Raw genomic sequence first — 288,358 nt, 5'->3', positions numbered from 1 at the left:
CAAGGCCCTAAATCAACAGGATCAAAACTCAGAAGAGACTGAGGCAGCAAGTACAGGGCTGGCATGGGTCTGTCCTTTGTGTATGTATTGACTTCCAGTTCAGGTTCATGGAATCATGGGATTCCTGAGTGTTCCAACTAGTGGGGCTCTGATTCTTGGGCCTTCTCTTGGGCTCTTTTCCTTCTGTTCTCTTTGTCCAATTCCAATGCTTTAGGGTTTTTTTTATTGCTCTCGTGTGCACGTGTGTGTGTGTGTGTGTGTGTGTGTGTGTGTGTGTGAGAGAGAGAGAGAGAGAGAGAGAGAGAGAGAGAGAGAGAGAGAGAGAGAGAGAGAAAGTGTACACACTAGCTAGTAATTATCTTTAAAGCAAATTTGAAAAAGCCGTGAAGAGACTGCTGCAGCCTGCCACCTATCCACGTTATCAGAACCTTCCCCAGTCTCCCCCTCTTTCCTGCATTCCCACTTCTGAGATGCAGATCACTGAGTAAGTTGCCTTTTCAGGGACTTTTCCACGGGGGTATCCCCATGACAAACTGGCAAATAAAAATATTCATCTTCTGTAGGGAAGGAGCAAAAAAGAGAAATAAGAGTGAGTAAGAGCCACCCCAAGACACTCTAGGCAGCCTTCACAGTGCTCAGATACCCGCTCTGAATCTTCCTATCTGGGAGATGCTTAAGTTGGGACCCAAACACCTCACTACCTTATTCCATCAAAACAGCTTGTTTATTTCCTTCTGCATGAGTGAACTGCCCAGGGTATCAAGTTAGTGCCAAAGGCATATGTGAGCAATAAGAATCTGCGGTTGGGGAATTTAACAATAACAGAAATACTATCAACAGACAAGCACTTTAATGTGGTGTGTGTATGTGTGTACATGTGCAATGTGTGTATATGTGTGGTATTGTGTATGTATGTGGTGTGTGTGTGATGTGTGTGTGGTGTATGTGACATGGTATGTGTGTGGTGTGTTTTGTAGTATATGCAATATATGATGTGTGTGGTATGTAGTATGTGTGTTTGGTGTGTATGGTGTATACGTGTGTGTTTTGTGTGATGTTTGTGTTCTATGTGTATGTGTATGTGGCATATGTGTGTAGGTGGTATATGTGTGTCTTGTGTGGTATATGTGTCTGTATGGTGCATGGTGTGTGATGTGTGTTGTATATGTGTATGGTGTGTGTATGGTATATAGTGTATGTGTGTACTATGTATAGTGTGTGTGATGTGTGTGGTATGTGTATGTGGTACATATGTGTCGTGTGTGGTGTGTATTATATATGTGTATGGTGTGTGGTGTGATGTGATGTGTGTTGCATATGTGTATGGTGTGTGTGGTGTATAATGTATGTATGTGATGTGTATGCATCTGTGTGTAGTGTGTATAGTGTATGTGTGGTATGTATATGTGGTATGTGTGTTGTATGTGATTGAGTGTGGTGAGTGATGTGTATGAAATGTGTAAGGTGTGCACATGTGTTATATGTATGTTGTGTGTGGTGTGTGTGGTATATGATATGCATTGTATATGTATGGGTATGTGTATGAGTGCGGTGTATAGTGTAAGTGTGTGGTATGTATGTATACGTGTGTGTAGTGTGTGTATGTGGTATGTGTGTGTGTGGTGTATGTATGTGATATGGGTGTGTATGGTGTGTGTGTGGTTGAATATGGTGTGTGTTGTGTGTGGTTGAATATGGTGTGTGTTGTGTGTGGTTGAGTGTGTTGTGTATGGTTGAGTGTGTCGTGTGTGGTGTATGTGGTGTGGGTGAGTGAGGTGTGTGTGGTATGTGTGGTTGAGTGTGGTGTGTGTGTGGTTGAATATGGTGTGTGTTGTGTGTGGTTGAGTGTGTTGTGTATGGTTGAGTGTGTTGTGTATGGTGTATGTGGTGTGGGTGAGTGAGGTGTGTGTGGTGTATGTGGTGTTGGTGAGTGAGGTGTGTGTGGTATGTGTGGTTGAGTGTGGTGTGTGTGGTGTATGTGGTGTGGTTGAGTGTGGTGTGTGTGTTATAGGTGCTCATTTGTTACAGTGTAAAGAAAGGTACTGAAAGAGGAAAGGCATTATATATAACTTACCAAGGAGCTGCAGCCAGTCCTGCTGAGGGCCTCTGAGCCTGTCTGCTGAGACAGCAGAGCTGCAGAAGAACCACTGTAGCTGCTGTGTCGAAGAGAAGTCTTCCCTGTAAGTGGAGGAAGAAAGCAGTCCCTCTGGAAGAGTCGTGTCTACTCTGTGTGCAGGCTAGAGTCACCTGGAGAAAGCCAGAGGCCACGCGAGCCCACCGTCTCCAGGTCGTCTTGAGTTCTTTCAAGAGTTCAGGGGATTCTAACATGAACTCAGGCTTCAGAATGCTGCTTGATGGAGTAGAATTAAGGAAAGTAGACTGGAATGTTAAAAAGCCACTACCAGTCAGTAAGTGTCCAGTGATGTCTTTGTGGACAATTGCCCATGTAACGAACGTGCACATGTGAACCAGGAATACTCGGTTTTATCTTCACGCAGTGGTATTCCTCCTTAAGGGTCCTGCTTTCAGAGGACTGTGACACAATAGCAGATGCCTTTGGGTAACTGCACATAGGTGACGTGTGTCTGTGAGTGTTTTCTTGCTCCTGTATATTTTTGTTTTGTTAAAAAACAGAGTTAGAATGTGTCAATTTTATAATCAGAAGATATAAAAAGAAATAGAGCCGGGCAGTGGTGGCACACGCCTTTAATCCCAGCACTTGGGAGGCAGAGGCAGGCGGATCTCTGTGAGTTTGAGACCAGCCTGGTCTACAAGAGCTAGTTCCAGGACAGGCTCCAAAACCACAGAGAAACCCTGTCTCGAAAAACCAAAAAAAAAAAAAGAAAGAAATAGAATCTGCATATTGAATCACATTATCTCTATTTTATAGAAATATATCTTTATAATAGTTGATAATCTAATAACTATTTAAATAATAATTATTTTAATATAATAAAACATCAAAACTAAAGATTTAACCTCTTACTATATATATAATATATTTAATAATTATATATGTATATATATATATATATATATATATAATATTTTTAAGTGTATGAATGTTTTGCCTGCATGTGTCATGTGCAGTATGTGAGAACCTGGTATCCTTGGAGATCAGAAAAAGGAATTGGATCTTCTGGAAATGAAATTACAGAAGGCATGTGAACTTCCATTTGGATGTTGGGAATGCAACCAAGGTCCATTCTCTGCCAGAGGAGCAAGTGTCCTGCACTATTGATTTAGAATTTTGTTTTCCTTCTTAAGCATGTCAATGCGGGGAGCAAGTATGTTCATTAACTTTCTCTAGCAAATAAGACAACATACAATATACAGACATATACAATATACAGACAAATACAATATACAGACATATACAATATACCAATATATACAGTATACAGATATATAAAATATACAAACATATACAATATACAGACATATACAATATACCAATATATATAGTATACAGATATATACAATATACAGACATATACAATATACAGATATATACAATACACAGACGTTGGTGGACTGAATAATGGACCCAAGATCAAGAAGCAACAGGATGACAGAAGTCATCAGATCTGAGCTGCCCCACCCCTCTGCCTAGTGCTACCTGTAGCTCATATTCTCATTTGAGCTTTGAAACCTACAGGGCAGGTTCAGAGGTCAATTTTATTCCTGCCACAATCACATCAACTTGAGGTCATGGCCAAACAGGCTCCAAGCTCTGTTTGTTGCCATGTCTACAGCAACTATCTCCTCATAAGAATCATAAAACGAATCTCAAATCTTCAATAGTTAATAAATCTTGCTGGGTGGTGGCACATGCCTTTAATCCCAGCAGAGACAGGCAGACCTATGTGAGTTCAAGGCTAGCCTGGTCTACAGAGCCAGTTCTAGCACAGACGGGGCTATACACAGCGAAACCCTGCCTCAAATAAACAAAATATAAATAAATAGATGTTAAACCTCTAGCGTATTGAGAATTCGGTGCAGAGAGTTAAGAGTTATTTTCCATTAAGTGGTAACAGTCTCGGGAGATGGTGGCTATCAGCCCTCATTCATCCTCACTTCACTTTAATGGCCATTAGTGACAACAGAGATAATTTTTATAGGTGCTAATTGACCCTGCAGGAAGCCTTTGAGGCTTGCCTAATAGCTTGGGATGCCTTTGAAGTTCTGTTTTAGCTAGAGTGTTCAAGCAACGATCTGGGGAACATGTGCATTAGAGCTGGAAATGCAGGTTCTCAGCCTGCACTCTACGAGAAATTGTAAAACCAACCTTGGTTTAGCAACAGCGACCAAAATGGAGCCGGACCACACTTGACCGTGAACATTGTCTAAATTCGGCGACAGTGTTCTGAGGGATTACATAAGGAGACTTTGAAAATGTTACCGTTCTGCTCCCATCACGTGAGAATCAAATAAGACAGCACTCTGCCTATCTATGGTGTAGTTCCTACATGCCATTTGATCCCCAACAAATACCATAAAAAGTGTGAACCAATGAAAAGTAAAATGGCTTACGGGAGACATGATGCTGGTTCTCTGTGGCACATGGTTTGTTTAGCAAGACCTGAGGTCCTTCAATCCCCACTCAGCACCTGGAATGAAAACAAAGTAATAAATGATGCGCATTTAATCCTCCAGTAAACAAATCAATTGCTCGGTCAGGGGGCTTCGGGCTTCAGTGCAACATAGCTACTTTATATATTTGCTCTATTACTGAGTCAGAGAAGTCGGATGAAAAGACAAGTCGTGTTGAGGCCTAGAGGACCAGTCATGATCTTGCAAGAAAAAGGTAGAGAGTTCAACAGGAGAAAGGCACACTAGTCACAAGAGCTGACATTCTGATTAAGTCTGGACTGGTTAACAGCCAGTCAAACACCACACACTATAGGACCAAAAGAAAAGTACAAGCAAGACTTCAGAACTCAATGTGAGAGTCACTCGGAGCTCTCTTCCAGTCCATTTTCTCCATCCCAAGCACTCCCTGCACCCCGTGGAATTTCAAAGGCATGACCTCGAAAGACAGCCAATGAGGCCTATCTGAGGAAGGCTGGGATGCTAAACAAGTTTGCAAATAAGATAAACCATACCCAAGAATTCTGTCAAAGACTCTGGCCGAAGAGGTAGCTTGGTGTCAAAGAGGAGAAACGGAGTTGTGAACATGGGGCCCCAATTTCAAGATTAGATTGGCGAAGGGTATCACCTGAGATGCTACCCTGGAGCCTAACTAGTTCCAAATCACCTTCAGGCCCTCGAGCTCTGAGCGAGGCTGCGTCTGTACACACAATTAGGGGTGTCTAACGCAGTAACTGGGGAGAGGAGGGACAGACAGGGAGTGTGACACATTCAGGCAACGCATCCTCCACCAAATGTCCTTATCAGTTACACAAAGGGACAGTTGTTAATTAGGTGGAAACGTGTGATGTTTCTAAACCTTGCTAGTGTCCAGATTTGAGCTTCCACTTTATGTTTGCACGATTAAAATGAAAAGGACAGCTTGAGGGAAAGAGAGGGGAGAACCGGCAGCTGCTGTATCTTTCCAGCTATGGGCAATGACCGCTTGTCCACAGAGGACAGAGCAAGCTCATAGGGGCTTAAAACCAACTTTCAGAAATACAGCGTGAGTGAAGAAATATTTTTAAATATCAAGGCTATTCGGGATTTTTGACAGCTTTCTAAATCTCATAAGATTCTATTCTTTGTCCATACGCAATGATCTCACCCTTTAGTGGAGGAAGGGGTATTTGCAATAAAAGAAGATTCTGGCTGGTTAAAGAGGATGGGGAAGAAAGTGGCAGATTAAGAGAGTGAACACACTGAGGTTTCTGATTCAAGTGCTGTAGAGGTCAGGATTTAAATCCTGTCTTGTCAGTGGTAATCACAGTGAGAGCACGGAGTCCACTGGGTGGAAGCTGGCACTTGATATGGTATAGAATTGACTTTGCCAAGAAGGAGGAAAATCGTGGCTTTCATCACAATCGAGGCTGGAGTCAGAAGCATGGTATAGATGACCCCTTGCTAACACCTCCACTTGCCTATTTTATGGGTAAGATTCCCCTCTTTGATCTCGCTGGATATTGGAAAGCTTTCAAAAGACAAGTAATCTTAGCACATTCGGTGTCTTTGGGGACCAGCGGATGAAAGGCTCATATAAATTTCTGTTAGTCTTGCCTCTGTGTAGTCCTTTTTGCTGGATTTCCCTGACACGCCTTCTCCTTTGTAATCCTGTGGGGTGTGTGTGTGTGTGTATGTGTGTGTGTGTGTGTGTGTGTGTGTGTGGTGTCTAAGTGGCTTTGACCCTAGGGCTGTCTTTGATTTATAGGCAACTCTCTGAGTTGTGCTGGGGTGGCTTCAGAGCCTGTTTTTTCTGGCATCCCAATAAAGCTTTGCTTCCCATGGCAACTCCAGCCTACGAAGCAAAGCCTGAGGGAAAACACAGTTCTTGTTGCCAGAATGAAGCAATAGCACTTTTGGGGGTGCTATTCTGTTGGCTGGTGTGGTTTTTTTTTTCTAAAGCAACCCTACTCATAGGAGGAAGGGGGATCTTCAGTACCTGGATATCACCCCAAGAAGCAGAAATCTCAGGGTTTCTCAAACTGAAAGTCATGAGACTTTAGATTGGAAGCTTTTCAGTTTGCCATCTACACAAGGACTGGATTTGGGAGCGGGACCAAGGAATAGGACTAACACGTGCATGTTTTCTTGCTAACATCCTTCCTTACCAGTATTCCAGTGATCAACTTGAAGCATAAGACCAGTTTCCTATCCTCACTGACACCCTCCACACTTGCTTCTGGACAGACCCTGTGTGTCTCAGTCTGAGATGCACATCAGAATCACTTGGTAACTGTAGGAATGACCGGTGCCCACATCCTACCAGCCAAGGCTATGGTGTGAGGCCAGGTTTGAACACCAAGGGTTGCTAATGATCCCCAAGGTGTTTTAATATGCAGGGCTATCAAGCATTATTGATCTGCTTCGGTCCTTTGATGCCCTGAGAGAGGAACTCTTCCTAAAAGTAGCAAGCACATATTTTCTTTCAAACATGTCTTGAAGGTGATTCAAGCTTGTTTAATTGTGCCTGTGATTGCCTAAATCGTCTTTGTGATTACCACAGAGTAAGTCATATAAACTACTGTAGATGATTCCCAATGCAGAGGGTCACCTTTCATTGATTTGGGCACAGTATACTGACCATCCAGTTCACAATAAGCAATGTAACTGTATCTGAGGGAAGAGGCAGGACACACCTCTGCTTTCTGACATCTCACCACTTCTTATTTCCTTGATGCTGGAAAGATGATTTGTTCCTATGGTGGAGAATATCCTGGGCATTTTTGTGTTGTTATCTTCTCAGCATGGGGAGGAAAATTCTCTTTCACATGTGTGGTCCTGCCTCCATTTCCTGAAGGTCCAGGCAAGTGCCCCTCTCTCTCTCTCTCTCTCTCTCTCTCTCTCTCTCTCTCTCTCTCTCTCTCTCTCTCTGTGTGTGTGTGTGTGTGTGTGTGTGTGTGTGTGTGTGTGCGCGCGCGCGCGCACGCGCATGTAGGTGTGAAAAAGTGGGAGACATTGTGACACTGCCCCTGTGCTCAGAGAGCTTATCTCTGGGTGGCGGTTGTGTGATAAGTTCAGAAACAACACGTTTGATTTCGTCATTGTTTCTGTGTGAACTTCGCTGAGAAATCACATGTTTCATTTTGGGTAATGACCTCGACCTTGCTGACATATCCTAATTTTTCTATCAAGAGATTTCTTTCAAAACTCTAAGTCGTAACTCAATACCAAAATGAAATTTCTTTCATTGTTTTATTTTTTTTAAAAAAGTCACATTTAGACACTTACTATTGATGTAAACAAATGAATTTAGTTGACATTAGTTGGTTGAAGTGAAGAGTTCCGATGATGGTTTAGAGATGCTCACACTTAAGGCCTGGGTTCTTGTTACCGCCATTTATGATGCTTCTCTTCTTTAAAAGACCTCACCTGCAAAGCCCAATACCCATTGGAACTTCATTTCATATATTTATTGTCTCTAGGTCCTGCTCTTTCCCTGTTTATAGATCTCTGTATTAATATTTAGACATTTATTCCAGATCCCTGTTTTATTGAATGGTAGAACTAGAGGGACTCTTTGGGAGAAAATGTAATATAAAGTCTCTATTCTTTCCCTACCTTACTATCTGCTCCCATTTCACAGATGAACTCTTTAGGCCTAGGGAAATGAAATGACTTCTTATATTCATACAGTTCAGTGAAATATGAAGGTTAGCTGATAAAGAATGAAAATTCTAAGTCCGGGGTTTTTATTCATTTGTTCTACCAATTAAAGTCATAAAATGAAATTATTTGAATGTTGAGGCGTGAAAGTTCCAGCAAGCATTTAGGGATTGGCTTTTATTTCTAATATGTGGATATAAATCCTGTATTCATAAGAATACTTTTTAAACTCTTGACCATCAAATTAATAAAGGTAGTCATTTGTGAATCACCCGCCATTGACAGCAGAACAAAGAACTTTTGAGCTCGAATGCAATTCAATAGCAATACTTCAACATTCTCCCAACAGGAGAGCACAGGCCCCCAATAGTCAAGTGAATCACTCACACGGTAAGCAGGGTTCAATGCTGTGAGCAATGAATTACATTTTAACATATTTCAGAATTCCATCATAAACACGCTTAACACTGTAAATATTAAATATGACACAGGAGACAAATAGAACTCTTTTAAAGTCATCAAAAAAGAATGACTTGAACTCCTGGTGACTTCGGGTTCATGCCTCCCTTTTCAGTTTGCCAACTGGCTCTCAACTGCTCCACCGAAAGTAGAAGGCCACCCCATCTCTGTCTCTTTCTGAAAGATATTTCTTCACAGGAAGGCAGCTGGGGGTGGGCGGGGTGGGGGGTCAGTAGGACCCCTGTTAGTGTAGGGGGAGGAAAAACTCCATATTGCAGCAGTACTCTAGCCCTGGGTATTAATTTGTCACAGGATGAGAAATGTTCAAAAGCTACTGTCACCACGGCATTGAATGACCACCGAGGGAAAGCTGCTACTTCCTAGCCAAATTCTGGGTGGGCAGATGGCATCATCTGCTCTCTTAAGAGCTGAACCAGGTAGGCATGTCAGTCACCTGGTCAAGGGGCCATCTCTCTAAAAAGATAGAAAGAATCTCTCTAAAGAGATAGAAAGAATAATTAGCCCTTTAATGAGTTAATGTGCTCTTCCTTCCTAGAATTCCCAACCGCTAGTACAGACCCTAGTAGCTGTCATGAGGTTCCATTCGGCCTGCCTGCCCCCTCTGAGCCTTAGAGGGGAATAATATTTCCTTTTTGTTTCTCTTCTGTTTCTCTTAGATGCTGGCCAGAGCCCACATTCCCCTTCTCTGGCACTCTGACCTTCTTTGTTCTTTCTCTGAAATACCTCTTCTCCCCATGTGACTGCCTGCTGCCATGTGACTGGCTGTACTGGTGTAATTCCAGTGTCATGTCTGTCTGTCTTTCTGTCTTTCTGTCTTTCTTTCTTTCTTTCTTTCTTTCTTTCTTTCTTTCTTTCTTTCTTTCTTTCTTCCTTTCTTCCTTTCTTCCTTCCTTCCTTCCTTCCTTCCTTCCTTTCTTTCTTTCTTTCTTTCTTTCTTTCTTGTTTTCACCTATGAGTCTGTAATAAATTTCTCTCTAAAACTCATACTCTACAGTCTGTGAATTTCATTCATTGAGTGGGCAAAACAATAACTTAAAAGCCATCGGCTCTGGGTGGGTTTGGTGGTCCAGAGTTTTGTGGGATCTGAGAGAAACTCTAGACTTAATGACAGCTCAATATTCCTGCATCACTATGCAACTATAGAGCATACCTCATCTCTGCTTCTTTAGAGAAGGGTGCTGAAAATGAAAAGGAAGCCACTCCCAAAGCAAAGAAGGAAGTTCTCTGCTCCCCCATCCAAAGCCAAGTTAAGGCCATTGAAACACAAGAAGGAGGTAATTAAAAGGTATTCCCAGCCCCCCAACGAAGATCCACATATCACCCATCCACCTCTGAGACCCTGTCACTCCAGAATCTGCCCCAGGTTCCACCACAAGAGCATCCCTGAGAGAAACAAGCTTGGATATTTTATCATCAACAACTTCCCACTGTCTGCCAAGTCAGCCAAGAAGGCAGAAGACAAGACATTTGTGTTTAGTGTGGATGTCAAGGTTAACAAAATCAGGTCAGACAGGGTGTGAAGAAACTCTCTGAAAAAGGATGTGGCCAAAGTCATTGTTTTCAAACCTGATGGGGAGAAAAGGCTGTATTTCAGCTGGCTTCTGATTATGACACTTTGGGTGTTAACAACAAATCTGGGATCATCTAAACTGAGTCCGGCTGCCCATTTCTAAACATACATGTTTTCACAATAAAAACAAAACCAACTAAATTGAAATTGAAATAGTGAAAATGTGACATAGCCGAGATTTAAAAACTGTTTATATCATATACATAATCAATTTACGGGGAATCGGATTTTCCTGAAGAGTGACTTCTAGCCCAAGAGACTTCTGGGTAAACAGTCTTTCTGGAAGAAAGGAGCCACATGCCCTGTTCTTGCTTACTAATGTCCCAGAGACTTTCTTTCCCCAAACTCTAGTAATCGAGAACAATAAGGAAAGAGTTTCCTGTCTTCATCCCAGGGGTGGCTTGGACTCAGTGTTCTGGAGAAAGGAAAGTAGACGTCTCCTAGTCTGTGTAACTGTCCCCGTGTTTAACATGGCTCCAGGGAAGCAAGTGCAGATGTGAACCACCCCACCCAGAGAGGAGCAGCCAAGCTCCCTCAATGCTCGCACTTTGTGAGGAAAGCGTCTGAAGAAAATCCCTGGGGTGATCCACCAATCTGGGGTCTGAATAGTCTCACCAAGCACCTTTTACCCACAGATGTGCTCTGGCAACACAAAGAAGATCCTGGGTGGCAGTCCCTGTCATTAAAGACAACCAGCCCATTGATCTGAGGATATATATATATATATATATATATATATATATATATATATATAATGAATAAATATCTATGCATATATTTATATATGCATACTGAGCTCTGAAATTTTGAAATGTGTTTCAAGCACTTGTGAGACGGAAAGGTTTTCAACTGGAGAAGACAAAATCTTCTTCCTATTGTACCCGAGAGGCCTGCAGGTAGGTGTTTGCCTTGCATCAGGATGACAAGCGTGCATACCTTTCTGAGGCGAGGTCTGGGTGTAATGGGGTGTGTCTCAGAGGAAGTCAGTGTTCAGAGATTTATTTTTTGTGTGTGAGCTATTCACTTTAATTATACCCATGCTGTTCACTTGCTTTTTTATTATTGCTCTTATCCACTTTAATATCCCCTTCCCTTGGCTAAACATAGAGAAAAGATTCATTTATTACTTGAAGAGCCTCAAATTTACAATGCCCTGTTAGCTTGCAAGGAGGCTGGAGATTCTGCCGTGAAAGCGCCATGACGATTCTCATGGAACACGGGCCCTAATCCTGCCTCCAGTTCCAGGCCAAGGCACCAGAGCAACGTTCAGGCTTTAAAGGCATGTCACTCATCTGAGTGGGGGGATAGGACAGGGCAGAAGAAGGGGCTGGGGGCAGGCACAAGATCAGAGGAACGAGACAAGCAGGACATATGTCTCTGTTCAGTTTTAAATTGTTAAGCAGGGCGACAGAACACGCGTTGACATCCCGAGAACAGCAGCTGTCAAAACTGTCAGTCAGCATGAGATTGATTCCTTTCAATTACTGGTAAACCAAGAAGTTAAAGAGATGGGGAAGATCCACTAGGTCATCAAGCTCCAAGTTGTCCTGCGTGGGCAAATTTCTTTGTTAAATATCAAGATGTGAGGGCAAAATAAAGGTGTATTACTATTATTTGGGTCTGTGACGAAAGAAGTAAAGGAACAGTATTCATCCATTCACTGCCCCCAGCCCCCCATTTCCCTTATTTATCAACAGTCTTCCATCCTACCACACGCTCACTCTGGGCTGGACTCCCAATGTCCTTAGGATACAAAGATGCAGCAAGTACTAAATGCCATGGATACAGTCACTGGAAAGTGGTGTGCCAGAGCCTGATGTGAAGCAACTTAAAGACATGATTGACTCTCACAGGGCCAAAAGAAGAAGCTATTCTCCAAAGTTAAAGCTGCGGCATCTTGGAGGGAAAGCGAGGAGAAGCTTCCGGTTTTTTTCTCAGACAGCCGTGGCCTCCCCATCACTTTCAAACCACAAGTGCAGAACGCCCAGCAGCTTGCTCTCACAGTCTCAGAGTCAGAACAGCCCAGAAGAAGTAGTTTAACTTTGTCAGAGCCACACAAGAAACCCGAGGAAATGCACATTTCCAACTTCTGCACTCTCAGGAAATGTAGAGAGATTTGTATGATTTGCCATTGTCTTTAGTTAATGAACTGATTCTGACATATTGTCAGAAATTGCTATCACATAGTCTCTGAATGACGTCCCCAGACCAGTGATTCATCATTGCTGGGAACTGTATCAGAAAAAAAGACATATTTCCACCCTTGTTTTAGATTCAGTAAATCAGAATCAACTTCAGCAAGCCTTGGTAAGTAGATTGCATGGTAGAGTTTGGAAGCCACTTTATGAAGCAACTAACCAGTTAGTTGGCAGGTCCATGTCTTAGCTGAAAATAGGTTTTAGAATGGCCTGCTTGAACAGGTGTGGACAGCGTCAGGAGGACCAGCATGGAATAAAAACCCAACATGAGCAATACTTGAAATGGTTACCACTGAAGACCCCGTGAGACATCAACAAGGAATGATGGAAGGTCCTCTGGAATCATTGGGGTACGAAAGAGGAGTCAGACAGCAGGAGTTGGCACTGCCTTTCTCTCACGAGCATAGGAAGTGCAAGGGATTGAACAGATGAGATCAGACGTGTGCAGGGTGACACGGCCGTAATAGACTAGGAGATGAACAAATACACAGTGTGTTCTCTCCTCCCCCTCTCTACTTCTTAAATCCAGCCATAAGAGACAGCGCAAGACAATGTAGGTGGTGAAATCAGCTAGATCGACTTCCAGGGCACAGAGCAGGCCAGCAAAGTTTGAAGAACTTGCTGGAGAGAGAGAAAGACAACAAAGTGTAAAAGTAGATAAACAGTTTCCTACACCCCCCTCTCCTTCAACCGACCACCAGACTTTCCATTTAACATTTTCTTCCCCCTCTATTATGTCTAGTTCTTGAATCTGATCAATCTGCTAGGAAATTGTTTCTGGAAGAGTCTGCCCAGCAAGCTCCCAAAGTCATCTGCACCCAGTACTGCACAGGTGTGTGTTTGTGCAGTTGTGTGTGCATGGATGTGTGTATATGTGCATGTGTGTTTCCAAACGTGAGCTTCAGAAAGAAGAAAGAATATTTTGTGTATTGTATCTGAAGATGGGAGACATCCTAATACAGCATCTCCTTTCTCAATTCCCATACCTTTTTCACCCTTTCCCACAACTGCTTTGGCAGGAAAATAGGGAAGATTGCTAACTACTTTCTCCCCAAAGCCCGGTATAGCTTTAAACATATCTGAAATACAGAGTTCATCATTAGTCTCAGAAGCTTAGTGGTAGCTACCCGCTAGCTCTCTCTGGCCATAGGCTATCAGGTTTTGCCTTCCATCAACTCCCCTTTCCACCCGATGCTCCTGGAGTGGGTATTTGTTTCCTCAGCCTGGCAATTTGCTTTTCTACCAAGTTGATGCTTTTGCTGATACTGGCCCAAGAGGCAGATCTGGAGACGTAGTACTAAATGGTTGAAACTGAGTAACAAGCAAAGATGCCTAACAAAACAGGGGCTACCACAGGGTTTATTCAGAGGGGCTCCTCCACAGTCCCTTCTCCCATCCCCCACATCCTAGGCTTCCTTACAACCCATCCTCCCAGGCAAAGCCCCCTCATCTCACAACTGCTTTGCTATTCTGTATGGCAACTTCGTTCTGCTTATGGATGCTAGTTTGGCCGACTACCAGCCTGTCCTACCTAACCCTAAAATGAACATATACTCCCCCCCGCAAAAAAAAAAAACCCTGTGGGTTTGCTAAACAATGGCTTTAACACTTTCTCTGTCTTCTAACCAGACCCGAGCCTACAGTGATCACTCAGAAAGCAACATCGAAAACCAACACAGTTTCCTCTTTCAACTCCCTAGGAGAATAGTGAGTTCCTTCCTGCCAACGGCAGATGTCTGGAAACTGACGGGAAACTTTGAGAAGTTCATTTACTCTCTGTGTTTCTATTCTCTCCATCTGCAAAACGGGGTCAGCTGTATTGTGCCTCATGTGCGAATCTGTGTGCGGTGAGGTTTAGCGGGGAACTGACTGCAGAACATGTTGCAGATGGATGTGTTATGGAGGGGCGCTTAATATCAAAGCGAGATGTCATTTTCTTTCAGTCTGCATCTGTAGTTTGTAAAACAAATGCTTCTAAATTCACAGTATTTTTCTCACATGTACTATTTTTTTCCAGGGTGATATTTTCCCAAAGACTCATGCTGACTTCAGCTTCTGGAACTTTGTGGGTGGATCTGCTAAATTAAAGACTTGTATTTGAGCTTTCTGCATAACCCTGGTGGTTAACACTGGTGGGCCGAATGCATCCAAGTGACTGCAAGCAGCAGAGACAGTTTCTAGAGTAGGCGAGCATGGGTTGAGCTCTTGGTTCAGGGGCCACAAATTCAACAAAACTGCAAAGCGTTTCTCTACCAAAATGAATAAATATAAGCATCACAGGCATTTTCAAAGTGATCCTTAACGAAGTAAAATATAGAACTAACTAACCAGAGATGGATGGATTTGAGTAGATAGAAGGGGATAAAGTAACAGGTGAAAACTGTGTGTGTGTGTGTGTGTGTGTGTGTGTGTGTGTGTGTGTGAGAGAGAGAGAGAGAGAGAGAGAGAGAGAGAGAGAGAGAGAGAGAGAGAGAGAGGCTGAGATTACAGAATCTTTCTGAAAGGATTATGATTTCCCAAGGACATAATTTTAGATGGCAATCATTTAGCCTTTGGTTCTAGTTCTGGTACCTGGTATGTCACATGTAGTATATTTCTAGTGTTTATTAATAAAGACATAAGATAATGAAAAAGGATAGCCGATTTAATGTACCAGCCATGCATAAGGTATTTCAGATACCAGTTATTCCACATTATTTAACAAACCTCCAATTTTTACATAAAAGACTTGATAAGTTTTGTATTTTAAATACTCTTTGACATATGCTTAAACTACTTTTAAACTAATAAAAATGATGGCCACTAATACAAAAACTACATGTATATATAATATGGATCTACAGTGTTTCTATACAGTTATAGTTTAAAAACCTCCAGGGACTGGAGAGATGGCTCTGCAGTTAAGAGCAGTGACTACTCTCTTGCAGAACACCCAGCTTGAATTCTCAGCACCCACATGACAGTCCACAACTGTCCGTAGCTCCAGCTCCAAGGGCTCCAATGTCCTTTTCATGTCTCCGCAGGCACTGCACGCATATGGTAAGCATACATACAAGCAGGCAAAACAACCATACATGTAATTTTTTTTAAAGAAAACTCATCCCTAGTAACATCTGGAAATCCTGTTTGGAAAACAAAGAAAGGGAAAAATGCTTTACCTGGGGGTGTTAATTAAGTTGGTCAGTTCAGTCAAATATTTGGCCTCTCCCTTCAGCCCAAGCCTGAGCTATTTTGTTTCCAGATCCTTTGCATGCTTCCTATAATTCAAAATTAGAAGCACATACAGCTACATTGGAAGGAGCAAGATATCTCTGTGAAGGGTTTGGAACGTGTTATTGATACCTGTTAACCAATGTAGGCTCTAAGCGAATGCCTTGGTTATCTGAAGAGCCCAGGATTTCATTTTGTTTTAATTATCATGGGAATCCATGTCTTTGGTGCTAGCCCTGGTCTCAAAGAGCCTAACCTTAGAACTCATTCCAAGAGACCGGAAGGTGCCGCAAATGCTCCGTGCTAAAGTTCATGCTGTGTCTGTTATACGTTCTTGCTGGGGTTTAGATGTTGATACTCCTAGGCCTATGTAGCAAGAGATTACTCTGGGGTGACAGCGCTGGGAGGCACCAGAGCTTTTAACAGGTGGACTTCACAAGAAGCCCTTCAAAAACTGCCCTTGAAATGGATGAAGTGCTTCTCATGGGGTCCTTGATTAGCTCTCAAGAGGCCTGATGGAAGAGAACAAGAGTGGGTACTCTTTGACTTTTTTGTTTCCTGTCTTGTGACATCCCTTCTTCCTGCAGGCCCTCCTGACAATGAGAAGTCATCTGCCTTGAAGTCTCCTTTAGAGTCAAGCCAGGGCCGGGGCCATGACCTTGATCCTCAGGAATAGTGACCTGAGTAACTGTCATTTCTTTATAAAGTTACCCATCTTCAGAAAAAATAAAAATAAAACAAACACAAAGAGCAAACCGGACAAACAGACACATTCTAATGCATCTGCGTTACAGATTTAGAAATCATTTCTAAGTTGATGCATAGATTGGCAAATAATATTTTAGAAGAGCAGCGAACATTTTGTTTAAGTTGTAAAATCATTGTTACAAAGCAGGTCTTCAGAGAATACCAACAATTGGAAAGTCTTAAAATAGGGCGGGGAAGGCAGGCCTAGAGGCATAGTCCTGTAATCCCAGCTCTTTGGGAGGCTGAGGCAGCGGCAGGAGCCAGTCCAAGCAACTTAGCAGGACTCAGAAAGCCAAACGGTAAAGATGTGGTGGTGCTAGGGAGATGGATCTGCATAGCACCGGCTGCTCTTCTCAGGGCTGTTTGAGTCCCAGCACCTACATGGTGGCTCCTACCATCCAGTCACTCCCTTCCTAATAGATCCAACACCCTCTTCCCGCCTCTGCGGACACTGCACACATGCAATGCAAAGACATACATGCAGCCAAAGCACTCCTACACTAGATACTAAAACAATGTCACTAACTTAATTCTTTAAGTAAAATGGAATTGGGATGGGCAGTTCTCTAGTTGCTGGGCAACCTTATGCCTCTCCGTTGTGTCTTCAGTCCACCCATGCCCCCCATGTCTAAAAGTCAGTTTTTCCATTTGCTGCCAATGCCTTCCCTACAGTTGTGAATGGCCAAGCATAGGATGGGAATAGAAGTCATTAAAGAGACCAGAATGGAGTCCATGGCTGGAAAGTCTTGTTTGCACATAATACTAAAGTTTCTTTTAAATGATAGGGTTGGGAATGTGGCTGAGTTGCAGAATAATTTCTTAAAATGTACCCCCAAACAAAGAACCAATCAAACAAATGGGGATAGTTGATGTAGAAGTGTCTTCTATCTATCTGTTGCTTTTATTGGTTAATTAATAAAGAAAACTGCTTGGCCTGATAGTTCAGAAGATAGGTAGGTGGGGAAGACAGAACAGAATGCTGGGAGGAAGAAGGCAGTGAAGCAGACGCCATAGCTCTCCTCTTCAAGACGAATGCAGGTTCCTGGTAAGCCACCACTTTGTGGTGGTACACAGATTATTAGAAATGGGTTAATCAAGATGTGAGGATTAGCCAGCAAGAGACTGGAGATAATGGGCCAGGCGGTGTTTTATTTATTTATTTATTTATTTATTTATTTATTTATTTATTTAAGATTTCTGCCTCCTCCCCGCCACCGCCTTCTGTTTCCCTCCCCCACCCCCAATCAAGTCCCTCTCCCTCGTCAGTCCGAAGAGCACAGGCAGTGTTTAAATGAATATAGTTTCCATATAATTATTTTGGGTGTAAAGCTAGCCGGGTGGCAGGACGCAGTCCACCACACCTTCTACAGCTAATGTTCTACGGGGCTATGTTCTATGTTGTACCTCTCTCCTCAGACAGATTAGAGAACAAGATTAATCCTATTAATCCTCCGGTATCACCTCCATTCTGTCATGAAGTGGGCAGCCTAGAAATTTCTACCATGCATATTAGGAAAAGTACATTGGGGGCTTGATGGGTTCTACAGTACGAGGCCAAGTCCTTCAGAGCAGACCCACACTGGCCTCCGAGGCTTCTCTAGCCAGAAAAATAGAAAGGCTGATGGCAGTAGCTGAATGTTTTGTAAGCAAGCAAAGTTTGATAGCCCAGTGCCTTGCTAACTACTGTTTTCTTCTTTTTCCGGTCTACCCATCCTCTCCTTTGTTTTTTCTTGTGTGTATGTAGAAATGCATACTTAACTTATATTGTGTTTCTTGGAATAAAAGAATAAGATAGATACAGATCTCAGGAATCCCTCTTTTGGTTTACCAGTTTAGGGAATAGTTCAACAACTTCCCATCAAAATCAATAACAAAATCATAAATAATGTTTTTGCTGTAGTGTTTTACATGCACACACACACACACACACACACACACACACAAGAGGACATGCTGTCAAAGGCTCACAAATACATGAACAAACTTTTCTTCTGTCCTGGTGGGTTTTACTGTCTGTTTGACACAGTTGGGAATGGGTAGTCTCAACTGGGGATTTCCCAGATCAGATTGAGATGTGGTCATGCCTGTGGGGGATTCCCCTGATTGCTGAATGATGTGGTAAAACCCTGTCCATTGTGACCTTGTCACCCCTGGGAAGGTGGACTTGGGTTGTATAAGAAGACAGTATGAGCAAGAGCCAGGGAGTTATTCTTTAAGCAGTATTTCTCAGTGGCTTTTGCTTCACTTCCTGCCTTGCTTGTGTTCCTTCCCTTAATTCAACAATGGATTGTGACCTGAAAGTTTAAGCTGAAATAAACCTTTTTCTCCCTAAGTGTCTGGTTGTCAGAGGGTTTTATCACAGTAAGATAAACTACTATACCTTCAATTTTCTTAATTTCAAAGCTACTGGTACTAGCATGTGGCACACACAGTTGTTAATGATCAATTAACTAAGCTTTTATTAAATATGATGCTTCCTTAGAGTCTCATGGTTTAATCTCTTAAGAACAACATCTTTATTTCCAGTAAGAACATAGTATGCTATATATATATATATATATATATATATATATATATATATATATTCACAGATCCTTTAATTTATGCTCCTTGGGGGTGTGGTGGCATAGATACCTGTGGAGGTCATAGGTCAGACTTGGGTATAGTTATCCAAATGTGGTCCATCTTGTTTTATGATGCAGGTTCTCTCTTTGGCTGGGATTGCTGAGTAGGCAAGACTGATTGGCCAGGAAGGCAAAGCTGTTGCCTGCCTATGCCTTTTAAGGGCTGAGATTGCAAGCATAAGCCACCATACCTAGCTTTTTCATATAGATTCTAAGGATTTAACTCACAAGCTCGTGCTTGCTTGGCAAACATTAATGGCTGGGCTATCTCTGCAGTCTCATTCTTTAATATACTTTATTATAATATAAAATTTGCTGGGAATATTCTATGGTAGAGTGTTTTAATAGGGGCGGCAGCGGGGCTGCGTCCCCAACACCCCAGCTGCCTGCCTGGCTAGCTCAGTCGGTAGAGCATGAGACTCTTAATCTCAGGGTCGTGGGTTCGAGCCCCACATTGGGCGCCAATTGAAGGCGTAAGTCATAAACAATGCCACGCCAGTTTGGAATTATGATTAATAGGGTGGTATTTATTTAAAGGGGAAAAAACTTACAGATCACCGTCAGCCCTCTGCGCAACCAGGAAGGAAGTCTAGTCGCCGGCGGAGCAGGAAGGGAAGAGAGAGAGGAGAGGGAAGTGGCCGCTTTTTTAAAGGGAGAGAGACCATGCCCCAATGGGCTGGTATCTCAGCGGCGATAGGCTGGAGGAGTGGGAGGACCTCCCGTAACACCGACATTTCCTAAGTTCAATTCCTAGCACAGAAGAAATAAAAGAATGTCTGTAACCCCATTCCTAGCAAGAAGAAATAAAGGAATATGTCTATAAACCCATTTCTCTTAGATGAAAACTTGCAGTTAAGACAGATTCTCATGGTTCCTGACTTGTTCCAAGTCTCTCGGCAAATTATTTTAGAGCTGGTTTTTGGCAGCAAGGTATCTTTCCACACCTTGAAAAAGAAGCTTTAGCTTGGGAACTAAACTTTAATGTCTTTGACCTTTCTACTCCTCATAGCTGGTCACTGAGTAGTTTAGACATATGGTGTGGTTGTGTTTCCATGAACACCATCCGATGAGACAAGCCTTAATGACTAGCCCCAAATGGTAGATCACAGTGACACTGACCTGTGATTAGTGTAAAATGCCATTTCTAGGGAAAAGCCTTTAAAAAAAGATGAATCACCCATTCTTTGCTTTCTTCTCGCCACAGGGACTGCGGTGCTCCAAGGGTCAGAGTCCTCTCACACACTGAGCCAGACAGTTGAGAAGGAAGCCACTAAGTAGCCCATATGGACTGCACTATGGATATTTTAAGGCACTGAAGTTCGGAATCGTTTATGCCACAGCACAATTTAGCTTACTCTGAGTAGGCAATCCACTCTATGATGACAACTGAGTTATCCATTCATAACGTATCCAAATGTGTTGTGCTCCGAAGAGTTTATGTCCAGTCATGATCAGAGCTGATAGATAAAATCGAGTAAAAAAGATCCTGTGCCTTTTAGGCTCATCAGGCAAGGCAGGACATACACCAAAAACCATGAGGCATGACAATATGAAGCAGAATCCTCAAAATGCTGACCAGATACAGAGTCAAGGACTTTCAAACAAGCAATAATTACTGCCTTTTGGAAAGTGACATAAACTTCTAAGACCATGTGACCATGACATGTGCTTAAAGAGGGTTAGAATTTGCACGCTAGTAGAAACAGTAGGGATGGTGAGTCCGTAGGGTTGGTTCAGCGTGGGCAGTGCCCAATGCTGTTGGCTATACTTCAGAAAGGTGAACTTGGAGATCTAGACTTATAATAGTTGCGCAGGAACCTAACCTTGGTGCTAGAATCTCAGGACAGCAGAAAACATCACCCACAGGACTTGGCCTTTGAAATAATGGAGCTCAACTTCTTAGTGACAGAGGTATCCATGCCCATGGGCTGATCTCCCTCTTGTGGGACACTAATAATTTACTCAGTGGGACGTAGAAGCAAGAAAATGTATTTCAGACCAAGTAGGTATATATTCTATTTTTTAAGAAGCTTCTCCCATGCTCAGTCGGTTTTCTATTAATTAGTTCAGGGTTCTATACATTATTCCTTTTATTTGTTAGTATAAATTCTCTGGCATTTCCCCCTTTCAATACCAAAACTAGACACTTCCAAAGTATTTTAGCAAGGAAAGGGAAATGAAAAGCAGAGGAAAGCAAAAGCCTGCAGAATGGGAGAGCCTCAGCCAGAGGTCAGCCAGAAGGTTGCTATCTATAAATCATGCACAAGAGACCAAATCCACCAGATCAACAAACAGCATCATTTAATGAAGAGGCAGCTCTCGAAAGAAAGAAATGCAAATTTCCAATAAAGTCTTTAAAAAGCATTTTGCATCCTCAGCTATCGGGGATATGAAAACTAAAACTGCTTTGACGTTCCATATCACCCCAAGTTGGAATAGCCATCATCAAGAAAGGGGACAAATTAAATGGTGTTTTTGAAAAAATTCTAGTATTAAATATAAGACGCTGTAGGTAGCAATAAGTTTAAAATAAGAAAATAATGAAGAAATATTTGGGTTACACTTGGACCTTAGCTAACGTGTATGTATGGAGTATGATACGATTACTTACATATGAGGTAAGTAATATTTCAGCTTCTTCTACTTTCCCATCTTTAAGTCGAGTAGCTGAACTGTTTCTAGTTCCTGATCAATATAGCCTATTTTTGGAAACTAGTTATGCTGTAGTCCTATAAGCCTTTTCGTGTTGACTCCTCCCATATGGTTGTAGTGTTACCTCCTTGCCTGCCAACCTCTTTCCCCCCTGATTCTCTCTAGTCAGAACAGATCACTCTTCCCCATTAAGTCAAGCTCTTAGCTCTCTCACCTGAGTGAGGATATCTCTCTCCGTCTAGAGACTAACCACTTTCATTTGCCCTACTTTCTTTTCCCTTTCTTCCTTCCTCCTTTCTTTTTCCGTTTAAAAATAATCATGTGTGTGTGTGAGTGTGTGTGTGTGTGTGCGTGTGTGCATGGGCTAGTGCTAGATGAGGGCATGAACACATGCTTTGGATATTAGTAGACATCATAGGACCTGCAGAGTTAGTTATCGCCTTCCTTCCTTTTTTCTGGGGACCACACTCCAGTTTTTGGGCTTGTGTGCCAATCATTTGTACCCACTAAGCCACCTGGCTAGTCCCCTTCCTTCCTTTTAATGTAGATGTCCTGGTATTCTATTAACACAAGCCATTTTTCTTTTTTGTTTCATAGTGTATAGACTTTATTTCATGTTGCATATAGTCATTTTTCCATTCCGTGTCCTAGCCAGCCTGCAGGGAAACTCTCATTGCTTATACACCATCTTCTATTTTTGTCCCATTTCTTACCCTTTCCTAAGCTGGAAATTTCCAGAGTATACTAGATATTTTCCTGAATGAACTTTCCTCACATCTCTCTATTTTAGTGCTGAGACAAGGAGGTATCAGTGTGCAGGCAGCTGTGGTCGTATTTGACCCCACCAGGTACCCATCCCTCACAGTCTCTTTTCTTCCTTGTGCTAACCAGGGGACCCACATCCCATTCCAGTTGTGTAAACTGAAGTTGAATCCCATGACTGCCAGGATATTTGTGGTTAAACCACTCGACCACCTCGGGATTGTGTTAACTCTTCGGGGTTTGAGGGAGTGTGTGTGGGTTGGCACTTGATTCAACTTAACAGTGCGTTTTCTTTTTCAGTTGTAACAGGATCCCCTGCTGTTTGTTCATTTTGGTAAAATAAAGCCACCAGCTATGAGGCTTGGTCTTGTTTGCTTTCCACCAAGGTTTAATATAAAACTGCCGTGATCCCAGTGGCACAGTTGAGGAGGCCGACTTCCTGACTGACTGTGGTGTGAAGTCATGCTCTCAACGGGTGTGGAGACTTCTTGCTAGAGATAACTGTGGATCTGAGTCTAAAGCCGCGTAAGCAGCTGTCCGGACACACTTACAGTCAGTGTGCATTCTGATTTAATAGAACCTTAGCTTAATAAGTATAATCAGTTTTGTTATAAAACAAAACTTGCTCACTGCCTTTGGCGTTGTCTGAAATTGAGGAATATCCCAAAGTATGTGTTACTGTCCTTGATCTACGGTGGATGGTCTCTGGTACATGACACACATGTGTCAATCCACAGGTCCTTACACTGAAGCAAGAATCCTTAGATTCACATGAGAAGACAGTCAGTGAGACACAGTACACGCATGACATTTCAAAGAGGTGTGTAGGTCATCATGTTCATCCACTTTGCAATTTAAGACAAAAAAAAAATCACTGAAGACAGGGAAACCTACCCCTCTCATAGTTTCATAACTATCCAATGACAAGGGAGTGACATATGTTTCAAAAGCATCAAGGCTAGAAGAGGGAAAGAGAGTCCGAAGAACTGCTTTTGATTAAGGGACGTGAGAAAGTCAATGAAGGCAATGTAAACTGTTGTCTACCATTTTAAAATCAAAGACACTTTGGGAAGTGAACAATATACACACTTGAAATATCAGATTGTGGTAATGGATGAACACTTCTTTCTTCATTTTGATAGTTGTGTTATGGTTTGTGTTAAATGACTCTTTGCTAGGGTTTGTGTGTGTGTGCATGTGGGTGGGCATGACTCTGTGTGTGTGTGTGTGTGTATGCATACATATCAATATGTGAAGATATGTTACATATAAGAACAATTATATAATGATGAGAGAGCGAGAGAGCAATGTATGATAGAATACCATAAGTATTACATCAATATTTCCTGGTAATTTATCCAGGAATGGTATGAACTTACAGAAATATCTCCAGTAATTGTTCAAGAAAAGTATTCCTCATACCTTTCTTGAAATATGTTAAAGCTCAGAATTATATTTTTAGACAATGACCAAAGAAGAAAAAGACAATGCTGTTTTCAAAAGGAACTTAACAGAAAGTTCTCCCTGATCATTGAAATTGTGGGAAAATCTCCCTTAGATTTATTGGGATTCTACACACAACCGTCCCTTCCAAGCAGGTAGAATATGAGAATATGTCCCCACTATAGTCCCCTTGGATTGAGACCTTTCCCTCTTTGTCCCTTTGGCTTCTGTCATCCATGATGGAGAAACATCACATAGAAACACACATCTATGCAGTGCTTTGGGTAGTGATGTCTCTCATCTGTGTTTGCTCTATTTGTCAGTTCCTTCACAGAGTCAGGCTCGGGGCTCCTGTAGAATGTCCTTCAGGTTGAGATTGTTCCTGGGTCCCACGTGGCATCCCTTAGCATTTGCCTCCCCCCGTCATGTTGCCCGTGAAGGCAGGGGTGATGTGATGCCTCTGCTATGGTGTAAATCTTATTTAGTAACCTCAGCTTGGCAAACCAGTGGGAGGCATTTTCGAACTGCACAGGCAGCTTGTTTCCTACAATCTAGTTTTGTAAAAAGAATAGGATTGATTATTCAGAATTCCTCAGATTCCTTAAGGCACTTGAGATTAATAGTAGCATTATTTCCCGGTGATGTCAACCCTCTATGTAAAATTCTGAGCAACTGGGGGATAACAGCAAAGCAGAAGACCGAGAAGCCGATGAATATCCTATATAATTAAGTTAGGTGACGAAAAACTCCACTGGGGCCAATATACACCACTCTTAGTATGATATCTCCCTGTAGGAGAACTCACAGGGAGTCTACATGCCTAAAAGAAGAAAATTACCAACATCAGCAACAGGCATTCACTGTAAAACACCTTAGGTCAGCTTTGCAAACAGCTGTGACTAGAGAATCTGCCCAGACTCATGTCATATGGGTAGGATGCAGCTTCTCATAAGATCAAAATGGGTTCATGCAGGGATGTGCCTATAAACGCATGACACAGAAACCCTTGTTTCTTTCCCAAAGGACCCTTATGCGGAGAAGCACTGACAACTAAAACTGAACAAAGATGTATGTAGACAAAGAGTGATGCAGAGACAGGGAAATTGGAGCAGGTAATCAGAACCAAGATGACATGAAGTCAGCCACTTTTATTTTTTTAGCATCGCAAGGACGCAGTAGGATATCTGATGAGTATCCAACTATTTCAGCAGTAATCCTTTGTGCGGAAAGGTAGGGCAGCATGCTGACAATTCTCAATAAAATATGAGCTAAGAATTTTCTATGCAGCAAGAGTTGCTTTCATTAGAAAAGGCAAGCACAAAGTTCATGGTATGTGGGCACTTAGGGAACATTTTACAGTTGAGTCATGGGATTACAGAACACATTTCAGAAAGTTACAATTGTTAGAGAGACATCATCATCAGGTTTAGGTTGAATATAAAACAGTAAGAAATCTCATCCAGTGATGGTTTTGATGGATGTTTGGTTTATGAAGGTACTATTCCCACCAACATCTGAATTTATTAATGAATTTGTAGATGGATGCACCATTAGGAAGTAAGGCCTGACTAGAAGATGTAGGAAGTTAGGGGGTTGGAATTTTAAGAGTCTTGGCTGAAATACCCTTCTCCACCCCTTTCTGGACTCCATAACATGAGCTACTTTGAACCTTATTTTTCAACCATGGTATACAGAACCAGCATCCGTGGACCAAAATCTCTGCAAACATGAGCAAAATAAATCTTTCCTCATTTTAAATTATGCCCCTCAGGTATTTTGTTATAGTGATGGTAAGTGCCTAACAGAAGAATTCAGAATAAGGTCAAAAATGAGAGCACCATAAGTCATGGCCATATGTTCAGGAGATGGGTACTACACAACCATTAAAAATGGGAAAAGAATGAGAAAACCCAAAAAAAACCTTGCTTCTCAGTCCTCGCTAATTCAGCTGGGGACAGCAGGTTCAATCTTGCTAGGTGTGTCATAAGTCATAGGAAGTAAGCAACTGAGGGGTACAGACAGGTCAGTGCTTCAGACACATCAGTGCCATAAAGGACTATGATCCTCCTTTTGTAGAAGGAAAGAATAGATAGATACAACACAGGAGATGGTGAGTAAGAGTCTGGATCCTAAAAAAGAGTATTGAAAGCACTAGTGTGATATTCCAAAGTAAGTGAGTTTAAATCGATGGAAATTTGTGTATTTTTCCCTGTACCATCTCTTCAAGAAACAAACAGTGTAGAGAAAATGATAATGAACTTTGCTGGGTTGTGGTGCTAAAAGCAAGTTTGCCACTAAAAGGCTAAGACATCAATAAAAATAGATGACTTCAGGGTTATAGTATAAAATATTGAGGATAGTCATAAAATAATTTATCAAAATGAAAACAGAGCAGCATGACAGAATTGTATTTTAGCATCACATCAATCTGCTTACCACCTTCCACGTACCTCACATACCTGTGTTACATTGAGACTATACACTTCTGTCATCAAATGTCTGGATTACATGCAAACCCGTGAAGCAGCTCTTTCCAACCCATCTGGTTCATAGTTACGGGGAATTTTATGACAAGAACATCTGTTCCTTGGGATCTAAACCTTAATCCATTGTGAGCTCCCTTCATATTGGCAACAGTAACCTCCACCCTTTATTTACTTGGGATGAATTCAAACAGGTGTCTCAGGAGCAAAAGTCCCCTCATCAGGTTACAGAGTGCCTTGGCAAGACAGAGTGTCCATTAATGAGATCCTCCTTCCACTGATGGGGAGAAGATGCCAAGAGAGCTCTTTCAATAGGGGCCTTGGAAGAGCTCCGTCCTGTGCTCTTTTGCTTCAGGTCTTAATCATTGTTTATGAGATGTGATTTAGCACTTCCGTAAGCTAGACATTCTCTGAGAAGAGAGAACAAACAAATTCACAGTTGACTCTCCATCCATTTCTGAGTGTGACAAGGACGCCTGTAAGGCCCATGTATTAAGCAGGTGGAAACACCCAATGAAGAGTGGGACATGCGATGACTCTTAAGAAAACATGGCTCCTATGTCAGGATGGAAGAACAACAATGTTCTCCTTTGAGAGAGCTAGAGGGGTGTTCTTTAAAATGTCATGATCCCTTGCATGCCCCTCCCCAAGTAGCACATAAACAACATGAAAGAGGATCAGTAACTTTGTGTTCACCATTTGAATCCATTCATTGTGTTTAGTAATATTACATGAAAAACAATTCCTGTAATGTTTATATTTATTTTTTTAATTTTTAAATATAATTAAAAAAATTATATTTAAAAATATGTAGGACAAAAATATAGCTCTTGAATTCATACATATGGAGACACTTTAGAAGACCTTCAAAGAGCTGTCCTGTTCACCCCTCACAAATGTCTCCACCCCTCGTTCTATCCCTCTTTATCGTTGTTCTCTCATGGCTTCTCTGTTGCTGTAATAAAGACCATGAGCAAAAGCAACTTGGGAAGGAAGTGTTTATTTCATCTTGCACATTAATGTCACAGTTCAACATGGATGAAGGACAAAGTAGGAACTCAAGCAGGAATCTAGAGGCAGGAACTAAAGTCGACTCCACGGAGAAACACTTTGCACTAGCTTGCTATCCAGAGCTTGCTCATCTTCCTTCACACGCAATGCAGGAACCCCAGTTCAGGGGTGGCACCACCCACAGGGGCTTAGTTCCCCCACGTCAATCATTGATCCAGAAAATGCCCCACAGACTTATCCAAAGACCAGCCATATGAAGGCACGTCCCGATGAAGTTCCCTTCTGCAACATGAACTTGTTGGTGTTAAATTGACAAAAGTCAACCAACACAGTGGCTACTCAACTTTCTCCTCTAGTTGATAAAAAAGAATTATAGAATTTAACCCTAATGGTGTTGAAGTTTCCACTGCACCTGTTATTTCACCTATTGTTTTTGTTTTACTCTTTCACAAAGAGTGAAGATATGAAGTTTTACACATGGGTGGCACTGAGCCAAGAATAAATGACCAGATGATCTTCTGGGGTAATATTCAATAAATTAAGGACAAACTTTAAAAATTATTTTCCTTTTCATTTTTCTATAAAACAAATAAAGTACAAATATTTAGTCATACACATATTGTCATTTCATCTTGGGTTAAAAGAAGGGATACTCAGTTTTTTATTTATGGTATCAACTATGGCCATTGTTGCCCGATTATAGGATAATTGTGTGCTCGTGTATGTGGGCATGTGTTCATGTGTGTGTGTGTGTGTGCATGTGTGTGTGAAACCTTCTACAGTGGTAGATTCCCAGATGACTCTTTCAAAATGTCGTTAGTAGTTGTCATCTTTCCCCATATACATTTCCTCCTCTAGCCTGCTCTTCCATTCCCATCCCAGTTTAACCCTTCCTATTCCATTATTCCCCTTAACCCTTTACACCACTACCTTCTATCTGTCCCCTCTTGAAATTTCTCCTTGGCCCGTTGCTAATTTTCTGACTTCAGTGGCTATTACTAATGAAAGACATGTCTGAAGACTCAAAGCTAAGACCCACAATTGAAAGAAAGCATCCAGTGCTTGTTTTTCTTGGTCTCAGTTACCTCACTCAGAATGGCTGCTTCCTTCTCCATCCATTTATCCATGAATTTCATAATTTAGTTTTTATTAATAGGGGAATAGTATTCCATTGTATAAATGTACCACATTTTCTTGTCCACTCACCACTAGGTAGACTTCTATGCTCTTTGCCCTTCCTGGCTATTGCAAACATAACAGCAATGAACACAACTGAACAGGCATCTCCAGCATAAGATATAGAGTCCTCTGAGTGCACGCTCATAAAGAGAGACATAGCTAAATTGCATGGTAGAAATATTTCTAGCTTTCTAGGAAGAGCCACATCAATTCGCACTTCCATCAGTAGAAAATAAGTGCTCTCCTGTCCCCACATCCATTCCAGTATTTGTTTTCATTTGGTTTTATGATCTTGGCCATTCTGACTGGCCAAGATAAAATGACTGGAAAGATAAAATCTCAGCATATATTTAATTTGTATTTCCATTTCTCATTTGAGTTTCATCTCCTTTGTATTTCATCTTTTAAGAATTCACTCTTTTATTGAAGCATGTAAGAGATACAGACACATCATAGATTTAGAAGCCACTTTTCCTTCTGTGGCTTTATGGGAAAGCAAAAATCTTGTTTGTTTTTATGTTCCCTTGACAAGCATAAGAATTTTTTTTTTATTTAATCTGAGAGCTATATCTTTTCTTATATTTACCTGGCCCTAGATCTTTTCACAGAGAGATTATCTATAGCTTTCAGGAACATATGGACACACTTCTCTGTTTTTGTTGTCTTAAGAGATTACTAGATATTTCAGTACTTTATTGGAGACTTAAACTCACTATCAGTAGACAGCTTGATCAGGTAAAAAAATTTCAAACAGAGTTTCCTGGTTGAATAAGATGTACAGCTGTATCAATAAGAACTTATGAAATATTCTAAAGCTTGGTATGGCAAGATTATCTTGTTTTTTACTTGTACTGAATTTGAGAAGGGACAGAAAATGCTAGAATGTGAGAGTTGAAATATAGTCAACTTCTGGTGTTCCTGTGACCAGCACTCATTCCTAACAGCCTCGAAAGTGCTTCTGGGTATGATTTCCCTGAAGAGATGTACTGACATTTCCTTTTTCCTCCTAGTTTAATTATGATGATTTGTCTTCATTGCCAAGCATTCTTGTTAGTCCTGGAGCGATGGTTTGGTGTTTAAGAGTGGATACAGTTCTGGCAGAGGACCTGTGACCATCAGCATCTATATTGGGCAACTCCCAGTTGCCATGGGTGACTGGACTCACGTGCAGATACCCTCAAATGGGCATACACATAATAGACACATATGCATGCCCACATGAAAATAATTTTTGTAAAGAAAGTATTTTTGTAGTTTTTACATATCTTCTCATATTAATTCTTTTTCTCAGTCACCTGCTCTCAGGAACTTTCTCTTTATTCCTTCCCTTTTTTCCTTTTTTCCTCTTTCTCATCACCTCTGTTTTTCTTTTCCAGGTTTTTTTAAATTTTTTTATTTTTTAACAAAAAGATTAGAAATACATTTTGATTTTTTTCTTGTTTATCCCATCTTCCTTCCTATCCTTTCTATCTTTCCTCCTCTAGGAAATGGCTGTGTGAATGTTGTATACTGGTTCTTATACATATTCTCCCTGTTTGCTACCTGTAGATGTACATAAAAGAGGGTGGTGCTGTTTTGTATATTGAGAGCTTCTGTAACTGCTGTGTGTTCCCTATAATATCTTCCAGATATTACTCCTCAGGAGGAAGGTATTTATAACTCCGAGGATGAAGCTGAGAAGGTAAAAGATATGTTTAAACCAAACATCTAAATAATGCAAAAACTAAATTCAAAGCTAAGCTTTTATGCCTTTGAAATCTATTCTATTTTGATGTTGTTCATCATACCATGCCATTTAGTAGGAGAGTCAACTTTAACCCAATAGCCAGTGCTTGTTACAGAATAATACAATATAGCTTGGAGGAAACTCATTGCTTGGTCAGGCAGTTAAGTCCCAAGTAGATCCCTTACTTTGATATGTGACAAATTGACACTCTTTATTGATTATTTTCTTTCATTTGTAGAATTTTATCTTCAGCAAATGATGTGGGAGTCCCCTCTGTCTGCTGTGATTACCATTAATGGATAAAGAAACTGCCTTGGCCTGTTGATAGGGCAGAGCGTAGGTAGGTAGGGAAAAACTAAAGGAATGCTGGGAGGAAGAAGGCAAGTCAGGGAGACACCACGGACCCGCTGCCGGAGATAGATGTGCTGAAATTTTGCTGGTAGGCCACGGCCTCATGGTGATACACAGATTAATGGAGATGGGTTAAATTAATATGTGAGAGTTAGCCAATAAGAAGTTAGAGCTAATGGGCCAAGCAGTGATTTTAAATAATATGGTTTCTGTGTGATTATTTCAGATGTTCTCCAACAAAGAATATGGAAACACCACCAAATTAATAGCAACTTCTAATTTTTCAAATGCAGTATGACTTTGCAGAAAGCAGCCATAGCCACCCTCTGCATGTGGGGATAAGTTGTAAAACTGTTAACAAGAGTTATTAGTCTTATTTTCTAGACCCCCAAAATAAGTTAATAACATGGGTGAAGAACTAAGCCTCCAAAATCCAACTTGCTGGGTTAGCAGAGGTCTTCATAGCCCGTTGTTTTTGTAACTGATTTTGCTCTCAATAAAAATAATTTCAGTATTCATTTACCTTAGTATTCCACTTTGAAATGACGTGATTGTACATTTTTATGTTTTAGGTTAAGTATACTTTCCAAAGCATTTTAACCTCTTTTACAAATCTCTAAGTAAAATTTAACCTGCAAAAAAATAGCTAACTCTATTCAACAACGAAAGTAATTTCCACACTACTTTCAGCTCTTGAAAAAAATAAAAGGGTGAGGGAAATAATAAAAAAAATAAAAGCAATATGCTAAGTTTTCCAAAATTGCTGTTGATCTGGGCACTTTGTGGATGTCAGTTCTCAGACATCCCATAGTCAACTGGAGACCTTGAGAGGACATCAGCAGTCTTTCTACTAGACACTTCATTTTGTACCCACTTGAATGTTTTGTTCATTTTCTCTGTAGATAAGACTATGCTGAAACAGAACAGCTAAAAAGGAAATGAATGTGAGGTGATTGTTAGATTCATCCATACTGTTGGATGGTTACTTTTGAAACCAGATGGGTTGGTTGAACATTAAAATGTAACCTCTTGGTCTTTTCAGATTTGTGACCCCCAGCCAAGGCTGTTCTGAAATGCCTCAGACTTTCCATGGAAAATCAAAGTTAGATGAGAGCTGTTGTTCTCTCCTGGTTGGTAAAGAGGTCAACAGGAACTTACAGCCTAGGACACAAAACTCTCACCCTCTAGAGAGTCCTGGAAAAATGATGACACCATGCCATTTTCATTTATTAAGCCATTTTCTTCCATAGCTACATACTGAAAGAGTTATGTCAGCTCGCTATTTTCCCCCAAGTTCCTACTCCCTGTATGAACTTTTTTCTTGAGTCAAGGAAGATGGAAAGAGTGTGGGAAGATAGCTACTAAATGCCAAATTGTCCTACCCTAGTAAAGGTTAATAACATGATCCAAGGAGATGAAAACCACTTCAAAGCAACTTAATAGTACAAAGCCAAAATATGTTTTAGTAAAATAAAAGTGCTTAGTTCTCCATTTGCTAATATTTTCAATTAAACAATAAGAGGAAAGCAAAGAATCAAAAACATAAAACCCACCATAAGAAGAAAAACCGATCAAAACTACTGAGTAGGGATGGTTCAGGCTATATAATCATCATACAAAAATATTTCCACATTTATTATGGTTGCTTTCAATGTATTGTGGAAACTACAGGCAATCTAGATCTCTTCAAAAGAGGCACGGGTGACAGAAAGAAACTTCTAGAAATAGAAGCTACAATGCCTGAAATGGAAACTATAGTAGGTGAGATTCATAGCAGATTCATATTTGAATTTAAAGAAGTACGTGAGTTTGAATAACTCTTTGTTTAAAAAAAACACACAAGAGGGAAAATAGCAGCATAAGACAAAAGAAGAAGTGCTTTTCTGAACCCAAATTCCAAAGAACTCAAAGAGCAATTAGTTATACATGCATACATACATACATATATACACACATACATCTATATCTATAATATGAAGAAAATTAGACAAATATAAAATTAAGTTACCTAAACTTAGTTACAAATAGGAGAATACTAATAAAAATAGCCAGACTAAAAAGACTTTATGTAGATACGTAGTGATGAGTGATACAAAATAGAGTCACAGTGTCTAAAGCCATATTTTATAGACGATACCAAACTCTGAGGAAACATCTTTTTAAACTATTGCTTGATTGCACAAGTCCCTTAATTCTTTACAAACCAAAGTTCTGTAGAATATTTTTATGGTTTCTTCTTATTAATATAAAAAAAAACACCAAGCAAGATTCACACTGAGGTTAAATGTAGCCGTCAGTCACAGCCATGGGTTGATACTCTGTGCTGCATAAAAACTATGGCAAGCTGTTGCTGTAATCTCCGGTACATGTGAAAGTGCATCCATGTGTGCTGGAGCAGCAGCAGCCAATCCCTGGTGCAGCATTGCCAGAGTCTCCACTCCAGGCGTCTGTCTTGTTCCCTTATATAACATGATTGCAAATATCCTTCCCTTCAACGGGATTTGCCAACCGAAGCAAAATGGACAAAGTTAAAGTGGTAAAGAAAAAGTAGGAAAACACTGGAATGGAATTAATTGTTCAAAGCGCTTGTAGTTTTAGTTTTTGAAGAGTTTTCACACATCTATAGATAATAGAGATCATAACATCAAAACACAAGCAAGAGCACACACAAAACACAGAGGAGCCATTTCCAAAGGAAGTCCAAATGGCCAGGGAAATAGATTGTAATGATCTAACAGAAGCCCAAGCAATTCAGATTAAACTCAGCATCAAATTCACTCTTAAACATAAGATTTTAAAGTGACCATCCTAGACAAGCTATTAGGAAGTAAAGGGCCTCTCAAATCCTCCTGTGAAGAGGTACACATTGTCTAGGGTGGGAACAACGTGATACACATTGTCTGGATTGATCTCCAGAGGAACCCCACTTATATCTTGACCCCCACAGCTCCACTTTAAGCAATTCAACTAAAGATAGTACTTAAGGGTGTGTGGAAAGACAACGCTAAGTAGGTGCTTGCCATAACTTTCTTTATAGTAATGAGGCATTCAAATAAATTGTATACCTAACAGGATTGAAATGGGTAGGGTAATTACATATATGCAGAATACTAAGCCAGTACAAAATGATTAACTATTCTAAACCATCGCAAAATGACTTTAATCATGTAATTGTGGTGCGAAAAAATGGTAGAATAGGAACTATACTATCTCACCTGGCAGATATATGCATGTGGGTATTTATATATGTTTATGTAGATGTACATGGATAATGGATAAAATTTTGGAGGATAGAATGCTAACAGAGCTTTTTCCCAGGTATTTTAAATGGTTTTGCTCATTTGGATCGCATTGTTCTGCATGGAGTACTCATTAACTTGTACGATAGAATTTGAAAGCACAGCAGAGAAGTATTTTAGGGCTTTATAAGTTTCATAGCCAGGTAAATCAAGGACTTGTGAGTACCTGGGCTTTCTGGAATGGCACTTGCTTTGTTTAGAGATAATTCGGAAGCAGTTCAGCAAGATGAGAGTTAAGGTGTAGACTCTCCTGGCGGGAGGTGAATTTTTTGGGTTTGCATTTTTCCTGCCAATTCCACTCTAGCAGCCTGCAGGTGGCTGCTCTCTTCTGCCTTGCTGGGAAACTGTGGAGAAATGGACTCATTTGACTCGTTTGGTTCGGTTACCCACTGGTGTCTCTGATGTGACTGGGCACCTGTACACAGGTTTTAGTTTAGCATATAAACATGGGTTTTTTTCCAGACTAAATGTTGTGGAAGTCAGGGGAGAGACCACGGGCTTCCATTTTACCTTGCAGTTTAGTAGGCTTGGGCATCCTGGCCTCTATGACCTGTATGCTTTTTTTGGCATCTCTGTGTGAAGTAGTCCGAAGTGTTTGACTTCAAAGGTGGAATTTTGTATTTGACAATGTCTCACATGTCATACTTCTGCCTCTGAGGGATTTCTTAAGGAAGCATCCAGCCTTCTGCCATTGAAGCCACTGCCACCACAGAGACTGCTTCTGGGATCCAGAGGCTGAATTTTACTGCTTGACACATGGAGAGGCTTCTTTCATATTTACACATTTTCACATTTAGGAATAAAGCTGGTTGAACTGTGCTCTCGACTATCTTTTCTTTCTTTCTTCAGGTGAGCCTACTGCAAAAGCATCATTTGAAGTGACTCACCTAAATCTCAGTTTGATGACCTATAATGACCAAAGACTGGGTTGAGAACACAAAAAAGGAATTAGACTGCTGATTAGAGTCACAAATGATGTGGTGTGGATGAAGATGGTCAATTGTCAAGTCTGGGAGCAAGGATGACTCCAGGTTAGAGCAGTTGGACCGTGATATTCAACTTCCCAGATTGTACACATGCCCTATTTAGTATAAAATAATAAGCACCATAGAGATTCTACAGAGCTTGTTGGCAGAGACTGCTCATTCGTTCCCAGCTTCCCAGACCCAAAATAATCACACAGAAACTATATTAATTGCAATACTGTTTGGCCAATAGCTTAAGTGTATTTTGAACTAACTCTTACATCTTAAATTAACCAATTTATTATTTTATATTTTATCACAAGGCTCATAGTTTACCAGCAAGGTTCTAGTGAGTCTGTTTCCTCTGGTGGCTACATGGCGTCCCACTCACTCCACTGGCTTTCTCCCAGCATTCAGTTTAATTTTCCTGCCCAGTTTTATTCTGCCCTATCACAGGTCAAAGCAGCTTCTTTATTCATTAACTAATAAAAACAACACATATACAGAAGGACTTCTCACATCAAGAGCCAGACCTCATTTACCTGTGAGCAAATAATGATGCCCAATGTAAAAGACAAGGGAAGAGGCAGAATTCACAAACTGAAAGGCTTGCAAATGCATATTTCACAAAGGAGAACCAACACTGGAAAAGGGAACAGATTCCAATTGTGTTTGATGCTAGAAGTCATAAGACACTCCGAGAAGTCAAGGTGAATAATGTTGTTTCTTGGTGTCTGTGACCTGGGAGACTCTAACAATAGAGATCATGGCCCAGCAAAGCCTTTCTTCTGGCACCACCTGATAGTCACCAAACATATCAGAAGACAGCCAATATGTGGGTAGATACCTTAGCAGTTGTTGGGTCCCAGCTTCCATTCTGAAATAAATAAGCAGATCAACTACAGTGGGTTAATATTTCTTGTGTCCGACTCCATTCCCTTATTTTTAAATGTAAAATAAAAACATGGATGACTTGGTTATTTGATGGAAGATAAATATATTGCGACATTTTGTCTCATTCTTGACAATTACCTTTCTCTTTTTACTCTGGTAGGTCAGAAGCCAAGCAAAAGCTGGCCACTGTGTTTTAGAAGCTGATCTAACCCAGGCACCCCCAGACAGCAGGTATCCCATTGACTGGGACTGTGTGCCAAATGCTCAAATGAAAAGAAATAAGCAGTGGTTTCAATGTTAAAGGTCATTCTTGACTTTATAGCCCTTCAAACTCCATGCCACACATCCACAAGCCACGTGTTGATGGAAAATTCAAGCAAGTTTTCTGAATGGCTTTTTAAAAGCATGTTTTAAGAGAGCTCCATTGCTTCTTTTTATTTATTTTTTTGTTTTGTTTTTTTTTCTTTTATATGCATGCACATATCCTCTTCCATACCATCTGCCAGTAAGCTCTCCGCCGTGAGCCTGGCGTAGCAGATCCTATCAACATGCTCTCTGCTCTCCAAATCTGCTTGATCCATGAGTGGTTCCAACAGGCAGTTAGAGTACAGTGGAAGAGGCGTGAGGTTCTTATGTCTCTGGGTCTTAGCTCCTGACACTACCCTTCCTCAAGGTTCACCTGCTCTTCCTCAATGCAATTGCTCCGAAGACTCAGCCTTTCCAGGTTCACCCATCTCTTGTGCCTTGGGATGGGACACTGGTGTGGATGTTGTTTCTCTAACCTAATTTATACACACCACACACCCACACACACCCATATATATTATATATTTACATATTATTAATATCATATATATTATACATAATATAAATACATCATTGTATATTTATATTCTCTTTTATATGTGCATAAACTATGGACAAACAGAAATGAATTCTACTGATTTCAACAAGAATTCTGGATCACTTTGAACTATCACTTAAACAGTGGCATTAAATAAACTAAAACAAAAATAAAACCTGGATTTGTGGAGTTAAGAGAGTCATGATTCTGCCCAATAATATACCACAATGCTGTCCCCCTTAAGGCTTTGGTGTTTCTATACCTGAAATATAAAGTCGAAACTTTTGACTAGATCCCTTCTACAGTCATCATGTGAAGAACACAAATAACAAAAGTTACCAAGAACTGCTGCAGAAATTTGAGGTTTTGCCATTTCTACAGTTTGCATACCTGGGCTCGTCATTGTCACTTCATCAACTGGGACTTGGGCATCTGTGCAGGTGAGAAAGCTGCTGATGTCTGAATTTACTTTGTGATTCCTGGTGGGCGGTGGTTTTGATCACTGCTCATTTATTTGGAAATGGCATTCGCATTAAATTTAGAAATGCCTGATTGTTGGCCTATGTTGTCCAAATTTGCATGGTTTCAAAAAGGAAACCCAGCTTTCTGTTCTTTTAGACAACATCCATCGTCGACCATCAATCAATCAAGTGACTGTCTTGGAACACTTGCTGTCACTCACACTGATGGCAGCTTCTCAGTTACCATTGTTTTGACGCTTGGTTAGCAAAGAAAAGCACTCTGTGAAAAGGCAATGACAGGAAATGCTTGTCCGCAGCAGCACAGATTTGGAGGCAGCAGCGGCACTGTCGGCTTCCTTCAAAGCAAGGCTGTTAGTTTGTCATGTTGAGATCCTGAGTTAACTTTCCTCGCAGAAGCCTATATCAGAAAACTTGTATTTTAATCTTTGGAGGAGAAAGTATCAATTGAGCTCCTGGGTAACCTGTTGAGACATACTCTATACCAAAAAATCCATTTTCATTCCTTCTGATCAATCCCAGGGCTATGCTGTTTGTTATGTTCTTTTCTGTCAAAATATCTATATTGCTTGCAAAAAAAAAAAGTTAGATGAAGTCATCAGGATTGCTAATGGGTCTGCAATGCATGGCACCTTGCACACACATCCTGTCTCTTCTTCCCATTTCCTTTCACCCCAACTGTCGCTGTATGCTGTAGTGACATTTGGCAAATGTTGGCATTCTGACGCAGTCATGTTCTCTAGTGTATGAAAGGCCATTCTGCTATTCTGTAGATGTTCGTCTGTACCATAGAGAGTAGCCCATACACAGAGTGTGGCCTTGCTCTCTTCCCTGAATCCAAGGACAGGTAGAGGACACAAAGATGCCTGAGTGTAATGCAAGGCACAAAGAAAATAATATGGATTCCTCAGTCCTCTCTCAAGGCACACATCTCCTCATTCAATAAAAAGAATAAAAAGCACAGGGGAGTTGAATTCGAACTCCAATTTGGTCATACCTATACACGGGACACCATGGCACTTGTCAGTATGAAGTCCTGGGTGTAGTTCCTCACAGCGCCGTCAGCATCTAATTCCTTCTTCCCTGTGTAGGGCCCATTAATCTCTTGCTGACTGCACCGGGATCCATCTTCACACAGATGGTAGGTCAGCCTTCCTGAGATTAGGACAGAACCATGACAAATGTTTGCTTGAGTGACCTGTGCAGAAGATGGTCAATGAATGTAGTGAAGACACTGAAGAAATGGTGCAGGCATAATTATAGAATCCTGTCCTCTTGTGTATGGCATGACTGTCATCATCTTAGAATCAGATGAGACCCTCATAAAAAAAAAGAAAAACACCTCCCCAGCCCACACTTGCCTTGGAATTTGCTGTCTGTACTGTGACATTGACCCCTCTTACTACAGCAGAAGGGTGTCTCTACCCCAATTTCTTATTACACAAGCCTTAATTTGTCAAGTTCTTCAAGAATCCTAAGAAAGGAATATTTAAAATGCTGGTTTCAATGCAGTTTAATAAATTAAAATGTTTTTAAAGGAACTGTTTTGCACTTTAGTTCACAAGTCACATTTTAGCACTGTTGTCTGCTTGTTTGAGGATGTTGAAAATAAGCTCAAATTTATTTATATGCTTTATTGTTAGATGTAGAGATGTGTGATCATATAATGTGGCGCTCATAAACAAAAATACACTGCGAGAAAGTAAAATAAAGTTGAAGAAACTGAATGAATACATAGTTGAGAAAATATGTAGTATTTTCAAATGTTGAAGTTCTTTCTCATTTACTTTGAAGAGATCAGTTTAATATGTCATATAACTATTGCTTTTACATTCTATTAGATGCATTTAAATGATCTTATACTTAACTGTTTTATTTTAATATCAGCTGTGTTAGTCAAACTCATTAACTAATAGGTTGAATCTATGTCGATTGCCTTGGCGGGCAACTTAGTCTAGGGTTAGTAGCCTGCCTGGCAGTTCAGTTATTCCAGGGTCACGGAGAGGCACTACCTGGAAGATATGGGCTAGGAGACAGGAAGAAGGCCATGCAAAGTTTGTCAAAGCCTCCGTTTATTACAGATGGGGTATAGCTTTATATAGAGTAAAGAGTTGGGGGATGGGCACAGGGTTCTGGGCTCTTGCCGCGTGGTTCACGTTGGTCACGTGGTTCTCGTTGATCACGTAGCCAGGTTACCTTCGGTCAGGTCACTGTAGGCCAAGAAGTCGCAACTAGGAGATGACACACCTAGTTCTCGAGATAGTTTGGAATGTGGGATGGGTTCCGCTAACAGATAGCTCTCATTAACAGCCAATTTGGGTGTGGGGTAGGCTCTGTCAATAGAACCATTCTTAACACAATTAGGGGTGTGGGGTTCTCTGCAGACTCCCCAGGGTGATGGTTCCTGTAATGATTTTAGGAGGAAATTGGCTCCTGACAAATCTATCTATACATTATCAAAATATCCTTTATTAGAGTGGTTTACAGCCAATGGTCCAACTACTCCAGCAATGGCTGTCAATCAGCCAAAAGTCTAAGAATCTAATAGTTGTTTGGTTCACAAGGTTAGACATCACAGCTGGTCTACAGTATCCACTGGAATCCTGAAGAAGTATGTTCTAATACTAGGAAGGAATGAACTTGCCAGAGAGAGCAAGGGTAAGCAGGCAAAGAGCAAGAGCTTCCTTCTTCCAAGTCCTTTATATTGGATGCCACCAGAAGGTGTGGCCCAGCTTTGAGGTTGATCTTCTTAATCAAGACAGATCCTTCACAGGTATATTGACCAGCCTGGGTTTTGGTTAAAACCATGGGTAGACAAGTTGACAACCAAGAATCAGACATCACAGTCAATATTTGCACTATTACATTTGCAGACATTCCAAGTTATTATGACTTTATTATCATTGTTGTTTTTTATATTGACATAGGATCTTTCTTCATAGCCCTGGCTGTCTTGGAACTTACTACATAGACTAGCAGGTCTCAAGCTCAACTCACAGAGATCCACCTGCCTCTGCCTCTCAAGTACTGGGACTAAAATTGTGTGCCACCACACCGAGCCTAAGTTACTATGAATTTTTTCTAAATATTAATTTAAAAAATTATACTAAAATGCTGTGCCTGATGGTATTTTAATCCCAGCAATTGTGAGGTAGAGGCAGGCAGATCTCTGCATTTGAAGCCAAACTAGTCTATGGAATGAGTTGCAGGAACAGCCAGGGCTATACAGAGAAACCCATTCTTGAAAAACCAATATATATATATATTAAGATGTATGCTTATAAATTGTCTGCTGACCAGTGCTTTGGACCAGTGGATTTCAACAGTTTGTTCCCTGGAGTGAGATCAACATAATCTAGGAATGTACACAATGTTCAGCTCAACCTAGACTTTCTAATTCAGAGAGTAATGGGCGCCATGTGTGCGGACTGGTTATGCTTGGAGGCTCATGCCACGTAAGAGTCTCAAGTTTAGTCTAAAGAGAAAATGGTATCAGCAGTCAGTTATGACTATTGTGGGGCTGCAAGGACCAAATGCTTGCACATCTGGTCCCATGGTTGACTGTCTAAGCTTTCTGAAGTCTTCCTACTTTTCCTAGCTTCCCCATTTAAGTCACACTATGTACAACCAGTGATCCAAGTGTTTGATTGGGGAGTTAAAATTTGACTTCTGGGTACATGCTAGTGTGAAATCAGCAGAGATGACCAATGTGAGGCTGAGACAGTGGATGACAATTGGAGTAGAAAGAAGGGTGACTTCTGAGGGATTAAATGACACATTCCACCCCACCCCCATTTCTGAGCTGTTCCTAGGTATTTGCCCTCCGTGATAATCTTTACTTGCTGTCTTGATTTTCGTTTAGATCTAGCTCAAGTCTCAACTCCCAGGGTAAGATCCCCTTCTTCCTAGAGAACTCTGCAAAATCCTCACCCACTGTCTAGTGTAGCTCTTAATCAAATGCATCCCGTCTTGGTGTCTGTAGGTTACACTCCTTATTAGGAGTTTCCCAAGGAACGAATATATGATTCAGTTCATTGTTGGAAATTAAACGGCATAGGCCTTCTTATAAAAGAGATGGCAGCATATTTGATATTGCCCCTTAAGCCTGCTATGAAGAAGTAACTAAGGAACATTCTGAATATGATTAGCATTTCTCTGATGATCACCATTGTCATCACAGTATTGTAACTCTCATACACTGTAATTCTGCAAAACAGCCCGGCACTAATGGAAGAAGGAAATAAGGGTGGGTCAGTTTTTATTGGCAGTATCCTTTGAAAGCATACTTTCTGGCAATTGGGAGAATAAGACAATAATAGACAAGTTGACAACCAAGAATAGACATCACATTCAATTCAAGTGGCCCTCTTGGCCAAGCTCAAGGCTGTGCATGGGCTCAACAGCAGGCGTGTGCCTCCAGTCAAGGGAAGGAAGGGGCAAATCTGTGATGCTGGCTCAAATTAAGCCTCTTGATTTTCGTAGGGGATGAATAACCTTTAGAAAATTTTTCCCAAAGTAAAATTTGCTTTTCCCATGATGTATAAAAACATATAAATTGCATTTACAAATGGAATGCCATGTGATATGTTTGTCACACGGCGCTGAATTCTGGCTGCTGTCCTCCTGAAGCCACTGTCAACTTGGTACACTGTAAATTGTCTCTGTCCAGACTGTTCTAACAAGATGCTACAGATTGAGAGGCTAATGCAAAACAAAAGCTTATTCCTCACAAGTTTTTGGAAATAGGAAGCCTATTGTGAGGTTACTGACAGATTTGGAGTCTGGTGAGGACCGAACTCTGGCTACAAAGATGGCGTCTTCTCCTGGTATACCCACTTGGTGCAAAATCACCAGAACACTCCCTTGATGCCATTTCATAAGGTCCCTTATTCACCTCCTGTGATATCTGCTCTGATGACCTGGTGAGTTCTAGGAAGGCCTCTTTTTTCTAGTGCTGTTGTTCGATGAGTCAAAGTTTTAACATTTGTGCATAAAGAAGACAGAAAGTTTCAGTACACGGCTAGGCTTGAAAGCACTAACACACAGAGAAGTCTAAGGAAGCAGCTGGGTCCTTCTGCTGGTGGTTGGTTGGTTGGATGGTTGCTAACGTGCTTGCTTTGCAAGCATGAAGAACTGAGTTTAATTCCCAGAATCCACACATAAAGCTGGAGTGGTAGTGTACACCTGTAATCCCAGTGTTGAAACAGATGGCTCACCAGAGCTTGCTGGTTAGCCAGTCTAGCCTAATTGGTCACCACTATGCCTATGCGAGACCCTGTATCATAATACAAAGTGGGCAGCTCCTGAAGAATGACATCTAACATTATTCTGTGATCGCCACACACATTTGCACCCAAGGCATACAAACACACCTCTACATACACACCAAGCAAACAACCTATATTAAATAGATAAGTCAAGACGATAAGACATCATGGAGTAAGGTATTAAGCAGTTACTTATGAAACAGAAATTTAACAAGGCCATGATTGCTGACATAGTGACTTTAAACAAAAGTTCGAAAGCAAAGCAAAGATTAACTCTAGTACAGTGGCAGTGAAATTTTTACTCAACTTGCTAATGCGTTGTGTCAGGTAATCAGGATTCTAATGGATGATATTATTACTAAAGGTCAGAAGTCAAGACCTGTCTTTTGTCCAGGACTGAGTGGAATTTGGGTAACACGGGACAAAGTGGTTGCTGGTAGTGCATCTGGAACCCTCAGATTGCTATTAAACTTCTCTCTATGCTTTTAATGCTTGTGACAAGACCGGCAGAATCATGAAATGAAGAAAGCTACAGCATGCAAGATTTCACCGGAGAGGGCTGTGCCTCGGACCTCTGGGAATAGTCTTTCTGTGTTTCCAAACTCCGAGGGCCTTTCTGGAAAACAGGAGCCCAGGCTCCTCAGTCACCCACCCCGCTCCTCACAGCAAATGGGGCTCTTTCCTGTACCAACTACGTTTCTCTCCAGCAGATTGACTCAGATGTGGTATTTTAATTGGTACTAAATAGAATTACTACTTAATTAAAGCAAAGGCTAATTAATTTTCTGAGTCATTGTTTGTGCAAAAGATGCTGAATTCCAGTCAACACCAATTTAACTGAATAATATCCAATACTCAATTTGGTGCCTGTAGGAGGTCTCGTTTATTTTTTCATCTAAAGGGGTAGTTTTACTAGGAATAACCTACCATAGGATGTTTAGATTCATTAAACGTCACCCCTGAGAGAAACTTTGGAGAGTTCATTCAAGCTTGTTCATTTTGCAAGTGGGAAATTGAAATCTAGACAACCGAACAGTTACCCAGTTTCACACCTCCATTTCTGTGCTCATTCTTCTATTCTTAGAAACATGAGTACTCTGTGGGTCCTACAGCTAGACTAACAGAAGCAACAGAGAACCGATAGAACAGGCTATTGCTAGCATCACAGATCTGGGTGAGGACAAAAACCCCAGTTTTCACCCCAGTGGCCTCTATACCATAGCACAGTGCACACATGAAATCCCAGGGAGTGTGCAAGCCTTTTGAGCTGAAAAGTCATGCTTCTCAAAAATGATTTCATTGATGTCCAACACTGGAAAGATTTATTTCTTTTGTTGGAGGAAGGTTGACTGTTGAATAAGGCTGACCTTCAGCCCTTCTGATGACCACACTCTGCTCTAAGCTAACTTAACCCTTCCAGAGACCATTTCTTGGATGAAGACTTCCTAGGACATGTGACCACCCTCTACTCACTGGGTACTATCTTCTCATTTATGTCTGGTCTACAGCTCCCCACAGAATTCTGATTTCCCAACATGCTTCCTACATATACCTTTCTGTAGACAGTTTGGAAGAATTCCAAGGAAAACAGCACACTATTTTCTCTAAGGTCTATTTACGTACTCAGTCCTCCACTATGGATGACCGCCGGGATCTGCAAAGGTTCTAGGATTTGACAGATTCACAAAGATTGGAGATCTAGAACTTAACTGCTTCTTCTCCAGCAATGAAGAGCTGTAGATTCTCTGGAGTTAAAGCAGATGTGGCAACACATCCTTGTTCGCACATGGCTATAGAGTACAGAGACGAGCATTCAACGCAACCTTCTTTTTTTACTAAAGGGCAATAGTCTGGTCACTCCTGATGATACTTTTACATTCTTTTCTATGTTACTGAAGATACTGGACAGGCAGAAAGAACCATGCTTGATGATTCTCTTTTACATGTTCCTTTTCAGAAATGTTTTATTGCTATGTGTTCTCAGAATTTGTTTTGCTTGGCCTTGGGCTTGTTCTATTAGGATAGAGTGGTTGCAACTACATCCACAAATTTGTCTGAATACTAATTTAGATTACCTCTGGTTTTTTCTTTCCAAACAAAGGCAGCGGAGAAGCTAATGATGAACTGTTGTTGAAAGCCTCTAGATATATCTCTATTAATCCACGGAGGAAGGAAGGCCAGGGTGTTCCTGTTGAGGCTAGTATGGGGCCAGTATTCTGTTCTCTTGTCACGAACTCAGCCAAGGTGAAGAAACCAGCCCTCTCTTGAAATGGCTGTCTCAGTGCAATGCATCCTGAACAGAGAATTATAGGTTGCGCATACACCCTGCCATGCCCTGGGGAATGCAAGGCTAGTGCCAAAATTTCCCTTCAGTACATGTGTGACTCCAAAATGAAATACATCCAAAATGGGTTTGGGGCAATTGGGCGTGTGGAAAAGGAAGGTGGGTGAAGTGTGCTGATAATGGCTGCCTCAAACGTTTTACAGGCTTTCCTATACCAGGCCTCCCATTTGGTGATTTGCTGCGACTTACTTCAATGATCGCCTTAAATGTATAAGTCTTAGCCAAAAGCCCAGGGGACTCTGTAAGTAACTGCTCTGCCAGGAGAAACAGATTTTTTTAAAAATGAACTCGGGGACAGCCCCAGGAGGAAGTATGACTCCTCAAAAGACCCAAGGGTGATTGATTGCAAAACCTAGGGGTGGGAGGCAGAGAGTGAGCCCGGGTCTGTCTTTAGACAAGCAGGGACAAGGCTTAGAAGGAACAGTCCTAGGGAGGCGCTTAGCCTCCAACAGACACGGGTTTTGAGAGGGAGGGAGGAACAAACTCTGCCATGGAATGAGGCTGTGAAGCTGATGTTCCCAATCAACTGTACAGGAATGAGTCCCTGTGATCAGGCCAGGCCGGGTCACACTGCTTTCTGTAGGGACAGGGAGGCACTAAATTTTTCTTTGATGTCTCTGAAGCGGAGTGAACTGTTTTACCTTCCCTTTCTCAATCCCCAAAGGAAGCATTGAGATTTTCTCATGGGAAGATCAGCAGAGTCTGGTTAAGCGGGGACACTAAGTAGGAAGAGTTCAGGTTTTCCAGGAGGAAGAAGAACCTACTTGAAATCTCAGGCCCTTTCAGTGAAAGGACCAAGTCAGTCTGAGTCACTGGACCTTAAGCCTTGGTGTTCTCAGTTGTAAATAAAGGACAATGACCCCATGTGCACAGTGCTGCTCAGATATGCAAAGACGCTGTAAGGCAGTGTAATCCTCAAGCTGCAGGTCAAGACTTTTTTGGAGTTCACCTAACCAATATCCTGCATATCAGATATTTATATTATGATTCACAGCAGTAGCAAGATTACAGTTATGAAGTAGCAATGGAATAATTTTACAGTTGGGGGTCAGCACAACATGAGGAACTGTATTAAAGGATCTCAGCATTAAGGAGACTGAGAGCCACTGCTCTAAGGGCGACCTAATCAGGAAAACTCTTGCAGTTCCTCCACTATCTGATTTCTGTTTTATCATTTCAGTTTTTACTGATATTGAATGTGACTAGTGGCAAAGGAAAGGCAGCAACAGCAGTGCCCCTCCCCTCCTCACGCAAATGCTTAAATTTCCTTTCCTTTAGGTCAAAACAAATATTGATGGTTTCAATGACCAATGGGAGCCCTCTTGGGCATTGTGTGCTTTGAATGAATTATCCCATTTGGTCTCCCACAGACCCCTGTTGAATGACACAGCCAATCACATTCTACAAGCGAAGAAACTCAGATCCAGGGCCTAATTCCAAGGCAGACACCATTAATAGGTGAGAAGAGCTGTTCTTCTTAAAAGCAAACACTTCTCAATGTGTTGAGGGGAGCTGTTCAGAGATTTTAGGGATGTAATGCCCAGGAGGTTGCAAAGACTGAAATGCAAAGGCTGATGTTGGAAGCTTTTAGGGAGGAAATTTGAGCTTGAGTTTGGACTACGTGGAGGATTTAGGTCAATGTAAGAATGTGGGAAGGCATTCCAGACTTTATTAACAGAATTGGGAAATTTCACCAAGATGTAGAGCATGTTCATGGAACCATGTTGTATAATGTGGTAAATGTCTCTGCATAGGGGCAGGTGTGGTGTAATGTTATGGTGTATATGTCCAATTTTTTTCTTGTTAGTGTGTATTTTCATGCATGTGCATGCATGCACATGTATGCATGGAGTTGTGTGAAGGCATCTGAGCAAATGTATGTGTAAGCCAATGATCTATGGCAGTGTCTTTCCATAAAGCAATCCTAGACAGAATCTCTCACTGAGTCTGTAGGTCATCAACCAACCTACACTAGCTGCTCAATGAGCTCCAGGAGCCTGATTGCTTCCACCACGTTCCTTCCCAGCATCAGGGTTTGTTATCTAAGAGACTTTTCAAGGGGAAATACAACACATACGATTTGTTCACCCAGAAAGGGAACCCACAGCAGATCAATGTTCTACCAAAGTCCAGCTTAATAAACTGAGGAGTTTTATTGAGTTTACTAGCAGGAGTATGGGTGAGAGATTATTTCCATGGGGAGAGACAACTCAAATTAGCTGCATCCCTGAAAAGCCCAGTCCAACAGCCCAAGTGGTGACTTATGCAGCCCTCGAGCTCTCTTAATAACTTATAGGCAGCTCTACGGGTCTGAGACCCTCCTTCCGGAAGCTAGGCTCTTCAGCGTCTTCCCCCAGTGCTTGTTTTCTGCTTCTATATCCTGGAGAATGGCTCCTTGTGAGTCTGGGAACGTTCACATGTAGGACATGTGCAATGTGTTTACTTTCTCAGTTCGCCAAGCCTCCCTCCTCTCAGAGGGAAACACTACAATTTGGAGGAAGCTGTTACACAGCAGCAATGTGGCAAATCATTCACTAGGATGTGAAATTTCTGGGCATCTGATCTCACGTCTTCACGTTTGCACAGAAAGTACTTCAGCAGCTGAGCCCAGACCTTAGGCTTAATCGCTTACTAATAAAGTAACCTTTCTGCTTATCTTCAAAGCCTGGTGGTTTTTTCCCCCCTGACTTTATGAGATATAAAATGATAGATGACACATATATTACACCCCAAGCTCCCACACACCACTGGCAATGCTCTACGTAGCTCATGTTACACAGATAACACGTACGAAATGGGAAGAAGCCTGTTAGTGGCTGCCTTGGAGTGTCTTGAGGGAAGATCTCATCTGCTCTTCCTTTTTTTTCCTTCCAGCTCCCTTCTTGCTGATCTTCGTCCTTCTCCCAAGTGGCCCTTTTGTCTTCATGACACATAAATTTCATTACCTTTTCTGAATCCCATTCCTTCCCTTCCTTTAAATATCTTCCTCCTTTCTCATAGTCCCCTTTCTAGTGACATTAGATTTATAGATTTACATCTATATTCCACGTAAGAAAGGAAACATGATACATAGTTCTATTTATTGCTTTTCATTTTTAAGATTTATTTGTTTGTTATGAATGCCGTGTTCTGCCTGCACATATACCTTCATGACAAGAGATGGCACCAGATCTCATCACAGATGGTTGTGAGCCACCATGCAGTTGCTTGGGATTGAACTCAGGACCTCTGGAAGAGCAGTGAGCACTCTTAACCTCTGAGCCATCTCTCCATGTCCACTTATCTATTTTCATTTGTATGTATGTCTTAGCATACGTGTGGAAAATTGCAGAAGTTGGTTCTCTCCATCTAACACGCAGGTCAGGGTTAGGTTGTTAAGCTTGGATAGGTGCTTTTACCTTCTGAACAACAGTTCTAGTCTTTGAAGTGTGTGCATGGTGTGTGCGTGGTGTGTGTGTGTGTGTGTGTGTGTGTGTGTTTGTGCACGCTTGTATATACATCATTTCCTGTCCTCATCCTTCTCCCCCCACTGACACATTATTTTTTGCCTTCTATATTTGTTTCTGCTGTCTGTCTATGACCTTGTGTGCCGGAGCCTAGGTGAGGAATCCCTCACCTATGGACTGAAGGCAACTTCATGGTGGATATTCCATGAAGAAAAAAAAAATGACACCTCCTATCCAGTGAGCTTTAATTGCCAATAGTTCCTCTGAGAGAGGAGGGGCCTCCTGGGCCAACCTTCACCTGGGATAAAATTCTGATGGGCCCAATGTTGTGAGAGCCTTGTGTGGACAACCATAACTGTAGTGTGTTCCTGAGAGCCACAGTTCGGCCATGTCCAGAAGACAGCTTTCTGCTTCATAACTACCTCACCTTGGCCCTTATGGTTTTTCCCACTCCCGCTTCTGCAATGGTCCTAGAGCCTTGGAGGGGATAGCAGACCTGTTCCAATGGGGCCTGATCACCTGTATATTAAGTTATTAAATTAATGTTGTGGAAGTGAGGTTTCATGTTTGAAAACCTCTTATCTAAGGATAGGCCCCTGAATTTTTTAAAAGGAAAAAAAAAGGCCAAAGAAAAAAATAACTTGCTTCCAGTTCTGAAATTGTTTTATAGAAAACTCACGTAGCACTGGGGCTTCTAGTGTGTGGTCTTTATCCCTCCTCCATATTGGGCTTGAAACCAAGAGCAAATCTGAGGCTTCTATGTCGTTCTGAGTTTTCTTTTCTTCCTTTCCCTCCCTTCCCTCCCCCCACCCTTTCCCCTCTCTTTTTTTCCTTCTGTCTTTCCTCTCCTCTGTCTTAGGGGCCAAGGAGTTACTCTGTCCAGCAGCTTCCTGAGCTGCCTTGCGGAGCCAGGCAGTGCGCTCAGCCTCCTGTCTCCTGAGATACTCAATGGGCCTAGATCATTCCCACTTCATAAAGTGACCCTGGTTCTCCACCTTGCACCAGCTCAAATTTCCCATTGCTATGTAAGTCATTCATTTGTCTTTCTCACTGGTTCTTTCTAATCCAAGTTCAGCATTCTCAAAGCCTTCGGCCCTCATTCTAAAATCATTCCCACCTACCCACCCACCATGTTCTCCCTAAAAATCTCCTAGGCTGTTCACGCTCCTGAAAGCTATGGTAGTAGCCTCTTCGGTGACTTTAACTTGATGTGAGCATCATGGTCCTCTGTCTGCAAGAATCCTTCCAGGACTGGGGAACTGGAGCGTTTATTTGTACTTTTGTTTGTTGGTTTGTTTTGTCTTTCAGAACAGGGTTTCTCTGTGTAACCCTGTCTGTCATGTACTGGAACTTGCTTTGTAGACTAGGTTGGCCTAGAAATCACAGAGCTCTGCAGGCATAATTATAGAATTATAATTATAATTATATTCAGTACCTCCTGAGTACTGGAATAAAAGGTGTGTATCACCGCATTTGTTGTTGTTATTATTATCCTTAATAATTTAGCCATATTTTGAAAACCAAACCCTGACATTCCTAATCTGTGTTTCGTTGCTCACCCTCTCACTTTATCTTCTGTGTTTCTGGCTCTCTTGTGAGGAAGTGTGTTTCTACTCATTGGCAAAGGTCAGACAGAAATTGGATATCACTTAACACGAGTATGAAGGCAGTTGGGCCGCGTTCTTGGCTAACATATCCTCTAATGGTCTGATCAATTTGAGATTACAGAATAACAGTAGATAAAATGTAGACGAGTTCAGTTGTTCCTTCCCACATTGGAATCGCGCAGTGTGGGGCTTTTCCCAACTGGAAAAGGGTCCCGTGAGCTCAGAGTAGTACATCCTCTGTGTATCTCTGTGATTGTCCTCAGCGATCCCGCCAGTTTTTCTCCCGGGGCTCGCTCGAGTCATCAGCGAGCGTGTAGCAAAAGTTTTATCTCAGATAATTAGCAACAGAAGGAGCCAGAGGAGAAGTCAAAACAGGGTCCCTGAAATCGAGTCTGCCGGCTTCAAAAGAGCTGACCCCAGCTGCATTCTGTTCGTGCTGTTATTGAGAAATCAGGCTCAGCGGACCACTGGAGCTGCCAGAACTGGAAGGTTTTACTGCTTTGCTGCCGCCTAATTTTCACTCCACCTGCACTAGCGACACTAATAAGAATAATACGACCACCTGGAAATCATGTGCGGCGCCAACAATTATCACTTCCCTAAACTCATTTTCTGCATCGTGTTCCTCCTCTGAGAAAAGAAATTGAGAGAGTTTTAAGAAGGACCCGGTGGCAGCTGTCTTCAAATGTTTCAAGGGCTCTCAAGGACTGGGAGAATTAATCTGTAGCACTCTGAGTTAGAGGGGGCAATTGTATGAAGAAAAATCACAGCGGTGTAGACTTACTCATGAAACAGTGAGAATTCAGTCATTGGCTCTCTTGTGAAAAAGTGTGTTTCTACTCATTGGTAAAGGTCAGACAGAAATCGGATATCACTTACCAGGAGTATGAAGGCAGTTGGGCCAGGTTCTTGGCTAACATATCCTCTTACGGTCTGATCAATTTGAGATTACAGAATAACAGAAATGAATAAATAAATAAATAAAACATCTTTCCATATTCTCGGCACCAATGAACACGAAATTAAGCCCCTCAAGATCACAGTAGCAAAATCTGAAGTTTGGAAAGAGCCCTTAGTAAATTCTCTCAAAAGAGTCACAGGCGAAATGCCGAGGGTTGCTCTCTCGGTAGTAGGGTAAGGTTCCAGTATGACCAAATTCTGTGTGCTGAATTCTTCCTCCCACCCCCAAATGCCTGGGGCAGGCGGTTCCCAGTGGCAGGAAGCTGGGCCGACAATGTATCATGCCTTGATGCCGAAGATTCGTTTTGTTCTTTTCTGTTGCTTAATGCTGTGTTTGCCCCTCTGAGCACAAACCCAACGTGAGGCAATAGACAGCAACAGTCATCCCAGAAACGGCAGCACACAGGTCGGCCGAGTGACTTTTTGGGATGTATGCCTATGTATGCCTATGAATGCCGAGGACAGACACACAGTGAATCATGCCTTGAGACCCAAAACTTCTGTCAAGATTCGGGGAATTACAGATGTCTTGTTCATTAATCAGTTTTGCAATTCTCCACGTTTTTCTCCCCAAAGGGATTATTAGCCATACCACTAAAAATAGTATCTGATCAAGTTAATTTGTCTTCTTTTCTGAATCAAGCCATAATGTAGATCACCATCATTCATATCTTCTATTTTCCTAAGTCAGAGAAAGGGGGGGGGATGAGAGTTCAATTTAGGCACCTTAGGTCTGGAGCAGTCGTAGAGGTCATCCAGCTTAGGATACAGAATACTTGAGAGTTTGTGGTGATCTAATAATTTGTTCCTTATGATGCAAATCATGCAGAATTCTTTCCAGTGCCCCTGCTAAAAAGTGTGACTTCTAGCCTCAGTACAACTTGAAGCTCCAGTTCAACAATGTGTACTAACAAGTATGTAAGTGTGTGCTTCAGAGTGAACTTGCTCAACCAGGCAAGCCACAAATATGAATAGCAAGCCACATAAATGCCTCTATATTTTTTTCATTTTAAATAAAAAATTTCTAATTTAAAATTTTATTTTAAATTAGAGATGTAGCTAAAGTACCACCAAAAACTCCAGTGAGGGAGTATAGCCATGAGATGTTGAGCCATGAGATGAGAAAATCGTCAAGAGGAGAGAAGAAAGTCACCTCCTCCGCAGGTGTTCTGAAACTGGTTCCATTGGCTGTTCATGCCAACAGTAGTTATGTGCCCTGATGTTTGCTTAATTGGAACCTTGTTACTGATCAGAATGACACATTGGTAGCATGCATTTTATGTTTATGAGCTATTGTCAGTTCAGCCAACTGGATTATAAAGGCGCTTTGTTCCAAAGACTATGTCAATTGAGATATCACTGCAAAATTGCCATGGCTTGTAAAAACACTGATGAAATTGGAAGGTACGGTGTTGAGCTATTGGTTTATCACCCACCCAGCCCTTCATTTTTTTTTTAAATTTGTCTTGAGGGATGTGCAATCCTAATGTAGGTGGCCAAAACCTATTGACTTTTTATGTATTTATGTGTGCCTCAGTGAAACAAACACAGGGTTTTTTTGTGGGAGAAAAGTTGCTGCATCTACTGATAAGAAAGTCTTACAAAGGCACAATAAATCTGACCAGATCACTTTGCTAGGTATATATGCACATTAGATAGATATGTATGTATGTATATATACATATATAAAGACATTCACGTATATATGTATATATTATTTTATTTAAATATATACTCAATTGTGTATATGAATAGGATTTATGCAATGCCCCCAAATGTCATTAAATATTGATGTTGTTAAAAGTAAATGCATTGGCTGGAGAAATGACTCAGCTGCTAAGAACATGAGCTGTTCTTGCAGAGGTCCTGGGGCCACTTCTCAGCACCCATTTGTCAGCTCACAGTCATCTGTCCCCCCAGTTCCTCTGGCCTCTGTAGTCACTAGGCATGCACGTGGTTCACACACATATTTACGGGTCGAACACCTATAAGATTAATAAAAAAAAAAGAAACCAATTAGATGCATAGTGAAGAAAAACATACATGACAAATTATTTTTTGTTGTTGTGGCTGATATTTCTAAAGATATAGAAAATGAAATAGGAACAGCATAGCCATAACAGAGATATGGGTGACTTCAAAAGAATGTTAGAATGTTTCGATACACACTTGTCACAGAAACGTTACCGTGAAAGATTATTATCCATGAAAATAATTTCAAAAAGTGAGAGAATCTAGGGGAGAGATTATTCACCTGTGGAATCAGAATGGAAGTAGTTTAGGGTTTTACAGGGGAGAGATTATTCATCTGTGGAATCTAGAATGAGAGTAGATGGGGTAGGAACGACATGTTTTACAGCGGAGAGATTGTTCATCTGTGGAATCCAGAAATGAGAGTAGTCTAGGGTAGGAATGCCATGTTTTACAGCCTGTACCTTTCATCCTTCAAGCTCTATTAGTATAGTCCAACAATAGATACTTTTATGCCATAGTTTCAACCTGGGGTCTTGTCTCCTCAGATATCCCAAAGCTTAGTCTCCAGTGTGGCATTACTGAAAGCAGGACTTGTAAGAAGCAACACCTAAAGGGGGGTACCCTTGAAGGAGATAGTGGGCCATTAATCTCTTTCCCTATCTCCTTCATGACTTGATTGGCCAGATGTGAGCAGCTGACTTTACCAGATCGTCACAGCCGTGATATGCTATCTTTGCTGCAGGCACCAAAGCACTAGCACTTTGCTATAGCAATGGAAAACTGACTTCTTCCTTCCCATGCAGAGAAAGTAAAGAAAAGTCAGCCTCTATATCGCCTAATAGTGGGGAAGACAGAGCCCCAAATGGACATCTCTAGTTACCAAACAAAGTTTCCAGTATTGGAACTTGAGTTGTGGGCCAAAAGGACTGCCATGGAAACCCACAAACAACTCAAAGTATTTATTTCTCAGGCTATTGATTGTTCTCCACAAATGACAGTAAGGCCTTATTTCGGAAGAAAACACATAACTCATTAAACATGGAGAAGTCAAGCTGATGTCTGCCTAGAGCCTTCAAGCCTACTGACTAGTGTTCATGATACTGGCAGGCACTCTGCATGCTACCAGAGGAGAAAGGTAAACAGCAATCCAGACACAAACCCTACAATGGTGGCCTTCCTTCTAAATGCACCAGGACAATAGTGGCACAGAGTTTATAGCAGTAACCAATCACTATTTGATTTTAACTGAGGCCTGTTCCATGAGATGGAACCCATCCCTGGCATTGTTTGGGCTTCCAAGACCCTGTGTATTGGTAGGCCAGGTACCTAGGGTAAATCCAAATCTGTGTCATGGACCCTAACATCTGACTTATTTTATAAGTTTGATGATGAACTGGTTTCTGGAAACTTAAAAGCCAAGCCAAATGTTGCACACCTATTTTCTAGATCTTCTTAAAATTTAGGATAGTTCCTACAAAGCAAAGTGCCAAAGCGGCTTTATGAACCCAAGAAGTAGGCCTGACTACCACTAGATAATATTTCTGGCCACCTGAGGACAAAATCAGAAAACCTATACACAGTCCCACGGCCACCCCTCAGCCCAGAGTCTTTGGCTTAATTAATCTTTCAAGAGTTTCTCTTATTTATGCCACCTTTGAAAGACGAACAAAGTACTTATCTTTACAAATGCACAGATATAAATGTAAGTTAGTCAAAATAGGAAGAGAAAGGAAAAATGCATATAAATACGAAAATTAAGTTGCCAAAGAAGAAAAACACATAAATGTGTGGAAGAAATAGGAAAGCAAGCTGTTGTCAGAAATAATCAGCAAAGCAGAAAGAGTAATTCCTTACTATCAATAACTATCTTAAATGTAAATGGATTAAATTTTATCATCAAAGGTACAGATTGGCTAAATTAAAAGAAAAAGAAAATAAATTCAAAACTCACATAAACATAAATAAACTAACTTTAACTTTACAGGTGGGTTGGAAACAAATCTGCCACACAAAGAGTAACCAAAATTGAGTAAGTATGGCTATCTTCTATCGTACATCATAGAATTCAAGCAAAACCTGCCATAAAAAAAAATAAAGTCATCATAAAGGCAGCAATTTATCAAAATTTAAAAATACGTGTGTAACTAACATTGTGAAACTTAAATATGTAAAGCAATCTTAATATAAACACAGATAGGGCTAAAAACAGCAAAAATATCATCAGTAACAAAAAAGGAATTCAATAGCTTTCATTTTTTAAATATTTATTTTTTATCTTACTTATGTAAGGATTTTGCAGGCAAATATGTGTACCGTGTGCATGTCTGGCAGTATGGAGGCTAGAGAGGAGTGCTGGCAATTCTGTATCTGGAGTTCAGGAGCTACTGATGATTTGTTAGAGCTGGGAGCTGAAACCAGGTTCTTTTCAAAGCCGCAAGTTCCCTTAACCACTGACCCATTTCTAGAAGGCCTCAATAGCTTACTTCAGCAATTAATGAGTTATTCAGAGGGGATAACCAATGACAAGAGATTGGAACAATACATACCATAAATTTATACACTACTATCTGCAATATAACAAGTATATATGTGTATGTGTATACATACATATATGTGTGTGTATGGGCATATATTTTAATGGGCATTCCAGCCAACAGCAGCATTCTTTCCTACTACATGGTATCTCTCAGAAATGCCATATGTACTCTATAAAATGAGTTTTTAACAATCTTATGTTTGAAATAACATCACTAACTCTTCTACAACACCATTATGAAACAATACATAAGAAAACAGGACATTATAGAGTTCACAAGTAGGTGAAAAACTAAACAACTTGTTCTTGAACTTTCAGTTGATAAAAGAAGAAAAATAAAATGAGATTTAAAATGTCAAAATGAAAAGAAGATATAAATGAGATATAAAACAAAATATGGGAATGTCTGAGCTCCAATAAAACCTTGTCTAAATAGTGAGATAATAATGAACTATATCTCCTTGGAGGAAAAATGCTAAAGAGTGAACCCAATTTTAAAACCTAAGGAACAAGAAAACGATGGGCAGGCTAATTACCAAACTAGCACAAGTCAACCATTTTCTGATTTCAAGTAAATGTTTAAGTCAGCAAATCTAATTCATGTGAATACAGAAATATATGAAAACCTAATAGTAAATGAAACACACAGTCCATTAAAAGGTTCATGCACCACAAAAATTAGTATTTATTATGGAGAGGCAAGGATTGTTCAGTACATGAAATTAATACGTGTAACACAGTAGTAACATAGCAATGAATAAAACTCTAAGTCCAGCTAGGGTCTGTCTCTTCCATTTTGTGGCAATTTAGATTGCCATTAGATTGCCTTCAGACATATATTTATGTTAGAATTAGGTATTATTAGGTTTCCATATGATCCTTTAAATGGTCCTTAGTTTTAGATGTTTCTTTCTGTTTTCCTTACTTTGTCCTCTTCCTTCCCACTAGATTTTCCAATTTGGTGGAATGATGTTCCCATTACATTTCCCATCCTGTTCATCCATATCTATCTATTCTATTTCCCTTTCATATGGAATTCCATCTCTCCCCACTAGTTCCATACTTTATACCTAACTTCTGTTCTTATACAGATTGCAGTTGTTTATCAAAGACTTATCAGCTAATATCCACATGTAAGCAATTACACACCATATATTTCTTTCTGGGTCTGAGTCACCTCACTAAGGAATTTTTTTCTCTAACTCCATAAATTTACCCAAACTTTCACGAATTTCCTTTTTATTAATGACTGAATAATATTCCACTGTATAAACTACCACATTTTCTTTATCCATCCATTGATGGACAGCTAGGTTGCTTATAATTTCTGGCTATTGTAATTAGAGCAGTGATTAACATGGTTGAGCAAGTCATTCTGTAGTAAGATGAACCATTTTCCTTTGGGTATATGCCCAGGAATGGTATAGCTGGATCTTGATGTACATCTGTTCTCAACTTCTGAGGAACTGCAACACTGATTTCCATAGTGACTGTTCAAGTTTGCACTCCCACCAAAAGAGGAGTGTTCCCCTTGCTCCACATTCTAACCAGGATGAGCTGTCACTGGCATTATAGATCTTAGCCATTCTGACTCTGTAAGATGAAATTTTAAAATAGTTTTGACTTGCATTTCCCTGATGGCTAAGTAGGTAGAACATTTCCTTAAGTGCTTCTTAGCCACTTGGGTTTCCTCTTTTGAGAATATTCTGTTTAGATTTGTATTCCAATTTTAACTGGGCTGTTTTCTTCAAGTAAATTTTTTTCAGTTATTTATATATTTTTTGATACTAGCCCTTTATTGGATGTATAGCTGATAAAGTTTTTTCTCATTCTTTAGGCTGTCATTTTGTTCAATTGATGATGTCCTTTGCCATAGAGAAGCTTTTCGGTTTTGTGAAGTCCCATTTATTAATAGTTCGTAGTGATTATACTACCTGAGTTATGTTCAGAATGTCTTTTTCTGTGCCAAAGGGTTCAAGACTATTTTCAACTTTCTCTTCTACCAGATTAGTTATTCCTAGCCTTAAATTGGAATTGAATTGTATGCAGGATGGTAAATGTGGATCGAATTGTGTTCTGCGGCATTCAGCCATCCATTTTTATTAGCACCATTTGTTAAAGATGATGTCTTCTTTCTTTCCAGTGTGTATTTCTGGATTCTTAATCAAGAACCAGTTACTAATACATGTATGGATTTATTTCTAGGCCTTCAATTTTGTTCCACTGTTGGATGTGTCTTTTTGTACCAATGCCTTGCTGTTTTTATTACTATAGCTGTTTTTATTATTTTGGGAGACAGTGATACTTCATTCAGTTATTTTATCCTTCAAGATTGCTTTTGCTAATTTGGATTTCACTGTTTATTTGCTTCAAAATGAACTTTAAATTACCCTTTTAATATCGGTAAAGAATTGTATTGAAATTCTGATGAGTATTGCATTGCATTGGATGACCAGTTTTACTATTTTAATCCTACTGATCCAAGAGCAAGAGAAATTTTTCCATTTTCTGATATCTCTTTTAATTTTTTTCTTCAGTGCCTTAAATTTTTTATTATATAAATCTTTCACTGTTTTATTATAGTTAGCCCCTCAATTTTTTGAAGCCATTCTGAAAGGTATTGTTTCCCTGATTTCTTTCTCAGTTCATTTGTCATTTGTCTATAGAAAAGCTACTAATTTGTGTGTATTAATTATGTATCCTGCTACTTCGTTGAAAGTGATTATCAGTTTTAGGAGTTTCCTGGTGGAATTTTAAAGGTTGCTTAAGTACATAATCAAGCCATATACAAATTATGATACTCTGACTTCTTCTGTTCCAATTTTTAATCATACTCTTATATGGAGGGCCTTGGACCTTCCTCAAAGCAATGTGCCTTACCCTCTCTGTGGAGTGGATGAGGGGTGGGGTGGAAGGAAACGTGGAGGGAATGGGAGGAGGAGAGGGAGTGGGAACTGGAACTGGCATATAAAATAAAAAAGATAGTTTGTTTTCATTTAAAAAAAAATAAAATTTAAAAAAAAGAAAAAATAATACAAAAAAGAAAGTATCTTCAACAAATGGTGCTGGCATAACTGGATATTGGCATATAGAAGAATGCAAATCATTCAATACTTATCACCCTGTACAAAACTCAAATCCAAGTGGATTAAAGACCTTATCATAAATTCAGATATACTTAACCTGATAGACGAAAAAGTGGGAAATAATCTCAAACACATTGGTGCAGGAGACAACTTCATGAACAGAATTCCAATAGCACAGGCACTGAGACTGACAATTAATAAATGGGACCTCATGAAATTGAAGTTTCTGAAAGGCAAAGGCCACTATCAATAGGACAAAATGTCATCCTACAGACTGGGAAAAGATCTTCATCAACCCAATATCCAATAGAGAGCTGATTTCCAAAATATGTAAATAAATCAAGAAACTAGGCTTCAAAATACCAAATAATCCAATTAAAAAATGGGGTACAGATCTAAACACAGAATTCTCAGTAGAAGAATCTCAAATGGCCAAGAAACATTAAAGGAGATGTTCAACACCATTAGTCATCAGGGAAATGCAAATCAAAATGACGATGAGATTCCATCTTACACTTGTCAGAATGGTTACAATCAAAAACACCAGTGACAGCTTATGCTGGAGAGCAAAGGGAACACTCCTCCACTGCTGGTGTGAGTACAAATTTGTACAGTCACTTTAGAAGCCAGTGTGGTGGTTTTTCAAAAACCTGGGAATCAACCATCACAAGACCTAGCTCTACTGTTCTTGGGCATATACCCAAAGAATACCCAATAATTCCACAAGGACACTTGCTCAACTAATAGCCAGAACTTGGAAACATCCTAGATGTCCCTCAACTGATGAATGGATAAAGAAAAAAATGTGCTATATTCATTCAATGGAATATTACTCAACTGTTAAAAACAAGGACACCAGAAAATTTGAAGGGAAATGGATGAAATATATATATATATATATATATATATATATATATATATATATATCCTGAGTGAAGTAACTTAGGCTGAGAAAGACAAACATGGTATGTACTCACTCATAAGTGGATATTAGCTGTAAAATAAAGGATGACTATGCCACAATCCACAGACCCAGAAAGATTAGGTAATAAGGGGATTTCATGGGGTGACACACAGATCTCCCTGGAAAGGTGAAATAGAAGAGATTTTGTGGGTGAACTGAGGGAGGGTGGGGATGGGAACTTGAACAATCAGTTTGGGGGGCACGAATGGGTGGGGATTGCTAAAGGGTAGTGCTGGGGGTGTCAATTCAGGGTTGGGTGGAAGTCTGGCGCAAGGGAATCTCCCAGGATTCTATGGGAAGGACTCCTGTTTAGAATCCTAGCAATATTGGGTCAGTAGCCTGAACTGGTTGTCTCCTGTGATCAGATAGGTGCCTGGGCCAATTGTCAGCAGAGAGGCCCCATCCAACAACTGATGCAGGCAGATGCAGAGACCCACAGCCAAACATTAGACAGAGTTCAAAAATGCTGTGGAGGAGAAGAAAAGAGTGTGGCAGCGAGAGGGGTCAAGGTCTCCACAGGAAGGCTCACACAATCAACTAACCTGGGTTCATATGGGCTCACAGAGACTGAGCAGACAAGCAGGGAGCCAACACGGGAGTGACTAAGTACTCTGCATATTTTACAGTTGTGTAGCTTAGTCCTTTTGTGCCACTCCTAACAGAGGGAACACTGGCTCTCTCTGACTCTTTTACTGGCTTTTGGGACCCTACTCCCCATACTGGGTTACCTTGCCTAGTCTTAATACATGAGGAGGTGCTTAGTCCCGACATACCATGTTTTATTGATACTCATGAGAGACCTGTCCTTTCCTGGATAGAGAAGGAAGAGAAGGGTATTGCCAGGAGAGGGGTAGGAGCAGAGGCGGGGGTAAGGACTGGGAGGAGAGAGTGAGGGGTAGGTGGTGGCTGAGATGTAAAACAAACAAATGAATAAAAATAAATAAATAAAACCAGAAAATAATAACATTGAAGGTAAATGAAACTCTATACAGATTATTACTAAATCGAATTCTGCAGGAACTGTTGATTCATATCTGCTTCATATTTAACCTTGTTTGATTAACTTCAATTTTCCATGTTAACATAGTTTGGATCATGAGAACCTTCTTGTTGAAGACAGTTTAACTATTAATAGTATGTGTTATGAAGGTAGGAAATTGAGGCCAGCCTTGGCTGAATATCAAGCCTGGGCTTCAGAAATAAAGCAAATATTTGAAGGCATTTCAAATAAAATAATACACGCCTGACGTGAGAGTTCTAAGTCTTAAAACAATAAAAGCACAATATTGAGTTCCACATTCACTGTGGTTTTTTTTTTTTGTGAAAGAAAGTTCCAGTTTACACACGGGAGATACTAAAGATGACCACGTAGAAAGCAGCCTTGCACCAGGTAGAGAAGTGAACAGGGGGTTGTTTAACTGCTGAGATGGCTAAGGACTAAAGATAAAAGTATGGCTCAGAAATGGAGGTCTTACAAACAACTCCAGCATCTGGACAAATATTGCTTGGAATTAGAGTTAAAAGTCAATGCCAGGAGTGAGTGAGCCGCAACCAGAGTGATGCTCTGGGAAGCCAGCCAGGCAATTTCTCTCTTAGAAACTATTGGGGGTTCAGATTGAAAAAATTACCAAGAAACAAACCACCAGCAGATGCTATAATGCTAATCCAAATTTTAGTTACTAAATTTTTAAGGAAAGTTTCCTAGTTTAGGGACAAAGTTTTAAATCTAATATCAATTTCTCCAGCAATCGTTGAGTAACTGAGTCTCTCTCCCCCCCCCCCCCGTGTGTGTGTGTGTGTGTGTGTGCACGCGCGTGTGCGCGCGCCTGAGTGATCATGTAGAAGGACATCTGGTGTTCTACTCTATCACTCTACTCTGCCCTATCCCCTTGAGAAATGTAGAAAGATTTTTCTCACTGAACCTAAAACTTGCCAGTTTTCAGCCAGACCAACTGGTCAACCAGCCTTCTGAGTTGATGCTACGGGTTCAAACTCAGTTCCTTATGAGTATATAGCAAGTGCTCTTAGCCACTAAAGCACCTCCACAACTCCGGTTCAAGCACATTTATATTATTCCCTGGGTCTTTTCTGTTGTCATTATACCATTTTTTTCCTACTACAAAAAGGATACTCAGCTCTTCAAAAACCATTCTTGAGCGGGTTGGAGAACTGTGGTCTATTTGTGTTAAGCTGAAAGATCCTGTTTGAAAATCAATCCTATCATAAAATCCTGTTTTATGGGGGAGAAAAATTAAAAAGGTTGCCTGAGGTCTGACAGCAAGTACAAGTCAAATCAGGAAGTCAAAGCAGGCAGTTCACTGCCAAATCCACTTAGCCCTGCAATGCATGCCCCTCTATACTGCCCTACGTGGCCTGGTAAATGTTAGAGCTACAATTAGTAAAGCTCCCTTATACATTTTAATAGTCTCTTGAATCAATTAGTTATTAAGGACTTCCTAAAGGTAGACTCAATAAGAAGCCAAAAAATCTGTAGAATCTGTTAATTTCATATTAATATTTATCAACTTTGATACTTTTGAGACCAATACAAATAAAATTTTGAGATCAGCACACACAAAAATGTGAACGTACGTTACGAATCAAACATAACATCTGATGCAGCTGTCTTTGCTATACAGGGAATCTAATTGAATCTCCAATCAGTATGACATATGCTGGAATTTAGGGTGTCTTGTTTCTGTCACCTTATGAATGGATATTTTTCACTAGATATTTTTAATAAGAAGCTTATGCTTCATTTTCTGCCTAGAAAGTCAGTTTATTTCTGTTATTACAGTTGATGTCACAAGACTTCCTGTGGTCCAAATTGAGTATTTTCGTTTAGAGACTTGGCTCTTCTTGAAGTGGCCCCAGATATAGTTTTGGGAGCCGAGAGGGGATTTCAGATGTCGTGTGGAATCAGTGACTATGGGGAAGTGAGACTCAGTGTCTGCAGATGTGATTTGCTATCCAGGCACCAATGTTGATGTCCTGGAAGAGACACCTTTGTGCCCCCATTGCAGTTATGTTTCACTCATGAAATCGATGTGTTTAACCAGCATGCTGAGAATCTGAGCTAAAACTGAGTTCCAAAGAAAACTGCTATGGGCTTTCCACTCTAGGAAAACAGAGTTGGTAAAGATTCCCCCATGGTTGAAAGAGAAAAGATGAGCAGTCCCAGATCTTTTTTGTCCCAGAGAAGGACTGGTTCTATAGGCAAATGAGCATGCGCTCCAGTTTTTGTCTCCTGGATTTCTATAAAGTAGATGACCATAAACAAGGCATGGAAATTAGACTGTTCCCCTTGTTTGGCACAACCACAGACAAACACATTTTCCTTTGCCAATTTGTGTTACCTAATTTCTTTTTAGACACAGGGATTACGAGCCTAAGCCTACAGGGACACCTTCAAGTCTACCAACTGTTTCACCTAGAAGCAAACTAGAAAACCCTCAGAATCTCCTCTCGCCCCTGAAAACACAGGCGTTGGAGATGCTTAAAGTGATGGTCCAGCAAATACGAGAATGAGCTTTAAGACGGTAGGAACAGTGCCCGTGGGAGGAACCTGTGAACAGGATGTTGCGTTTGACCACTGCACAGGAGAGGCTGGCTAACATGTACATAATACAGGAAGAAGCACATGTCAAATGGATGAAAAGAGTTCCAACACCCAGGTCTCAGGCAGTGATCACTATATCCCAAGCATTTCCTGGGTCTGTTTAGATGTACCGTTGAAGGGAGCATCCCCAGGCCAAAAGAGGCGGGAGGTGATCAGAGCAAGCCTGCCATGAAATCCCTCAGATCTTTTTTATGGGTGGGAGTTGTGAAATGCTTTTTGCATCTCTAATTAGGGAATGGAGCGGAGCAGATGGCTATGGCGCAGTTATAATTAAAGAATAATGCACAGCAAAATCACCTTGTGCAGCCAGTGATGCATACGAGCCAGAAATACTCGCTCTCTTTGAAAGCGCTTTTAAGCCACGGGAAGAGCTATTGCATCAGGACACCGATTTCACATACTCTCTTTTGTACCTAAGTTCCCTCTGCGAAATCAGGATTGTCCTATACTCAGTTAAATAGCTCAGAGTCTCCTTAATACGGAGCACTGCTGTTAAAATATAGGCACATGCTTTACTTTAACAACACAACGCTGTTATGCTGCAGTAGATACCCACCTGGGTTACTAATTCATTTGCAACTCGTCAGCTGTGCTGGCAAACAAAGGCAAAGGCTGAAGGTCAAATGCAAAGAATCCAGGGTTTGCTTGTTAGGCTGCAAACCAGTTGTATGGTGCCACAGACACACTTGTTGGCTTCTGCAACGGCAATGGCCCACTTTTAGTTCTTGCTAATTAAGAAATAATAAAGCAATGGGACCAGCATCATGCTCTGAGAGGATGGCCATGTCTTGTGACAGGCCCTGAAGGGCCTGTGTTTCTCAGCGTTTCAAGGGGAGAAGTGGAATGATTTGATAGATCTGGGTCTTTCTTTTCCTCCTCACTCTTGTTCTTGGCCTCCTCCTTTTCTTTCTCCTTCTCTTCTCTGTCCTCCTTCAACTCCTACCTCTTTTTTTCCCCTTCTGCTTTGAGGTTTGTATTCAATTGGTTTCCATAATTGTGATTATTAAGGCACTCATGGGGAGCACAGGGTTTCTTCTTTCGAGCAGCCGCTCTACTTTGCTTGTCAAGGAAGGTAAGAAACAATGGTTCGTGTGAGTTGTTAGTTCTCCTTTCCTTCTGCAAAAGCCCCTGGACTCCACACACATGCAAGTTTCTTGGAGTTTTGCTGTTGTTGATGCTGTCAAGGGTATAAAGAATCGCAAGTTCTAGAGTCACAGATCTTATTTTTCTGACATCACATTGCATATTCCTTTCCCCACTTAATACATGAGACTCACTTTGTCCTTAAAAAAAATTATTCATGCCAGCATTCCAAATCCCAGTACACTTCTGGAAAAGAAGTGATTTCTTTCATACTGTCTGTCAGAAAAAAAAATTAATACAAATAAAAGTTGTTTTGCTCACAAAGATCAGCCCCCAACGTTAACACTTCAACCTAGCATCCATTGATAATGCATCTTAGAAGGCTGATGGTGGGATAAGTAGGATTGATGGACCTCTGGAAAGAAACAAGCCCTTTTTCCTCCAAGAAGGAACTATGAGTGAAGCCAGACACCTTTACTATTTTGGAGAAGTGCTGGGTAGAATCAGCTAGTCCGAGGACTGAAACTGAGATCTCTGACTCGCTGGGCCGTCCCTGGATGAGTCAGTTTCCCTCTGAGTTTCTACTTCATCTGTGGAATAGTGAATCCTAGATGTTGAGGTGGGTAGCATTAGAACAATAGGCATAATGCTTGGAATGGAGGCTTTTACTAAATCCAGTCTTCTCTTCGGTTCTATCGCTCTCACTGTTGTCTGCTCATTCTGATTCCCTGATGGCTTCTTCTTTACCATCTACACCTAGAGTCCTACATGTTCAACACATCTGAAGGTCTTTTCCGCCCAAATTAGAAAATACAGTGAGGTATGGCTTGGTCCCCCATCTTACCTACTGGATAAGAGAGAAACTCATGCCTCTTCCGATTTCATTTAGATCCTTCGTTGAAGATGAGTCCTAGGTATGAGGTAAACAAGGTCTTGCCATTCCCATCTCAGGCAGCCAGTGTTGAGGGCCAGGACCTGGCTTTAAAAATCTAACAATAAGTTGGAACTGTTTGAGTGGATGGAGAGAGGGGTGGTGAGCTGAAATTTGGGAAATAAGCCATCTAAGTCAATGCCACGTAATTATGTTACCTCATCAGGAAAAAGGAACGAGAAAATGCCCTATCACTTTCACAGTCTTTAAACCTGCCAAGTGTCCAGCTCAGGTATCTCAGGGGATATGTGGCAATTCCCTGGAAATAAGTAAGCCCTGGCTTTGCACAGCACAGTTACCATGGACCCAAAGAGAGGTACATCCTGAGCCACCCAAGAAAGAAACGGAAAGTCCCTTCTCCACCGCACATCTCCTGGATATCCCATTTCCCTTCGGCTCTGTCATGAGATGACCAGATGCAGAGGGGGAGTTCTTTTCCCAGAGACTGTCACTAGTGATCTTAAGCTCCTGCAATAGAGTCTACTTTGAACTGTGAGTCTAGACCTAAGCCCTCTCTGTTGCTTTTGTCAAAGTAACACAAAAACCAGAAGAATAACTCATATACTATTTTTAAAAAAAGAATGATTAGGTTGAAATCACTGATGACAGTGTCCTCATGTACCTTTGCTATGTGACAGACATGTGCCACCAATTTGGGAGAGTCTTCTTGGATAGCTAAACATTTGCGATCTTGAAGTACAAGAGAGTTTGAGATGCTGATTCAGGTTACAGCCAGTGAAAGAACTGGGGACCGATGTGTGACACCCTGCCTTTCCGGAAGCAGGAAGCAGTACATTACTGTAAGACTTGGGGGCATCTGCATAGAGCCTGCAGTACAGTTCATGTTCATCTGAAAATGTGCGCCAGGAGTGCAAGTCATGTGGTTCAGGCTAGTGCTCTGCTCTCAGAAGACTGAGGCACGAGGATTATATGCTCATGTATAGTGAGACCCCGGGCTGCAAATCTGACAGTAAAAGCAAATAAGTCACTGACTAGCAAAAGTTCAAAACAAATTACACAAATCATATAAAACATGAAGTCAACAGCTCCTCAAATCTACTACAGCAGGTGGATAAAGAACATTTAGGGATGTCCAGGGTACCTTGGAAACATATTTATAAATCAAAACTGCTTCAAAGATTTTTGAAAGCTTGTTTTTGAGATGTTAACTGAATACAAAAAGAAATGTATTTATGAGACAGTATCTATTGTAATCTTATCTTTTCTACAAATAATAAGTCTTCCAATTGTGAAAATTAAAAGTGCAGTTTACTACAGTGAAATGGCTAAGAAGGCTTTTCAGGAAGTGGACATGAAGCAATTAAAGATGATAATCTGTTGATAGAGTATAAGGTGCTTCCTAACACAAAGCTCAAAAGTAGAATGACGTATCTTATGAACATAACACACACAAGTGTATATTCACATACAATAATTCATATGCCTTTGGACAAAATTGAGAAGGAAATGCCATTGAATAGCCAATAGCTACTTCAGGAACATAATATTTTCCCCCTAGGATTATATGGTTCCTAGGGCGAGCATAGAATAATTTTGATAGAACAGATAGTCTCACAAAACTCATGAAATATTTGGTGGTGCAACTTGATGGGAGGCTAGCAAACTCAACTTAGGACTTCATCTGACTTCAGAGAAAAGAAATTTATCTGGAGCAGTTGGTGTTGAGATAGGAACAAGATCTCAACTGGTTCAATCCATACAATCTTAGGTTAGGCTGATATCTGCACTCGTGTGACTCATTCAATGAAACCACTTATGGAGGCAATCACATTTTACTGAGTAGAACAGTTTTCAATGTTCTGCTTCTGTTTGGATTCCTGTAAGCGTGTCTTTAGGGGTGAATTGTGTGGGCTTTTAGGAGAGTCCCTAGGAAATCTCAAGGCTGGACTTGGTAGAATGACATCAGACTGAGCGAAGAGGTTTAAGAGGCCTAGAGCCCCGGATGGAGTTTTCAGTTCATTGTCTTCATCCTCTGTAGCTAGCTGCCACTAGAATAACAGAAAGGAGTTTTCTATGCAGGGTCCCGATTATATCATAAACGGGGTTTTCCGATCCCAGGTTATCTGTTTTCATCAGAAAAAGAATCGAGGCAGGCCACGATCGGGTTAGATTATAATGAATCCAAAACTCACCAAGCATGTTGACATAAACAAATTCGTATATATTTATAGCTTGGGCTATTTGATGAATTTGATTTAGTTCATTTTGTTCCTCATTTCCAAACAAATTTAACACAGCAGTAACTTCAATATATTAACAGTTATTGTCATATATTATTGTCCCTGAAGTTGTTCTCGGCTGTTTTTCAGACTTTAACTTGTGGTCAAACCAAAATTGTTCTAATTTATTAGCCAAACCCCAAACCTTAATCAACCTTTCAGAATTGTCCCTCAGCATATTATAACATCTTTCCCAGAAACCCAGTCACAACAACTCTAAGAAAATCCAAAGGGGCAGCTCCCACTGGAGGAAACCTTATTTATGACTTTTTTCTGAGCACCTCTTTTTTTCCTAACCCTTATGCTTAAGCATACGTCAAAATATCTTTAAAGAACCTCCAACTTAAACCAAAATGTGTGTTTTAAAGATATCACAAAATTTCGGCCTCTTGGTCTGTAGACTAATCTTCCTGCTAAGTCTTGACATATCAGAATACACTTATTCTTGCATTTCTTTGTATTTGCTGGTAGACAAGTACTGTATGGCTGAACTTCACCCTTAGCCCAGGAAATATACATTTGACGCATATGTATAAGAAACTATAATTCAATGAATAAGCATCAGGGTTTCATATAGCACTTCTTTTTTTTTTTGCTCTCTTTTATGATCCAGTTGAGATACTGTGGGGCAGTTTATATCAGTGAGTTACTATATTTTTCTAATTTCATAACTACTGAGATAAAACCTCTGACCAAAGACACTATAAATGAGAAGTCACATTGTTTTACACTTCCACTATTGCTTTAGAACTCCCTTTAGATGTCTTTCTGTATGTAAATGGCAAATAAGGCTCATGCAGCATGGAGAAGATTGTGACTCAAGTATAATAGTTAAATGCAGTTTCTTTTCTCTTCTGGAAAATAATAATATTTAATAATCTTGACAGGTTAATAAGACATAAGAAATTAGGTTATAAAATCACCAATAGGGTGAGTGCGCGTTGCGTAGCTATTTTTTCCAAACTAAAAAAAAAACAAAAAAATCCCTTCCTACTCACAGCGAGGAGAAAAAGAGACACCTCAGAATGTAAGTGAAACTTGCAATAGTTATGAAGCAGCCAAGACTTAGACTATTCAGAGGGCCTCTCCCCATGGTCATAGAAACAATAACACTTGCTGATGGGAAGAGGCTCTGATTGGCCAACCTGACTATAAGCTGCCTACATGTTGTATAGGGAGACTACCACCCGCTCCCCCAACAGCTTCCATGAGCTGTCCTCCAAGCTGAGCAACTTGTCCTGTATCTCAGCAGCCACTGAGATGATCCAGCTCCTTGAAGTGACCCCAGTAAACTCACTGATTCACTAAGCTAGACTTGGACACCATCATTTCTTTGGTCTATCATAAGTGCCCTACCAGAGATAAGAATAATTGTGTTTGTGTCTTCCCAAGAAAAGTCACTAAATCATGTGCCATCCCCCCACCCCAATTGGTGGCTTTTAAGGTAGTAAAGTGATAGACTGTGATGGTCACGAATGTTCTCAAAGAGGCTGTTTCTTTAGATTATATTGCCCCATGCTAATAACACATAGGCAATTCTACCGGTCAAAGTTGAGGACTTATTCTGTTTTTTCCCTTGCTTTCATGCAGTGTAAGAAGCCCCATGCATAGGTTACATGTGAACACACAGATTGACTCTCCATGGGTTTCTTTGATCTCTCTTTTTACTTCAGCGTCAGATTAGGCACAAAGATCAGTCACTAGAACTTGGCTTTCAAAAGATGTGATGTGGTTACAGATACTCAGAGAGTTGGCACTGGCATAGTCTAGTGACATTCACCCAGTGCTGTGCTTGCTGGGTTAGAAGACTTCTAGGCCACATGTTTTGGAGAAGGAGAAGGTCACACAGTGTCAGACCCTGGAATACCAGCTGTGAGAAAAAGGATGTGTCATCCACCTCCTCAAGCACGGCCTCCACAGGGACAGACAATGGAACCCATTCACAAGGCAGGTGAGGTCCTGTGTGACTTGGATTGTTACCTAAATGCCATCAGGGGAGCTTCCTAACTGATCCTCCTACCCTGTTCCCAACTTAGAGGTAAGCCAGCATCTTTATGACTTTATGAACAACAACAACAAAAAATGTATTAATTGGATCATGTCACATATCTGCTTAAAACATTTCAAAAATTTTCCATTAGTCTTTAATTAAGATCCTGGCACATGCCATCTCCTTAAGAAATGTCTCTTCTGATGCCATCTCCTTTCAGTCACCTTGGCCCACGTGAACACTCTGCTTTCAACCCATTGACCTCGCCCCGCCCTGCCTGACTCCCTTCTCCCATCCTGCTCTTTCTCCTACTCTTCAGATGAACACCTCATTCTCATTCTCTAGATCCTCTCTCCAGAAAGGCTTTCCCCCAGGGCCGGAGAGGTTGCTCAGTGGTTACGAGTACTGGTTGCTCCACTAAAGGCCCTACATTCAGTTCCTAACACCTACATGGCAGCTCAAAATCATCTGTACCTATAGTTCTGGGATAGCTGATAACCTTTTCTGACCTCTTTGGGTACTTGCCCTACATATGGTACACAGGCAAAGCATTAATACACATAAAATAAAAATAAAAAAGAAAGAAAAATTAAGTTCTAAAAAGGCTATTCAATGCTAGCTATTTAATCTGAATTTCTCACATCCTTCCCTCGCCTCCCTCTAATCTCACATGATCTCTGTCTTTTTCAAGGTGCTGAGAATGTCATGCTGGCATAATTGTGTGTATTTGCTTTGCCAGTGTTTCTTCCTGGGTCCTGATAAGAAGGAACATGTGACAGTAACATCTTCACAATGGGTTTCTGTGTTCCAATATTCTGTTTCTGTACTGTCTCCAATCCTTCCCTTCCTTTCTGCCTTGGCCAATGTGTCCAAGTCACTGGTTGGTGTCAAAACGCTGTTTATTTTGTTACTTTGGGGGATTTTTCTTTCTCACAAAGTAGGTGAGTGGGTTCACTATTCACTGCTTCCAGACTATTTTTGGAAGTTGTATCTTTCAAATTCATCCAAAAATGCTCTGAAAAGCTGCTGCCAGACTTTGTACACCTTCACACACATCCTAAGGCAGTATATGCCTAGCCAAGGCTGACCTTCAAAGAGACAATGAACAGCTCAGGTTGGCTGCAATGGTCTGTGCCCGCAGTTGACCCGTGTTGTAGGACCTGTCCTGGAAATCAGAGATGGGCCTTCCTGTTGTCCTAGTAAATTTAAAGGCAATGTGACAAGCAGCATTAGGCAAGACCCCTGCAGTCCTGAGATGATGGCTCAAGATGCAACAAGGTCAGTTTATAGCTGCTTAGAATAGGCTAAAGATACTTATTTTTGACTATTTATAAAGATATTTATAAAAATGTTTTTCGGGTATATATGGTTTGAGTTTATTCTTGCATGTCAGTGTGTATATTATGATCATGCCAATGGGTTTTCCTTTAGCTCCAAGCTGCATCTTTTGCCCCAATGCACCCTGACTGAATTGTCAGCCAGCATTTGATCCAGAACTCTATAAATAGCCATGGGATAGGCTGCCTCCAGAGCTCCTATGCTAAGCTCTTTTTCCTTAACTGTAATTAGTAATTCAGGAAACAATAATCTTTCTTTTCTTTCTCCTTCAGAAGGTATCATTTGTAAAGTCCTAATACATGGACTCCTAAAAGGTTCATTCAAGTTTCAGGTTCTGAATCTTCCTGGGGCTTAGCCTCTGTTCCAGAAGTTCTTAGCCTGTGTGTTGCAACCCCTTTGTGGGTCGAGTGACCCTTTCACATGGATTGCCTATCTACCGATATTTACATTACAATTCCTAACAGTAACAATATTACAGTTACAAAGTAATAATGAAAATAATTTCATATTGGGGGTCATCGCAACATGAGGTGCCGTATTAAAGGGTCACAGTACTGAGAAAGTTGAGAACCACTGATCCATTCTTTGACAAATGTACACTTATAGCTAGCTGTCTTATCAAGAATTCCTGCATCAAAGCCCTGTATTATTTCTCCTGCCCAGTAACAAGCTATGTACTTGCGCTAACTTCAGAATATGACGTGTGATGCGCTATGGGTGGAAGGAGCAACCCAGATATTTTCAGTATACAATATAACAAGGAACAAAAGAGGTCTTACAACCCTGAGGTAAAACTCTAAGTTTTGTTACACATCCCACATGAATATGAATTATTTCTGATCCTCCTCTATCATCAAATTAAACAAGTAGCTACATGGACCTGAAATCTTGTCAGCCTTCTCTAGCAAAGGGAAACCAGGCAAGCAAGCAAGCAAAACAAATAAAAAAAACCCATGTAAATTGTACACAGGTTATTATTAAATTATTGAATTGACATTATAAAACCAAAAATTTGGTCTCTGAGACTCATCTGAATTTTGGGGGTAGGCATACTGAGACATCTAACAGAGTTACAATAATGGTGTTCCCTGTGTACCTAATCCACCTTTTTCAGCCAGCATCATGGAAGAACTAATATCTACCATCTTTAGAATATAATATTTCTTTTCAGTTTCAACTCTGGATGAGGGAGGATAGGGCAAATAAAGAGGATTTTGAATGGGCTTTTCAGTCTGAAAGCCCTTACTTGGCAGCCAAGATCTTAGTGTAGGTATCATACTGCTAATTTTACCATTCCAAAGAATACTTGGGAACTGGAACAATGACCATAGAATGGGTCTCCAGATACAGTGAACAAGTTAGACTTTAACCAACATTCTGTTAGTTGTGTACCCATGTGATCCTTAGCTCAAACAGAAGTCCATCCTCATATCAGACCCTCGGTATTCAATGTTGTCACTCAAGTAAATGCTATAAACAATTTGTACTGGACATTTTGTGTGGTCTAGAACAAGTGAAAATGCAAAGCTCCTTCTTTAGGGACTTTGTTTTAAGTATTTTAAGTCATTGACTCTGGGGACATAAATACATAAAAAGTCCTTTTAAAAGAGCAGAGCCTAAAGCATTTCTCTGAGCATCCTTACTGATAGATTTATGTAGAGAAGTCTAGATCAGTCATCATGGCATACATGTGCAGAATATAAAGGCATGCCCAACCAGAAACCTGCAGCCTTCAAGCTAGAAGTTTACTTAAAACATTGGGGGGAGAAAATATTGTTTTTTTAATTAATTTATTTATTAAAGATTTCTGTCTCTTCCCCGCCACCGCCTCCCATTTCCCTCCCCCTCCCCCAACCAAGTGTTCCTCCCTCATCAGCCCAAAGAGCAATCAGGGTTCCCTGCCCTGTGGGAAGTCCAAGGAACCCCCACCTCCTCCAGGTCTAGTAAGGTGAGCATCCAAACTGTCTAGGCTCCCACAAAGCCAGTATGTGCAGTAGGATCAGAAACCCATTGCCATTGTTCTTGAGTTCTCAGTAGTCTTCATTATCCGCTATGTTCAGCGAGTCCGGTTTTATCCCAGGCTTTTTTAACTTGAGTTTACTGTTCTCAAGTGTGAACTTGGTGGATGAGAACATTGTGTTTCAATGCCAGGTTAAAAATTCCAGTTATGTATTTCATTTTAAGTGATGGATGATGAAGCTGAAAATGGGCTCAGGTCAATAACTGAATTAAGAAATTATGTGTTGGTATTTAGTCAACATCTCTCAGCCTCACACAGTGCACTCTCTTTGGTCTGGATTCACATGTTAAGATGTACTCTTTATTGACAGCCACGATCTTATAATGTCTTAGCTAGACATCTCTACAACTCCTTGCAGGTCAAGCCCATTGGCCGCACCTCTAAGCTTTTTTGTCACTATTATAATTACAGCTTTCTTGTCTCTGACAGGTAAAGACCACCATTTGATTCTTTCCTCTTGAGAGTAGAAGGCTACCATCCCCATGAATCGATGGGAGGAAGCCCAGCTCTGATCATGTCTCCTAACATTAGGCCTGAGCTACTGAGAAGAGGTAGTGTTGAGAGGTTTAGGGTTAGTGCAACCTTACTTTCCACTTGCCTGATAGCTTTGTTGTCCCACCCATCTGCATCCTCCCTCCCACTTCCGCTGGATCTCTTGACTTCACAGTTCCAATTTAGTGTGGTCAGTTCCCTTAGTTCCCTTTTTTCTCTTCTAGGGAGACTCATGCAACACATCTTTACTCAGCATTGGTTATCATTGCCTTTAGACTTTCTAGAGCAAACTAGTAGTAGTAGTAGGCTTGCCCGGGCCGTGAAAGTCCTTAGCAGGGCGTTGAAGCCCATGAGAAAATGTACCTAAGTTACCAAACTCTTGTATGCCTTCCTTGTCAGTCCTTTCAGAGAAGCCCCCGCAATATGCAACCTTAAGGATTTCCTTATCCACAGCTGGTACATGCTACTAAGTTCTTGCCACTCTTCTGATTACTCTGCTCCCTTTTATTATGACTAGGATATCTCTTTTCTTGTTCTGTTGGAATTTAACCTTAGGTAGGAGGCTGGGACCCTAAAGAGAAAATAAAGGCACTCATGCAGTGGGCTGTAGAGATATTTTTCCAGAATGCTTCAGCAAGAGGAAGTCATAGCTTCACAACGGAAAGGTGGTCCATCTCAGTCTCTGAGAGCTTAGGAGAGTCTGAACAATTATTAATGGAGTTTATTCAAGGTCCCCTCTTTTACTTCAAGGTAACAGGTGTCTCCAGCCAATCTGCCCTGAGCTCGAATGTTTCTTAAGCTCTGGGACTTTAACCACGAGGTTCTCAGCCTGCAGCTTTGTTTTGTTTGTTTGTGTGAAGAAGCTCTTGACTCTTCATAAGTGATAAAGAGACCATTTGTATCTTATACTCACCCTTTAATTGCATGTTAGGAACCCTCGGTTTCCCAATCTCTCTCTCTGGGGTGTCACTATTGCTTAGTAATAACCACACAACTCTACTGCTTTATCTGCATCTAGTAAAAACCTGAACTTGGCACTCATGAGAATCTTCCTCTTCAATAGAGGTCTTCCCAGGATAATGTCAGTAACACATATAACAGTTAAGTTCACCTGTTCTTTCACCAGAACTGTAAATATTCTAATATCCTACATATCTCAAGAAACGTCTTTTTCTTTCCTTTTCTCTCTTTCTTTCTTTCTTTCTTTCTTTCTTTCTTTCTTTCTTTCTTTCTTTCTTTCTTTCTTTCTTTCTTTCTTTCTTATTTTTGGTTTTTGAGACAGGGTATCTCTGTAGCTTTGTTGGAGCCTGTCCTGGAACTAGCTCTTGTAGACCAGGCTGGCCTCGAACTCACAGAGATCTGCCAGCCCCTGCATCCCAAGTGCTGGGATTAAAGGTGTGTGCCATGGCCGCTCGGCTTCTTCCTTTATTTTTTGAGACAGGGTCTTACTATGTAGTTCTGGGTGGCCTGGAACACATTATGTAGAACCCCAAGCACCTAGTGCAATTGGGGGGGGATCATGTTCAGATACGAGCTCATGGCCTTCTATAACCCCGAGGGCTTCAACTGCAAAGATTAAACAGAGTTTAGAAACTTTATTGTTTGGCTTGAAGACCAGAAAATCAAATGCTGCAGGATCAAAGGCAGGGGTAACTTGGGAAACATCCAGAGCAGTGAGTAACCCGAGTTATTCTAGAAGTATCTCAAAGACGTTAACTGTCCTTCCAAGATTCACAATCAACAAGAAGCAATCGACTGACTTACTATTTTAGCTGTTAGAGTTGAATATGGAGACAATGCTGAAAAATAAAAGGAACTAATACCTCGTAACGGAAAAGAAATACCCAAAATGCAGATAAAAGTGCAGAGCCATTGGTCAACCTGGATGTAAATAACACAGATTTTAAGGCTTGTGTAATGGCTTTGGCTAACTTCCAATTCAGTGTCATGATGATTACTTGGTGATACTTCAGGCCATTCACCTTTTGGTTCAGGAGGGTCTAACACAGCATATAGTTGCTAAAGCAAATAGAATGGGAAAGAGCTTACCTGTGGCTTTTTTAAGACAAACTTTCTTGCTTTTGACCCAGGGAATGTGGTTATTAACAAAGCTGCTCAAATTCTGTGGTTCCTGCATATAGAAGTGCTCAGAGAACTATAGACAAAAAAATTAACGAAGCCATAGAAGTCGGAGTTGTCACAGTTATTGCTGACCCAAAGAGAAACTGGGGAAAGTTGGAAGATGAGCACCCCTGGATTTCAGCTACTCACCTGCTTAGTATGGATGGAATGAGTCATGGGCATGTGTTTGGAAGGCAATTGTCTCATTTCTAAGGAAAAATCCCAGGAAAATGACCATGCTCTAGAGATTTATCACCACTAATTTTTTTTTTACTTTAATAAAGTTTGGGAAATAAGGAAGGAAGGAAGGAAGGAAGGAAGGAAGGAAGGAAGGAAGGAAGGAAGAGGGTATTGCTATAAACAAGACTCAGCCAGGGGTCATTGCATGGGATATCCCTGTAAGGATGCCCTGAGAATTATTTCCAGCCCACAGAAGCGTTTTATCAGTCAGTCCACCTCCGCATGTTTAAACAGTGTGCAAAACCCAATTTCAAAACAAGCAGAGTTAACATTCTTGACTCTCAGCCCAAATGTGGGTGCTCACTATGAGCTCATGCCTTCATTTGGAGGCTGGTATTTGTGGGGCTTAGGGTATTGTAGGCTCCCTGGACCAGAAAAAGAAGCCAAGGGACACATGCTAGAACCATTTATTTAGACTCCAAGATGTAAAATGTATGTGGAAGCATTCTGAATCTTGCCAGGGCTATGGAAGCATGGTGGTGATGCTAGGACATCAGCTGTACCTGAGTTCAGATCCATGCTCCATCACTACCTGGAGCACACACTCCCCAGCTTTTGTTTCCCACTTCAGGTGGAGAAAATATCACCAGGGTTTTTCGCATTTGCATAAGTGGGCCATGGGCACAAACTGTTTAGTAAAAGACATTGTGTTTTCTTTTGCCAAAGCCCGTGTACCGTGATGCATACCACGGGCATTTAATTAGTGCGGTTTTCCTGAGTCGATGGTGGTCTCAAATCTGGCTCTACTATAGGCCAGGGTTATTGGTTGTTATTGGAAGATATAATCTGATATTGATTCCTACACCGATTCTTGGTTTTCTATATAAAGGAAAGTTGATGGCCCTGCTTGCCTTGGCTTCACTGAAAAGTTAGAAGGCTGAGATGAGGTGATACCCTGGAAAATCCAGAGAAAGTGTTGTTATTTTAAAATTATTCTGCTTGCTGGAATTTTTTTTCTCTTTCACGTAATGATCTCTAAATTCTCTTAAACATTAAGTATAATTGATTTTCAAAACTAGGAACTCATAACTGCTTCTTATCCTTCTTTTGATTGTTGTGCTCTATAGGTATTTTTTTCAGCATTCAAAGTACCAAAGAGACACAACATTGCCACAGCCTTTGGAATATGCAGACCTTGGCTCATACCTACCTTCCTTCTGGGCAGAAATAATGACCTTTAGGGTTTCCCCAGGAACAATACTGAAGCAACAAGGTAGAAATGAATGTCTATCTGGAGAGAAGAACTTCCACAGTGGTCTCTTGGTCTCACATAGACCGTTTAAAATGCTGCATTCTCTCCCTGCCAATATCCGAGCTACGTGGATGCTAGTGAACATCTTGTTGCCTCATCAGCACCAGTCAGGTACCATTTTCCCCAGACCAAAATCTAGGCAAGCAAATTGACCAATCAGTAGCTCACGGGTGTGTGTGTCATATCCATTCCTTCTTATTTACTTATTTTTTATTGGTTTGGTTATTTTTATTTTATGTGTGTTGGTGTTTTCCTGCAGCTATGTCTGTATGGGGGTATTGGATCCCCTAGAGCTGGAGTTACAGATAGTTGCCATATGGGTGCTTGGAGTCCTCTGGAAAAGCAGGCAAGTGCTCTTCATCACTGAGCCATCTCTCCAGCCCTTTACACGTAATTTTTTTTTCCTTTTTCCTTTCACAAACATTAATTAAGATGAAATTTTATGAGGGAGATGTAATGCAAATGCAGTGGCAAAAAAAAGGAGCAATATAAAATTTTAATAGTTTACCTGTATTTAAATGGATCATGGCAGACTCTGGGTTATTATGGTATTATAGTGCATTCCTTTGTGTACAAAGTTTAAGAAACAAAAAGGGAAAGACAGTCATTCTCAAGAGCTCTGGGAGCCACTTAGATATAGGGATTGGTTCTTATTGATCTGGCTGCACCTAGCAGGTTCCAGCACACCGCCACCTACATAAAGGAGACCATTAGGAATTATTTGTGGGGATTGTATGAATCAGTTGTTGAATAAATGAATGCTCTATCTTGGAGAAACACACCAGAACCATGCTAAAATTCGGGTTATATCATGACATCAACCATGGTCACTGAGCCACAGTGGGAAAAGCAGCAAACACACGTGTTAGACTCAGAGACTAAAAGTTTAAGCTCCTTTTGCAGAAGGAATGATCACTTTAAGCATTATATCAACAGATTTGTGTGTGTGTGTGTATTTGTGTATGTGCATGTATGCGTGTGTGCACGTGTAGCGACCAGAGACTAGAAGCTCTGTTGAGTCACCCCAGAAGTCGCTCCCCACTGGATCGTGTGCCCAACCTTGATGAAATATAGCAAACGCATAACAAACTTATGTCTTAGACTCTCTCCTCAGGGACCGTCCACTCTCCTCTTTTTTCTCTAACTGGAACACTGGCCTTGAAGCTCACCAAATAGACTGAGCTGGCTGACCATGAATTTCAACTATCATCCCACTGTCTCCAGCTTCCTAGAGCTGGGATTATGAATGTCCACATCAATGCTCAGCTTTTTTGTGGCTTCTGAGGGTCAAATTCAGGCCTACATAATTGTCAAGCGAACACTTTACTGCCTGACTGAGACATGCACCTAGCCCTCGGTCAGATTTTATATACCTAGAACATGTTTTGCATAGCAGAATACTAATCTGTGACTTTAAAAATCCTTCTTAGAAGATCACAAATCAATGGCCCTTTAAAACCCGTGTAGACATTCATGTTGCATATTTCTGAAGAAATACTCTCTGATTCTCTTTTGTTTCTCTTACCTTTGATGCTGAATGTTGATTCCATCATTTACCCATACATATTTTTAATTTTTAAAATTCACTATGCAAAATTATACATACTCTCTGCTACCTTGATTATTTTTACATGTACAGTTGAGTAGAGCTAAATATAGTCACACCGTCATGTAGCTGATGAGCAGAAGTTTTTCATCTTGCAAAACTGAAACTCAATACCTGTTAAACAATCACTTCCAACTCCTCCTCCCCCTCCTCCCCCCCATACTCTGGTAACACCACAAATGTATTTTGTAATTTATAGGCAACTTATAAGCATGATTTTTGTAGCCAAATGGCTTTATATACTTAGATACTTGGATGGATCGAACATTTGTATAGCTTTTAAGAAGTTCCTCGCCATAGTCTTGGGTCCCTGGATTTGGAAAGAATCTTCCCTAGGCTTTTCTTCTATTGTGCCCATTCGAAACTTGACAGACATTCTTACTGTGTGTGGCTCTTCACAGATGTGAGTGCTTATGTCCTCCAAAATTAAGATAATTTCTATTTCATATGTTCTTCTCAAAATAACCGTATCGTGTATAGTATATGTATAATTGTATATCATATAATATATACAGACATATGCTATACAATATATGTACTGGATAATATACATAGGCTGGATAATAGAAAACAACTTATGTTTTAAGTATATATTGAAGTGACTGTTTTTCCTGTACCATTTTGCGTTCCTGTTCAGAAACCACACAAGTATTTTCTTGCCAGTTCCTAAAGTGATCCTGTGGTGGCCTGTGACCCGAGCCTTTAGTGACTCCGCACAATAGAAGCCAACCTACCAAGTATATGACATTGTGAATGAACCTCGGAAAAATTTCCTGAGGTCTTGAAGTTTCTGTGAAAGCTTCAAAATGATCTGTTTCTTTGGGGTTTAAACAGGGGAAATCCACTGGTGGTATTTGAAAAGCCACACAAGTCCTGATTTGGTGTATTGAGCCTCAATTTTCATGCTGTTTCTGCCCAAAGTGAATAACTGAATCTACTCAGGAGAAAATGCCCCTGCCCCCAAACTAAACTAAGCAACTGGCCGGTCATCTTTCCGAATAGCCGTTCTGTGAGGCAGCTGAAGGGGCTGTTCGCGGTGAGAAAAGACTAAATGGGGCAACGCACAAAGCGGAGCTTTTCTGCTACTCTCCAGGATGATTGGCACGACAGGCGACCGTAAACGGACCCAGAAAGGAAAAATTGTACGGATGTGCACTTCATGGTTTCTATGCTTGAACCGTGGTTATGTAAGCGGGTTCTTCGTTTAGGAAACACACACCGAAACATGCAGAGGAGAAGCACATCTTGTCTTGCATCTCACAGATGCTTCCGGAAAAACAAATCTGGGCAGTACCAAATAAGGACTTCCTGTGTTTCCTTATTTATCTCCCGCTCACGTGGACTTTGAGTGCAGGAGGGGGTGGGAGTGAGGAGCATCCCCCACACAGCTGTTCGGGTACGTCTGGAAGAGAAGCCCACCCACATTGCTTTTGGACACTGGGTGTGACTTCGAGGGTATCAGGTTTGTCTGTTAGGGAACCTGCCAACCTCTTCCCTGCTTAATTGGCGTCTGTGTTTCCTTGCATGCCTTCTGAATCAAAACTTCCCTTTCGTCGGGACAACCCCCTGAAGCCTTTTCTCCCTTCTGAATAGACTCTTGTCAGTAGTTTAGCTATAAATATTTCCATTTGATGGATTCCAGGACCTGCAAGAAGCTCAAGGTCAAATCCAAAGCCCAGAGCTAGGTCTGCAAAGCACACTTTTCCACTGAATTAACACTTCCTCGCTATCACAGCTCGGGAATCCTGGCCCCGCCTTTACTCTGCCTCACTGTCAGACTGGAGCAACCTTAAGAAATGTGGAGCGCAAGGTGGGAGGGTTTGTAAGACCCTCTTCCCAAAGTGAGTCTAGCTTTCCCCCTCAATGGATAAAGATTGGTTGAACTGAAGTTAGGTGTTGAAAAATATCATTCTCAATCGTCCCTTCATGTGGTGATATTTGGTAAAGTTGCCACCATGTAGTCTAGAAGGTTCCTTATTTGTTCCTGTAGCCTCACGTGGTATATGCCATAATGAGCTTGGCAGGACGGTGCCTAAGACTGAGTCACTCTGAATTCAGCTTCTCTAATTAACAGTGGCCACAGTCACAAACTAGGGGAATCTGCTCATGGTAGCATCTGTTTTCCACCACCCTGCACTTACTGTTCCCTTGTCGCGTGGCAGAACTCTTTCCCCTGTCTTGACGAGACTCGCAATCAAGGCACAAAGGAATGGTAGCAAGCAGATCCTGTCAGAGCTGTGGAGGCCGCGGCATGAGGCTGCCTGTTCACGTGAGGGTGAACTGGGAACTAGAGATGTGACAGGCAATGGAACTAGCTTATAAATCTTTAAGCCCAGGCCCACAGAATCATTTCCTTCTACTAGTCCCCACTTCCCAAAGATCCCAAAGCCTCTCAAAATGAAGGTGAAATCCATGAGCCTCTGGGGGACGTTTCATACTCAAACCATAGCCGTTGAGTGTGAGGATTTACAGCATGAGTGATGAAGTCCTTTCCTTTTACCTGAAGAGACACGGAAACCATTTGTTCTTTGAAGGTTGTACAGATGAGGTGTGAGAACATCTCTGGTGGAAAGCAAAGCCTGACCCGAAGCAGAATAATGACAAAAGTGTGCAGCCTGGACCAGATAGGCCCGGCAGTTGTGAGGTAAACGCCACACAGGCTTGGGAGATTGGGTGCTGAACACCTGAATCAAGCCAGATACATTTGCAGCTGCTGGAAGCTGCGAAGAAAGACATATGTCTCTGGGTCACATTACGTCCAGAGCGCCACATCCTGAACACCGCCGTTTCCCTGTGCTCTTTATTCCCAAGCATCTCTCAAGCACGTAGGTAGCAAAGGCCATTGCCTTCTCCTAGATATCTGTGTGAGCTATTCCATTCCACTTTCCGACTAAAAGACTTCAAGCTCTCAGAAAATTTTCTAATTTCCATCTCAGAGAAATAATTTACACATTTGGGGAATAACTTGAGTGTCTGGGGGGGGTGGCGCAATACAGAAATGAAGCAGGTATAATAATTGCAGGATGATTGTCATGTATTTTTCTCACGTCATGGATGCTCATATGTTGTAGATATGTTGCTGAATCCTGGGGAGTTTGCTTTTCTCTAAATCGGGTTAACTCTGTTTATTACCATTACGCAATAGGAACCAATATCCCTTTTGATTTTTTATTTTTACTGCTTTTCTATAAAATTTATTGGCACTTAGTAATTTGTCTTCTTTACCCAAACAAATTTAGTGATTTTTTTTGTAACAACTGTTAATGAAATGGCATGTACTTTAAGTTATTTTAGACACAAACCTTTCAAATTTAGCTGTAAACTGTAAGCAAAAAAATCCTAAAAGATGCCTGAAAATTGAGCATGTGGAAGTCTATGACTTGGAAAGTTAATGTAAACTATTTTAACAAACTCTTTTTTCTTTCAGGCAAGCACTCAATTATTAATAGCCAACCAGCAGCAAGTACAGATCTCACCACTTCAGACTCTGATTCTATGGGCAACCACCCTGGCCAGAGTTAGAAGCATCATCTCAAACCACACCCTAGAATTAAAGAGCCAGATTCTATGGCTCTACATGAAAAAAAAATTCAAATCACTTCCCAGGTTTATTAACACTTTGGAAACTCTACCATTGAAATCATAGTCTTACTCTTCCTTGCTTTTCAGAATTGAGCACTGAACCCGGGGCCTTTTCACCCTAGACACGTGCTTTGCCACTGAACTATATCCCCCATTCTTGCATTTTGGGGACAGGTTAGGCTGTTTTTGAACAGGAGATCAGCCCACCTCTGCCTCCAAAGACTCAGGTCCTATGTGATGGAGCTCCCCCACGGTCACAGGACACAGCCTCTTCTCACGTTGAGAACGTTGCAATTAGGTCGTCTGGATTTGCTGAGAGGAAGAAACCCGAAGGCTTCAATGCCAATGAGCAAGTCTATAATTAATTAGTGAAGTGATCTTTGCTTCTAGTTTCCCCTGTTTTTAGAGCAAGCTGTCTGACTTGGCTGGGGCTTGGGCCAGCATGTGCGTGAGTTTCACAATTCACAGATGTTAGACACTCTCAGTCTCAGGAAAGGAAGAGAATGTCAAGTTTTAAATAGCTTCTCCCTGGCTGGAGCAACAAATCAAACATCTTTACGAACACATTTTGAACCAGAACTCCTTACAGGAAAATGTCAGCTTTCCCAGTGGCTTGTCTCACAACTTTGACATTTTCTGATGTCACTCCTTTGCAGGTGGCTACGGTTACAGCATGAATGGAGATGTGTGCTTGCCATGTCAGTGACACTCGGGCACACCGTTTTTATTTTCCTGTTGGACTCTATTCCTATTTAGCTTCTGAATCATATTTCATTCAATCTCTAAATCCACAGGGCCAGGATAGGCTTACAGCCTACATTCAGAAAGGAAACAAATTAATCTTCACGGTGACTTTGTCTGATAATATATTAATTCTTGAATTATGAACAATATTATTTTATAGCAAAGTAGGTCAAGAGGGATTAAAAGCGGCAAATATGAGACCTAAGAGAGTGAAACAGACCGATAGAGTTTGAAAAATGTTTTGTTATTTTCCAATGAGAGTTAATTTGAAATAATTCTAAGTAAATATCCAAAGGAAAAAAATTAATACAAAAACCTTATAAAATAAAGTATCCATTTCTATTTTACAACCACATTTTAAAATGCTGTTACTTATATCTACAGATATAATACATGGATAAAATAAAAGAGTCCAGTCTCTTTTATTTGGGGCAGAAAAAAAATTCTAGGGACGTAGGCATGATAACTCTCTCTGTAGTTGAAACGAAGAGTGAGTTCTAGGTTAAATATAATCAAGGAATTTCCCTGTCTTTGCTATTTGAGATTGTGACCACAACAGGCGGTTGGCTGAAAGGGAGACTCAAGGGAGGAGGGGGGTGGGGAGAAGACAGAAAAAAAAAAGACTCTCCTAAGCTTCTCTGCAAAACACTCTAGCCCCAGGAGCAGGGACAGAAGCTCTCAAATCAAACCAGGATCCAGATACGAGGCGGTGTTACACAGATGAAGAGAGGCGGACATTTATTAGCTCAATGACACAAGCCTTAGCTCCTGAGATTAACCTCTGATGCCGTTCATGCCAACACCCAATCACGAGCAGGATCAAAAGTTCGGAGATGCCTACAAATTGGCAACAAGTGCGGCCACTCTACGTCAGGGGCTCTCAAACTGTGACAGAGAGGAAGAACAGTTTTAGAGAGGATGCCCAGCTGGTAAGAATTGACTGTTTATGATGCTCTAGGGACTTGAAGACTCTCATTGGCTGAAAGGAAAAAATGCCCCGCCTCTTTGTCAATCTGAGCAAAGAGGGGGAAGTGTCTCAACTTCTATGTCTGATGGCATTTGACCCTATTGCTTTCAGCCTCCCTGGCTACATACCTAGATATTCTCAGGTGTATATGTATATTTTATAGAATTGCTCTCCATCTGTTGGTACCAAAGAGAGGTGAAGGAAATGAATTTTGAAACTTCACGGTGTTCCACCCTACAGTACTGCCCCGACCCTTACTTCCAGCGGTGAGTTGAAATATGACGTGACTTCTGTCAAAACTGAACTGGTGTGGAAACTGAACTGGTGTGCCTGTGTTTTCCGAGTGTTTCAGTTGGGTACAAAAGAACCACTCCTTGTTTCGTGAGCACAAGGATACTACTTTGTACTTTGTGTGGACTTAAAGTGACAGTCTGTTCGCATCTTTTCTAGAGTTATCTTTTGCTTTATTTCTTGAGTGACAAAGTTTGAAGACATCCATTTAAAAAAACTGTCACACCCCTGGATTCAATAAGGAGAGAGAGAGAGAGAGAGAGAGAGAGAGAGAGAGAGAATGAAGGGTGGGTAGAAGATCAGTGAGGAACTGGGAAATGTAGGAGGTTGGAGGACGGGGATAAGTATGATTCTCAGAGTGTTTATCAAAACATTAGGTAAAAATGTTCGTGTCATTTTAGTTGTTAAAAATATTAAAATGTATTAGTTGGCGTGCTTGGTGTCCACCCACCCCAGGAAAAGAAATTTCATTGGGCAGGGATGTGATGATCTATTGGGCAATCTTCAAGTCAAAACAGACACAAGAAATTGTGATTTAAATCTTAAAAAATAGATGGCCATTGTTATATGAAACAGATTGTGGCTTGTCATTTTAGCTCTAAAGAATATTTTCTTTTTGATTTGTTTCAAAACAAACATCATCTTTCTGACAACTATGACTTCTCAAACCTGTGATGAAACTGAATTTTATCTGTGTTTGTGGAAAAATATTTACCTAGCACTGAGAGGGAATACCAGTGAGAGTTGACAATAGTATGCCCGTGTCGAGGGAAGAGACTGTTTCAGATTAGAGTTGGCTATTTTTAAACGGGCAAATGAAATCTGAAGAGAGCTTCCCGTGCAAAGCTATGGGAGACATTCACACCACACAAAGCAGTGTGATGCTGTTAATTTAACGGCATGAGATTTGAGGTTGGAATTTGGTACTTTGTACGCCTAATGAGAGAGATCCCGACTGTTGAAAACGGCGGGGTTAGAAAGGGGTTAAACTGCCGCTCGCCACCTGTGCCTGCTGGAGGCTCACACTAGAATCTGAGTCGGTAGCTCTGGGCAGGGCTCGGTTACCATAGAGCTTTGCCTTGGATTAGGAAAGACATTCTGTTTTCATCGGTGTAATTCGTTCTGGCATAGGGCTGACTCTTTTCCTGTGAGGTTTTTGGTGGGAAAACAGAAAAGGAAAGATGAAGGGAATGGGGATACAGCAAGAAAAGAGACTACAGATTCAAAGGAGAGGGAGAGGAAGGAGACAGAGGCAGAAGCAGAGAGAGACTGGTATTGATTTCCCAGGTTGAAACCGGAAATGGGAATGGTCCTCTGAATCCTCCCTTACCGTCAGTATTAGCAAAACAGTATTAGCAAAAACAAATGGACCCAGATTCTATCTTCTTGGATGACCTACACATTAAATTTAGCTGGATCTGGGCATAAAAGTGATAAAGCAGTAGACCCAAGATGATTGTGTTATCGAAGACCTTTTTTCCAGTCTGAAAAACCACCCAGACCAATCACCAACTTTTAGACCCAAGCTTCTAAGAACACAGCCGTGACTCAGCAGAAGTTTTTGTAATGTTCTGTCCCAGGCGTTTCCTGAGGACTGTGCTGGATTACCATCAACTTCGCTAATTTCCTAGTTTGTGGATTAGCTAGCCCCTTCCTTCCTACACACCTCTTCCTGTGGGCATTTCCAGTGTAAAGAAATACAAGCAGAGAAATTGCTTTTCATGTAGCCCCAGCGACCTATTAGCTCCCAGAGAGATGGAACCTCAGGTCTCAGCATACTGAAAAGTGCAAAGCAGTCAATGTCTTCTTCAATCGCTCTCAGTTGTAGAGCCGCCTCCCCAGCTGGGGAAGCAGGCACAAGAAAATGTGCAGAGCTGTAGAACGGCGGTTCAGTGTGGTCTGGGAAGATTTAGAAAGCTTATTTTGTGTTTTAGGCTAAAACGTCTATTCATTCATAGTGAAATACGTCAAATAATACAGAGAGAAGGAAATATGACCACTGTGCCTCATAAGTAAGGCACATGACCACGAAAGTTCAGGAGAATGTGGGTGTGGTGTGCTCATGCTTGTAATTCCAGCACTCAAGAGGCTGAGGCAGGAGGATGGAAATTCTAGGCTAGCTAGAGATATCCTGTGTGAAAAGAAAAGAAAAAAAGCTATGATGTTTATTATTGACATTTGACGAACTCTACAGTACTTAACGTATTTGATAGTCGATGTCTCCTTAAATATTTTAACCTTTTTACATAGGTCAGTTTCCCATTGGCTACTATCATCCCTCCTTGGTGAATTAAGGAGGGAGTAAAATATTTCTGGGGAAAGTGGAATTATGGTAGGGGAAAACGTAATAAAAATATATTATATGAAACCTTTTTCAATAAAAAAAAGATAAAAAATGTATGGCAACATAAGAATCCAGTACTGTTCCCCTGGCTGTCCAATGAGTGAATAGCGTGAGTTGATTTTTCTAAGCAGACAACCTTGGTAGTTCTCAGTTTACAAAATCTATTTTAAGAAAGACCAAATTTAATCAGTTCATAATCATAGTCATCTACATACTTAAACTTGTCTTTCCCGACTTCGTCTTTGAGGAAGCATAAAGACGCATTTTGCTATTGTTGTTGTGTTAGTGAAGGACGGGGTAGATGGATATTTTTAACTTCAAGCTTCTGTCATTCATGAATTCCTTTTTTATATAGAACAGAATGAATAGCATGCTGTTATCGCTAATTGACGGATACTGGTGCCAGTTCAAAAAGGACAGCTTAAATACAAAGTACTATGATCTGTTAGAGATTGCGCTGGGTGTTTTTTTTTTTTGCCCTTTCCACTTGATTATATTGACATATAATCGATTTGGTTCTGTTTTGAATCAATACTAACTTCCGTCTTTGCAAAAACTTTTCTGAAAACAAGAAAGGCATTCATATCTGCGGAGCTTATTGTATTTGTATTTGTTGACATTGGCAGTTGCACAGAACAAGAGAAGAGGGCTAAAAGTCATTAAGTCTGTCATTTGATTTCTGACCCGCTTAACAAAGATATCAGAGCATGAGTAAATTTTGCAAATCAGCAAATAAATCAGTGGGTTAGTTGCCTAATAAGCAAAGCATATGTACACTAAGTTTATTGGTTGTTTTTAGCCAGGTAAATAGTAGAAAAGAACGTAAAAGTCAATATCTCAGAATCAAAGTGGCTGTGTATCACTTGCGGCATAAATTATGTCCTTTAAGTGATTGTCTTTTTAGCGTTACCATTTAGCTTATTAAGTACACTTTTAATCCATTCTGTGAGGCATTCAATTCTTTCAGAACACCTTTTAAAAGCATAAGCCTGTGGAAAAATAAAAATAAATCAAGATTATATTTTGAAATCATGGGATAAAGTTCAAAAATAAAAAAAGTAAACACCCTTACAATGTGATCCCTTTATAAAATATTTTGTGTTTTTTTGCGGTGAACCTCTATTCAAGGACAGTTGGTTCATGAGTGTTTCTCATGTGAAGTAGTACTTTATGTGTGTGTGAATTTTGTGTTATTTGTTTAAAGGTCAACTTTATTAACGGTGCTTTCTAAATATATCTGAAGAGGAAGGGTGGTGACGGTCCACTTACAGTGGAAGGCCATTCCTCCGTGGAGTAAAGCTCACATAAAGGCAGAAGCATGGCTAGTGTGGGCGTCGTCACTTGCCCTCTCTCCGCACTGGCATCCTTCTTACTTCGAGACAAGGCACGCTGGCTCCCAAAGATGGCAGTGACATCTCCTCTGCCCTCTACTTTCTTGTTGACATCAAGCAATGGGAAGAGGAGGAAGAGAGTCAGCATGGGCGCCATGACCTCAGAATAGACTTTCTCTGGCTGACTTCTTCTTGGGCATGTAGACCTTGTGAGAAGGGATTCCCCCAGGCTCACATGTTGCAGCAATTGCTCTCTGCTCTTTTTTTTTTTTAAAAAAAAAATGTTTACTGTAATAAAGACTTCTAGCTACTGCAGATTCCAGGGGATCACAACAGAGGCATTTCTTCTAATTACAGACAGAGTAAAACACAAAACAAAAAAAAAAAAAAAACAAAGATTAAAAAAAATCTTTATGTGTTTTTAGGAGGACTGCCTAAATAAATAATACATACTTAATATAATTTCTAGTGTTGCATAGAGACTAGATGCATCATTTAATGAGGGAATCAGAGTTGAGTTTCTCTAACAACTAGGCTTGTCTAGCTGACAAGAAGGGCGAACATTGCAGCTGGCTTATGTTGTCTAAATTCAGTTCATAAAGGCCTAAGATAGGAACAAGTAGATACATTTCAATTAAAGAAATATTGACTTTTATATATGGGCAGGGTCTAGTATATACATCAGGTGCGGTCATGAAGAACTACTTCAAGTTCTTACCACAATGCAATTATAATGGTCTTTATTGCTTTGGAGATTCTAGCCCATTTGAATGTTCTAGGGATGGGGAAATTTGTCAGCAGGGTGTGTATACTGTGTGCCAAAGATCTGGACTACAGTACCACCTTCAAAATCATCTCATGATGGTCTTGAAATCTTTAGATTGTCAAAATTAGGGCTCCTGGGAGTTAAGATGGAGACCTTCAAGGTCTTAACATTATCGCGTCTCTGAATTTTTTACACTTTAGAATTAAGTAATATGGACCCTAGACAGACTGAGTTGCTGGTACACATCAAAATACTAGCAAAAAGAAGATGAAAATTTGAAGCTCTTGTCCGAATTCCAAACTCCGGTTCAACATCATACGTACTAATGACAAGAACATTTTATTAGATTCACATATAAAATCCTAGTTTAAGGATCACTCAGTATATTATCCGATCCATTTGGAAGGTGGAAGATGAGGGGGCAGCATGATGCCCCCCAGGGGAAGCTACATCCCAATCTCTGGATGGCTACTAATTAAAGATCCTAGTTAGCCAACTTTGAAAGAGATTAATGTGGTTTATCTATATATGTACAGTGCTATCACAAGAGTCTTTAATGATAGAAGAGTCAAAAATGATTGAATATGAAAAAGACAGCATAACATAGCTGATTGGAGGCTTTGAAGGGGAAAGAGTCATGAGGCAAGATAGATGAGCAGCGTCCAGAGGCCTGGAAAATAAGGAAATGAATTCTTCTCCAGAGGGAAGGAGCCCTGACAACCCCTTGCTTGGTTTCAGCCATTGTGTAAGGCCTCTGACCTGCCAAACTGTAACGTAATAAAGGAGGGTGATTTCCACCACTAAGTAGGTGGTACTTATTACAGCAGCAATAAAAAATGAATCTGCCGAGCACAGGATTTGTATCCCCAAACCGTACAGAAACAAACTATGTCTTGCTTTAGTTATTGGACTAAAAAATATTCTCTGTGTGACAGTGCTTATGGTAGAGTCAGGAAAGGAGACGATGAACGAGATGCACTGGTGTTTTTCAGGTTACCTCAGGCAGAATGACCTGTGTGTCAGCTAGTTAGAATAACACCCCAATCACTTGTGTTTCAGGGTGCTGGAAAGGCTGCCAAGGGGCAGGACTGGAAGCAGCCATTTGAGAGAGGGAGCAAATTGGAGTAGTGATTTTTGTTAATCGTGTTGGTTAACATGTGTCGGATTGTTTTATGTGAAGCCGAACTCGACTTCTTGACAATATCCCTAAGACTCTGGAGCCCAAGTGTACATGGTTACTTCTGATTCTTCCTAGTACAGAGACAAATGCCCCATCCATGCTTGGGGGCTGCGATTGGCAGGTTTGGCTGGAGTCCTGAAATTGTGTAATAAACAGAAATGATCTGATTTGCGGAACCACCAGGTCACACTTGAAGAAGCAGCTCTCTGTGCTCTGAGGCTCCTCACTCATCTGAGATTTGAGATAGAGAAATGGAGCATAAATAAAGGGAATGCCAGATCAACATTTTTATCAAGTACTTCCAATGCCTCCCTTGTTTGGACACCACGACCTAAGAACAAGAAACTTAGACCCAGTTCCCCGAAAAGAAGCCAAAATAAATGTCCCTCAGGATGTGTCTTCCTAGAGAAAGACTTCATGGTGTCACTTACTTAAAAGGCAAATGGACTGTAAGATTAACGTGACAATTTCTATGTGTGTTTCAGGCCAAGAAAGCTAGGTTTCGGATGAGCTGTTTTGAAGCTCAAATGTGTCTTTGACAGGGTTCCCAGCTCCTTTAAAGGGCTCCCAAGGACTAGTCCTCCAGCAACAAGTGATGGATGGATAAAGAGCTGTAATTATGATCAAAGGCCACCAACCCCTGCCTGTGTAATTACGCATTTCCCAGCTTCTGAAAGTCACTTTGTTCCACAGAATAGAAGATGAGAAACGGACACGAGTGATGTGTGCTTATTGGTTATTCAAGGTTTTGGGAAATGGCACTTATTAAAATTTTCTTTGCCTTAAAGCCATAAGAATTGGGAGAATAATTGAGATGGCGAAAATTAATTATGACTCTATTCTAATGTTTATTGGCATTTTTTACCTTCTCCATTCTCACTTCTCTCTCCTCAGATTATAAATCTGACTCTCTGAAAATGAGATTGAAACCAGTCAGGCTGGGAAACAAGAATCTAATGACTCACATTCTCCAGACACTTCCAAAGTTCTATTACATTTTGTCATTTTTTGTTTCAAATGAGCAAAATTAATTTTCCCAGTTCAGCAGCAAACTGCCATTCTCAAATTCCATTAGCTTACGTTGTCTCTCATAATTGAAGGCAAACTTAGTAACATAGAAATAATAAGGCAGAGGAAATTTTTTGAGCCTCGAAACGCAAAATGGAAAGAGGTGTGAGATTTTACCAGTTACATCCTTACCTAGAGTTTTTTTAATGTAAGTTTTTTGTTAGATGTTTGATAGCATCAGCTAAACAATTAATAGACACTACAAACGTATCATGGAATAACAGTGGGATAGAGACATTAGCATCCAGCTTGTTGATTGCTTTTATTTTGACTACCAATCACTACCTGGAGCTTCATCAGTGTGGTCACGGCCAAGTTTTGGATTGTGTTTTAGTTGTTATTGTTTGGTTTTTGGTTTTGTTTGTTTTTTGGTTTAGGGTAATTTTTGTTTGTTTGTTTGTTTGTCTTTTTCTCTTTTGGTTATTTGAGACAGGGTTTCTCTGTGTAACAACTCTGGCTGTCCTGGAATCCACTTTGCAGACCAAGCTAGCCTGGAGCTCACAGATATCTACCTACCTCTGCCTCTCGAGTACTTCTTAAAATAACAAATATAATATCTTATATTTTAAAATAATTGGAAATTTGGCTTCTCTTTCTTCCCTTCTTATCCAAGTTCACAGATACGTCTATTTTCATGGCTAAGTTTTAATAGTGTCGCTTGTTTCTTAAGTACAAGTTAGAGTATAGAAAGAAGTTTTCAGAGAGAGGCCGTGCTTACTCAACTTTTTGTTTTTCTATGACATTGTGCCCATCTCTCAATATGTTTCTCTTTACTACTTGTTTTTCTTTGGACAATGAAGGAAAATGCTCTATTTGATAGGATTTTTTTTTCAAATTAATTTTTTAGTTTTTCAAGACAGGGTTTCTCTGTGTAACAGTCCTAGTCTTCCTGGAACTAGCTCTTGTAGACCGGGCTGGCCTGAACTCACAGAGATCCTCCTGTCTCTGCCTCTTGAGTGCTGGGATTAAAGGTGTGTACCACCACTGCCTGGCTCAAATTTAAATTTGAGCAAGTTTAGCGACACAAGTCTGCTAGTAAAGACAAAGAATTCTCATTCAGCATCTCGACTGCTACATCTAATTGGATGAATCTTTGAGACTGAGAGTGTTTTTCTCTAGTGTCCTATAGAGGCTGTCGTGAGTTCTGATGTGATTTCTCCAATCCCTAGGCATATGAATAGATGGTGATGAAATATGCAATGACCCTGAGTCACATAGCCAGTTAAAACTTCCCATGCTTCTCTATCTGTGATGCACTGCTGGTCCCACTATGTGAAAGATGAGGTCTCACTAAGGTCTTAGCATATACTCATATACATCTTACCTTCAATTATTCAACAGAGTGGAATAAAACCTTTTCTATTAACTTTTCTCATTGCCCTAGTTTTCCTGTATGTCTTTCACTTAAGATAATGTTTTGTTTTGTTTTAAAGCATGGTGATACAAAAAAAAAACACTTTAAATAGCTTAAAATGCCAGAATAATTTTTCAGTAGATCAAGCTCTACTTTACAAAAGCAAAGTTGCACTCATTTCTTAAATTAAAGAAAGAAATTGTAAGAACATATCAAAACTGAAAACATAAATGAAACCGAGAAAATGATATCCTCTTCGGATTGTGTAAAGGCTTTGTTTCTAGTATCTGGGTTGTTAACACCATTTCAAAGGAGTTTTGTAATAATGCATATTTAAATAGACTGATAAACGTGTGGCTGGAGGAAAAGGGACAATAGTCAAAGGGAAACAAAGACGCCACAAACCTCAATTCCATTACAAAGTACAGAGATAATCAATAATGTTCTACAAGTACTTATTAAGTGCTAGATTCATGAAAAATGGTGCAGACTTTAAGTGTTCTGAATCTCATTATTTATTGATTCGAAGCTTTGGGAGCCCTTCCCAGTTCTTGGGTCACTCTTTGTCTCTAACTTGAGGCTCTGCATCTGGATTCCTCTAACCAATGCAATTTGATGCTTTTATTGTTAGGGTTTTATAACATTATAACTTGTTTAAATCTTATTGCATATCTAGATTTTACATAACTGTTTAGCCTGCCCAGGGCAGACCAGTTGGATATGTATGTAGTCTACTGATCTTTACCACCTTTTGTTTTATATGGTCAACAACCTTGCTCATAGTTCTCAGTAGGAATGTCTTGTATACATAAACTTAAGACAAATTCCTTAAAACATAACAACTGTTCTAATTCTTGAGAGGACATGAACATTTAAAAATGCTTTGTATGGTGTCTGGGATTAAACCCAGGACCTTGTACATGCTAGGTATGCACTCGAGCACTAAGACGTAGTCCCAGTCCTAGAGGACACAGATTTTGAGGGATCATTTTCACTATTAATATAACACCACAGAGTCAAAATTGAGGGAAATTATTTCTGTCTAGAGAATAAAAGTGTTCTGAATAACAGAGACCTCCCACACAGGGCTTCAGCTTTGAAAGCCAGGAATTACTCAGCTTGGAAACTTGGGGTTGATTATTCTGGAGCCGCCCCCCTTTAATTGATTTCTAATGCAATAATTTTGTTCCCTGTCAATTCACAGATCCTGTTTGCTAACTTCAGCTTTTGAAATTCGCTGAGTTCTACACACTGTAAACCCTACCAGATTAATTGCCCTTCCCCCCTTTTCTTATCAATGCTCTGTTTTCCCCAGAGTAATAATTTAATTGAGCCTAACAACCTGGATGGATTTATTCAAGAAAAACTTTCTGTTTTCTGGAACCACAGGGATCATTGGCTTACAGAAGCTCAAGACAAAATGAGAACCTTTAGCAAGGACTGTTCTATCATGGGGTCTCTTTCCCTTTTCTCTGGGACTTCTTCCAACTCATCGAAAAGTACATTTTTTTTATGACCTTCCTGCAATATTTTTGCACAAGCCTGCTGCTTCTTCAGCTTCAAGATATCTCATTCCTACTCCATTCCTATTACCAACAGGTCCCCCTAGAACCAGCAAACTGAAAAAAAACACTTCCATATTTAAACAAACAGGCAAGGCTGGGACTCCTCCCAGAGCAATGGATGAGGAGAATCTTGAGGGAAAGTTAGGCAAGTTTTCAATCAAGCTAAATGGTAGGGAAAGTGTGCCTCACAGGAAGAGAACTCGTCGCCCTGATACTTGAGATCCTTAGAGCTTTTGCTGAAGATTAAGATGCAGCTAGGCTGACACGAGCCTTTAGAGGCAAAACTGGATTCCTAACAGTTTCACATACACAGTGGGGTTATTATGAAGGGGAGGTCAGACCCCTGAACCGTGTGGCTGTCGAAGATGTGCCCAGATAAGAAGACCCTTTCACTCATATAGGTCTAGCACCACTTGGTGGAGCTCATATAATTGTTACTGGACTGATTTTCTTAGTAGTTATACCAGCTTCCATTCCCACCAGCAGTGTGTATGGGTTTCCTTCTGGTAGCATCCATGCCAGCATTTGCTGGTTTTTCAGTGATCACTAGTCTAACTGAGGTCACACAAGAATGACACTTTCCTTTAAATGTGCTTGTCGTTCATGGACAGTGAGATTGAACATTTTATCATGGAGTTCTTGGCCACTTGTGCTTCATCTTTCATGATGTGTCTGTTTCATCTGTGTACTTATGGATGGGCTGCTTGAGTTCTTGTTGCTTAGTTATTTCAGCCCTTTGTGTGTGTTAGATATTACTCTTCTTCTACATATAGAGAGATGGAAAGGTTTTCTCCAGTCTCATAGACTGTTGTCACCTGATTAACAGTTTGCTGTGAAGAACTTCTTAATGTCATGAATCCCCCTGGAGAATTGCTGCCATTATTTCTAAGCAACTAGAGCTCTATTCAGAATGTGCTGTCTTATGTCTATATAATGAAGATTTCTCCTTTTTTTTTCTTATAACAGTTTTTGAGTTTTAGGTTCCATATTGAGGTTTTTGGTCCATTTGGAGTGGAGTCCCATACAGGGTAGAAGATGAGAACCTATTTTTTTTCTTGTACTCCTAGAAATCTACTTTTTACAACACGTTTATTAAAGGGCCTATCTTCTCTCTAACGTGTATTTTCAGCATCCATGGTAGCTAATATAGATTGTCAACTTGACGGGATCTAGAGCCACTTAGGAGACAAACTTCTGGGAATGTCTATGAGGGATTTTTCAGAGGGTTCAATGAGGTGGGAAGACCCATCCTAAGTGTGGGTGACACAGTTCCATGGGCTGGGTTCCCGGATGGGATAAAAAGGAGATAGTTGAAAACCGGAATTCCTCTCTCCCTTTCTCTATCTTCTCTTGACTTGGACACAATGTACTGAGCCATGTCACACTTATGCTACCATGCTTCCTTCCCACCCTGAACTGTACCTTCATACTATGAGTCCAAATAGTCTTTTCTTTGTTTAATTTGCTGTGGTTGGATATTTTTTCACAGCTACTGGAAAGGTTATAGTGTTTTTGTCAAAAATACAGCAACTGCAGTTCTGTGAATGGTTACCTGAATTCTTTGTTCCATCCCATTGATTTGGTGTCTTGATTTGTGCCATTTTGTGCTGTTTTATTTATATGGCTTGATAGTAAAATATGTAATCGGGTAAGGTTCTACCTCAAGCATTCTTTTTGATCAGTTTTGTTTTGGGTGTCTGTGGCCTTCTAAGCTTTACATGAATTTTAAGGTTGTTTTTTCTCAATTTGGGTATTTTATGGGGAAACAGATATTTTATGGGGAAAGCATTTTATCTACAGATTATAGATTTTTCAATGCAGCCATTTATAAAATGTTAATTATTTCAATCAATGAACTTGAGAAGCCCTTTGTCTTTTATAGTTTTGTTTAATATCTTCAGTGTTTTGAAGTTTTCTTTAGTATTTTTCTGAGGTTATGGAAATTTTATTTAAATTTATTTAATATTCTGACCACAATTTCCCCTCCCCTCCTCCCAGTCCGTCCACTCTACTCCCCCTGTTCCCTCCACTCCTTCTCCATTTCTATTTAGAAAAGGCAGGCCTCCCATGGATATCAACAAAGCATGATACATCAAGTTGCAGTAAGACTGAGGACCTCCCCTTGTATTAAGGCTTGGTGAGGTGACCCAGTATGAGGAGTAGGATCCCAAAAAGAAGAAAAAGAGTCAGCGACTCTCTGCTCCCACTGCCGTGAGTCCCACAAGAAAACCAAGCTACTCAACTATCCCATATTATGCAGAGGACCTAGGTCAGGCTCCCTTGTTGTTGATTCAGTCTCTGTGATCCGCTATGAGACCAGGTTAGTTGATTCTGTGTTTTTTTCTTGTGATATTCTTGGCCCCTCTGGTTCCTACAATCGTTTCTCCCTCTATTCAGCAGGATTCCCCAAGCTCAGCTTAATATCTGGCTGAGGGTTTCTATCTCTATTTCCATTAGTTCCTGGATAAAGCCTTTCTGATGACCATTGGGCTAGGCACTAATCTATTAGTATAGCAGAATATTATTATGCACTATTACATAGACATTTTTTTCCCTCCAGCTGTATTTGGTTCTATTCTAGGTCTCTGGGTCATCCAGCCTGTAGGTCCTAGTACCCCAGGCAGTTTCAGGGGTGGGCTTACTCTCATGACATGGGTCTTGGGTTAGACCAGTCATTGGTTGACCACTCAATCTCTAAGCCACACTTACCCCTGAACATCCCATTGGCAGGTTGAAGGTTATATTTCTGGGTTACTGTCCCAATAGTGGAAGTCTTGCCTGGTCACAGAAAGTGGCCACTTCAGGCTATATATCCACTATTGCTAGGAGTCTTCACTGAGGTAATCCTTGTAGATTCCTGGGACATCCATTGTAGCAGGTTTCTACCTGACCCTGAAATGCGCCCCCTTCCTGTCATCTCTTTTAGTACTCCACCCCCCCCCCCAACCTGATTGTGTTCCCATTCTTCCCACACTTAGTCCACTCACAAAACTGGATGGAACTTGAAAAAAAATCCTTCTGAGTGAGGTAACCCAGACACAGTCAAACAAACATAAGTCCTCACTCATAAGTAGGCATTAGCTGTAAAATAAAGGACAACCTTGCTATAGTCCCCAGACCCAGGGAGACTAGGTAGCAAAGGGCTTCAAGGGGAGACACTTGAATCTCTCTGGGAAGGGGAAATAAAGTTTTCATTGTAGAGTTCTTTAATGTTCTTGGTTATGTTCTCCCAAAGACAGTTTTCTTTGGGTAAGAAATTAGGAATGAGATTGTAGTTCTGATTTCTTTCTCCACCAAGTTGTTATTGACGTAAAGACTTGCATATGCTTTTAGTATCATGTCACTTTGCTGAAAGTGTTTACCAGATGTACAAGTTTTCTAGTTTTGGTGAGAACCTCTGAGGTAGAGAATTGCATCAGTCTCAAATTTGGATTCTCTGGCTCCCTTCTTTCCCTTTTATTTCCCACTCAGGAATCCTGCTTTGGCCAAGACACCAAGCACTATTCTGGTAAAGAGAACAGGGATGCTGACTTATTCTAGGTTTCAGTGGAAATCTTCTGAGCTTTCCTTCAATTGTTATCATTTTTTTTTACAGCTGTGTTGTATGAAGTCTTTGGGTTAAGACACATTGTCCCTATGGCTGCTTTCTTGGCGCTCTTTCTGTGAAGGTATATTGATTTTGTCATAACATTCTCCACACCTGTTAAGGTGTTAAATGATGCTGTCTTTTAGTCCACTTACATGAAAGATTACATTTATAGAGTTGCAAAAGTTTAATTTTTCATTGTGTGAATCGTCTTTTGGATGTGTTCTTGAGCTCAGTTCAAATCTATTTTATTAAGAATTTTTTATTTATATTCATACAAGAAATTGACCTATAATTTTCATCTTTGTGTGGCTTTATCTGTTTTTAGCACCAAGTCTTCATAAAAGAGTTCTTTCAGTGACATTCCGTTGTCTTTATTTTATGGAATAATTTGAGAAGAATTTCTTTGCATATTAGGGAGCATTCTGCAGTAACGCATCTGCGCCCGGGCATTTTTAGTTGGCAGATTATTTTTATCACTACTTCAATCATGTTCCTTGTTTTAGATCTGTTTAAGTTGTTTATCTCATGTTGCTTTAATTTTGATATGCATTTAAAATGCAAACATTTCTTTCAGGCTTTTCCAGGTGAGTGGAATCAAAGATTTTAGGGTATACCCTAACAATTTTCTAAAGTCCACTGATATGTTTTATAATGTTTCCCCTTCCATTACTAATTTGGTTGAGAAGTCTCTTCCTCTAAGTTTGGCTAAGGGTTTGCCAGTCTAATTAAAAAACAAAACAAAACCAAAAACAGTTCTTTGGTTTTTTTTTTTCTTAAGCTTTGTGGATTTGTTTGTTTTGGTATTTGTTTTTTGTTTCTATTTCATTAATGTTGCAGTGGTTTTAATTATTTGTTTCTGTCTACTGACTTGGGATTTGGTTTGTTCTTATTTGTCCAAGACCCTAGGGTACATAGATATTATTTAAGATTGCTCAGATATTTTTTTAATAAAAGCATTTATGTCTATAAGCACCTTTCTCAGATCTATTTTTATTGTATTTTATATATTGCTTTTTTATTTTCTTTATATTCTAGGGATCTGTTCTCATTGACTTCTTGAATTCTTTGACCTTTGCATCATCTTGTAGTGTGTTATTTCATTCCTATGACTTCCTGTATATTCTGTAATTCCTCCTCTGTTGATTTATAGTTTTATTCCACTGTGGTCAGGTAGAACACAGGAAATTATTTCAGTTTTCCTGCATTTAAGATTTATTTTGTGCATGGTTATATGATTTATTTTACAAAAAGTTCTATGACTTGTGGAGAAAAATGTGTTTTGATGAACTGTCATCTGCTAGGTCTATTTAATCTATGATATAATTTAACTCAATATGTCCCTATTTTTCTTCTGTATTTTTAACTTAGTTTAATCTGTCATTATTGTCAGTGGTGGCAGTGGTTAAGAAGGCCTGTCAATTACTAAAAATCAGGCATTGTGGTCAGCAATATTGTTATGGCAGATTAATCCATGCCTTTATATAGAGTGGTGCTTATTTTAGGAAGCTGGTACACCCATGTTCAGTGTTTATATGTTTAGAAATGTAATATCTTCTTGATGTATTGATCACTAAATTTTCATCTCCACTAACGTTGGCATGAAGTGAAGTTTACCAGATGCTAGAAGGCATCTGTTTTGTTTCCTGGATCCATGCCCTTGGAGTACTTTTTGTATCCTTTCATTCTAAGCTTGCATCTGTCTTTGATGGTGTGATGTGTTTCTTAGAGAGAGCGCATGGCTGTGCTCTGTGCTTTAATCTGAACTGCTCATCTGTGTCTCTTGATTGCTATGTGGAGATCATTAATATTTAGGATTATTGCGGTAAATACATATTTATTTCTATTATTTTCCTGATTGTATAGTGTTTGGTATTTCCTTATTCCTTCTTGGCGAACTTTCTAACGTGGTCTCCTTGGTGTGCTGATCTCAGACTGAAGGATTCTTTCTCTGGGGCTTATGTCTAGAGCTGTCATAGTAATACCACAAGTTTCTTTAACTGATTGTTAGCATGGAAATGTTTACTTCTCCTTTCATTATGAAAGACAGATTTTCTGTATTTAGTCAGGTGGGTTGGTAGTTACTAACTTTCAGAATATGAAATATAACATTCCAAGGCTTGATGGGTTTATTTTTATTTTTTTAAGGCATGTATGAATCTGACCCAATGCTCTACAGCAGACTATATTGCCATGAGGCCGGCTTCAATCTGCTCTTCCTCCTTTATGACCACCAAGACCAGCGTCAGTATCCGATGGGAAGATTGATGGGTTTTAAAGTTTCTGTTGGACTTTCAAATTGACTTGATGTTTTTCTTTCATGGCACTCAATATGCTTCCTTTCTTCTGTATATTTTGTATTTTTAATTGTATTATGATACGAGGAAAATGTTTTCTCGTTTTATCTGTTTCATATGCAAAATGCGTCCTTTATTTAGATGGGCACCTCTTTCTGGTTTTTGGAGAATTTCTGCCCTTAGCTTAAAATGCTCCTTTTTCTATTTCCATTGGTCACAGGTTTTGCCTTTTCATAGCATAGTATAGATCATGTATGTTCTCTTCTTGCTTACGTATTAACTTTTCATTCTATAACTGCCACGACTCATCTACCTTGCCTGTCTTGTCCTCTCTTTGATCCAGTCTGTGTGGGTGGCTCCCCAGGAGCCCATTGTTTGACTCATTAAACTTTCAAATTTTTAATTTGTCTTTTTTTTAGTCATTGTTTCTTTCTCATTATTGAATTCTACTTTAAAATCCTGAATTTACATCATTTTTCAAGCTGTCTTTCTTTAGGCAGAGCTGCTGCACTGCCTGCCTGTATTTCCCCCCTTATTCATTGTTCCATTCTCTACTTTTGCTGTATAGATCCAAGACAATTCATTAGGCTTGCTCTGACTTTCCCTTTCCATTCATACAAACACTAACTTTAATTACAGTTCACACAATGGTATTGTTATTCCTTTACTACCTAAAATAATGGCACTTAAAGGGTGATTCTTAAAAATTATTACTATATTTTCATAGTGACTTTACCCTTTGATAGCAATTGTTTTTGTCGATACTGTTCTAGGGGAGTAATGGAGACCAAACTTGGTGGATTTAACTATGAGATAGATGCCCAGTCAAGGAGAAACAATCCCCATCTCAGTCCTATTAGAGCCTTGCCCATCTTAAGCAGTGTAAAGACTTCCACCGTAATAAGTATGATGAAGCCAGGTGATGGTGATGCATGCCTTGGATCCCAGCACTCTGGAGGCAGAGGCAGGTGGATTTCTATGAGTTCGAGGCCATCCTTGTTTACAAAGTGAGTTCCAGGACAGTCATGACTACATGGAGAAACCCTGTTTCAAAAAAACCAAAAAAAGAAAGAGAGAGAAGGATTTAAAAACTCAACCAATGATCATGTTCATGTACAAATAAAGATTCACACGTCTTAAAGTAAAAACATAAGAAACATGAAAAACAAGGCAACATGATTCTTTTAAAAACCTGCAGTAATATAATGGATTTCAAAAGGAATAAGATGATACAGTCACTTGACAACACTAAAATGTTGGTCAAGAAAATTCAAACAAATAGTTAAATATTATTCAGTTCTAACCTGTGTCTGTTCCAGTCTTCTGGTACCTTTCTGGCTGGGTTTTAGCAAAGCATCCTGCCATACTTGCTGTGTGTTTCCCATGACTGGGGTTCACAGAGGGTCTGGGACAACAACCGCTACCTGTGCACTCTGCCGGGACTCTTTAAAACACGCCTGGCCATGATGCTTTTGCAGTCCTGAGCGTCTTTTCTGGCATTCCTCCTCTCTTCTTCTGTTGTTCCCCCACAATGCACAACCTTTCTCTTTCCTCTGTTTCTTTTTCTTTCTTCTTCTTTTTTTTTTTTTTTTTTGCCTTGATAATGTCTATTTCTAGGAGTGAATCAGTGACTTTCTGAGGTACTTTGCAGTGACTCGGTTCATCCCACGAGGGGAAGCTCCTCTGATTCTGGTCATTTTTATAGCACAGACTCTGGACTTTTCATATTCTGCCTTGTATTGGGTCTCACTTCACTTTGCTCTTGAAAGGAGAGCCCTTGCGGCTGTCACCCAACTTTTTATCATGTTGATTAATTTCCCTTGCTGTTGCAGGCCATCTTCTGTAATCTCCATGACTTTGGTTTTTAAGAAACACTACATGTCACTGGCAAGCAGCTCAACTTGAGAAGCATTGCTCTAACATCCCAGACATGAGTGCTGTCCCAGACAGCAGTAGCAGAATGTGCTACTGGGACTGTGCTGGGAATCAAGCCTTCAAGTACATCGGAATGAAAACTCCTGACATTGGGGTCTGTGCCCTGATTTTAAACACACTCATCAAGATATTCTGGTGCATACGGAAGTTTGGGAAGTTACATACATTTAGTAGGTAATCAACACCTGTTGAATTAGAATGACTTTTTATATTTCTTCTGCTATTCCCTCAAACACATTCACCCTTTCTTCTCATGACATGTTGGTTCACAACGAGTTAAAATAGCAAATGTTAAAATCAGGAAAATGGGGCCCTGAAAGATTGGGATATGTTTGTTCATAAGAACAGTAGTGCATCTTTTAACATGGAAGTAGGAAAGGTGGATGAATTTTATTTACTGGTTTATTTCTTTCTTGAGATTGGAGAAGGTTGCTGACTAATCTTGACATTTATTTATTTATTGTGTTGGTATGGTAAGGTTGCCTATCAAATCAGTAACTGAAATGCACTATAAATGTTGGAAACCAGGGGCAACTTAAGCTTGAAATGGGCTTCCCCTGTCACAAGGGAGTGTCGTGGTTGCCATTGGCCAAATGACGCCTTTCAGTTTCAACCAGTAATAACCTTGAAACGAAGTTGTCAGGATTGAGAATAATGTGGTGTTTGGCAACACCATCTCATAGGATCCCTTTGTTGAATATAGACAGCCTGTAAACAACGGCCTTTGTCTAGCACTTTCTCACCTTAAAGAACTCAAATAGCTCTGACAAATAGATTCCAATTTCTCTGCCAGCCTGCAGGTGGGTAGATTCTCAGACACAATGGGAATGACTGTCACCCAGACACCAACACCAATGCTACAGACTTTTAGTTTAAGCTCTTAAGCTGACAATGCCCATTCTGTCATCCTGGCCTTCTCCTTGATGAGACGAGGCTTAAAACGTTGACTTCTTTGGAAGGGCAGAAATTTCTAAAATTATGAAGATCTATGTGAAGGCACTATTTTACATTTCTGATTTTGATGATGAGCAGTTTGCCAAAGTTATTAATAGAAACCATACTTTAGTAACTTTGCCCAGAGAGAGACAAGATTGACAGGTCTTCCTTGGGTTCAGAGACTGCACAGAAAAAAATGATTAATTATATTTTCTTGGAAAACTCTATATGACTTGTTCTTAAAGACAGGGAGATGTCTCTCAGGAATTCTAACACCTTTCTTGTCATTTAGTCCATCTCTCATGCTGCCTGGGCATTGCATGTCAGGAAGCCTTTCCAAGAAGCCTTCTTGGGGCTATTGGGAACATTTTTGTGGGGGACAAAATTTGATTCCAAATATTACTGGTTGAATATGGCACAGTAGGAAGACAGAAGACAGCTGTTTAATTTATCTTGTGTATTGATCTCTCTAAGGCTGAAGAGGACCATAGTCATAGAGACTCTAGGATCTAAATCTACACCCTTATAATGGTTGCTCTACCTTGACTGATTAGCAACACCACTTTCAATAACCCAACTAGCTTTTTCTTCCTTTTGATGGGTTTAAATATTTGAGAGATTTGCCTCTAGATGTGGACGGTAGTCATTCTGTCTCTTTGGTCACTTAGTCAGATCCACTGAGTGCCACTTATAAAGGACTGTCAGTCTTATTTCTGGTTCTGAGTTACCACAATTATATGTCACCACGATAGACTATCTTCTAAAATCATCATTAAAGATAGTTTCTTCTTTAAATTCATGTCACTTGCCTGTGACTTTGATTTTTCCAATGTGGTATCTAGCTTTTCAGTTCTCTGTTGACCCTACTTTCAACTTTCGGGATGTATAGCAGCCAAACTTTTTTTTTTTGCTTTTTTTTGGTTTGTTTTTGTTTTTCTAGACAGGGTTTCTTTGTAGCTTTGGTGCCCATCCCAGAACTAGCTCTTGTAGACCAGGCTGGCCTCAAACGCCCAAAGATCCGCCTGCCTCTGCCTCCCGAGTGCTGGGATTAAAGGCGTGCACCACCACCGCCCGGCTCAGCAGCCAAACTTTTGTGAGCTGTAATAATGAAACAAATTTTTTTTGCATGCTTCGTTCTCTTAAAATTTTTGTCCAAACATGTTTACACTCATGTTCATTGTTCTAAAACCTTTATGGTTTTTAAAGGACTAAATATCCATAACTTCTTATTCTTTGTCATTTCCATACCTAAACAATATGTTAGGGAGTAGCACCTCAAGGCTTTTCTTGGTAGTTCTTTGTGCTTGGGAGAGAAATTCCTGAATTTCAATGATTCTCCTAGTAGGGTACAAGGGATTGAAGGATCAAATGAGTAGGTCCTCTTCTGTAGGGTTATGCTATCTATAGTGAATGTTATACATCCAATCTCCTATTGATTTGGGGGATAATTTTTTTCTTATTAGCTAAAAGTGGGAAGCTGTGTCCTACTTGCCAGCAACAAATTTTAAGTTTAAAACTCACTTAAAATTATCTCCCAAAATACATGAAATTAATACTTAGCTAAGAAAAAGTATTACTATCATACTTCTCTAAAGTCATCATCCCAAAGACACAAAATTACAGTTGATGTTGTAAGATGAAAAATCCAGGTTATTAAACTGAAATGGATGTGAAAGAAAATAGCATATGTTCCTCTATGCATTAGAGTTCAATAAAATCACTCTAATTTTAGCTTAAACAAATATTTTGTTCACTGGCTTTGCTATTAGAGTGCTAATAATTTCATCTTCCTATGTCATAAATACAGTAGAAGATAAAAGTTATAAAATCTTTTAGTGCAGGAACTCATTCTAGAAACTACTTTTCAGTAGAATATTTGTAGGAGAGACATGCCATTGATTACCTTGAGGGTCTCAGGTATTTTGTTGTTGTTATTGTTTTGAGAAAAGGTTTCTGTGTAGCTTTTGTGCCTGTCCCAGAACTAGCTCTTGTAGACGAGGCTGGCCTCGGACTCAGAGAGATCCACCTGCCTCTGCCTCCCAAGTGCTGGGATTAAAGGCATGTGCCACCACTATCCAGCTGGTCTTGGGTATTCTAATATGACAAAAGCCATTTCTCATAAATTTGTAAGTGTCAATAAAACAAACCAAACGAATGATCAGTAGTCCAAACTGAAAGATCTACAGTCTTCCATATGTGTATTATTGACTTAGAAATACAGCTATTTCCTGTAAACCAAGATACCCTTCTCCTGGGTTTCAACATAACATCTCTAGGCTCCATCCCTCCTAATCCAGATCATCCTAATTTCCAATGTCACATGCTCTCAGTGAACTCCATCTTCATCTTTGTTAGCTGGAAGGTATTTTAATCTAAGAGTGATGGGGAAGAAGGCAGACTTCAGTTCTGCATTTTATTTGGATACCTGGATAGGAGGATCATGCACCCATTCTTGCGGTTCTTGCAGCTAGTGCACAGTATCTGGTTTTGTAGAGATTTTAACCCTTGCCCAGCAGCAGGAGACAATGCCAGACTTAAGAGTTTCATGGACCCACAGAATTCACGAGAGTGAAAGTAATGTTGTTGGTAACTTTTTAGCTCCTTTTAACCTACTGGAACACAGTATAAAATGGATACTGGCAGTAAAAACCTTTGAAAAGAATTTAGGGAGACCAGCAGCTTAGCCCCAGGTTGTTTTTCTCTGTCTTATTAAAACAAACAAGTGAAAAAAAAATCAGCAGCTTTCCTTACACCCATCAACTACTGGCTTCTATATTTGAAGCATTCATTCTTTGGAAACAAAGGTAGTGCCCCGGACTAATGTTCCCAAATGTCAGCATCGCTGACTGAGAACATTGTTTCAGCTCTTTTCCGTAGCAGTCTCAGTTAAAAGTGGAGAATACAGTGGAAGCTTTGCACGGCTGTTGTGAACCACAGAGTCGATGGAACCTACATCATACAGTGCTGAATGACATCCCAAAGGAACTTATTTAGATAAATTCACTCCTAAAGCGTCTTAAAGAACGCAATCGGAGCTCATAGTGTTGATGTTACCCCATGAAGGCCATGGAGTGTGGGTGCTCTAGAACCCACAAACTGTCTGTGCCAGGCCCAGATGCTTTATTTCATTCTTTCATTCACTCATAACTTATTTAAACAATAAGATTCCTATCATTTTCAAGCACAGTATTAGTTTCTTTGGGTATAGAAACAAACATTAGCTATCACCTCTCAAATGTCTGCTTAGTTTGTTTGCAGTTCGAAATATTTCAATGATCTAAAACGCAAGGATTACATTGATGAGATGTTAGATTACAAGCCTAACACTCTGCATCGCTTTGAACTTCAAACTTACTTGGACAGAACTAATTTCTAAGACCATAGTCTTTTACCTCCTCTCTCTACTCCAGTGTAACATCAGCCCTTAAAAGTCATAGGGTTGGGGAAAGATGGTCTTATGAACAATAACCTTCCTTTCTTCTCCTTCTCCTTCTTTTTTTTCTTCCTCTTTCTCTCTCCCTCTCTTCCCTTTCCTTTCTTTCTCTTCCTTCTCTCTCTTCCTTCCCCTTTCCAAAACAAATTTTGAAGCTGAAAATCACTGACCCATAATGCAAACTTTTGGTCCTATATCTCATGGAAAAGATGGCTTATCAATATAATTTTTCTTCTCTCATATTCAAGTTTTAATAAAATATAATAGGAAGAATATTTATTCTTTATTTTTGTGTTTGATAAAACATTATAGTGATCCCAGGTTATTATTTAGTTTTTTAATTTAAATATTAACTATAATAATGTTTCCTTCCTTTTATAATAAATGCAAATAGTCATGTTTATTTTGTATAATGTCTGTAGGATATTATCATCCCATACTTATACTTAGGAGGCTGCTTTTTTACTCCTGAGTTCCAAGCTTTGTATGTCTTTTGTAAACTCCCATGTGGGCCGAAGTCTCTGTAGCTGAAGGCTGAGATGAATGTCATATTTGTAGCAATTGTAATTTTTTTGCAACTGAAGGGCTTTTCTGAGGACCAAAGTCAATATGCTGAAGATAATGGTGAAGGAAGCTGAGATGAACCCAGGCTCTTGGTCATGCTATTGAGTTAATTAATTCTAGACTCACACTTCAGGCATTTTTGTCATGTGAAACATATACTTTAAAGCCACATTTAATTGGGGTGTATATTCCTTGTAGCTGAAGGTAACCTGACTAATACACCAATTACTCTTTTTATAGATAAAAGTCAGATAATTTCCACAGCCAGGACAGTTAGCGAAGTTCACCTAAGGTCTTATTAGCCCTTCTATTTTCAAAGCTTGTCTTTTTATTTTTAATCTTAAGTACAACTTTGAATTAATTATAGCTTCCAGTATATGAAAGTGTCATTTGAACCTAGGTCCTTTATGTGAAATGCAAGCAGAAAGGAACTGTTAAAAGAGGATGAACAGTCTGAATGTATGTTCATGTAATTATGAGCACTGATGACCGTGATGAATGCTTAATAGAGAGCATGAAGTCAATAGCGTTCTCTGCAGCAGAGGAAGTTACATCACAAGCCAGCCTTGCAAATGTGTGTGGAGTCCATTCATTTTGGAGGTTGCTAATAGCGTATTTATCACATGTAGCATCAGTAAGCATGCATCCAATTAGGAGCGGATGAGTCACATTTAATTAAACATTATCACTATCATTCCTTGGAAATGCTAGAAGTTAGAGAAACAACACAAAATACCTTAACATGTTATTAAACATGTGATCCCTTAATAGAGAAACACCGTTCTGTTGAATAGAAGGAGCCACTGGTGGCAACTACATAGCCCTAAATTCAGGCTATGATAGAGTTCACAACTACTACTACAAAGGCAGTGACTGTGGGCACTGTTCTTGGGGAAGAGAGAACTGGAAGAGAGAACTTCACAGCAAATAGGAAGCTGTGTATTCTAGCAAAACCCACATTCGAAGTGTTCAAAGCCATCTTCTATCCTGAATTCAAATACTATTCTAACAAAAAGAGACGTGGAAACAGAGGTGTGAGATGTTGTTCTCTGATCGAGTAAACCAAATACAATACTATAGCAAATAGCATGATATTGGCTGATGTACTAGCTCCTTTGCCTCATGAGATGTTAGCTGCCAGGTGAAAAACAGCTAAAGAAACCCTTTGAAGCTTCTTGGGAGAACAGAATGATAAATATCCCTAAGTTAATGATGCCTAGAAGCCTATCTTTCCAAGGACATGAACATAATGTTATATTTGGATCATTGTCTATAAAAAGTGTTTCATATGTCAGTTTCTGAACAAAGTCATGTACATTTGCAAAAAGGCAGATTCAATACTTTTCAAGGACAATAGAGGGAATATATGTTTGTGACCATACACAAGTCATCTAATATTGAACAAACTTATTTTAGAAACTGCTTTTACACCTTCGAGAAGCTTCTGATTCTTAAAATTAAGGCACCCTATTGGCAAATCTCAAGCCTACCCCAACAATCTGGCTAAGTTTCTTAAATTATGAGAAAGGAAGACGGGAATCAATCAGAGATCAAAAATTCCGCTAATGTTACCTCAAAGATGAGAACTCAGTTCCTAAAGGAGTTGAAATGTTGGAAAAAGCAATGTTGTTGGACGAGGGGGCCACTTGTTCTTCCCAGCCGCCTGGCTAGCTTATATCCAAAATAACCACACAGAAACTGTATTAATTAAATCACTGCTTGGCCCATTAGCTCTAGCTTCTTATTGGATAACTCTTATATTAATTTAACCCATTTCTATTAATCTGTATATCCCCATTTGGTATTGGCTTACAGGCAAAGATTGAACCTGTCTGGCTCTGCCGGCTCCATGGCGGCTCCTCCATCTCCATCCTTCTTTCTCCCAGCAATCACGTCCATCTTTTCTGCCTGCCTACGCTCTGCCCTATCTACAGGCCAAGGCAGTTTCTTTATTCATTAATGGTAATCACAGCACACAGAGGGACTCCCACATCACAATGAAAAGAAATCTCTTGAGGTGAATAAGGCCCCTAGGTTTTGTGTGTAGTGCAAAACCAATTCAAGTCAAATGTCTTCATTTCAAGTCAAGAGTTGGACTTCCTAAACTCAAGAAAAAACTACTGGAGGCAAATAGTAAGAACATAAATTCCAGACTTGAGAAAAGAGAGACAAGATTCCACAGCTCTGGGAGACTGTGGTACTCCATTGACGTCAGAGTAGAAAACCTTTACTGTTTCTAAGCATTCAGATGAGACCTGCAAAAGAACTGGACCTTGTGATTGAACAGAGGTCAGCAGGTTTTTTTTTTCTCCAAAGGGCCAGAAAGTAAATATTTTAAATCCTTCTTTCCATACATCCCTTTTGCATCTTCTTGCTCTGCTTTTGTGGTGCTATATCTTTTGTAGACAATTCATAAATGAATGGGCATGAGTATGTTCTAATAAAGCTTTAATTACCAAATCCCCAGGTGTCTGTCTTGCTTTGACCCACAGGCCATAGTTTGCTGACTCTGGTTCTTGAGTGAGGCCCATACTCCACCTACTCATTAAAGCTGAAAGCTCAGCTTTGATAATCTCCACGGGAGGAATTCATGCTCACCAAGTTAGAGGTACCTGAGAACACTTTACCTCCTGCAATAATGCTAATGTGTCCCACCAAAGAAAAACTAAACAAAGAAAAGGTAATTCCACTGTTGTCTTTGGCAAAATCTACATTTTTCAAAACCAATATCAAAATCCAGTGTATTTAAATCACATCAATAAATTTTTTTTAAAAAAAATTACTGAATAAGAGAAAAAAATGAGGTTAAGTAAAACAAAAGTTGACAAAAGCCTAAAGCTGTACTTGGGAAACACAATGTTAGAGGAATTATTTATTAACAATCTCATTGTACAAAAGAACAATGGTATGTTATGTGACAGATGAGACATCGAAAAGGTTCAATGAAAATCATAAAACTATATATATAACAAAAATGTAATAGCTAAATATTATATATCCAAGGTTGTTACCAGATATAAAAACCCAGTTGAATATGATATAAAAAGGATTCATCTTGAATGTAGATTAATCTAGTTAAGAATTATACTGGTTTAGTAAAATCATGGGGTTGTAGGTTCTCCTCCAAGATTCATGAGTCCCCTGGTCATGGGTAGCTGATTGGGTACTGTTACCAGACATGACTTGAGCAGGCCTCAGGTTCAATTAGAGAGCTGTTGGCTACTACCAAGGTATGTGTACCACTACTACACCCTTAGGTTTATTATGCCACACTGCTTATTGATATGAGACATAGCTACTATAGCCTAGTAGAACTGTTGATTGAGGACCTCCCTTAGGAGTGTGCATGCTTCCTTCTGATACCGTGAAAACTAGTTCTCAGGGAGTTGGCATTCTTAGACAACATTGACCAACTACTCAATAGTCAGTCCTGAAATCATAAGTGCAAGCAACATTATAGAGACTGAGTAAACTGTATTTAGGAATATATATACATTCATGCATATATACACATATATATGCATTAGCAACAAGTAATGAAAAAATGCCATGAATTTGAAAGGCAGCAAGAAGGGATATACAGGAAGGTTTGGAGGGAGGAAAGGAGAGGAAAAATAATATAAGTATATTATAATATCAAAAACTTAAAGAAGTAGTAAAAAGGTTCATCTATTTTTATTTATTTATGTGAATGTTTGTCTACACATATCTGTATGAATCACACACATTCACTATATCCCTGGAGGACAGAATGGTTGCCTAGAGCCCCTAGAACTGGAGTTATGGATGGTTATAAGCAGCCATGTTGATGCTGGGAATGGTGCCTGTTTCCTCTGCTGGATCAGTAAGAGCTCTTAACAGCTGAGCCTTCAATCCAACCCCTCAATAGGATCTTTTTTGTGTTAATTTCATATTCTACATAAGAAACATCATACTGTTGTGTTTCAGTTTCTACTTTTTAATAAGAAGTTATTTGTCTTTTATATTCCATAGATAAAATTTTCACTGTATTTTGTAGCTTTCAAGGTTTTTCCTTATCTTGGGTATTTAGGAATGTATTTGTACTGTGTTTGGGTACAATTTTGTTTCATTGGTTTTATGTGATTGCTATTTTCTGGAGTTACTAGGGATTTACTGAGAATTGTTTACCATGATATTGAAGGTACCACTAATGTATTGATTAAATCCCTGACTCTCCTTTCATATTTTTGAATTTCAGCTGAACAGTCCTAAAATTCCTTGATATTGTCTTATATATGCTTGAGGAGCTGTATCTTAAACAGTTTTTCTTAATTATGAAAAATGTCTATTTACTTGCTTGAGGTCCATCTAATTTTATTTTATATCTAGTTATCAATGATGGTCATGTTGTCAACTTTTGACGTTTTGGTTTTTATAATTTGTGTTTATGTGTGTGTGTGTGTATCCTTGCATGTGCTCACCAAAAGTTCAGACTCTCACAAACCAGAAGAGAGCATTAGATCTCCTAAAGATAGGGTTACAGGTTATTGTGAGCCACTGTACATGGGTTCTATGAACCAAATTCTGGTCCTGGAAAAGCAGCAAGTGCTCTTAAGCCATGAATCATCTCTCCAGCCTTGAGTTTTAAAAGCTAATATAAGCAAAATATATGTTATCATAAATATTCATTGAGTACTCACCACAATTAATTATATTCTGGGCCATAAAAGCCTCAATACATTTCAAAATATTGAAATTGTGAAAATTATGTTCTTTGACAAAATGATATATAGCAGCAATGTGATTTTTTTAAAGCTCCCCAAATATCTGGAATTTAACAACAATTTTATAAATATCTCATGGGTTAGGAAATAAATCAGAAAGGAAAGTATGCTGAACCAAAGATGATGAAAAAGGATAAAATTTGTAGGATGTAGTTTATACAGGACTTAGGAGAATATCATTTTAAATATCTGTGCAAAAAGAAAAGATTAATATAAATTATGTAAATTCTAATATTAAAATACTACTGAGAGTAAATTAAAGATACGGTAAGAAAAAAAGTAAAATTAGGTTACAAGGAGAAATCAATGCTAGGGAAATTAAACAAAACCACTATTTGAGTTTTTCAGTTGGATTAAGATAATTGGTTAAACCTCTAGCAAAAGTGATTAGTAGAGAAAAATCTCAAAAGTGAGTGTTGGAATATGAATGATCCTAATGTGAATGATGGGCGATACTGACAAGGAACATATGGACAAATGACAGTTCTGGGATAGTATGGAAGCCTTTTCATCGGGAAAGTAAACAGTCTACATGAAATGGACCTACTCTTGAAAAATATAGCTTACCAAAAGTAACATGGAGAAGTGAAAAAGATTGAAAGATCTAAATTTGTTAAATGCACTGATTTGTTAACAAAGCTTTTCAACACAGGTCCAGAGAGATTAGCATCTCAATCAAGATGTTAATCAAGAATTTGAATGTCAAGTTTATGTGAATTATTTCAAAATTAACAAGAAAGAATACTCACCAACTCATTTTTATAAGCCAGTCTGGCCCTCATTCCAAAAGTGCTGTGTAGGCCTTCTGGCTTTCTGTTGCTGTGATTACACACTATGACCAAAAGCAACTTGGAGAGGAAAAGGTTTATTTCAATTTGTAAGTTGCAGTCCATTGTCTAGGGAAGCCAAGCAAAAGCTCAAGCAGCAAGTTTTGGGCAGAGACCATAGCGGAGTGCTGTTCACTGGCTTGCTCTTCATGGCATGCTCAGCCTGCTTTCTAATACCAACAAGGACCACCTGCCCAGGAGTGGTGTCACCCACAGAGGCTGGACTCTCCCACATCCATCATTAATCAAAAAAAAAAAAAAGCCACAGACATAACCACAGGCCAATATGATGGATGACAGTTCCCTGACTGTCATGGTGACACACTCTTGGAACCCATCTACTGCAGAGGCAGAAACAGGAGAGTCACAAGTTCAAGACCTACCTAGGGAATATCATGTTTTAAAAAACAAAATGAAATAATAATAATATTAAAAAAAACAATAAAAAGAACCTAGTATACCAAGTCTAAAACTAGACTTGGTTTTATTCAGTCTACTAATCCTGGGACGAGAATAACAAAGTCTGAAAGACTTCTAACTATTTTCATAAATTCATAAACTAGACAGCTTCCTGGCAGTAGAAATTTATTTCGCATACTTCTGGAGTCTAGAAGACTCAATGCCTACTGAGCATCTTCTTCTTGATTCATGGTGGAGGGAGGCAGTTTTGTTCTGTACTGATACATGAAAAGAGTCACCTTCTTCACAAGAGGTCTTTCTTTAGGATGTCAAAGCTGTCACGAGCCAGTCATTTCGGAGGTCTTGTTTCCTAGTGACACCCAAACACAATTTTAATATTACATTTAAAAAATATAACCTGATATCATTGTTATACAACGCAGATGCAGATTGGCAATGTTTTCTTTTTTCTTTTCTTTTTTTTCTATCAGCTCACTTAAAGGCCAGAAACATTCCCCAGATTCTTGGCAGAAAGTTGTGCATGCCTTTAATCCCAGCACTTGGGAGGCAGAGGCAGGCGGATCTCTGTGAGTTCGAGGCCAGCCTGGTCTACAAGAGCTAATTCCAGGACAGGCTCCAAAGCTACAGAAAAACCCTGTCTAGAAAAACCAAATAAATAAACAACCAAACAAACATTCCCTAGATTCTCAACCAGATTTTTCTGTAGATCTCTGCCTGTATCTACACCAGCTTCTGGAGCAGTGTTTATTTATTTGTAGGGGGAGTGGCAGTCTTAGGGTTTCTATTGCTGTCATAAAATATCCAAATCAAGTTGTGGAGGAAAAGGTTTATTTTAGATTACATGTTCCAGTCCCAATCCATCATGGGGGACATCAGGGTAGGAAGTTGAAGCAGGAACTGAAGAAGACATCATGGGGGAAATACTGCTTCCCGACTTACTCCTCATAGCTAGCTCAAAGGTAGCACCACCCACCATAAGCCAAGACCTCCCATATCCATCAATTAATAAGATACCTTCACTCTAGGTCAATCCCTCTTCCCAGACATGTGGAGGTTTATATCAAGTGCACAAAAAGCAAGCAAAGACAAAGAAAGAAACAAAAACCTGAACCAGAACTGTAGGAGGGGAGATTCTGAAAACTGTATGGTCAGAGGGCAACTCCAGGCAATGGTTTCACCTTGCACCTTGTTTTGTGGCATAGTCTCTCTGTCGTATGTCACTGCATATTCCAGGCTAACTGCTTCCTCGGGCTCTGTGTATTGCATATTCTCTCACCTCCTCCCACCTCCCCACAAAACCATTGGGACTGGAGATGGGATGCATGCGTGCTCCTATGCCTGGCTTTTATGTTCTGAGGATACAAACTCAGATCCTCATTCTTGCCTAGGAATCTCCCCCAGCATCTCTCCAGTCCCTCCTGGGGTAATGTCCCAATGTCAGTTAAGACTAGAGGAATTTACTAGGCTCACTCCTCAAAAGTCTAAAGAAATAAAAGAAGCGTGAATCAGAAAGGAATAAATAAAATCACTGATTTTTTTTAGATAGTTCACAGTTGGAGACCAGTATTATGCTAATAATTCCAAAGATACTTTAAAAATAAAGAAAATAGGAACTTGATATATTTGATGAGTAGGGCTGCAGAAATGCTGAACAAAATTCTGGCAAAGCGAATATAAGAGCACAGCACAAAGAACAATGTATATGAACAAAGGAAGAGAAAGAATTTGACAGTAGACCGTGTCTTCTGGTGATACAAATGTTAGAGGGGGAGAATTCTTTGACCTAATAAGGGCTCACACATTGCAGATGCACAGATCCTAACAGGTTAGCTGCACATTCAAAACTTTTTCTTTACAGGTGGAACAGGAAAGGGATGCTAACTTTTCTAGTTCTGTTCAAATTTTCTTCTGCATCCTTCAAACGTCACTGTATCTCTTTGCTTGCTTTGATCATCACATATACCAATGAACAGCTCATATTTAATGTGCTTGGGTTTATTTGAGCTTCATCTGGATATTTGTTTTCTTCTTCACATGTAAGAGCTGTCCAATCTTTCTTACTTTCTCTTTCTTTGAAGTGAGTTGGTGTTTTGCCTGCAGTGTATGTCTGTGTGAGAATGTTGGATCCCCCGAAACTGGAATAACAAACATTTGTGAGCTGCCGTGCTGGGAAACGAACCCAGTTCTTCTAAAAAAGAAGTCAATACTCTTAACTGTGGGGCCATCTCTCCAGTTCTGAACCATCTTATCTTTAAAAAAAACATAAAGTTTTTGTTTCTATCTTAGTATTTTAGGATTTGTGCTCTTGCCGTGTCTGAGATTTTATTATGTAGAAAAAAGATTTCCCTCCATAACAAATTTGTTGCCATTTTTATCATCAGAGGATATTGTATATTGTCAAATATCTCTCCTGTTTGTCATGCGAAATGTTCTTTTTACTGTTCTCTTATATTTACTTTGCTAGGACTTTACTGAGAATCTTGAATTCTTTGTAAACAGTACATATTTATATGAGCCCCCTTTTCCTCTCTCATTTCTTCTCTCTCTCTTTTCCTCCCTCTCCCTCTCTCCTCCTCCCTCTCCATTCCTTCTTCCTCCCTTCCTTTCTTAATCAAGCACGTGTATTTTGTTTTATTTCTTATTTGGTATCAGGTTTTACAGTTATGATCCCTGGAATCTTGGATCCGGTGGCTGCACTGTTGAGTAAGCCCTTCCTCCCCCCTTTGATGGGATAGCTTTAACAAAGGAATCATGCTACCATTCAGTCCAGCCAGAGAGTGTAAGTAGGTGAACACAGATCAGTGTTGGGCTTGTTATTGGAATCTTCAGTAGACGCTCTTGATGCTTGCCTGAGGTACTGAGTTCACAAGGATTTTCCTGATGTCTGACTTTTCAGTGGCAGACCTAGAAGCTTACGTCCCAGGGCCAGGCTTCTATCTTTGTTCTCTAATGAATGGCTTGGAGCTTTGGTCCAGTGGAGTGGGCTGGTGATAACATCTGTGAAGGTAGACCTGGGGCCTATGTGCTCAGACTCTAATGAGGCCTGAGTCCAGGGCTTTCAGCCTGGGTATAACTTGTACAGCCAACACAATCTTGTGTTAGTATTGGAGATGCTCTTTCAAGAGCCTGTGTTCTAAAATCTGGGAGCTGTGTAGTGCTAGGGTATACTAGAGCGGGCCCGGTACTTTGGTCCATAACAATGCTGAGTTTATAACCTTACTCCCATTCCTTCAAATGGATGGTGTAACTTTTCACTCTGCCCTGGCCTTGCTTTGGGAATGGGAGACACTGGCGTTGTGAAACTGCCCTCTGAACCTCTCAAACGCATTTTTCTAACTTGTCAATTGCATTCAGTAGCTGTGCTCTCTCGTCATCTGGAATGTTTTAGTTCCCGAAGAGAGTTTTCCGCATGAAGAGTTGTTCAGGTTGTGAGGGAAATGAGACCCAGACTCTACAGCTTTGGCATTTTGCTGCCATTATATCCATTTGCAAATTTTAAAGTTTGTAATTAGGTAGGTAAAAATGCTAAATATTTAGACATTAATAGAATTCCCAGATATTAGCAAAATTACATGAAATAGTTTTTGAGAGATAACTTATTTAGAACAACAACAAGAATATGAATTAGCAACAATTAAAACTACCAGCTCTCTATGGAAAAATCCAAACTCTCCACACAGAATGGTGTGGGGGCTTCAGTAAATTCAGGGGGAAATCCTTTTCTGATAGTATAAAGTTGTCAACTCTCAGAATGGTGCTGGTGGCATGGAAGTCCAGCTATAGCTTCAGTAGATTTTATTTTGTTTCTAGAATTTGGTGGTTAAAAGAGATCAAGAGAAACAAATGTCCTAGAAAAAAAATTAAAAATCAAAAGTTAGATTTTTACTATCAGATCCTGAGACATAGAACATCTTCATGATAATAAAATTATGCAATAGTATGAGTACAGCAATAGACCCCCACCCACCCATCCAAAAAAAAGTACAATATCATAAGAATCCCAGGGATGGGTTTTAATGTTTGCAACTCAGAGTGTTATGGAGAGATATTTAGTGCTCAGTGCAGGTGAGAAGAAAAGCAGCAAATGAAGCAAAGAGCCTAGTAGCTATACATGTACATTCAATAAGTTTGAAATCTTCACTAAGTATAAAGACAAAGGGGAAAGCCACAGACAGGAGACCTACTGATCCAGTTTGCAAAATTCAATCTGCCTAGAAATTGAAATAATACCATCATATAGAAATTAAGTATACTGGGAAAATATTCAATCCACGACAGAGGGTCAATATATTGTACATATATTATTAGCACATGACAATGCAAAACACAAGATCTCAGGTCCCAGGAAAATTCACAGAGACCCTTAATAAGTAATTCCACAAAGAAAGAATACCCGTGCCAAAAGCATATACAAAACACTCATTTTTTTCCAGCCATTGAAGAGAGCAAAACTCAAAGCAACCTGTCATCGTCTGATAGATAAATTGGTACCTTTATTTTCTTTTTTAACTGTTAATTTCAATTGCTGTGTAGAGTTATAGAGTTTTACATTGTTGCATCATCCTAAAGGAAAACTTCACCCACCAGGGGAGGTGAGCTTTCTTGGCATATGCCCAGCCTTTAGTTGCTCCTCCCCCAACACATTGATTGTTCAGAAGTTTTATTTCCTGGAATCTGCCTCAAAGATGGAACAGGGTAGAGACTATTTGTGGTGCGATTCACGGAAGCATTATCTATAAAGCCAAAGACGACCCAAGAAAGTCAATGACGAACTATCCTCTGCGGCTTTTAGCTAATCTATTCCCCCTTCTGCTCTGCAATCTCCTATTCAAAGGCAGACAGACATCACTGCTTCCCCGGTGCCCAAGACTCTGAATCTGCATCGTTCCCTTGACTGAGAGTTTTAATGGGAGTAAGTGTGAACCCCTGCAAACCTGGTGACTGGATGACTCCTGGCGGACTGTAAATGATACCGCGAAGCCCTAACATCATCAGGAAACATGTTAGGCCCTTCCCATGTGCTATCTTACATTTGATGCTCTGTAGTCTATAGCCCAGATGACAAAATAGAAGTAGCACCTAAATTGCCTATGTAGCTAGTCAATGGTAAATGTGAGGTATAAACCCAGATTTGTGTTAGTACGTGAATAAAACTTTTAACGATCACAAGGGTAGTACCTAAAAGAACAAGAGTTTCTAATATACATTAGACAGCTATGAGCTAGGGCCTGCAGTAAGTGCTTTCTATGTATCTCCTCATTTAAACTTAGCAACAGCTTCATGAGAGAGACACTATTACCATCCCCATACACAGATGAAGAAACTGGAGCCCCTATACAAGACACCCAAGGCCTTTGTCCTGAAAGCGTTAGAGCTCAAATAAAGCCAGATCCAATACTCTTTGCTGCCCTGCGGAAGCCCTACTGCAGATGTGGTTATTTTGTAACATGTTATAGTACACACTTCATCTATTCATTCCCTCTTGGAAACACATATTTAGCAACCCACTTGCTGAAGAAGGAGATGCCAGGGTGGCACACACAGTAGGCAGCAGGAACACATGCTATTTCTGAAAAACGAGAGCTTTATTTCTTTCTTAGTTTCCGGTGAGTCAGTTCCAGCCCCTATCATATTCAGCATATTGAATGTCCCACTATAGTGCTGAACAATTCGAGTTTCCAAACAAAGCCAAGACGATGACTTCATCTTCTGTTCCTTTGTCGGGAACTCGGTCTCCTCTTTACACTTGAACATGAAGTCATCGTGGTAGCCTGCCAGTCATGAGCCCCTGCTCAGTGCTTCTGAATTCATAGAATCTCTGTCTTGCATGACCTGGAGTAAGAACAACTCGGCACCTGTTCTCAACCTGCTAAAGTGTGTGGTGTTCTCATCAGAAGGATATCCACAGAATGCAGATGTGTCACCTAGGATGAAAAATGGGCTGCACCAAGTTTAAGTTCAAAGTTTGGAGATTTGATTACAACCGAGCCATTTGCAGCTTCAGCGACTGCATGGAGATGGTTGGGGAAATTATCACTGTGATGGTCGTGTGGCCGGGACTAGCAAACAGAACCTATGTGATATAGATTCTGTATAAAGCTCATGGCACTGGATTTCCCAGAAGAAACTTTTGCTGCATCCTTTCTTCTTTCCTGCAGCAAGTCGATACTCACTTGAGAATTCTGGTAAACTAGGCAGTGGGCTATGTGCAAAAAGAGTGAGCTCAGCCCAGTATACTCACTGTGTTAAAAAAAAATTGACGATCCTATCAGGAGGAGACACGATTGATTTCAATACATGTTATAAATGTTGTAGTGACCAGAGGGTGGAGTTCATAGAATGACTAAGTCTACATTGCAAAGCTTTAAAAGCTTAAAAGGGGGATATTAGAGATGGAGCCATTCACGCAGATAGGGTGGTGTGAGTAGAGCAGAATTCTGAGAACTGTGGGCCCATTCATGTTTTGGAAAGTGAGAGTGACAAGTGAGAACAGAGTAGAATGAACTGACATTTTATGGATGACATGAAGAAGTGTAGCTATTTGGGGGATAGAAGTATATAGCTGTATAAAGATAAAAATTATTAATGGTGCTAATTCTGAAAAGAAGGAAGGACAGATAAAAGGGTACCTTTTGTCTCGCATGTGATTTGTGACTTTTACACGTTTATAGTGAGAGAATATACATATGCACATATATATAGTGTGTATGTGATAGAAATAAACATCTAAATTACCATAGACTAATATCGAGATAATAAAATGACAACAAAATGTGACAAAGCCAGGGAAACTGGAAAACAGGAAGAGTCAAGTGGGCTCTGGTGAAAAATCAGACATTTCGCCCAAACATATGAGGTTAGCTTTTAAATGTGGTCAATAAAGAATGACAGAATAAGTAGGTTGATTGATTAGCCCAGGGATTAGGGACTTTTTTTTTTTAAATTTATTTATTTATTAAGGATTTCTGCCTCCTCCCCGCAACCGCCTCCCATTTCCCTCCCCTCCCCCGATCAAGTCGCCCTCCCTCATCTGCTCGAAGAGCAATCAGGGTTCCCTGACCTGTGGGAAGCCCAAGGACGGCCCACCTCTATCCAGGTCTCCTAAGGTGAGCATCCAAACTGCCTAGGCTCCCCCAAAGCCAGTACGTGCAGTAGGATCAAAAACCCACTAGAGAAGCTAAGTAAGGAGGTGAACCCAAAGACAAACACATAGGCATCCTCATGAATATTAACCTTCATCAGGCGATGAAAGGAGACAGAGACACAGGAGCACGGGACAGAAATCTCAAGGTCCAAATCAGGAGCAGAAGGAGACGGAGCACGAGCAAGGAACTCAGGACCGCGAGGGGCGCACCCACACACTGAGACAATGGGGATGTTCTATCGGGAACTCACCAAGGCCAGCTGGCCTGGGTCTGAAAAAGCATGGGATAAATCCGGACTAGCTGAACATAGAGGACAATGAGGAATACTGAGAACTCAGGGACTTTCTTAAAGGGGAGTAGCTTGTAAGGAAATGGGTTGAGAAAAGGGTTAATGAGAACTGTCCATGCTCAGAAGAGTTAGCGTTGTAAAGTCAATGGGCTGGGGATATGGAGCTTAGACTCCTTGTGCGTTTAGCTTCTTGGTTTTGACTCACTCTGCTTTGAAAAGTTCTAGCAATGTCGTTCTTGGTCACCAGGCTCCTCTCCTCTAGGCCCAGCTTCTGTCCCCTAAGGCCTGACTTCACGGTTTCCTAGCTCTTGGGCATTCCCGTAGCATGAACTGCGACCTTCCCAAAGTGCCTCACTTCCTTTGAACTGCAGTAGGCATGGGCATTTCATCTACTTCTACAACTGTCTCCCAGTTCATCCTCCACAAACATGTGCTCAAGGAAGAAAAGAAGAAGTCTGGGAAGGAGAACAAAGAAGAAGAAATTGCTTTCTCAGGTGACTTTTCTACAGAATGGAAAGTCTGGTGCCATTGTTTAAAGTAGGATCTTCTCATTCACCTCATCCTTAAAGGGCAGAAGGAAGAATCAAGCAGCGAATATGTCAGTGTTTCCCCCACCTTCCTAACGCTGCAGCTCCTTAATACAGTTTCTCCTGTTGTAGTGACCACCTCCTTCTTGCTGCTTCAGAACTGCAACGTTGCTGCTGTTAGGAATCCTATTGTAAATATCTGCTATGCAGATGGCCTAAGGCAATCCTAGTGAAAGGGTCATTAGACCCCCTATGGGGTCATGACCCATAGTTTGAGAACTCACAAAACAGCAAGCCTAGCAGTAGAAAGACTACCTGGGAGAGGAAGAAGAAGGAAGAGGGCAGAGCAGCATAACCTTGCCCTGGCACTGCCCTCAGCTATACTGGCTCCTTGCACATTCATCCTGAGTTTTGGATCCTACAAAATGAAGAGAGAGAAGTTTTTTCAATTGTTTGAATTTTTGAGAAAGGGCAAGGAAAGAAAATGCTTGACTAGGACTCATGAATGTAGGAAAGGAAAGGAAGGCAGGAGGAGTGTGCTCTGAGTTCCATACCAGGCTCCATCTCCATGGTCCATACGTATATATTTGTCTTTGTTATTTCTATTGCTTAGAAGACACACCATAACCATGGCAAATATTTCATTGAGGGGCTCCGTTACAGTTTCAGGTTCAATCCATCATTATCATGGCGGGAGGCCCAGTGGAGCACAGGCAGATGTGGTAGTGGGGCAGCTGAGAGTCCTTCATCTTGCAGGCAATAAGAAGTCAACTGATTGTCACTCTGAATGAAGCTTGAGAAAAAGACCTCAAAACCCACCCCCACAGTGACACACTTCTTCCAACAAGGCCACACCTCCTTATAGTACCACTCCCCTTGGGGGCCATTTTCTTTCAAATCACCACAATATTAAACATATAGTATTGTATAGAACACAATACACATATTACATATATATTATATAATAAAATAGAAAATAAATATTATATAATATATATGTGTCTGGCAAAGTGGATATCATTGCCATCCATGAGCCCTGACTTACCTCCACTACATGGTCTACATGTTTCAGTATGACTCTACCTATGGCAAGTTCAATGTCACAGTCAAGGCCGAGGATGGAAAGCTTGTCATCAGTGGGAAGACCGTCACCATCATCCAGGAGTGAGATCCCTCCAACTTCAAATGAAGGGATGCTATTGCTGAGTATTTCTTGGAATCTATTGGTATCCTCACCACCATGAAGAAGACCAGGGCACCTGAAGGGTGGAAGCAAAAGTGTCGTCATCTCTGCCCCTTCTGCTGATGCCCCATGTTTGTGATGGGTGTGGACTACAGCAAGTATAACAACTCACTCAAGATTGTCATCCATGCTGCCTGTAGCAGCGACTGCTTAAACCCCCCTCTGCCCCTTCCACCCCTCACCATCTACCCTCTGGGCCAAGGTCATCCATGACAGCTTCGTGGAAGAACTCATGACCACAGTCCATGCCATCACTGCCACTCAGAAGACTGTGGACTGCCCCTCTCGGAAGCTGTGATATGATGGGCATGGGGCTACCCAGAACATCATCCTCATAGCCACTGGTGCTGCTGAGGCTGTGATCAAGGTCAGCCCAGAGCTGAAAGGGAAGCTCACGGGCATAGCCTTCCACGCTGCTACCCCCAATGTGTCGGTCATGGATCTGATATGTCACAACCGGGAGAAAGCTGCCATGTAGGGTGACATCAAGAAGGTGCTGAAGCAGGCATTCAAGGATCCACTAAAGAACATCATGAGCTACCATCTTAAGCTACACTGAAGACAAGGTTGTCTCCTGTGACTTTAAACAGTGGCTCCCGCTCTTTCACCTTTAATGCTGGGGCTGGCATTGCTCTCAGTGACCACTTCGTAAAGCTCACTTCCTGGCATGACAATGATTATGGTTAGAGAAACAGGGTGGTGAACCTCATGGCCTACACGACCTCCGGGGAGTAAGAAGCCCTGGGCCACCCTCCCCAGTAAGAACACAAAAGCAAGAAAGAGGCCTTTCCGATTCAGCCTCTGACAATGGGCATCTCCCCTCACAGTTTTCATCCCCAGACCCCCAGAAGAAAGCAAGGTGCTTAGGGAGTGCTGCTCTCTTAAACACCATCAATAAAGTACACTGAACCACCCCCTGCCCGAAAAGAAAAGAAAAGAAAGATCAGAAGAATAGTATTTCAGGAGGTACTTTAGATTTAAGAAAGTTTCACTAAAAGCAAAGCCTTCCAAGTCTAAAACATCTCCCAGCCGAGCCTGTTCAACTCCCCTCACTCACACATGCATGTTGGTGATGAGTAACTTGAGACCAAGAAGAGGGGATATAATTCAAGCCAATCTCCCACTGTCAGGTCACAGACTTCAGAACTGCCCTGGGCGAATGAGAGTAGAGGGTGTGATCATCCCTAAGATCTGGCAGATTTATTCCTGTGCTTTGGTGCCTGGGGAAGGCTCCTCAGGCACAAACAGATGCTTCTTGCTTTAAAGAAGGCAGTTTAGAGGCACTCCTGACCCTGACTGTTTGGGTGACACCGCCCCTGTGCCTGGGAACAGCTGTTCTGTGTCCTCTGGCTCTGAAAGGACTTCCTGCCTCATTCTTTCAAAATTTAAGAGACCTTATCTGCTGTGCTCTGCTGCCGAGGAGAGATGTAGCTGCTGATAGGGTTCAACCCTTCAAAAGTTTATGGCCACTGGCCTTGGAAAGGAAACTGATGGAAAACTGATATCCGGGGAGCTGTAGGTATCTGTCCTCACCTGTCACGCCCTAGGACTTAGCCAGGAGCTCTGTGTTCTTCTGTGTAGGTGTGTGGAGAGAGATCCTCAGAGACTTCCGTTTCAGAGGCCTTTAGTTCTGGCTGCTTATTAGAGAGGAAACTATTGCCTTGCACCTCTGACTCTCCCTTGATTTAAGGTCTCAAAACAGTGGAGCTATGCAGTGGCCCCTCACTTTAAACCACAGAAACTCAAGCGTCAAAGAGGGTAATCGACTCCTGAAATAACAGCGCCAGATATCTAACTTTATCAAAGCCACGCAGGGAGGTAATGCCAACCTGGTCTGCACTGAAAATTTCTTTATCTGAAGAATTTGTGGTTCTCCCAATAATTCCTACAGTGTGTGTAAAACACATGCATGTCATAAGATCCCCAAATCGTATGCCTGCATGTGCATCCCGAGAGCTGAGTTAAATTATATCTTCATCCTAGGTCTCAGATTGCTCATTTCTAACACAGGAGAGGGGGAGCAGGCAAGAGTCGTTCGCGGTATTCTACAGTTTGAATTTTCTTAAAATAAAATATTCCTCTAATGAAATTTTCATTAGCTGCATCAGGCAGAAAGGTGGCCACACATTTCCAAATGAGCTTTCAGTGGTGATTTCCTTTCATGCTGCTTGGTCACCATCTGTAAAAAGAAAGTATGCCTCCCATTGAGAAGGCCGAACAGCTCCTCTGTCGTCCCTGGTGTTTAGAACAGCAGCCACTTTCTGCCCTGCTATTGCTGTCCTCTGGAACTTTATTGCTGTTTGTTGTATAAACAAACCAATTTCTCAGTTAGGTATCAATCAGAACTGTGGACCATTGTACTGAGAACTGAACCGTTGGGCTAGATCATCATGTCACCTGCCAGAGATATTCATATTCAAAACGTCACCGAGTGTGGGCTGTTCAGGGCCACATTGGTTAAAGAATGGACTAAAAGGTGGAATCCCAGCTCTTACTTCTCCACCACAGCTCCCTCTCTCTGTGTGCTGTTTGGATTGGTGTTGAAGGCAGCTGTGATCTCAGGTTGGCAGCACTAATTCCAATGCTCATTCTCTCATGGGCCTACAACTCCTGTGAGCTGGTCCTATTGAGACACCTTAACAAGCTCCCCTGGGGTCCTCCCTGCAAAAGCACCATCTTGTAGAAGATTCTCCTTAGGGACATCAATAAATAAAAAGTGATTTTAAAACATGGGTTTTGCTCTTTGATTATGTGCTTGTGTGTTTTCCTTCGCACGTTTGCATCCCCTTCTTTTCCCCCTTTGTCCTTTCGTTCCCCTTCTTTGCCATTTATTTATTATTTATTTATTTCCTCCTTCTCACCTTTCCTTTCCTCCTTTTCCTCACCTTCCTTTCATTTTCAATAAAGATTTCACTTTGGAAAGGAGTGTGGTATAACTCACCCCTCCATAGTTACCTCTAACTAGACAGTAAGAGTAAAATCTAAACTGGAGAGTCAGGCACAGCAGAAAATCAGCTCCGTGGAGGCAGGGACAGCAAAACAATTTGGAGACCATGTATATAATAAGACCCCATCTCAGAATAGAATGCATTTTAAGAGGGGCTGGGCTAGGACTTGACTTTGGAGCAACAGCCCTTTGTTTTAACTGAATTTAAATTGAAATACCTCTCAGTCTTCAATAACCCATCCCTTCCTATTTTCATGCCCTTATTTCTCTCACTTTGTTTCATCTTAATCAGAAGGAGTAGCCCTTCCTTCCTTTAAGACAGAGGTTATAGGTTAATCCTCCAACAAAGATATGACAGAGTAGTTACTGACGTCTTTTTATTTGCTAGTATGTATGTGGTGTGTGTGTGTGTGTGTGTGTGTGTGTGTGTGTATGGGTGGTATATATATGCTTGCTCACATATATGCATGTGAACATAGGAATGTCAAAGTACATGTTGGCATGTCAGAGGACAACCTTCAGGGTCTTCTTGCTGCTAACCGTGGTTAGCTGATCCATGAGCTTCTAAAAATTTTCCCGTCTCCACAATTCCCTTCTCATAGGAGGGTGCTGGGACTAGAGATGTCTGTGCCACTGTGCCAAGCTTTTGTGGGAGCTCTGGCAATCTAAACTCAGGTCATCCAACTTGCCCAGCAAGCGCTTTTGTACACTGAGCCATCTCACCAGCTCTATTGTCGTTACATTTTAAAAGCTTGATATGTCTGACTTTCCAAGCCAGCTGCACTCTTTAATGAGCTGTGAGACCATATACTGATTACTCCTTCATTTTCTGTATCTATAAAGAGGCTAATAATAAACCGTGCTTTTTGAGGACTAAGCATGCTAATGTATGTGATGTTCTTAAAAGAGTATCAGAAATGTCATAAATTATATAAATATTGTTGTTTATAGCTCTGTATTTCTTTGTAATTATTTTTTACAATGTGATAAAGGTGTGCTGATTTTATTGAAATTATCACTTCAAGTCGTTTTCAGAAATATCTGAATAATTGATATTCCCTTGTTTACTTGGAGAACCATCTCACTGCGGAATGTAAAGTAGTGCCTATTATTATGCGTGTCTCACATAAATTATATCGGAATAAAAAGGAATGACTGATACACCCTGTGATGGGTTAATTTTGATTGCCAAACTGACTGGAGTGAGAAATAGCTAGATTAGGCAAGCTCCCCTCTAGGTATGTCTGTGAGGGCATTTTTACCAAGGATTGATTAAGAGAGTCATGTTTGGTGGGCAGTAGCATCTCACAGGAGAGGTGCCCAGACACAGTAAAGGAACAAGCTCATCAGCATGAACATGCTTACTCCACTTCCAGGACATAGTAATGTGAGCTTTGCTGCTTTGGGATGCTGTGTCCACTTTTGGGGGCTGGCACCTCTGTGAGCCAAAACCAATCTTTCCTTCCTTTGGTTGGTTCTGTCAGGTGTTTTGTTAGAGCAAGGAAAAGGCTGGAGAAGACAAACACAGAATTCAGACTTAAGTACACATAAGCTCACTGCATACTGCGTAGTTGACTGCAGACACACAATGATGCAGTGGACAACACAGCCCCTGCATACAGCAAACTCACTCTTTTGTGAATGAAAGGTCGGTTTTCCTGTCAGTCTTCACAAAACATAGTAAGGATCTTCCCTGGCCAAAGCGTGCACAGTTACTTCCTTATTTTAAGACTATAGCAACCCTGTGACGCTGCTCTTAGTTTTGAGATATGCTTCACATCACAAAATTGCTCAGTCACCTTCTACATGTAAGTATGACATCTAGTAAAACATTTTGTTAACTTTTGTACCCAAGTTGAATTAAAAATCCAAATAAAAAGTTCATACATGGAGCTTGGCATGTAACTGAGTGATAGAGCTTGTCCTTAGTATGTATGGGACTCTGGGTTCAATGACAAGCAGAAAAAAGGTAGACACACCCTTACTATTTTGCATTGGACTTGGGGAGGCACCAAGAGGCAGATTCAAATGGCTATAAAACACTGGGCTTTAATGCAAGCATCCTCAGATCATTACCAGTGGTCCAATGACTTTTCAAAGTGAAGATATTAAAAAGTTGAGAATGAGTAAACATTTGAAAAGTCAAACTCTCTTGAACTCTGCAAACACAAACTTGTTAACATTGAATACACACACACACACACACACACACACACATATATATATATATATATACATGCCAACATTTGTAAAACTGTAAACATGGGCACTGATATCTCTATACTCATACCAGCTTTGATTTTCATTGAGTTATTTCTGTATTTCTGAATTTGAATTCTTTCTTTGACTTAATAAGTATAAAGTCAGCCTTTTATTTAGATGTTAACACAACATAGCTAATCAAACACGAGTTCTTAGTGATTTACACCAATGTTTACCAACTCAGACATTAGCTAATAAAGCTTAGCTTCGTTAGCTCAGCTTCGGCTTGGTCTTGTTTGAGAAACAAGGGTGGTGTGTGCTGGTGCAGAACTGCCTGTCTGATGGCAGGGCTGTGTAGACAATTGTCTCGCCTTTTCAGTGGTCTTCACTCCTTAATCTGTGTGGGACATTTGAAGTGTCTGCAGTGAGTCTGATAATTGGCGGATCAACACGTTGTGCGACAACCAGAGAGGAAATGCCTTCCCAGAGGCTCCTAAATATGATTATTGGGATTTTCCTAATTGAAGTTGTTAAATCGCACCAGGGAGGCAGCCTGTGGTGAGCAAGAAGAGCTGCACAAAGGATTCCTGATATGGCCCTGTGTGAAGTAACTCAAGTATTACGAAACATGGCGCCATGCTTTGGAGATGCAGTTGGCCTGGCCTTCATTCAATGTCTTTCTGTGAGGAGGTCCAAGACACTGCCTCACTGGATTTTCACGTTGACACTGCCTCCCAAGGACAAACTGTTGTCCCAGAATGGCACCTAATAGATAGAAATGCTCACTGCAAAGCCAACAGAGCACAGAGCAGATCTCTAAGTAAACTGCAGTAACTCCAACATCAGATAAGTAGGTAGAGAGATGCTATACAAGAATATGCCACTGACATTCAGGACCAAAGACTCCCGGGTCTGGGTAGCTTTGGCACAATAAGATGCCAATGTCCTTTGTTTAGATGGAATCTTCCATCTTTATCTTGGAACTGATGTCCTCTGCCAGAAAGAGGTGACACACAGAACTAGAAACAAGTAGCTAGATGTAGGGGCCCTCACTTGTTCTTTTTGTTTGTTTGTTTGTTTGTTTGTTTGTTTGTTTTCGAGACAGGGTTGCTTTGTAGCTTTGGAGCCTATCTTGGAACTAGCTCTTGTAGACCAGCATGGCCTTGAACTAACAGAGATCCACCTGCCTCTGCCTCCCAAGTGCTGGGATTAAAGGCATATACCACCACCACCCGACAGGGCCCTCACTTTTTAAAGTTGAGATTGTGAGCTCCTTGACCTCCTCTGAATTTTCCAAAGATTAACTTGGGGATGGTTAAGATAAGGGAAAAATATAGCATCACATGTTGGGAATGTAGGAAGCCTTAGCCAAATCTTGAAAATGAATATACCACAGAATTGATATCAATAAAGAAGAATAATCAGATTATGAAGAACTGCCAAAACCATAACATTCGTGAAAAACAAAATATTTTCAAAATAGAGATTAGAATTATATTTATTAGCAAGACAAACTTGGGGACCATTTTCTATTCACATCTCTGATGATGGAGGTCAGAGAACAAAGCTTTTACAATTAATTAATTAAATCTACCTTTAATTCTCTCATGTTACCAGAGTATTGCTCTACCAGGTTTAATAAACTCCCTAAAACTCAGTTTCCCAAATAGGAAAGAGAAGACTATTATATCCCCCTTATAATCGATGTCAATATTAAATGATCAAGAATTTATGAAGCATTCTGAGAGAGCCTAGGGTAAGTTTTAGTCAATGCTGTTGATAACTTTTCTTACTGCCCATTTATTATTTTTGCCATTCTTATTATATCACATTTCAAGAGAACCCTTGGCTTCAGACTTTTCTGTCCAGTTGGTGCTATTTAACAGTTACAAATACCAAAATGGTTTATATAAGAAATTTCTGTTTAGCTGAACCATGGTGGTGTATGCCCTAATTCCAGCATTTGTGAGGTAGAGACAGGTGAGTGGATCTCTGTGAGTTTGAGGCCAGCCTGATATATAAAGCAAGTTCCAGGACAGCCAGGGCTACACAGAGAATCTCAGTCTTAGAAAAAGAAAAAAAGAAGAAGAAAGAATGAAAGAAAGAATGAAAGAATGAAAGAAAGAAAGAAAGAAAGAAAGAAAGAAAGAAAGAAAGAAAGAAAGAAAGAAAGAGAAAGACAATTTGATTGTGTCGGGCTATGAAGAGTACTGAAATTCCTCTGTTGCGATTCTGGAGGGTCCCCGTGAATGGAAGGAAATTAAAATAGTAATGTAAGCGAAGCATATACAACATGAGTAAGATACAAAGGCAAGCCTGACTGTATATTCAAAACCTTCTTTCAAGGGCCTAGAGGTGAGGATGGATGAAAGGGTTTCGGGAACATGGGGGTCAGAAGTCCTTTTAAAGTTGAGTAGCCACTAGAGACAGAGGTAGAACTAATACACAAGGCCATGAAGAAGGTCAGGACCCGCAGCTGCCCTTGCGGAACTCAGCCCTCCATTTCCAGGCTGAAGTCGTTTTAGATGGGTGAATCCTTGTTTCGTGCTCTGCTTTGTCCAAGCAGGGGTGGCACATGTTGTTTCTAGGAGCGCTTCTTTTTTTTCCCCCTAGTTTTTTTCCATTACTTCTTTGGGTAGATGAAGAGCTCCCATGCACAGTTTAACCTTAGCAAGTTGAATTTGTAGCTTTTCCACACTCTGGAGTTTCCAACAGCCAGTGCATGATCTCCTTTAGAGCACTGGATTAGCTCTGGAGGTGTTTTTGATATTGGACCTGCTAAATGGACCTCTTAGGGTTCTTGGTTCTGGAATGAGCTGCATCAGGGTGTAAGTCACCAAGCTCTTAGGTGACTTTTGCTGCTCTGGAAGTTTCTGGGGTGGGAGGGTTTACAAGTTTTCATCTAATGTGATACATCAGACATAAAAATCAGGGGATATTTATTGATATTTATTGAGTGAGTCTCAACTTTGCGAAGGTTAATTTGAAACCAACTTCTTTCTAAGCCTAATTGATTCAGATTTGAAGTCCTCAGGGCCTCTCTGGAAGTTTAGGGCTTTAAGTTTTTTTGGTTTTGTTTTTTTCTTGCTGTGGAAGATTATCTCCCTATTGTTTCTTGACTTGTTGGGGGATGGAGCTGATTGGTAAATCACCTCCTTCCCAAGGCCTGAAATTCTTCTCTCCTTTGCAAACTAAGTCAGACTCACTCAACCTATTCTCTACCTGAGTCTCAAGGTTACCAGCCAAGGTTGTGGTGAGCAGGGCAGGTGGCACAGGAAGGAAGGGTGTGTCTTTTGGTGGGGTGAGCTGCCAAGCGGCAGTTGACATGACTGTTCTATCAATTTTTATTTTATTGTATTTTATTGACCTCTACATTTTTCTCTGCTCCCCTCCCTTCCTTTCCCCTCCCCTTCTGCCTTCTCCCATGGTCCCCATGCTACCAATTTACTCAGGAGATCTTGTCTTTTTCTACTTTCCATGGGGTTAGATCTCCATGTATGTCTCTCATAGGGTCCTTGTTGTCTAGGTTCTCTGAAATTGTGAATTGTAGGCTGGTTTTCTTTGCTTAATGTTTAAAAACCATATATGAGTGAGTACATATGACAATTGTCTTTCTTGGTCTGGATTACTTCACTCAATATCATGTTTTCTAGCTCCATCTGTTTGCTTGCAAATTTCAAGATGTCCTTATTTTTCTCTGCTATGTAGTACTCCATTATGTAAATATACCACATTTTCTTTACTCATTCTTCTGTCAAGGGGCATTTAGGTTGTTTCCAGGTTCTGGCTATGACAAACAATGCTGCTATAGACATAGTTGAGCACATGTCCTTGTGACACGATTGAGCATCCTTTGGCTATATACCCAATAGTGGTATTACCGGGTCTTGGGGAAGTTTGTTTCCTAATTTTCTGAGAAATCGCTACACTGACATCCAAAGGGGCTGTACCAGCTTGCATTCCCACCAGCAATGTAGAAGTGTTCCCTTTTCCCCACAACATTACCAGTATAAGTTGTCATCAGTATTTTTGATCTTGGCCATTCTTACAGTTGGAAGATGGAATCTCAGAGTTGTTTTGATTTGCATTTCTCTGATCACTAAGGATGTTGAGCATTTCCTTAAGTGTCTTTCAGCCATTTTAAATTCCTCTGTTGAGAGTTATCTGTTTAGATCTGTACTCCATTTTTTATCGGATTATTTGTTCTTTTGATGACCAATTTCTTGAGTTCTTTGTATATTTTGGAGATCAGACCTCTGGAGGTATCACAATCCCTGGGCTACAAACTCTGCTACAGAGCAACCGTACTGAAAACAGCCTGGTATTGGCATAAAAACAGACAGGAGGACCAATGGAACTGAATCAAAGACCTGGGTATTAGTTCACACACTTTCAAACATCTGATTTTTGACAAAGAAGCAAAAAATATCAAATGGAAAAAAAGAAAACATACTTAACAAATGGTGTTGACATAACTGGATATGAACATGCGGAAGAATGAAAACAGATCCATATCTATCACCATGCACAAAACTCAAGTCCAAATGGATCAAAGACCTCAACATAAAGCCAGCCACACTGAACCTCAGAAGAGAAAGTGGGAAGTACACTTAAACACATTGGCACAGGGAACCACTTCCTATATATAACCCCAGTAGCACAGAAACTGAGAGAAACAATAATAAATAGGACCTCCTGAAACTGAAAAGCTTCTGTAAAGCAAAGGACATGGTCAGTAAGACAAAACGATAGCCTACAGAATGGGAAAATATCTGCTCTACAGTTTTTAACAAGGAAATGAATCAAGAAGGAGGAGAAAAGACTTGGACCTGAATCTTATCTTCATCATTTGAAAGCTAATTTTAGGGAATAATAATACTTTCCAATGCTCTCTTCAAATTAAGTGACTGAAACAAATTCTCCATTGGAGTATTTCTAACAGTATTAGAAATGAAGTATATTAAAGAAGAGCAAGAAATTAGAGTATAGGCCATCAACAGTCAGTGAGTGCTAGACATGGTACTTCATATATGTTCTCATAACCCTTCCTTTCTATCTATGGGTGGTAGCATCATCTAGACATAATACTTCATACATGTTCTCACATCCCTTCCTTTCTTTTTTTTTTTTTTTTTTGGTTTTTTGAGACAGGGTTTCTCTGTGGCTTTGGAGCCTGTCCTGGAACTAACTCTGTAGACCAGGCTGGTCTCGAACTCACAGAGATCCACCTGCCTCTGCCTCCTGAGTGCTGGGATTAAAGGCGTGCGCCACCGTCGCCCGGCCCCTTCCTTTCTATCTATGGGTGGTAGCATCATCTGGACATAATACTTCATACATGTTCTCACATCCGTTCCTTTCTATCTACGGGTAGCATCATCACTTCACTTTGTGGAGGGGAACACTGAGTTTGGTGACCTTACTCCCAGGTAGCGGTTGAGTACCACAGCAGAACTTGGACACCAGCTGACTCTAGCATCCATACCCTGCACCCAGAAACCTGGGTCATTGGTGCTATTTTTGGGGGTCTCAGGCCGTATGAAAGACGATGCAAGTAACTGCTAGTGATATCAAAGCATGAATATGACAGGCATGAAAGAGGACCAAGGACGCAGAGGTCTTTAAGATGTTCAATAAAAATGACTCTCAACGTTCAGGTGCTTTATGCTAACTGGGAGAATGGCTGAACGGTACACCAACAGTACACTCCAAATGTGTATCCATCATTGCCAGGGCTCCTCGGAGGAATTTAGAGCCTTGCCATTGTATCTTCCCTGTAAAGAGAAGAAACCAGAAGCTCAGGAAGTTGCCATGACTGACTTATCCAGAGTCACATGACATGTTCTTAGACCAGCTGAAGCCAAAACACAAGTCGCTTCCACACTGGCCAACTGCTTATGCAACCTCACTTTGGCTTCTCAAAGAGGCTCACTGTGGTTAATTGGTGATCTTCAAGATCCCTAATAAACCTCACTCACTAAACAGTTCCTGACTTCAACTTAAATACAAAATAAAGAGCCTCCCTGGTGTCTGTCCCAGAGAACAGTGCATTCACATATGGACCGCCAACCTCTAGGAAGCTCATGGCACTCACTAGCCAGATTTAACATTCGCTTCGGTCTAGTCCTCTGTGAAGGATGGGTGGTAGAAACTCAATGTTAAGCAAGACAGTGTGTATCAGAGACATCATATACATATAGCCAGTACTTGATGGAAGACATTTATCTGGATGAATGTAATCTAAGGTGGAAAAGTGTGTGTGTGTGTGTGTGTGTGTGTGTGTGTGTGTGTGTGTGTGTGTGTGCTTATAAGAGGCTGCCTGTGTGTGTTCTCTTCAGAGTTAAAGAGGTGTGCTGAGGTCATACGGATTCATGCCATTTTCCATCCAAGAATGTTCTTTTTCCTTGCTCTCCACATAATATTGAATTACCTTTCAACTTTCAATTCCCTCTGCTTCCCTTGTGAAGCCACCCATAGCTTACAAAGTAGTTTCCGCAGCTTTCCAGACAGCCCAGCACTCAGATAACATCTACTTACTGTTCAGAGCTCAGTTTAAATGTCACCATCTCTGGGAAACACACTTTGATATGAGGCTTAGGCCCCTAATACACGCTGTCATTGTCCCTTCTAGTCTTTCCTCCACGCACTTGTCACAGTTCCCTGATGATAATTGCAGTGCTTGACTGAAGTGAAATCAGTCTCCCTCAAGTTGAAGGGAAGACAGGACTCTTTGTCCACGCTTGCCTCGCTTAGGGTCTAGAGGAGCCCTGCTCATGAAGCAGATCTCTCACGAGCAGCTATCACTGTGTGCTGTGTACAATTCTCCCCCTGCTGAAACGTCTGGTGAATTTAGTTTTTTTACAGTTTAGCCAACTGTTGGCAGAGTGGAAGTGTTAAAAGAGAGTTCAGATAAGTGAAAAGTGTAAAATCTCTCACCCGTGGAGTTTGTAAAGTCTAATAAATCCAGTCAGCCAGCTAGAAAGATTCCTATTTTCTTATCACTTCTTTCTCCTAGAGAGACAGGATAAAAATTTACAGAAAGGCAGTGCTCCATATTTATAAAATGCTGTGACTTTGAAATAATGTCTGCTCAGTTGTATGACTTTCCTCAAGTGTTGTCCAGAGATGCCTAATATTTCTCTACACACTGGTATCCTCCACTCAATGTCTGGTGCAGATATTTCAATACCCTAGCATTCTGGAAAGCTGTGAGAGATAGACCCAAGAGGTTGGAATTTCATGAGAACAAGTTGCTCACTCAGTGCCTTTTTCTAGACGGATCCTTCAGGAAACTTGAGTGTCTGCTTCCCCATGTATAAAATGGGTATAACAATAAAACCCATCCAGAGAATAAAAATGTTAAATAAAATAACAAGCCATATTTAGATATATAGTATGTGTTAAATTGGAGCAGAAATCAACAACAAAGAGGATTTTGTTGTCTTAGTTTCTCAATAAAAGAACAGTTTTTCATGAAGAGATTTGGGACTGGGGTATCACTCAGGGCAAAGACCATATCCACAGAAAGTAGGTTTAGTTCTAATATCCATAAATGGCCAGATAAACAAATGAGATAAAATGATACTATGGGTTTTTCAGAATTTGGAAGAAGAAAAGCAGAAACTATGCTATCAAACAGATTTTTAAGCCCCTACAGGTATTCGGGCATTGTTTGTGTGCACTAATTAAAACTCTGCTAAATGTCAGACTTTCTATACTTTTTAAATTGTATATCATGAAACCCTAACTTTTAATATAGATATGAAGACTACAAGAATGGTATAATCGCCTCTGGTTAGATTCATATTTGTGGAAACAGCCATCCAGGCACAGCTGAGAATGGGAAGAGTGTAAAGTAAGCAACGACTTCCTTTTATCACCGACACTGGAGCCTTGGACATGGCCAGGGCTTCAATCTTCTTGAGGGGGAAGGGCAATGGTTATCTAGGCTGTGACAGCACTCCTTCTCTGTGCTTGAGAGCTTTTGCTTCCAGGGAAATTTTACTAGGAAGCAGACAACTTAAACGAGCATAACCCAACTGTTGTTCACGGTGGGGTTGGATAAAGAAACACAGGTGAATTAGACAAGATGCCCTCTGAAGTCGACCCCGAGAACCCAGAAATTTGACTTTTGGCAAAAACATTTGAATTATGTAGCAAAGCTTATGAGAAATACTGATGTTCCAAACCAAACTGTACACATGCCAATTCAATAATCCTGGGGTGGAGTCTTTCCGCTGCTAAGAGTTGCAGCTTTCCAGGATGTTCTAATGGAAGAATTAAATAGTTATGCCCGGAAGAGTTAAATAATGTTGTCATTTCTCAAATATGTCCCTTCTTCCAGCTGTGTTAGAGAAACTTAAAGATTGATCATTTTAAGTTATAATTGGGAGAAATGATTAGAAATATTTAAACATACATGTAGACTTAAAAGAAATTCCTATGACACCAATTATTGGATTTAATAGAAATTGCAGCCTAGGTGTTTCTTCTTTTAAAAAACAAATCAGTATGGTGGGTGATACCTAACACATGTCTTTCTGATACATGGAATTGTCCCTTAGCTCATAGCTGCCCCTCTCACCAACCATGGGCATGACTATCATTGCCATGTTAAATTAGAAACTGAAGTAGGTGGAACAAGATATAGAGTTCTTAAAACTCTGTTTAGTATATGATACAATTTTATTTTTGAAATTTTAAAAGAAGTGTTCTGATTTGACAATGCTCAGGAGATGCCTTCTCTGGTGGGTATGCTAGAGATCCAAGGTATGGAGACTTTTAACCAAGTGATAGAAGAGATGACCATGTCAGACCTGAAACGGGATCACCTGTCCTCAGAAACAGGTCATGCAAGGAAGAACATAGCTGTCCACTGTGGATTGGTGATGCAAGCAATCCTTTAGCAGAACCCGCTATACTTCAGAACAATGGAACAGCACAAATAAATGCTAAGACTGAGCAACATTTGGTCCAGACAGATGCTGTAAAGACACCGTCTTCTCCCACCTTGCCCACCCTACATCTTAGCTATTGAGAAAGTCTCCATGGCAAATTGGAATATTTCATGTGTGTTCTTCCCTCTAAATCCCTCCAACTTTATTCTACACATAATATGCATACAGCAAGACCATAATTAAAAGCATGAATTTGGCAATACACAAAAGGCTTAGGAACATGAGGGGACAAAGCATGCTATTGTGACCTCCATCCTTAGTTGTATCTTTCTGTTTTGTTTTGTTGTTGTTACTTGTTTATTTGTTTTGTTCTGAAGATGATTTCTATCTTTTGGCTACAGATTCTGTCTTCCCAGGTCAGTACCTACAAATCAGCCTACTTGGATCTTAGCTCTTACATAGCTTGCTAGATATAAAGGCAAACTTGCTATACATATGAATACTTTGCATTGGTATAAATCTTGGTTTATTGCTACAAATTTAAGATCAATTTTGTTATATATGTATATTTCTCTTCTTGATTAAGGTATTGTGTTTGTGTAGCTCTTTTAAAAATGTAATGTATAATTTAAAAACATAGGTTAATAGTTAATCATCTATAATAGTCAAATGTATAGTCTTATCAGTTAGGTTTTCTAGATATATAGAGATATATTTCAGTTAGATAGGTATTATTCAAATCTTTCAAAGACTACAGAATATGTATTTAAAATGTTTTAAGAACATAGATTTTTCATGACAATGAGACACATCTGCTCCTGGCAGCACCAATCTACTTCAAGAAGACGATGGGCACCGAAAAGGCTCCTTATGAAATTTGTTAGCCATTTGGGCAAGAAACTGTTCTTGCCTAGACTGCTTGATGTTATGTTGTATGAAATGGACATGCAGGACCCACAGAGAAATGACTACTGGACTTGCCTAAAGGTGAGATGATCCTTCGAGGTTCCTGCTTCATGACTCTCCCAAACATTCTGCAGGACACAGAAGAAAGTGACTGACAAACTGCCAATATAGATGGAACTGTCTTTGAAATTTCCTTCTTCATGGGAAGGTATGCCAGATACTATGGGCCTGTAGGCTGAAGATAGATGCCCGCAACATTACAGAAGACCTTTGGGTGACTGTCCAGGTAGCAAGATGTTTCTGTCAATTCCAGAGTTTTAGAAGTTGCTTACAATGCACTTCCTGTTTACTTAGGTAATATATCCTTCTGGGGTCTTTGATGGAGTTGAAGAATAGATAGTTATAGTTTCCTTAATTATAATAAAAGATAAAGTAGACATAAATGTTGTAACTGTAATTCTTGCTTGGTACCTGTTTTGTTATATGTAATTTAACTATATTAAATCTAAAACCTTTCTTTTTATTTAAGCAGAGAAGGGGAGGTGATGTATGCTGTGAATATGTTTTATTGCCATTGGTTAATAAAGAATATGTTTTCAGGCCAATGGCTTAACAGAGTAAATCCAAGCTAAAAGAGATATATAGAGTCAGAGAGAAGCCATGTAGCCCCACCAGAGACAGATACTGGAAGTAAACTTGCTGGTAAGCCACAGCCATGTGACAATACACAGATTAATAGAAGTGTGTTAAATTAAGATGTAAGAGCTACCCAATAAGAAGCTAGAGCTAATAGGCCAAGCAGTGATTTACTTAATACAGTTTTACAACACAAACTGTAAATCCACAAGGCCACATGACATCATCAGCCTTGAAAGATAAGGGCCAGACAGATGACTTGGAATAATAGTCTTTAACTGGGGAGTAGTTCTGACTCCAAACCCCTAATCCACAAATGGAAACCACAAATCACCCCACCTCCAGAAGGAAGGATCTTCATTATATGGCTTTGTTTCCTCTCGGTGCACAAAGCCTACCCTTCAGGATGTCTGAGACTTGTTTTGTGTTTTGTTTCTGTTTTGTTACAGTTCTCTGAAATGTCTCTCTTGCTAGCTCTCTCACAGGACTTTAGCAGTACATATGCAGATTAAACATTTTGCTTTGCTGATAATTATTATCAACACTGATTGCATTTTAGAATCATGTCATCCTAGTTAATAGATATATCACATTAGCTAAAAAAATAGGTTTTAAAAATAATAAAACATATCATTCAGGGGTATTAAACATTGTTATTTTCTTATTCCCTTTTATAGTCTAGCTAGATGCCGGCACACATTGGATATCTGTAATGAGAACATAGAAAATGACACTGTTTCAATGCGTCACATACACACTTTCTGAACTTATCACTGTGATCATTTTAATCCTACATTTAATATTGTATTTATAGATTTATCTGAATATATTAAGCCAGTGTTCTATAATCAATATTTGAATTGCAGTTTAGGAGAGTAAAATCTATTTTGTTATTGTTAATACACCTATAATTGTCTAAATACATATGTTTATTTCATTGTTTTAAAGACTTACCTTTGTAGATAAGATAATCTCAGAAAGGTGTGCTATGTCAAAGGATGAGAATGCATTTGTAGCTATAGAATAATGGCATCTTTGCTCTTTTACTTATCTCATTGCTTTTCATTAAGCAAAGATCAGATCATTATGCTAGAAAATGATTGCTTTTAAAAGTATCATAAATATTAATATTAATACCTTAAGTACTAAAATCACTACCATACTAAAGTTAAAATCAGGAAGGAAAATTTAGAACCTGTATTTAAGACTTTTAAAATGGACTCGGTAAGCTCATGCTCAGATGAAAATGAATCTTAACTATTCTTTAATTCAGGTTTCGAATATTCTTAGCGTTAGCTAAAAAAGAAAAAAAAATAAAGAGGTTGTCTGCTTAGCTTATTGAACTTTCCAGGCACATGGAAACAAAACACACAAATGGCAACATCTACAAACAAACCCCAGAGTTCCATAAGGTACAATATACCTATGCCATGGGCTCTCGTTTTGTCGTCCTGGCTGTGTTGTGTTTTAGCCTGCGTCAGAGGCTTCCATTGCTGTTTTCCTTTCTTTCTCTTTGTTTTCTGGGCTGCCAAGTTGCTTTCCTGATCTGGATCAACAGATTGGAAAGGAGACTTAAAGCAGCCGTGACAATATCTAGTGCTTGGGGAGTGTTTACCAACACTGACTTCAAATGACTGTGTGCTATCTTTTAACTTCACATTCGGAGCAAACATTTCTTCCTGCCAGTTGTAGTTGTCATGAGGACTGTATCCACTTACAGAAAACAACCTGTTGTTTTGAACAAGAAAAGCACAATCTATCTTTTGAGTTCTTTCTGTTGTCAGCTAAAGCTTGGTTTCTGTTGTTGTTGGTCTTCCATCCGTATGCTTTGTTCTAAAACATAAACTCCAACGTCACACACTAGCACTCAGTTTGGTCAGTGAATTTCACCTCTGGCCCAAAGAACTCTAACTGGGGAGGAAAAATCCACACAGCATGGCATGCCAGCATTTCGAGTAAAGCTTATAAGAAACCCAGGAAATACGTTGGGTTATCACAGTAGACATGTCGTAGAAGGAGGCATGTGTAAGTGTGGCTTCTATAATTTTGACTAGAAGGATTTATTTTATGTGTGTGGCGGGGACGCACACGCCATGGCATATGTGTGGAGTTCGGGGGAAATCTTGGGGGGCTTGGTTAATTGCTTCTCTTCTTCCACCATGTGGTATTTGGGGATTGAACTCAGGTCAACAGAGTTAGTGTCAGGTGCCTTCGCCTCCTAAGCCATTTTACCAGTTCTGAAAGTGTGTGTGAATAGAGTAAGCACAGTCTTAAACATCATGGGTAAGCAATCTTAAAGTATCAATGTATTATTATATAGTTCCTACAGAAATCAATCTGCCCACACCCTCGGAATAGTTACCATAATGTAACCATTTAGTTATGCAGATTTCATTTTTTCCACCTAAAATCCATTAGCTTGCTGCATAATATATTTTATGAATTATTATATTAGCATGTATACGTATGTCAACAGAAACACATTTCTTATATATTTAAGGTAGTAGTTAACCTTGTCCTAATTAAAAACAAGAAAAACTTACATTATTTTTGAGACAGATTCTTGCTATACAGCTCAGGTTGGCCTTTACTTACCACCTTTTCCCTGAGCCTCCTGAGAGCAGATATTACATGTGTGTAGCTCCTTTTTGTTAATTCGTCTATCTTTTAGAGTATATACAGACTTGTATGCCTGGGGAGGCCAGAAGTGTCAGAGCCCCTAGAGCTGGAGTTACAGACAGCTGTGAGCCACTGGACATGGGGGCAGCAAACAAACTTGGGTCCTCTGGAAGACAGGCAAGTATCCTTACACAGCTGAGCAACCTCTCCAGTCCCATTGGTTTATTATTTCACCTGAGAAAAGGTTGCAAAGAAAACGTTTGTGTACTTTCTTTGAGGAATTGAGATGCTTTTAAATCCCGGCTTTCTCTAGTGAATGTCTCTATAGGACATGGCTCTCTCCTCTGAGTTGTCGTTGTCGTTCTAAAGTGGACACTCTTAAAAGAGGACATACATGTGGGAGCCATTACCAGGACAGCTCCATGAAGGTACGACAAAACCCGAGTACTGTAGTTCTCTCTTAAGCTCTGCATCTTGCAACAGCCTTTTCCCCTCTTTCTTTGTTCACTAGGCAGAAAGTGTTTGTTCTTATGCTTTTGGTTGTGAGCCTAGCCTTTAATGGCTGAGCCATCTCTCCAGCCCAAATGTGTTTTCTTTATATTTAATGGGAATATTGTATCAATGAAGAAGACTTATATCTATAAATGTGTTGAATCATTTTAAATAAAGATGCAATGATCAAGTTGTACTACTTAGTAATACCAAAAGAGATGTGCTGTTTGACATACATTTTTCAAATATTTATTTTATTTTTAAAAGCAAGATTTTCTTTATTCCTCCCTCCCTCTTCTCTCTCTCTTCTTTCTTTCTTCCTTCCTTCCTTCCTTCCTTCCTTCCTTCCTTCCTTCCTTCCTTCCTTCCTTCTTTTTATCACTAGATTTAGAATACACACTCATGTCATGGAGGCCTGTCCACATGTTAGGGGAAGGGCTGTCGAGAAGAGAAAAGGCACCCTGAGTACCCTTTGTGAGGTAATTCTCCCTCCAGGTTGTGGAAGGAATGAGGTAACTTGTTTGAATCCTGGGATCACTACAGGACCGAGCTAGGATCTGACCTGAGCTAGGAACTTCAGCTGTACCGGACCCCAGACAAGTTTCTCAGCTTCCACCCTGCTGCTGTGGAAACTTCTGCTTGCAGCTAAAATCGGAGCGGGTGGGGCTAATTTAATTAAAACGAATGATTTATAACATTAACCCAAGCTCCTCTCAGTGTTTCCATTTCACTTTTAGCTGCCGGTTTGTATCATTTCTTATTTTACCTTCCCAGTTCATCCAACTGTAGTTCCCGGACTTACAAAAATACACTTGCTAAAGACGAGTTCAAGGACAGAATGAACTTCAAACTCTACACAGTTATTTATGCTGCTGCAGTGTTCAGCTCAGAGAGTGCCGGGCTCTAAGGTGGATCAAGGAAGCAGGGTGGCTTGACGGAGTCAGGGAAATTCCAGGGGCTGGGGCTTGCCAGATTGCTTGCTGGCTCCTAATTGCCAATCTCCACCTCCTGCTCTTTTTGCGCAGCTGTGGGCCTCATTAAATCGTGATGCCTACAAATCACATCAGCGTTAAAATGCAGAGCAAGGGGAATTCCTGAACACAGGCCGCTGCCAAGTTCCTAGAGTTTTAACGGCACACTCCTCAGACTGTCTCTCTCCTCTGGAACTATAAATAAGTTCAATATTAGGAGGGTTGTTTTTTTTTTTTGCATCCATTGTAATGCCTACCCATCCACTTGGAGTGTTTGAAATATGTATGAACATCGATGATGGCACCCTTGCCTCCAGAAACATGGCATGCGGTATGTGTGGTTAGATGTCAGACTCGATAGAGCTAAGGATCTTTCATTGGGGTGAACATCACTTAATCCCAGAAGCACAGATTTTTTTTTCTTTCTCACCTCAGTTTGATTTTCAAAAACCGTGTTGTGAAATTTAGGGCAAGGCGTCCAGTTTCTTCTCTGCTCAGTGGCAAGAACTCAACATGCGTGTAATTTTATTCATCATATGGAGAGTTGGTATGTGCAAGGTCTGGTGCTGAGCGGATAGTGGCGGAGTAAGTCAGATGAGGCTCATGGCTGTGAACCAAGGCAGGGAGATGTCAGCTGTGAAGAAGAGATGCTGGAGTTGTGGGAAGGACACAGTAGGAATACAGGGAGATCCCAAGTCCATCCAGGGTGACAAGAGAAAGTTCAAGAAGGAAACAACCTTGGGTATAGGCTTTGAATGATGGGTGCTTGAGAAGAGATAGATGGGGAACTGCAGGAGAAGGGGGGAATGAAACAAAAGCACAAACAAGAAAAGACGCTGTACAGATTATCAGACATGTGTGTTCCTTGTATTGAAACTGACCTGTGATGATTAGAAAGCCAGCATTCTTTTATTTCTGGTCATGAAAAAAGATGGCTTGTTTACCTCCCATTGGGTACATAGCTTCAGTGACATTGGTTAGAATCTTACACAGACGTGGGCCTTGTTTGAAGTGAGTAAACAGTAGGAGGGAGAGCTGAGTGGATGGAGGGGGCATCCCTAATGGAAGGCTGTCCTGACGGTGTGCGTGGGCATGGAAAATGTAAGGGTTGGAAGAACAAAGGAAAGAGGGTCTATAGGTATCTTGAGAGTCCCTCATCTGGCAGGCAACAGGAAATGGTCAGTAACACTGGGAGTAGTTTGAGCACATGAGAACTCAAAGCCCACCCCCACAGTGGCACACTTCCTCCAACAAGGCCACTCCCTTTGGGATGATGGGGATCAACTACATTCAAACTATCACACAGTAGGTCCTGGAAAAATCAAAGAGAGATTCTGGAGAGTTTAGCAACCTGTCTAGAAGAGGAAGACAGAAGAGTTTGAATTGGCATGTTTTATTTAGCAATCACCCTACACAAACACCATAATAGGCGGTAGCGGTTACTGGGACACAACATGCCTCCCCTGTCCCAAGCTATAAGGAAGGGAGACAAGCACAGAAATATACAGCTACTATCAAATTCAGTGAGAGCTGGTAATTCATCTCCGTAGTCTGGCAAAAGACAGGTCTATTTTTAACTGGGGAGGAACAAGAAATTATTTTTGAAACACTCACTATGAAGTTAGAGAAGAAATAACCAGGTTATCAATAGGTATCTTCAGCCATTCTGGGCACTGACACAAAATACAACAAACTGAGATGGTAAAACAAGACAATTTTATTTCGCACAGATTTGGAACCCGGGGAGACTGAGATCAAAGCCCCAGAAGAGCTAGACACTGGGGAGATGACCGAGTGGGTCGAGTGCTTTCTGTGTAAGCATGAGGAACTGTGTTTGAATTTCTATCACGCATGGTAGAGAAAGAGAAAATCAGGTGTAATAGCAAGTGCAGCATCTGTAACCCTAGCCCTGGGAGGGTGGAGAGAGCAAGGTAAGTGACGACAGCCAGTTCCATGTTCAGTGAGACGCTGTGTCTCAAAGAGATAACATGGGGAGATACAGAGGAAAGTGCCTAAAGCCAAATACCCACAGATGAGTGTAATACCCGTACGTGAACTCACTCTCTCACTCTCTCATGAACACACACACACATGCACACACACACACATGCACACACACACATGCACACACACACACATGCACACACACACATGCACACACACGCATGCACACATGCACAAAACGCACTGAAACTCGAACAAAACAAAACCCAAAATTCAACAATTTTCCCACTCACTGGGAAGGTCGTTATGAGAAAGACAATGCCATGCGTTTTGTTTTGTTTATCTCCTTTTGGGTACAGCTATCACCTTAGAGCTTCCCCTGAAGTCAGGCATGGCGACATGAGTCATGAGCAGGAAGGAGTGTTTTATGCTTCTGCTGGGATGGGTCTAAAACTACCTAAGATTCCTCCCTTGCTCTCTAGATTATTTTTCTTGCCCCCCTCCTTATCTTCCCAGTCCTTCTCTGCCTACAGACTGGATAGAAAGGAACCAGAGGAAATCTTTAAGGTTCTAAGAGTAGCTGAGCAGTTGAGGAAAAACTCTAAGATCTATGAGACACTTGAGACAACACTGAACATGGAAGCCAGCTGCAGGGAAATTTCCTAATGAGACTTGGTGTGAGTGAGGACGTTCAATGATGGGACAGGGTTAGAGTTACCACATTTACATTTTATTATAGTTCTGATTTACAGCTGATCTTGGACAAAATACTGAGAAGTGATCGCATGTAGTTGAGTCCGGCTATGAAAAAATGATGGCCATGGAAACTTTCTCATCTCCTGGAAGATGAGGCTCTTGGGAATGGCTCCCCTGTTTCTCTAGGAATTCACTAGTTTTTTTTCTTTGATATAGCAAATTTTGATAAACACAAGAACTCTTAGGTATACCATGTCAGCAAATTGCAATAATTACATCCTGAAAATGAGGTCAAATGCCTCTAAATAGTACCGGGCCACAGATAGTGATGTGAGTCTGGGACCTATCTGCTGTGCTGTGGGGGGCGGCTACGGTGGGATATACATCTGATACTAAAATTAGAGCAGCTAGTCCTGTTAAGAATATAGATACCTTGTGGAAGACACATGGAGCTCACTGTGAAAGAGACAGATTTATCTGCAAACGGTTCTGTGCACTGATTTGTTTCTCTTTTGTTAAAAAAGAAAAGAAGAAAAGAAATAATGAAATCACTAGGCAGACATGGTGCTGCACAGCTGGAAATCAGAGGCAGGCAGATCTCTTTTCCAGGCCGGCCTTATCTGTGATTGAGTTTCAGGACAGCCAGGGCTACACAGAGAAGCCCTGCCTTGAGAAATAAAACAAAACGAAGATGACGTAAAATGGAGAAATAAGCCTGTGTCTATGTACATTCTGAGGCTCCCAAGAATGAGATCAAGCTCCTCATTATAACCCCCATGACTTGTGAGTCTCAGAAATCTGAGATCACAGTTTAGAACTGAATACCCTCATCTGCTCTCTGAGTTCCTGCCTGGTTGTGCATTCACTCCAGGGTGTACACTAATGTCTAAGGACTAGGAGCTAGGGTCTGCAAACAGGAGAAAACACGCACGGTTTATCGTTCTTGATTACCTTAGTCAATATCACATCTTCTAGCTCCAGCCATTTACCCACAGATTTCATTATTTTGCTTTCTTCTGACCAAAAGACTCCAAACCAGTACAGGCTACTGCTAGTATGTTTAGTTTCCTCCCAGAATGTAAGATGCCATTGCTGAAGACAACCCACCCTCAGACACAGGACGTGGAGGAATAGAGATGGAACCAACGTAGAAGTCCACGGATAGGTTATCCAATCCTCAGAGGTCCGCCCTAGGCACACATACATGTGAGCAACACTAAATGGATTCAACAGGTTGTGTATATGTGCGTGTTTCTGTGCACACATGCACATCCGTGAGTAAATGTAAATTAGTGAAGAATTCAATCATTTGAGAGGAAGTGAGGACATATAGGATGAGAGAGAATGGTGTAAACACAGTATCACTTACTCGTAAAACACAGAATCATTTCCCCATACAAGAGAAAGACAGGGTAACATATCTCTGGAAAGGGAATTTTATAGTTTTTAGTTTTGGAGCCGCAGATAGAAGGCCTGGACTTGCGCAGGTGCTAAGCAGTACCTCAGTGGATACCAGATTCAGATGGATAGAAGTGTACTTAATAAAACCAAGTATACGAACAACGCCGTGTTTAGATGCACACCTGCCGTACAGAAGTGGTCTATTGAAGAACCTCCTTCTTCAAACAGGAGGCCGGAGTGGAAACACAAAGTTTTCTCTATTTCCAAATGGTAACCAAAAAGTAGGGCAAAGAATGTCCATGAGCACCAGAGGTAGTGGCCCACCCACAGAAACCAGAGTTGAGCCTATTTTGGTGGAAATGAGTAGACTTGTTCTTCAGGAATCCTGGCTGCTTCTGGCCAGCAGAGTTTCTTTTCATCCCTAGATGGGTACCACCTGTTTAAAGACTGAGCTGCAGCCATCGGAGAAACTCAACTCTGTCCTCAGAGACAGGCTTCCAGGTCTACCCTCCAACCCCATGATGACAGGGACCTGCCCTTCCTAGCTCTCACAGTTGCTTTTACATCCATTAATCAGAGATTACTTTATACTAAAAGTCGCCTTTATGAGCACTATAGCAACCAACCAATGCACACATCCAGTCTCTCCTGTATGCTTTAAATTAGTCTAGTTAGGAAATTAAACTTTTACTTTTTAATGGGGGTTGATAAATTTCTTAAAATGTCTGACACTTGCCGGGTGATGGTGGCACACACCTTTAATCCCAGCACTTGGGAGGCAGAGGCAGGAGGATCTCTCTGAGTTCAAGGCTAGTCTGGTCTACAAAATGAGTTTGAGGCTAGCCAGGGTTACACAGAGAACCCCTGTGACAACAAACCTGTTTAGTTTTGTAGTCTGAGCACTTTCACAGTGTCTGTCCTCTGGCCATGCAGAGCAGAAGTCCCAGGCTGCTGAAGCAATGAGCAATTTGGGGGCTGACAGTTTATGGACACGTGTCTATGACATCCTCCAATCTTCTAGCAAATCTGCATTGACAACCTTTTTATATAGTATTATGCTTCTGTTTTTCTCTATAAAGCATAAACAAGCAAATAAAACAAAACAAAAACAAAACAAACATCTTCCTTGTAGATGAAAGTGTTTAACATGAAACACTCTGTGCCCTTTGGAACCCTTGGCTGGAATGAGTTTGTTCCATTACTGGTATTGCATTTAAGCAGTACAGGGGGAAAAATACTTCTTTTGACATGTTCACACGTTCTGTTTCTGGAGACTATTGCAGGCTCGTAAAATGCCTTTCTTTCTTCTTTCTTGTTCTTTTTCCTTTCCAAACACCATGGTCCATCCATCACCCCCAGCATACAAACCCCATCAATTTCCCGTTTTCTCACCCCCGGCTCACTCAGAGCCCTTATTGCAGTTGAAGGGCATTAAGCTAAACTTCCTTTATTAATCGTGTCCTTCATCCAGTCTCTTCTCTGTTCCCCAACACAGAAGTCAAAGAATCTTGATCACTGAAAGACTATCAAAACCCATAAATACAATCCCTCTGAAGAGAGGGAGGAAAGATTGCAGGAAGCAGAGGGATCAAGGACATCTCCAGAAAGTTCACAGAACCAATAAAGCTGGGCCCACCGGGGCTCTCAGAGACTGAGCAGACAATCAGGGACCCTGCATGAGAGCGACCTAGGCCCTTGGCATATATGTGACACTTGTGTAGCGTGCTCTGTTTGTGGGACTCCTAACAGCAAGGACAGGGGCTGTCTCTGACTCTTTTACTGGCTATTGGGACCCCACTCCTCACCTTGCCCAACCTTATTTTAAGGGGAGGTGCTTAATCTTACTGCATCTTGATAGATATGCCATGGGTGTTGCTATCCCTAGTAGGCTGCCCTTTTCTGGATAGAAATGCAAGAGGAGTGAATGGATGGAGGAGGGGCTGGGAGGAGGGAAGGAATTTGGTCAGAATGCAAAATTTAAAAAAAAAAAGGAGGAAAAGTGGTACAGGAAGTGGAAAGGGGTACATCTGGGGGAGTTGGGGTGACTGTGATCCAAATTTGTTGTATTAAATTCTCAAAGAATTAATAAAAAATATAGTATTAAAAATATACCCATAAAGACTCCTGGCTTTAAGTTTTTAAACTGTCAAATATGGTCCTCATTATCACTGTTAAATTGTTAGTTTATTTGCGGGGGGAAAAAATAAAAACACCCATATGAAGCTTCCAGCTTCTGTGGCAATGTCTCTCAAAGCCAAGGATTCCCACCAGGGAGGGGAGAGGCAGTCTCTACTTATAGATGTCCGGGTTTGTCCCTCTTAGCGAGGCACGCAAACACACAGAAAGAATCCCTGCAGCTGGGGTGCACAGTAATTTCCCAGAATGCATCAGCAGGCGGCTGAAGGGAGAGCGCGGAGTCTACAACCTAGGCTCCTTGAGCCGCGTTCATAAAGACATCTGAGGAGGTGAGAATCCCCTAGCTGCAAGAGGAGCTACCCTCAGAAGGAATTGTCATGGCTACACCCGGGGAGGTTTTATGTGCTGATTCGGATTTTGTTCCCAAAACTGCGGCGAGAGCTCTGGGTGTAGCGAGGGAGTGGGCCCTGTGCAGGCCACGGTGCTGGTACCAGGCGTTCTTCAGCAGGTGCCATGAATTGCTTTACTGGCGGAATCCCTGTTGTCAGCTGAATCAGAAAGAACTGGGGCTGCTTTTGTAATCGTGAAGGGCGATGAGCTGCAGGCCTTAAAGTATCAGAATAATGGAACGGGGGTAAAAAACAGCAATTCTTTAGTAATCTAGTAGCCAGCTAAATGCAGCCTAAAGAGGGACAGGGACCCTCATGGTCACCTCATCAGCTAGTGTAGTAGGGTAGTATCTCTGTTCTCCAGGGTCAGAGATTAACTCGGGGCAGTACACAGTAAACAGCCTGAGGCTTGGGGGGGGGGTGAAGAAGGCAAACGACAGGACAGGATAGTACTTCACTGGACCTTATATATCATTTACGACTTTGTTTCTTAAAGCTGCTTCAGAGAAGCCCCTACTTGATTACTTCACATGCCCAGACTTCCCTCCTCTGGAGTGAGGTTGGTCCACCTGCCAGGGTGATTGTCTTGTGATTCTCAGGGTATGGAAATCAGGAGAGCCTGACGATGATGATTTTCTGCCATCCCACACCTTAGCCCTTCTTGCGGAACCCCAAAGTTCTGAATAACACCTTATCCCAAGGTTGTACTCTTCTAACTGTTGACTTACTTGGATAGGGGTTAGGTTCAGCCATTTGCATTTTAAACATCCCAAGTATTCTTAGGCATGGCCAGGTTTGAGAAATTAGGGCTAAGGGAAGCCGGCAAGGTTAAGCCTAGAGTAGGAGCATGGCAAAATAGCAGTAGGCAAGAAGGGCAGGCAGGGGAGGGGGCTGGGGATGCATTGGTGGCAGGGTTCACTGGGGCCTAAGCTCCGAAAGGAGTGGCTAGAGGCTGCTGAGCTCCAGGGAGAAGGGTGAGGCTCCCATAGACTCAGGTGAAAGCCCTACAGAGAGTCAGATTAAATTCAGCTGACAGGTGTCAGAACAAGTGAACTTTATGAAGACAGAGCAACCCTCTCTCTAGGCTGCTGGTCCATGGGACATTTGCTTGACAAGGGGAAATGACTCAGAGAGGAGCAGTTTGAATTGACAGGTAGAAGTAGTGGCAACAATAGCAGAGCAGTGTTGAAGTGTGTGTGTGTGTGTGTGTGTGTGTGTGTGTGTGTGTGTGTGTGTGTGTGTGTGTGTGTGTTCTGTCAGGAGCCATTCAGTCCTGGTGGATCAATAACACAGTAAAGGTGAACGCTAGAGTGTTTGGAACAGGGCATCTTGGAATTTATCTAGTCTTCCACCTCCTTTCACTGAGGATGAACGTGAACCCCAGATGGCAAAGAACTTGCCCAAGATCCCAGGCACTGATAGCTGCCATCAGGGCTGTACAGTAGGCACAGCTCTAACCTGTGCCCAGAGCTCTATGTGGTCCATGACTGGCAGACGCAGCATAGTGTGAGACCTAGGGACATGGGCAGTGCTGCCATCTCACTAGCTTTAAACCTGTTCCAATCTCGATCCACGTGGGCTGCTTTTGTGGAAGCGGACTGCTGTACATAGCCTCGTTTCCTCGCCTTTCAAGAGAAGAATCGACTAGCAAAATGTTATCATAAGGTGTTGAAAGGATCAAATGAGTTTAGAGCCGAAAGTATTTAGAAAATGCTTAGCGGGTTACTTGTGTTCTACAGCATTGTAATCATTGCCCTCCGTGATTTTGTTTAGAACTGAAATGGTGTCGGAGGGCCGGGGTATAGGCGAGTGGTACAGATTCCTTAGCATGCTCAAGGCTCGGGGTTCAATCCCCCTACTGCTTCCAGAAACACTTGTAATGTGCTTTCCATAGGGACATGTCTGTGACTCATTGCCATCCTGAGGATGGATATTTAGGGAAAATTTAATTTTTATAAAAGTGTTCTGAACTCTAGACAGACTGAAAATTAACTGAATCCTCAAGGTGTGAGTTCTTATACACTCTGTCTTTAAGGTGCAGATTTCTAAGTCTTTTGCCACATATTATTTCTCTGTCTGTCTGTCTGTTGGTACAAGACATTGCAGCATTGAGCTATATTGATGATATAGCCCTAGTCCCTTTTCTACTGTTTATTTCCAGATAAGGTGTTGTTTAACTGTTCAGGATGCCCTTGAGCTTGGGGCCTTTTGCCTTCAGCCTGCATGACAGGCCTATACATCAGATCAGGTTCATACCACATCATTGGGATCAAAACTGGCATTCCTCCAAAATCCTCCCATGATTCTCCTTACCTTTACAGGGTGAAGATTCCTTCCTCCTACTAGAGAAGTCAGTAGCCTCTTAGCTTAGATTTGAGAGTCAGTAGCCTCTTAGCTTAGGTTTGAGGTCTTCCTTGTGCCTAGAGACCTCATTTTGTCCTGGTGGGTATAGTTAAGGAAACTGGGGCTTTGATTAGCCTTGAGAATGGTGATCTAGTGACTCTGAAGCCATGGCCTTATAAACATCGTCCCCATTCTCTGAATCCACACATGGCCTTGAGCACAGTCTTATCTGTAAGATTTGAGAATGTTGGTGTCTGCATCAAAGGGCATTGTGAAACTGAACAAGGCTTGCTAGGTGCTTTGCAGGGCACCTCCCTAACAGGAGCACTGGGATGCTAGCTGCTGTTTTGGCTCTAGCTACTGGTGCCACAGCATTTGGTCCACTGCTCAAATGTTTCCTTTGACAAGTACTTGCGTTCCCACTATGCTGAAAAGTACAAGCAGAAAGAACGGAGGCTAAAAGGTGTTTCTTGTCTCCGGAAGCCAAACTCCAGATACTATTAAAACTTCTCCCACATGGCAAGATAGGAGTCTAAGCACGAAGGAACAAAGGCTCCACAATGATTTAGTGGCAGTGAAATAGAATGATCCCCGAAGGGAATGAGGGCAAAGGGGGGCTAAGTTAATGAGTGCAGGCTCTGAGCTGGGGAAGACTGCATCATGTAGCCTCATAGTTTGGGAGAGAATAGCAACAAGTGGAAAGAAGCCAGAAAGAAGCTATAATGGAACAGGGTAATAAGAGAAGGGAGCTATAGACAGAGAGAGCATCATTGCCTTCAAAGTAGAATTGGCTATGACAGAAAGTGAAACCAAGATGTGAAAGTTAGAGGTGCTTTCCCATAATCAGGTTGTGTGTTGGCTTTTGGAGTGCATAGACACGGAGTCTTGAGGAAGATTGTGGTGGGAAAGGGGAGTCTTCTGAAAGGAAGCTACTAATTATGCAAATGACTGAATAGTAGAGAAATGGGCATATAGGAGATTCGTCCTAATATTAATCACTTCAGTGTTTTGTTGGGAGAACCCCTTTGATTCTGATGCTCCATAAATTAGGGCAAATTGAGATCAATTGAGGCCTAGGATGCGCTCCAGATGCTCTTCTTCCTAAGAGTAAAGCTGATGAGTGGATTTGCATCGGAGTAGAAGATGTGTTAACTACTCCTCTTGATGTTGTGACAAAAATCTAGCGTGGACAAGAGATGGAAGATTTGTTTTGGCTCCAAGGCTCAGAGTATCCATCTTTTGAATCAGAATTGTATTGGACAGCATGGAGTTTCCATTTTCTCCACAGCTACTTGGCATTGTATACTGGTAATCAGAACATGTGAGATGGGCTATTGTTTACTCTTGGTGGACAGGGACTAGAAATAACAAATAGGACTGAGGAGATGGCTCAGGAGGCAATGTGCTTGCTTGTACCAGTAGTAGGCATGAGGAATAATAGAGCCCCAGAGCTCACGTGCCAACTGAAAGCAGCAACCTGCCTGTGAATCCAGCACTTGGTTAGCAGGGATGGGACAAATCTGGCTAGACTATTTATGTGCTCCAGGTTCATAGATAGAGCCTGCCTTAAAGCATAATGTGAATAACTATTGGTGGAGACTACCAGCATCAGCTTTGGGCCTCAACACATATGTGGACACATGTAGACATCACTTTACATACATGTGGACACATGAACACATGTATAACACACACATACACACACACGCACGTGTGCGTGCACACACACACACACACACACACACACACGCACGCACACAGAATTTAAAAAGACTATAGAAAGGACCAGAGCAAAATGTTACTCCAGGAACACATCAAGGTAACATATTTCCTTCAACTATGCCCACCTCATAGTTTTCATTAACTTTCAATGAATCAATTATATTATGAATATATAAAATATTAACCATTGAATTGATCAGAGCCCTTTTGAAAACTGCCTGTGGACATACTGTCCCAGCTATCCTTGGAGAGGTCTTCCACTAATCCCCTATGTGTTTGTTAAGCCAATCAAGTGTCAATCAAGCACCACCCTTGCTCCCCTGAGCTGATGCTGAGGATTGATCCCAAGGCTGTGCGACTGCTCAAGGCTGAACTACATCAGAGCCTTTCCCCATGCCTTTGTGAGTCACCCCTACGGGTGCTGTTACGGGTTCCTAGCCATGACTTCCCTGTATTTCAGAGAATTCAGGAAGCAAATTGGTACAAAGAATGTGGACATATTTACAGTTTCACCAAACTGGGGAGAGAAAGGCTACTGATTTCTGTTTCCTTATGTAGTGGTCCAGTTTTATGTTGAAGATGAAACAAGGCCACAAATGGAAAGACAAGAAACATATTGATTCTTTTCAACATGATGGTAGAGGAAAAACTGCCATCGAAGGAAGCAAATATGCTAATGGGACTGACTTAAAGTTACTAAGTCATGGTGAGGAGGTTTGCTTTACCCAGTACTAAGAGTAAATCTAGTCATTTGGGGCCTTTAGAGGGTGGTGGTTATGAGAAAGAAGACAATGTGCCAAAAGGCTTCAAGATGTTCTTTGGCCTCCTTAAAGCTAGATATTATTTGTTAATATTTGTATTCCTAATGATGCTAATTATTATGATCATAGTAGTGGAACTCAAAGATTTTACGGGTTTCTGAGATAAAAATGTAAAAGGAAGTATGCGATCTAAATGCTTCAGAGGCCTAGAGAAGTTAGTAAGAAACTATCAACCAATAGGTAGATATTAGAACGGGAAGTCAACCTCAGAGTTTGGATAGACTTTTATCTGAGAGCTGGAGAGACTCCCTGAGTATTGGAGTGATCAAGGTCTCTTGAGCACTAGGGAAGTTGTTGGCTATATTTTCACACTCCATGTGTAGACTCCCTTCCCCACCACCCTTGCTCCCCTGAGCTGATGCTGAGGATTGATCCCAAGGCTGTGCGACTGCTCAAGGCTGAACTACATCAGAGCCTTTCCCCATGCCTTTGTGAGTCACCCCTACGGGTGCTGTTACGGGTTCCTAGCCATGACTTCCCTGTATTTCAGAGAATTCAGGAAGCAAATTGGTACAAAGAATGTGGACATATTTACAGTTTCACCAAACTGGGGAGAGAAAGGCTACTGATTTCTGTTTCCTTATGTAGTGGTCCAGTTTTATGTTGAAGATGAAACAAGGCCAGAAAATACACATCTAATGGGTTCTGTGTTGGCAGAAGGGGACCTGAACTCAAAATTCTCCCTGTCCTCTCTTACAAAGACAGTTGCCTTTGGTTTGCTTAAGTACAGGATGAAAATGGAGTTAAAACCTTTCCCCCAACTGTTTCAAAAGAGAAACAATTCTGATTTGGCTGGTGGTGGAATTCCCACCCACTCCAGGCCTGGCAGAGTTTTTTATCTCTAGGTCCATTTTTTTCTGAAAGGCTTGGGTTGTTCTTTTCTTTGTAGGCCAGCTCCAGCTCAGACTCCTCTGTGCCTACTAAATGCACTTATTTCGCAAGTAAGAAAGGACGGGAAAGGCATATCTATTCTACCAGAGTCACACAGGGTCTTAGATGGCAGCCATAGGGGCGTTATTCACTTATGATCATAGTTTTTAATGTCACCTCATGCCCGTCCTATTGGCAAAGGATACCTATTGTGACAAAATAGATTCAGCAGATTTTTTTTAACGTTAAAAAAAAATCTCCTAAATATTAAAATGCCATGCTTCCAAAGTTTTATGGGGAATGAAAAGTAGATATTATATCTGCGATTTAATAAGGCATGACTTTGAAGCAACACAATCTTGTATTTAAGTCTCAGCTTTATCATTTATTGCCTGAGTGAACTTGAATAACCTGCTTCTCCTCTCTGAGGCTAGAGGGCCTCTGCATAACTGGAAAAGCAGGCCCCATTTGGAGATCTTGCCTTAATCCATAGCAATGCTTTGCTGCCCGTCCTCAGAGCGGCCGAGCACAAACTGAAAGGACCGACCCGTGTTGGCTTTTCTGCTGCTAAGATGGACGCAGACCAGTAGGAAATTAGAAATTTGTGCGCAAAGTGTTACGAGAATGGGTAAAAATGAAGAAAAACTTAAAAACACTCTACTAATAGTATATGAAAAAAAAACTTTCGAAAAAGCAACATGCTCTTTTTATTAGATAACCCCTCTGCTTGGTTTCCCACATGCTAGAATCTCTGTAGATGGCTGAGTCCCTTGCATATGAAACATATCACCAAGTATATTATGTGCATTATTTCAGAGGGATGGTCCTGAATTCACTGATTATTTCATTTTTACCTAAGCCAGTCTACCATATTTCTTTTTAAACTAGCTTTCAGATGGATGGAAACGATTAAGAGGAGATGAGTTGTCAGTATCTATCAATCACCTTTGTATTTTAGTGTAACTTTCTTTTCAATGTATTTCATAATAATACGTTAAAGTAATAGCGGTGATTAACCATTGCTTGGAAAGTCCCGGGAAAGTGAACCTCCTGTTCTCTGCAGCCAACCCTGCAGCAACAACAATGGATCTTGAGGCAGTTCCTGCTATTGGGACCTCAGCTGTGCTGTGATGTTAATGAGACAGGATGCACTTGGTATGCTAACCATCCTTCATAGCTGAGACTCAGGCATGAACATGAGCACATCCCCGCAGCCCCTGGGAGTTCCAATGTGAGCCTAGCTGCTGGGGAGGAGGTTCTTAGAAGGGCTGCTTGCTCTTCCTTCATGGCTGGGACTCAGGCATGAACACATCCCCAGAGCCCATGTGAGTTCCAGTGTGAGCCTAGCTGCTGGAGAGAGGCTTCTAGAAGAGTTGCTTTCCTTTCTATTGTGGGGACTGAGATCTGATCAAGGGCTCTTTGAGGCAGGAAATCTAGCAGCAACCAGAAGCTTCCCCAGCTTGCCTTGCTAACTATTACTTTTTCTGTTACCTAATTTAAGGCACACTTGAGTAGAATCAAGTGAATTTCTAGGTTCATACATTTATGTCTATATGTTCTGAAGGGAGACAGGGAGACGTTATTATTAAAATTAATTTCCCATAGTTATGCTCTTGGACAGATGGTAAGCACAGGCTCTGCTAAGAAGCCATAGGTTGGTTTAGGTGTGAAAGTTTTAGCATCACATGTCCTAATGTATTTTTAAAGATGGTGTGGAAAGAGCCAAGTTAGAACACAACAGAACTGGCCTGGTTGTTCTCTGGTTTGGTGTTTTAGTTCAGTCTTTCCATGTAGTAAATGAACAAAGTCGAGCAGAAGTTATGCTTGATGGGGCAATGAGAAAGCAAAAGAAGGTGCCAACTGTTGATTGATATGTGTTTTCCATTTTTCCAGTAACTCCTACACACACAAAAAATAGTTCTTTCTGAATTAGTATAAAGAGTGAAGGATGGTTCTTAAAAAAAAAACAAGTTGTAAAAAAATACATCTTCAGACTTCCAGTGTTCGGGCGTGACTGCTTTGACAGAGACCTTTGAAGGGAGCCATTGTTGCATGAGTAATTGATACTGAGATTCACCCATAGGCAAGGAATTAAGAGATGGGCGGTGCTTACTGACTTCACCCTTTATGCCCTATGGCCCCGGGTGACCTCTCCAACCCCCCACCCTGTGATGTTTGCAAGCTGAGACACTGAACCAGAAACTAACTCTGCTTGCAAAGGAGATGCATGAATGCATCCTACATGGCCTTGAACTCTTCTCGCCTCCTCTACCTTCCTTTTCTCTCCCCTCACCACCCCTGCACCTGCCTTCCCCTATCGTTTCCTCCTCTCCATTTGGAGGTCAGTATTTTACAGGGTATACATTTCTAGATTTTTAGATTCTTAGGAAAAAAAATCCACCCAGTTTGAGAGGAAGTTTACTTAGCAAAGTGAAGCACAGGACAGCATGCTCTAGAAACAGACCGTAGCCACTGACCAGAAGGGAGGAGTATGTCAGAAGATGCTGGTACCGGCCCGTTGGATTCTGCATTACATAATTTAAAGGAATGTTATGAATGAATATGCACAGTGATATACTACCGATAAAAAGTATCCCTCTTCCCCATCTCAGATTACGGAGGACTAGAGAATGGATCTTCTTTTAAGTTCTAGATGTTGCCTTTAAAAATAAAGGTCTGTGTTTGTGTGTGTGTGTGTGCGTGTGGTGTCTGTCCGTCCATCCATATTGTCTGTGTGCAGGTGCCCAAAGATCCCAGAAGACGGAATTAAATCCACTGGAACTAGAGTTATAGGTGGTTGTGAGCCACCAGACAGAGGTGTTGGGCACCAAACTCAAGTCCTCTGGGAGAGCACCGAGCCATGCCTACAGCCACATTTTAGGATATTCATATCCAGGTTCTTTTTAAGAGCCCACAGGAGCATGGCTGGGGACAGGCAGTCAAAGAACATTCCAAATGATATTATGATATCAGAGTGGTTTATGATAATTTAGATTCTTTATTAGTGTCCATGTGTGGCAGTTGGGGAAGTTTCCTTTGTATCTTTGTTTCTGATGTAATTGGAGGACCCTAACTACAACTTCAGGGGTGTTTAACAACAATGAAGCACACACTGACCATTGGAAGAAATTGCTCTTGGGATATATGTATGGTTTTTTTCCCCTCATATCTGTCTCCTGACCAATCCAATCTCACATATATATGACTATTCCTATGACCATTTATGTTCATTTTAGAGTTTGAATTGTACAAATATTTTGTCCTCTTCCTGTTTTCTTACCTAGGTTGTTAATGACAATTTTCTAAACAATCACTTTAAGTCCTTCCTCCATGCAGTATCCAGACAGATATATATTCTGATTGCATCCATTGCATGGTTCAAATCCTTTAGCCTTGTGGAGGTAGTGTATATTGCCCTAAACAGTGATAAACATGTAAACTTGAGTACATACACCACATATACACACCACACACACACATACAACACACACAAATGTAAGTGACACTAAGAATTTCTGGGACAGATTTGTAAATCTCATTAAAGTCGTGTCCTAGCTATGTCAGTAGATGATGTTTTTTTTGTGTGTGTAAGATACTTCCATTAGGCAAAACTGCATAAAGAATACTTAAGATCGCTCTATAGTATTTATCATAATCATTTATGATTCTATAATTATAATCTTGAGGCAAGAAGTCCATTTAAAATAGCTTAAAAGGTACTGCTGAAACGGCTCAGTGGACGAGAGTATGTACGGACCTTGCAGGGTTTGGTTCTCAGTAACCACACCTGGTAGCTCACAACCACGTGTCACTGCCTCTCTACGAGATCCAATTTCCTTTTCTGGACCCACTGATACCTGTACTCATGCACTTATAGCCACAAAGTCACAGGAATGTCCACACGTTTCAAATGAAAACGAAATCTTGAAAGAATAGCTTAGCAAAGGGCCTTTCATTGTTTTAGTGCCCGCCCTTGTTTAGACACAGCATGTAAATTTCGTATCCTCATCAACTGCATAGCTCCACATTCTGTGTCCAACGTCTTACACAGCCTTAACACGGAGTTACATCAAACTGTTTCGCATGCACCGGGTTATTGTCCTTCTTAGCACTTCATCTTTGACTGTAGCCCCAAGTGGAAGAGACAAACACCGGATTGGCCTCCTTGCTCTTCTACCTACTCTGCATATACGCTGGCTTATTCTCCCTCCGCCACTAGGCTCTTCCTTTGGTCTTGCAGAAATTATATATGATGATTTAATAGAGATGTTTATACTCACCAAGTTTATTATGGATTTGTTTTGCTCTTGCCTCCACCATGACCTCCCAGAGGAATGAGACAGTCATACTCACCTTTTTTATTTTCAGTACTCATATGCTTCTTGGTGAACAAGGCATATTTTATTCATTATTTTATATACAGAACCTGATCAATGTACTGATGAGGTAGGTTAGTATCACTTATTAATAACCGCAGTACTGTAATCTCCTACTATGTAAAGCGAATATAGAATAAATGTTTGAAAGGGAAGAGGATTTACTGTCCTTGGACACTATCGCTTTAATTAATTTTTATATGAAGAGCAATGATTTAAGAGCTAACTGATTTCATTCTGAGGTAAAATTAGCCTCCTGATCATTATAGCAAATCACTACCCAGATTATCTAGGCAGATAATATTCAGACATGGAGAATATATCAACTGTGGAAGCTGGAGATTCACTCTAGAGAAACAGGGATCAGAGTTGAATTTAAAAAAAAAATAGGCATACTTGAGGACCTAGCAGCAAAACGAACAAATTGAAGTGGCATTAATTGGCCCAGTATCCTGGTGTTTGTTTATCCCTTAGTTAACCCGTGAATTCTAACTCCAATTAAGCAACACCTCCGCACATACCCTGGTAAACAACTAGCGATTAAAAAAAAAAAAAGCCTTAGGTCCAAGAGCTTATACTTATTGTCCGAGAGTGTGATGCTAAAATTGTAGCTACAAGAGAAGTTGTTAATCTGAGGGTGAAATTTAAGTTCTCTGAAATCACTTCTGTTTTTCAATTCTACCTCTTGCCTCCTGGAGGCAGAAAGGGCAGATAACCATTTGAGGCTCTTATAAAATAGGCGTAATGATAGGCCAGACTTGCCGACAGATTTAATGAAGGGGTGTTTGTTTTCTTTTTGAAATTTACACTCTGTTGGGAAGTGTAAGTATAGCATACAGTAACAATGCTATTAATTAAGAGAGATGAATGTGATAAAGGAGACTTGATTGTCTCACACTGGAAGTCCTGCCATGATTTCATGCAGAACGTAGTCCATGCTGCTTTCGAATGAAGCACCAATTGTGCAACGTAGGAACGGGGCTACACTCGCCTGTCTGACTGTAGAGACTCATTGCTGTTTTCCAGATCGTTTCGAGTTTGATTTCATTAGCCAGTGTCGTGAATTCGGAAACTATAATCTTAGCTTCATTTTCTTTGTCCTTTTAAGTTTCGTAGAAACCCCAGCTCATTTCTCTTGGAAAGAAAGTTATTACCGATCCGCCATGTCACAGAGCTCCCAAACAAGTGAGTTGTTCAGCCCGGAAGTGTTCCAGCATATTTGGGATTTTCTGGAACAGTAAGTATCATCTAATCAAGAAGTGTGCCTGAACTCTTTAAGAATAAGTGAACACAAATGGCTGAAATATCATTTACTACAGAATAATTTTTGAAAAACCAGTTAGTAAAAGTTATACTTTATAAACTTAAGGCCTTTGATAATATATCTGCTTTGGAAATAAATTTAGTTTTCTTTCTCTAGTTTCCAATACCAAAAGAAGATCATTGTCTTCAAGTAGCTCACTGCTGACATTCTAAACGTTTTCCCCAGAACAATCCAAAACATCTTCCCCGGTGTCGGTGTCTGGCACTCAAACCCTGTTCTTTTTTCTTGAAGACATATCCCCAACGGTGAAACACCCATTGCAGTGGTCATTTAAACCCTCTGTGAAAAATGGTTATTACTGTTTTGATCGATACCAGGTTTTAGTAAAGTTACTATGAAGATGAAAGGGGACACCAGAGTGCTTCCCGCACACTGCTGACATCCCAGGATCTACACATAGCTCTGTCACTAATCTATCCATGTTGGCCTGCGTGTCAGTCAGCAGAGATCATGCCTCCAACGTGGCAAGTCTGATTTAATTTGCCCTTCCTCCGATTCTTCATATGGGAAATGGTTGAGTCCAGATGCAAACCTGGGGCTTTTGATTTCTAAGCAAGGACAAGCCAACATGGAGACAGAGCATATTCAATATTACTAGTTAAGTAGTCAAGCGCCTTGCAGCTTCTCCCAATTTGTGATGTACACCTTCTTCCCTCTTTGTGCTAGGCCCATATGTTCAGTACAGCCCATCGACTTGAACTTTGTGGAAGAACCATCAGAAAATGGCGCAACAAACAAGATTGAGATTAGCATGGATTGTATTCGCATGCAAGACTCAGACCTCACTGACCCCATGTGGGTGAGTACCCTGAGCTTCCTCTTCAGTGTGTGGGCCAGGCTATCGGCAAATCAAAAGGAAATGGTTCCGAACCGATCAGAACATTGGGAAGAGAGCAAACCGAGTCAACTGGGGAATGATCAGCTGGTTTTTCTTTTCCTTTGTTTGGTCGTTTTCGGAGTTGTTCTTCATGTTAAACCCAAATTAGAGAGGATGAGGTCACCAGGGTTTTCAGACTCCTAGAGAAGCAGAAACTGGAACTGATTCTGCCCAGATCCAGGCACTGTGGGAACCGCTCTTCTCACTTGGCTTCACTGTAATGTTGAAGGAAGAAGTAACTTCTGTGCATGCACTCAGGAAACGAACAAGGCGATAAATAAGCTGTATTGTCTGGGCTTTGCCACTGTGTCACTCCTAATGTTAGGATGCTAGATCTGTGACCTAGCTAGCTAATGGCCAAAGCATACCAGTGACTTCCATCTCTGGCTAGGTCAGGAACATTCCTTTTAGTTTTGATATAGATCAAAATAGTAATACCTATACTAATGAGGAAAAAAAAAAGATTATTCCCAGCAGAGGTTTGCATCTCTTAAAGAAGTTGTGTGTTCTTGTACTGAAAAGATTTTCTAGTCCAACTCTTGGCCACATGGGAACACCAAAAGTTAGGAAGTTTAAAATCGCAAGCTTTTAAATTCCCAGTCCCTATGATCATTCTAATTTACACCCTGACATAGTTGGTTTCCTAACGTTCCAGGCTAGCCTGTTGTTTCATTTTGCTGTTGAAAACATTCTCTTCCAAAACACCATTTCCACGTTTTCCCTCCCTCTGTCCAGTGCTTACCTGCTCCTCACTGTCCTCCTTGCTTTCTCCTGGATTCCTTTCTGTGTCGCTATCTCCCTCCCCTGGAATTAAATACCATCCCTCTGAAGCAACCTTGATGCTAACGTTCGGTATGTTCTGTGTTACACAATACTATACCTGTTTATTTCTATGTCTTTTCGGGGATAAGGGACCACATTTTTGTCATTGGAGTTCTCGAGAGCAAAGTAGAGGTTCAGAAAGAAGGCACTAGGGCTTGGCCAGAAAGGACAAAATAATAAGAAAGCCCTTGAGGCAGCTGTATTGATGTGTCCATGGAAGGAGAGAAAAAATGAATTTCAACAAATAAACAAGCTTACCTTTCTGTAGATACCCTGTTTTCAATTCAAAAGATTTTACAATTGTCATAAATTCTAGTTTAATATGAATTGTCAACTTCTATACTAGCACTATCCTAATACCTCCTTATCTTTATCTCTGTACACACATAGTTAAATATGATTGGCAGTTACACACACAGGGCCAAATTACAACAGGCCTCAGCGGCAGGCATGGCGAAATAGTGGCTTTGTGCAGGATGCCGGAGCAGTGCTGTGCTCTGTGAATTAGGAATCAGGGTGTCCCTGAGGTGCCCAGTCCTTCCGAACAGCTGTGCTACTGTGTGGGGCTTGTTTCAACTGTGAAGTAGCAGTCTTTCACATTTCCATTATCAGTTAATTGCTAAATACTTTGTAAAGTCTACACATAAATTGCTTTCCCCATCAATATAGTATTTTAATAAGTTGGGAACTCAGCCAATTCTTTTCTCACTGTATAAGAAATGCAACTCTATAGTGGGCATGAAAAGACATGTCAGATTGCTAAGGACAGAATTTGAGAAATTGATTCTAGTCTTTTCTGATTTTTCATATAGCCAAGAAATAGAATCATGATGTTTTGGCCTGATTATTAACAAAGAAAGTTAATGTATGGATGATATATTAGATTGTATCAAATTGTAGATACTGTGTATCTTTTTAAAAATTAGAATGTGTTTTAGTCCTATTGGGTTAAGAGTGAAGGTGAGTAAAATATCTGAAAAAAAATCATGTTTTAATCTGCATTTTCAAGTGCCTTAATGATTCTTGATTCTATTGTTTTATATATTACTTTATTTCTCTATCTTGCCCTGCTTTGGATCTGTGTAAGCATGCCTCTAATATATTCAAAATGTGTATTAAATAGTAACAGTTAATCATTCTCTTAGTGACAGATGCTGGCCGAGTAACTAATTTGCACTTATTTTTCCTCTATACTTCACGTTAATCAGAGTTTTCTTTGAGGAAACTGTGTGGTAATTACCTAAAATTCTCTGTTTTTATAAATCCTTACTGACTCCTCCCAGATACACTTAAAAAGTCTTCAGCTGTACATATCAACAGACTTCTACTGTGTGTGTGTGTGTGTGCGTGTGTGTGTGCGCGCGCGCACGCGTATGTGTGTGTGTGTGTGCATGTGCGTGTGTGTGTGTGTGTGTACGTGTGTGTGTGTGTGTATGTGTGTGTGTGTGTGTGTGTGCGTGTGTGTGTGCGTGTGTGTGCTTGGTAGAATATGCCATAGCACCTGTCCTAGGACCTATCATAGTACCCTACTTATATGACCCAAATATATATAATATTTCCATCCTGTATACAAGTCCAAACAGTCTTATTATTTAGCTACTACATATGGCATGTTTCTTATAATGCAGATGAGGAATTCATTGGTTCTCCCCACCAAGAAGACCATGAAACAGCTAGCATTAAAAGCAAATGGATATATAGTTGCCTATGAAATCTGCTCAGATGTGTGGGTATTCTTATAGAAACATGACAAAGTATTGATTTTTTTAAGATTGAGAAGGACAAGCAATATGTTACAGAAGAGTGCTTTGTAATTAGGCTTTGAAATATGAGTAAAATTGATTATAAGGGGCTACATGATTCCACATTTGCAAAACTGATGTCACCAAAGCATAGCTTGAAGAAACTCTGAAATACGAAGATGTCAGACTGAAAAAGTCAACTAAAGAGCATATACAAGCAAAATTTGAGCATTAAAAACTGCAGTGTCGAGAGATGGAGAGATAACTTGGCCATTAAAAGCACTGGATGCGCTTCCAGAGGACCAGGGTTCTATTCCCAGCACAGACGTTGATTGACATTGAAAAGCTTTATAGAATAATATTCCCTTTTACACATTTGGTGGAATTTACCAATGAAACCATCTAGGTCTGATAAGTTTTTTTCAGAAGCGAGAAATTGAACGTCTTTATTGGACTGCTGCTATTATTTTATCTTGGGCGAGTCTGGACAAAATGTAGTTTTTGAGAACATGATAAATTGAATCATAATTGCTAAACCCATGCATACAGAATTGTTTGAAATATTTCCTTTGTGTTATCTTAATACCAAAAAGATAATTATGTTTTTATTTATTATGTTGGAAACTTTCAGTACCAGAGACTTACTGAGATTTTGATTATCTTTCAAAAAAACACCTCACGTTTTACTTTAACTTTTTCCTAATGTTTTCCTTTGTCCAACCTCATTTGTCCCTGGTTTGCTTTCCTGACTTCTGTGTGTTTGGTTTTACTTTGCACCTCTCCCTTTTTTCCCAAAATTTTTTCCTTCTTTACCATTTCCCCTTTTCTCTTCCTCATTCTCATCTTCCTCCTCCTTTTTCTCATTTTCTTGCTTTTTTTCTCTGTTTGCTCTTCCTCCTCCCCTGCTTCTCCTTTCTTTTCTGACAGTCATCACTCTATCAAAGCTCTAATATCCTAGCTTCCTCACGTAGAAGGTTATATTCGTGAGTTAGCATTTACAATAATAAATTTCCCACTAGACCTTACCTTAGCTGCAGCCAACAAATACTGGTGTACTCAATGTGTTTCTTTTCCAGTCTCTGTTTAGTTTTAAATATATTCACCCTCTTTTGGAACTTCAATTTTGACCTATTAGTGTTCGGAAGTATACCACTGAAGTACATGTCTGCACGCTCTGCTTCTGTTGTGTGGAAAGTTCTATAAATCGCAATTGGATCTGATTAGCTTTGCAACTGTAGAGAACTAAATTCTTTCTGTTTTTCTGTCTCCTATTATATTGACTACTGAGTGTTGAAGTTTGACTTTCAACTGCCCAAGCAGTGAACTCAAGAGAAGAATTGTGGGCTATTTATTAAATAAGATGCTTATCAGTTTGGGGGAAAACTACAATTCTCACTGAGCATTGCTAAGTTACCCTTCAGTTACCAGAATGGCTGCTTTCAAAGTAAACAGTGCCTGTGTTTTTGAAGCAGAACAGAAAGACAAGTTCGATTCTCGTGTGCAGTCTTGAATTGATCTGATTTTATTAATACTCTTAATTTCTTCCTTTCCTCTGTCCCAGCTTGCAGGTACACATGCATGCATGAATGCACCCACATGTAATGCACTTTGAACCACACTGATATTCTAGTTTTTGAGAATAAAGTCATAGCAGTTAAAGGCATATATAATGTCATGCCATCATCATCTGCTAAATTTTAAGATTTATATATGTATTAACTACATACCCTCTGGGAGGAAGCAAACTATTTAGAAGTTGTTGACAGAAATTGCTTTGGCTAACTTAGGTCAGATCCAGGAGTTAGCATATGCCCTCTCCTGACTCCACAAAGCTCTGTGGTGCATTCATTTGTCATTTCCTGTGCACCCTTGTCCCCAGGTTCTGGGGATGTGCATCATCACAGCTAAGCCTGGAGCCAATGGGTAGAACTTACTCTAAAAAAGTGATCATTAGTTCTCCTCTCTTCTCTTTCAATCCTGGCTCCTATGAGGCCTCTAGAGCCATTCCCAAAGCATCACCATCTTTTACTCCATGTCTTTCCCCTTTGTCATCTATACCCTTATCTGGTCTTTTAAAGGAAACTCGTTGAATTCAGTGTATGTAGATTTGGTTAAAAGCATTAGAAAATGGTCAGTGAATACTTTATGTATGTGATGAAGTGGTGTAGGAAGGTTCGTCCATCTATGTGTTGATTTTATTGGTTAATGAATAAAGAAAACTGGCATAGCCTATAGCATGGGAGGAGGAAGATGGAGTTGGGAGAGCCAAGGGGCTGCCACCAGAGATAGACAGTCGCCGGTAAGCTACTGCCACGTGGCGATACACAGATTAATGGAGATGGGTTAAATTAACATGTAAGAGTTAGCCATTAAGAAGCTAGAACTAATGGGCCAAGCAGAGATTTAATTAATACAGTTTCTGTGTGGTTATTTCGGGTCTAAGCTAGTCAGGCTGCTGGGACGAACAAACGGCCCTCCTCTAACAATGAAGTTCCACACGATTTACCTTTCATTGCTAAATTGCATCATGGGATTGTATCATTAGAAAAACTGGTGTTGGAGCTGCTTCTTCGGAACTATGAAGAGGCCCCAGTAACATGCATTTACAAATATGTCTGTTCTCATTTGCATAGAAAAGTCTAATAACACAAGTCTTTACCCAAGAGAATTATGGTGATTTGCTTCATTCCAAGTTCCTCACATATAAACACAGAGTCAAAAACTTGTTATTTTTGTCATCATTTGTCTGTTTTGTATATAAGCTCTTTAAATATATTAAAAATGTAATGCTTTAAGAGTAACACTAATAAATTTACCTAATTAGATAATAATAAATTTTAAAAAACTTTAAAACTCTCAAAAGTATGTATATCCCTACACAATTATAATACACATGAAGATTGCAATTTTCTCCTATTCTTCTTTAGTTAAAAAAAACAAGTAATTTTTGATTATGTCATAAATAATAGAACATGGATTAAAGGTATGCACCACCCTCACACAGCAAGAAACAGAGACCCACTTTTTTACACACACAGGTATACCATAAAAACACTAAACAGGAGCTATAATATGAGTGAAAAGGACCTGTAGGGTAAAAAAAGAAAAGTATGTATGTATATAATTTTATGTAAAAAAATAAGATAAAATTTTTATAAAATAAGAAGGAAAAGTCCTGACATGGCATTATGAGACAAGGTAGCTCCATTGATACCATTGAATTAATTTCTTGTTTGCCTTCATGCTGGGCATGAAGCCTGCTCTTAAGAGTAGGTTTCTGTCTGAGTATGTGCTCAATTTTGGAATAAGTTCCAGGAGGTGATGAGAAGGAGGTACATTCTTTTATGTTTGGGTGCAATGTTCTGTAAATAGCTGTTAGGTCCATTTAGTTTATAATGTATGTAATGTATAATGTATATAAATCTATATCGCTCCATAATTCTTCTGTTTAGCTTTTGTCTGGGTGACCTGTCTTGTTGGTAAGAGCCGGGTATTGAAGTCACCTACTATCAGTGTTTGAAGGACAATATGTGATTTAGACTGTACTAGCACTTCTTTATGAACTTGGGTGCCCTTTGGTTTGGTGCAAGTCTTATTATCTTCTTGGTAGATTTTCCTTTGGTTATTTAGTCCCGTTCCCCATCTCTCTGATTTAGCTTTGGTTTGGAGTCTGTTTTGTCAGATACTAAAATGACTGCCTCAGCTTGCTTTTTAGGTCCATTTATTTGAAGCATATTTTTCTAACCTTTTTTCTTAGGTGATGCTGATACGTGATGTTAAGGTGTGCTACTTGATTGCAACAGATGATGGATCCTGTTTTCATATTTGTTCCATTAGTCTGTGTCTTTTTATTGGGGAATTGAGACTATTAGTGTTGAGAGTGAGTTTCCAATGAACAGTGTTTGTTGATTACTGTAACTTTGTTGTTTGTTTTTGGTGTGTGTGTTCCCTCTTTTAATTTCCTTGTTTGAGATTATTTCTTGTGGGTTTTTTTGGTGTAGTTAATCTCTTAATGTTGGTCGTTCCTACTAATGCCTTCTGGAGGACTGAATTTGTAGACAGATATTGCTTAAATTTAGTTTTCTCATGTAATGTCTTATTTTCTCTATCTATTGTGATTGAAAGTTTTGCTGGGTCTAGTAGTCTGGGCTGACATCTGTGGTCTCTGAAAGGCTGTAAAACATCTATGCAAGCCCTTCTGGCGTTTAGAGTTTCCACTGAGAATTCAGGGCTATTGTAATAATTCTGCCTTTATAAATTATTTGGTCTTTTTCCCTTGCAGATTTTAAAATTCTTTGTTTAATATGTTTAGTGATTTGAATATTACTTGACAAGGGGAATTTATTTTCCTGTCCAGTTTGTTTGATATTCTGTATGCTTCATGTACCTTGGTAGACATCTCTTCCTTAGGTTAGGGAAATTTTTTCTGTGATTGTTTTTTTTTTTTTGAAAAAAATATTTTTTATCAGAGAAGTAGAAGGGGAGAGGGGAGGAAGGGAGGGGATTAGAAAAAAATGTATAGCCCAATAGAAACAATTAAAAAAAATGTTTTCTGTACCTTTGACCTGTGTTTCTTCTTCTTCCATTTCTATTATTCTTAGATTTTTTTTTTTTCTCGAACTACCTCAGATGTCCTGGATGTTTTTTCCCAGAATTTTTTAGATTTTTTAGATTGAGCATTCTCTTTGATTGACATAACCATTTTTTCTGTAGTGTTTTTAATGCCTGAGAGTCTCTCTTCCACTCCTTTGTATTCTATTGGTGAGGCTTGCCTCTGAAGTTCAGGTTCAGATTTTTCATTTCCAGATTTCCCTCAGTTTGAGTTTTCCTTATTAATTTTATTTCCACTTTGAGATCTTGATCAGCTTTCTTCATTTCTTTCCACTGTTTGTGTTTTCATTGATTTCTTACGGGGTTTATTTCTTTAATCTTTAAGGACCTTTATCATATGCATAAAGGCTATTTTAAGGTCTTTTCCTTGTGCTTCAGCGCTGTTGCAATCCTTAGGCCCCACTATGTTGGATTATCAGCTCAGGTGGAGACATACTATCCTGTTATTGATTGTATGCTAGTGTCTAGGCATCTGGGGTTGGGAAGATTGTAATTCTTGGGATATCTGCTTTTGTCTTTGTTGGATGGGTGTTTTCTCCCTTGGTTTCTCTTCACTCTCTGGTTCTTAGGAGAGTGTGGTGGCTGTAAGTTGCCTGGTTGGAAATTCTTCTGGGATTCCTGTAGGTGTGGTCACTGGAGGTTCCAGATAAAATGTTCTCCTTCTTCCCTGGTTGGAATGTAATAAATAAGTTTTATAAAATGTTCTTTTGTATGTCTATCATAGAACTTATTTGCTAATCTTCACACACAAACCTTAATTCTTATAATATAGATTGTTCAGATTTACCATACGTTAACTTTTCTATTGGTAAACATTTTTAGAAATATATTTAGATATGGATATTCTCTTATAGATACTTAAATGTATAATTATTGGATAAAACTGTATATGCAAAGGACTTGTTTCCATGATTTTTTCTGTTATTGTTATTGCTGCCCGTTTATGCCTATTCATTACCTGTGAGGAGGTTTACAAACTGGAGATAATGTTGTGTTACAGTATCTTCTGTGAAAAGAGGCAGACGTCTGTAGAAGAAGTGTCCACAGACTGCACACCATGCTGAAAGGCCTCCTCTACTGACACCTTTTCTCTTAGTCACGTTATCAGAAGGGTTCACAGGGCTGCGGTATCTATTGTGGCTGAAGAGAAGTAAGTCCTCTTAAGGACCGGAGCAGCTAGTCCATGTGTGGGCAAATTGTGATGGGGACAGTGTGCCAAAGACATGGTGGAAAAACTGTGCGCAGGGTCTAGAGTTTGTCCTGGGCATGGGAATGGCTACATCATTTTCTCCTTTTTCTCCAGCACTTCTTAACCTTTCCCGCAGAAGCCTTGGCAATCCCCTCGGCCACTGAGCTCTGAGTGTTCACTCTGTGCGTACAGTTAAAACATGGGAGCAAGGAAACATTCCACCAAACCATTAATGCTCTAGCGAGTCCTACGGAATCCGTGTGTAATTACCTATTCTGTGTATGGGGAAGCTCACTCTACACTTAGTGTAGACTGAGTTTAGATGTCCCCGACAGCAGATTGTTTTTCTATTTTCTTCTTTGTATGGCCTAGCCAATAGGAAGACATCACTTTGTTCCAGAGTGCCAACTGAGAGACTTTACCTTAAACACACATATGCATTTCAACCTTGAACAAACAGGCTGCTTAATAAAATAAGGGCAAGGGTTTTCTATTCTTTCTTTCTTCTCTAGAAATTCACAAATATCACTTGACAGCTGACAGCTCTTCCCTTACAAAAGAGGCTGTTTGCTTTTTGCTTTGGTGTTTGGGTAAACTGCAGCCCACACTGGCAGAGAATGTATTGCCTGGGGGAAGGTGTTTGCAGTCCCAGCTTTAATCTGAAAAGAAACCCTTTCCCTTCTACCCCTCCCTCTCCTTTTGCTGAGGGAGAGTTTGAAATGATCGCCCCAGGGGAATAGTTTCCTTAACACCTGTCTCTGGTGTAACCCCAGCAAAGTTACTTAAGACACTGTGCTCAGTGTGCCCGCAGTCACAGTGGCGAAGTTGAAAAGGACAGATAAACAGACGGGGATTTCAGCAGACACAGGAGAGCTGATTGTGACCTTGCTTGGTCTCAGAACCTCAGCAGGTTGACATCCTAGCAAGCCGATTTGAAAAGAAAGAATATGGGCTTTCCCTCAGCCAGGAGGCAGAGTTTCAACAGGAGAAACTTGGAAAACTCTTAGAGAATTATGGGAACTTCGGAAATGCTCTAGTGCCCAGCACACACCTTTCCTTCATGATGAGATAGCTAAGTTTCAAGTGACCCTGGAGACATTTCTGATAAACATGAGCTCTGGGGGTAAGCCCAGCTTTCTGAGAGCTCCTAGACCTCTCTGGCTGCTGTAGGAAGTAATATGAAGAGTTCAGTCTCTGGAGGCAGACAGACAGCTGACTGCAGTTAACCCAGCTCTCTTGCTCACTATTTTGGCCCGTGAGGAGGGTGGGAGGGGAAACTGTGATTGGTATGTAAAATGAATAAAAAATTCAAAAAGAAAAAGTACAGAATGTTTCTGAGCCTATCTCCCAGCATGGAGGAGGAAGTCACTGTTATTACTTACAGAAGACAATCCTGAGATGTGAATTTTGAGCACAAAGTGGTTAGAGCTGGACTTCTCATGGGCCTGCTACTCAGTGGTAATATATGGGTGGTTAAAATGTGATCACTTTCAAAACTATGATTTTTTTTATTTCAATAGTGGCAGTTACTATTGATGAAAGAAAAAAGTATGAAATTTCTATTATATATTCATCCTTTTTAAAATTGAGAGTTACTTCTGACATGTTAGCATACTGTGAAATGGGACTTGGCCATTCCTACTTAAAGTTATACAGGGTTGAGGTTGTTATAATTTTGCTGGCCTTCCCTGTCAGTACCCTGTCCTTTTAAGAGACAAGCTCCACCCACTCACAATCACTCCAGACAGAGACAAGCTGGTCTCCACTCTCTTCCCTTTCTCTTTCCCACCTTCTGAAGAGGCAGCTTTCAGTCTCCTCTCCTCTCCTCTCCTCTCCCCTCCCCTCCCCTCCCCTCCCCTCCCCTCCCCTCCCCTCCCCTCCCCCCTCTCCTCTCCTCTCCTTTCTCTCCCTCCCTCCCTCCCTCCCTCCCTCCCTCCCTCCCTCTTCCCTCCCTCCCTCCCTCCCACACACACCCCTATCCTCCCATACCTTCTCAATACCCACTAAATAAACTCCCCATACCAATGCTCTCTCTGCTTGGCATGTCCCCACCCACCTGGGACTTGCCAGGGTCACTCATGCCACAAATCATAACAGAGGTTTTTCTGGTTTCTGTTTTTTCCAAACTGTTACAGAAATTTGACTTCTTTTGAAAACCAAGGTAACCAATCTTATGTTGAGGTCTCACAGAACTCACTAGAAAACATACCTATTTTACTTAACTATTTATATGTTGTTAATCAGTTGTCATTGAGTGTTTTTACTGTTCTCTTCCAGTGGAGTGACTGGGAACATGAACTTCAGTGGCTCAAGACAGATCCACCTGGGCTTAACCCTTAACACAATGGTGAACTCAGGTCTACATAGACCCAAGGCATGGTTTAATTCTCAAAACACAGTCTGAGGACCAACAGCATCAAGAGTGCTTCCACATTTGTTAAGATCTGGGAATTCTTGGGTACCATTCCAGATCTAGAGTCAGAACCTGATGGAAAAATGCTAGGGCCCATAATTTCCCACACCTTCTAGGTGTTCTGATGGGCAGAGCTTCAGGGGAAAACATTTAATGCATGTTTTCATAGGTACACAACCATTTCGGGTAAGGGGATGACTGGGCAAGGCTATAACACTGTAATGACAGAGAAGAAACATCTAGATCAGTGTTTACTCTAAAATAGGCATTTCTGACTAGGGCTCATATTAAACTATGCGCAAGGATTTGCTACATTGTGGCATTAAGAAAATAAGAAGGTAAGTCTGGGTGTGGTGTTTGCTAGGCTCATATATTTAATAATAACTAGGTGGGGGGATAAAGCAGGAGGGTCACTTGAACTCATGAATGTGAGACCAGCCTGAGCAGCATAGGAAGATTCCATATCCAAAACAAAAACAAAATCAAGAAAACCAAATAAATTTTAAGTGTAATACTGTAGTTAAAATATATTTACTGAATGTTTGACTATGTATGTTTTATTAGAAAAAAAGTAAGAAAATTCCATTGCGCTCCCATTCACTATTAATGTTTTATTAAATCTTTGAGGGTTTCATACAATGTGTTTTGATCAGATTCTCTTCTGCTTCCCCTCGCCTGTACTTCCTTAATCATAGAGCTGGCTCATTTGCATGTCCTCCCCAGAAAAGACTTACAGTGTCATTTTATGTTCTTAATAGTCTTCGAAGCTCATGACACTCTGTTAGGGCTCCTCAGGAAAATGGTTGAGGACTGAATACTGAAAGATGAATAGAAAAGATGAAAAATGTACATTTATCCTAGAATACTAGCCCAGAGGTCAGTCCCGTAGGATGACTGCTAGGCTTCAGAGACCAGGAACTTTCTAGTTCTTCTGATAGAGTGTTTCCCGGCAGCGAGCATTTTTTTACCCTGTCTCTGGCTGGCACCCACAACTTACTACACTTAGATTGTCTGCAGAATCAGGGAATAAATGGGAAAAAAAAGTCCCTAGGACTTCCTAGGTCCTGGCAGACAGCACCTTGTACAAACAGCCCTTCTTGAGGGAAAGGGCGCTGTGCAGCAGGGAACTAACTCTACATCAGGAGTCCCAGGGAACTCATTTCTGTTTGGAAGCTGAGGAAATAATCAGGCTATTGAAAAGGAAAAAAGACAGCATGTATTCTTGGAGACAGGGAGTGACTGAAAGGAAGGATTCAGCTTAGCACGAAAGAGCGAATGTTAGCTAATGAATGGTGGTGCTTACTAAGAAAGGAAAGATACATGAATCACCTAGTGACTCAAATGACAGTTTGGAGCTTTTCCTGGAAGGACAGGGATGTAGCTCAGTCAGTAGGACCTTTGCATAGAATGCACAACCCTAGGTTCAAGCCCAGGACTGGGGTGCATGATGTGAAATACTCAGAAAATTAATAAAGAATTATGATACATATATATGTGTGTATCATATATATATATATATATATATATATATATATATATATATGAAAAAAGAGATGAAAACAGAAGAGCTATGTGCCTGGACTTGATGGTGCACACCTTTAATCCCAGTACGTGGGAGGCAGACGCAGGCAGATCTATGTGAGTTCAGGACCAGCCTAGTCTACAAAGTGAGTTTCAGGATAGCCAGTATTACACTGAGAAGCCCTGTCTCAAAGAAAAAAAGGAGTGAAGGAAGGAAGGAAAAGAAGAAGGAGAGGGAGGAAGGGAAGGAGGGAGGGAGGGAAGAAGAGAGAAAAAGAGGGGGGAAGGGGAAGGAAGGAAAAAAGAAAGAAAGAAAGAAAGAAAAGAAAAGAAAGAAAAAAGAAAGAACTTGTAAGTACTTGTAAGCCACCTCCTTGCTGAGCTGGGTGTGCGTCAGTACCTGGAAGTGGGGGGAGACATAAGATACCTGCACATATCTATGGTCTCATCTTCTGTCCTCTCTGTGGTTCATCAGGAAGAAACGCAGGTTTTAGGGGGTGCTAATGGCTCAGTACCTATTCATCTTGCCCATATTTATTGAGAATTGATGCCTTGTTCACACATAACAACAGAGACGAAAATCGGTGTTCTGTTAGCTTTGCTACTGTAAGAGGGGCAATTGTGTGTCTCACTAACTAGAATAGGAGAACCACATTGACCGAGTGCTGGGAACGCAGCATAAAACAAAAGAAATTGACACCAACAACTGTGTGTGTCATTTCTGGTTGGCAGGGTCACAGGGACCTCTTCAGGGTGGAAGAAGACCTCTAAGTGTGCATGGCATTCACACTTGGGTGGGGGTGCCCATGCCTCCTGGGGAACTCTTGTAGAGCCCTTCATGCCTGTGACTCCCCATCTCACTGGAGGACTTCTGGTGCCACCAGAAGTATCCTACCTGCAGCTCCATGAGTTTCATTGTTGCCTCTTTTGTCTATTGAACTTAGTCTTTGTGTTTAGAAAAGATATACAGTTCTTTTCTGTATGTTAAAAACAAGACAAGACAGCCAGAAGAACAACAGGGAACAGGTCCGGCCCCTTTGCATTTACTGACTCACCATCCTGCCAAGAAACTGGGCATTCTTAATGGATATGACTTAAGCCATTTCGTGCCACGCCTTCCTAAAGCAGAAAAGTGAGCAGGGATTTTCAGGAGTGACTCCTTACCTCTGCGGCACAGGGTAAGGGCGCAGAGACTGTGTTCGACATCAGATCATGATTTGGCCTCCTGAACCCTGCCACTTGTCACTCTTCCAATCAGAGCTGGATGACCTTGTAAAATGTGGCTCTGTAAAGTGGCCTCTCCTTTAGATGTCTGGGTGCGGTATCTGATTATTTGGGGTTAGACAGAACTTTATTGGGGTGATGTTGGCTGCTCTAGATGAAAGGAAGGAAGCAGAGCTAAGCCTCCCAGCCACTGCACTAAAGACGTGCAGCCCGCTCCTTATTTGACCGTGCTGTTTTATGTGTTTCTTAACGATAAAAATAGCCCAGTTAGGAAAAGAGACTTCTCCGGTGCATGTGATGGACCCAACAGGAAAAAGCTAGAGGGTTTGAAGAAGGACAGATATCTGTTTGGTGAATAAAAGATAAAGGAAACTAATATCCCAATATGTGATCTGTTTCCTTGTACCTAAATAAAGGATTCAGCATAAGCAAGATTGAGCTCTTCAGTGGTTGCTTGTCAGGAGAAGATTGTAGTTCGAGGCTCTATAAAATCTAAAGCATGTCTAAAGGCATACAAACGTCTGTAGTAGTCAGGTTTGGGTAAGAAACTCTGGCCTGGAAGTCAACAGTCTCAGGTTCTGGTGTCCTTGCTGCTGGCACTAATGGTTCTGCTGACCGACACCCATCACTTCTCCCTCTCCACTTAGTTTCCTTAGCCAATCAGTAAGAGCGCGGGTCCTGGCTGGATGAAGCTCCCTCATCTCAGGCTTGGTAAAGGCTGCACTTGTCAGGTCCTTGCTTCTGAGTCCATCTCACTGGACCTCCTCTCATGAGGTGGTGCAGGGACCATGGAACCTGGGTGAGCCTTTGTTCAAGCACAACCCTTCTAAATAAAACTCATGTGGCCTAACCATCTAGAGTGTTTGTAATGTTGCAAACCTAACACAAAAGTGACTTTTCCTGTCTGAGAAAACGCCTGGTTCCCAGTCTGCCGTCGGAAGGTACGGTGGGCGGCAACAGATTGTCCTAATAGCGATTAGTCAGAAATGTGAGTCCTGTGTGGAGAGGAGAAAGGAAAAGTAGGGATCTTCTGTGGCTCTCCACTCCCTGGAGTAAAGCTGCCTCTATCTCCCTGGCCAGCCCCAGGCAGTGTTCCTTCCAAACAGGGACCTGCCTAACCAGTTCATCGGAATGTCTTTGCACAGACTATCTCCTCATTCAGATTTCTTCTGAAATTGAAACACACTCTAAAAGCATAAATCATGTCGCTGTTTTAAGTAGTAAATGTTGCGCGCACACACACACACACACAATCTGTTGCTATTGTTTTCTTTTTGAGTGCACAGACCTACCTACCACTTTGAACCAACAAAAGCAAAAGTGATTAAGCTCTCTGCTGCCTTCTTCCTTTTATTTATTTAATTTTTTTTGTGCCTTCTTCCTTTTAGAGACAACTTGTTCCCCCCTAGGTTGCATTTGTTCTCTGGGTGACAGGGATTAGGCTCTCCTGATGTAATCTTTCCTCCTATTGCACACCTCTCCCAGTCCTTCTCCCTGCAGCCTACGGGTGGTTTTCTGAAGATATTTTAGTGTGTGTATTCTTTGCTGGTGCCTTTGGATCGGCAATTTATACATGAAACAAAAGATCTAAATTAAAACTGTCACTCACCAAACCATGGAAAAGTATACGAAAACATTTTATGCTGATAAATTTAGTACCCGTGAGCTCACTTCAGTGAGCAATGCTATCTGAAGCCATAGCTGAAGGAATTGGTGTGTTTTCCTCTCCTATTTATACTTTGATCCAGTTCTTTATTTCGTCCTACAAAAGGACTTTAAAAATAAAGAAAAATCTTGTGTGGTGCTGTCTCAGATAATTTTCTTGATATGATTATATGAAGTTTCTAACTAAATAGAGATAGTTTGTGTTTTGTATTCAATGAAAGAAAGAAAGTGGACTGGAGAGAGAGAGAGACAGAGACAGAGAGAGAGACAGAGAGACAGAGAGAGATACACTATCCCCTTATGCTCTTGCAGGAGCCCCAGCTTCAGTTCCTAGTACCCATATGGTGGTTCATAACCAACCATGACACTAATTCCAAGGAATCCAATGTCCCATCTAGCCTTCATGAGTTCCAAACATACATGGTGCATATGAATACATGCAAGCAAAACACTCTTCAAAAAAAATGAAATGAATCTCGCGTCTTAAAAAGGGAAAAGTATGTCCATTTCCTGGTTTGTGTATTAGAAGTGGTAGTTCAGTCTTATATAAGCCGAATTTATTGATTTCTCTCGTTAAAGTGCAAATGTGAAAGAACAAAAGGCATTTTCTTTGCCCAGTTTTGTTTTTTCATATATCATCTTCAGAGCCTAAGAACTTGAGTTGATCTGAAGTTTGGTGTGGATTCCAGCATCTCTCTTGGCACAGAATCAGGATGCCAGCTGTACCCACCAAGAAGTCAGCTGATGCGTAGCTCATGGCTGGCACAGCAGATGTAGTAGTTTATGTCACACTGAGTGACAGTTGCCCCACTGTCTGAGGGCCCATGGAAACAACCCTTCTTCTCTGGCTGACCCGCAAAGCATGCTTGGATATAAGCATCCTTGGGAGCAGATGGCTGTGCGTGGAACTAGCTCCAGAAATTTCCTCCTGATGATCAAATCTCTAGCATTTTAGCTGTGACTTGTGAGTCCTATAAACTAACATGCCACTAATCAACTCTGATTATTTTGTTTTATCCCTTAAGAATTGATATTCAAATCTAGATGAGAGGTTTTTTTTAAAGAATTTCATGGCAATGTGAGATTATATATAGTATGTTGATACATGTAGTGAATTACATGATATTTTAATATTAGATATTTATTTTAAAGATTAAGTAGTTTGGCTTCTGTGTGGAAATACCCTGAGTATAATAGGAACTAACTTTGAGATTTAGGACTTTCCTTTCCATCCTAAAATCTTTATATGTATTTAGCTTGTCTGGGTGTGCTCGTGTGGGTATACATACACATGCCAGCAGCACATGTGAAAGTCACGTGACAAATTGCAGAAGTCAATCCCTATCCTTCTGCCATGTGGGATTGTGGAATTGGACTCAGAAGGATAGGTACGTTCACAGAGATAGATGAAGTAGTTCCATTGTAAGGCCAAGCACAAAAGCTAGTTAACGTGGCTGCCAGAGACCTGTCCAGTCCTGGTCTTCCTACTTATTAGTTACATGACATTGGACACATTACTTTATTTACCTGTGTACCTTTCTCATGTGTAAAAAGGAGATCATAATAATAATCCCTCTTGGGCCAATAAGTTAAATCAGAATACGTATGTAACATCTGAGAATTGTGACTTACTTAAGAAGTGTCTAACAAATGTTCACTATTTCCATCCTGAGACTGTTTATGTCCTTGTATGTGTGTATCATGTATGTGTTTCTATTGTGTGCAGATGAGTTTTGTGTGCGTGAGTGCCTGAATGTAGAGTCCAGAGGAAGACACAGAGTGTATTCTGTCCATATGCACCTTATTGCATGGAATCAGGGTCTCTTGCTAGCTAAACCTGAGCTTGCTTAGGCAGGCTGACCAGTGAGCTGTTTGGATCCACCTGTCCCCACTTCTCAATGCTGGGATGACAGGCATGTGCTGCCGGGGGTGGGGGGTGGGGTGGGATTTGAACTCAGGTCTTCCTGCTTGCATAAGCGCCTCCCCGCTGAGCTAGTTCCCCAACTTCACAAATAGTGAACTTTAAAAATTATTTGATGCTCATCCTTTAATAAGTCTTATTGTCTTCCAAATTTTTAAACATATGCAATGATCAATTTGAATAACAGTGGAGAAAGTTATTTTGGGCTAAAAGTAAAATGTTTTTTATTAAGCTTATTACTAATTAGTCTACCTGAGGATATTAGACAACAAAATGATATTTTAGAAGTTGTTTGTAGGCATTTATTGTGATTTATCTGTGATAAGTCAGAGCCCTGCCATATGTCTGGGTGAGAGATCATGGGCTCTGTGAATGTATGGGCTTCTTTATTCTTGTTTTTTCTACTCTTGGTTGAAAGCTACTTCAAAAAAAATCACTCTTTGTCAATAATTAATCCATTTTCTAATACTAATAATGTCTTTGGTTAACAACACAGTTGTAATAAACATGCATGTATAGATAGTTTCTGCACACCGCAAAGGAATCATCAAAAGAATGTACTTTTAAATGATTGTATACATTTAGAACTTCAGAGGAGTCTCGAACAAGCGAACTCGGGCAAATCCCATTGCTTCAAAGTCTCTTTTGCCCTTACATTCAGTGCAAACATATTAGGAATATGAAATGTCGTTATTTTAATGTTACTTATTTCCCGATAATCTTACCTAATTTGATTACTCAGTTCGGCGGAAAACGTTTTTTGAAAGGATGAAAATTTGTCACCGTTGGTGGGATTCCAGCGATGAGTCACAGATTGATTCATGATTTGCAGCAGATTGCTCCAAGCTCCGGAACACAGAAGCATTACAAAGCCTGGCACCAAGCAACACTCAGCAAATGCCTGGTGAATGGTTAGGGCTTATCGCTAGCAAAATTTGTTAGCTCCTTCAGTCAAGCCATACAACTCAAGCCTTCCTGATGGCTCACCTTGTGTGGGGTTTGTTCTCTTGTTTTGTTTCTGACTTTTGCTCTTGAGGCCTGAACCCAGGGCCTCACACATCTAAAAGCATGCGCCATTTTCCTGAACTGTATTCCAACTCCCCTAGGTTGTCTCGATGTGAGTTTTAGTGAGCAAATGTGATTTCTCTACTGATTTTATCCACCTTGGTGGGTGTTGTGCCATTCACATATGCTGGTTACTGCTTTTCTGTGCAGTCAGAATGTGTAGACTTTAAAATGCTTCCTGGGCAGCTAGTAAGCCTTTCGTAATGTAGCTAAGCAGCAGAAGGCTGGACATTTGGGAGCTTATCAAAAGGCACCATGCTTGGAAGGCTGTTCTTTTTTCTTTCTGAAGAACATTTTTTTTCTCTAGATTTATGCAAATTTAAGAGTCCAGTCCAACCCATCGTTGTCATAGATTGTTAGGCAAGAAGAGACGTTTAAGACTGCAAGCTCTTTTCTTGAGATTAGTGAGTCATTCCCACTGTTCAAATGATGTAAGATGTCAGAAGTTATTGTTTGAATGAACTGAAATTAATTGCAGTAAGAATTTTAAGTGGTATGTAGTCATAAAAATGCTTTGTATAGCTCTCTGTATCTTAAAATCTTATTTTCTGTCTATTATTGTCTTTGATATAATGTACAGTCTAAGTGCAAAGTACCTGTTTCCTTATTCTCCCACCCGCTTCCCAACCCTGGGCATCAATTTTTGAGCTTGAAGCATGCTAGATTAGTTGTCTGATACTCACTCAAATCCCCAGATATTTTTTCACCTTTTATTTTTAGGTTGAATCTGGATAATTTGCCCAGGCTAGTCTTAAATTTGGGTTTATGCTGCCTCCATTTTCTTATTTATAGGTACTGCACTCATATGCCACCAAGCCAGGACTATCTTATGTTTTTTGTTCAATTAAAATGTTACTAAAAGCCACTTAACTCCATTAAGTATATATCTTAGTATTTATGTCTAAATAATATTTCAGACCTCTGCTATCAGTGAAAATACGAATGTTATTCTCAATTTCCCGACTTAAAAGATTAGGATTTCAAAACTTAAGTATTTTTATATTATGTCATATTATAATACATACTGACAACATTAATAATGAAACAGAGAACCAGGCAGTGGGCAGCGCATGCCTTTAGTCCCAGCACTCGGGAGGCAGAGGCAGGTGGATCTCTAAGTTCACAGAGGTCAACCTGGTCTACAGAGTGAGATCCAAAACCGGCTCCAAAGCTACACAGAGAAACACTATCTCTAAAAACCAAACAAAACAAATAATGAAACAGAGAAAGAACAAAAGCAAAGAATTTTGATATTGTGAGTTGGTAGTAACACTTTCACCTTTGTAATTACTGATCGGAATGCTATTTCTTAAATAATATTGCCTGTTTATATGGGACTCCTCTGTAGAAGAGCTAGGTATATTTGTTAGTAACAGCACAATCAGAAATTGCATAAAGCTTTGCTTGGACGATCATTCTCTACAAGATCCAGGTTTCCCTTTGCCCATGGTGGAAAGAAAGGTCAAGGCATTGCTCATTAGCAGGTCTGCTCCCATCGACGTTTAAGAAGTTTGTGACTTCATTTATTATTTTCCTATGGCTACTGCCCTAGTATTCGCCTGCCTGCCTAATAGTTTTAGTGAGGCTATCATCGTCAGTAGGATTGATAGCATATCAGAAACCCTGTTTGAGTATGGCAGTGATAGATGATGCTTTTGTTTACATGTCTAATTGTAAGGGTCTGGAAGCATTCCTTTGATGAAGCAAGAGCACCTAATGAAGACAGTTAAGTAAACAAACTATTATAATGAGTCTCAGGGTTCATGGAGGCATTCAGCTAATTTGCTTCCTGTCCCTGGCTCGAACTTTTATCTTCCCAAGCAGGGCACCTATTTTGAACTTACTGGAAAGCCATGTCACATAAGCTAACACTCTCACTGAGAATGTCAGCGCTAGGGTGGATGGTGACGATCACCTGGCAGCTGAAGCCTTTTAACTAAGGAAACAGAAATACAGCAAAGGAAGAGCCCAGACCAAGATCACACAGCCAGATGATGAAAGAGCCAGCCAGAAGTCCAGGTTCCTGACTGTAGGATGTGTCTATCCTTTAAAATTGTGTGTCTATAATAATAATAATACACAATCTCATGATGACAACTCTATCTCAGCAATACTATCAACGTTCTGAAGATAATATTGGATAGTTGTTCTCATACTGACATTTGTAGGAAGTTTCCTCTCCTATATCTAGTGTTTACTCGGTGCCAAGTTTAGTGCCTAGACTATGGCATTTCATTGAAATTTAGATTGAATTTCTGTTTTATTCGCAAGAATTATGTTGTAATAGCCTGTTTTTATGCCCAGCCCCCAGACAACCTCATCCCACAGCCTTGGTGGTGAAACGAATTAGTTTTGCAGGAGTCTGCTTCTTCTAGAAGACTAAGCAAGGCATCAAATCCTCCCTTTGTAGTAAGACAAGCTGCCAGAGACGTGATTGATACTGCAGACAGAAGTGGACTTCAAGGGGAGAATAAGCAGATAAGTGGGTAATAAGTAGATAATTCTTTGGGTTTGCTCTCAACGTCTTTTGTTGAGCAGCCGAAGGTTGCTGTTCCATCAAATACCAAGGCCCCTCCTGTGTGTGGCAGGGGGTGGGGTGGGTCGGCCTCTGCTCATGTTTTCTGGCTATTTTCCCTGCTTGATAAATGAGTACAAGATGTCCTGAAAACTACCGGTGGTAACATTATTTTTTTCTTTTTCTGGGAAACTAAGGCATTAGTATATGGAGCAATACCTCTGAAAGTGATCTTGATCTTGACGCAATGTTTTCTGTATGTGCTTCTTCCACAATGTTTGACTCTGAAAGCAAACAAACAAGCCAAAAACAACTGAAAAACAAAACACAAAACTTCTATGCTACTAAGTATCCTGTGCTTTATTTAATACCTTCTGATTATGTCAGAATCGTTTTTCTCTTCTCAAATCTTTTGCTTGTTAATCTTATTTTAGGTCAGCCCAGACAGTAAATCTGTCAGACAGCTTTAAGCTACTGTGGCTGCAGGAAGCCACACTGAGTGAAGCTGTATGAGCAAAGTTGATGGACCCTGTTAGAGATGAGGAGTCTGCCTTCATTAATTTTGTACACATCTCGGAAATTCAGACAATTTGGATACAATTGCCAAACCAACAATTATTTCATTATAGTAGATAAATCAGAAGTCAGCTCCCAGGAGAATTAGAGAACCATGCCAGGCCTGCATGGTGCTGGCATTAAAAAAAAAATACTGTTTAGTAACTGCATTCATTTATGGCATGTTCCTGCTTCCTTAATGCTGATGAATGAGTGCGTGAGTGCGTGCGTGCATGAGCGCCCGTGTGTCTGTGTAATTATGGAAATCCTTGGGTTAGGGAAGATCACAAAGGTCACCAGCTTCAACCTCCCCAGCAGTCTGGCCCTTTAACTCCATAATTACAATTTGGAAGCATCTACCTTCTAATTCTCCTAGAGGGAAGTGGGGGAAAATGTCACCTAGTTCATCCTCTGATCACAGAAAAAAAAGATGGACTAGGGAGATGGCTTGGCCAATAAAGTGTTGGTCCCCCAAGTGCGAAAACCAGAGTTTGACCCCCAGAATCCACCTGAAAAAAAATGGGAGTGCTGTGTGGTTGTGATCAGTGCTGGGAAACTGAAGACAGGAGAAATCCTGGGGCTTGTCAGACAGCCTGTGTAGCCTAACTGGGGACCCCAGGCCAGTGACAGACCCTTTCTCAAGCAAAAGAAGTGTGTGGTGCCTAAGAATGAATGAATGACTTCAGAGATTTTCCCCTAGGGTCCAATCCATACACACACATGTACACATGGATTATATTCACCATCCATGAAATGTGTACACACACAAAGTGAGAGAAGAAAATATATCACTAGGTATTGATAAGTAAGTAACAGAAACGAGTAAATAGCACAATAATAGAAACACCATCTCATATGTGGATAGATACTCAGACTTTGTTTTAAGGCAAACTGTTGACTTTTGCTAAGTATTTCCCTGAAGGCCCGAACTTCAAGGCAAGGCTGTGGTTCAGCTGGAGGGTTTCCTTCGCTCATGTGAACCACTAAGCCCACTCCTAGGACTGCAAACTCAAAACACAAAAGCAAATGGAGCACATGATTTCAGAGTTGACAGAATATCTAATTTATAAATATTAGATCAGAAGTAGGACCTCTACAAGTCACCGTTCATTGTAGCCAAATTCTTTTCTGTTTCTTTTGAAACGGGGATCCCCAGGTTCATCACAAATGTGTTGTGTAGCTGAGGATGACCTTGAACTTCTGACCCTCCTGCTTCACCTCCCAACTGCTGGGATATTCCAGCATGCCCCTGCCTCACCATGTCCAGTTTATGCAATGCTTGGTATTGAACACAGGGCCTCCTGAATACTAGGCAGGTACTCTGCAATTTGAGCTGTGGCTTCAGCCCCCAGATTCTTTTATGAGGTGAGTGTTCACAAGTGAGATCAGAGAAAATATGAAAGAAATCGGGGTCAGTTTGTTTTGAGGACAAGGATGGCCTAAAGTTTATGCTTTGCTGTTTTGGAAACTTCAAGGAGTGGTAAAATAATCTCCCCGAACATCATTCACGTTTATTCTCCCCCCCCCAGAAGTTTTTTTTATAATTTATTTATTTATTAAGGATTTCTGCCTCCTCCCCGCCACCGCCTCCCATTTCCCTCCCCCTCCCCCGATCAAGTCCCCCTCCCTCATCAGCTCGAAGAGCAATCAGGGTTCTCTGACCTGTGGGAAGTCCAAGGACCACCCACCTCCATCCAGGTCTAGTAAGGTGAGCATCCAAACTGCCTAGGCTCCCCCAAAGCCAGTACATGCCGTAGGATCAAAAACCCAGTGCCATTGTTCTTGAGTTCTCAGTAGTCCTCATTGTCCGCTAGGAGACAGAGACAGAGACCCACATTGGAGCACAGGACTGAAATCTCAAGGTCCAAATCAGGAGCAGAAGGAGAGAGAGCATGAGCAAGGAACTCAGGACCGCGAGGGGTGCACCCACACACTGACACACTGAGACAATGGGGATGTTCTATCAGGAACTCACCAAGGCCAGCTGGCCTGGGTCTGAAAAAGCATGGGATAAAACCAGACTTGCTGAACATAGCGGACTCACGTTTATTCTTAAATGAGGTGGTTTAATGGGTGATATCCTCTCTCAGTGAGTAAGAGAAAAGCTTTCCTAACATCACAGACCTAGCCAGTTTCAGAACCCATGGCTCAACGAAGCTCTTTTATGCTAGGCCATGACAGAGAGGTTTCAAACAGCGCTGGATACCCTTAGTCCTCATGGGTCACCCTGTTCCTCTACTTGCTGTCTGTCATTTATTTTAGAGTTCATTTATTCTAGGTTTTTTTCCATCTCAGTTTTTTTTTTTTAAAAAAAAGCTTACTCTATGGTACCTTTATGCATGAATTCAATGTATTTAGACCACATCCAGACTCAACAGCATTTCCCAAGTCACCCTCACATTTCTCTCTTGATTTCATGACTTTTTCTTTTTCTCCCTCATTTTTTTTTAAATAAATGGCTTTCAACAAACTTGGTTGCTATTCTTTACTGCTTTGAAGACTACTTTTTTTTTTTACTGCTATCTAATTCTCCATCTCTTAAATCGTACATTTCTTATATTTTTTATAGTCTCCATGCTTAGAGCAGAAATATGTTTCTCCACAGCCAAAGGTATCTTGTGCAATGGTGAACTCTGTAGAAGCCTGTCCTGGGGGCAATAAATCATAACCAATTTTACAGCAGAATGCAAAGGATGCATGAGAAGGAACTGTGGGAGATAGCATTGAAAGACAAATACAGAATACCACGTATGGAAATGCTTGTGTTTCTTATAGTTAACGTCACGGGTGATGTGAGTCTTCAGATGTGGGGTTTGGTGCTCAAACAAGCCATGTGACACTGACACAAGAGTGGCAAAGTAGCAATGTTTTTCCACCTTCAGTGTTCTCCTCTTCACTTGTAGATGTGTTTCTTTGGTCGTCATGTCTACCGTCCCCACTACCGTGACGTCTAGTTCTTGCTTCACCAAAATTTGGCATCACTGGAATCACCACCATCTGCCATTTCGTTCCACCTTTCCTTCATCTTTCGTCTTTGGAATCCCACATTTCCTTTGGGACAATGTCACAGCTCTTCTTAGGCTTCTTGAAGGAGAAAATTTAGATATCCTGGGCACCAAGTGATCACTGTGTCCCAGAGAATACTGAAAAACAGCATTGGTGTGTAGACATTTGAGGTACTACTTGCTTGTTACTCCTGACTTCACAGGTAAGTATTGATGAAAAATTTTTAAATTTCTACCCTGAGAATAAAGCTCCAACCACTCTCTACTGGCTTAGTCTCTTTCAAGGCCACAGCTCTGTCAGAGAAGGGTCTAGGTGTGTTTGGGAGTCCTCGGGGTGAGGTTGTACTCTGTAATTGGCCACAGAGGTCAGTCTTTACAAGGCATAGCATCCAGCAGTGCAGAAAGGCATCCTGTCCCCTTGTTTGCTGAGGGTCAGAGGGTAAATGCTGTTGTGACAGTTGGGTGGACTTGGCCCACTTCCTTGTGGAGGGTGAGAAGATGAGGAGTTGCTATTGATCTTGGTGATAGCAGTCCCAGAAGACAAGCTCTCTGCTCATGTGGTCTTTTTAGATAGACTTTCAATTCACATGAAGATTTTCTATGGTAAATGAGAAGATAGAAAAGTGGTCATGGGCAGAAAAAGGTGATCTCTAGCCCATGTGTTTCCTTGCATGGATTTTAAGTCACAAAGTCTCTGAGTGCAAATGTTGCCTCGTGTGTAATATGTGCAGAATTCCAGCCCGCCACAGTCTTACTCCAGTACTGCCTTTCTGATCATCTCTTTCCATGAGACCCCGGGCTCAATAACTCCAGCTTACTGCTCAGATACATTTTATAGTTTTCTTGTCTTTGAGCTGATGCTTTGCTTTAAGGATATATTCTTCCTCTTCCCAAATCCTTCTCCATCTTAAAGATCAACCTCTTTAATCCCCCAAAGAGAGTCAGCGGCCCCCTCTTTCAGTGTTCCCGAGTACTGTGACTATGACTTTTAACTGAATGCTCACATTTATTTTAGCTATCATCTTGAATGGTTACCATCCTGACCCTCTTTTTATGTGTTTATATAGAAATCTCTACTAGATGGGAAAGATTTAGGAGCAACACTGCATCGTATTGTTGCTTTGATCTTTTCATAGACCATAATGTAATAAAATACACAGGCTTATTCTTAAAGGCAATGTGCATGTGTGCAAACCTATGTTTGATCTCCAATAGATACTCTGTAATATTCCTTGTAGACTTACCATTGATGTTAAGTTCTAATTAAATCAACTATCTTTAAACTTTGACTTTTATATTTTTTGTTTATGTTTCTTATGTTCCTATTAACAAGGGAAGAGAAGTAGAAGGTTACAGTTGGCACTTTCACACATTGCAGGAGCCAATGCATTTTGACTTGTTCCATTCTGGAGCGGAGCATAGCTTGTGTGGTGTTGAGGATCATGCATCAATGCCAGTTTGCTTACGTGAGTGCCAAGTTAGTGGCTCTGACTAACAACATATTATATCTGCTAAATAAAAAAGTTATTCAAAGGACCTTTGGGGCACTAAGGGAGGAAAGAAGATGGTGAATGTATCTTGTATCTTCCAAGAATGCTCAGACTGAAGAATCAGTGACCTGACTTTGGTATAATTCTCTAAGCCCAGGCTGCAGCAACTATACTATTAAGTCTACTTTGGGACATTATAGCTTCAGCTCCCCATTCTACATAGAATCTTTCTGAATAGAAATTCCCAGAAGTAGAAAACAATAAATCATATGTAGTGGGTTAGAATGTGAGTAGTGCTGGCCCTGCATCCACTTAGCAATCCAAATACAAGTCATAGTCAGTTATAACCTTTCTTATTCAGTACCTCTCTGTCTTTCTATGGGACTTTCTGCCTCCTCTTTCTTCTGCACATACACACACACACACACACACACACACACACACACACCCCTATCCTCCTGTCTTGTTCATGTCTTTATCTCTTTGTTCTGATAAGAATAACAAACAAAGTCTTGCATGCTAGGCAAATGCTATGTTACAGACCCTGGTGCTGTTTTTATTTTTCATGTTGTTAGATCCACTGTTCCAGTATGTATGTGTGTACATGCCTGTGAGTGTAATTGTGTGTGAATGCACAGGCATGCATATGTAGATACGTTTGTGCACACACGCACATGCAACACCTATGTGGGTTTTTAGATACACATGTTGAAGCCTGACTTTGCCACTTGTTTCCTTCCATGATTTGAACATACCTGGACTAGACTCCATTTAAAGAAATTGCTTCATCATTCTTATTATTACCCTATAATCTTAATTGCATTTCTTGATGTTTTGACTTAGGTGTTTCTGTTTGGTTGGTTGGTTTGTTGGATTTGCCATGCTGGGGGCTGAACCCAGGGCCTCACAGGTGCTAAGTGTGCACTGTCCTACCAAGCTACTTTCCTGTTGCTGTCTAAAAAGAGTCAGTCTGAAAGATATTTCAGTGTTTGCTTGAAGCTGCATATATTTCTCAGAGGCATCACTTCGCTTGGAACTTTTAAGATTCTTCCCGACAGACCTTTCCAGCTAAAGATGAATACAGATAATGTTTTCTTACAAAATCAAAACAGCGTCCGCCATAGCCTTGTAGATCTGGCTCTGCCACCCAGACTCAGAGGCACACCTACTTGGTTGCACCACTTTTTAATCGAGCTGTGAATCAGGATCAGGAAGCTGGGAATAAGTCAGTTTGCTGTGTTTGTAACAGTAGAAAGCTCAGGAAAGCAATGCTTAGCAGGGGACACATTGCTGAAAGGAAGCGGCGGCCCACTGAAGTCCGTTCTGTCCATAGGACCACTCAATTTCCCTTGCAGACCATGTAAACAAAAAGTGCCTTTTTCTGAGGCTGCATTCTCGCACATTGTTGGCACGCTTGCAAGACACTAATCTCTTCTGTAATGAGCACTGGTGCCACACAGAGTGAGTGCCTGGGGATAGAGCCAGAAAATCTGAGTTCTGAGCTCAGCTATAAACGTAATTTATGTGTGAACTTCATTATACATTTAATTCCTCTGTAAGCATATTTCCTTATTTGAGAACCAACGCTAAGGAGAACAGGCTTGTTTTCCAAACCAGACCTCTCTTTAGCAGAACTTTTGCTGATGGCACAGTCCTCACGCCGCAGGAAATACAGAAAGAAAGGAGGCAGGGCCACTACTCTCAAGGGCCTCTTTATTCTAGGAGTCGTAAAGCACAAGGTTCTAAGATGAGACAGGCAATAATAAGAATTTGGTGAGAAATTAGCAACTGACTACCTAGAGGAAATAAGGAAACATGAATGAGTAAGAAACATTTGAGTATGCAGCAGATTGTGTTGACTGCAGTGGCGGTGGCATGTTTTGAGAATGCTGGGGATTATTGGTTTTTTTGTTTTGTTTTGTTTGAGTCTTCCTTTTGGAGAAAATTATGGAACTAGCTGGAAGATAGTAAAACATAATATATGTGTGCTATGTATAAGGCACAATGAAAATAAAATCCATATCTCTAAAATTGCATGTCTCTAAGCTGCTACGTCCCTCTTTGTCAGTTAAAGTAGATTTTTCCATAAGTACTCGGTTGAGACAATCCTAGCGCTAGAATTGTCACAAGATTATTATCAAAACCTCTTCCAACATGAAAATTTGGTCTTCTTTTATAAAAACAATGCCAGGAGCTGCATTCAAATCTGTCGTTACGAACCCCGTTGGCCTTTAGAGGATGTAACAGATGCTTCAGGTGTTCCACATTTGGGAAAGACAACACTGTACTGTGAAGTCACTTGGCACGTATTTAATGTTAGACCATAGTTTTTCACCCATGCTCTACCATCCTGAATGGAAGGTGAGGAAGCCTGATGCCATTTGTGTCTGGAAGGGTATCTACCACATGCTGGTCTCAGCTCGTCGTGCCTGTTAGAGATGGGAGAGGCGTCAGTTACTGTACATCCGCCTAGGGCTTCATTTGTTGTTTCTCTGGTATTTCCACTCTCTGGTTTTTAATATGAAGGTGGTCATGATTTCTGTGTGCATTTTCTAGTGAAAGCCTGATTTGGACCACAACATCCATGTCTATATGCATAAATGCTAAGGAAGCAAAGCCATCAAGGCTACACACAGAATTACTGCAGAATATGTCAGGATTTAGCCATTCACTTAAAGTGCATCGGGAGCAGACAGGCAATAACAAATGCAAGCAGAAAATCAGTGGGAGAGTAGATTTAGCCAGGACACGCATATGCACCCGCCTTTAATGTTTAGCATCTTGTTGCGTAGCCCAAAGCGGCTATAGCAGAGCACAGCTGGAAACAAGGGGCAGGGGCTGTGAGTCAGAGGACCTGTGCCATCTGCGTGCAAGAGAGAGGCAGGACTTTCCAAGTTTCCTCAAAGGCATAAGGCTGTGACTTCTACCTGAAGTTAAGGAGCTTGATGAAAGTGGAATGTGGAGTCACCAGGCCTAAAGCTGGATAGAAATGGACTGCCCTACCAGTCTTTCCAGGAGGAATTTCAGAAGGGACAAGTGGCTCACAGGGACATTGTCTCTTTTCACCAATAGTAAAGTTTATATCGTGGTGAAATAGACAAATGCAAGTTCCCAAAACTCTGGGGTCATATTCACGTCAGGGGCCAAATCATGGTAACAGAGTCTAAAGAACAGATTGAAATACTGAAAGGGAAGGCTTGTACTTGGAATAGTCACAAAAGCCAGAACCCTATCTTACGTTTATGATTCTGGGAACAGAGACCTTTGGTACATGATTGTTATAGGCAAAAAGAAGGGTCACTTTTTCTATGTTTTTAGAAAGAGGAGAGTATTAACATACGGTATTACATTGAGCTATAATTGAGTAGATTGTAGAAAACAACTTAGTATGCCCAATAATTCTCTTGAATGAATACTTGCTCATCATATATTCATTCAAAGGGACTAACCTAAAGCCATTGTAGGACCCAGACCCATCTTTCTGTCTCTTACTGTAGTAAACTTGTCCTCCCTGCCTGTTGACAACTTCACTGCCTAGGGCACTTGGAGTGGTGGCAGCCCTATGGACATTGTGACAGCAAATAAAGAAGGCCAAGGGCAGGGATATATTTATTAATCAGAATATTGAAGCTTAAGACAATGTAATACTATGGAAAGAAGTATTTGTGGATGGCATTCAAAGCAAAGAATGGAATTGTGCACACGAATAAATAAAAACGGTAGTTATTTTTGTAGAATCTATCATGTAAACTACTGCTGTGGGGCTAGTTAGGAAAGTCAAATATAATATGGACTAAAATGCTGATGTTTAAGATGAAAGTGTTCAAAAGTATTCAATAAGCCTAACCAGTATTTGATGAGAACCGGTTTGATTTGAAGACCTGCTATTTGTATATCAAGCCAGTGGGTGTGGAGATGAGCCTGTTTAATGAGGCATGCCAGGTACCCAAATGAGGAAGTTACTTACTTATATAATGAGATTGTATACTAAGATATTAAAAAGTACTTTAAATAATAACTAGGTACTAGTGTTAACACTGTATATGTTGTATTGTGGGATTGCTTTAGATTTTTGCAAAATTCTCAAGATGACCAACTTAGAAAAAAACCAAAATGTTTGTTTGGGAGCATGGTATCAGGGGTTTCAGGCCATGGTTCAGGCAGCCCTGTTTCTTTCTGTCCTGTGTTGAGACAAACCATCAAAGGTTGAACAAGTGTCAGAGAACATATCAGAGAATGCCTTACACCCTTCAACACCCACTTCCTTCCGGTAAGGCCTGCTGCTAAAACGTCAGGCCCTGAATAGCACCATCCGCTGGAGAACAAACCTCCCACATGTGAGCTTTGGAGGAACACACAAGATCCAGACCACAGTATGGTCTCAATAGAAACTACAATGTCTAAAAAACAAGGGAACAATGGGTGGTTGCTATCAGCTTTTGGAATAGTGTGTGTGTGTGTGTGTGTGTGTGTGTGTGTGTGTGTGTGTGTGTGTGTGTAGGTGTGCATATACCACAAGTATATGGAAGTGAGAGGATAATCTTGGCTATCAGTCTTCATTTTCTGACTTATATAAGAAAGGACGCCTTTCCCAGCCACTGCTGTGTGTATCAGGAGAGCTGACTCAAAGATCTTTCGAGGATTCCCTGGTCTCTGCCTCCCACGTCACTGTCATGACAGTGACTACAGACCCACGCTCGTGCCGTAGGCCTTCGGGTTCGCCTGCTCTCACACCAAGCACTTTACCTGCTGAGCCATGTTTCTACCTAGGCAGTATGATGTGCTAATTGAATTAGTGAACTTAAGTTGCTGTGTTTTTCTTAATATCATATTACACTGATTCATGGCCACTGCATTAAAATATATCTTTAATTTTTAACATTGTGTTTATAGTTCATGAGTCATACATACTTATATGTAAGTTGTTCCTTTGGCTGAGTATATATCAAGTTTTAACAAGGCTTGCTTCTATGTTCTAAAGTACATGATGGCATTTTATTCTGGGTACTCTATTTCATATATCTTAAAATACGTACATACAGTAAACAAGCAGCACACGTGTTAAATATCAAAGAAGTCATTACTCATAAAGTGATCAAGATTCTTATTCCTATATCTAATCAAAAGAGTATGAACTTGGAAATATTTGATCAGTTTGTTAGTGTTACTATCATTGCAAGTAATGAAAACTTACAAATCCGATCGGACAGAAGTTTGCGGGCAAGCATGAGATATTTACCGACCATCTGAAGGAGAATCTTTGCTGAGATTGGTGGCTCGGGACTGTAATCCCTGCTAGTCAGAAATAAAGCAAAAGACTGTTACAAGCTCAAGGCCCAGTGTGCACACAGCCCTGACCTTGAGCCTCACTTCAGACAGATGAATTAGCAATGAGATGCAAAGGGCTGGTGAATGTGGAAACACGGTGTCCCCAGCAAGCCAATGACCCACGTTAAAACGAGAATTTCCCTTTTCATTGTTGACATTAGAAAGGATGCTTTGCAGGGCTGTGATGGTGAGTCTTCTGAACATGCTTTGGTGCTGTGGTCTTAGAAAATCAGGGGATACCATACCCAGTATCTAGTAACTAGGCCTTAACACTTGGCCCAGTACTTGTAGCTCTGTGACTGTTTACCAAGAGATTGTTCATATTACTATGATGATAATTAACAAAAGTGATATGGAGGATTAAGTTAATTTTGTCACCTTATGTAAATCTGGGAGGTTGCAACTTTTAACAATGGTTCATAGGTTTAACGTTGGTTTTTAAAATTTGAAGTTTGCAGTTTTTCTTTTCTAAGATTTATTTCCTTATTTTATGGATATAGCTGTTTTTGTCAGCCTGTACATCTGCCCATCAGAAGAATCGGGCTGGTTATAGATGGTTGCGAGCCACCATGAAGGTTGAACTCAGGGCCTCTGGAAAAGCAGCCAGTGCTCTTAACCACTAACCCATCTCTTCGGACCCGGAGTTTTCAGTTTCTGCTTCTACTTAGGCGATTACGCTTTAATTTTCCATCATAATGAAAAATTATATGACGAGTGATTGTATCTGTATATTTCTACATATATTGAGGTGGGTTGCTGGGAGACCTTCAGAAGCCGAGCATTATCTAAAAGCAGGCATGTGATGTGATAAAACTCCTGCTATTACTATAATCACAGAGTGGGCTGCAGGCTGCTGTGCGCATGGCATTGGAGGCTGGCTAAACAGACGATGAGAGGAACTACGAAGCTGGAGCCTAATTCTGCACCAGAGTTTTATGTAGATTCTGGGTCAAAAATGTACAAGTCCTCTCTCTCTCATCCTGCCTTGTGCCTCCATGTCTTCATTTGGGAAGCAGCACTATGTACTTCCAGTCATGATTTTTCACAAGAATTACAAGTTTTGTGGATGTAAAATACTTTGAAGAGTACTTGACTAATAAAAGGTTCAAATGAAGATAGACAGACAGTGAGAGAGAAAGATTCAAAAAGAAAGAGAGAGACTGAGTGCGGTTTATTTTACCTTTTCCAATAGCATTAAAAAAAAAAAGTCTGTCTTGAATGTGACTCTCAGATTTGGTCAGAGTTTCCTTCCCCTTCTGTGCTCAGAAGGCTTCCCCATCTGTCAGAGCCCAACTGGCAACTCTAAACTGGATATGGTCATAGATGTTGATTTTGAATGCAGTTTAGACTAAAGAGAAAGTTTAACTGGTGACTTCAGTAGTTTCTACGAATGTTCGTTCTGTGTCTCCAGTGTGGAACACAGAGGGGAGGAAGTCACTTAGCTGAGAGAAGCTCAGAGACTGAAAAGTTCTCCCTGTGCTCTGCCGGTAACCCTTTAATTTGGATGGAGGCTGACATTTAAAGATGTAGCTGATTTTGTTTGCCACAGCTTGGAAAGTCCCCACAGCTCCTAGCTTCCCCCGTGCTCTAAAAGCCCCAGCCTTTTTTGGACTATTACAGGTTTATCAAGCTGGCAAGTTTCCCTTTCCACAAATGATTATTAAGGATTTGAGATGTTGAGCTTAGATTGGAGTCATTATTTTTCCTCTCTGTTTTAATGAAGTACTGTGCTTTGATTTTTATGGGAAAGGTATCCCATGAAATAAGTGTTTGTTTCACAATAAGCTTTGGGAAAGACTTGCTGTTCATCTCTCCTGTTCTTTCTTACAGAATGAAAGTGTTTGACACACTAAGTTTTTAGACACCAACAGGGATAGGACTGGGAAAACATTCTAACCTCAAAACTATATAGTCTGATGGAGGAGATACACTATTTTTATCCAAAGGTAGATTTTCACAGCTGCTTTAATTAACATCCAATAATGTACAGTTCTACATTGCCAGAGGGTGGTAGCCACATTCCTTTAATCCCAGCACTGCACTCAGGAGGCAGAAGCAGGAGGATCTCTGTGATTTCAAGGCCAACCTGGTCTACAAAGTAAGCTTGTTACACAGAGAAACCCTGTCTTGAAAAAAAAAAGATATTTACTTCAACTAGGAGGTTAGAGAAGTCTCCTAAAGATAGTGTTAAAGGAATATCAAAACAAATATTTGTGTCAGGTGAACATGGAATACAGGTTAACATGGATAAGTTAAAGAGAATAGGGAATACCAAATGAAGATGTAGATGGAAGAGGGGGACGCCAGTGACCAGATAGGCTCTCATGCAATGGGCACAGTGGAAGATCTGATCAGACAGATGCCAATGGATTAGAACATCTTTCTTGCTCTTTCTTTCTTTCTTTTCTTTCTTCCTTCCTTCCTTCCTTCCTTTCTTTCTTTCTTTCTTTCTTTCTTTCTTTCTTTCTTTCTTTCTTTCTCTTTCTTCCTTCCTTCTTTCCTTCGTTCCTTCTTTCCTTCCTCCCTCCCTCCTCCCTCCACTTCCCCCCTCTCTCTCTGTTTCTTTTTTTGTTTCTTTTTTTTTTTTTTTTTTGAGACAGGCAGGGTTTCTCTGTAGCTTTAGAGCCTGCCCTGGAACTCACGAACCTGGCCTCGAACTCAGAGATCCACCTGTCTCTGCCTCCTGAGTGCTGAGATTAAAGCTGTGTGCCACCAGAACCTCTTTCTTAATAGTTGTCACTGGGACACCTTGTGAGTGCCCCATCATCCCGTCTAGGAACGGTAAAGGAATGATGCTGACTCTAGGATCCAGGAGAGATAATTTCTTCCTTTCCTTGGCTCAGTCAGGTAGCGACCTTCTGGTTAAGTCATTGAAAGATGACTAAACTTGGAGCTAGATATACATTCTTCTTAGAGTTTAATTGATGCCATAAAACAAGTCACCAATGGTGGGGTTCCTTTGGCAAATAAATAATCCCAAGTATTGATAGTCTTGGCTGCTAGCCTCCCTTCTCTTTCAGGTTAAGAAAATGAGTTTCTCGATGGGGACTCTACTGTGTACATGACTTAACTCCACAAAGCCTATACTTTTTCCTCCTGTTGCTCTAACCCCCACCCCTAGGATAAACTTATTGTTTCTATATGTCACATATAGAGCCGTTTATGTGCCACGATGCTCCTTATTCCACCCTCCATTGCCTGGGTTGAAGTTTTCCAGAATCACTGAGAACCCAGGGGAAGCACAGCACAAGGAACTGTTACTTCTTCTCCATAACCGTCAGCTTGGTTAAGTGCATGGTGCTTATATCCAGGGTGCTAATTCTGAAACCAAACATTATCAGATACACTTTAATTAGCACTCATGAATATGTTTATGTTAAGTTCAAATTGATATGGACAATTAGCTAATTTTTCCTCATGGGACTGTCCTAAAGCAAAAAATATAAATAAACAACATGTGGTTTGGTTCCCAATACATTGCTTCTTTTTCTCTATGTCCTTTGAGTGTTTAAGTATCTAAGTGGCTTAAGTACATCATCTGTACATTGCAGAAACGAGAACACTGGGGGACAGCTATAGCTATCAAGATAAAATGAGAGAAACCTCTGTAGCATGTCTCTTAATCCTGGGCAAAGACACAGACTTCCCTCTTTGTAAAGGTCTTTAGGAATGCTGAGCTCTTCCACGCTGTCATTTCCCAAAGGAGGAATCTGAATCTGGCCTGGTTGAGTAACTTGCCCTTGGGGCGTGAAGGTTGCTAAAGCCAGAACTGGGAACACTGTCTCTCTAAATTCCCTGTCAGGCTCCTTTCCTCAACTTCCCAAGGTTCTCAAACAGCCTTGGCACAAGACTGGGAGATTTCTGTCTGAATCCCGGTTCCTGTCTGACTGAGGCCACAGAACGAGCTGTTTGTGTGTGATTGGCATATAGAAAGAATAAGATAATTCTTCCCCAAATCCTACCGGGAATCTTTAAACTTTGTTAAAGAAGTTTGTTTACCCTTTGATTATATGTAATTAATAGCTCAGTGAAGGGATTCAAATGACTGCACTATCAAATTAGTATAAAAATTAGTGCAGTGACAGATTTACTTTAATACAGTGATTCTCTAGCAAAATTCATTTAGGCTGAATGAAACTCCCCTGTCAGGCTTGCAGTTCCTGGGGGACGCCATTCCAAGCAGGATGCTGGGTCCAATACCTGCTTTAAAGACATACCTGGGATCATCCAGGTTTTATGGTGACCCTTAACTTGTCGGTGGGAGTAATCGGAAGGATGTGGAGTTAATGATTCTGCTTTATTTTTAAGCCCTCCCACCCACTTCCTGTTTGGTTAACTTAAGTTAGTAAGAAAAGCCATTCCTCCGAATATCTAAGTAAAGAGGTGAATGTTCTGTGTGAGATAATTTCGTAGTATTTAAAATCTCATATTCTTGAATATTTCAGATCAAATTATATTATGGGAGTTTTTTTGTTTAAGAAAAAAGCTTCATTACTCATTGGTCCTTAAAATAACCTTGATTCTAATGATCATCTCATCCCTTCCCTAAATGAAGCCTGGAATATAAAACAGAAATAAATGGAAACAAATATAAACTATGACAACATGTAAACTTTAATTCTGATATTTTAATAATCTAGTATGACTTCTAGATTTTTGTTCTAATTTGTTTCTCCTAAATTTTACAAGAAACCTAATATCCATTTCTAATCTGAGGTATAGTTGAGAGAAGTGCATTTCTGATTCAGAGCAGATGAGTATTCGGATATAAGGCTAGCTGCATTTCAAGCCCTGGGTGATAAATACAGAGCAGAGAGTGTTAGCAATCACCTCAGAACTTGGGTACACTCCATCTCCACTGAGTCTGGTAACCGGAGCCAGAGCCTATAAGATTATCCTTATGCATTTATGCAAATCCATTTAACTATGACGAAAGATACACTCTTTTAGTCACTGACATAGAAATAGCTCAGAAAATAATCAATTTGAATTTTATTATACTTTTAAGGAAATATTATCTCTGAAGCCTTAATAAAAACTGAATATAATAGAGAAAAGAAATATACAAGTAAGAGGAAGGTTTGGGGAACATGGGTATATTTTTCAATGCCTGTGCTTATTGTATTTAATATGGATGTTTGCTTTGACAACTTTAGCGTGGCTGGGGGTTTTAATTGCTTGATGAAATCTATTCTGGAAAATCAAGTGGCTTCTGCTGGCATTGTTTGATATCAGTCCCCTTGTTTATGTATGATAAAAATATATTGAACACTTGGGTAGCAAGCAAAACATACCTTTTTAAGGTTTATACTGAGAAAATATATGAGCAATTTCCCCTACTTTCTTTCTGTAGTCATTCTTAAAAATCGCAAATGCAGTTTAGGGGAGAAAAAAAAGAAGAAGAAGAAGAAGCAGCCTTCCAAAACTTTCCCAGAATTTCTGCTTTTCCACTGCAAAGTGTAGTAAGAACTTTGTGCAATGCCTTGCCTTCTGCCTGTCCTGCTAGGGGTGGTGGGGGTGGTGGGGGTAGGCTTGATTGAAGGAGGGTTTTGTTTTGTTTTGTTTTTGGGACAGAGTGCACTTTCTTATGAAAGAGACAGGGAAAGTTTTACCTGTCTGTCTCCTGCCTTTCTCTCCCCCCCCCCCCCCACCCCTTTGCTTTTAAAGATTGGTGATAAGGAATTCTAACTACTTAATGAGATGGGAGAGGCTTCACTCCATTGGAGTGGAGGAGCCCAGGTGGGAGTTGATGGATTGGACAGGTAAAGTGAAGAGTCCCGCCCCTCATGCCTATAGTTGGGTATATATTAGAGAACCTTAAAGTATGTACAGAGAGAGAAAGAGAGAGGCACCTGATTTTCTGTTATCTTCTCAGAAGATTCGTAGCGAAAGGCTCTCAGAGGGGGTGGGGGGGCTGGCAAAACCCTGGAAGCAGAAGAGAGAAGAGCAGCCTTGACCAGTCTCGCTGCTAACATGTTGTACTTGGAAAACAATGCCCAGACTCAATTTAGTGAGGTAAGGCTTTTAGATTTTAGCACTCTGCATAAAGATGTTTTTCTTCTCTTCTTATTCTTTTAAATAAGAACTTGCGTAGTTGTGGTTCTAGTGACCCAATGGAATGTGTTTGCAAGTTGTATGTAGGAATCTCCTTTTCTTCAATCATGTTTTCTGTCGTGACTGTAAGAGTGTCTTGGATTTTCCTTCGGAATCAGATGAAACAGTGGGAGCACAGGGGAAAGGAAATATTCCAGGGTGACATTATGTATTTGAGGAAACACAATATTCGGATTGTAGAAAATTTACTTTTTCATAAGGCCAGTAGAAGCAGAGCACATTCCGCTAGGAACAGTGATGGGAGCTAATGTACCGGGGAGAGAAATCAATTGATTGTACATTAACTGCTCCGTTCTTCAGGCTTCATATTAAAAGCAAGAGAATTTGTTTAAGGTAATGAAGTAGGTTTGTTTAAAGCTATCACTTTTCACTGTATCTGTGTCTGGAAGCTCCGTTAAATTTGAAGATCCTTGAGTCCTGTCCGCATTGTGTGCTGACTGACTTAGAAGTTTTCTGTAGATAGATGAGTTACTTTGAAATAGTGTGCTATTAACCATTTATGCATGTGTACACGAAAGTGAGCGTTCAAACCTTCAGGAGTTTAAGGAACTGGTGATTCTCTGCTCTTGTTTGATGTAGGGATTTAAATCACTAGACACCGGGGTGTCGGGGAAGTAAGTGGCTGATGAGACTGGCCGGCCCTGAGGAAGTTTCCTCAGGTCCAGAGGCCTAACAACAATATTAGTTTACATTCCTAGGAAGAGGCAGCTGTGTTGACACTAATCAGATTGGGGTGGGAGGGTGGGGTGAGGGGTCCAGGGGATGGCTGTTGGGAGAGAGAGAGGGTTCAGTGTTTCCGATGAGAACACTTACAGGTGAATGCCTGGAAAAAGGAGACTGGGATATGGGAGTCAAGCTTTTTAAAAGTCAAAACAGAACGCACAACCGTCAGTGCAGACCACAAGAGGAAGACACACAAAGGCAGCGAGTGGGGCCAGCGCTGCTATTGACCATGCTGTTGTCTAGACGCCCAAACTGTGCAAATAGAACGGGGAAATATCAAGTTCTCTCCAGGAGGAAAAGGAAGTGCCCGCTTTCCTTTAAAGCAGGCACGCACGCAGTCTTGCTCGGCCTTGCCAGAGAAACTTGAGTTTCTCGTTCTGCTTTAACACTGAAAGGTAGCTCAAAATGTTAGCACACAATTTAAAGAAATGCCTGTACCTAGTCTGCTTTTCTTGCTGTTTCCACTGGGTCTGATGTTGTCCTGTTTTCATAATTAAGAGAGGATCGCTCTATCCATCTGATTTTGTCTGTATTTGTGAGCTAGTTTGCGCAGGATTTCAGGAGTGTCTAAGAAAAAGCTATCTGTGGGTAAGCGTGAAAAGAAGAGCGGAGATATGGGTGAGGAGAGTTCAAGCCCGGTGTCAGGTTAAAGGAAATGTTTGCTTTAAAGAAAATGTAGTGTCAGGAAAGAAAGACAGTCTTACAAACCCCACGGCAATAGTATATCTCTGTGGGAAGACTGCCTTTTGTAGACACAGTCATTTTTGTCGTGAGAATATGGCAGACTCATTGTGACAGCAATTCCTCTACACGGGCTTAGGGGATTTGGAACGCTCTGCGGAAGAATGGTCAGGGTTCCGAGGAGGCTGTGCTGGCTGCTGGAATGCTGCTGAGCTCTGTAGGAAACAACTAGGAGAGAACATGAGCAAGCGACTCTCTTCTGTTGTCTCGCACACTGGCTTCGTAGCTTCATATTCTCCCACCAGTGTGTGCGTTATGCGTTAACTTCACAGCTGGGGTCTGCAAAGACCGACTCCCTTGTTTGCCTAGGCTTCTCTTTCATATGGAGCGCATTGTCCCATATAAGTATATGGAATATTTGGATCCACATGTTTCTGCGAATATGAAGACTTAATAAAAAGCTGTGGCACATTGGTATCCATCAATATCGAAGTAGCAAGAATTGTTAAAACTGGGCAGATCTGTGTTATAAAAGGACTAAGATATCTAGAGAGAATTGTTTAATGACTATAATGTACTTTTTGGCTTAATTAATTTTTTAGCTTAACTTACTGACAACTCGAACTGATAAAATTAATAAAAGCACAGTATGCTCCTTCGCTACACTGTTTTTAACTTTCCAGTTATTTCCCTCCAATAAAGCCGGATGGGGGCAGCAACTAGCGAAGAGGAAAGGGGCCAGAAGGGAGGAGGATATGGGCAAGATGTGACAGGCAGGGCTTCACGTTCTGCCCCGGTGTGACAATGGAGAAGCACCAAGCAAGCACTGGGATCCAGTGCCAAGCTTGGGACCAACCCAGACTCAGATAAAATGTCACGAGAAAGGCATTTCCTCACAGATTAAGCTCTACTTTCTAAAACAACAACACAGCCGAAAACACTGGACTGGCACCACACTCCACTGCACTGTATTGGTATCTCAGTGTGTGTGTGTGTGTGTGTGTGTGTGTGTGTGTGTGTGTGTGTGTGTGTGTGTGTGTGTGTGTGAGCGCGCATGCTCATGAGTATACGTGTAGAAAGAGGGAGATGAGTGTTCATGTAGTTAGGCGGTGGGAGTGGAAAGGGAGAGAGAAGAGAGAAGCTCCATTTTAGAAAGAGACCTTTGCTTAAACATCCCTTGCACAGTTTTTGGTGACAGAGGACAGTTTGGTGGATTGATCCTAAACAGAACCCAAGACTCCAAGCCTCCATTTTCCTACTCAGAGTTTACTGTTTTTCTTTTTAGATTTGAGAGTGCTTCATGTGTCCGATTGTGTGCCATTTACAATTATTTTTATCAGGCACACCTTGGGACAGTTGTATGCACTCTGAAGCAGACGATTGTAACTCACCTAGCTATCCAGAGAGCTTTCCGTGAAACCCTTACGGAAAGCTTTGGGGAAAGAGCTGAGATAGCAGCGAGGGCCCCCGGCAGGCCAGGTCACTGCCTACTCCGCTGACCTTAGGGCCTGCATGCCCTCAGCGAGCATTTCCTATCTCTGTCCTGTTTCTACTGGCTATGTTTTAAATAGAAAGGAACATTCTTCCTCATCAATAAAATGGTAGTCCCCAAGGTTCGCACGCTGCGGGGCAGGCCTCAGCAGCAGGTTGAATTCAGTGTCAGCCATGCTGTTTCTGCTCTCCACAGGGCTGCATTGCCTCGCCCTGCCTGTTTTCCAATTGGGTGCCCTCAAGCCCAGAAGGGACCAGGAGAAAGAGATCTTAGATGGCGGGCCATAGATCATGCCTTCCTCATTACTATTGGAAAAGAGATTGGCTGATAATGAAACACTCATCCTTTATCTAGATAAGGGAGAACGTGTTTGACTGTTTCAGAAGAGCAGCGATCCTCAGTGGGGGTGTACAAGGGGAGAAGTAGGAATGGGTGTTACCCGCAGCCGCCAAATGGCATGGCTGTTCTTCCGATAGACTACGTTCATCTCCTGAATGCAGCTTTGCTCCAAATTTTTTAGAGTCGAACGCAGAGGATTTACAATAAATTCTGTATGCGGCCCTGTTAGGGAAGTATGTATCTGTGGCCATGAGACTTTGTTTATGGAGAATTTGAGCAATAAGAAATTAAGAAATACGTTGTCCCAGAAAGTACGCTAGCTTTCTTTGATGTGCATTTGATGATGTAGGAAAGAAGAATATAGGTTAATATATCTTCCCTATGGCTATCAAATTAAACTTTTCCCTTTATCTTTGAGTATTTTTCACTTTTTCTTTTATATCAGTAAGTGGAGACAGCGCCAATGATCAAAAAAGAACTCAGCTTTTTTTTTAAAGTCCTTTCATAATTGCTACAAGAGCTTTACTTTTTTAAAGATGGCAAGGTTTTCCTCCTCTGATGCCTGATGAGAAGGTTAGGTGATGGGCACAGTGTTATCTATAATCCATTACTAATGTTAATGGCACATAGAGAATCCAACAGGACAGCGCATTTGGGTTTAGAGCACAGTGACTTGAAAGGTTCAAGAAAGGCAGTTGACCCAAAGTTCACCTTATTTCCATTCCCTTAAGAGTAAAGTTTCAAAAGCAAATGGCATAGTTGATAGAGGTCTTTGCTGCAGTGTGAAAGTGTGAGCATTGTGAAAAGTGTCAGAGAAGAGAGAATAAAAGCCCCTGATAAGAGGACCAGGAAAACTCAGAGGTAGACGGAAGATGCATAGAACTTCCTAAGTCCTAGGTTTACAGGGGGAAGGAAGATTTTCGGGAAAGTGATCAAGCAGAGAAGGCACAGGACTGGCATGCTCAGAAATGTCATGTATGCCGTTCAGTGGAAGAGAAAGGAGGGTGTCATTGGGACATGGAGTCAGACATCTTAGAGAGAGCGGCTGAGCAAGGAGCATGTTACTGAGAAGGGAGTGTGCTGATACCATGGCCGTGGCAAATGTGGGATGGGCTCTGAGCAGAGACGTGTGTAATCAGAGACCTATGTCAGGGCTCTTGGGGAGGATCCATGGCTTAGCCAGGGGCTGCATGAAAGCAGAAAAACACATTTCTTGCACTCTACCTCGGCTACCAGCTCTGCAAGAAGGGCCACCACTTCACTGCAAAACCAACTGTTTCTCAGGCCGCATTGAACTGACATACTCTCTGCCCGTAGCACCCTTTAGTAGCTGTGGTTTCTGACAGAGATAAACTGCGAATATTTAGTGTTGTTTTACCCTGTTTATATCTGCTATTCCAACAAAATTATTAATAGTACCCCTTTTTATTTGCAAAAATGTCCTAGTAAGTACACAAATTTTTCAGTTACTCTATAAATGGACTCTATTCTACTTTTTATTCTTTTCCTAAATAAAGACCCCCAAATGAGTAGTAGTATGGATTTGCCTGGAGATCAGACAGCAGCTACAAACCATACGGATTATTTTTTTTTTCCATTAGAACTAACATTTCCACTTGGCTCAGTATGTCCTAGAAACTAAGTTTAGACACACCGACTATCTTTGTGAGGAAGGCAGAAACAAGTAAGTAGTAGCCACAGGTGCCTCCATCGCCTGTTTCTCCAAGGAAGGCATGCAGACAACCAAAGAGAGCAGAGGGTAGAAGAGCAAGAGGGGCAGGACAGGCCATGGGGTGGGTAGATGGTGACAGAGTGCTTAGTGACTTGATTTACAGGCCAAGAAAAATCTGCTGTGGTGGTACAAGCCTGTAATCCCAACACTCTTGAGGCAGAGACGGGAGGACTGCTGCAAGTTTAAGGCTACCCTAGTCCTCACACTTGTTTCTCTGTCTCTTCCTCCCCAGTTCAATGCTCCCCTAAACCAAGCAGATTCAGGGAGTGTCCAACCTTATACTTTTGGCTCTGGATGCATCAGAGCAAACAGAAAAGTTCCACAAAACTGTTGCCGTTTGCTCTTCAGCCTCTTGAAGAAGTAATTGAATGAAGTATCTATAGAATCTTCACAAAGACGATAGTTTATACTCTACGTTTGCTTTTCTTACTTTATCTGGTAGTATTCTACTCAAAATTGTATTCCTCTACATTTTCTAGTGAAAAAAAAAAGATATGGGACTTTTGTTTGTTTGTTTTTCAAGATACAGTTTCTGGTGCAGCCCTAACTGTCTTGGAACTCACTCTGTAGACCAGGCTGGTCTGGAACTCACAGAGATCTGCCTGCCTCTGCCTCCCAAGTGCTGGGATCAAAGGTGTGTGCTACCACACCCTTCTGACATGGGACTTTTCATTTCTAAGCTTCTTTGATGTTTTACTGTGACTGGTTTATATGCTTTAAGTTTTAAATGAAAGTGTTCAAGTTTCTTCTTTGAAGACAAAATAACATTGGACAACTGCAGATTTGAACTGAGATGCCTTCCCCAGATAATACCCATTTGTCAACTTAAAATCTACTAACTGGTATTATTAAGGCAAGTCACACACTGATGATAGGAGAGGGGCTAAGGATGAAATACTTTTCAAAAAAATTGATATTTCATTCAAAACTTGTAACCTGAACCTCATTTTTTTCCCTGCTTCTTAAGAGCTAAAACAAAACAAAGAAAAAACAACAACAAACAAACAAGCAAAAGAGCAATACCAAATGTTTCTAAAAGCCGTGGCGTGTTGTCAGAGGAAGAAACCCATGAGCCTCTCTGGTCAGCTACTCTGGAAACACTACAAAGGAAACAGTTCTCTGTTCTTACTGGTGCAGAAGCCACTAATAGGTGCAGTTAGTCTAATACCCCTGGGAGAATTCCCATCTCCCCTTCCCCCCTGTCCTGGCTTTGGACAGGGCTCTGTGCAGGCCTTTCCTGTCTGCCTTTCAAGCTTGCGCAAAAGCCCCACAGGGGCCGTTTCCAAACCAGGCAGTGATCTTTCTCAAGGTGCTTCTTTCTCAGATCACAGAGACAATGTGGAATAAACTCTGTTTACTCAAATCAGTCTGGATTAGTGTCACTCAATTGATGGGCTCTGAATTAAAAGGAAAACCATTATCCCTCACAAAGGACAACATCAGACGCAGGGGAATGGCTGGACTCCCTTTAAATAGAGCCTGGGAGGACCTATGGGACCCCTACACAGAGAGAGCTGGCAGCACAGGTGAGGTCAAGGAAACTCTTGTAAGCCTAATACACAGGAAATTCTTCAGGGGACAATGTCCGAGTGCTTAAAAGGCTCAAAATCTGCCTGTTTTCTTCTGGTACTCCAATACCCACGTGATCATCTTTTTATCTCCAGATGAAGCCCCTTGCAGTCATTAAGGCTCTGAGGAAACCAAGAACTCTAGCCATGAAGTCCCTCATTCTGACTTTCAGAGCAAGACTTCAGTCTCCTGGACCTGTGTGCCTGTGTGGTGTGCCAGGTGTCTCCTCTCTCTCTTTCTCTCTCTCTCTCTCTCTCTCTCTCTCTCTCTCTCTCTCTCTCTCTCTCTCCTAATGAATCAATCCCAAAGGATAGACAACGTATATTTACTTGCGAGTCTTCTCCAGGGCTACTAACTAGTGTTCTCTGAATGTTTTCAAAAGTCACCTATTGCATTGGCTTTAAATGGTATTTTCAGATAGAAATGTGTATGGTTCCAGGTACCTTCTTATTAAAAATAAATGCTATTTTTAAATGTTGTGCAGAATAATAAAGACATGCCAGCCTTGTCCTTGGTATGTTTTGAAGGTAACAGAAACACATGGTTTCCTTGCTGTCTGGCATGTTGTTTGTTTGTTTGGTTGATTTGGGGGTTCTTGCAGTAAGATGAGTTTTATTCACTTCCAGCAAATTTCCAGTAGCAAGCAACATCTTTGAAGAAATGGCGCAGCTTCCTGTTTTACAGCTGGCTTGTGCGCTAGCTAACAGGCACTTGGGGTGGAGTAAATGCTACTTTCATTTAATTGATGACCCAGGAGGGCAGAGAATGTGTGTGTGTGTGATAAAAACAAAACAAAGCAAAGAGATTAGATCTTTATCTTGTACAGCAGCTGAAGTGTTTGCTTGCTTCTACCTTGTTTCCTTGATTCAGTCTGTCCCCTATGTGTCCATGGGTCATCCCCAGAGAGGTGGGTACTTTCATCTGGGTGAAGGAGCCTGATGACGAGCAAACACGCTCCTAGGATTATTTTCCATGCCCCGAGAAACCAGGAGGGGTTATACTTAAACACGACATGGAAGCCTTCTCTGTCAAAGGCACTGTTGAGCTGACTGAAGGAGTGCCACTTTTTGGTTGAGGTAAAGAGGGAGAGCTGAGGAAATAAACGCTTTTCAGAGTGAGGCATACCTTTGCCATAGCTGCTAACCTCAGTCTTGTTTTGCAGTTAGAAGTGCCGGCTTAGAGAATATCCCAACCCTTGGTACGTCACGATGTCTTATTACAACGTGTAGCAAAGCGCCGAAAGCTTTACCTCAGACGAAATATGTAGCAGTCAGCCAAAGTAAATTAGAGGGCTGGGGCAGAGCACAGCAGCAGAACGTGGGCCTCGGAGAGGAGAGACCCCAGTTTTGATCCCCGGCACTGCAAAGACAAGGAAACAGAAATGGAGTGAGGTGAAGATTCCAGGAGCACACTGCTTTCTTCTGTTTCAGCGAACACCTTTTAAGGAAAGGCTGCTGTGGAGGCCTCTGGGTGTACATTATACACTGGAACAAGGTCATAAATTTAGATCATTCCCACGAAACACTTTATAAGCTTGATATACCAAAGTCTTGATTCCTCAAAACTTACACTTGTAAGTCATTAATCATGTTATTATTCTGAACAGAATTCTGACTACTGGGTAGAAAATTGAAAAGGTCAGACAGGACGGGGCCAAGTCTATGACCTATGTATTAGAAGCTAAGACTTATTTCTAAGTGGCTTCTTTTCAAAAGAACTTATGTTTGTCCATAATTGCCTTTAGGAGAAGTAAATAATAGTGAGGCCATCAAGACATAAATAATAGTGAGGCATCAAGATGTAAATAATAGTGAGGCCATCAAAACGGCGACTCTTCTTGCTGACGCACTTGCTTTGAGAAGAAAGTCTAGACCATCATGTGAAAGATCCCTGCTTTGGCACAGAAGTGACTATGTGTTCACTTTAAGGAAGTAGAGGCTCCCCAGTTAGCTCATCAGCTAGGTGTGAGCCACCAGCTATTACTCATTGCATCAGGAGTGACAATTCTGGCTATTCTGCTATAGGTTCCCACCAACGCTGAAGCTCAAAGCCCGATTCCTGCCTCCCAAGAGCATGAAGAACACAAAGCAAGGGTCACGGAGGTTCTGAGAGATGCCCTATATTGTTCAACTGACAGTTGAGTGCTGAGGGGAACGCAATGTGCACGCAGAGCTACTTCAGGATATACCAGCATGGCTTTGTTGTACTAGGATAAAGGAAAGACGTTTTGAATGTGGTTGGTAGTCGAAGGATGGTCTATGTATTTCTTAACAGAGTCCTGACATCTACTGTGCCCCAGATACTTTCCCAAGTAGTAAGGTATTGTCACTGACTGCAACACATATGATCTCACCTAAGGTTCTTGTCTGGCAGAGCAGACCAGTGTTTACAGTATTCCTGACGACAGTTGCAGGGATAATTACGCAGCAGCGAGGGGAAAGGTTATGAAAATGGGAAGCAGCGGGGAAATCATCTGTCTGGGCAGTGAAACAAGGCATGAGCAGAGGACATGGAAACAGAAAATTGAATAATGAAGCAGGAGTTCGCTTTTGAAAAGTTGAAGGAAGGGCTGTTTGCCAAAGGGGAGTTTTAGTGACACTACCTCCCAGGTCAATTTAAAGACGGGACCATTTTTTTTTAAAGACAATACAGGTCTTCTCAAGGGGCTCACCTTAAAGAGTCTAAGAGTGTCACGAAGAGATTTGCAATGTGTTTTCTGTAGAAGCTCTAGGGAGTTGGGGTTCTTTTTGGAACTATAGATTAAGCACAGGAATTCTGAGAACAAGTAATGGCTTATTGGGCAAGTGGGAAGCCTTTAGCTATATGAAAGAAGTGCTTTCCTTGAAAGCACTTTTCAGATGGGAATTCCAAGTAGACAGTTCCCTTCTTGTCATAGGTGCTCAGAATGAAGGGCTAATCAGAGGATTTGCTCCTCTAGTGTCGCATTATGACTCTTGGTACTATTTAATCTATTGAGTTTAAGTTTCCTCAGCTATAAAAAACATAAAATGTGGTATCTATGAGGACACATGGGCAAAAAGTACGACATGGTTGAATACCGTAAAGGCTCAGCTGAAGACTTAATAGGAATATTAACATCAATAATAGCTAATATCTTTCCACAGAGAGCCTTGCATATGAATATTAAACACATGCTACATTTTGGGGAGGTTATTTTGGGCATTCATTGTTATTTTATTGAAATAAGTGTCTTCTGCATCATGTCGTCATGAGCTGTGCATCTACTACAATGAAATTGTCCCGTTGTTTTGTGTCTTGGCTGCTGATATAGACAAAGCAAATGAACTGAAATTGTTGTCGAACTATGGCACTTGCTGGATTGTATTTTCCGTGTAGATGGACTAGCTCACACTAAAGATTTTTACTAGTGTATATTGTCTTTTCCCAACATGTATGTGAAAATAGAGCTAGCAAAATACATGATTACTCTAGACTGATGATGCCCTTAGAGAGGAAAATAGGAGAAAATGGCCATAAGCAAACATACTTTTGCCTTTATTTTAATGAGTAGCTGCCAGGTTGAACAAACCGAAGCTCTGGATATCTTTCTCTAATATGTCAATAAGTATAGCATTAATTAAAAGTGTATATTTCTTCTTTCCATCTTGCTTACATTTTCATGGTGTATAATGGTGTCTGAATTGAGATTCCTCATGGTTTGTATTTCTGTCCTGGTTACTAGAGTGAGTACCTAATAAAGTCCTTGAATTAAATTTTCACTCTTCCTCAACTGCACTTTTTACACTTCTCTTTAGCTATGTTTTATCTTCAACGTTCTGCTTCCCAAAATTCTGTGTAGCATTTGTTGACATCCTTGTCCCCTTGATCAGCAAACTTTAATCTGTTTGTCTCATCTGTTTATGGAGTTCTTAAAGACATCTGTCGTAAGTCATAGCAACTTTGTTTTCTAAGACTCTCAAAATTTTATGATAAAATAGTCTAGTAAGCATTCTGCCTATATTTAGATTTGTTTTTGTTTTAATACTTTCTTCTTACATTTTGTTCATTGTATGAATGGGTACATTTGTTCCCGGGAACTCTCATTTTATGACTATGTAACAAACAAAAGAAGAAAAATACCTTATGCTTAATAAAATACTGTTTTCAGAAAAGATCATAGTACCTACACATTTAAGGTAAAAGATGTTGATCTAATTCAACATTCTTCTATAAATATTTTCTTGACCTCAAACAGCATGCTTGAAGTTAATTATGTTCATTTCTAGCATAAAACAAACCATCATTTTCTGAATGGGGACAGGTGGTGGAAGACTTAAAAATGACAAGCATTTCTCCCTCGGGCAGTGCTTGTTGAAAATCTCTACCCTGCTAATATTCGTGGATGAAAATGCTGTCTGTGTGCTAATGTGTAAGGGAATGGATACTTTATAAAGCCAAGGCCATGAGGAAACTGTTTTCTTTTCCCAAAGGAGCCATAGAAGGCTCTCAGAGGCCCATCCATTAAGCCCGAGGCCAAAGACTCTATCTACCCACTGAGGAAACTAGCTATGCCACTGAAAGAGATCATTTTTTTTAGATTTGACCAGGCAGATCTTAACAAAGACAAAATGATGATTTCATGAACCTGCTGTGAAAGTAGGATCATAACACTATTTTAAAAATCACTTCGCAGCGGGGCTACGAGGACGTGAGAACTGGTGTTGTCTTTGCATTCTGAGCCCATAGGAAACTGGGGTCAAATTTGCTCACCTTCCTCACCCCTGGGGGAAGAGCACATTGCTGGTAGTGCCAGGCTTTAATCCCATGCCACCAGCGCGAGAGCTCTGTTACACTTCTAAAATCCGAGGAGAAACATGAGAAGTGCTGAGGCTGTCTAATCCCCTGGCCTTACCTAACAGACAGTCAAGAGCCAAAAATACTTTTCCAGATGAAATGCTAGTTATTTTTCCACATGATCTCAACATACCCAGCATAGACAGCAATATCCAAGAAGGAGAGATTGGTATATTTGCCTTTTAGTGATGAATTTATGGGGAGAGATTATTTTTTTATATACACAAGTTTTACTTAAGCCCCATTTGCAAGGCAGTGTCCAAATAACTTGATTTGATACTTTATTGGTGTTAATTTTGTATAGGAAGATGATAAATTTTGAGCTTCAAATAGCTATAAATTCAGGTATTTAAGAAAGACTTTATTTATAACAACATATCAAAACATTATATTTTTTGAATCCATAATATAGAAAATCCAGGTACATAACATGTTCAAAATCTAAAGTGGCCACAAGACCATAATTGAGGAAAGAAAAAATAAAATGAGGGTATAAGGGTTGTGCTCTTAAGACATTTTGAAAACTCATACAGTGGAAATCTAGTCTCCTCTGGTGCTGTCTTAATTCTGATGTCCAGTGGCAGAGGAATGGGTGCGGTCAGCTGGAGCATGCAGAACTTACACGGAAGGGGGGGACAGAGGCAATGCTCTCCCTTCTATTTGGTAACTGACAATTATACATGTTCTTTGCTCCTGAGGAAAGCAAACAGATTTTTATCTATGGGGAACCCCTATTTTTGTCACAACCGTATCTGGGCTCTCCAACTTTCTAAGGGTGTTCCATGACATCCAAGAGTGTAGTCTAGCCATGTGGGCCCTCTGTGCTTCACCCTTTCAGTGTGAAGATCAACTAATCTCTGTTGGATGTGAAGAGGCTTCAGGGAGAAGCGTGGCTGGTATTTTGGGTCCAGTCAGGGAGTCTTTTATTTCAAGTAACTTCTATAGAAAATTAACCAACTGGCTAAAGTCAGAGGAAATCAATTGTCTTGTTTTATAAGGAGTGTAGTAAGTCACAGACAAATTGTGCCTGTTTCTGTGTTCATGTTTTCTGAAAAGAAGGCTGCCTTTTCCGTCAGATGTGACAGGACAGGGCATAACTTGGGCATCCGTTCTTTCTGTGTATGAGTGAACCTGCAGCTCACCTTATTGATATCCGAAGATCAAGACCCTTTTTCTTCATTCTTCCCAGGGCAATGTTCATGTCTGATGCACAAATGTCACATTCTAGTGTCTGATATGCCTCCTTGTCATCATTAATAACCAATTAGCATTCTAGCATAAGTCCTTGCTCCTCTGTGTGGTTACTGTATTGCCAAGAGTAAAGAGGGGGGCAGTACTGTTTCCTCCCCTCCACCAGCTTCACTTTGAGAATGATGCTTCTACCACCAGCTTCAATGAGTGATGATCTCTATTAGGATTAAGGGCAATGAAGTGAAAACTTCCCATTTGAGGCCTACAGGGAGCATCTCCAGAAAGCCATTGGGCATTGGTTAGAAGTAAGCAAGCAAGAACTCGTTTAAATACTGGATACTTCAAATTCAACTTCTATAGAGCTATTTCCTGTGGCTGTCGACTTACTGACTCCCAACAACGTAATAAATGTGTCCAAGTAGGGCTTCCCCGTATTTGTTTTTACTGTGCCCCTTGTTTATTCATTTCCCTTTATAGATATTAGAAAAAAGTCAAAGATGTATTTCTTTGTTCTCATCTAAGCCCACAATAAGAAGTGCTGGATTTATAATTTCTTTAAAACATGAAACAATTGAGTACAGTACTTGGATTGATTTCTTTTTAAAGCATAATTTGGGAGGAATTTAAATTGAAGTGATTTTCTCCTTTTTATTGCTGGACAACAAATTGGATCTACTCAATACTGAGAACTTTAGGTTTGTTTATATTGTGTATATTAAGGAATTCGTCAGAAAAAAAATCATGCTGTTTCTAGTCATTTCTAGTCTAGGATTTTACTCAGCTGCGTAGAACTTAGCATGACATCCGAAGCAGATCTGTCAGCAGCCACTGGGCTCTCAGAGAGTTGTGGAAGACTCTTCTTTGGAAGTTTCTTCTTCGGTGTCAACTGTGTTCAGCCTTGCAGCCAGGGCAGGGCTTGCCTTTGAGATGCCTCTGTAAATGGAATTTGACTTTTGCTTAAGTCCTCGGAGAATTGATGTGTTTGCTTACTGGCTTTTAAAACTTTGGGGCCCCCAACTTTTTTCCTTCTATGTATTTGGAGGGGGAGGGGGTGGGAATTCAAAGGGCCGGTGTTTCTTTGTTCTCCTCCAAGCCCACAGTTAGCTGCTGTTTCTGCTGTGTAGCCGGAGGGGCAGGGAGGGGTGCGACAGCGGTCATTTACTGCCTGCGAGAAAGTGTTCAGCTCGCTTCTCTTTCCTTCTGGTCAGGGACCACTGCCTCCCTAATTGTCCTGCTGTAGGGAAGCACGCGCCCTTGCCAGCATTATCTGATCCCTACAGGACTTTCTGGAGTGCTTTGTATACTGACCCTTAACTAAACACAAATAAGATTTCTTCAATTCCCTTCCCAAACCGTGGCCTCCGGCCTGGTACCTAAAAGCTTTAGTTCAGCAAGGCATAGACACCTTTGTACCTCCTCGGGTCTTATTTATTTATTTTTCTCCCCTAGGTGTCTACCTGTAGCTTAGCCACAGCACACCTGTCTGGAAGGGAGGTCGAGGCTGGAAGGGGAGGGGTAGGCACTGCCCAAGTCAGAAGGGAGAGAAGAGGAGACAAGCAGCTGCTCTTGTCAGCGTGGGGCTAAGTGTAAATAGATTAATGGTTCTTTACAGAGCGAAAGGGAGGTGGCATTCAGCAGTGGAATGTGAGCCCATGAATGTAATGGCTTGGGTGTGCGGCTGGGCCTTGCGGCAGATGCTCTCTGGACTGAATGGAATGACGGAGTCCATTTAGTGCCTCCTGGGACAGAATTAAGTTGGATAAAATCATGTTATCATGTTATTAAAGTTTGAAATGGAAAATAAAATTCAAGCCCTCATTTCTTCTTTCTTCCTTCTTTTTTTTCTTTTTTAATATTTTAAAATATTTTTTTAGTTCTTCCTCATATTCCATAGCCTGGGTCTCTTGAGGTTATATTCCTACTGAAACACTAACCTCCTTGTTTCCTCTTAAGAATATGCACCAGTGGAATGGGAGGGGGTTCTCCTCCCCTTCATTAGCTGGGAAGCAAGACTTTCCCAACAGAAACTGTGCCACAATCCCCACAAGCCAGTGACCCGGCAGGAGACAGGCTCAGTATAACTCGGGTTAAGGGAAGCTGTCACTGCCAGCTGACTTAAGGCTGCTACAGAACTTCTACCCCGTCTGGTGGGCAGTGCTTGGGTAAATCACTTCCCCTCTTTGGTAATGAGAACGTTGTTTTGCAGGTAAATAAGAAGATTTTGACGAATTCTATAAACATCTCACTGAGAACTGACTTGCTTGTCAAATAAATTTAGATTTAATGCTAAAAAGAAAATTTGCCCTATATTTACAATAATTTGATGCTCAACTCCTAAAATTTATCAGTTGGTCTCTTTTCCTTGTGAATATTGTATACGGCTTTTTTTTTAAGAAAGCAATAAATGCAGACAGCATTTATTTCAAATAATGTTTAAGCAGTTCTGTGCCCTGGGCGCTTTGTACCTGTTTTGGGTAAGCATAAATTCCATCTTCCAACACTAACCCAGCTGTATTGGATATTTCCTTCTACCAGGGATGGCTGACTTTACTTGTTATGAAGTGTTTGGGATCTTATATCTACTTTTTCACAAAGGACACCAAATGATGCTTTTTGTTTATTTATTTTATTATTCTATTGAGCAATGAGCTGTGGCTTACATGACTAACATCGGGGTGTGTGGGTGTCCTTGCAGCCACAGTACACGAACCTGGGGCTCCTGAACAGCATGGACCAGCAGATTCAGAATGGCTCGTCATCTACCAGTCCCTACAACACAGACCACGCACAAAACAGCGTGACGGCACCCTCGCCCTATGCACAGCCCAGCTCCACCTTTGATGCCCTCTCTCCATCCCCTGCCATCCCTTCCAACACAGACTATCCAGGCCCACACAGCTTCGATGTGTCCTTCCAGCAGTCAAGCACCGCCAAGTCGGCCACCTGGACGGTAAGCGCACCTCACCTCCACACTCAGAGCAGTCTTCATCAGATCCCAGGAGTTTTTTCTCTCTTCCAAGTTTATATATTACTTATCTAATGAGGGAAATATTGTCTTTGCTTATTTAACACTTATGGAGCATGTAGGTGTTAGTCAATGCAAAAACCTGGCCTAGCCTGGCAACCAAATGTTCCAGTTATGACCAGTGCGTAGTGACGTCAGCCCATGAGTTCCTATCTGTGACCCACTCCTGAGAGGTACTCTGTATGTAGTTTCAGGACAATGGAAAGTGTTGTGACCAGAAATGGTGTAGTCCTAGAATATGGACAGTTTCCAGGGTGTGCTGTGTGTTCACCAATCTCCTCTCTGCAAAAAATGGAAATGTGTAAGAAGTGATTAGCAGGCAAATGGATGGATCTAGAAAACATACTGAGTGAGGTAACCCAGAGGCAGAAAGACAAATATCATATGTACTCACTCATAAGTGGCTTTTAGACATAAAATAAAGAAAACCAGCCTACAATTCACAGTCCCAGAGAACCTAGACAACAATGAGGATCCTAAGAGAGACATACATGAGTCTAATCTACAAGGGAAGCAGAAAAAGACCTGATCTCCTGAGTAAATTAGGAGCATGGGACCATAGGAGAGGGTTGAAGGGGAGGGGAAAGGAAGGCAGGGAAGCATAGAAAACTGTATAGCTCAATAAAATCAGTTTAAAAACAACCTTAAAAAGGAAGTGATTAACAAAAATAATGCAACCATTTAAAGCAATAAACATCATTTCCTATGACCAATGTGCTTGTTCATGTAGACTCTATAGCAAGGGCCATAATTTGTTGGTATGTATATACTTACTTAGTTTACAATGCCTATTCCCCATCAAAAACCACTATTTTGGGGCCTGAGTCAGTGTAAAGGAATTCTGATTTCAAATGTTGAAGAACCTAGCTTCCCATATGTTGTGGATACAAGTTTTCTAATGCTTGGCCATCCATCCATGTCCCCAAATCCAGAAAGAAAAAGACCTAGGGATGGTGATACAGGCCTGTAGTTGCAACTGCTCATGAAGCTCAAGCAGAAGACTTGCAGTTCAGCTCCTTTCCTGGGCTATGCAGAGAGTATGAGGCCAGGCTGCGCAGCTTCATGAGACCCAGTCTAAAGGAAGTGGATAACAGAGGGTATAGCCCATTGCTAAAAGACTGGGCCTGTATGCGAGGCCCTAGGGGGAGAAGTAGAAGAATGTTTATCCCACTTTTCAGTTTTTATATTGTACTACAGGCTAACATTAATAATGGCCTTAGTACATAAAGGAAGACTCCTACAGAACTGGTTTGAACTAGTTTAACCAAAGGATGCCAACCATAGAGGTATGCAGATTTATCGAACAATTCACTATTTATGAGAATCTTCTAAAAATGATTATTCTACTGAAAAGCATTTTTAGAGCTTGGCCAGTTCTTTGCCACTCTGTGAAGCCCAACTCTCTAGAGAGTACTCCTACCTTTATCCTATAGATGGTACTCAGTTGACCGCCTGCCTTCACTCAGGTGAGTGGAGTTCAAGGATTGTCTACAATCATCACACTTACTACTTGCTGGCATGATCTCCCATATGGTCCTTGCCTTTTCCCTCTCATTTGTGTAGCCAATAGCATGGATTTATTACCTCATCCTGCTGGGAGGAAACGTGGAGAACATGCAGATTAAGCGAAGTGATATTGTTTAAGTTTGTTTAAGTTTAATCTGGGCTGTTTCTAAGATCTGCCTCCTTCGGTGGAGTATAGCTTGACTTTTTGTGGCTTCCCAAGTGGGAAGTCCCTAAATTGTCTACAAATTCATCTTACTTCAGTGCTCTCCTTTCATGGTCTGAGAAGCAATTCTGTGATGGCTCATATTTCAACCATGTATGTAAGGGCCAGATTAACACGTGATCTTCCCTGCGTGTCTTGCTTGTCAATTGTGTCACAGTTCTTTATCTCGTTTTATTTACAAACCCGGAGTGGCCTTCAGAATGCACTGGAATTTCCTGGTGATGGTCTGCTATCCTCCAGGACAGAGACCTTTTTACAAATACATGTGAACGTAGAGTGGGACGTGGAAGACGGTATTCGTAAGCCTCAGAAGCAACCGTTACTTGACTGGTTACTAAGTCCTGCTTGTTTGAGGGCATAAAGGGCATGTTGAGACCACCAAAGGACTATCACTTCCCTTCTAAAGTTCTGGAAGCAATGCTTGGGGCAGTTGCATTAAACTAGCCTGCCTCCATTCTCCCCCTGCCCAATACTCCTTTCTCAGTAAGTTCAAGACACACTTGGATGTTCAACACAAATCCTAGCCACCCACTATCAAGGACCTTCTCTCAAAGAAACAAATTGTCTCACAAAAAGCATTGGAGTTCCCCTGCATAAAGATTCATGAAAACATAGATTTGGAAATTCACACTAATAAAATATCTTTGCTATGATAGCAGTATCAGAAACCCATACAGGAAAAATATATAAGCACTTAGATTTTAGAGATCTGGGTGAGAGGTAGAAAGCTTGGGTGGTAGTGTGGCCTTAGCCAAGTCACTTCAGCCATCTGGAGTTTCATGGTGCTTTGATGAGGACAAAGATGGTGACAGTGCTGTCAGAGATGAGGTGACAGTACTAATAATCAGAACAGAAAGCTTTAGAGCTGACTAGGTTCTCAGCATGTACACTGTCTGCCATGCAGAAGCAGAACTTGCCAGACAGTTTGACATCTCTTGGATGACTCCGTTTAGTTGTCTATAATCTCTATAGAATGACAGTCTCACTAGCGTATTGCACACTAACTATAGTTTTATTATATTTAATTTTTCACTCTCAAGCAGACTTACTTCAGGGTCACAGGCATCTCTTCAAAACTCTAGGCCGCTGGAGTCCTTGTCGGGTACCTGAGGTAGCCATCTATAAAGACAACATTTCTTAGTTAGGGATATCCATGCTTTGTATATGCAACATCTAATTATTAGGCCAAGTTACATATTCTTGTATTATGCACAGGCTTTGCATCATAAAGAAGAATTACTGACTTTTATTTTTTGTTCATTCATGTTCTGCCTGCATGTATGTCTGTGAGGCTATTGGAACCCCTGGAACTGGAATTACAGTTTTTGCACTGCCATGTGGGTGCTGGGTATTGAACCCAGGTCCTCTGGACAAGAAGTCAGGGCTCTTAACTGCTGAGTCATCTCTCCAGCACCAAAGAAGAGTTACATAAGTATTTGTCTTATTTTTGCCCCATGACTAAGTCTTTTACCCCCAATTTTAAAATGGGAAGCCTCAATAAATAAATCACAAGATGAATCCTGTCGCATGGCCCTCCCTCCAGATAGTATCCTTCCTATGCTATCCAGACTGCCACTTTCTCCAACTGACAGGAGCAGGCCTGTGTCCTGTAGAGCTGGCTGATGCCCCTGTGTCCTGTAGCACCCTGATGTTCAGCTAGCAGAGAGTATTTTGGACTGTGTTACAGAACACTTACTCCCTAGGCACCTATGCATCTAAAGCAATTTATTCTATATAAGATGCTAGGATCTCCCACAAACCCAAAGCAGAAGGAGCAGGTGTCATTAGTGGAGGCCAGACTTTCTGCCTAGTCTTTCCAGTGACTCTTTAATAAGATGATCCTTGAGCCTCTACATTGTGTCAACTCGTCATGATGTTCTTCCTCCAGAGTCTTCTGGGTTTTGTCTCAGAAACACACCCAGCCTCTAACTAAGATGCTCAGAGCGTGGGGGCAGGCACCTTCACCACTTCTGCTTTAAATAGCTGGAGGGGCTATTGTTCTAGTTCTGGAAGAATATTATGTATATTATACATGGTATATATGCTGATATATATACATATATATATATATACATATATATATACATATATATATATATATATATAAAATTTATCCCAAGGAAATTAAGTGAAGTGTGATAATAGTTTCCTCTGCTCTATTTTGCATACACATACACACCTGTGAACTACAAGTTCGAGGTTTTGTTTCAGACTTTCTTATCTCCACAATTAAACTGACCCGAGGTAGAGAGGCCTGTTATTTAATAATGCATGAATGGCCCAGCATTTGATCTGAGACTCATCAGCCACAGGGTATAAGAAACAATGGTACTAAGAAGATGTCAAGAAGCACAAGCACAGATTTCATCTCTGCAACACACTGGTACCGTGTGGACATGCCCTCAGACTCACCCTCTCTGAGTCTTCCTTCCTTTGCTCACAGGCATGGGTATCAATACTTGGTTGTAACGAGTAGAAGATGAGTAAATGTACCTAGTAGTGCTCCGTTAGTCATAGGCACACATGTGTTCATCACGTCTAATTTGGCTGGCTTTGAATTTGTAAGTTGAATTTGAGTCTTTTTGTATTGCAAGTTTATTGCAGTTTTGCTGAGGGTGCAGTTACATAACGGATAATAATTTAAAAAAAATAAGAAGAGAGTTTCCATTAATTTTTTGATGATTTGTAGATATTATCATGCACATTTCAGCCCCAAAGGACTTTAGAATTATCCACTATCCAACTACACGGCAGAGGACACACCATGGAAACAGGCTTTTCTGAATGCCAACAGCTATTGGCTATGTTGCTTCTTCAGCTTGCCGGGCTGAAACAGTCTCGCCTTGCCAGCACAGGCATGGGCCCTTTCTACTTACAAAACTTTGTGATTTAACACACTCATTTATTACCTTTAATTTTATTTTTTATGTTAGGATGTTGTTTTTCTTCCCTGTACTGTCAGGGAAGCAGTGCATGTTACTTATTGAAGACATTGCTGTTGACTTCTCTTTAGACGTGTGGCTCTCACTGAAACACTGCACATCAGGGCACTAGCTCAGTAAAGCGAGGTATAGGTGCACATCAGAATGCTAGATGGCTGCCATACACTGGTGGTACAGAGAAGAAAGCATCCCATGAACGCTGACAATGAGCAGAAGGAAGCCTGCCTCTGCAGGCAGAGGGTTTTCTTTCTCCTGACTGCAGCAGTGATGTTGCCATCCACAGACTGACCCAAGCTGCCTCTGATGACTGACCTCAGTCACATGGCTTTACAGCTGTGATATTATTTATTTAATTAGCAGCCTACAACAGAGCAGATAGTTCTCTGTGTGTATTTTCAGGTTAGGTTATTCTCTAATTTTTTTTTTGTTGTTTTTCTTAACTATTTTCCAACTGAGGTGAGGAATGATGTTGTTCTGGGGAGGAGAATCATTTGGGTTCTTGTGCCTTTCTCTCATAGATTTCCAAGACTTACTAGGTAGAAACCCTAACCTAGACACAGGACAATGTGGGACACGCAGTAGGTCCTTAGTAAACTTAAGGACACCTTGTTTGTAGTTAGTGTTGAGCCAGATCCTGGTCCTGAGCCTTACCGTGAGCCGCCCATGGATGTGGCCCTGTGGTTTGTGGATAGCATTCTTCCGTTGCTCTTCCTAATCGTACTGGGTTCCAGTTATGTCCAGAGCTTTGAAGAATCTGCCTAGAGCCAGTGGGGAGATTAGGGAGGTGGAGTTTGAAAAGGGAACAGCTAGTTCCCTGGAGAGTTCCATTGATCCTAGCTATTGAGTCTCAGTCTCAGAGGGAGCCAGGCAGGCTGTGATGCGTGCCTGTGGCCCACTCCCTGTCATCAGGTTACCTGTAATGTAAGACTTTCAAAAAAAGGCAGCCAGCTCTGCAGAAATCAAATGCAAGCCGGCCTGTTGCATGGCCCTCTGGAATGCAGACTCTGTGGCTAGCCCATCAAAGCACATGATAAACATCTCCATGTTGTCCGTGATTTGCAGAAATATTTCTGGACTGGAGCATCACTTCAGTAATGGAGTACAGGGTTGGCACTCACAAGGTTCTGGGTTCGATTCCCAGCATGCTCTCTCTTTGTCTCTCTTTCTCTCTCTCTCTAGTTCTGTCTCTTTAACTCTCTGTGTCTATCTGTTGGCTTCTGTCTCTCTCTTTGTCACTCTTTCTCTCTCTTCCCCCTCCATACACCAACTCACTCCAACCCTCAAAGTTTAAGCCTTAATTCAGCCTTAGCATAGTCTCACAGTTAAGTGACAGTTAGGTTTTATTGCTGAAACAAGAAAGAAATTGGTAGCCCATAACAAGGTTATTTTTAGTTCTTGGCAAAGCTGTTCTATAAATTGTCTGTGATAAAGATGTAAGCACATCTTTCTGTACATCAAGCACACTAATGAGTTACCCAAGCCATTCCTTAGGACACGGAGTACTAAGACTCTGTCTCAAATAACATGTTCGGTGACTCTCAGTGATGGTTAATGGGACAGCCTTTGGGGTTTGGATTTATACACATCTCTGGTCAAGCATGTTACAGAAGAGATGTTCCTCAGTCCAGAACATAATTACTTAGCCAGTCAGCCAAGTCCAAGTTCACCTAATCCAACGTTTATCACTCTCTCACTGTCTTCTGAGTGATTTGTGGGCTGAAGCCTGGAGTTTCTTTAAAAACAATTAATATTGATTTACTGCAGATGTAATAAGGACCATTGATTCAAAAGAAGCATTTTTTAATTATCACTTTTACTACTACAAACAAGAATACCCAACGCTTCCCTTGTTTTTTTCTCTCCCTCTTATTCTTTCTTTTCCTTTTGTTCCTTTCACCCTCCCTGTTTTCCCAGCTTCTCTCTGCCTCATCTTCCTGACTTTCTTCTCCTTCATTAGTCGTCCCTGACAGTGGCCAACTGAGTTCCATAGGGATCCCTAACCACTTTGGGTGCTGTTTCCCTGCCTTCCTGGACTTCTGGGCTAGAATGGAGACAATCTTGATGATGCCATCACTATAAATGATATGAATGATGCATTTTCAAGATCAGGAGTCAGACACCTGAAGCTTGACATTCAGCAGAGTGCTTGGCTAACAGTGGACTACCCCAGAGGAGAGAGCTTAGAGATGTTGGTGCTAGGAAGACTAGTGCAAAGAGTGCGCGGAAATGGGTTGACACACCATGCCTGCGGGGTCTTCTGCCTTTCGGTCCAAGCTAGCAGTCTTAGGAGAAGTGAGGCCTATCATTAAACAATTAAAGAGAAACCAGAGACTCTGATTTGCATGTAACACCTCCAGATCTTTAACTGACAGTAATATCTTCCTGTAAAATACTATAAGCCAAACAAAACTAGTAGCCAGGCTAACTTTCCATCCTGGGCAATGTGTTGACAAAGACAAGAGGTTATTTGAATTCTGAATAAAGTAGCTGCAAGCCTCTAAGGTAGAAGCTATCAGTTACTATCAGCTGTATTTCATTAAGTGTTAATTCACCGTCCCTCTTAAGGGAAATAGAGATTGAAATCTTATTCCATGTAACAAGGCAATACCTTTGCAGTGTTTATTTTTTTCTTATAGAATCTATCCTTCCCACCTTCTCATGTCTATAAAATTTTATCTTATAAAAACCCTGGTTGTATGCTCTGGACTTGCATGAAGTATTTTATTTGTTTTTGCTCTTATCATTAGAGAATTTATGGAATTCTGTCCCTTAACTCTAAAATTAGCCAAAGCTATAATCAAAAGAGGGCAGTGAGGTTTAACGGGCTTCAAATCAATTTTCTCAGCTTACTAACTGATAGTTTATTTTTAATTGGCACATACAGCATGTTCTGGAATAAAGATCACCTGAAAATTGATGCATAAACAGAGAATAATACCAGAAGAATTTTTTAATGACTCAAGAAAAACATACTATATCATTAAGGTCACTAGAAATCCCTTAAAATGAATGTGTATTCAGAATCAGCCCTGAAGGATGTGCCCTTTACTGTGGGATGTTTGCTGTTGGTACTTTCCCATATATGAGCTCTGCACACTCTCGTTTCTGTCACTTCCTGGCGAACCATTTCCACCATGAGCATGGTCTGTCCCCTAGTTCCTATCCGTCTCATGAAGGGCACATGTGAGTTTCTCCTGAAAGGTGTTCATCCATCATCTGTCACTGGGCACATTAAAGCAACTGTATTCGAATAAAGCCTCTTGAATGGACGTCAAGAACAATCAATATACTACTTAGATTGCTTCCAAGTTTTTCATCCCTTCTTTGGACTCTACATTTTTCCTCCATGGAATGATATTATGAGAATTATGGCCAGCTGAGTTTTGTAAATGTTGCCAGGCACCCGGCACCCTGCTTTGATGCTCTCTTGGAGTGGTGGATACATGACAACTTTAAATAATGTCAATTATCTGCCCAGTGCCTTCTATTCTTTCTATACTACAGGGGAAACTTCTGTAGAATGGGATGGTAACTCTTAGATTCTTTCAGCCTCATGATGGATCCTAGACATGAAATGGTTTTAGACCATGGGGTCCTGTAATTAGGAAGAGGAACACCCAAAGAGAAGGATTTTTGTCGGTGTCCTTCCCGTGTTTTTTTAAATAATATTCTTAACCCTATCATCAAACTGAAACTCAAAATAAAATTTAAAGTAGTCAGAGAACCTATACTTATTTTTTTTTTTGGAAGACCAAGCTGCAGCATTTATTTATTTCACATACATAGGTGTGTGGACAGGTATGACAGGTGGGCCTATAGAGGTCAGGAGACAACTCACGCTTGTTGGTTCTCCCCTTTACCATAGGGCTTGGGGACTGAACTCAGGTCTTCAGGTCGGTGACAAGCACCTTTACCTGCTGAGCCATCTTGCAGGTCTACCTACATTTAATTTACTGTGTGATGAATTAAGAAGGGATTCTTCCTTTACAAACAGAGTGAGCCATCTCATTTAGTTTGAATTTATATGGAAGGTTCATATGAGCAAACGTAACATTTGCCATTTCATTCTGTCCGGAGGAACTGAGTTTCCATCTGTTTTCTGTAGAGGTAATGCAGAAGTTTCAAGTTCCCCAGTCAAACAGGATCCTTTGGTATGTTCTAAAGTTTAGGGGATTATTGTTGTTGTTGTTGTTGTTATTGGGCTTTTTTATGTTCTTAGGAAAATTTTAATCAATACCATGAGGAGAGTATTTTAGACGATTCAGGAGAGTATTTTAGACGATTCTCTGCATTCTTCTTTGAATAACCTCCAAGATGTAGCAAATAACAACAAGGATTACTTGAAGGCTCTCATTTGATTTGTGACAGGGTCCCGAAGCAAGGAGAACATGGCGCTCAGAAGGCTACTGTGGGGGGACGAATAAGCAAGAGGAACTGGGGCAGGTGGTTTTGTCTCTGCCCATCTGTTAAATGGGTATCATAATATTTCCTTGGCAAGATGGCTTTGAGGTATAATTAAAGTTTATGAAGTGCTTTGGGAGCCTGGGAGATTCTATTTTCAAAACACAGCATGTTATTACCTCATCCTTGAATTTTGTTGCTTCGATTTACCTTCTTGGGCTACAACATTCCCATGTTGGCAATTCAGCCTCTTCTCTGAGGTTTTCCAGCTCAATGACAAAGACATGAAATGGTACACGCTACATGTTTAAGTCATTGGGTATAAATATTAAACGAAAAATATATACTTTTTAAAAGGAGGGGTTGTTTTTTATTTTATATGTTTCGGTGCTTTGCCTACACACATGCCTGGTGCCTGCAGAGACCAGAAGAGGTGCTGGTTCCCCTGGAATGAAGGATACTGAAGTTGAAAGCTACCATGTGGGTGCTGGGAATTGAAACTGGATCCTCTGGAAGAGTTGCCAGTGTTCTTAGCCACTGAGCCATCTCTCCTGCTCCTGTATATACTATTTTATAGTTTCAAATAGTTTCTTCTTAGAACACATTTAACTAAATCCAGCTCTGAGGAACAGTAGGATGAATTTATGTTGATTACCCTTTGATAACTTGAGATACAAATATATCTTGTATCTACGATTCCCCTTCTTGTGCTTTCTCTTATATCTTGTGTATTAATTTGGGACATTTATATTTGTGAATATAAAGCCCTAAATGATGTGAATTGCCTCTACTCTGTTTTCATACTTTGTATTCTTGAGAAAAATTCACATTAAACAGTGTCAGAAGTTAGTTTTACATTTTTTTTGTTGTTTTTTTAAAACAGGGTCTCTGTAGCTTTGGAGCCTGCCCTGGAATTAGTTCTTGGAGACCAGGCTGGCCTCGAACTCACAGAGATCTGCCTGTCTCTGCCTCCTGAGTGCTGGGATTAAAGGCATGCGCCACCACCGCCTGGCTTACATTTCTGACCAAGTAATCTCCATCAAATAAATCATACATGTGATTAACCATATACCATAAAATCAAAGTAATTACTGCTATAAACATCTATACTTGTACAAAATGTCAAAAACATTCTTACAGTCCTATAGTTTACGTAACTGTCTTATATGCCTTGACAGATACATTAAGTTTTACTTGTAAAATATTAGAAGTTACTTCTATGAATTTGACTTTCCTAAAGCTAGCTTTATCATAACAAATATTTTAATCAATATTTTGATGTCCTAGAATTTTAATACATTCAGTTACAGTAACTTAAAACACCAATTTTCTCAAAATTGTCTTCAACAAGTTTAGATTTTTATCTAGTGTATAGAGCGAGTTTGTTTCTCATCATATTATTAAGGGTTTTACATGTAAGAAAAAAACCTGTTTCTTATTGAATTTGAAAATATATTAGCATATACCCTTACTAACCTTGTCTGATTCTCTATACCCAAAAGTAGAGTGCTCTAAGAGGACACCCCCAACATTAGTAGAGATGAGAAAGGCTTGGAATACCAAACAGGGAGACTTCTAGTCCTTTGCCTTGGTGACCAGGGATGAAGTTAAAGACTAGAAAATGTATTAGACTCAAGATTTACATTTACACAGTAGTTTTGTAGCCTATAGTTATGCTTTCTACCTTTTTTATAAAAACAAAACTGTGGAACTAGCAGTTGCTGCCTCTGAGAAATGTTGGGACAGTTTATAACTAGATAAAACAGATTAGCCAACAGAATAGATGAAATTTCAATAACAGGAATTTGGAAGAAGTATTTCTGTACTTTCACAGCCGAGATGCATCCTTAGAAAATCTACCCATGGTGTACTGATTAATGATCTCCTTCAAGTCACTCCCCATCAGCAAAGAGGCTCTTCCTCTACTTCTTATTCTCATATGTCTACAAGGTAGATGCTATACAAGTATTCATAAACACAGGCTGTGTTGAAGTGCTTTCGTATATCTGCATTCCCTCTGTATGTAGGCAGATAGCTGATAACTGTTTTTCCTATTGTCCATAACAGGCAAAATAGGACTGGCAGCTTCTAAGAGTTATCACAAGATAACTTTGGCCAGTCTTAATCTCCTATTCCTCTACCTCGTTCATGTAGCTTATTTAACCTTCACCAATCTTCAAAGCCTAATGTCTACACATTCATACGTAGAGTCAACAGAAGCACATTTCAGAGGTGTTTATAGTCTGCCTGAGAACCATCCTGTAACTTCAGAAATGTGTACCCATCACTTTCTTGTTAAAGCTCTATGAGCAATGATATAGTTGGGTAGCTCAGGGTCTGGATACCAGGAATCAACTCACTCGGCACCACATTCAGAGGAATTACAGGCTTCTCATGTAATTCCTACTCAAGAAGCAAATGGGTAGTCATTAGTGGATGCATTCAAAATGTACTGATGATCCAGAATGGGTATCCTATCTAACAACTGGCATTTTAAGCTATGATGCTTTTTTTTCCTACAAAAGTATGGGAAATATAGATATTCATCTTTAACATAGGAATACTGGAGCAGCAATACATGTGAGACCCTACACTTCCTTACTTGACACGATTCACTGTGACTATCATTTGTTAGATGGCAGAAAGGAGGTGATACCTGCTGGACAGCACAGGCTATAACAAATGCATAGATCAGCGTAAGCAGGACTGGATCTGTGAAGATCGCCATTGCTTGTGATGGCAAGTATCACATAAAACAAAGCACACAAACAAACCTGATAACACTTTGAAGGCCTCAGAGTTGTGACCTAGAAGAAGCAACTATAGACGTTAGCATAAAAAAATAAAACTGTCTAAAAAATGCAGAGGGGTCAGTGTTCAACAATGAGAATGGGAGAGAGCAGAAAGCACAGAAATATGAACGCTGAAATATGTGAGTCTTCAGTGGATACCATTTGAGACATTCTTCACACAGGCCTGTGGGAAAAAAAGAATGAAAATTCTATCATCCATTTTGGACAGAAGTTAGCTGTGAGAACCAACACGCTTAGTTCATTGAACAAATCTTGATCGTGTCTTGATTTCATTACTGTGTTCAATGATCCTTATCAAAAAACATTTGATATTCAACTATTCCAAAGCATTGGTTTAACTGGTATCATTGCACTGGGTAGTCAATAAACACGGGGTTGCTAACACAAACAAGTTTTACTAGCCGTCGTCTTGCAGGTTTTAATATTCCTCTCTTCCCCCAACGCCCACCCAAGAGTAGCTATTATCTTAGGCACCCTGGGATTAGCACTCTGGCTGTGACAGGGGAAGTGGAATGTCTCACTGGAAACTCAGAAGTCTGAAAACCACACATTGTGTTTTTTAGCCGATGTTTTCTAAGACACGGTACTAGCTCTAATGGTGTATGTTTATGATACGGACTTCTATTTTGGGGAAGAGACCCAAATGAATTCAAATGTGCAAAATCAACCCAATTGCTTTCCATCTTTAATTACTGCATTTCATAGTCTATTATGTGTTTTTGCATTTAGATATGAGGACATGCTTCTTGTTTCTTTCCACTTTTCCTCCTGGGAGACTTGATTGAGTTATTTTGGGAACTAAAAGACAGGGAATAGAGAGGGGCACGTCCTATTTTTTTCCCTCTTGCAAGTCTGTTTCCTATGGAGCACTACATTTCTTTTCCGATATATTTCAGGTGGGGTTAACGAAGAACTATGTAATTCTATACACTTTGCTAATTTATATACTTTCCTAATTTGCCTTTCAACTGCCAGGCAGCTTTCAGTCAACATCTGCTGGAATTTAGTGAAGACAGAGAAGCAATCAAACTTTTAAGACTCTTTGCCCATGAGTAATCACAGGGTTTAATTTTGGTCCTTAGTTCAATGTTCCAACCCACTGTGATGAGTTGTAATGGGACAGCGTTTCAGTGTGCGACGTGGCTGGCCACACACTCCTGGGCTTAAGTTTTCCTCTCCTCCTGCTTCAGCCGCTCGCTTATCTGAATTTATAGGTGGGTGATGTTTCAAGCAGAAAGTCTCTTACTATAACATCAGGATATTTTTTCCACTAATTCCGAACATAGCCTGATTTGATGGGATTTTGATTTGATGTTAGCATTCACAGTGCCAGTCTTTGAGTGCCCAGGGACTACAGAGGTCTGTCTCTTCTGGAGGAAATGAGCATACACTTAAAGAAGAGATGGCCAGAGTAGCATTGTTATCTGTTTGTCACTGCTATTCGATGGACTAGGCATACTCATCATTCTAAAGAAGCTTTGGAGCAAAGTAAACTAGGAAAAGGGGAATTAGAATAAGTATATTTTTCCTAGGTACTGCCCACAGTGTAATATGAGCAGACAGAGGGTTTATATCCTGCTAAAGCTTGCTTAGAAGCATTCCCAAGCTAACAGATTTTCTTTCTTTTTTTTTTTAATGGCTTAAGAATTTGTTTTGAAGTTGTCAGTTGAGCATATGGCTGTAGGGCATGGACTCAATCCTAATTTGTTGCTTTCATAATGTGTTTGACATTGGAATTTAGACTTCAGAAACAGAAAACGGAATGCTTTGAATGAAGTACATTTCATAAACTCTTGATTTAGAATGAAAACGCTCCCTGGTAAATTGAAGTGAGACATAAAGCAAGCAAAACACTGCCTGAAACAATGAGAGGTTCTTACAGTGTATCTGTGTCTTGCAGGCTACGAATTTAGTAAAATGCCAAAATTCTTGCTTTCAAAAAGAGGAAAAAGTATAGAAGATACAATATTTAAAATTGGCAGTCTCACAAGACACAGAGAGCCCAAATAGACAAAGGTAGAGCTTCAGGCCTGACTTCAGCTAACCGACAAACTGAAATCTGTTCCTCGGAAGACAAAGAAGTAAAGGGGCAGAATTCGGTTTGTTGGTTAGGTGAAGCCAAGTTGAATTCCACCTTTGTCAATTTGGCCTCATCAGAACCCTGTCCCTCTACTGGCTTCATCTTCCCCAATACGAAGATGATATTATTAGTAGATGTTAATAGAGTGAGTATAAATTCCAGGCTGCAGCTTCTAGTGAGTGCTGGCTTTTATTGAAAGGATTATAGGTTTAGGGTTAGAATTTAGGTTAGACTTACCCAGCTGTTGCTATTGCTGGGATCTGTGTTAAGGAGTTGACTCCATGGGATAGTTCTCGTTTCTGTCGTGGAGCTTTCCGCTAGGCAGTGGTGGAAAGGCTGAATAAGCAATTGGGTTATTCTATAAATGGAGTGTTAACCTTCCGGTAGCCTAAGTAAAGCCCATGGAAGCCTTCGTGCTTGCCCCCGCACACTGCCATTCCACCGGAAGCTGTGCTCGAGTACAGAAAACTGAATAAGTGAAGCTAAGACGCTGCCCACCTAGGTAGGTCAAAGCCCACGACACACGTCTCTAGGCAGGGTGCTGAAAATCACAGGTGGAATATTCCTTTGAAGCCCAGGCATAATTATGCTCAGATCATACGGAAGGCAGATGAATTTAGTCCTGTGTGGATGCTGCTGGAAGGGACAGACCATCAAAGGGAACCGTTGTGCAAACACAGAGTGGTGGCCACAGCGCTCACTTGTGACCTAACTCACTCTGTAAGGTCGGGAGAGGTGAGAGAAGGTAGGAGGAAGATGACAAAATCAGTATGTCTAGGGCTAGGCAGACAGGGAGGGAAGAATAGGAAAGAACCAGAGAAGGTTCCAGTGTGATCGCTTACCCCCAGGGAATAGCTGATAGCAACAGTGGGCTGCAGCGCTCCAGCTGGGATCTAGGCAAATGGCTGGGCCCTGCTGGTGCCTCAGTTTCCCCATCTTTAAAATGAGGATAATGATAATTACCCCCAGGGCTTTCATGAGGGCCACATGAGATAATGGGGTATAAGTGGTTTATAAACGAGGAAGTTGGTATCCATGGGAACTGTTGCCTCTGCCTTGAGAGAGGCTGCCAGTGAACCTCGCCATTTCCCAACTTGGGAACTGAACCTCACACATCTAAGCTTGAGGCTCTGGTTGAGCGAGGTGATTCTTTTCCAACTTAGTTTAAAACTTCCTAACGTATATCCTTCCACTCTTGCTTTTAGGTAAAAGACAATCCTTCTGAGTACCCCACAGCTGACCCCCTCTGCCCTTTAGTTCTTCCTAGGGAAAACCCGGGGAGTCTAGAGGGTAGAGGTTTTTTTTTTTTCTTCTCTCCTGGAATCATTGGAATGGCTAATTATGGGAGATAAGAGCCTTCCTGTAGGACTCGCCTAACTGGGATATCCTGTGGATATCCTCAGTCTGTAGGATTCTCCCCGTTGACAGTTGTTCTCATTGCCAATTTGCTTGTAGCATTTGATTGGGAGCAGCATTAACCTTCAGTGATCACTAACAACAGTGCCTAGGTCACAAGCCATCTCTGCTAGGGACCGGCTACCCTGGAGGACACTACAGAGGGGAGGGGCACAGCAGAATTCTCACGACTGATTCATGGCCATGAGCTAATGTCTCTGGTTTTGTGAGTCAGTGCTGGGCCAGGCTTTGGTTTTGTGGATTATTATTTTTTTTAAAGGAAAGCACAAAGGACATTGGTTAGACTGCTCCATTGTCATTTGCTTGTGAAGGGCTAAAGGAAATCTCCGTGTCACCAGAAAGTGACATTCTAAAGATTAGATGTTCAGTTCCTGTTCCCTGTTGAAATATATATATAATAAAGCAGAGTTTCTTTAGGAGCCGATAATAGTAGTAATAATAAACCCTGCGATTTGGAGTATGTGTGTGTGTGTGTGTGTGTGTGTGTGTGTGTGTGTGTGTGTGTCTCCAGGCAAAGGAGGTGAAATGATGTGTTTGGGAGATGAATGTTCTTGTACGAGGCAAGACATAGCTTGCAGGAGAACATCTGGAGCCGACCCATTCTGCATGGGATGGGGCCAAGACGTGTTTATGCCTTAGTGCCTGTTTGAACAGGCCTAATCTTAAAATGATTTATAAGGTTTTAGAAGATTCCCCTTCATATATTATTTCCTTATATAACCAGCATATGTACTGGAAGCTTCGTTTTAAAAATGGCAACAGTGGTCTTCCATATGAAATAGAATTAAAGTGTTTAGAGTCAAACAGGGAGGCATTCTACTGAACTGATAGTATCAGTATGAGATTACAAATTATAAATATAAAATGAATGCCCAGTTCATGACTATATTAATCATCAGGATACAAATATGTGTCACATACATATTTTTAAGTTGACATTTTCTAGTTTTAAAATGTTCATGAGAGTTATTCTATAGAAAGAAAAAAACTACTTAGATCTTTGTTCATAAATACACTGAAGTTTTTCTGAAACTTGATTTAAAAGCTACTTATCAGGATGGGAGGCGAAAGTCAGTGTGAGTAGATATGCTTAAGTGATGAACAAATCATTTAAGTAGAGGGAAATTTAATTGTTTCTACCCCTGGTAGCTTTCTTTGTTTCCTTCAGAAAAGGAAATATCTTGTGGGAATATAATGGGGAGTCCTCCTATCTTTTTATATAGACGTTTCATGTATCTCTTTAAGTGTGTGGCTGCTCTGATTTCCCAACACGACCTGGGGGAAGTCGGTGGTGTGTTCTATAGCAGATACCCAGAGCGCCTGAGAAAGCGAGCCTTTCCCTCTCGCTTCTGCTGCCCTTTGCTCTGCTTCTCCCAGTCAGCTCCAGCTTGCTTCTCGCTCCTTCCTGTCAAGATGGAAATAGGATGACGAGAGAGAGAGAGATGGAAGATGGGGAGGGAAAAAGGAAGAGCAAAGGAAACACTAAGAAAATTTAAAAGTCAGTAGTTCTGAAATGACTCATTCAAACATCCGCTCGGCGAGCTAGCATCTTTGTTTTTTCCTAGCTGGTAAATCCCAGTCTTTCCACACTGTCTGAGTCTACTATAGATAGTACAAATGGCAACGGCCACCACAATGTGGAGGAAAATGTATAGCTCAATAAAAACAATAAAGAAGAAAAAAACACCTACAGAACATTTCCTTCTCTGACTTGAAGATTGTTGGAAGCATTGCATCTCTTAAATGAATCTGAGTTTATTATATTTACTTGCTTCGTAGAAAAGACTGAACCCAGAAATTGAATTTATCCTTTGCTCAGATCCACTTTAAAGACGAATCTGCAATTACCAAAATATAAGCAAATGGCTTACTCTAGGAAGTAAGTCTGCATGTATTTTTCATTTCCTACTTTTGGTTTGTTTGTTTTTTGACATTCCAAAATATGTGCAGTCTTGATTGAAGAAAATGAATAAAATACAGTATAGATAGAACTCCAGTAAAATCTAGATAAAAGGAAATTCTCCTAATAAAAAGGCAAATACCATTATTTTTCACAAATTTTAAAACTAACGTTTTATACAAAACTCTATAATGATGTGGAAAGAAGATGTCACTTAAAAGTTTTGGTTACTCTATTTAAAGTTGGATCTTCTTGGCAACTTCAAAATTACTCGCCCCCAGATTGGTGTAGCTAAGCTGACATCTGAATGAGCCTCCCGGGACTCGTCAAGCACATGAGTGTTTGGCTATCCCATATTTCTAGTCTTAGTTGTTATTACCCATAGAACAGCACTTAGTTTCGAAGAACATTTCATGAGGGCCAGAAGATATTCTTGAAAAAGAAAATCCACATAGATAGAAAAACCACACAAGTGACCAAACTATTCTGTAATTCAATTTCCATTTCTGTCAGGCAGATATAATCTCTCAGGAAGGTTGTTGAGAGGTCACTGTATGAAGCCCATAGTCTAGAGCCTGCCTACAAGCATGTCCCTGACAAATCAGTTAGCTAATATGAGAGCTGGATGCTGTAGGGAATCATATTAATAGATAAGTTAGCCTCTTCTTTCTTCAAAGGGCTCACAGTAAATCTTTGAGAAGTGATAAAGCTGGCTGTAATTCAGTGTGACAGGGGCTCTAATCTCTCTGGAATGTCCTTCCTACTACCACCTTTGTCTTCTAGGCAGACTCCTGCTTATCCACTTAAACTCACTAGAAGTATTAACTGTAGACGAAAACTTCCCATTCCATCCCCAACATGCGTACTTAAAAGGTCTGAAGGGGTAGCTCTGTCTGGTCATTGTATCTTGATACTGTGGCACTCAATGAGTCTCAATATTTCTTTGTTTGCTCTTTCTTGTCTGAACAAACTATGATACAGAACAGAAAATACTAATTTATCTAGTTTCCCAGAGAACCCAATATTTCCTGTTAGATTTTAAAGGGAAAAGCAGGACACTATTATAGGTAAACATAGAAAAGACATTCAAGTTAGAGGATAACTAAATTTATGGAGACATGGGTGTATCCTGGATACTCAAGGATAGAGAAAAGTTGAGTATCCTTGGAGTACAAAGAATTTGGAGAAAGACTATGATGCTGGAGAGAAGTCCTCAGATTTAGAATGAGGGATTACAATCTTGGAATACCATCCCAAAGAACTAAGTGTCATCTTACAAGCCTGGGGAAAACAGTAATTGGTGAAGATATCCTATTTTATTGGGGGGAAATGATTAAGGATCCTTTAGAGGTCGGAAGACTGAGGTCAAGGAGCTGAACTGGGGAAGGTGTTACAAGAATACAGACCATGACAAGAGCAAGAAGCGCAGTTTGTGTTTCAGAGATAGAGACCCACCTTCACAAGAAGGATGCTTTGACTTTTATCACTGTGGCATTTCTTATACATAATTTAGGATTTTTCTCGACACACCCATATTAGCAAAGAAACAAACAAAATGCTATCATTCCTCAGATGTTTGATGTTTCTTCATCTAGGATTAGCAGGGCTATTTATGTGATTGGTTTGTGCACAGAAGGTCCAAAAGTACACATAACTGACTGACTAGAGACACTCTGGATATACGTGGCCTCAGCGCCACTGGAATTGTCTGAGCGGAAGTAGTGTTGAAAGAAGGAAGAAGTGGCCTCTTATGCCAGCCAGATCTTTAGCTTTACCACTTTGGAAAGGAATACATTGGACTAACCCTTTTAGCACTCTTTCTGGTTTTTACCCTAGTGGGAATGAACACTTTGCATGAAAAGACTGCCTCTAACTATAGTTTTTAAAAGATGGAGGCAACTTTTTCTTAGTTTTGGGTCTCATTTTAAAAAAAAGCACAAGCTATCACATAGCCATGTTATTTTCACAATCAACAAGAAGAAGTGCATTTCCACCTATAGCCTGCTGTCCTCCACGGTGGGTCATTTCATTCTATTATAAACCCTTCCCTTTGGGCTGAAGAACAGAAACCGTGGCTGTCTTACAATGAGCATTTACTACTTTCGTTGTTATTTCCTCTGCTCCAAAAAGGATTCAGAATTCTTGTCGGGTACCATGTTACCAAGTTGTGTTGTGGAGCTGACTCAGAGAACCTTCCAAGACAGGGAACCAAGAACCAGAAAAGAAGATTCAGGATATCAAGAAAATATTTCATCCTGTGTTAGTGCTCAGAACAAGCAGTTTTAGAATGTCTGTGGTGGAGACCACTGCAATTAAATATAATGTGTGCACTCGAGTTTCACATTGTAGGAACAAACTAGACTCCAACTCTTACTTCCCTGGTTAGGAGAGAGAATATGGGATCCTGAGAAGAGCACCTCTGTCACTTTAAAGTTAAAACTAAACAGTGTTTGGGAAAGACACTTAGGAAATTACTTCCTTTTACTTCTAACAAAACTCAGGGACAGAGATTCTACATTGTTCTTAGTTTTCTTGAAATATTTGCCCCTTTATTTCTTAAATTTTCAATTCAAATTGTAACCTTAGCTTCTTGTAACTAGGATATATTATTTTCTGGAGTATGTGTGAACTGAACTCACAGCTATGTCCCATCTACCACGTGACAACACGTGCCTTGCATTTAAAGAGTTGTGAAAGTTTAGCCCTACTGCCGACCTTCCTTTCCTTAGGCTTGGGAAGAGGTCAGTGGCCATTTCCCAGAAGGACAACTGGGTGGGTGAGGGGCAGAGGAAGAAGGCTTTTTAGGAGCTCTGAAACTACTGTTACAGAAGAACCGTGGAGACGAAGCTAAAATTTGACTTTAAATTGGACTAGAAGGACCTGGTTCTGAATAAAGTTAGACCTTTCAAAGCTGGAGTCTAGAGCTAGCCTTGTAACAGCCTGTCGCAGTTTGTGGTATACAGCATTGGTAACAAATGCACTTGGAAAACAGCGCGACTTGATTTATCCTTCAACTCGATTCTTCATGCCATGTGTTTTCATGACAAAGGTTAAGAGCAGGCATGGCTGTGCAAAATTACACACTGAAAGCTGGTCAGCAGTGTGTGTATTCTTAGTGTGAAAGCTTTCAGTTGAGTAAAAGGCACACATACGAGAGAGGGAGGGCAAATAACATACTGTTGTTGTTGTTGTTTCTCTTCATGCTTTTTGAGATGTGATTGTACCGTCACACTGGGTCTGTCCTTGAAGTTAGATCCTCTTGCAGTACTGAGGGGATAAGTGTGTGCCCCATGCCCAGGTACACGCATGGAGTCTTGTTATTGCTGCTGTTGTTTTCTTGTTCCTATCATATGAGTGAAAGGTACATGAAGCAAGACATCGAAACTCAGTGTTCTGTCACAGAAAACAAACGAAAGCAGAGAAGTATGAAAAAGACAATGTGTTTTATAGAAGGGCGATGATAGCTTCTTTTAGGACATTAAAGATGGGAAAGAAAAAATGGATATTCCACAGATCCTGTTTGGGAAAAGGAATGGGTATGGAAAAGTGAGTAAGACATAAAACCTAGAGGAGCTAAGACATAAAATACCTATATTCTGCAGGGTTTAAATGTGTAAAATTGGTCCGATACAATCTAGCAGAAATGAAAAAACAAACAAACAAAACCCTAAAAGTTCTGCCCATAAAAAAAAAAGTTCTGCCATGACCTTTTCTAATGGAATTGATCGACAGAGCTTATGAAGCTCACGCTTCTGGTGTTCTGAGGTTTCCAGATGTCAACTCCCCTGACATGAAGAACTACCTGGGCACCACTGCAACTCCACGAACCCCGTGATATGAGTGTGGAGGGTGGTTGTTTAGATCTTCTGCTCAAGAGTTCTTGGGTCATGAGAGCTTTCTGTACCTGTTAAGTATTTCCAGTTAAACTGACTTTTTTTTTGTTTTTTTTTTTTGTTTTTGTTTTTCAAAACAGGGTTTCTCTGTGTAACCCTGACTATCTAGAACTCATTCTGTAGAACAGGCTGGCCTTGAACTCACTGAGACCCACATGCCTTTGCCTCCCACCACCAACTGAGGAGATCATTTCCTGGGCACCTGACTGATGCAAATATGAATGTAGGAAATATAAGCAGAAAGTTACTCAGATTCTCTCTACTGCATTGCTTTTAAGTAATGGCTTTATTGTATTTTTAAATAATATTTTTGTTAATTATTTTAGAATTTTGTGTAGTTATCTTGACCATATGCAACACTCCCAGCTTTTCCCTGATCCATCCCTCCTTCCCTACCCATTCAACTTCAAGTTCTCTTTAAAAAATGAGTTCAGTGTGTGTGTGCCCTGACTAACCTTGGGGGTGATGCCTGCCTTGGAGAATAGTCAGCCTAACGGGGGTCTAAGTAACTCTCCCTTTCTACGCATCTCCCAGAGGCCAATAACTACTCAGTCAGAAGTGTGACTTTGGGTCCGTTGTTCCCTCCTCCATGCTGTATTTTGTCTAACTTGAGCTTGCTTGGCTCTGTCTCCTGCAGGCTGTCACTATCGCTGTTAGTTTATTTTCGATTCCACAGTATCATCTGATCTTCCAACACTTGCTTCACACAGTTGCTATGGTCACTGTCGTGTAGACAATATGGACTGTGCAGTGCACAGGTAGTGTCGACCTCATTCTGTATGTTACCGAATCTTTGACTTCTTGCCAGGCTTGTAACTTGCAGTGCGGTGTGATTTTGTTTCTAACTGCTCTTCTTTGAGGCCCACACCCCACACTGCCAACTGTACTTCTCTACTGCAGGGGTGGGGTAATAAAAGAGATAGTAGTTGGCTGATAAGACATGGGCTTCCATGTATAAAATATTGGGTTGGCATTGTGACTTCTGGTCTGGAACTTGGTGTGCTTGGTGTGTCACGATGGGACTATTCTGATCTCTTTTGCCCCATTGGATTTTCCTGATGGCTGGCTAACAGGTAATGCGAAGGTTATCTGAGACCTTTCTGCTCAGGGCTCAGTTGTAGTTAGCCAACTCCAGGCACTGGAAGGCGGGGAGTCCTTAGGGTCAAAACCGTAAATCCAAGAAGGTAGCGCAGGACCAGCTCAGCAGTCTGAGCTTGGGCGAAACAGTTGTAGCTGGCCATAGCTCATCAGCTCACCCCAAGAGTTCAGGAACAGCACAGCAAGAAAAGCTAACCAAGGAAGACCCTTGCCCTCTCCTTTCTCTCATGAGACACATAAGGCATAATTTTGACTCCTAGAAGATAATTATGGCTACTCCTCTGTGTATGCTAATATCTATCGTTAGGGGTATCCAGCTTATGGGTGATTCTGAAACTTTGGATGAGGCAGCCACAATTGTAATCAGCACTTGCAATCACTGAGCCAAGGAGACCATAGTGTACTTGACATTGCTGTGACTGATTCCTGCACACATTCTCCGGGATCAGGAAGCAGTGTCCCCAGAAAGCAGGTGCACTTACTTTCTTTTGTATTTAGTGCGCTGAAGCCCAAGGGTGAACGGCCCTTGCACGCTCTGCCCTTTTGCTGGTGTTCTGGCTTCCACTCTTTGGCACCTGTTATGCACTGCTGAGCTCCCACCAATACTTCTCCCACGGAAGTGCTCCTCGTGAGATAAGGAGGTCAAGCGTGGAGTGTACACCAGCCCTTCGCAGGCTGCATCTCTTACCTGGTTCCTTTACGTGGCCCCCAAAGCCCGAGGTCAGGCAGTGATGAGCACCCTATCATCTAAGCCTGCACCGCTACCTTTCAGTTTCAACATTCCGCCTGAAAGAAGCAGGAATGGGAGGGGGAGACTAGAGGGGAAAAATGGAGGGACTTAGTAGCAGCAAATACTTTTCCCAGATCTGTACTAGCTCATCTCTGATGTGAAAACAAAACAAAACAAAAAACCACTGTTCCCTCAGCCTGAAAACTGCCTTCCAAGTTTGTGAGAGTGTTCAGTGTTATGTAAGTGCAGCACCCGAATAGCCAGCTGATACCTCCTACCTGTGGACACAGGTTAGTGTGAACAGCAGAACTCCCCAGTTTCTAACAGAGGCATGAGTTCCATAATGCCCTGCTTATGGACTGAGAAATGAACTACAGAAGACCCAGTAGTCTGCCCACATTGACAAAATAGATCCAAGATTAAACTCTAACTCCTAGTTCCTCCCTCTCTAGAGGTTAAGCTATACCAAGTGACTAATCTTCCATCATGAATAGCAATTCTCCCTCCCTCCCCCTCCCTCCCTCCCTCCCTCCCTCCCTCCCTCCCTCCCTCTCTCCCCTGTCTCTCTTCTCTTTCTCTGTCTGTTTCTCTCTCTCTCCTTCCCTCCCTCCCTCCCTCCCTCCCTCCCTCCCTCCCTCCCTCCCTCCCTCCCTCCCTCTTTCTCTCTGACTTAGAAGGAAAACACATATTATACAGGAGATATATTTGCATAAAGGTTGAGCTTTAAAATAAGTGTTTTTATTTAATCATTATTTCTGTAAAAAAATAAAACAGTCAGACCTCCCCACCACTGAATTTGAAAGGAAAGCATTTACCAACAAGGAACAGCCATGATTTTGCACTCAGCCATGGTTTCACATGAAGAAGGAGTTCAGAGGAGAAAATTTTATTTGGAAAGAAACTCAAGAAAGATGATGGTTATAAGGCAGATTTGTTCCAATGTACCTAGCTATTCATTTATAAATACAATCAAGAAAATAGTGGTGTGTGTGTGCGTGCGTGTGTATGCATGCGTATGTTGTGTGTGTAGCAGATAAAGCCGAGTCTGAAGGCACTGGAGACATGACGCTACTTGTCAGGTATGAGCGAGACAAGACCAGAGGCGCCGGGAAGCTTGACTACTGTGGAGAGCTCCGTTGAGACTTGTCTCTGCCCCATGGCCTGCAGCGTTTATGTAGAAATTGGGGATGCTTTTACCTGTTCCAAAGCCTCACCTGATCAGACTTGCCCAGGTTAGAGTTTGGGAAAAAAAGTGTTTGAAGTAAACAGGAAAATTACTCACGGCAGAGATGTGCTTTACTGGCCTGGCAGAGCTTTGATAGTCTTGCAGATTTTTTTCCTCTCTCTTGTTTCTTTTTTCTTTTCAATTTTGGGATGAGAGACTGGGGTGGTGGGCGGCGGGGGGAGGGGTAGGGACAATCATGAAGACACTTCTTGGAAAACAGAGTTTTGTGCCTGCCCTCTGCTAGTCAGGGGAAAGTTGCCTTTATCACCTTCATACTTATGAGTTTGTCTCTTGTTCCAATAAAGAACAACTCTGGAATTTCCCTTGAGGAATTTTCGCTGAAAACAAATGAACGTTTCCACTGTGTGTTCTCTTGTGGACGTGTATGCGAGTGTGCATGCGTGTGCACGTTTGTGTCACCACAATACTGTTCCTGCAGAACAGACCTTCCTAGTCAGTGGGCACAGGTTCCTTGGCTTGTGGGTCACTTTCTTCTAGGTGCTGATTTAGACCATGAAGTTGTACGTGTGAAAGGAGACAGCCAGCTCATTCAATGTGTTCAGACAAAACAAACAAAACGCTAACATACCTAAATGAGAAGCGAGTGATGGCCAGTTGTGAAGGCCTTTAAAACAGGCCGGCACAGCTGGTGGTCTCTCCCTAGTCCTCCATTTTAGGAACGCCTCAAACAGTTTTTTCTTTCCTGGCATCCCTATTGGAAAGGAATCTGCTGGCCAGTAAGATACCATGAGTGGAAGAACTGCCTGCAGTATGTGTATTCTCTGGTGCCCCGGACATCATCACTCCAGCAATAGCAAGCCCGTCTCCTCTTCCTGTATGTGCAATCGCTGACTTACCAGGGCTTCTTGCCTGCACTAGGCAAAGCCGGATTCATGTCCTGATGGGATGTTCTGCACACGTGGGTTAAAGAGTTTCAGATCCCTGCTCCTGCCACTGCGTCTGTATTTGAAGTCACTCGGAATGCCTGTCCTTTGGACTGAATAGAGAGTTATCTATTCCCAAGCTGTTTGTAACGCTCAAGGAATTTAAGTCTTGGTCCGCCCATTTTCCACATTCAGTAAATGTCGATTTTGAGAGAAAAGACTATTTTTACTTAAGAGTTAAGGCAATGGATCCACGATATATGTATGACTCAGACACTTAAAGAGCCTCAATTCTAAGAGTACAAAGGTTCTTTTCATTCATTGGCAGATACACACAATACTGGGGGAACACGAGAATCATTAGCATTTCTTAATGGCAGTTTTTCCGGAAGAGAAGTGAGGCTGTTTGGTGGCCAGCTGGGAGTGTTTGGAAGGTAGAACCTCTCCCAGAAATGGGAAAAGTTTATTTTCCTTGGGATTCCTAGAAATTTTGGCACTGTTAGCCTTGTGCTTCATCTCCCGTCCCATGTTCTAGATACTTAGATTCAGGATCGTGCCGATGCCGTTTATTCGCCTGCTCTCAGGGTCCGTGTTTCAGAGCGAGCCCTCGGTCGGGCTGCCACTTGCCCAGCTGTTGCAGACAGTCAGTCCCCATTGCTCCTAGATGCTCTCTCCTACTGTCATCTTCTTGCCAAGCAGAAAGATCTGTCTAACTTATCTCTGATGGCCCATTGCTGGTGACGCACACTGGCCTCTAAGTCAGTCTCCTTTTGGTCAGTTTTCCTTGCAGGCTCGATCCTGGGTTACTAACATCAGTCCCATTCTGTTTCGAAAATGCCTTAGAGTTTTCAAAATGCACAGAAATATGGCCGCATTGAATCCTTGTAACGTCCCTGCTGCGCTGGCAGGCATGTCCCTCATTTCTTAACTAAGGGGTTATGTAACCTATGCATCAGAGCAGAGCCAGGCTCTGTGTGAGCGCTGTGTCCTTCACAGTGAACCGGGCTTCTGCTTAAACTGTGTGCCCTGTAGCCAGAGGCAGCATTCACTGCGGTCGCAGCATGAGCTTTGGTTTGCTCTCTCCTCTTACAATTGGGTCTTTGGATACCTTCATAGACTGGCTGCCCTACACATTCCCCTTCCCCCCTTCCTTTCTATGTGATAATATTGGTAAGCTATTGTAAGTGTTTAACATGAATGATGGGTTTATGGAGTTCCTTAAGGTTTAATTTTCAATACAGGTAGTAAAAAATACAATTTCTGTACAAGCTAGTGTTGCTAGATTAAACAAAATTTCAAAAGTCAAGCCAATTACAGATTTCACATAAATAATGAAAGTGTATTTAGCACTAGTGAGCATGCGACTTAACTCAAGCTGGGCGATGTGTTGATTTCTCATAGCCTTGTCTAGGCCTCTATCTTTCCTCCCTTCCTCTTCCCCTTCCTTCTTCCCTTTGCCATGAGCTTCTTAATGCTTCCTCCTTCTTCCCTGTCCTTCCTCCTTTCCTTTATATCTTTTCCCCTTTCTCCTTTCTTCCCCTCTTCTCTTCCAAATCAAGGCCCTATTATGTCCCCAAAACTGATCCTAAGCAATCCTCCAGCCGTTGACTCTCAGAGAGCTAGGATGACAGCCACATGTCATCATGACCAAATTAGTGTTTCTGAGTTTCTCAGTGTGGGCTAGCTGCTGTTTACCTACTTACTTTATGGGTTTTTTTTTTTCTTATTATTTCTGTAGTTTTTCAGGAAATATTCTTTAACTCCATGGGCTAGCCAAGACGGTTGTGCTGTGCTTTTACCTGTTGGAGCTAACCAGAGTATGAGGTTTATAAAGAATGCAGGCAAAGTGGGCAAGATGAAGCATGCTTGCATCTTAGATGAGCTGGAAAGGCATAGGAAGTAATGCTATGATAAGCTGGTAGGAGGTGTTCCAGGCAAAGGACGGTGTTTGTGTAAGTCTTTCCCCTGCCCCCCAACCCCCAGCCCTCAGACGCTTACATAAGGCAGGGCCACTGAGTGCCGAATTAACAGCCATGGAAGTAGATGCCTCAAAATTGTCTTAGTTCCTGAGGCTTTATTTGAACAGAGGTGGTGGAGTGAAAGTGGGCTTAAAGCAACAGGCCAGCAAGCCTGGTCTAATGTATTAGGTTACACCTTCTCCTTTTGGCAACAGTAGCCATAGGATCTTGGTATTTGAGTGTGCTGGCTTCCTGTACTTATGGAAATAAAGAAACTCAGCACTTTGCCTGTTTGTTGGTGTAACATCGACAGAATTGTCTATTTCCATTGCTCAGTCAGAAACTTGGGAACAGCCATAGCGGAAGGGACTTGGAAGTTTCCTAGACTTAGCACTTGAAAGCAAATTGAAGACCAACAGGCCTGCTTTCATGGGGTTATTTGAAACTCTCTGCTATTCTCACTTTCTGTCAGAAGGACAGTGTTGGAGGATGCCCTGCAAGCAAACACAGAGAGATACCAAGTGGAGGCTCTTCCCTCAGCCTTAAAAGTAAAAAAAGACAATTAAACACGGTGCATTGGATGAACCCCTGCAATAAAGTGAGAATGAGCTAGGCCATTCGTCTGGGAGGGGCCCTAACTGGTCTACTGTCTTTTCCTTTGTTTCTCTATTTTTTTAATGTTCCAATTCATCCCGTGAACTTATCACCCCAATCAGGATAGTGACCGGACCTAAGTCAAAATGAATCCCTAGGATTTGGTTTCAAAATGATTATGTCACTGAAATACCTGTGCAGCTTTCTCAGGTGGCAGTAACGATGTCCTGAGACTGCCTGGAGTTAGCAGTGTTTTCTCTTAGGGCTTGTTCTAAGCCAAGCATTGTGTGGTCGGTATGCAGGATATCACCTGGCTAAAGACATGCAGGGTGACATCCTCTGCTGTGTACTGGGTAACTCAGCATCAGGACCTCGTGGCCTGAAAATGGGATTTGAACTTAGTTTTTGAAAGTCTAGGCCATTTCTCTGAAGTCTGGAGTCTCAGTTCACCTCACTGGCAAATGAGAGGAAGCAGATGGATTTCAGAGATAGTTGGGACTCCTCTAAACTGAATCTTCTCAAAGCTTCTGCACTGCATGTCTGTTCAGTAAGTGTTAGCTGTGCGTTTTCTGCACACCAAACATCTCCAGTTGTCTAATCTGTCTTTTGACCCTGTTCCCGGTTTTCAGCATATTGGGGCAGGGGAGAGAACCCTTGCAGTTCATGGAAAGGTATGCATCTTAGTTTCTCTATGCCCATGCAGCAATCCTTCCTCAAACACGGAGATGTCTATTCCAAGTTCAGTGTGTGAGTGAGAACCGGAAGTTAGCAACTGAATACTTGCAGGAGTTAATCCAATCCCCCTCCTTCTCCTCCCCGAATTTAGGCAAAGAATGTTATTGACTTGCTTAGAGCAACTGAGAGGTAGGAAGAGACAATGAGGCTGGGGAGGAAGGGTGATGGGAGAATGAGCTCCCACACTCAGGGCTCAGAGCTATTTGTTGCAGTTTTCACAAAGCTACAACCAGGAGAGATGTTAGTGGCTTCTCTAGTTTCCCAGTAACCTTCTTGGATTTTGAATCATGAAAATACTTTGGGATCCAAGTTCTATCGTATTGTGCCTAATTCTAGATTACATTTATGTTCTACATCTGCCATATGTCAGATATAAGTAAATATATGTTGATCCCCCCCCCAAAATGTTGGAGAAAGTCTTGGTCTCCATGCATTCTCACAATAGCAGGTGGTACAGTAACTTGGACATTTAGAGCAGGGTCTCTAAATAGAAACGTGGAGGCATTGTGTAATGTGCTTACATGATATATATAATACATACACAAATATATGCACACACACATACACACACATATACATGCACACACATACTTAATGTTAATGCCCTGGATCCAAATCTGGGTTTCTACCCATATGTCACTGTAAGCAAAGCATCCATTTACACCTCTACTGCAGTAGACGTTGGAGTAATCTCCAAACTGTTAAGGACTACACACCACGGTGGTGGCACGTTCTGTGGACATCAGTTGCATGTCATTAGCTTCCAGATTCTTGGTCCTCATCTATTAAACCTTATCTGATGGTTTATTTAGCTTTCTAATCAAAAGAATAGGCCACAGACACCAGCAAATGGCCACGAGTGGGTTCTTTCTAGAGTAGGTATATGGATGGAACTCCAAACAAGCATCACTTCTGCAAGGAAAAAAGTGCTGGCGAGTGCGGTAGCCTTTTGTCAGAAATGCCTGGGCTGCTGTGCTGTTACACGGGAAGACAGCTGTAGATGCCTCCAGGATCAGATGGTTTTCCAGCAGCTTCCTATCCAGAAGGCTCCCGCTCTCATTAGGAACTGGAGATGGAGGAAGAGTCTACCATGAGTCATCTTGAGAAAAGAGTGGGTATGACTATCTAAGCGTGGACATGGACAGTGAATTCCACGGTAGCATCATGGGGAGACAGGGAGGGACAGCTCCAACTTCAAACGTGAGGCTTGGTCTTAGAGTAGGGAGAAGAGACAGCCCTATGGCCGTATATGACCTGAGTCCCAGGAAGAACTTAATGAGGAAAAGTGACTTTCTTGATAAGCTAAGGTCAGGCAGAGGAAAGAGAAGGGGCAAAGGTTAGGGGGTTATTTGAGGTATCCCAGGGCATTAGAGACTGTTGGGAACCTAGAGTCACTCTGAGGGAGAGGAAGGACACTTTTCTTCACCTGAGGGCAACTGATGGCTAAGAGCAAAGGCATCTGATGGGACCTTTTAATACAGTTCCTCATGCTGTGGTGACCCCCAGCCATTAAATTATTTTGATGGCTACTTCATAACTGGAGTTTTGCTATGTTATAAGTTGTAGTAACTGATATGAAGGCTATTAGATAATGCACCTCCCAAAGGTGTTGTCTTGTTTGAGGAATAGTGAAATTAAGAGAGAGATTGGTATAAAGGGAAAGGGTGGAAAATGAGAGAGACAGAGACAGAGAGAGAGAAGGGCCTATGTGTTTCCATTTCCATAGATTCCCCCCCCCCTTTTTTTGTTTTTTTTTTTGAGACAAGGTTTCTCTGTAGCTTTGGAGCCTGTCCTGGAACTAGGTCTGTAGGCCAGGCTGGCCTCTAACTCACAGAGATCCGCCTGTCTCTGCCTCCCGGGTGCTGGGATTAAAGTCTTGTACCACCACCACCTGACCTTCATAAAACTTTCTTATCTGCCCCTCAACCTTGGAGTGCCAGATAACTTCTTCTGGGAGAGTTACAGACTGTTTCGCGCAAAATGATTGTAGGGTTGGAAACGAGAAGTCATGGGTTCTAAATTTTAACTTACTCCTTGTGTGAGGTTTTCTCTGGGCCTCTCATTCTTGAGGTAATAGCACTGAATATGCCCGGTGAAGGTGAGGAGTGATCATTCTCTGCTCCTCTCCAGGCCAGAGTGGAAGAACCTGACTCTATAGGTGATTCCTGTTTCTTCTCTCCTTCTGGAGTTGTTTCCTTGAGGAAAACTGTTTGCAGGTGTTTGGTTAGAAGTGAGGATCCAGTCTACCTGAAATTGCCCCTCTACAAGTTATTGAAGTGTGCAAGCCTTTCACTCCCGTCACACTGCACACACACCGTTCACTTCTCTCTAGCCTTCTGCTCCTTGGAGTGTGACTTTGGGGAAATACGTGAAAACAAACTAATATGTATTGGGCAGCTGGAGACAAATGTCTCCCAGGATACGTTTGAGAAGGCGACTCTGACTGTATTCCTGGCCTGGTCCTGGTAACATGGGCGACATTGAAGTTGAGACTAGATGGAGGCCATTTCCCTCTGCAGCGGAGATAAATCGCAAAATTACCAATCAAGCGTGTCAAATCCTTCTTAACTGGCTTTCCGAACTCATATCCTTAGGCAAGTAGGAGGCTGGCAGGCTATACCCCAGCCCCTGCCCAAGGACGGTGCCAATCTGCTTCCCTCCAGTCCTAAAAGGGAGCGCTGTCTCCCCATTGCTAGGTGCTGCAGCCAGCCACACATTTAGCTGTGACCTCCTGGCAAGTCCCAGGGCTTGCTCCTCATACCGGAACTGCTGCTCCAGGAGAAGTATCCCGTATCCCCTGTCCCCCACCTGCCAGGCCGGGTGGACCCGCTGGTTGGTCTTCACAGTAAGTTGCCAGCAGACAGCCCACCTGCTTGATGTCAGCATCTGCGGGTGAGGCCCTGGGAAGAATGTGCCGCTCCCAGCCTCAGCTCAGGTAATTAATCCCCACAACTGACAGGTGGCAACAGGCGGCCCTTGGGCTGGGGCTGTCAGGAAAAGTGCTGGGAGGAAGGTTTTCTTTTCTTTTCTTTTTCAAACTATCAAAAACACAATTCGTACATGTCTGGCAGCTAGGCGGCTGTGGCAGGAAGAGAGGTGGGGAGGAGCGAGTACCTGCCAGGTGGCTGTGGGGCCAGTGTGGGGATCTGCTCCCGCCTGACCTTGCCCGGAGAGCCAGGAGAATATGGTGGTCTGAGATCTGCCTAGGAGCTCACTTGCAGGGTCCTTCTTCTTCAATGCAGACAGAGTTTTAAGGTCAACAACCCGTCAATTCATCAGGAAAGTTGTGGTCCAAAGTGATCTTGCCCGTATGCTTCAGGAAGTGAGTGGGAAGACAGAGAACTCTGTGCTCTTGACTTCCTGTACCTAGTTCCAAAAATGGGGGCAGGGGGAGAGAAGAGTATGGTTAGAGTCACCAGAGAGGAGACGGAGTTGTTTCCTGACTGGTATTTTGGTTTTTAACTGAACTTCTGAAAATGCCCTCGCCACACACCCCAAATCACATACTCATTGCTCCCCTTTCCTTAGGGGATGCCTTGTAGAATCCACCATAGAACACTCATGGCCTTGAGTTCTGCTTAGAATAGACAAAATTAACTTTGAAATTGTTTTTTTTTTTAAAGTAAAAAGCAAAAAAATCTATTCCTGGATGTGAATGTTTTAGGGTTTCTCCAGTGAGCTTTTAGAGAACAGCTCATACAAACTCTGTGACTGTTACTCAATATATTTCTCTCAGATCAAGTCTACTTGATTCTCTGGGTGCAGCTCATTTGTATGTTAGAACACTGAGGCTGGAATTAATTTTCCAATACCTCCGATGAAAACTCAGAGCTCGTCAAGGATGTCTTGCCTCTCTCGTGTCTCGCTCTGCAGCATATTAACCTGTGTTCCCACACCACGTGCCAGCTCTTCTCTTTGTCCTCTTCCAACGCTGCACGGGGTTGTGTGATTTCCTCTTCTCTCAATTCCAGGTATGACGTCATCACACACATCCTTACCATTGTAATGGTCAATTAAATGTGGTCATTTTCAATAATACACTTTAGAAAAGAAAAAGAAATCGATCGCTGAATACCTTCAGGTAGCACTAGAACACCTGAAGACAGACTTTGAACTTACTGTAATACTAACGACTCATTTGGGATGCATGGATGTGGCTGCTTTTGACACCGGCCCTTTTTCTTGTCATGTTCTTTGGATTATCTGAGGCACTACCGAGCCCATTTTCCCTCTTGCATTTTTTTGAGCTCTCTTCAAAGGGGGACCAAAAATCAGAAGCCCATCTTCCATATCCTCTTCGTGAAGGGGAGCTATCTTTACAATTATTTGGAAATCTGATGATTCTCTTTCTTAATTTTAAACAAACCTGAATCTATTAATAATAGATGAAATAAAATAATAATATATTTATGGATGTGTTTAAGCATGGGTTAGATTTATTCTCCTCTTTTTCAGTCCCAGCCTTTTTCTCTGGGTAGGTGATTTGCTCCAAATGTTAATAAAGGAAGAATACAGTTTTTTTGTGTACTTTCCTTCCCAAAGGGTTATGGTGTATGTGGTATTATATTCAAAGAGAACATTAAACTATGTCCTTATAGTAAAATAGCATGGCAGATATATGGAGATCTCAAATTAAGGCATCAGGGATGGCTTTGGCATTGCCCATGTAGTTGCTGCCCTTAAGAAGGGGTAACGTGATGATGTGGCTTATATACTTACTGACTAATCCTTGCAGAGATGTTCATGCCACCCCTATTGAATTTAACACATTGTATTTCTTTTCTAGAAAAAAATGAAAGAGTTAATTTCTATTTGCTGTGTGTTATTTGGATGTAGTAGGGAGGGAAGGTCTTGGTTGTGCCTTCAGGAAAGGGAGCTGCTCAGAACATATGCAGGTGTGTGCTGATATTAGCTGGCATTTCTATGCACTAGGGTACTGAATTACCAGTCTAGCAGCCAAGAGTGTGTAATATAGTATGTCCCCGAGGCAGGTGGTGGCAGTGGGGTCCTCACCACTGGAATGCTTTCCTGGCCCTCCTTTCTGTTCGCAACATATTATTAGCAAAGGAGCTGAATCTGCCCTTGTTTCACCAAATCCTGTGGAATAATTTTATTTGAACATGATATTTGGTTTTGAGCAGACCTCCTCTCCGTATGCCAAACCTGTCCCCCTCTTTCCGAAAACAAAACAAAACTTCAGCAAAGCTTCCTCTTCCATTCGGTCGGGGGTATTGTATAGCATGAGAGAACTGAGCTCAGCTACTGCAACCCAGCACTGCTCTTCCAGGGCGCTGGAGAGAGAATTTGTTCATGTTGATATTTTAACTCTAATGATGGTCTACAGGGAATTTGGTTGAGACCTAACATGAAAGCAGGCTCCCCATTCTTGACCAAGAACTAATGCTTCCTTGGCATGAACAGGAATTCGAAATAAATATGATTATATTTGTATCTAGATACATGTTGGTTTCTACTCTTTTGTTTATTTCCGAAGAAAGATTGTGCCAACATTTTATCTCATTTAAAAACCTCATTTTGAGTGGATGCAAACCCGAGGACAGTGTTTCTATGAGATTCATCACCAATTATAGTGTATTCAAAGTAGAATAACCACTGGCAGGCCTGTCCACACCAGAGCCTATGTTCAGCCTAACAAAAATCATAAACATTTTTAAAATATTGTGCTATTATTTTAAGAAACTTTTTTTAATCACTTGTACAGGTCTCAAGCATGAGTTTTGTACATGAGAATCTATTGACCGAATGCCAAAATATTGTTGTTTAGGGGGCGGTGTGACAGCACCACCAGCTCAAACCTAGTGACCTACGTTCAATCCCTTAGATCCATCTCAATGAGGAAGAAGAAAACTGATCCCATAAGGTTGTCTTCTGATTTGTGTATGCATAGGGTGGCACACATGTCAAATCCCCATTCCTAGTAGCCATGCATACATCATACACAGACATACACACAATAACAATGATGATAATTAAGAAAGAAGAATGGGAAGAAGGAGGAGGAAGAGAAGAAGAAGGAGGAGGAGGAGAAGAAGAAGAAAAAGAAGAGGAGGAGGATGAGGGGGAAGGAAGAGGGGGAGGAGGAGGGGGAGAAGAAGAAGTTGGACATGCCTACAAGATCATCTCAATCTCAATGAGATTTTTCTATCTGGATGATTAACTCACAGTCTTGGGGAATCATGTGAGTTGCCTGCAGCTTCTCAGGGCATTATCATATGTTTGTGATTTCTTTGGAGAAGTCAATTACTTTTGTCTTTGAAACCCAATTATTTCAAATGTGCTTTCTTCATCCCTCCCACCCCCTGCCGTTTTCTCTATCACAGTGTTTGCTAGTATAATCTCACATTAAGACTCTTGCTGGGCAATAGTGGCACACACCTTTGATCCCAGCACTAGTAAGGCAGAGACAAGTGGATCTCTGTTAGTTTGAGGTCTACAGAGTGAGTTCCAGGACAGCTAGAGCTGTTCCACAGAGACACTCTGTCTTGAAAAACCAAACCACATGACAAGAAAGCTCTCCTAGAGAGCCACATCTGCATCCACTGCCTTACCAGAATATGCGACAAGATCAGTGGAAGGCAGCTGACTCAACCCACGACCTCGGGCAGTAGGTTATTCAGCAAGCAGTCGACATTTTGTGTTCCAGTTACTTTTTTACTGCACTCTGAAAATGTGCTTATATTTAAAGAAGAAAAGCACAAGACAAAAATGGATGTCCCCAAACCAAAGCATACGGCAGTGTTCTTAAAGCCCTGCTGAAAGTTGATGATGCCTTAAAAATATGACATCTGAACAACCTACTAGTTTATCTTGTCATGTGCTTTCGTAACTGGAAAGTTATCCTAATTCACTGTTATCCATCAGAACAGTTCGACCCTGGGCCTCTTCTCTAAAGTCAGTGATACTCATGGTCTCATTGGAATTCACACCAAAGTCTGCTGGTCAATCTCCTCTCTGGGCTTCAGCTTCTCCCCTGTAAAACTAGTAGCTAAACCACATGGTCCTGATAGGTCAGAACTCCCTGAGTTGAGTTTTTAAGAAAACCTTAGCAAAGTATCTGATGCTCAAAATACCTTGAGGTAGAGACCTTAAGGATGCCATGCTGTTTTTTTTTGTTTGTTTGTTTGTTTGTTTGTTTGTTTTTTTAGGGAAACCCTCTAACTAGAATATGTATTGTGAAAGCAGTCCCTTGCAAAAGTGGGGGAATTTGAGTTCACGCCCTAATTCCCTAACTAGCATCATAATGCCTTCATGCCCTTCAGATGGAATGGACCTTCATTTTCCTTCTTCCTTTTTTTCATAACTTATTTTCAAGTTGTAGATCTATTAGTACCCATGTTTCCTGTAAGCCAGCTCCTTGATGGGAAAGTGTATTGCTACAAGGCCGAGCCTGAGTACTTAATACACATTTGCTGAATTAATGAATAAGCTGTGTCTCTTTGTGGTTATTTTATATCTGAAAATTAAAGGGAAATGCAGTTTGGACAAAGTGCTCTCTAATATTTCCTCTGGGTCCTGGCATATTGTGTTCCATGACTTCTGAAATCACAGATCTGACAGCGTTTTACTGGCTAGTGATGCTCATCCTTCCCTTACTGAAGGAAAACATAAACCAGGGGGCTAGAGGCTTAGCTTAATGCAAAGCCCAAGAGGGTTTTAACCTCAGCACGAGAAATTATACTGAGTTAGTCACTTTAATTGTGACTGTGACCAAATACCTGACAGAACCATTTTAAAGAAAGAAAGATGAATTCATGGTTTCAGAGGTTTCCCTCCATCATAGTAGGCAGGACAGAGTGGAACCTCTCACACTATGGTGGGAACAGGGCACGGCCAGGGCAAGATACAGCCCCCAAGGTTACATCCCCAGTGATCTAATTCTTCCAACTCATCCTGCCTTCCACAGTGCCACATGTCCCAGTGGTCCGCTCCAATTTCAAATCCATCAGTGCACTAAGCCTTCTTTAGGCCGGAGCCTCCTTGTTCTGATGATGCTTAGCAAAGTCCTACGAGCAACTGAGGTGTGCTTTGCTAATCCAAGCATTTCTCTCTGCCAGGCTCTAGGTATTTCTTAATATACTCGAGTTAACAATTAAAATTAAGCATCATAATTAAGAAGTATTCTTTGTCTGCTTGTTTTTGGACAGAGTCCTTGAGTATCCCAGCCTGGCTTAACCTTGCCGTCTACCTGCTTCTCTGTGCTGAGAGTCAGGGATAGAGCTGTGTATTACTTAGCTGGGCAGGAATTACTCAAAGATAAAAACAGACAGCAAAAGCACATGAGTTAAGATGCCCAAGTAGTTATCATCACTTTAGTATTTTATGTTGCTTCACAGTTTTTATTAAATAAATATTGCAGATAAATTAAAATTTTCCTCTTCTTCCATATCATCTCCTCCTCCTCCTCTGTCCTTTGCACTGTGAACTGAATGAACTATGTTTGCACGTAGGAACATAGATAGAGTTGCTTGAATAACTGGTGGATGGGGGTGGGGGAACAGGGCTGTATTTTCCAGATGTATTTTAGTCGGCTTTGCTGATATGTTTAATGATGGATTGACTGTGGATAAGAGAGAGAGGGGAAGGGAGGGAAGGAGGGAGGGAGGGAGGAAGGGAGGGAGGAAGGGAAGGAGGGAGGGAGGGAGGGAGAGAGGGAGGGAGAAAGGGAACGGGAGAGAAGTAATATAGAGTAGAAAAGAAAAACTTGACAGTGGGAGTAATCGTAAAGATATTCTTAAAGATACTGAAGAATAAGTTGGAATTCGACCTAAGTTATTTCAGCAGGAAGTGTCAAGAACCAAAATTAGGGCAGGGGAAAGGAATGAAAATGTGGACAGGTGGGAAAAAATATTTGGACTTAAAAGTACAACATTCTTGTTTTCCTCATAAAAGATATGCACAGAGCATCAGGACGTATTATTTAGAACAATGTTTATAAAAACAATGCCAGTTTCTTATTTTTCTCTTTCTTTAAAATCAAGCTGAATGCATGAGCTGGCTTTAGCACGGGGTCCCAGATGTTTAGTGGTCAACCAAGACCTGGCTCAGTCAATGGAGTCAGCAACAAATTGGGAAACACCGGGGAAATGGGGGCAGGAGGGATTTTTTTTTTAAAAAAATAGTTCTAGTTAAAGAAACTAAACTAACATAAGGTAACACTGGAGTTAACAAAGCAGTCTTGTTGTGAAGGACAAAAGGATCCAGTTGCAGAGCCAGGAAACAGACTTCTGTCTGACAAACAATTAGGGCAACAATTACTGGATTAGAAGTCAAAAGAGCAGATTTAAGTCTGGCCTCTTCTCTTTATCCCTGTGTCTTTATGCAGCCGTGCAACCTTTTACCAAAAGAAAAACGTAAAAGCGACACAAACATTGGCTCTGACGGTTTCTTGGGATATTCTTGGACAATAGTAGAAGCAGATTCTGGGTCTGTAGGGTAAAATCAAAGTTAACTAAAGAGAACCAATTTAAAGAGTCAAAGAAAATATCTTAGGAATTCGAAACAGGTCTTTAGAAGGTGGCTACACAAAACAAAAGTAAAATGTAGGCACAATGAAGTTAGAGAAAAAATAATAAAGCCAGACCAACAGGCTAAAATGAGAGATGGCTGTTAAAATGGATATAAATGGCATAAGGAATAAAATTTGAAATGAGAAATTATGTCAATGTCTGAAATATAATACCACAGAACTCACTATGGGAAACACAGTGGAGAATATAAAAGACAGGCTCTCTCAATATACAAGCCAAAGGAAAAGATGCTCTAATGTCTTGAGATATAAAATGAGCTTCAGAATTAAAGAAAATGGAATGATAGATGTTACTAAGATGTAATGAAACAGAATGTAAAAACAAACTCATCTTCATTTTTTAAGTTAAAACATGCATGATATATTAAATTAATGATTAATTTTTTTATGGTTCCAGTTCATTTGACTGTATCTATGTACAGGGGGAAAAAATCTCAAAAGGTAATGGGAGGCCTCTGTGGACTAGAGAATTACTCTTTGTCAGAAGTAAGACTATATTTGTCATTGACGTGCTTGTCTGTGTGGAAAATTGGAAGCTACTAGAATGACTATGTTAGTAAAGTCCCACACTACATGATCAACATAGAAAAGTCAGCTGTTTAAGAAAAGCATCAATGTCATGATGTCACAGTCAGTTATGTCCATAATCATTTGTCCATAGTAGAGAAAACCAGAATAGTGAAACGATCCGTAGCAGACCCCTACTGTAGATGAGATGGAATTCTGACATATGCGAAGCCACGCACACTTTTCAGAAGTATCTTCCCAGGACACTGTGTAGTCTATCTGCCTGTGTATCTCAAGTTCCACAAAAGTGCAGCTGTGGTGCACAGAAAGCACATAAATGATTGCTTGTGGCCAGGAGATGGGGAGGGCTAATAATCCGGGCGAAGATTCTCCGGGAAGAGTTTGAAACTGTTCTCTATCTGGAATGGGCCTGTGATTGTGCAACTCTGTGCCTTTTCTTTTCAAAAGTCACCAACTTAAAACACGTCAGAACTACAGTAGTTTATAGAAAATTATGCAACAATAAAGCTGATTTGAAGTAAAACAGACCTACGTGCAAAATATTTGTAAAGCACAAATTAGGCTTTAGAGTTCAGAAAACCTCAAGACAGAGTTGAAGAACAAATTAGAGATTTTTGGGAAACACCGGATGGGTTCAAATCGCAGTCTTTGATGATGTGAATCTCCAGGGTATATAAAAATATTTACATAAATCTATTTCCCATTTTTGCTATTTGATAAGAGATAAAAGATGTGGCCAAATCTGAGAAGTTATTAATGGATGATAGGTCAGGGAGACTGCATATGAGTCATATATGAAAATCATAATGTCATCACAGAACTAATTTGCCAATAATGAAGGAAACAGAGTTTTGGGGACTGGACTTTGCAAAAAAGGGCCCTGCCAGGCCTTTCTGGTCCTCCAGTGCCTGTCTTGTAGGCCTGGTCGTTCGTTGCACCAGAAGCAACAACATAATGCAGCTTGGCCCTGGTCAGATATTTTGATTTAGTCAAATAGGAAACATCAGCATGGGAGAATATGTAAAAGTCCCATCCCCGCCACAGGACATCCTGTGTCTCTCAGTTGTCCTGGCTTGATGTAGAGAATGAAGGGGAAGCCAGAGTGTACAAGATGGGGAACAGCACACTTGAACTGTGTTCAAAGAGTTCACATTGAAAAGCTCATATCAGAGGCGAAACAGCTTGCTTGGTGGCTTGGGGTTAAGGTGACATGTTGCTCTTGCAGAGGACCTGCATTTTGGTTCCCAAAAGCTGCATGGTAGCTCACAACCACCTGTAACTCACTTCAGGGAACTCAAACCAAGGGCCTTGTCTAATTTCTGCAGGTACCAGGCTTGAACGTGATACATGTACATACATACAGGCAAAACATACTGAGATCGGTAAAATAAAGGAGGGGACAAGTTCTTATTAGTAGAACGCAGACTGAGAAAAGCGCAGTGGAAAAGAGCCAGGCTTGGGAAGGGTAAGACGTGGGTGAGCCAGAATTCAAAGGCCCATATAGAGTCTTCATCAAGATGTGTTAGAAGGCAATGCCTTGCTTGCCCTTGCATTCCTCAGAGCCTTACTGGCCAACAGCACTGACAGAAAGTTGAGGTAGGGCCTTCCTCCTAACCCAGCGTGTAACTTGCTTTCTTTGTTCAAGTACCACAACCAATGAAAACTAAAGACTCGCTCCTCATAGAGCTTCATGCTAATGCCCCAGAAGTTTGTGTACATTTGAAGTTCATTCCAAAGAGCCCTAATGCTGCAAATTAGAAACATGTAAAAGTACAAATTTGTGCCTTCAGCAGAGAATAGAAAGACTCAGAGCTAATGGTGGTAAAAAGTGATAAAGGGAGAGAATGTGAAGCTGTGCAATGTCTGTGTAGCCTCAAGCAAGGCCTCACCCACTGCACCTTCATTTTCTTATCTAAAATATAGATGATGATAATGATGATAAGAGGTCCATTATCTGTTATCTGCAATTCTGAATTCAAAGAGGCTAAGAACCAAAGAATTGTTTTCTTTCCTTTTTGATTTTCTAAGTCTGGGCCACAGTCGTCAAACTAGGAGGCTTAGAAGTCATTCTCTGGTCAGTGGGAACATGTATGGGTTCGGCAGAGGGCTTGGCGCTGGCCATGGAGTGCAGGCCTCATTCCTTGTGACTGGTGTTCATAATAAATGCATCATGAACTTTCTTCCCTTTGTGATACCTAAACAACTACAGATACTGAATCCTCTGGCCCCGGGGTGGGGATGGGGGGTTCCAATAAGAGGCAGGGGACCTGTAATCTCTTCCTCATAGTCTTGTGAGAAGATTCCCTTTCTAATGACAGTGCTGATTATTTAAAGTCAGAAGATAGACTGCCCACCTACCTCCCTGAGAATGAGTAAGGAGCCGTGCTTGATGAAGCCTCAACTTACTCTTTTCTTTTTGTGAAACAGTTATTTCCTGTATCCCAGGCTACCCTCAAACTCCTTGTGTAGTCAAGGATGACATTCAGTTTCTAGGGTGTTAAACTAGGCAAGCCCTGTGTCAACCGACATACTCACCCGCACCTACACTTTCTTGGTTATGTTAGTCTTTGCAGCTTTGTTTATAGTGTATTAATTACTACAGTGGGTAGTCGCTCTTAGGGACTGGTCCTGTTCTTTCTGAACATTTATTCTTTTTTTTATTATAATTCTTCCCTGCTTGCAGAGAGACTGTGGTCACCTTCAGTTGTTTTCCAACAGACTGATCTTTAGTCAAGTGTCATAAGGTGCTATTTGTTTTCCAAAATGCAGGGAAGGATTATATAAACTATTTCTTGCAGCTGAAACACAAATAGTTATGTTGATTTTTTTGGAGCTTTCCATGGAAGTGAGTTTTTAATATGCCCTGAAATGAGATGTCTGCAAAGTCATCATTTAAGAACACAAAAGCATGGGCTACAGAGATGGCTCAGGTTTCTTTCAGAGAACCTGGGCCCATACTGTAGCTCACAACTGTTTCTAACTTCAGTTCCAGGGAATTCGACCCTCTTACACAGACATGCATGCAGGCAAAACACCAATGCCCATGAAATAAAAGTAAATAGATTTAAGAAAACAGGAACAAAAATTATTCATCTACATTTCGTTCAGTATTTTAAAGAAGAAAGTTACTTCTGTGGTTGATTTTTGGCATGCTTCCTTTTCTTCAAACTATGTAAAAGCTTTTGACTGTGTTCAACACTTGGTCTGTGGACACAGAGGACTAGTTTTGCAATACCACTTTAGCACTAGGAAATTTTAACTGAGAGTTTCATATGCTTGGAAGAAAATGAAGTATTACTTTAATAAATATTCTGTGTCAAAAGGAAGGGATAAAGCAATTTAAATCTTCTTCTTCTTCTTCTTCTTCTTCTTCTTCTTCTTCTTCTTCTTCTTCTTCTTCTTCTTCTTCTTCTTCTTCTTCTTCTTCGTAGGGGTTGTCTCCTTAGTCATAGTCATGGTGGGTCATATCAAAAGGAAGTCCTTTGTCATTCTGGCTGCTGTTCTGCTCTTTCTCCCAGGGAGGAAGATGCTGCCAGGGTAGGTCCGCCACTTTCAGTGTTTACCCTCTGTTTGGATCTGTGTTACTAGGTGCCCACTCTTGGCCCAGATTTCTAGTGCCTGGGTGGTTTTACCTCGGCATTGGAGTCAGTCGGAAGGCAACGAGGAGGCACTGACCCAGGGAACTGGGATGATGAAGTTTAACATGGAGTTAGGATTAGAAAGAGCAATTTTTATTCTGAGTCAGAGGTAGCTAGAGGAGGCAATGCAGGTAGAACTTTGTCCCCTTAAGTCTTCAGCCTTTTAAATCATAAGTTCTAAGCCAGCTCATCACCAGGGCATGTACTCTCCTTGAAGAAAAATGAGTAGGAAGGAAAAGTCTTCTCACTCGTTACTAGACAGTTCTGCATGGCTGCATGGGCTCCCTCTAGAGCCCTAACCAGCTGCTTCCTATTAGACTGGCCATTTGAGTGAGAGGACCAAATGCTTTCTGCTGCTTTCTGTGTGTGGTTTACTTTCACTGCAGAACCAGACAATAAGGATAGAACTCGGGGTTGGGGGAGCTCTTGTAGATCAGTGTTTTAGCTATGGATCTCAGACAAAATCTCTTCAGTATTGCCAGACTTAAAACCAAGTTCCACAAATGCTAATTCCTATTAATCTCTTATAAGGTATATTATAGTCTGCCAACCCTAAAGCTTGAAACATTCTTTTCCTGTTTATCTCTGGTAACCTGTGAAGTTGTTCATGGTGTTACTGTGGTTAAGATTTTTATCCTAGAACTTCATACAATGTTTTAACCATATTTGCTCACCCTTCCCCAAGTCCTCCCAGATCTACTCTCTCTTCCTACCCACCCAACTTCCTGAACTATTTCTCTCTCCCTTTCAAACCCATGGGGTCCAATTGGAACTCTCAAATACTCGAGTGTGGTACCTACTCTGGAGTTTGGCGCACTTATCAGAAGCCACATGCTTAAAGAAAACTGACCCTCCCTCTTCCAGGGGCTGTTAGCTATCAATACCTTGGGCCTTTTGAAAAAGTCATATTACTTTTTAAACCCCTGGGAACTTTAATTTCCTCAACCAAAGATTGGTGTGTGTGTGTGAGTTTTTTTTTTGGGGGGGGGAGCCAGGCATTGTGGTATAGGCTCTTATTCCCAGTCCTTGGGAGGCAGAGACAGGTAGATATCTGTGAATAAGCTAGCCAGTCAGTGCTATATAGTGAGACCTTGTTTAAAGAAAAAGAAAAAAAAAACCACCTGAGAAAAAGAGAGAGAGACAGAGAAACAGAGAAAGCACTAAAGAAATAACAGTATAAATGCACTATGTTTTGGAAACGAAATTTTATTTAAAGTAGCAAAAATTATCACTTTAATTATCAATACTGATTAAATGTAGCTTCCTATTACAAAGTTACCACATGCCACGCTTGTGATAGTGAGAGCCTAGAGAGCCTAGCACGTGACTACACAAGTGACTGTGGTTTGCTCGTTCTGATCTGGAGTAACATCTCCTACCGGTTCTCTCTCCCTTCCACCTGTGGGCCCTCTCCTCTCTAAGCAGTATTCCACAGAACTGAAGAAGCTGTACTGTCAAATTGCAAAGACGTGCCCCATCCAGATCAAGGTGATGACGCCACCCCCACAGGGCGCTGTCATCCGTGCCATGCCTGTCTACAAGAAAGCCGAGCATGTCACTGAGGTCGTGAAGCGGTGCCCTAACCACGAGCTGAGCCGCGAGTTCAACGAGGGTAAGAACAGTGGGGACCTGGATTCTGTTCCTGTCCAGTCAAGCTCCATGATGGGAAAGGTGCTGCTTCTGATTTCAGACTAAGAATATTGATAAATAAATTTGTGACTTTCACAGTAATTGGACTACTTAATACTTTATTTGTCCGAATGAGAAAATAGGAACACAATAGCATGGCAGTAATTGTGGCTATCATATCCTTTGACTTGGGTGCCTTTCCCTGAGTGATATTTCAAGTTTAGAGAAACTGAAGGCAAGGAAGACCGGAAGGAGGAATGTAAAAGAGCTGGTATAATGAACAAATGAGAAAGTAAAAGAAGAAAGAAGAATAAAAATTGAGAAGGGAAAGAGTAGGTTAGAAAATAAATAAAAGATTCAAAACAAATGGATAGTGGAAAGAAAGACAGGTTTCCAGGAGGGGTCTTGGGGGCTCCCGTTAAGTTCGGTGCCCATGTGTAATGTATACCCATCTTTGGAGCCCCAAATCTAACCAGAGTGTTATAGAAGAGGTGAGTGTTCCCCGGGGTTCACATAGATCTCGCATTATGGTTCCACGAAGCGCAGTGAAAGCAAAGAGTGACGGAAGTAGAAAGGAATCCTCTGGAGGCTGGGGGTTAGAACATTTCACAGCAAACACTGCAAGTGTAAATGTCGGAACGCAGCTGGAATGTGTGAACATGGGCACAGAAGGGATTGCAGAAAAAATTCATGAAGAAGAAAGAGGCTGGATAAATATTTAGAAGGAGAAAATACAGCCAAATATCCCAGCCTGATTTTTATACAATAATTTCTAGTTTTGTCTACATGACTGCATTATCCATATTTTGTCTCTTCTTTGTGATTAATAATATACCATAAAAATATCCTATACATGCAGGCTTAATCCTCAGTTTGCCTAAATGCCAGTGTTCCATCAAAACAACAATATTTTGGAAGTTTCCTTTATTTTCAACATAATATTATTGAAATAGCCAGTTCTGCAGAGAATATGTTGATATTCTTACCTTTTTACTTTTATTGAATAGTTTTTGTAGACTGGAACTTGATACCTCAAGGGTAAAGATTGCTTTATGGTCCCTCTCAGAACACTTTCTTTTGGAGCATTGCCAGACATCTCAATTTTATGGCTTTGCTTGGACCTTTTTGTAAAACCTGCTCCCTTTTCTTGTCTCCAACCTGGGACTCTTTCAACGCAGTAAAGCCAGAAAGTTTCTTATCTTTATGACTAAATCCAGGTCTAAAGATGGATAGGAGAAAATATAAAGATCAATAGTGCGTACCACCTTCTAGTGTTGCTTGCTTTGTTAGAAGCAGTGGGGATCGAACCCAGGGCCTTGCAAGTAGGAGGCATGTGCTCCTTCACTGAGCTATATGCTCAGCTAATTTCTTCTACTTCTCATTTTGTATTTTTTGCCAGTTAAAGGCTTAGGCTGAACTTCTTTGTTTGTTTGTTTTCCAATTACCTAGGAAAATTCTATGCAATGGATAAAATCAGAGATGTAGAATAGGGTTCTAGGAAAGCTTAGATAGTTAACCTTAAGTTGCAGACCATAGAACCGTCCCTAGACATTGATCATCACAAAACTCTGTGTTGGTGTGAAGTGTTAGGTGTCATCCACGGTAGGCACCTGCAAACAAGGTCTGTCCTTTATGACACACAGGGTTTCCTTGGTCAATGCTATCATTCTTTCTATGACAGTTCATTTCATGGTCTTTATTATTAGGTCTGTAAACTAACTATTTTGTCTTTTTCCGACTTACAGGACAGATTGCCCCTCCTAGTCACTTGATTCGAGTAGAAGGGAACAGCCATGCCCAGTATGTGGAAGATCCTATCACAGGAAGGCAGAGTGTGCTGGTCCCTTATGAGCCGCCCCAGGTAAACAAGCAAACCAGGGCAGAAGAAATTCCACACATTTGGTAACATGCGGGATCTAGTGTTTATCGCTGTGTTCACCCTTGCCACCAAATACTTCTAAAACATTCTTTTAATATCTCTTGTTCTCATGTCACCCCTTTCAAAATCCTAAACTGGAGAGAAGGCTCAGTTATTAAGAGCACTTGCTGCTTTTCCAAAGGCAAGTTCAGTTTCCAACTCCTTCCCCACCAAACACACAGGGTTCCTTACATCTGCCTGTAACTCCAGTTCTAGAGAATCAAATTCCCTCTCTGGCTGATGGGGCACCAGACGCACACGGCACAAACACATCATGCAAGCAAAATGCATAAAATAAAAATGAACACATCTCTTTAAAATTGTGGGTGTGCACTGAATTTCCTAGGTAGTAGGGTTCTGCCCAGGCTGCCTGCCTCACAGCTTGAGGTTGGTTTTGCAGTCTTAGCTGGATGGCAGGGAATTGGTAGTGGGTGCAAGCAAATGCTGTGTGTGTGTGTGTGTGTTTGTGTTTTATAGTAGATTGTAAATGGGTGAAGCTACAGAGCATTGTTTAGCTGGTTTTCCTGAGCAGATGGAACATTTACGAATGTGTGTGTGAAAGAGGACAGAGCGGTAGAAAGCATGCTAGACTACAGGAGGAGCAAAGCCAGTAGCTGGGCTTGACTGGCAAGCTCTGGGCCCTTGGGCATTGACTCACATGCTATGTGACTCTGTGGGCTTGACTTGCCTTATGCATAACTGAGCGATTTAGATTATTCAATTCCGAGGGTGGTTTTAGCTCTAGGATATTCTTCATGAAGATGTACATTCAAACTTAGGTAATATTATTTTATCTCCACGATGAAAATATCCTTGAATTATTGCTGCTATTTGGAGCATTTTTTTTAAAAGCTCTCCTTTCCCAGAGATGTCTGTGTTATAGACTGAAGTGAGTAATTTGAATCAGCTTGCAAAAGAGCAGGGTTGAAGAGCAATGATCCAGTATAATGAATCCATCTGTTGTTCCTGTGGTGGGAACATTAGTGTGAAGATCTCTTGAAAGCAAGGCAAAGAGGGCTTCTCCAGTGCACTATACAGTATCCTTTCCGAGACAGAAACTTGCCGCTAGAAACCGAATTCTTCCAAAAGAGGGCCGAGCTGAGACGCAAAAGCGTCAATTCACACCATCGTTGGCACAAGTTACATCACATACGGACGTACCCCTTTCTTTATCTCCTGCCCAGGTTGGCACCGAGTTCACCACAGTCCTGTACAATTTCATGTGCAACAGCAGCTGTGTCGGGGGAATGAACCGCCGTCCAATTTTAATCATTGTTACTTTGGAAACAAGAGAGTAAGTGACGTGTGTGGGACTGTCCACCCAAGGGTGAAGGAGAATCCTGAGCTCTCTCACTACCTCTGCATGCTCCCCCCCCCCCAATTTGGCGCTTTGTCCTATAAATCCACTGTAAACACTAAAAGATCTGAGAAAGTGGAGGCAGAGAAGGGTAGGTCAGGGAAGGGGGCGGGGAGTCAAGGGGCCCTGCAAGTCACTTCAGACTTGAATACTTGGTGTCTGACTGGAATTGTTTCTGATAGACAGTGTTTGTTTTCATGTGGCCCCCAAGGCATTTACTGGTTTCCTTGAGAAGTCTGTGCTGCCTGAGGCGATTTTATCCTGGGACATCCCCTGGCTTAACTCAAGTTTCCTTCAAAATATGTAGCTAAATACAGCTGTTCAGCTAATGGCTCGGAGGGTCTTTGCAAAGCGAATGGAATGTTCTTTATTTGTATTGCTTGTGGCATGCACACAGTTTCACGTTCTGCCAGGTGCTTCGGGGCGCTTGCTCTGAGCAGCCATGCTGAAGGGCGTGAGGACACACGTATGAGGGCCGACGTCAGGGAAAAGACCCCTGTAACTTTAACCTGTTATTCTTCTCTAATTCCTAGTGGGCAAGTTCTGGGCCGACGGTGCTTCGAGGCCCGGATCTGCGCTTGCCCCGGAAGAGACAGGAAGGCCGATGAAGACAGCATCCGAAAACAGCAAGTTTCGGACAGCGCAAAGAACGGTGATGGTACGAAGCGCCGTAAGTAGATGTAGTGGCCAGATGGGGCAGGGTCAAGTCTTCTCCAGATGTGGGACTCTACAAATAAGATTAGGAAGGCCATGTGAGCAAACTGTGAGCTTTATGAGCCAGTGTGAACCCGAGCTCTCAAGGAAGGTAGGATCGCACCGGACCTACCCTAGGGCACTCTACTGGCTGCTTAAACTACAATTGTTCTTAGCGGGAGATTACTTGGGATCCGGTGTCCACACCAATAGCATCAACAACACCTGGAAACTGGGCACATGCTCCGGTTATAGACTTGCTGTTTTTGATGTCCCAGTGATCTGTGTTTTATAAGCCCTCCACCTGGGTCCAATGTTACCTAAGGCTGCAGGTGTCGATTTGTCTTTCAGTTATTAAGCATGGGATTAAAGTGGTACCTGTTTTCCTTGGGGATCTAAGGAACAGTACCGTTCGCAAATGTATTTCCTTAGGCACAGTCCAGGGATGTACAAACGTGGTCGCACTGAGCCTAGACAGCACATGGTGACCGGAATGAGGCCTCAGCTACCTTAACATTTGGTACCAAACTTGGATTCTAATTAATTCTATTTTTTATTGGGATATTTCAAGAATCCTGTAGTATAAAATTTTGAAAGCAGAAGTGCTGCCATCATTAGAAGGGGTTCGCGTGACCTGTGGTGTACGTCTTCATCTCAGCCACCTCCACAGAGTCCCAAGGGCCAGCGGACAATATCTGCAAACCATTGTTCACATGTGCTGCTGACTTATACAGAAATACTGTTCTAGAAAGCACTTTACATAAATGTCAACCCAGTGGCAGCTCACCAAGTTAGTTTGGGTTTCTTAAAGAGAGATTCCACTCTGTGCCCCTGGAAATCTCTATATGTACCAGGCTGGCTTTGAACTCACATCAACTCTTCCCCTTCCGTAGTCTGTGTTCTGGAATTCCAGGAATGAATAGCTATGCCTATTTTAAAGTATATCACAGTACCTTTTTTTGGGGGGGGCAGGGATTCTCTGTAGATATGGAGCCTGTCTTGGAACTAGCTCCTCTTATAGACCAGGCTGGCCTCGAACTCACAGGGATCCACCTGCCTCTCCCTCCCAAGTGCTGAGATTAAAGGCTTGCGCCACCACCACTGCCTGGCTTAAAGAGGGCTTAATCTTACTACCTATTAGTATTTATATGGATTAAAACTAGAACTGTTCCTCACAGGAGAACCCATTACCACTGACTTCCAACTTCTGAGCGTGATGTGTTTTTCTGCTAGATTCCCTCAGTCCCCATGACAACTCCTCAAATAACTCAAATGCGCCATATATACATATCCCCATTCTAACTTCTCTTGCGCCTGCAGCTAGCACGAGGCAATAGTGCAGCCTATCTTGGAGACTCTACTTACCAACAATTTAGTGGTTTATAGTAAGAACAGAATACCTGAGCTTTGATGGAAAGATCGTTTTCACACCCTGGATCCTAGCTGATTAGAGATGCTAGGTTAAAAACCTTAGCAATTTATCACTCATTAATTCCCCCATTTTACTATGGCCAACAAAGTTCCTGTAACATGCACATTTAACTTCTTAGGAGATGCATGATCTGAACCATAAAACTCTTAAAAAGGCAAAACAAGAAAACTGTATTTCCTTTTTCTTAACAGTTTTTCAGAGACACCCATAGGGAGCACATACTCTGAATGCCCCTCCACCCCCACGACAGCATCCTGGGTTTGGCTTCTCTACTGTTTTTTCTATCTCTCTCTCACCTTCTTACTTTATATAAAAACAACCAGCATCAATTGACCGGTACTTAGGACCGACATCCCTCATCTCCCATGCTGCTAGGCAGTTTCTATTTTGTACGTATTTTTAGAGATCAGATTCAGTGCATCAGCTCTCACAAACTCTCCCGATGAAGCTTATGTACTTCTTCCTCCAGCTTTTCGCCAGAATACACATGGCATCCAGATGACTTCCATCAAGAAACGAAGATCCCCAGATGATGAACTGCTGTACCTACCAGTGAGTCCCCTTGAATTTTCACAGTCGCTTCATTTCCCCTTCCTTCAGCGTGCATTTCTTAGACAGTCCTCACCCAGTTCCTCAGGGAAAGAGGGAAGAACCCTCCCTCCCTGGAGTAAGAACAGCAGGGACTTAGATGATGCAGCGTGTGAACAAGCACCATGGATTTCTCCTGGTGCTAGGGCTGAAGGTTGGAAGTCTGAGACCGAGGGCAACTTGCCCTTGATCAGGTTCTGGGGAGGACCCTCTTCTGAGATGCTGCCTTCTTCTGCATATTCTCTTTCACAGGATAGAAAGCTGCATAGCTTTCTGAACAGTCATTTACAGGGCCACTGTTCACATCCTCCACGTCTCAACCTTTGCAACCTAAATAACATGCCAAGGGCCCCATCTCCCAACACCACCACTTTGGAATTTCGGAGTAAAACACACGAAATGTAGAGAAGGGAAACACGTTCAATCATAGTGGCAGAAGGAGGTATCAAATAAAGCAAAGATCTTTTCCTTTTAAAATCATGACACGATCCTTTCCCTTAGAATATATTCATATTGTGAGTTCTACTTCATCGCTCTCCCATTCTAACAAAGCCACTCCCCTAATGGGACATTTGCCATCAAATATTTATTTCACATATCTTTATTTGTGACACAGCATTGCCATTCATGAACTTTTGTCATAAGCAATTCACAAAGTTGACAATGCAGTCACTAAGATGTTCCACTTTCAAGGTACCCTAGGGTCATTTGATACATGTTTATCATAAGTAACAATCAACTCACAGCAATCCGGATGTCCATGTCTCTAAGCATTCACCATTCCTATGTGCAGGGAACCTTTGTTGTCCTTTAGGGAATGTTATAAACAAAGTCAAGCAAAGCAGAAGCCTTGTGAAGGGACAGAAGGCTTGACCCAGTTCTTATGTAAGACCATCCATCCCTTCTACTTGACTATCCATCACTAATGAGATCACGTCATTAGGTTATGGCTAGCATTCATTGGGTTCTTACTACCTTAGGTCTTTGCCACCTATGGTGGCTATTGCTGATCTTCTTAAACTTTGTAAGATGTTCAACCCTGATGCCATCCAAGTTGACACAGGTGACAGTGTCAGGAGCAATGACTGAGCTACCACCCTGGGATTAGAGTTTAAGTCGTTCAGCAGGTTCATTCGGGTGTGCATGCCTCCTTCCCAGCCTTCCCAGCCCTGGCTCTCAGAGAAATCTGACAGGAAGCGAGCTGAGGTTTCCAGTCTCACTTCTAAGGCTACAGATAGAAAGCGGATGTTTTCCCTCTAGGTAAAACATTACACCTTCTATACAACACTAATATTTCATGAAAATCCCAGTATGTGGTCATGAAGAAGCTACTGTGATGAATTGGATCTAAAGAAATGAGCAGTTAGACAAAATCAAGTTAACAGGATGAGAAAGGCCATGGAATCAATTCAAGTTGAGTGACCCATAGGCCGGTTCTCAAGCCATTGTAAGGAAGGATGAATGTTTGCCTTCCAAACATTTACCTTAAACTGAGTACCTAGCACTTCCAAGGTAATGAAGTTCTTAGGAGAACAAGGCTGAGGAAACACATGTGAAGGAGAAAATGTGGGGAGAAGAGAAGCCCTAAAGTCAGAGTGGGCATCTCGGAGAAAAGAGACCAGAGTAGGCTAATAACAGCAGAGGAGAAACTGGGCGCATCTGTCGTTCATGCTCAGGTCAATGACTGTGGGACAGATATGTGCATAAGGTCTAGAATGCAGCGTACATTCACCCCCAGGGCCCTGGGGGACCTCAGTTAAAACAAGGTCATCCACAGAAAACACAAAAATATGAATCAGATGGGCATAAGTAGGCTGGGGAAAGAACGCTAGTTCACAGCATCAAAGCATAGACAGGAGCACAGCCTCTCCTTGCTCACCTTCAGCTGGGAACTTATACACAGGACTCAGCTCATCTGTCCCTGTGTGTGTCTCTAACTGGCTGAAAAGTGCCAGCTATACTGGTTTTCCTGTTGCAAATATGTCTTAGCCAGGAGATGTATTTACCAGTACATAATCCGCAAATAGTGAGATGCGACTGAGTTTTGCCTGGTCTGCAGCTCTTCATCCTCCCCGCTTTCTGGTTTTTGCCTAGGTGAGAGGCCGTGAGACTTACGAAATGCTGCTGAAGATCAAGGAGTCCCTGGAGCTCATGCAGTACCTCCCGCAGCACACGATCGAAACTTATAGGCAGCAGCAGCAGCAGCAGCATCAGCACTTACTCCAGAAACAGTGAGTGTGCCACCGTCCTTGCGGAAGGCATGAGCAAGGGGGACTGTTGGCTGTTGGCATCAGCGGCAGGCTAATGGCAGAAGCTGACACTGACACTGTGTGGTCCGTAAGAGTTTAGACGAGCTGGTTTGGCCTCCTTCTGTGTGTCGTGTGACATTTGGAGTGTTCACTTGTGTTCTATTACAAGCTCCCAGCTCATGATAACCTTACTAATACTCTGTTCTAACAACTTATCATGTTCAAAACCCTTCCCTCGTCACAGAGGATTGGCATGTGTATCTCCTAGGATACATGCAATCCCTTTTGGGGTACGGCTATAGGTAAAGAGGACCGAGGAGGTTTTCCTACGAGGAGGTGAACTGTTTGCCCGCTGTGCTAACTAGGGTTCTGAGACTTAGCCCTGTTCCTTGAGGGATGTCTCAGTGCAGGACAGAGTCATATCAAGTTTCTGTGTTTTAGCATTTTTGTTCTAGACTATCTTCCAGCAGTACATTTTTAAATAAATGGGGAAGGTTTGGCAACCTTATTAGCATATGCATACAGTCTACTCATATGTTAAGTTTCACCTTTCCACCCAGAGCTTTGGTGTTAATTGTTTTGTGACTAACAAGAAGAGAATAGCTCTTCTGAAAAGATGGGAGATTGGCCAATCAGAGCTCTGCTTATTAGCTATCTTTGGGTGCTTAAGTACCGTCACTTGTGAGTTTAATACATTGTATATTAGTGCAGTGTTGCCACGGAGTCTCGGTAGATAAATGTCTATACTACATTTTCGGTTTACTGGAGAAATTTCAAACCCTCAACCTTTCAGGACAAAACGAAGAGGTATCAAAAAGTACCTTGATTGAAAAAAGAGGTTTGTTTGCTATTTTTTTAAGCTACGTTGATAATTTAGTCTAATAGTTATAAGGTTTGGCCAAAGAAGATCTTTAAAATAGAAATGTAAGTGAGCGAGAAATAGTAGTTCTTTTCTGACATTATTGACTACTTCTACATAAGTATAAAAAGGGGGCACTTAAGCAATATAAATGCTGCTGAGGGGTCTAGACTCCATCTCTAAAAACCATAGCTGACTTCTGAGTGGGGAACAGCCGAAGACTGGGAAATGAGCATGCCCCCTTCTCAGCTGAAAGCTGTTGCAAATGTAAGACCCTTTCAACTATCGCATCTCAATGGAAGTTCTACAGTTCGTAACTATCATTTGTTCTGAAGGCCAAACATAAAATTTAATCAAGTGATTTCTTCGAGATACAGAATACTCTACAGGAAAATCAGAACACACAAAATTCTCACTGGCAACAGTATGTACTCTTTTGGATATCTGACATCAGTGGATGTTAAGATAATCAGGAACTAATTCCATTTAGTTCACTTATAACATGCAAATGAGATCCAAGGAATGCACCGCTGAAACACAGTAGACTTGCAGAGGAATAAGTAAGAGTGCCTTCCTCTGAGAATTGCTTCCAGTTAATTCTCAAAACCTTTAGCTCAGCCAACACCAGTAGGATGAGGATTGTATTATAATGTGTTGTGTTGAACTAGTTCTGAGTCATCAGCTCCGACATTGTTTTTCTCGCTAATGAAGAAAGAACCATCTAGTGCAGGGACTAGTAAGTATTCTCTTCTTCTGAAGTATGAGAGTTAGGCATTTTATGCATCTGACTGCAGATGCTCTCTTATAACCGATCGGTTCTATGCTTGTGTCGGGAGAACAGCAGTAGGTGCCATAACTCAATGAGGGTGGCTGTCACACGAATATCTTATTATGGAGTCTGAAACTTGTATTTCATACCATGTTCTTATGTCGTAATTGCTACCTCCTCCATGTTCAAAAGTGTAAAAACCACTGGCAGCTCGTGAGCCATGCTGAAGAGCTTGCCAACCACTCCTGCAGGTGAATAGGCTCCTCATCCTTTTGTGTTCATTGAAGTGGAATTTCTGTTGGACGGGCACATCACAAAGTTATTGTGTGTATTCTAGAGAGGTAAGAAACGAGCACAAAAAGTCCTGAAGTCAGCTTCAGATGGCAGCCTTCCCCATAGGTCTCTTTTGTCCTATGACAAATAAAGCATTTTTACTGAGATAGCAAGTGCTCATGGTGATCTAATCCCTTTAGTAAAGCACACTATAATGCGTGACTTTAAAATGGAAACAAGAATTAGGGCTTCTGCCTTCCGGTAGTTTGCATCTAGTAGTGAATTTCTAACTAAAACACTGTTGTAATATTAAGAAAGCTTTGCAATGATCAGGATTATATAAATTAAAGAAGCTTGCAAAGATTAGATGAGAAAGGAAATAACCTGTCTTTGTTTTGTAGACTTTTTGACTCAAGTGGCTTGTTCTGGTCAAGGGCTCATGCTATCTGTGTTTACATTGTATAGATGAAAATACTGACCTTGTATCTCTGTGTGAGGATTTTTTCCAAGTAGCTGGTAGCAGATTGATCGCCTTGCACTGCTCCCGGGGGAAGTTTTATTATCTCTTTTTTATGGCGCAATCTATTTTGTTGGAGAAGAAAATGTATGCTAAAGTTGTGCTAGCAAAAATGGTCTAAAAGATTTTCGGGACTTATTTTTATCCTTTTCCAGGAGTAGCTAAAGATGAATAGTAAGGAGTTAGCTGCACAGCTCCTGGGGTGTTTGTTGGAAACAATCATGTGCATGGTTTTGAGCTGGTCTCTCACAGCTGTGATGGCTTGCGCATGGAGAGCTAACAGATTGCAAAATGAGATCTTCGCAAAATACAGATGTTTGGTCCAATTACATGTTTATACCATTATATATGTCTCCCTGATGATTGGCATGAATCCATGTAGGTCCTCCAGTTGCTATAGTGTTCAGCTGAGATTTTTTTTTCCAGCTCTTTTATTTTCATGCGAGTCTCCAAGAGCAGGAGACAGGAATAAGTAGACAAAAAAAACTGGAAATCTAATTTCCTGACAATCATTTGAAAAGAATAAATCAACTTAGAAAGTGCCTGTAATAGCCTGTGATTTCCTTTCTAAAACATAGTACCAATTTGATGCTGGTAAGGAATTTTTTTTTTTTTAGTAGAATGAAAATTGGTGGGAAAGAAATATACTTCCTACAAGGTGGCAGTAAAATATTTTCAGTTTAATTGCTTCCTTAGTCTCCCATTCTGTGTTTTCTCTCTGCTCGCTTTTCACTTGTGCATGGATTTATCATTTCTTTCTTTCTTTTTTTTTCAACCCTTCATGGTTACCTTCATGATCATAGGCTGTATGGAAAACAGATTTTGAACCAAGTTGCTATGATTCAAGTTATTATAGACATGCTTGGGCTTCGCCCTGTTAAAGACAAAATTATATTTCCATTTTCTTGCCCACCATGGTACAAATATAGTTTACTAGTGCTCAAATCTTTTTACAATTTTTTTACTAAATTCTACTCCCTTGCTGTCCCATGGGCATTGGTTCGTAATGCTAGGCTGTTTGGTTGACACCTGTTTTAGGAAGCCTTAACTTTTAGATTAAAGCCCATGTGACATGTTTTCTTTTTGTTTATTTGTTTGTTTACTTGTTTTCCCTGGAATTCACTGTCCTCTCCTCTGCTGTTCTCAGACCAGTATGGCTTCTTTACACTTTTCCTAGCTGGCATTTCCTTCGGGAGAACTGTATTTTGTTCTCTATGGAAAAGATTCCATTGACTTACAGTATATGCTGTGACACTCAAAGATGCCCTCATTCTATAGTGATGTCTTAACTGTGGCTCCATAGTAAACAGAAGCCAGAGGATGCTACTTTTGAGCAGGTTCTTCGAGACTGGTTCCAACCCTCACACTAAGGCTGGGAAGACCAAGCAAGCCCACAAAACAGCTAAGGCTGCAGCGAGCATCTCTTCCCATGTTGCCGTGGTTGCTTGGTCTTGCTCTTTCAGTTTAAAGCCCTATCCTTTCTGTTCTTTTTTTTTTTAAACCAGGGTTGCCCCTCTCCTAGCTTCATGTATTATGAAGCAGACATTATACTCAAGATTACTAATGAATTTAGGAAAAAGTAAATGACACCGATATCCAAATTGATATAAATCATTAAAACTGCACTTCTAAGTTAGTTTATAAGGCCACCCATTTTCAGAACATTTGCTGGAAATTGCCAGCTCTGTAGACTTGAAAACAACATCAACAGCAAACAACCTCATAATTTCATGTTGTTCAACCCGACAATTATATAAAAATCTGAATTTTTATAGTGAGCACAGTATTACTTTGGAACTTCACAGCTAAATGATGCTATTTTTCAAGACAGAGGTTTCTTACCTCTAGATTACTAATGGAGAAAAATATCAGAGGTTAATTAAATTCAATTAGATCACTTCTCCAATTGTGCCTATCTCCTTTGTAGAGCTGGCCTTGCTTCTAAGTCTGAAAGTTTGAACCCACAGGGTGTATCTAGTCTTGCTTTCACTGGAATGCTGATATGATCAGCCAACTACACTAGGCTTCCCTATCAGAAACTCTCCAGACTTCAGCTTCCAAACACAGAAGTCTCCAAACTGGATCTTTAAGTTATAAGTTGCTTCCCCTATGGTGTATATCCTGGCATATTTTGTTATGAACATCCCAATCTCGCTGGTACACTAGGTCATGGATTGAGTTGGAAAATGGCCTTGCTCCTTTGAAAGGACTAAACAAACAGGATTTGAAAATCCTGTCTGGGAAACAGTTCCCAACATTTCAGCAGGTTGCACAACCTTTAGCCAAATAAAAGGGCTTATTCTTGGCATCCTATGGCATAATTGATTTCTTAATTATGCAAAAGTTGCTTTCATGAGTTTGATATATGCATTTATAGGCCAAGTTTGTGACGGAGAGGATTAAGGTATTTACCCACCTCAATCGGGGCCCATACAAAATGCTCATTAATAGTTCTGTGCAGATGCACGATGACGCAGCCCCCACACTGATAAGATCTATTTCTTCAGACTTCAGAGTTTGGCTAGACAGAGCAGTAATGAGGCATAATAATTGGGTATGTGACATTTTTACAGAGGATCAAAGTTTATTCTTGTTTCTCTCTATTCCCTTTGTCAATTAATTGAGTCCAGTCCACCCATGCCAAGCACTGTGCTAAACAGTGAGCCTGCCTGTCACCATAATCCTCAAATGAGTCACTTTATGTTAAGAAATGGGCATGACTGGGCCCCAGCTAGATCTTAGGGAGGACTTGGGACAATGCATTTTTAAAAATAAGATCCTGATGTATACTCCTGATTAGCTGCCCCCGCCTTACCTCGTTTCTCCTTTACATAACTCTTGAGAAGTAGAAGTTCTGGATGGCCTTAAAGGAGGCGTTTTAAAAGAAACGAGAGAAGCGGCGTTTGAGCCGGTCTGTGCCACCTGCACCATGATCATGAAGGTAGAAGGGTGTAGCTCTGTGCTCATTTGATGTGGATGCATGAGTCCTAAGCCTTCATTCTCTTTCTTTGGTTCCTCTCTGCAGTCTCCTTTCAGCCTGCTTCAGGAATGAGCTTGCGGAGCCCCGGAGAGAAGCTCCGACCCAGTCTGAAGTCTTCTTTAGACATTCCAACCCCCCAAACCGCTCCGTGTACCCATAGAGCCCCATCTGTGTCGGAGCACGTGTGTTTGTTGTGTTTCCATGTGTGTTTGTGTGTGTGGGAGCGCGTGCATGCGTGTACATGTATCCGGCCCTCACAAACAGGACTTGAAGACGCTTTGGCTCAGAGACCCAGCTGCTCAAAGGCACGCAGCCACTAGTGAGAGAATCTTTGAAGGGACTCAAAGTGTTACAAAGGAAAGATGCTTACTGCAGATTTTGTATCTTTAGAGCCTGCCCTGGTTGGGCAGGAACTCCAACTGTGCTTGTCTGTGAGCTTTCTATTGTTTTCCCAGGAGGGAGGGGGATCCCTTGGGCTGAGGCATTACAATGTTTATTGGAATCCTTTTCTGTTACCTTCTGTTGTGTTTCTAAAACTCATAATAAAGCTTTTGAGCAGGTCTCAAACTTGATGTATTTTTAAGAAACAAGAAAAAAAATTGTTATTGTCTGTGCCTAAGCAAATTGTGTTGACTGGGAGTCCGGGCCCTTTGAATGTTGGATATGGAGTAATACTACAAACAGTAACAGACAAAGGCGTCAAGGGGACTGGGTCAGGATTCTTGTTGAGCAGTTGCATCGTTCATGTATTCTCTTCCTACGGAAGGAGAAAGTTCACTAATGCTTTGCCAGGTCCAATCTCTGTCACTGTACATTAGAATCTGCTATGATAGTCTTCTTTGCACACTCCTCAAAATGGTTGTTGAGATGCTAAGGCAGGTAAGCTACTTTTATGGTGTTAAGAGGAGTTGAAACTATCCCAGAAATATAAGCAGGTACCTGCCTCCTGTTGTTCAGTGCTGAGAGAGCTCAAAGTCTCCTCACCAGATCTGTGATTGATTTAATTAGAGCTGCTAGCCCTCAACCCTGCCTACCAGAGAACCAGCCAGATTTCTCACTACCATTCATGTGCATTTATCTGGGAGACTTCTTCTCTGACTGAATGATATTATAAGCATACAGGTATTAAAATCAATATCCCTAGCTTAGAAATTGCAGAGAGCCAATCAAGTTCTCTTTCCTTTTCACGTATTTTCCCAGCTCAAAAGGACTGTCTCTGTTTCTTCCTTCAATGTCCCTGTCACCTCGCACTCTAACCGGCTCACCAGCACTTTCTCCTGTGTCATCAAGACAACAATTTCTTGTGATAGAGGCTGTTGCTTTGTGGATGTGTGGTTTTAATTTTCAATAAACTTTTGCATCTTTACTTATCTTGTAGTTATTGTTTCTGTCTCTCTGCCCCCCCTCCCCCAGTGCAGTATATTCTCATATCTTAGGCATTGCCAGTGCTATGCATGGGTCTAAATAATAAGAGTTAGAGGGCAGTCACTGTGGTCTGGTCTCCGTCTCTTTTGTAACTTTATTTAAGATATTATATCCAGGTTAATACTCTGAAAAATTAGTTACAATGCCTGAGTCAGTGGTTCCCAGCCTTCCTAATGCTACGATCCTATAATACAGTTGTTCTTCATGTTGTGGCAACCCCCAACCATAAAATTTTTCTTTGCTACTTCATAACTGTAATTTTGCTGCTGTTGTGAATTACAATGTAAATATTTGATATGTAGGATATCTGATATGTACCCCCAAAAGGGTTGTGACCCATAGATTGAGAAACATTGGTCTAAATGAACAGGCCCCCTGTGAATACTTAATGTTCTAGAGTGCCAAAAGACATTTGAACAAGTTTTAACTTTGTTTAAAATCAACAGATTTACTAATTAAAGTTAAACTAAGTTCAAATGTATCAGATAGTTAGGTTTATATATCATATAGTCTTTAGCTAGTAATCTAGAGTGCAGCTAATATCCTAAGATTGGGGATTTAAATTTCTATGTGTTCCGGGCTTTATGTTATTGTAATTATTCTTTCCAATAAAGTTTTAATAAATGCACCAAAGCAAATAGCAGATAAAAGCATAAGACAAAAACATCTTGACAAGAGATTAAAGTATATTAGTAAATTCTGATGCCCTTGTTATATTTCAGTTAGTAACTTTGAGCCATAATTACTCAAAGAATGAGAAAACATTCTTAGATTATTTTTTAACATTTCTTTCAGAAACATTTTTCTTTTTTAGCTATTCTTATGTAAATTTTCTCTGTATTTATAGCAACCTTTATATGATTGTGTGTATTTAAAATGATGGAATATATTTCTTTATTATGGTTGACCTTCTAAAGAACTCTTGCTGCCTGTGGTCTTTAGAGTCAAGCTTACCCAGAACACAGGCCACAGACAGGGTCTGTCCTTGGGAGATACTTAAAAGAGGTGCAATTATTTTTCTACTTATTCCTGTTTTTTAACCTTCCTCATATTCAGAGTTTCCCTCCCCTTCCCTATTCCTTTCCCCCTTTCTATATTCAGGCTTCTAGAAATGGCTTGGCAAAATATTTTTTTTTTTGCTATGTCTCCAAATTTGAGTTGAAAGTTTTAGTTTATATAATGAAAGGATTTAAATGAAGAAAGAGAAGCAAGCAAGGGTTCAGAAGGCCTTAGATACAGCCTGGAACTTAGCATGAAGTTTATCTTTCACCACAAAGCCGTGAAAGGCAGAAACAGGAAACACAATTTCTAATCCCAGATCATTTAAAACAGCGGTTCTCAGCCTTCCTAATGTTGCAACCCTTTAACACAGTTCCTAATGCTGCGGTGACTCCCAACCATAAAATTATTTTCATTGCTACTTCATAACTGTAATCTTGCTACCGTTGTGAATCATAATGTAAAAATGTGATATGCAGAACATCTGATATATGTGATCCCCCTAAGGGGTCGTGACCCACAAGTTGAGAACCACCGATTTAAAAGCACATCTAGCCCTGGAATTCTAAATGTTATTCTTAGAAAGGCACACAGAAGTTAATGGTTTGAGAGTTAAAAACTAGGAATTGTGAGCTTGGTGACAAATGAGATTGGTGGTAGAGAATTTGATGACATGTTTAAGCACCTAGGTTCAATCACCACCACTGAAAAACAAAACAAACCTGTGACTTGAGTTTTCTAATACTCTTCTAAGTATTACTAGCGTGCCCAAAGTATCTGCTAAGATTATAGCTATAGGAGACTTAGCTATCTGTATCTTTATAGCACTTGGGTCCCAGAAAACCCTAGTAAAGCCTCACAGAGGCCCTCCAGTAGAAACCATACCACACTGTCCTTTAGAGCAGATGTCATTGCAGTTTAGTTCTTGACCTTTGGTGGAGTGGGTGACAGGAACAACTCAGCATAGCTTCTGCTTCCTTTTCGATGTTTTGGGGGACTGTTTACTCAAGGGCCATGATATTGCACTTGTAATGGCCAAGCTTTTCACTGTTTTTCAGGGTCTCTGTATTGGCTGTGACTTTCCTCCAGGATCACACATTTTCCTAAGTGTGTGATGGCTGTCCATGTCAGACACTGTGGAGTCAGTAATGATCACAGTGCCATGACCTTCATCTTTGTATCCATAAAACTCACTCATGTTCTAGTGGGTGCATTCAAAATTTATGACCCTTTTGACATTACCCAAAATCGTTTTTAAGTCTACTCAATTAAATATATGTGTCAAGGCTGGGCATTTCGTCTTATGAATTTGTATGTTGGTACCTTACATTTCCTTGACAAAATACTAGGTTTTAGACTGACCATGTGGGGCCGTAAGGGAGTAGGAATGGATGAAGATTCTCAGTGTCTCTAAGATAGTGGGCAACATCCAGGACTCTCACCCGAGTTCCTTCAGACATCATAGGCACTCTTGCAGAGCCAACCTGAGGCTTGCCCTAAGGAAAGGAAGTTCAGTTGTGACATTGATCAAATCCAGGCACTACATAAATTTATCTTATATTGAGAAGCTAACCAACATTTTAAAGGCTCCAAATTTCAGATTTCTTTACTGTTCATCTTTTTTTTCCAATGCCTCTTCCTAAAATTAAGTTTATTGCAGTAAAAAATAGTCAATTGAATAAGTTAGCAAAAAAAATTAATGACCACAGGTTTTAGCAGGACATAGGAAATAGCAATACATTGTGACTGGAAGGCCAGAGGCAAATGCAAAGTTCATCAGTAACATACTTTTATCTTCCCGATTGCAGGATTGCAGTTACTAATGGTTAAAACTACTTTTTTTTTTCCTGGTTTTTCTGAGACGGGGTTTCTCTGTAGTTTTGGAGTCTGTCCTGGAACTTGCTCCATAGACCAGGCTGGCCTCAAACACACAGATCCACCTGTCTCTGCCTCCCAAGTACTGAGATTAAAGGCGTGCATTACCACCACCCGACTGGTTAAAACTATTCTTATCATTAGGTTTGGCTCTATGTTCACCTACTTGGGGAGATGGAGAAGAACATGGAGACTTTTCAAATTAAAGATCCTATCTGATTCTAGAGTACGGGTAACTAGCTCTTAGCTACATGATGGTAGCCCAACGAAAGGGCAGAAGCAACAGCTTGGATACCTCCCTACTACCTTACTCTATACTAGATACCGTCTTTCAGATGCTTCTGGCTTGATGTGAATGTGCTGACTCCCCATCAGGCTCCTGAAACACAGTGGTGGTGTGGACTTACAATTTCTTGGTAGCTGTTAGATTCCCTTTACATAACCATTGCTCCTTGCCTAATTTGGCCTTTCACGTTTCTCTTAGTACTTCAACAGTTTCTTGATCCTGCAACCTTGTTACCCACCATCATTTTATTTCTTGAGGCATGTCCCCCCAAAAAGAAAAAAACAATCAGGGACTATGTGCCAGGAGATTCTTTTCTATCCTCAACCCATCCATCTAGCAGTGAGCACTGGGCATTTGGGCATATTTTCTTAGCATTTCATATTTACTCATTCTTCAAACATTAATAATAATTATCTGTTCACCATGTGCTTCCATACCACAGTGTGGCATTTTCACAATAGTGGCAATCATTTAGACTTGGGAGAAAGACAGCTAGGTAAACTGAGGTGTCTCATAACAGCGGGAGTGTGGGGGGAGCGGGTGTTGCACAGTTATTAGATGATGCTCATTTATACCACTTGGAAAGGGTTCAAGAGAACAAAATTTAAAACAATGGTGGAAAGTGTAGTTGTTTTGTAAAGTCATTCTAATTTCCACAAATAACTGGAGAGCGTATTGTTTGCTTTACCCAGCCAGGCAAGTGCTCTGCACTAATGTAGAAAACTATGGGGAATTCATTGCATCTTCAGAAAGTACCCGAAGTACAAATATTTAAAGCCGTCATTTAAAAGTTTTTAAATTTTACAAAGCATTCAATATTGATATCCTTCACAAACACATAAAAATAAGACCCACATAAAAAGTTAAATTTGTCTTTTAATATATTTATGAGACTGTGACCATGGTCGAAAGGGGGCAAATCAGGACAAAATTGATGAACTGTTTGATGAACTGTAAAGGAGAACTTCTCCCACTGTAGGTTGGGAACATGCTCAAAGCCTCGTTCTATAGTCTTAGCAATTAGTCACTGTGAAGGCTACAGTCTCCACAGTCGGTCCTTAGTATCTCCTCTCCAGTTTCTAGATCCGTCCTCCAATGGATAAGGGATGGTTATCCCTGCTAGAACCACTCCTGTAAGAGTCTCTCAAAGATGAAAATGATCATTTTAGATCTCCTGCTACTAACAGTGTAGCTCATACGGCAAGTGTACATGACTGGCCCTATTGTTTACATGGCTCTAGCCTTTATATGATTACTATTTTTGTACACATAAACACATATGAAATACTTATAGAAAGTCAACACCCCAGTGGTTCTCCTACATAGAATCACGGTTGGCACGCACCGGGTCTTCTCACAGCTCATGAAGATCTCAGCTGAGGAAATGTATTTATACCGTGGGGTTTTCCATAGGACTGCAGGATATTTGACAGCATTGTCAAATGCCTCAGTGATTGACTCTTTCAGGTATTTGCTGTGCCTCCCAAATGCCTGGGCAAGTTGTAAATGGAAGGCTTCAGTTGCAAATAGAGTTTGGTATCTTTCTGTACTCTTCATCAGCCTGTGTGCCTTGCAAAGTTCTTCTCTCTACTTACTGGTTTTAAGATTTAATCAAGCTGAAAAACAAGAGAGAGAAAGAAGATGGAGGAAATAAGAAGAAAAGAAGTGTGTAAATGTACCCTCTCACAAATGAGATACTAAGCACTCTGCTGTGTACAGTCCAGAAAATAGTGGGTTTTGTGATGGCTTTGTAGCCCTTCCTTTGAGTCTCTCATGGACAATCAAGGACTCTAGGTCATTAATCATGAAGAGTATCTGGCCCATGCATAGTTCTAGGGCAGGTTTTAATCTAAGGCAAGACCTGCTGGAAATGACTGTTCCTGCTTTTCAGTATCCCATGCTGACCACCGTTCCCATGTTTGTGTTCCTAGGACCTCGATGCAGTCTCAGTCTTCCTACGGTAACAGCTCCCCACCTCTGAGCAAAATGAACAGCATGAACAAGCTGCCTTCCGTGAGCCAGCTTATCAACCCACAGCAGCGCAACGCCCTCACCCCCACCACCATGCCTGAGGGCATGGGAGCCAACAGTAAGCATCTCTCTCTTCAGCTGCCAAAGGATGCACAGGGCTAGTACAGGAGAAAAACGCTTTAAGGTGCCACAAATGTTCTTCTCTAAGCTAAGTGCCACAGAGGCAGAGGCCACCACAGTTGACTGACTTGGCTTTTCCAGTTAGCTTCTCATTCTTGAGGTATGGGTTTTACCGCAAAACACAATCAAGAGTTAGACATAAGGGTGAGAGTCTTCCCTCAGTAGGGATAAAGATCTCACTGAGACAGCCCAGATGGAGGCCCTCCACTGACCATCTCTGACACAGTTTATAAGAAGTGTATCTGACAAGAGGGAAGAAGTATGGAGCACTAGACTAAAAGCATAAAAATTATTGATTCCCCTCTGGATCCATGCAGAATTAGCTGTGCAACGGCAAACAAGTTAGTTCTTTGCTCTCCTGCTCCGTCTCTACAACAATCCCTCTGCACATTTAGCATTTTATGAATCTCTGGCTTTATAGTCTGACTTCATTCCATATGCAGTAAGCAGGGAATCAATCCATAAGGAGGCTTCCCCTTTACTTCTGTACACATACAAATTCCTCATAGTAACTAACTGGAGATATAAAAGGCAGTGCAAAAACTGGATCTAAATAAGTAGATGCTAATTGGCACATAGCTTTTCGGGAAACAGATTTGCTTTGTCTATTATAAGTAAGCCAGACAAAGGGGATGCAGAGATTTGAATGAAATGAACAATAGTAAAAATGCAGAAGGATAATAATATCTTCACAGATAGAGAGAATGAAACACTGCATGGTTCCTAAAATTCCCACTCAACGAAAAGATAAGATCCTATTATCTGGTCCTTTAGAGTCCCTAATTATTGTGACCAAATCCTTGATTTCTTTTTCTTTGGAAATCCCAGCCTATCCGAAAGAAGCTAAGAGAGCCTTCGGATTGTCTGTGGTCTGGCAGCCCGTGTTGATTTCTCATTGAGATAATCTGCCAACAGGGACTTTGCAATAGGCTGCCTCTCTCATCCTGATAATGCACCCCGAGGTCCCAAACCCGATTGCAGAGGGAAGCCATTCAACTTTATTTTCTTTCTTGTAACAGTAATTAAAATATCTCCACTTGCTCTAGTGACAAGATAGTGGTAGCAGTAACACTTGACATTTACACAACTTTCCACAGATTACATTGTATTTATAGTACACAGTCCTCTGCTGCGCTCAGAGACGTCTGAAGGGAAGTAGATGGAGAAGTCTCAGAACTGTACTTTGCAGCTGGCTACATCACACAGGGGTCTTTCCCCTGAGCCATACTTCTAGTTAGTAAAGAAGCTACAAATTATATTCTTATTTTCTAGATATATTATTTTTTCCAGAAAACAAAATTTGTTCCATAAATTTAATTAGTACTAAACTTTTTGGGGGTGGGCGTGTAAGTGAATACTCGAAGCTCATGGTTTTACAAAACGCCCAAAGTATTGGTGATATTGATGAATTCAAGTGGATTATATAACAGAGTTAGAATCTGGGATTTTTTTCTTACTAAGCATAAGGTTCCCAAACCAATACCATAGCAAGTCCGCCTGTTTCCACACAGATCTTAATGACTCTTGTTTGCTCACATCCCTCTCAGGACAAGCTTTTGGGCGTCTCACTGTGCCAGGAAGTCTGCTATGTCTGTGGGGCTAGAAACATTGATGAGAGCGAATCTCTCTGCTACGGAAGATGAGTTTATCTTCTGAGTGCATAAGAGAAACTGAAGTATAGCCCATTCTATCCAGATAGAGGAGGAACACGTCAGCTTAGGAGAAAAGAACGAGAGTGAGAAGAGAGTCCTAAGGGAACAAAGGTCTAGAAATCTGTAATTAGTTTGGAGTTCTGGTTCTATTCTGCTTGACTAGGCGTGGAGTGTGTGAAGGGATATAGAGAAATTAGGTCACCCTTCCCTGCAATAAGAAAAACCAAACCCACAGCTTTCTGGTAAAACTCAACAAGGCCAGGTCGACGCCTGGGATGCTGGGGAACGATCATCTAGTAACCCTCTCTATTCCTCCTGCTTCCGTCCAGTTCCCATGATGGGCACGCACATGCCAATGGCTGGAGACATGAACGGACTCAGCCCCACCCAGGCCCTCCCTCCCCCACTCTCCATGCCCTCCACCTCCCACTGCACCCCCCCACCTCCGTACCCCACAGATTGCAGCATTGTCAGGTGAGTGCACGCACAGCACATGCTCCTGGGGCCCGGCCCTAGGCATCTGAGGGGGGAGGGTAGACCCTGGCAAGGCTGGTCACACAGATGAGAAGAAAGGACACTGTCCTGGGATTTGAGGAAGTTGAGTCTGATTGGTAGGGTGGCCAGCATAGCTCTATGGAGAAGGCCTGTAGCCAGTGTGGGGCAAGTGACAATGTGTGTGTGTGCACACAGGTTTCAGACCTGTTGCGTGGTCTTCATTTACTCCCTTCTCCCTCCTCGTACTACAGGTCAGTTGCGGCCCATGAATTGGTGCTCAGGGCTGGGTTTCCCCAGAGGGACATAAACTGGCTCTCCTATTCCCTTTCCTGCTCTCTAGGCCTCACAGCTCTTAGTCACCACGGGACCATGATTTTGGAGTTGGATGTCTATAACATATTTTGATATTAGCAAAACTCTGAAATTTGAAGAACCCCTGCCACTCCCCTGAGAAATGGGGACACTCCAGGGAAGCAGGTTTCTTATGGCCAGAAGCTAACAAAGCCTTAAAGACGCTTCTCACAGAGGCACATGCAGCTCCATGGTCCATGCTTCGGGCGTGTCCTCTGCTTCTGGGCAAGCATGCTTTGTTCCTTTGGCTGCTGGTCGAGCATGTTTCGTTCATGTGCAATGTTAGCCACAAAGGTGATGCAGTACCTGGCTTAGCTCAGCAGAAATCGATTCTGGGATGAGAGTGACATCACCAGTCTCAGGCTAGTACCTCAAAGAGAAATATCTGTGTGTTAAGGATATAGATCAACATGTATTGATATTTCGGAGTACTAGCCTGCAATATTTCAACTGTCTAAAACATTCTAAGAAACCCCCAAACACAAAATAGTGAATGTAGTGATTCTCAATTTGATGTGACGAGACAGGAGGCAAGAGGACTGGGGACCTGACCACTGGACCCTTCACCTGTACCCTGCCCCCATGACTCCTCCTGCTTTTGTTCAAAAGGATACCTCAGATTGCCAACTGAAAAATCGTCACATTCTAGAATGCTTATGCTCAATTTCTGTGGTCAGTTTACCTAAAGTTTGAGTTTCTAGCAATCCTCAAACCTCAAATCCAAGGCCCACACATACTTCATTTGCCCCCAGACTCTTATGCAGGGCATCCAAGGGCAAAATAATGGGTTTTCCTTTATCTCGCCAATGCAGTTGGGGTGAACTTTCTTTTTCTGTTTCCTCCTTCCTTTTCCCTCCTCCCTCTGCAGTTTCTTAGCAAGGTTGGGCTGTTCATCATGTCTGGACTATTTCACGACCCAGGGGCTGACCACCATCTATCAGATTGAGCATTACTCCATGGATGTAAGTAACTGTTAGACTTTTCTCTTTAGTACAATTTCTTCATTTTTTTCCCTCTGGTCCATACGCCTTATAGTTCCATCCACGCTAGTTTTAGACTTTGTATTGGTCCTGCTTCTAATCCTCAATTCTGATGGAGCCCATAACTCTGTCAGAAAGATTTTCCAGGTTAGAAGCTAAGCAATCAATAAACCTGACCATTAAGCTATGGCTTAGTGTGCCCATGTGTATACAAATGAGAAAGAAAATATAGAATTTGTGCAATCAAGAAACTTTAGTCTCAAGACAGGTGGCTGAAAACCAAGCACTTGGGAGGCTGAAACAGGAGGATTGCTTCAATTCAGAAGTTTGAAACCTGCTTGGGCAACATAGTGAGAGTTACTCAGAGATTGGTTGCAATGTTCTCATTAGTCTATTTAAATCACCAGGCAGGAGAACAGGAAGGACATACAGAGAAATGACAAAAGTGTCATTGGCCATTGTGAGTTCATAGTGGTACCACCAAGAGAAGCCTGGCTGTAAATCTCTAGCCTGTGACCCTGTTCACTGGCTGTGTCCACCTCTTCTTAATGCAGAGCTTTAAGGATGAGTCAGCTGTACCTTTCAATACTGTAAGACCCTCTATTCATTTGAAATGCTGTCAGCCCAGCTCACTGCCCCTATGGTCAGGAATGATTACTGGCCGTAAGTCTGCGTCCTGGGCAGGACTTTTAGTAGCAGTGAAATTTGAGGCTGTCACTGCCTCTCGGGGCCTCAATTAATCCAACTGAGTTACAAATCCCTCCCTTCTGGCTTGGAAAGTCTTTGAAACAAGCTGCATGTGATGGAACTTTCTCAGGCTTTCCACTCCATTTCTTGAACTTTTGCATACATGGGAGCTACTTTGTTTGCATTTCAGCAACCTGGTTGGTTCTCCGCCTCCCTCCTTGGCTGCTCTTTCTAGCGCTCTCTGTGGCATGTGCTGTCCTCCGTTCTAGCTTCCAGATGGCACTTTGGACTGATGGGAGGAGATCGTCTCTGCCTCTGCTGCTGTTTCTGTAGTGGGGACTCCTTCCCCTCCTTGAGCACCGATGCTAGAGATGCCCCTGCAGCATGACAATGTCCCAGCCCCAAAGAGATCAGTGTGTACCACGCTTTCTTACGCCCATCCCTCCCAACTCTAAATGTTACTCCTGGTGCTTCCTTGATAGAGCCTACCATAGGTAGAAACTATAGAGAATGCTTCAGGAGTAAGTTCTGACAGACTATTTGAAAATCACGTTTCTCCACGGATGAAAGCAGTGTGGCCCTGTGTTTGAGAAATACCCATAATGGAGTCCTATGTGGTAGAACAGAAAGTCTGCTGCTTCCCTGTGTTTTTACAAATACTCACTTGTAGACTTGCCCCCTCTGGGGAGTGCCAGGATTCTCCTGCAGCCGTTAAGGTTCAGAGGCGATTCCCACAAGTCTGCCTCTGTTGATGTGCTGAGGTTACACAGAATCTTGGGCTCATGCAGAGTCTCAGAGGTATAAAGAATGCAAGAAGCCATCTAGCATGCTAACTTAGTCTGTTAGTGGATCATTGTCTTCTTACTATGCATTCTTCTGCTATAGAAGACGTTAGGGTCGCCGTGACGGTCTGAAACACAAATGATGGGACAATATGAGAGCATGGTGCAGGTTTCTGAGTTGGGACATTTTGGAAAACGATTCAGTTTTCTCATCTTCCCCTCAGCATCATTTGGTGCACTTCTGGAAACAGACACCTCTTGTGTCTTTGCAGCAGTCTGCTGTTTTAATGTCCCTTTCTGCTGGAGGATTTTGAATACATTGAGTATCTTCAGATGCAAAGCTGAGCTCATAATGCAAATGAGAACAGTATAGTATGTGTTTTGGAGTTTCGAGAATGTCATACCCACCCTCACCTATGAGCCCATAGTATCTAGAATGCAAAGCCACAATTGTCTCCAATGCATCCCAGTGGGGAACTAAGAACAGATGCCATCTGCTAAGCTGCTTTCTGCCCACCTTGCTGTTTCATTGAGCTGAAGCATATTAAACAAGCTAATGCCAACCAATGCAAGGCATGCATCATGCCTACTTAAGACTAACCCTGCTGGAAAGGCCTCTTGTCCCTCCCATAGTGCACAGACACAACTGCTGTGCATTTCAATGCTCTTTATCCACACACCCTAAGACCGTTCGGCCCATAGGATAATTGTAGTTATTCATAAGTTCACCATTTATTTACCTTGTAATAAAATTTCAAGGCTTGTTAACCTAATCTTCTGTTATTCTCTCCATAAAATGGGTATAAAAATATCCAGCACTAATTTCAAGATTAAATAGGATTGTGAAGATAAGCTAAATAGTTTGGTTCTTAGGAAACTCTCAATCCCTACAAAAAAATCTGTCCTCCTCCCCTCTTCCCCCACTGTTAGGGACACTCCATAACACCTTTCTCCTGGTGGCTAAAGCCCCACAGATTTTAAGAATCTTACATTTCTTGTTGAGATTTTTGCCCTCTATTTAACTACTGTCTACACTATTTCGCACAGAGAGAAACTAAGGCAAATAAAGAATGAGCGAATTGCTGTCTGCAGCACACGTGACCCACCTGAGTCCTATTTTCGTTCTCAGTAACATAACATCTGGAAGTCGGTCAGAAAGCTTTATCTGCCAAATTAGTGATAATAAACTCAGATCATTTTAAGCCCAAACACCAAAGAATGAAAAACAGCATGTAATAAAGGATTAGGTGTCTGCCCTCTAATGTCTGGGCTCCTCCCTTGTCGCACAGGATTTGGCAAGTCTAAAGATCCCTGAGCAGTTCCGGCATGCCATCTGGAAGGGTATCCTGGACCACAGGCAGCTGCACGACTTCTCTTCACCCCCGCATCTCCTGAGGACCCCAAGCGGTGCTTCTACAGTCAGTGTGGGCTCCAGCGAGACCCGTGGTGAGCGCGTGATCGATGCCGTGCGTTTTACTCTCCGCCAGACCATCTCTTTCCCACCCCGCGACGAGTGGAATGACTTCAACTTCGACATGGATTCCCGCCGCAACAAACAGCAGCGCATCAAAGAGGAAGGGGAATGAGCGCCCACTGCAGGGCTTTGCCTGTCTTTTTCCACCTCCCAGCCCCTACAGGGCGCACTTGCTTGATCTTCAAAGCATTCTTGCTAGCGCTTCTCCTTTTCCTTCTCAGTCCGGTTTCTAAAGGGACGGAGAAGTAAGAGGCTGCCTGTTGCCGAAAGTCTGACCTGTCACCTAATTCTGATTCTGGCTTTAAGCCTTCAAAACTCTTGCTTGCAGGATGCGTTGTCCTTGCTAGATAGAAGTTAGCAAAGAAAGCAGCGGGTCTCTTTAAGCAGCAGAGAACTCTCATTGACTTTTATAAAGCATTTTCAGCCTTATAGTCTAAGACTATATATATATATATATAAGTATATATATAAATATATAAATATACAATATATATTTTGGGTGGGGGTATTGAGTATTGTTTAAATGTAATTTAATGGAAAATGAGTTGCACTTACCAGCCTTTGAAATTTGCTTGTTTGGATGATTGATCTGTCCCCCTTTATCAGGGGTATCATGTATGGTGGCAGATATGTAGAGTTGAGTGGTCGATGTGAATAACAGTGATGTATAGGTCCTCTCAGTTCTTTGGATGTTGAGCATTGAGCACACCAAACCTGTGGATGCATCCAGTGTGTTTACCATTGCTTACTATGAGGTAAAGCTGTATATATGTACACAGTTTCTCTGTCAGTCTATTTCATGTTAGCGGTGTCCATTCCAGTCGGACTGGTTCACTCGGTGGCTATTACAAGCAAAATTTTATGTTTGCTTTTTGTCACACACCATAGGAAAGGAAAACCTCTCTTGCTTTTGTTTGAGAATGAAGAAAGCATTTCTTTTTTCTTCTGGAAATCCTTACATGGTCCAAGTCAGCTATTCCAAACATCTGATGGGACATAGCCAAGTATACAGTGGCCCCTTGACATTTAAGGCCCAACAGTTTAGTATTTAACAGGGAAATATTTACTGCCATTAGAATAGCCTTAAAACTAAATTTCACTACTGGATTGATCAAGTAAAAATACATATTCACCACTTTTGTAAGAATTTAGGCCAATTGGTCAGGATGGGTGGAATTTGTCTGGTTTTTACAGGGAGTTGTGATATCTATTAGGAATATTCTGGAAAAACAAGCCTGATTCAAATTCTGAATCTCCACTATAAAGAGAGATGTCCCATCCAACTGTGAAGTTAAGTTCCTCTTGAAGCATGGAGTGATGCTTGGGAAACAGACCTTTAAAAGCCTTTCCTGTCCACAAGACACTGCATGCAGAGGCTGGTTTGCCTCTCTTCAAGGTCTGGAATGAGAGCAGGGGGTTGACACCTAGAAACTGAGGAGTGCAGTGTTCACATGGCAGGAGCTGCACTTCCATTGCTTTCCTCTTGATCCTCAAAGCAGGCATCAAGATCCAGTTTTCCACCCAGCCCATTCCAGGCTGTGTAGACATAGAGATGTCCACAAGTCAAGGAAAACGCTTTTCACCGAAGCCTTTTAAACCACTTCACAAAGACACTTGTCTTACACTTTATGTCAGCATGCAGCAGTCCGTGTTCCTCCTAGACGTTTTGGAAACATTTTGGCACAGATATATATCTCTTCCCAGTGGAAAGCATGTGTTGTGTATATGCTAATGAGCTCCACGGTCCTGCCATGTACTTTGATAAAAGGCTGTTGTTCATTGCACATGACATCCCATTGGTATTTGAAAATGCAAATGGGCGAACGTGCCTCTGAAATGTAATGCATGGCCTTGACCAGAAAATCTTACATTGTGTATGTGCGTGTGTGAAATTGCATACTGTGCTGTTTTGTTTGTTTTGGTTTTCTCTTTGGGGATGGTTGGGTTTTCCAGAACCACAGCTGAAACTTTTTTGTGGTTGTTGATATATATACATATACATACACATATGTATATGTATATATATCAGAAACACCATTTAGTGAGAATATGATGTCAAATAAGACATGATGCCTTAATTGTAAGAAGGGGGGAAGGGAAATTTGTTTTTTAATTTTTTTAAAATTTTGTACGTTAAAGAGAATGAGTCCTTAATTTCAACGTTTTGTTATGTTTAAATGATGAGAAACATTATTAATTTCTGTAACAAGTTCACGGCTTTGCAAATTCCCTTAGTTGGAGAATGAAGCTGTGTCTTGGCCAGGTCAGGAAGACAATGACTTCCTGGGTGTTGTGAGTATTGGGGCTGTTTTAGCATTGTTAAGGTGGCACTGGGGACTCTGAGGCATTTCAGCACTATTTAGGGGGCACTAGGGACTCAAAGTTTCTGTACTGTACCCTATGATTTTGGCGTTCGTCATGAGCCACAGGTAGGCACAGTTCCTCTCCTCGCACCACTGTTAAAAGGGCGTGAGCAGCCAGGGATGCAGTGAAAAGCATGGAGAACAGACATCCGCTCAGTGCCTCTCACTTGGAGAGTGGGATTCCTTTGCTTGGCGACGAAGTCAACAGGATAGAAAGCAGAATGTTCTTTATTAACCCATTTAGCTTTTGTTTCCTTGATTTTTCCCCCAAGTACGTATGTGGGATGTTGACTATGAAAGATATGTGGGTTTTTTATTTTTATAATTGTACAAAATTAAGCAAATGTCAAATGTTTTATATACTTTATTAATGTTTTTTTCAAAAGGTACTTTCTTATAGACATGATACTTTTTTACAGCTTCAGTTGCTTGTCTTTTGGTATTTTTGTGTTATGGGCTTTGGTGAGCCAGAGGCAAATCTATAAGCCACTTTTGTTTGCCAGGACATGCAATAAAATTTAAAAATAAATAAAAATACGTGAAGAAATTGTGTTTGTGTGTGTGTGTGTGCATGTGTGTGTCTGTCTATACATCCTGCCAACCTCTGAGCTTATTTCTCTTACTGTGGAAGAGAAAGAAACACTTCAGTTGAGGTCAAAAAGAGTTTGCTATCCAAGTAGGGATGAGATTGCAGAGTGTTTTAGTTTTATTTCATTTTTGACTGTTCTATTTTTGATTTTTTAATAGAAAATAGATTTTTTTAAGGTCATGATTTCCTCTCTGTCACCTTTTACCAGATCCTCCTCACCTACCCACTTCCACACCTTCTTTCCTCTCTCCCTCTCTTTAGAAAATAGACAGGAAAAATGTAGATAATTCACACACAGAAGACACATAAAAACACAAAATTTGAAACCATGATATATAAGCAAAAAACTATAAGGTAAAAAAATAAAATAAAAGCCTAGACAAGGCATTAATGAGACAAGAAACAAACAAAAAAAATCTCCCAAGATACCATATCATTGATTGTATACTGAGTTCGTAGTCTATTGCTAGGCATGGGGTCTGTCATTGAGTGTGGTATGTCTACCAAGTGAGAATCCATTAAAGAAAGCGAATTTTCCCTTGGAAAACGGTTGTCAATTGGAGACAGCTTCTTGGTTAGGGATGGGAGATCTCGTCCATGCTTTGACCTGTGTAGTCCCTGTGCATGCTCCCACAGTCTCCATAAGTTCATCTGTGCAGCAGTCCTGTTGTGCATAGAAATCATTGTTTCTTTGGTGTCTTCCATCCCACTGCCTCTTCCCTGAGCTCGGAGAGTAGAGGTTTGATGGAAACATCCCATTTAAAACTCCATGTTCCAAGGTTTCTCAATTCTCTGCTTATTGTTCAATTGTGAGTCTCTGTATTTTTCCATCTACTGTAGGAAGAAGCTTCTCTGATGATGACTGAGCAAGACTTAGGTCCTAATTTTAACTACATGACTGTCCCATGACGTTTATAAATAGCCTCCTCAACACTGAAGGAATACTGGATAAATCACCTCGGTTGTGTGAGGAGACACACTGAGAATAGTGGCCTCCGAGTACGACAGACCAGACAAAACCTTTTCACTAGGTACATAGATCACTCACCAGAATAACTGCTCTTTAAGAAAATGATCTAGTGTTATTATTAAACGGAAAACTTTATTCTTTTGTAGACTGAAATAGAATGACATGACAATAATATCCAAAACATAGCAGGAGCTTTACAGAATAGTCAGTGTCTATGTGAAGGACCTAGACTATAACAACATCTGTCATGTGGATGAGCATAACTACATTATTAAAACACAAATGTATAGTCAAGGAAGGTGACTCTTCAACCATTTAGTTTCTCTAAAATGAAGTAATAGGTTTGGTAGCATCCATATAAGGAAGAGCAAACATCAGTACGAATGACTTGGGTGTGGCATACACCACACAGAACACTGGACTCCTTTCTTTCTTCGCTGAGAAATTATAGGTATGTACAAGAGAACCAAATTTATTTTTTTTTTACAATTGTTAAAAGTATCTCTTAAATACTTTACTATCCTGAAGTAGATTCTGGAAGTTTGATGATCTTGTTTCTTCACATCTTGAGAAATTTTCTTTCATGGCTTGGCATTCTAGAAACTGTCTTATCCTTATTGATCAATTTAATACCCCTTCCAAAAGTCAACAATATGTTTTTCTTTTATTTTTAGGCGATATAATTATATCCTTCCTCCCTCCAAACCCTTCCATCAACACCTCCTAACTTTCTTTCAAAATCATAGCCTCTTTTTTCAGTCTCACCAACACTATCTTTTAAAATAAAATGAGATCATTCCAGAATGTGCCATTTAATGTGGTTTCCAATTGCTGCGTGTGACTACTGAGCCTGTAAATAGGGCTCATCAAAACTGAGATCATGAGCGCAAAGTACACATGCACTTTCAGAGACTTTGAATAAAAATGAATGAAAATCATTCTTCGTCATTTTGTGTTGATTACATGCTGAAAAGATAATATCTTAGAATTACATGTTGAAAAGATAATCAAGTTAAATTTCTTTAATTTTAAAGGTTCCCTTTTTAGAGGCCTTCACACATTTAAAATAATAAGACACTTATTGTAGCACTACTATATTAACTAACATACAAATGACATAATAAGATACAGTGTTAGCCATAAATATTATATCACCTTTCTAGAATGTTTGGAGTAATACAAGGTAT

At 41.1% G+C, this 288,358-nt stretch overlaps 1 protein-coding gene, 1 non-coding gene and 1 pseudogene across 5 annotated transcripts; 2 read left to right on the top strand and 1 right to left on the bottom strand.

Annotated features, from left to right (window-relative positions):
• Positions 1-74,565: 74,565 nt before the first annotated feature.
• LOC142843040 (RNA transcription, translation and transport factor protein pseudogene) lies at positions 74,566-75,380 on the top strand (annotated as a pseudogene).
• Positions 75,381-83,269: 7,889 nt separating this feature from the next.
• Positions 83,270-283,655, top strand: Tp63 (tumor protein p63). 4 transcript variants are annotated; one of them, XM_075955747.1, is made up of 15 exons: positions 83,270-83,520; positions 83,722-83,824; positions 158,878-159,006; positions 159,760-159,892; positions 212,388-212,642; positions 256,254-256,440; positions 258,203-258,318; positions 259,560-259,669; positions 260,266-260,402; positions 262,327-262,409; positions 264,540-264,676; positions 276,609-276,766; positions 278,810-278,954; positions 280,195-280,288; positions 283,065-283,655. In XM_075955747.1, the coding sequence occupies exons 2-15, from the start codon at positions 83,763-83,765 to the stop codon at positions 283,359-283,361; spliced, it is 2,043 nt and encodes a 680-aa protein (XP_075811862.1). In that variant the 5' UTR covers positions 83,270-83,520; positions 83,722-83,762; the 3' UTR covers positions 283,362-283,655. The 4 variants fall into 4 exon arrangements, with proteins under 4 accessions (XP_075811862.1, XP_075811871.1, XP_075811852.1 ...); XM_075955756.1 differs by lacking the exon at positions 83,270-83,520 and having other exon boundaries at positions 83,623-83,824; positions 260,266-260,390; XM_075955737.1 differs by lacking the exons at positions 83,270-83,520; positions 276,609-276,766; positions 278,810-278,954; positions 280,195-280,288; positions 283,065-283,655 and adding an exon at positions 270,138-271,452 and having other exon boundaries at positions 83,623-83,824; positions 260,266-260,390.
• LOC142842833 (small nucleolar RNA SNORA61) lies at positions 99,192-99,316 on the bottom strand. The gene has a single exon (XR_012909494.1). It is a non-coding gene; the product is annotated as a small nucleolar RNA SNORA61 (small nucleolar RNA).
• Positions 283,656-288,358: the final 4,703 nt, after the last annotated feature.

Source organism: Microtus pennsylvanicus, chromosome 1 (genome assembly GCF_037038515.1).
Source record: "Microtus pennsylvanicus isolate mMicPen1 chromosome 1, mMicPen1.hap1, whole genome shotgun sequence".
In the NCBI taxonomy this organism is placed as follows: Eukaryota; Metazoa; Chordata; class Mammalia; order Rodentia; family Cricetidae; genus Microtus; species Microtus pennsylvanicus.
The sequence above is the reverse complement of the archived record's forward strand: the minus strand, read 5'-3'. Positions and strand labels throughout refer to the sequence as shown.

Bases quoted from the DNA above. Each gene is read 5' to 3' on its own strand.
- Tp63 (XM_075955747.1), top strand. From the start codon at position 83,763: ATGAATTTTGAAACTTCACGGTGTTCCACCCTACAGTACTGCCCCGAC. The intron at 159,007-159,759 runs GTAAGTATCATC...TCTTTGTGCTAG, and splicing joins ATTTGGGATTTTCTGGAACA to GCCCATATGTTCAGTACAGC. The intron at 276,767-278,809 runs GTAAGCATCTCT...GCTTCCGTCCAG, and splicing joins TGAGGGCATGGGAGCCAACA to TTCCCATGATGGGCACGCAC.